At 35.6% G+C, this 288,358-nt stretch overlaps 2 protein-coding genes across 7 annotated transcripts; one reads left to right on the forward strand and one right to left on the reverse strand.

Annotated features, from left to right (window-relative positions):
• Window positions 1-13,164: 13,164 nt before the first annotated feature.
• On the reverse strand, window positions 13,165-216,312 carry PHF14 (PHD finger protein 14). Of its 6 annotated transcripts, none has more exons than XM_082632055.1 (18): window positions 215,837-216,311; window positions 215,225-215,335; window positions 206,592-207,370; window positions 200,083-200,227; window positions 184,579-184,738; window positions 179,689-179,800; window positions 176,334-176,471; window positions 160,719-160,865; window positions 159,644-159,914; window positions 159,229-159,335; window positions 157,760-157,855; window positions 155,814-155,917; window positions 153,205-153,336; window positions 144,041-144,209; window positions 125,172-125,222; window positions 124,929-125,050; window positions 83,756-83,873; window positions 13,165-13,366 (listed from the first exon to the last, which is right to left on the reverse strand). In XM_082632055.1, coding segments are annotated over exons 1-18 (2,838 nt in total). In that variant the 5' UTR covers window positions 215,838-216,311; the 3' UTR covers window positions 13,165-13,291. The 6 variants fall into 6 exon arrangements, with proteins under 6 accessions (XP_082488181.1, XP_082488186.1, XP_082488184.1 ...); XM_082632060.1 differs by lacking the exon at window positions 13,165-13,366 and adding an exon at window positions 59,445-59,878 and having other exon boundaries at window positions 215,837-215,929; XM_082632058.1 differs by lacking the exons at window positions 13,165-13,366; window positions 83,756-83,873 and adding an exon at window positions 92,436-93,078.
• Window positions 216,313-241,233: 24,921 nt separating this feature from the next.
• On the forward strand, window positions 241,234-248,769 carry NDUFA4 (NDUFA4 mitochondrial complex associated). Its single transcript, XM_082633006.1, has 4 exons — window positions 241,234-241,393; window positions 243,063-243,151; window positions 243,852-243,912; window positions 248,552-248,769. Exons 1-4 carry the CDS (start codon window positions 241,352-241,354, stop codon window positions 248,606-248,608), a joined length of 249 nt encoding a protein of 82 aa, XP_082489132.1. The 5' UTR covers window positions 241,234-241,351; the 3' UTR covers window positions 248,609-248,769.
• Window positions 248,770-288,358: the final 39,589 nt, after the last annotated feature.

Genomic DNA, 288,358 nt, shown 5'->3' on the forward strand with positions numbered 1-288,358 from the left:
CTCAACCACTGCGCCACCAGGGAGGCCCTCGTGTGGATTTTTATTCTTTACAGACTATATCTAAGAAATTTCACAACCCTGTAAAAAATTATATTTAAAAATTAGAGCTTTTTTGATTTAAAAATAGTTGACTGAATCCATGTTTCTCTCTGCTGCCTCCCCAAGATCCAGTAAAAATGCAGTAAAGAAATAAAAGTATTTGAAATCACAGGGACAAGGAGAAAAATAAAGTCAAATTTAGAACAATGGAAAGAGCACGATGAATGACAACTGTCTTAGCTAGGTAGGAAAGGTGAGGCCCAGGTGCCTGTAAAGGGGGATGGGAATCAGTCCAGTATGTGTCTCAAACCCCATTAAAAGCTCAAGAAATGGAACTACCAGGCATAAATGGGAGGCTGGAGTGAAGAATGAAGCTGAAAAAAAAAACCATGAATAAGGAACATGTCTGGGTGACTTCCCCAACCTGCATAGTCAGGTGATTGTTCCTCCAGCTAAAGTAAAACTAGAGACCCCAAAGTAAACCAGAGAGTCTCCAGATGGAGGGACAGCAGGTTCTCCTAAGGACAGAGGGAGGCTCCCTACTGACCTCAGGAGGTTGAGTGAGTATACATGTGGTGCCATGAGACTCTCTAGCCCCACGAGAGCCCTGGCTCCCTGACCCCGCACACTGTCTCAAGACATACAGTTCCAAGACGGAGGTGATAACATTCTTCCCAGAGGAAATGGCCAGCCTTACAGAAAAGAATCAGAGGTGGTGACATTTGGAGGATTCTCTCATCAAAACCTCCTGGGGTGGAGCTCACCAGCCTACAATTTGCCCTACGTACATAGTGCCCACTTTTTAAGTATGTGCTTCAGTAAAGAATTTCTAGACATTTGAGGAAAGCCTTCAACATGAAAAGGGAGAAAAAGGATATTTGGGGTAACAGAGATGGAAAAAAAGACAATGCACAACAGCCTTGGCTAAATGCAGGTTGGGAGCTATGGGTATCGATGAGGAAGTCTGAATTATCCAGAGCAGGATGTAGAACAGTGGCAGCAACTTCATTAGATGAAGAGGGGAGTTCAGAGACATGAGGTTTGTGAGAGAAGGGCCTCAAATGAGGAAGGATAGGTGGCTGAATCTAACAAGAGGATGCTACTAGTTCCTGAAAGCAGGACCTAGAAGGATATTTAATGATAGAAAAAGAAAATCTGATTATTGTAATGGAGGAACAACTGACTGCCTTAGTCATAGCTAGAGAAAGGCAATCAGGGACATTAAAAAATGACTTTGCAGGCAACCCAATAGAAAAAGGGGCCAAAGATTTAAACAGACACTTCAGCAGGTTATAGACAGATGGCAAATAGGCATATGAAAAAATTTTCAACATCATCAGTCTTTAGGGAATTGCCAATTAAAACCACAATGAGATGCCCACTTGAATGGCTAATGCCAAAGCAAAACAAAGCAAAAAATGCCAAGTACTGGTGAGAATGTGATGTGGAGCAATTGCAGCCGTCACATACCGCTGGTGGGATTGTAAAATGTTGCAGTTACTTTGACAAACACTCTGGTAGCACTTATAAAGTTAAATATACACTTACCACATGACCCAGCAATCCCACTCTTAGGCATTTACCCAAGACAACTGAAAATCATGTCCTCACAAATATCTGTATAAAAATGTTTATAGCAACTTTATTCATAATCATCAAAATGAAGAAACCACTCAGATATCTCCAACTAAGGAGTAGATAAGCAAACTGTGGTCCATCCATACAAAGAACACTACTCAGCAATAAAAAGGGATGAAATGATGCATGAAGCCACATGGATGAACTATTTTTTTTAACGTTTTATTTATTTATTTATTTTATTATTTATTTTTGGCTGTGTTGGTTCTTCGTTGCTGTGTGCGGGCTTTCCCTAATTGTGACAAGCGGTGGCTACTCTTCCTTGTGGTGCGCGGGCTTCTCATTGTGGTGGCTTCTCTTGTTGTGGAGCATGGGCTCTAGGCGTGCAGGCTTCATTAGTTGTGGCTTGCGGGCTCTAGAGCATGGGCTCCAGATCGTAGGTTCAGTAATTGTGGCGCACGGGCTTAGTTGCTCCACGGCATGTAGGATCTTCCTGGACCAGGGCTCAAACCCATGTCTCCTGCATTGGCAGGAGGATTCTTAACCACTGAGCCACGAGGGAAGTCCCAGATGAACTATTTGAAGTGAGAGAATCTCCACTCAAAAAGCTACATACTATATTATTTCATGTATATGATATGTTGAAAAAGGCAAAACTAAAGGAACAGAAAGCAGAAGAGTGCCTGCCAGAGGTTGGGTGTGGGGAGGAGACATTGACAGTTGGCTACGAAGGGGCACAAGGGACTTTTGGGCTGTGATGGAACTGTTCTCTGACTTAATTGTAGTGGTGGTTACACAAGTGTATGGTTTGTCAAAACACTCAGGACTGTACATTAAAAGTGTGAATTTTACTATATGTACATCATAACTCTTAAAAATGAAGGCAAAATGAAAGAGGTCTCTGGCTTGAGTGACAATCAGAGAGTGACATTGCTGAGGTTAATAGGAAAGCTTGGCTGGGCAGCAGACAAGCCCAAAAGGAACTAAGTGCAGATTCTGCCTTGGCCAATAGAGTTTGAGGCATCAGAAATACAGTTAATATGGTCAAGATGGTGGGGTTTTTTTTTTTCCTTTTTAACTGCTAACTGGTATTCTGTTATATGAATACACCAGAGTTTACTTATCCATTTGCCAGTTGAGGGACATCTGAGTTGTTTCCAGGTTTGTTCATTTATGAATAAAGTCTCTATACACATGTATGTGGCTATTGAAAGATCTGAGCTAGGGATCTGTGTTCCTCAAATGCAAATCTGATCATGTTATTCCCCTGATTAAAATTCTTCACTGGTTTCTTATTGCCTACAGCAGTGATTCTGTACCGTACATTGGAATCACCTGGAGCACTTTTGAAGCTGCTGTATGCTTGGCCCACCCTGAGAGATTCTGATTTAATTGATCATTGGATAGGGCTCAAATGTCAATTTTCTTAAAAGCTCCTCATACGATTTTATTATTTTTTAGGCTTAACTCTTTTAAAAAAAGAAAGTATTATTGAGATATAATACACCTACCACAAAATTCATCCATTTAAGCTGTACAATTCAATGGTTTTTGGTATATTCTATTATTAACTTTTTAAGTTGAGGCAAAAAAATATGTATATAACATAAAACTTGCCATTTTATTTTTATTTATTTATTCATTTATTTATGGCTGAGTTGGCTCTTCGTTTCTGTGCGAGGGCTTTCTCTAGTTGTGGCAAGCGGGGGCCACTCCTCATCGCGGTGCGCGGGCCTCTCACTATCGCGGCCTCTCGTTGCGGAGCACAGGCTCCAGACGCGCAGGCTCAGTATTTGTGGCTCACGGGGCTAGTTGCTCCGCGGCGTGTGGGATCTTCCCAGACCAGGGCTCGAACCCGTGTCCCCTGCATTAGCAGTCAGATTCTCAACCACTGCGCCACCAGGGAAGCCCCAAAACTTGCCATTTTAAAGTGTGTAACTCAGTGGCATTAGTTACATTCACAATATTGTACAGCCATTACCACTAGTTCCTCATTACCATTTGATATTAATATATGACCAATTCTATAGAGCTAAATCCAAGTGCCTTAGCAAAGACCCAAAGGCTTTCACAGGAAAACGTCATCCTATCTTCCCAGACTCAGCTCCTCTCACTCCTGCCCTGCATTCTCCTGGATCCAGACACTCTGAGTTGTCTTTAACGTTTGAAAACTCTGCACCTTTGCATACTGCTCTTTCACCTCTCTGAAACACTCTTCCCACTACTATTTCTGATAAAATCCCAGGTCTTCAAAGTCAGACTCAAGTATTATTTTTATGGAGTGCTCTTTCCACCTCTGGGCTTATTTAGCTGTGATCTATATCACCCTTTCTCAACCTCTATTGGAGCACTTAATCATGACAATTTTCTGTGTCCCTTTTTGTCTCCCCAACCAGAACCAGAATCTGTCTCTGTCTCTGTCTCTCTTCCCCCCTCACTCACAGTGAACACTGAAATGGAGACTTTGCAATGTCAACATTAGAGAAGAACTGCCAAGAAGAGCCACCTAACCCATATCACATAGTGACGAGAGTGGGAAGTAAACTTTTGTTGATTTAAGGCATTGAGGTTTCAGGGATTGTTTGGTTCCACAGCATAGCCTAGCCTAGCCTAATAGACTCACGAAGAATTCATTCACCATATTTGTCAGCTGTTCTCTTGTGATATAACTAAATGGAGTATGTGGAACCCCATGGAAAATAGATCATGGATTGGAGGGGAGGCAGAAGGAGAGCTTGATTTCAGAGGAGTCTAGGAAAAATGTAGGTGTGAAGGAAAGGTCTTGAGCACAAGTTGTTCCTCAGGGAAGATAGACCTAGGCTGGGGTGAAGGAAGAAGGAACTCACAGATTGGGTGTGTCTAAGGGCAATGAAGACAAACAGCCTACTAAAACCTTTAGTCTTATGACTAAAATAGTCATAAGACTATTCCTGACTTAGAGAATTAGATTCAATCAAGTGTAAAATTTCAAATCTCAAATCAATACTTGCCAAAAAGTCTTAAAAAAAGAGAGAACCCTGAACCAATGTTCAATTGTTAATTTGATTTTTACTGACAAAATACATTTTTGAAGGCATTGCTGAATGTGCCAGTTTTGGCCCTTATTAGTATAATCAGAAAGATGTCTTGGTCCAGCAGTGCTCTGGAGGTTGAAACATGTTCTCCTTTATGATTTGCAGCTCTGACTAGATCTATTTTTCTGCCTAAGGTGCAGAAATGCAAATGTGAACTGTGATGCTGTGTAATTCCTGCTTCTTAGACCATCACCATTATAAAAAATACAAAAACACAGAACAAAATTTTTTTGAATTTCACTAAAACTGTGGACTGACGTGCATGTGGCAAAATATGCTGTTGTCCAATCTTCCATTACCATATTAACCTATTGATTGTCTCACATTATTAAAAAACAAAACAAAATGTGCATCTGTCATAGAAAAGCATGTATAAATGAAATATACCTCAATCAGCAATGAATTGTTTAAAGGAGAGAAACATAAGCTAAAAAGTATTGCAGTCTGGGATCTGTTTTAAGACAATTTGGTGAGAGAGAGGAAAAAGTACATAGATAAAGCAGACATGGCAAAATCTTAATAATTGTTGAATCTCAGTTATGAGTACATGGGGATTCATTGTACTCTGCTCTCCACTCTCTTGCATATATATGAAATGGTTGATGATAATAAATGATACAGGGACCATAAGCTTACAGATAAAATACTTTCAAACATTCGCACAAATTTAAGAGTACAACTTAAATGATTAGTTTCCTTAATCATAGAATTTTATTGTATAATGTCAAAAAATAATGATATTTTGCAAATAGTAGGATTGATTCTTCAGAGCTCTTTCATACGTGTTATTTCATAATGGAACATAAAATGAAATATTTCTACAGTGGTTATTACCTCCTTCTGATACTGTTTAATAAGTTGCCTTTCTCATTGCCCTGAAATCTGAGTATCCTGAAAGAGTTCATCTATCTTTAAAAGCAACAATAATCTTTTATCACATTTAGAATTAGACTCAGTGTTAAAAATGATAATGGTTGGAACTGCATGCATCAGGGCAGTCCACATTTTCTGCTCCTTATGTATCAAAAGTAAGGGTATCATACATATTCAGACTTATACACACAACATCTCATTCAATTATCTATTGTTTCCTGGAAACCATATCTATTGACTGTGGCTTGAAACATGGATATGAAAATAACAACTTTTTTTACTCCATTGACAGTATTGATAAAGGTAGAGTATATCTTTTATTCTAGAGTGATATTTAGCATGCTATAGGTGTAAATGAAAGTCATAGACTAAGAGACAAAAGTGAACCTTTCAATCGTTAATGTGATGTTGGCTGTGTTATGATGAGCCTAATGATATCAAGTGCACAGAACATATAGGTGTCATGCTGAGAAACCAATGATCTAGCTCTCATCTTGACTGCAGGCAAAGAATATCTCATTAAAGCCATACATTTCATGAACCTGTTCCTAAATTTAAAACCCTTAAGGAAAATGGCTTTCATGGTTCAACAGCTTTAAATGGTTGTACTTAGTTGGCTTTGTAACAAGGAAATGAATCGTTTTTTTTAAACAAATCAGAATTATGCCATAGTTGCACGTGTTTCCATGCGGTTGCTGTTAGCACTTAACTTCCTCTCTAGATGACAAAACCCCAGGCTCCACATTGAATTCACCATGGGGAGACAATTATTACTTGCTATGATTGTTCAGGATAGTCTGGGACGGGGATGAAATTTGCTCATTCATGGCTGTATAAAAACTGTTTTCTTGAGGTAATGTGAAAAGGAGAGGGTTTCTAATCAACCTTCAGTATTCAGAGTAAACATTATTTAGCCTACTCTTAGGAGGAGTAAGTTGCTCCAGTTCCATGTGGTGCTAGCACCCAACCAAAAGAAATGTGTGCAGGCCTCAGGGATCCAAGGCATTGGAAAATGTCATAGCAATGAACTGAACTTATTTCTTCTTTCTCAGTGGATTTTGGAATAAATCTTACATAGCCAGGGGGGAGATGCACTTATAGGAAACATTTTCCGTTTTTTGTTTTGTACACGTCCACCTTAAAGAGCAACGATTTGTTGCATCTGGGAAAAACAAGACAAATTCCAAGAGTACAGATATTTCAAATGCCTACAAATGTTTAATCTTAGAGGAGAGTCTTAGTGATTGTTTTACAGAAAGAATATATCCATACGGAAGAATATATACCTACACACAATAAGAATATAATTATTGCTTTCCAAAAAATATTAGAGAAGCAAATCTACCTAGACTCAATTCATTTCATCTGGATGATCAGAAAGTTACAAATGAGAAATATTAAACCATGGAAAGAGCATGTCTTATTTGATGTGTGTGGAAATAAAACTCAAAGAAGTTCATAGACAGTTGAAACTCAAAGCAGTTTATAGTCATTTAAAGTTGGAGCAACTGGGCATACATCTTACTTTCCCTCTCAGTTAAGCTTTCTAATCCCAATGGAAATGGATCGAATTATCCAGAAGATAAAGTTAAGGTTTAAACATTTTAAATTGTGTTTCAATGTATTTTCAAGTGCAAAGTCATTCAAAAAATCATTAAAACAGAACATGAAATCATTAAAAATCTTTAACTACATTAAATATTTTCAAGAAGGCATCACACTATTTTTTGAATGTTGAATTTTTACAATTTTTTGTATGTTGTTTAATTTCTTTTTAAACTTTCATTAGCATCTTTTGTAGATAGTTATTACTTTTAAAGTTTTGTTACTAACACTATTGCAGAACACCCTAACACCATACACAAAAATAAACTCAAAATGGATTAAAGACCTAAATGTAAGGCAAGACACTATCAAACTCTTAGAGGAAAACATAGGCAGAACACTCTATGACATAAATCACAGCAAGATCCTTTTTGACCCACCTCCTAGAGGAATGGAAATAAAAACAAAAATAAACAAATGGGACCTAACAAAACTTAAAAGCTTTTGCACAGCAAAGGAAACCATAAACAAGAACAAAAGACAGCCCTCAGAATGGGAGAAAATATTTGCAAATGAAGCAACTGACAAAGGATTAATCTCCAAAATTTACAAGCAGCTCATGCAGCTCAATATCAAAAAAACAAACAACCCAATCCAAAAATGGGCAGAAGACCTACATAGACATTTCTCCAAAGAAGATATACAGACTGCCAACAAACACATGAAAGGATGCTCAACATCACTAATCATTAGAGAAATGCAAATCAAAACTACAATGAGATATCATCTCACACCAGTCAGAATGGCCATCATCAAAAAATCTAGAAACAATAAATGTTGGAGAGAGTGTGGAGAAAAGGGAACACTCTTGCACTGTTGGTGGGAATGTAAATTGATACAGCCACTATGGAGTATAGTATGGAGGTTCCTTAAAAAACTAAAAATAGAACTACCATATGACCCAGCAATCCCATTACTGGGCATATACTCTGAGAAGACCATAATTCAAAAAGAGTCATGTACCAAAATGTTCATTGCAGCTCTATTTACAATAGCCAGAATGTGGAAGCAACCGAAGTGTCCATCATTAGATGAATGGATAAAGAAGTTGTGGCACATATGTACAATGGAATATTACTCAGCCATAAAAAGAAACGAAATTGAGTTATTTGTAGTGAGATGGATGGACCTAGAGTCTGTCATACAGAGTGAAGTAAGTCAGAAGGAGAAAAACAAATACCGTATGCTAACACATATATATGGAATCTAAGAAAAAAAATAAAGGTCATTAAGAACCTAGGGGCAAGATGGGAATAAAGACACAGACCTACTAGAGAATGGACTTGAGGATATGGGGAGGGGGAAGGGTAAGCTGTGACAAAGTGAGAGAGTGGCATGGACATATATACACTACCAAAAGTAAAATAGATAGCTAGTGGGAAGCAGCCGCATAGCACAGGGAGATCAGCTCGGTGCTTTGTGACCACCTAGCCTCCAGTTTTTGGCTATTAAGAATATTATGAATAAAGTTGTTTAAAATATTCATATATAAATCTTTTTGTGGGCATATCTTTTCATTGCTCGTGTGCAAAAATCTATAGCAGAGTAACTGGGTCATATATTAAGGGCATGTTTAACTTCATGTGAAACTTCCAAACTCTTTTCCAAAGTGGTGTACCATTTTACACTTGGACCAGCAATCACGTGGACAAGATGACAATTCCCTTAGCTCTCAGTCTGCCTGTTTCCATCACTGCTTTCTTAATAGGCTCATGAATAAAATGGACATTCTGGAGGGATGAAGGCTGTGTATAGAAAATAATATAAGTGTTTACTCTTGATTTGGTTACCATTGCTGAATGCCTAACTTGCCAGCATTAGCAACCTATCCCTAACCTTTTATGTAATACCTCCATTAGAGTTCTATTGGTGCATAAAAATTATCACAAAATTTACAGCTTATAACAACACAATTATTATTTCTGAGTTTCTATAGGCATGAGCCTGATATGGCTTAGCTGAGTTCTTTGTAAGAATTCCAGTTGTGTTATAACCTCACCAACATTTCATTATCAGAGTTTAAAGGATCACCTATGACTGTCCAGTAGAAATACAATGGAATTTACAAATCCAAGTTTCCTAGGAACCACATTAAAAAAGTGAAAATAGTTGAAGTTTCTTTTAGTAATATATTTTATTTAACCAAATCTATCCAAATGTTACCATTTAAGCTTGTAATCAAAAGTTAAGATATTTTACATTCTTTTTTCATATTGTCACCAAAATTGGTTATGTATTTTATTCTTACAGCACATCTCAATTCAAACTAGTTGTATTTCAAGTGCTTAATAGCCATATGGGGCTAGTGGCTGCTGTATTGGACAACACAGACATTTCCATGGGTATACAGTAGTCACTCACTGTGGTTTTAACTTGTATTTTTTCCTGATAACTAAATGATGTCAAGCATGTTTTCACACACTTATTGGCCATTTGTAAATCTTCTTTTGTATAATGTCTGTTCAAATGTCCAGCAACAGGTGGTATATTCACACAATGGTGATTCACAAATTGTGGTATATTCATACAACGAAAAAGTACTCAGTAATAAAAAGGAATAAACTATTGATTCATGAAATAGCCTGGATGAATCTCAAAATATTATGTTGAGTGAAGAAAGCCAGGCACAAAAGAATACATATGAAATGATTTCATTTGCATGAAATTTTAAAACAGGCAAACTAATCAAGAAAAAAAATAGCAAATCCATTGCTATAGTAGGGGTGTGTGAGTGCTTGCAAAACTGCAAAAGAGAACTTTCTGGAGTGATGGAAATGCTTTATATCTTGAAATGCTATAAATGTACCTATGTAGATATGTACATTTATCAAACTTTATTGAACTGCTAATTCAAAATAGGTGCATGTTGTTGTATGTAAATTATACTCCAATAAAACTGATTTAAAGAGTAAAAACAACATATGTTAGTACCTGCTATGTAATTTGCAGGCCCAGTGCAATGTAAAACTGTGGGATCCCTTATTCAAAAAGTATTAAGAATTTTAAGACAGTGACAGCAGAGGGAGTTTGTTATGATTCCCCGGTGATAGACAGTGCATGGTATATAGTAAGGTTCCAATACAGTTTTGTTGGATGAATTTAAGAACGTGGGCATTTTAGTGCACAGCAACTTCCTTTCAAGGACAGCATTAACACCTCTTCCTACTTCTGCTGTGTGTTCCACAGACTGAGGAGAGAGTAGAATTCTGTATAGTTTTTTTTTAATGATATATGTAAGTATGATAGAGACAAATACTGATTAAAAGTTGTTTTACTTTTAAATTCTTTGAAAATGTGAAGAAGTATAGCTCAATAACTAACATGAAGAAAATACAATTCAGTTGAGTGGGTGGAAATTATACAGGCATCATGAAGTATAAAGAAGTTTTGTCTTTCAGGTATTCTATATTGTTAGTTACAGGCTGACTTAGCTGTAACTAACTAAGCTAGTTACTTAGCTAACTTACCCAGTATGGGTCAGGAAACAAGCTAGGTAATGGGGATGTAGAGATAAAACGCGTATATATAACTGTGTAGTGGTTTGTCTTCTTTAGAAATCAACTGTTAGATCATATTCTAATTGTTAATGTTTCTAAGTATCCTAAATATATATAATCCACATTGCCATAAACATTTCATTGGGACTTCACTCTAGTGTTCCTTAACATAACTGGAATTGTTACAACAGAGGCATTTGGACTTATTTAAATAAGTTATGGACTGAATGTGCCCCTCCCCCCATCCTCACCTCTGCCAGTTCTCACATGTTGAAGCTCTGGGTCCCAGTATGGCTGTATTTGGAGTAAGGAAGTACTTAAGGTTAAATGAGGTCATGAAGTTGGGAGTCCTGATCCGATAGGATTAGTGTCTTTATACAAAGAGACCAGAGAGCTCACCTGTCCTCTTTCTGTGTGTACTCACCTAGGAAAGACCATGTGAGGATGAAGCAAGGCCACCATCTGCAAGCCAGGAAGAGAGTCCTCACCAGAACCCAGAACCTGCTGAATCCTGATCTGGGACTTCCAGCCTCCAGAAATGTGAAAAAATACATTTCTGCTTTTGAAGCCAACCAGCCTGAGGTATTTTGTTACGGCAACCTGAGCTAATACAATATGTTATACTCTATAAAAAACTACATAATATGCAAAATTTGATTCAAATAAAGTGACCAGCGTAGTCATATAATGTGGGCAATCTTTTAGCATTATAACAAGATTTATGTGTATATACTTAGACATAAGTATATAAACCCTAAAAATTTGATAAATTCATATGGCAGATTTTCCCTAAAGGAAATTTACAGTGATTTACTTTATTACTCATCGTCCATAAGCCAAGGGATACATAAATATTTAAAAATATTTCTAAAAAGGAAAACTAGAGTTTTAAATGATTAAAGGTATCACAAATATAAATATTTAAAATGCCTGTTGGGTGGCTGGGTGTCCCTGTTCTTCTCATACTCAGCAACTTATTTTAGAAATGAAAGTATTAAGAGATGAGATGACAGCACACTAGTAACTACATCAACAGTCTACTGAAAAATATGGGCAAAAAGTTACTGAAAAATTGTAGAGCAGCAGTAAGATGCTTTTACACTTGTTCCATCATAACTCAACGTAGACAAGATAAAGCAGGATTTTCATGTTTTAGGGGAGCTGGAATAGTAGTTAATTATTTCACTTAAGCCAAAGTTTTCAAATTAAGCATGGCTAAGAATTTAAGGAAGAAAAATAATTAAAGGGGAGGTAGCAGGTGGTAAATAAGGTGCAAACAAGAAAGACTATGTTTTTGGGGAAGATAGTGAATTGAAAGAGGTATGACATTAATAGGTAGTTCACAATAATTAAATGTGATATTCTGGGGTGACACTGCTTGGGTTTGAAGTTTTGCTCTGCCAATTACCCGCTACATAACCTTGGTTAATTTATTTTCCCTAAGTCTCAGATTGATCATTGGTAACATGAAGAAAAGTAATAACTATCTTATATGTTAATAGGGATGATTAGTGGTATAAAGCATACTGTTTAGCACAGTACCTACAACATAGTATATGTAATAGATTTTAATGATGATATGAATCATGTGTTATTGTTTCTTTTCAAATGTGACGCCGCTAATGTAACTCCAATCTAAGTGAATATGGGTATTTTGAAATAGAGTAATATCTATTCCAAAAAATAGAAAAAAAAGGGGAAAAAGTCAGATTAATCTTTGTATTTGTTTATTGCACAGGCCCTCCTCAGACTCTGACATGCCTACTCAGGCTTTTCTTTGGCTCAAACTCTGCTTCAAAATTCATCCAGGGAGTCTAATCTGTGGGATATAGCCGTTTTCCTGATATCCACAGTTACATTATTTGAGGCTATACATCAATGAATTTTCTATCTTGCCTACTTGCAGTTTTCCCCATTTCAGCCTACTGTATCATAGCTGCCAGCCTGTCCCACTGTCACACCTTTACTGAGCTCCTGAGATGCTTGTGATAAAACTATGGCTCCAGGCTAAGTATACAGATTTCATTCTCACAGGGAAGAAGTGTATGCTGGCATTCTCTTATAAGCCTTCCAAAGTTCTGCTTCTCATTTTAAGAAATTCTGCTTCTCATTTTAAGAAACTCTGCTTTAAATAACCAAAGACATCTGCCAAAAACATTGGCAGAATCAGAAAATGGTATTTAATCTTGTGGCAGTAGTTGGTTTTCAGTGTTTTCACATGCAAGCATTTCCTGTTCATTTTTGAACTATGTTGGACTTTTATATTAATTGGAATTCTGTTAAGGTCCTTGAAGAAGACAACAGAGGCTTGTAAGGGGAAAAGACTTTCAGTTGTTTTTTTTTAAGTCATCCACATGTGTTAACACTTGGGTAACATAAAATTCTGTCTCTTATTCTCACGTTTCAGTAAAGAATTAAAAAAATATTCTAACGGTCTAACTTTTATATAAAAGTTTAAATCGCTCTTAAAAAATACAAATTCCAAACGCATGTTCCTATTTCATTTTCAATGACTTTATTGAGAACATTTTGCAAATTAGATTTTACAATTTAACATTTTACAATTAGAAATTTCATCTGCTACTACATAAGTTGCAAACCTTTCAAAACACTACAGAAAATCCTTTATTTCTTTGGATTTTTCTGTTCCATGTTGAGCTCCTGAGATGTATTTTTTCTTTCAGCTTCATTTTCATCTTCCTGTGAAATAAATTTTAGAAAACATTAAAATATAAACTTCAGGGCATTTTATCACCTATACTTAATACACTTTAACTTCATTTTTCTGAAGAATTAACTATCATGACTCCAGTAATCATAGGGGAAAGGCTATAAACAAAATGGCACAATTATGCAACATTTAAACATTAACGTTCACAGTGGGTGCTGTTTTATACTACACAGTGACTAAAAATTTCTGTATGTTTTTAAAAACAACTTATTTTATCAATGACCTAAGAATTACTTTTGAAAACACCTGCTACTAAAAAGTATCCTTTTTAGGGGGTCAATCAGATATTTTTACTTCACTATTTGATAAAAAACAGTAAATTTAACTTCTGAGACATTTTATGTATCCAGCATGGCATTTTGGTCTCACCCAGAATACTTTCTTGACAGGTCTGCCAATTTTCCAATTACTTGCACCACCATGTTATCTGAAGACCAGTCAGTTCTAAAATAGGAAACTCTAAAATGGGCACGTGAGGCGACAAAATGCTTATATTCTTCTACAGTTTCGATTCTAAGTGGTGGCCTCATAATTCATAGCAGGTTCCTGTGGAACATGGTGAATAAATAAAGTGACATCATAATGTCTGCTTCCATAGGAATGAAGTGTATCTTGTGTTCAATATTAAACGGTGACCTCCAAAGTATAAATAATGAGAATCTGGAAAAATATTTCATCTTACATTTTATAACCCATCTCATCATATATGTTCCTTCAACAACACCTAATGCTTTCCTAATATTTCTGATAGGCCTTTCATTTTTATTAATGGAAGTACAAAACACTGTCTAACTCTTTACTGAGTTAATTAAAGTATGAGTAGCTTAATTTCTTAAGTATCTCTGGACAGCAGTAATAACATCAATATCACTACACATCACCCTGCATCTCTGTATAAAAACCAAATTCAATTAAATTATTATTAAGCTTTGCTTAGTAAACTGACTTTATTAAGTAAATGCAAATCAAGGTATATATATATATATATATATATATAACAAATATATATTTGTTATATATATGTTAACATTATAGATATAAAACATATATATTTATATATAATGTTTATACATAACATATATATGTTAAATGTTTTATATATATATATATATATATATATAACAAATATGTATATATTTGTTTTCCACGAAAAACCACACCCTTGCCCATAAACATTAAGGTGGAGAAAGCTTCCTTTATATACACTGTCTCTAAATTTCAACAGCACCTGTGATTTAGCCTTTGTCAACACCAGGAAAGCAGAGAAATTATCAATCAACCTGAATCATTACAGATATGTTGGCTGCAAGGAATGGGGTTTCTGACTATCAATTTTGGCAATGTAATTTTAATATATTTATCTAAGCATAATAGCCACTGTGTGCTGTTTAATTTTTTTTCCAATTTGTCTCTACTGAATAGAGATATTATGTTCAATTGACTCTTGAAAATCTATTAATGAACAGGTAGTTTCCACTTTAAGAGTCTAAGATAAGAGTCCCTAGAGATTACACTTTAATTACAACCCAATAAAAAGCAAATCCTATTCCACACTTTCCACTGTTGTCTTCTGTCAGTGAAACACGGACAGAAAGTGTTAAAACAGCAGGTAAAGGTGGCAAGAAATTTTTGTTAGGTAGCACTTAACTTGTTTATATGTTGTTCAAGGCAGGGCTTTATCTTCTTTATCTTATATTCCTACCACCTAATAGGGCACATTTAGTATATGGGGGGGTCCAATAAATGTTTCCTGAACTATGTGAAACAGTGGAATAAAAAATGAGTAAAAGAGAGGTCTGGGGCTTCCCTGGTGGCGCAGTGGTTGAGAGTCCGCCTGGCGATGCAGGGGACACGGGTTCGTGCCCCGGTCCTGGAAGATCCCACATGCCGCGGAGTGGCTGGGCCCGTGAGCCATGGCTGCTGAGCCTGCGCGTCGGGAGCCTTTGCTCCGCAACGGGAGAGGCCACAACAGTGAGAGACCCGCGTACCGCAAAAAGAAAAAAAAAAAAAAGAGAGAGGTCTGTAATTTGGAAAAGCATAATATCCTTCCTTATCCAGTAGTTACACTTCTGAATTTACTAAAACATTATTGAAAACAGAAATAAGCAAAAATATTTGAAACATCATAAGCCAAAATCACCCTTATCAAATTCATATTCTTTAATTTTTGAAAAAAAGTGGAGGCTTTATCATGTGGACAGTCTGCTAAGTTCCCACAGCAATATGACTTACTGGTTTAACAAGCTTGGTTACCCTGATGATCCTGAGTACTAGGAAGTATCTATAATATTTACTTTCATAATTAACTAACATTCTTCATATAATGTCAGTCTTTTTGTTGTTGAATTTTTCTTAGTAATAAAGTATAGTTAATAAATGCATGTCTAATACTGCTTCCTGTTCAGGACAGGTACAAAAGTTTATGCAGAGAAAATGTCTTAAAATATCTTGCCTTTCTATGCCTTTAAACTATTTGTGTAAGTTAACAAGATACAATCTCTTTCTTCCTTTGTATAAGAAGAATAGCTGTGATCTGGATACAGAAAAGGATTATGGAGGGGCAGAGAAGGCATTTAATCCACTGCTAGAGTCCAACACATCGTAATTGCTATGGTATAATATCATCAAAATAATAACAGCCAAAGACTTTAACCATTGTAAATAAAACACTGGAATTAGATATATTAAAGCTCCAGAAAGGATTTAAGTTGCTTTGTTTTTTTCTTTTTGTTTTTTTGGAAGTGCTAATTTGTGTTTCTAAGTTTACTCATCAATTTTTTTTAACATCTTTATTGGAGTATAATTGCTTTACAATGGTGTGTTAGTTTCTGCTTTATAACAAAGTGAATCAGCTATACATATACATATATCCCCATATCCACTCCCTCTTGCGTCTCCCTCCCACCCCTCTAGGTGGTCACAAAGCACCGAGCTGATCTCCCTGTGCTATGCAGCTGCTTCCCACTAGCTATCTATATTACATTTGGTAGTGTATATATGTCCATGCCACTCTCTCACTTCGTCCCACCTTACCCTTCCCCATCCCCGTGTCCTCAAGCCCATTCTCTATAGACATCAATTTTTTTTTTTTTTTTTTGCGGTACCCGGGCCTCTCACTGTTGTGGCCTCTCCCGTCGCGGAGCACAGGCTCCAGACGCACAGGCTCAGCGGCCATGGCTCACAGGCCCAGCCGCTCCGTGGCATGTGGGATCCTCCCGGACCGGGGCACGAACCCGTGTCCCCTGCATTGGCAGGCGGACTCTCAACCACTGCGCCACCAGGGAAGCCCTAGACATCAATTTTTATAAGAACTTTATAACAGTTCAAGATTAATAAAATCATTAAAATAGCTCAGGCAGCAAATCAAATATCATTCACAAGTGAATGCATAATGAATGAAACTGCAAAGAAAGGAAATTTTTTTACCAAAGTATTTCTTCACTACTGGATATTAAAGGCAGGCAAAATTTTCTTCTGATAGATGGTAGGTTTTTGTCACTCTTTGCTAAGATAAGACATCTGTTTTTTTCCCAGTGAAAGAAGACCCTTGCTACACGGATCATTTTCTTAGTGACAGCCCTGACAAGTTTGACATTTGTTCCATGAAGTGTTCTGAAGCAGCCAACAAGAAAATGTACCCTTTGGGGCTGCTGGAAAGCAGACAGGTTTACCTCTTAATGTTTAAGCTTGTTAATTTATACTCCAGAAAACATGTGGATTATAGCACCCTTGCAGATCTGCTAGTTACATGTGGAATTTCAGGAATACGCACATAACAATAACGCTCATAATGCCAAATAGTTAAATGTGGCTCCTTGGCCTTCCTGCTCTTTGTACACTGACAGCATTGTTGTAGTGAGGAGAATGAAAATTTCTAAGCACGCATGGACCATGTAATTATGGGCTAATGCTCCAGGTGGCAACATGAGACTAAAAGAGTTATACTGCCATTTTTATCTAAACTAGATTCCTTTTACCACCAAATAAAACCCACAAGAGTCTGTTTAAATACTACTCAGCTTGCAGCATCAATCTGTAAGAGAAGGCCCTCTATTTTTCCTTATTTACAAATTTGACTCATAACAGTTCAAAGAATTGATGTCAATTAATAAAACCTATCCACTCCTGCTTTTCCCTTCTCTTGAGGTAACCAACTCCAAACAAAGAGCAATTATTTTAGCAGCTGGAATTTCTACTGCTCAGGTAATATTTGGACTCAAATTAGTCTATGAATACAGATGACTCTGTATTTACCCTACAGACTGTCAAGTTTTAAATTATTTCTTTTAAAGGTTGGATTATACAAAGGGACAAACTTTCCCCATTATTTCATTATATCTTTAAAGATGACTTTATGAGTACCTTTAGAGTGGAGAAATCTGTCAAACACTACCTTAGCCAAATGATGAAGGTTAACATTACCAGTAATACATATTAACATTAACTCTTCGGTAAGATGCACTAAAAAGGGCACATTAATCCTGGTCTGTGGTATCCTTCCCAATAATGCATGATCCTAATTCTAGTAAGGAGAAAACATCAGATAAACACTCTATAAAATAATTGAACAGTAGAAGATAATAATACTACAGGAAGCTGGATGAAGGGCAAATGGGAATTATCTGTGCTATTTTTGTAGCTTTTTGTAAGTTTAAAATTATTTCAAAATAAAAAGATTTAAAAAAACAATAGAAATGACTACTTAATGAAAGTTTTCTAAATTCAAAGTAAGTATGATGTATGCACAAAGATTTTATGTGGAAGAAAATTCAAGGTAACTGTCACCTCTACATTAAAAATACACAGCTAAAGTAAACTGCTTTCCATTTTTCTATTTAAAATTCCTTAAGTACCTCAAATGTTTATAATGGTGATGCTATTAATTTTTATTTTCTTGTCTGTGCTTCCATGCATTTATCTTACATCTCTACTCTGAGCACAGATTACTTTCACAATTAGAAAACATAAGCTTTATTTCCAGAAATAAGTAAGCATAATGGGAGTCTGTTTTCAAAGAGAATGGTGTCAGTTGTTTTTACTTTACAGAATTTGCTATTCACAGCAGACAAAAACACATGGTGGTACAAACAGTAAAATAAAGTAAGAAGGTACAACTAAGTACTAACTTAAAATATTTCTATTTTCTTATGATATTTTCTTTAGATTTTAAATATTCCTTTAATCAGAGAAAAGTTACTGTAATTGGATTCAAATTAATAGTTGAAATTATCTGTATGCTTTAATAATGGTCCTTTTAAAACTGTAGTATATACACAGCTTTTGGTGAAAAATATGAAGACACACTTAACCTGTTCTGTTAGTTGTAGACTAAGTATAGAAAAGCAATATATAATATATTGTTCTGATCTGAGGTCAAAAACTACTCTCTTTTATTCATTTAAAACATATATCAGGGGGCTTCCCTGGTGGCGCAGTGGTTGAGAGTCCGCCTGCCGATGCAGGGGATACGGGTTCGTGCCCCGGTCCGGGGAAAATCCCACATGCTGCGGAGTGGCTGGGCCCGTGAGCCATGGCCGCTGAGCCTGCATGTCCGGAGCCTGTGCTCCGCAACGGGAGAGGCCACAACAGTGAGAGGCCCGCGTACCGCAAAAAAAGAAAAAAAAAAAAAAACAACATATATCAGAGGGACTTCCCTGGTGGCACAGCGGTTAGGAATCCACCTGCCAACGCAGGGGACACGGGTTCGAGCCCTGGTCCAGGAAGATACCACATGCCGCGAAGCAACTAAGCCCATCAGCCACAACTCCTGAGCCTGTGCTCTAGAGCCGGCGAGCCACAACTACTGAGCCTGCGTGCTACAACTACTGAAGCCTGTGTGCCTAGAGCCTGTGCTCCACAACAAGAGAAGCCACCGCGATGAGAAGCACACGTACCGCAACGAAGAGTAGCCCCTGTTCGCTGCAATTAGAGAAAGCCCACGCACAGCAACAAAGACCCAACACAGCCAAAAATAAATAAAATAAACTTAAAAAAAAACTATACCAGATATAACTCTCAATAGCATTTAAGATTGTGCTTTTAATACAGAAAATATGCTAGTGCTGCAAAATAAGGAAAAAATTTTTCTTAATACCTGGAAAAATACGGTAATGAAAATGTTTTAGGAAAAAATGAGCATGTTGCATGCTTCAGACTAAAATTAATTAGAGTTTTTAACATTTTACAATTCCACTCTAATTCTTTAAATGGTGCATTTACTTCATAGTAATAAACACTTGGATCATTAAGTAAAGTGCAAAATGTGTGTGATGTGCTACATTTAACAACCTTTGGCCCTTTTTTCTGTACTTCTGTATTCAGTTTTCCAATGCACTGAATAAGCAATTGAAGACCACAATTAAATTTCCTGATGCTGCATATTTGAGATTCTTATTTCATTTAATACAAAAGGCAATTAATCTACCATTTGACAACTGAATCTCAACTTCAGTGGGCCATGAGAGATGCTGAAATGAACTTACAAGAAATGCTTAATTAAATTCACAGTAAAAACCATAAGAAGTTCTTATGACAGAAGTTGCATATTTAATTAGAAAGTCTAGGACTTCCCTGGTGGTGCAGTGGTTAAGAATCCACTTGCCAATGCAGGGGACAAGGGTTCAAGGGTTGATCCCACAAGAGCAACTAAGCTCGTGTGCCACAACTACTGAGCCTGAGCTCTAGAGCCTGCGAGCCACAACTACTGAGCCCACGTGCCACAACTACTGAAGCCCGCGCTCCTAGAGGCTGTGCTCCACAACAAGAGCAGCCACTGCAATGAGAAGCCTGAGTACCTCAACGAATAGTAGTCCCCACTCGCTGCAACTAGAGAAAGCCCGTGCGCAGCAATGAAGACCCAACACAGCCAAAAATAAATAAATAAAAGATACATTTTAAAAAAAAAGTCTAGGGCTACATTGTAAAATTAAAGTAACCTGGGATGTTCTTAGTAAACCTAGCTCAAACACATAAGTCATTAAACAAAATGGAGCTATTTTGTAAATTTCTACCTTCTTTCTCTACTTAGTGACTCAAACGATAGTTAATCAAAGAAATATCCCATTACCTAATATTACAGAATCATGGCCTTTTATTTTAATAGCAAGTAGATAGATAAAAGGACAGTAATATATTTCTAATTTCACATATGAGTATATATGAATAATTCTATTTCATTTGTTGAGCAATCATCTCTCAATTTGTGATTCTGGAGCAGATCTAGTAAAGTAGGTTTGCTTTTCTAAGTCTTTAGTTCCTCCTGTTACTTTTTACTTCTTTGTGGTGGCTTTTGGTGGCATGGAAATGGGACAGTTAAAAATAAGACTTTGGATTTCCCATGTATGATTTCAGATCAAGAGAGAATCTCTATGACCTGGGAAGGAAGGCCCTAAGGATTGGTACAGTCATCTAGGGAGGGCATATTTATAGGAAAGGAAAGGAAGAACAGTGAGTGCAAGGTAAGAGTCCGGCAAAATAGGATTAGAAAAAAGAAAATGAATGATGGATGGTAAGTGTGAGTTAGGTTAGACACTTAATGAGCATAAACCTAATTCTATAAGCTTATATCTTCTCATAAACATGAAGAAAAGCGTAACTTTCATAATATGAATTTTTAGGTATTTAAGATACATTTAAGATGGTGCTAACCTGCTGGCGCTAAGAATACCATCACACTCTTTTCTTCTCTGACAGATGAGTTCCTGTATAAGGCTTATGTTTGATAACCCCTGTGGAACTTATGATCTTAAAGATAAAAATATTTTCCTTCTCTGGCAGACTATCTAATATCTAGGAAATAAGAATAGAGGTGTATGCTGGAAATGAACATTAGAGGCCCCTAACTTTCCTTCATCTGTTAACACTTTGGTTTAAAAGGTATTACTTGCTTTTGATGAAATGTACAGTGTGGGGAATATAGTCAATAACTATGTAACACCTTTGTATGCTAACATACGTAACCAGGCTTATCATGGTGATCACCTTGAAATATACAGAAATACTGAATGTTATGTAACAGGAACTAACAGTATTGGACGTCAATTAAATTTCAAAAACAAACTCATAGAAAAAGAGATCAGATTTGGGTTGGGGGTGGGGTGAGGAGAAGTGAATGGGGAGGAAACTGGATGAAGGTAGTCAAAAGGTACAAACTTCCACTTATAAGATAAATAAGCACTAGGGATGTAATGTACAACATGATAACTATAATTAACACTGTATGTTATATATGCAAGCTGTTAAGAGAGTAAATCATAAGAGTTCTCATCACAAGAAAAAATTTTTTTCTCTATTTCTTTAACTTTGTGCATATATGAGATGATAGACGTTCACTTAAACTTGTGATAATCACTTCACGATGTATATAAATCAAATCATTTTGCTGTATACCTTAAACATATAGAGTGCTGTATGTGAATTATATCTCAAACTGGAAGAAAAAATGCTACCTGCTTTTGAAGTTGGTGGGTAGTCAGTACTGACTATAGAGAAAAATTAACAAAACCCCTCAAATTCTATAAGGGGGCAATATAAGTATATTTTCAAATGAGAATAGCACAAGTCCAACGTATATGAATTAAAAGATTATGGTATATTAAGAAATAACATTTAAAGAGGCTCTTTAGAAAATATTTTTGCATAAATCATCTATTATTCACTAAATGTAACATTTCAAAAATCCTAAATGTACAAATATTTGAAGACAATACCTATGAACCTCTACTTTTCCCACAGGTACTCAAGGAGAATAGACATTTCTAAATTTATGTTGTTTTATTTTTTGTTCTAAACATACACATACAGGTTTAAATTCCCAGGAGTTAAAAAAATTCCATCAAGCAAAAATGAGGCAAAAATAAAGTCTAAAAATGTTTAAGATATGCAAGCTCACCAGTCAAATTATAGTTCCATAGCTAAGAAATTTCTAGGTTGTATAAAAATCAGTGATTGGCTCATTAAAACTTCCAGTCATACATGCACTGTTTTATGACTAGAAATTATTCAGCAATAACTGAGTTCATTATACAAGCTGGAAAATACTTATATGTAGCATATTTTATTTATTTATTAATATAAGCAATAGCCATTGATACTGGAACTGGCCATTGTGGAAGAAGTGCCCTCTTCAATAGGATGTGATAGCATTTTGTTTATCCTTCACAATACAATGAGGAGTTTAATGCGACATAGATTTAAAAGGCACTTTATATATATTAAAAGAATTTGGGTGGAGGAGATCAAGATGGCGGAGTAGAGGGATGTGGAGCTCACCTCCTCTAACAAATACATCAAAAATACACCTACATATGGAATAATTCTCACAGAATATGTACTGCAAGCTTGCAGAAGATCTCATACAACCAAAGCTGCTGGAAAGATCCCTACATAACCAGTAAGATGAAGGGAAAAGGGAGAAGAGGAGGAATAGGGACAGGACCTGCACCCCTGGGAACCTCCTTCACCAGCTGGGAAATGTGCTGAAACACACAGGGAGCTTCAGAGGCTGGAGAGTGTGGGAACTGGCCTGCAGCCCACCAGGGTAGAGAGACCAGCACAGCTGGAGACATGCACCTCCTGGTGTGTGCAGTGGCTAGGTGCTGAAACTTGGGCTTCAGCAGACAGACCTAGGGAGAGGAACCAGTTTGGCTGTGGGGAGACAGCCCGAAGGTCCTGGAGTGGGTCTGGGCCACAACAGGGGGCACGTGCAAGATGGAGGGCAGATCTTTCATCGGAGTCACACTATCAACTCAGTAAAGGAGAGGTGTGGATCTACCATAACAGCCTCATTATCAGTGTGCTCACAGCAGGGCATAGCTTCTGCTACCATGGGTTTTGCAAATTTCGCAGGTGCTCACCTGGAGGCAGGGCTGAAATCTGGACTGATTGATTACTAGCGCTCCTGTAGTGGAGGTGGCCCCTGAGTGCAGCAGCAGCAACAGTGATTTCTGTGGACACACACACCAGGTGACAGGCAGCATCACAGAGTCACACATCCTGGCAGACAGCTCCTGAGGAAGAACACGCAGTGGCTCCTTTCCCAGAGGGAGCACTCCAGTCCCACCTATCTCACACCACAGCTCAGAATTGGATCTGGGGCCTCCAACAATGGGGGAGTAGACCCTAACCGCAACAGGGCTGTGAGAACCACAGGGCAAAGAGGAGGCCCTGCCCAACATCCAGCACAGGGTCTGGTCACCAAAACACCAAACACACCATCTATCAAGGAGACAAGGGCCAGCACACCCCGAGGAAAGACTTGGCAAGCATCCATACCAAAAACAACCTTGGCACCAACGATACTGGACTCACATGGTCTACACAGGGTCACTCACACATAAAAACAGCCCTTTAAAACTACAGTAGATAACTGTTTCTCCTAAATTCATAGAGTCAGAGAAATATAAGTAAAATGAAAAAGTAGAGGAACTACTGCCAATTTAAAAAACAATAGAATCCCCCTAAATGAACAAACAATGATACAGACCTCACCAGTCTACCAGACCCTGATTTCAAAAAGGAGGTACTAAAAATGCTGAAGGAATTAAGAAAGACTATCAATAGAAATGTAGATCACTGTAACAAGGAACTAGAAACCATAAAGAGGAGCCAATCAAAATTAGACAACTCAATTTCTGAGGTGAAAACTGAGCTAAAGGCAATAAATAGCAAACTAAAGAATGTAGAAGAATGAAATAAGTGATCTGGAAGACAGAATAACAGAAATCACCCAATCAGAACAGCAGACAGACAAATTTAAAAAATAAAAGCAATATATGAGATCTATGGGATAATACAAAGCACGCCAATCTACACATAACAGGAATTCCAGAAGGAGAAGAAAGAGAAAAGGGGATCAAAAATATATTTGAAAAAATTATGGCTGACAACTTCCAAAACCTAAAGAAGGAAACAGATATCCAGGTACAGGAAGCACAGAAGGTCCCAAACAAGATGAACCCAAACAGCCCTACTGTAAGACATATCATAATTAAAGTGGCAAAAGTTAAAGAGAGGATTATAAAGGCAGCAAGAGAAAAACAGTGAGTTACAGTGGAACTTCCATAAGGCAATCAGCTGATTTCTCTACAGAACTTTGCAGGCCCGGAGGGAGTGACGAGATATATTCAAAGTCCTGAAAGGGAAAAGCATGCAACCTAGGATACCAGGCAAGATTATCATTTAGAACAGAAGGAGAGATAAACAATTTCTCAGACAAGCAAAAACTAAAAGAATATAGCAATGGTAAACCAATCCTAAAAGAAATATTGAAAAGTCTTCTCTAAATAGAAAAGAAGTAAGAATCTACAGGAAAGGGAAAATCACAACAGGAAAGGCAAATATATAAAAGGACTGAAGATCCCTTAAATAAGCCAGTACAAGAATAAAAAACAATGAAAAAAATTCAGTGAAGGCGATTATAACTACAATGAACAGCAAAAGGATAAACATGAAGACGTAAAATAGGACATCGAAATCACAAAATGTCAGGGAGGGAAGTAAGAAAAGGTAGACCTTTTAGAATGTGTTTGAGTTTATATGACTACCAGTCTAAAGCAAGTAGGTATAGTTATGGGTTAGCATACTTGAAAACGAGGATAACAAATCAAAAACATACAACAGCTTCACAAAAACCAAAAAGAAAGGAACTCTAGCATAATACAAAAGAAAACCATCAAACCACAAAAGGAAAATCAAAAGTAAGACAGGAACAAAGAAAAAATACAAAATCAACTGGAAAACAAGGTTTAAAATGACAAATACATAATCATCAATAAGCACTTTAAATGTCAACTGACTAAATGCTCCAATCAAGAGAGAGAGTGGCAGATTGGATAATAGAATAAGAACCTACAATATGCTGCCTACAAGAGATATACTTTAGGGAAAAAGACACATATAGATTGAAAGTGAGGGGATGGAAAAAAGTATTTCATGCAAATGGAAATGACAAGAAAGCTAAGGTAGCAATAGTCATATCAGACAAAAGAGACTTTAAAATAAAGACCAGGGACTTCCCTGGTGGTGCAGTGGTTAAGAATCTGTCTGCCAATGCAGGGGACATGGGTTTGAGTCCTGGTCCAGGAAGATCCCACATGCCGTGGAGCAACTAAGTCTGTGAGCCACAACTACTGAGCCTGCGCTCTAGAGCCCGTGATCCACAACTACCGAGCCTGTGCGCCACAACTACTGAAGCCCGCACACCCCAGAGCCCATGTGCCACAACTACTGAGCCCCATGCAACAACTACTGAAGCCCGCGTGCTCTAGGGCCTGCATGCCGCAACTACTGTGCCCGCAGTGCCTAGACCCCATGCTCTCCAACAAGAGAAGCCACCACAGTGAGAAGCCTGTGCACCACAAGAAAGAGTAGAACCCACTCAACATAGCTAGAGAAAGCCTGTGCACAGCAACAAAGACCCAACGCAGCCAAAAATAAATAAATTAAAAATAAATAAATAAAACAAAGGCCATAAAGAAAGACAAAGAATGACACTATATAATGATAAAAGGTCAATACAAGAAGAGGATATCACACTTGTTAACATATATGCACCCAACAGAGAAGTACCTAAATACGTAAAATAAATACTAACAGACATAAAGGGAGAAATTGATGGGAATACAATAATAGTAGGAGACTTTAACACTCTGCTGACATCAATGGACAGATCTTCCAGACAGAAAATCAATAAGGCAACAGAGATCCTAAATGACACAATAAAACAGTTAGACTTAGTTGATATCTACAGGACATTACATCCAAAAAAACCAGAATACACATTCTTTTCAAGTGCATATGGAACATTCTCTAGGATACACCACATACTAGGCCACAAAACAAACCTCCACAAATTTAAAAGGATAGAAATTATTTCAAGCATCTTTTCTGACCATAGTGGAATGAAAATAGAAATCAATCACAGAAAGAGAAATGAGAACAAAAAATGATTACATGGAGACCAAACAACACGCTGCTAAAAAACCAGTGGGCCAACGATGAAATTTAAAAAATACCTCAACATAAATGACAATAAAAACACAACCATACAAAATCAATGGGACACAGCAAAAGAAGTTCTAAGAAGGAAGTTCATAGAAATACAGGTCTTTCTCAGAAAATAAGAAAAATCCCAAATAAACAACCTAAACTACTACCTAAAAGAATTAGAAAAAGAAGAACAAACAAAATCTACAGTCAGTGAAAGGAAGGAAATAATAAAGAGAGGAAATAAATAAAATAGAGATTAAAAAAAATAGAAAGAAATCAATAAAACCAAGAATTGGTTCTTTGAAAGGATAAAATCAACAAACCTCTGGCTAGGCTCACCAAGAAGAAAAGAGAGAAGACCCAAATTAATAATTGAAGGAAGAGAAATAACAATAATGCATAAATATTGATAAAAATCATAAGAAAATATTATAAACAGTTACATGCCAACAAAATGGACAACCCAGAAGGAATGGACAAGTTTCTAGAAACATACAGTCTGACAAAACTGAATCAAGGAGAAACATAATTTGAATAGACCAATCACTAGAAGTAAAATACAATCTGTAATTTTTTTTTGAAGTCCCTGCAAATAAAAGTCCAGGACTGGATGGCTTCACTGGGGAATTCTACCAAACATACAAAGAAGAACTTACACTTCTTAAACTTCTTTAACTCCTTCTTAAACTCTTCCAAAAGACTGAAGAGGAGGGAACACTCCCAAAGTCATTCTATGAAGCCACCATCAGCCTGATACCAAAAAGACAGACACTAAGTAAAGAAAATTACAGGCCAATATCTTTGATGAATATAGATGCAAAAATTCTCAACAAAATATTAGCAAACTGAATCCAACAATTCATAAAAAGAATCATACACCATGATCAAGTTGGATTCATTCTAGGGTCACAAAGATGGTTCAACATACACAAATCAGTCAATGTGATACACCACATCAACAAAAGTCACAAACCACATGATCATCTCAATAGATGGCAGAAAAAGCATACGATAAAATTCAACATCCATTCATGATAAAAACTCTTGCCAAACTGGGTATAGAGGGAACATATCTCAACACAATAAAAGCCATTTGTGACAAACCCACAGCCAACATAATACTCAATGGTGAAAAGCTGAATGCCTTCCCACTAAATTCTGGGACAAGACAAGGACACCCACTCTCACCACTTCTATTCAACATAGTATTGGAAGTCCTAGCCACAGCAATCAGACAAGAAAAAGAAATAAAAGGTATCTAAATCAAAAGGGAAGAGGTAAAATTGTCATTATATGCAGATGATATGATACTCTATGTAGAAAACCCTAAAGACTCCACACAAAAACTATTAGAAGTGATAGATGAATTCAACAAGGTAGCAGGATACAAGATTAGTATACAGAAATCTGTTGCATTTCTTTGCATTAACAATGAAATATCAGAAGGAGAAAGTAAAAAAAAAAAAAAGTCCTGTTCAAAATTGCATTAAAAACAAACAAAGAAAACCTAGGGATAAACCTGACCAAGCTGGTGAAAGACTTATACTCTGAGAACTATAAAACATTGATAAAAGAAATCAAAGATGATTCAAGGAAATGGAAAGATATCCCATGCTCTTGGATTGGAAGAATTAATATAGTTAAAATGGCCATATTACCCAAAGCAATCTACAGGTTTAATGTTATCCCTATCAATTTACCCATGACATTTTTCACAGAACTAAACAAATAATTGTAATATTTATATGCAATCACTAAAGACCCAGAATTGCCAAAGCAATTCTGAGAGGAAAGAACAAAGCTGGAGGTATAACCCTTCCAGACTTCAGATAATACTACAGAGCTACAGTAATCAAAACAGCATGGTACTGGCACAAAAACAGACATATGGATCAATGGAGCAAATTAGAGAGCCCAGAAATAAATGAATGGTCAATTAATCTTCAACAAAGGAGGCAAAATATATAATGGAGAAAAGACAGTTTCTTCAGCAAGTGGTGTTGGGAAAGCTAGACAACCACATGTTAATCAATGAAGTTAGAACACTCCCTCACACCATGCACAAAATTAAACTCAAAGTGGCTTAAAGACTTAAATATAAGACATGATACCATAAAACTAGAAGAGAAAAAAGGCAAAATATTCTCTGACATAAATGGTAGCAATAAATCAGTCTCCCAAGGCAAAAGAAATAAAAGCAAAGATAAACAAATGGGCCCTAATCAAACTTGTAAGCTTTTGCACAGCAAAGCAAACCATAAACAAAATGAAAAGACAACCTATGGATTGGGAGAAAATATTTGCAAAAGATGTGACCGACAAGGGCTTAATTTCCAAAATATACAAACAGCTCATACAACTCAATAAAAAAAACCAAACCACAAACAACCCAATCAAAAAATGGGCAGAAGACCTAAATAGACATTTCTCCAAAGAAGATATACAGATGACCAGTAGGCACATGAAAAGATGCTCAACATCGCTAATTATTAGAGAAATGCAAATCAAAACTACAATGAGGTATCATCTTACACTGCTCAGAATGGCCATCATGAAAAAGTCTACAAATAACAAATGCTGTACAGGGTTTGGAGAAAAGGGAACACTCCTACGCTGTTGGTGGGAATATAAATTGGTGCAGCCACTAAGGAAAATGGTATGTGTCCCTTAAAAAACTAAAAATAGAGTTACTGTATGATCCAGCAATCCCACTCCTGTGCACATATCCAGAAAAGACAAAAACTCTAATTTGAAAAGATATATGCACCCCAGTGTTCACTGCAGCAGTATTTACAATAGCCAAGACACGGAAGCAACCTTAGTGTCCAACAGATGAATGCATAAAGAAGAAGTGTGTATATATATATATATATATATATATATATATATATATATACACAATGAAATATTACTCATCCACAAAAAAAGAATAAATAATGCCCTTTGCAGCAACAGGGGTGGACCTAGAGATTATCATACTAAGTGAAGGCAGACTGAGAAAGACAAATACCATATGATATCACTTATATGTGGAATCTAAAAAATAAAACAAATGAACTTATTTACAAAACAGAAGCAGACTCGTAGACAGAGAAAACAAACTTATGGTTACCAAAAGGGAAGGGGGCATGGGGAGGATAAATTAGGAGTATGGGATTAACAGATACACACTATCATATGTAAAATAAACAATAAGGATTTACTGTATACCATAGGGAACTATATTCAGTATCTTTTAATAACCTATAATGGAAAAGTATTAAAAAAAGAATATATTGTATGTATGTGTGTGTGTGTGTGTATAAACAAATCACTTTGCTGTACACCTGAAACTAACACAATAATGTAAATCAATTATATTTCAATTAAACAAAAATTTTTTTTGGCTTAGTCAAGCCCTACAGTTAAATTTTACCCAAACTAACTTCTATATTGCCATTAGAAAAAGCATAGTCTTTGGCCATTTTAATTAATGCCATAATAAAAAATATGAGAAAATGAGGAAATTTTATATTTCCTTTGCTGAGTTTTGACGTTCTAAACAAAGGACAGTTATAGCTCATATGTATCAAATCACTGTCAAAGAAATAAACAGAATTTACATAAATGGTAATATCACAATCTTAGTGCTACTTTAGAGAAGAGGTAGAAGACATTCAAAAATTGAAAGGTAACACAAACTCCCTTAATGAAAATGATGTTATTTATGTAACTTGATGTTTAGGTTTGATAACTGTCCTATTACATAAGATGTTACTATAAGGAGAAGCTGGGTGCTTCATACTCTCCATACAATTTTTGCAATGCTTTTAAAATCAAAGTTATCTCAACACAAAAAGTAAAACCAGACAAGCAAACAATGAGCTTTGTTAGATGATTTAGAAATAAGTATACTTATGTTTTAAATACTATAAAGTTTCCCACCAAAATAGTATGCAGAGGTAATCAGAGATATGAATGGCAGAGTTTTGGCATTTCTGTGATATGGACAGCTCATTACAGATTCCACAATATAAATCAGTATTTACTGCTCACTAGTAAAATCACAGTCATTCAGTAATACTGAGTGATGTTTCACACATGAAACTCATTGCCGTGTTTTGTGGATTCATGAGGTTTAAGAACCATTAGAACCAGATTCAACTGTTATGGTAAATAATTTCCTCATTTTAGAAGAGTCTGGAATACATTTCATCCCTTGACTCATATTAAACATTTTATCTTTTTAAGATAATCTTAACTCTTGAAATAAATTCTATTCCTAGAATCTTTCCTTTCTTCCTCCTGCAAAAATTTATTGAATAATGATTGTGTGTCGGACACTGGGAAAGGTATTGGAAATAACAAAGATGAATGAAATGTCTTGCTGCCTAGAGGAGCCCGTGTTCCAATGTGGAAGACAGGGAGGCACAGAATTACAGTGCAATGGAGAAAGTATATTATAAAGTCTATCAGGCATAAAATGTTAAGAGAAAAAAACTAAACCATGACAATACATAAGGAGAGTTTTTTTTTTTAATGATTGATATTCTAGAGTTCGGGTATGGCATCGAAATAATATACCGTCCTTCATTCTCAAAGAGTGGTATTGTGAATCTTTAAAACAAATACCTCTCAATGTAACTTATACTGACTGCTCTTTTATTAAGATTAACTTAACATCAAAGGACTATATCTTTGAGAAGTAAACTTATGTTTAGAAAGTGAATTTTAAAAACTTTACTCACAAGTGAACAGATTAAGTTGCCTCAAATATCTCTATTTCAAGTTGAATGCTATTTTCCCTAGAGTGAATCCATTAATCTTCACAGTTTTATTGGAAATTAATAGCTCATTAGACATCCAAGTGACACATTTCTTATGGCACATTAATTTTTCATGGGTGACAAAAAGTAGATTTTGCTTCAAGAAAAATTAAAAATAGTATTTTAGAAAATTCCACACAAGAAAATTTCTCTAATAGTTGTATTTCATGATCAGTGTCAAACCTAACAGCCACATTTCCACATCTTGAATTCACAGATAACCATATAAACACTATTTTGCTTTTTAAAGAAAAATATTAAATGTTTTAAACTCCTTGTTTTAAACTGTTACCATAATGAAAACCATGAACTGCTATGTTCTTAAATGATTCCAAAAAGTAGACCATGTGGCAAGTACCAAATCACTTATAAAGCCTGCCTGAAAATGTACTTAGTTAACTAATGTTTTCTATGACCAGTGAGTTATTCTGTAAGTATAAAGTGTTTCTCAATAGTCCATGATCTAGGCTATACAACATTAGAAAAAATGTTTCATACAATGACATTTTAAAACCCTATTTGAAAAGAGCATTCAGAGAGCTACAGAAGCCATTTACATTCTTCCCTGACTATAAACTATGTGTCAGGTATTGTGATAGGTGCTAAACAGAAAAAAAGCTGATATATAAGAGACAGACTCCCAGCATTATGGAGCTTGTAATCTGTGTCCAAAACAATGGGTTACTCGAGCAGCTATGTAACTGCAATTATGATATGTTCAATGAAAGTATAGTGCTATGAGGGTTTTACTAGAAGGACCTAAGAATTTCATAGAAGCTCCTCCCCCTCCAGAAAATGACAGATACATTGAGACCTGAAGAATAAGAAGGAGCGGCAAACCTAAAGTCAGCACACAGATAACATCAGAAGACAAAGAAAATGTCCTTATTCACCTTATAACCATCTAATATTCTCAATTCTGAATCTACAAGGTATGAAATATTTAAAAAGTAGTTGTGCTTTCTACTACTTGCAGTTAAAGCATTCTTACCAATACAACATTGGCATCTTTCTTAATTTTCTTCTCCTAGTTCTCTGAATTTTCCCCGCATCTTTTATTTCTTTTAACTTCTTTTCATCCCTGTCTTTAGAACTCTGTTACTGTTATCTGGAGATGGCTCTAAAGGGCTTCAAATGCCTCTATTTTATGATGACTCTCCAATTTATATCTTCAGCCTGGTGTATATTCCATGCTTTAAACTCGTATGTCCACTGCTACTTGATGTCTTCACTGAACTTTAAATAGGCACCTCAAACATACCATGTACAAAGCCAAACTTGATTCCTCTTCCTAACCACTGCCAACCTCCCCAAACAGCCTTATACCTCTCTTGGTCTATAATTTACCCAACTGCTCAAATGCAAACTCTAGGAGTCATTCCTTGATTCTTTTCTTTCTCTCACACCCCACAGCCAACTCCTGTTGTCTCTATCACCACAGAGTATCTAAAATCTGTCTAGTGCTTTCCATCTCCATTGTTACCATCTTAGTCCATGCTATCATATTTCTTGCTGGATCACTTTAGTAGCTTCCTAATCAGCCTTCTTGCTTCCATTTCATAGTTGTACAACCTATTGTCCATATAGTAGGCAGCAATTTTTGTAACACACAGAAAATCACATCCCACCTTTGCTTGAAACCCTCCAATAGCACTGTGTTTAAAGTAGAATCCAAACTCCTGCCATGGCCTATAAAGTCCTATTATCATCTGGCCCCTTCCACGTTTCTGGCTTCACCTTGGACAGTTCTCCAACTTGCTTAAGCAGCTCCAAACATGCTGGTCTTCCTTCTGATTCCTGAACAAATAGCACTAGCTCTTTCCTCTGCCTTTAATTTTATATGTCTAGGTTTGTTTTTTGTTTTTTGTTTTTGTTATACGGTCTTAATCAGTGAGTTCTCTGACTTCATGCATGGAACCTGCCCTTCCTCCACCAACCAGATCATTCCTCATAACATTTATCACAATGAAATGATCATTTACTTACTTATATATCATCTGTCTTCCTTCACTAGAGTGGACGCTCCATGATAGCAGATTTTCTCTGTCTTACCCAAAGTATGTATGTGAGCACAGTGGAGAGTGTATATACATTAGGCCTCAGACAAATCTATCTGAATCCTGTTTTGGCACTTACTATTGGTGTGACCTTGGGAAAGTCACATGACCTCTCAGTCTCAGTTTCCTTACCTGTAAAATGTAAAAAAAATTAAAAACTAACCTCAAAAAACAGCCTTTGGGGATTAGAAGTACGATTATGCATGCAAATTATACTAGTAAAATGTTTACATTTACTAGTAAAATGTGTTACACAGTAGGTGCTCAAAACAATGGTAGCTATTATATTATAGAATTTAAAATACATTTCCAAAAACCAGGGTCGAAAGTTGAGCTCAGATGTACATGGTTGGAGAAAGTGCTTTTTCTTTTTACCAGGATAAAAATGATCAGCTTTGTTTCCTTTTCTAACTACAGTTTTAGTATTTCAATACAAATGGTAATTATAATGTTAAGAATTACTTAAACTTATAGGGAGACACAAGAGGGAAGAGATATGGGAACATATGTATATGTATAACTGATTCACTTTGTTATAAAGCAGAAATTAACACACCATTGTAAAGCAATTATACTCCAATAAAGATGTTAAAAAAAGAATTACTTAAACTTATAATATAGAAATGTTTTCTACTGTTTATTAACCTACAAATATGTGAATGTCTACTATGTGCCAGGTTCTGTTCTAGGAGACGGAGAAACAAGTGGTAAACAACAGCATGTCTTTGTCCTCAGAGATCTTAAACTTCAACAGGAAAGAGACAATAAACTGTTAACAGATCAATAATTTCATATTTTGATGTAGTAGAAAAAACAACAGAAAGGAATACAATGTGTGGGAGCACAGTTTTCCTTAGACAAGGTAGTGAGGGAAGTTCCTCTACTAGAGAGGTGACATTCAGGCTGAGACGTGAATGATTTGAAAGAGCCAGTCAGGTACTAATCTGTGAGAAGAGACTGTCCAGGCATAGGAAACAAGGGCAAAGGGCCCTATAGTACAATGAGCTCAGTATGTATGACCACCAGTATATCTGGCAGGAGGCAATGTTAGGTTGCCTTTGTAAGCCACACTGGTTATTCCACTTACAGTGAGAAGCCACTGAAGGGTTTAATACTACTAATATGATTTTGAGCTTTAAGCTTATTTTAGTTGCTATACAGAAAAGGAAGGGTAGAGGTTATAGGTAAGAATGAAAATAGGGAAATAAGGCAGAAGACAACTGCAACAGTATAAATCAGAAATGACAGTGGTGTGGAGCACTGCAGTAGTGGTGGGAATGGAAAGATGTATGACATGGTTCTGAGTCAGGACAGGCTGCGAGGTAGAAATTGGGGGATAAAAAAAGAGTAATTAGGAATTATTCCTGTTTGGGGCACACAAAAATGGTAGTAGTGAGTTAGGAAAGACTAAGAGAGAAGCAAGTTGTGATGGGAGTGAGAGTGAGGAAGGATCAGGAAAAAAAATTCTAGTTCAGCAACATTAAGCTTGAGACAATCTTTAGCTATCCAATGGGAATGTCAGGCAAACATCAGGATACATGAATTTAGATATTGAGGGAAGAGTTCAGGGCTACTAATAGAAATCTGGAAGTCCCCAACTTATAGATGAGACTATATGCATTCATCTAGGGAATGGCATGCAGAGAAGAAAAGGGTCCAAGGACTACGCCATGATAATAAAACTTGGGTACAGGTGGAGAATTCAGCTAAGAAGACTGAGAAAGAGTTCCCATTTATGTAGGAAGAATATTAGGGGACTCTGAGGGTCATAGAAACCAAGATAAGAAAATGCTTCAAGGAAGAGGGAATGGTCAACATTGTCAAATGATGTTGAGAGGTCAGATGAGATTCAGGACAGGCATGACTACTGAGAAAGAGATAGCAAGTGATCTTAACAAGAGCTATTTTAATGGAGTAGTAGGGATCAAAGGCTGGCTGAAATAGTTAAAGAGGGAGATGCCATTTTGCACTTTGTTCTTCCTCTTTAATTTCAAGAACAAAGATGTAATGACTGGGGCTATAGCAGCCATCTTTGAACTATGATGGAAAAACCAAAAGAATCATGATAAAATTACTCCTGGTAGCCTGGGCTGCTGACAATACTATTTCTTTGGGCTTTCTGTTATGTGTTATATTTTATATCTCTACATTAATCAAACCTTTCCTGCAGCATAAAAATATCCCTTCCCTAAAAATAATATATGATATGTTTTCTCTCCTGGTCTCTAAGACTTTCAGTCTGAATAAAAAACAAAAAACAACTGCAGCACTGATTTGCACTAACAGTGAGTCTACTGCCTTTACTGTAAAAAGAATACCTTTTCAGTATCTCCTTTTAGGTTTGCATGTCCTAGTTATGCTGGAAATGAACATATGGAGCTGAATGTAGGTATGAAAGGAAAACTTTCACACGTAGCAGAGTTCTATAAATGCTTTTAAAAACAAGTGCAGATGTATTCCTTTATACCTTCAACCATAAACAGTCAAATCAGAATGATCTTTCCAACTTCAACTGAGTACTTTGAAAATTAACTACATGACTGTAATCAGGAGGTATATAATATTTTTGTACTCTTTCACTTATTTTTTAATAAACATTTCCAATTTTAGAGGAAAAAAGAGAAAATGGAGGTACTGAGTATAGACAACTATTTAGAGGTTTTGCTGTAGTACAGAAATGGGCAATAACTGGAGAAGGGACGAGGTGAAGTTCTCCAAAAGATTGGGAAATGTTAAAACATGTCAAAGGAAATTAAGAAATCCTTCTTGAAGGAACTAAGATATTTTCTATCTGATATTCCTCTGGTACTAGTTTCAAATATAAAGTCTTAGATCATACCAAAATTATTTGCTTTCATAATATAATTCTGTAACATGTAAATAAATATTCTGTTATAGGAATTCTCATATTTTAATTGTTAAGTACTAGAAACTGTGTCATAAACATACTGTCATAAGCCTAGATTTTCCAATGAAACATTCTAAATTAACACTAGAATTGATTTAATATAGTTAATAATAATTCATAATAAAGAATTTAGTCTCAACACATGCAAGAGCCTATTTGCCATTGGTTTTTAAAAATTTTTTTCTTATGAAATATGCTTTTATATTTTCCCTAGTGGTACTATCACATATATCTATAACACGTTAGTTTTCACTTTCATTAGACTATTTCATGATGATAAAAACAAAGCACATGATTATTTGATTAGAAAAACAGTCCTTTAATTGTTTGATTAAATTAATTATATTAATACAAAATTTTCTTTACAAAATGCTACAAAACTGTGCTCCTTTAGGCAAATGGCAGTGTTAAAACTGGATAAAATACTTCCATAAATTATAACAAGTGAATCAGCAACTTTTTATAGTATTATATATTTCATATATAATACAAATTATAAGTTTATATATTTATATAAATATTTATAAAATATACTTATTATACTATGTTATTTTACAATATATATTATATACTATGTATATTTTATATATTTGTATCATAAAAATAATTTAGAAATGCTAAATTCTTTTCTGCTCATAGTGAAGTAATTGCCTTGTAGACATTTTGGAAGTTAGCTCATTTTCAGTTTATTTAAGTTTGTAGAAATGACAATGATGCACAGTGGTTTTAAAATAATATGCATTTTTCAGATATGAAGGTATATGCACATAAGAATTGTTTTTCCTTCTAGATCCTCACTGAAATGGCCAATGGAATTTTAAAAACATGAGACACAGAGAGAGAGAGAGGGAAGGAGGGAAGGAAGGAGGGAAGGAGGGAAAGAGGGAAGAAGGGGATGTAAGTAAAAACATACACCTATAATAGTAGTGGAACTGAGGGAAGATTCCTACCACTTTCTAAAAATATCAAGAATATTTGCTGGGACCCATCAAACCAGGTTATTTCCACTGCTCCTGGTTTTAACAGTATCTTGAGTTCTTCCATAGTTTTCATCTCATTTGTCTATATTCTCTTTTAGACTATAAGCATCAAGAGGAAGGGGTTATGTCCTTTCATGGATACCACGGTACTCCCAACAACTATTACTGGGCCCTACACTTACAAGAGGCTCAGTAAATATTTGTAAAATGAAGGCAAGAAGAAACGCTAAAAAGAAATACATCAATATGCCAACAGTGGTAATCCCTGGGAAGTAGATTATGACTTTTGTTTTCTTTATCCATTTCTCTGCATTTTTCAAATTATCTATAATGAACATGTATTAGTTGCATAATGTGAACAAAATAATTAATACATTTAAAAACACAGTTCAAAGTAATTTTTCACTTAATTCCTTATACAATAGATAAGCAAAATGAAAAAAGTAATTAAAATAAATTAATGCTACAGTTATTTATAGAAAACATTTATGCTAAATGAAGTTTATATATTTTATTTGTAAATTACTGTAACACACCGTCTTCAAAAAATTATCTAAGGATGTATTTTAGTATATAGACCCTAGTTCAATAAAATTTTGTTCTTCATTAGGAAAAGGCAATACCAAGTCAAAGTCAGGAAATGTAATCTGAAGTCACAAAGCATGTGAAATATTTCTAATGTAACCAACACCTTTTAATGTCTAATTTTTAAGTAATGCAGATTAAGTGTTATATAGCTTGTCCCTATCCTAAACAAATATTTAACTACAAAAAAACAGATAAGCAGCAATAGATAAGCAGCTAGCAGTACTAAATTACAGGGCTACATCGTGTGTATGAGCAGAAAAGATAATTCTAGACTTTTCAAACAGATAACTTTTTTGACATTAGCCCACTAGCCATTAAGTCATTAATGTCTTATCACTGTATATCTATGAAGAATAATAATTTGGTTTTGAGAACTTAAAAGTAGAAAACTATTAACATAAGAACTATTTCACTTTTTTGTAGTTTTTGCATTTTAGGAATTTTTTGATGACCTTGTATAGTGAACATGTGACTAAAACAAAACCTTACCATTATTTTTTCCCTATCAAACATAACAGGATCTTCTTTAAGCTAGGTTTGTGATGACAGGTTGAGCTTCTCATACTATTTTTAATAAAATACTGCTTCCTTACTTTAATATAGGGAAGATACATTTTCAAGAAGGAAAATGCTGATGTTATCTTGGTTATAAGCTTGCTGCTGAAATGATTTAGATAGTTTTCTCTTCCATACAATATCAGTATAAGGCCTTACTTTTCAAGAAATGAATTATAGCTGATACTTCAAATCTCTTTTATCTGTATCTCTTAGTTGAGAAAAATGAGAAAACATAAATATTTATTCTATATAAACAGAATAGACGCAAGATGTAGATAAAAATGATCCATTATGGAACAGTGAATAATTGCTATTTGTATCACCATTCGAAGAGAAAAGGGCATCAAGTATTTCTACCAGGTTTAAATCTGAGGATACCTAAAGTTACTGAGAAAATAAAAAATCTGTAATTTTATGTGTTTGGGATAATGTGTTTGTGGTTCATGATTTTGCATTGATAATAAATTTAACATTGTTCTCTATAGCATACTTCGGAAGAAACTCAATAAAACTTTGCTTTAATTGAGAAGCATCTGTAGCGGCAAACGAACCACAACCCGCAACAAAAACAAGTTTAAGAAATCCTAATGTAAAAATAATAAACAGTGAAGCTATTTAAGTAAATTATTCCTTTACTTTGCCATTTCTGATATCTAGATATTCAAAACGTAACCACCAAAAAATGTGCAGGCAAATTCTCATACTCTGATAATTTGAGGAAAATATGCTAGCATTTTTTTTCTTTCATGAAGCAGTAGTTTTACACATTTGGAGAGACTACATGGAAAGGAGAAGGCACTATTAAGTAGAAACAGCAATACCATTAATAAAGTGACATAAGCATAAAAGCTTATAGGTGCTAGAAATAATTTTAAACTAGGTTTTAAAGAATGAAACACAAAAATACCTATAATCAGAGATTCACATTCTACACTGATGCAAAATGAAGCTGATAATTTCAAAGAATGAAATCTGTACCTTGATTAAACCTCCTGGAAAAACTGTGTATCAAATTATGCTCTTGATGAAATTCAGACTATTATATAACACAATGCATGGAAAATATTTTAAAAACTTATTTTATATCAAAATGATAATATTTTTGTTTTGTCTACATATGCCAAACATTATAAGCTCAATTAGATAATTATGGAAGGTACATAATACTTAAGAATTATATAGGCGCTGTAAGATATTTAACCACAAACGTACATAAACAAGCACTGGACATTAGTATTATATAGGAGAAAGACCAAAGGACTTGGAGACAGAAAGTCAAAGTCCTCATTGGTGGCCCTGCCACTTATCATGGGTCTTCGACAATTCATTCACAAACCTCTTGGAACTCTAGATTTATTTTTTTTTAACATCTTTATTGGAGTAAAATTGCTTTACAATGGTGTGTTAGTTTCTGCTTTATAACAAAGTGAATCAGTTATACATATACATATGTTCCCATATCTCTTCCGTCTTGCGTCTCCCTCCCTCGCACCGTCCTACCACCCATCAAGGTGGTCACAAAGCACCACACTGATCTCCCTGTGCTATGCGGCTGCTTCCCATTAGCTATCTGTTTTACGTTTGGTAGTGTATATATGTCCATGCCACTCTCTCACTTTGTAACCGCTTACCCTTCCCCCTCCCCATATCCTCAATTCCATTCTCTAGTAAGTCTGTGTCTTTACTCCCATCTTATACCTAGGTTCTTCATGACCTTTTTTTTTTTTTTCTTAGATTCCATATATATGTGTTAGCATACGGTATTTATATTTCTCTTTCTGACTTACTTCACTCTGTATGACAGACTCTAGGTCCATCCATCACACTACAAATATCTCAATTTTGTTTCTTTTTATGGCTGATATCCCATTGTATATATGTGCCACATCTTCTTTATCCATTCATCTGATGATGGACACTTTGGTTGCTTCCATGTCCTGGCTATTGTAAATAGAGCTGCAATGAACATTTTGGTACATGATTCTTTTTGAATTATGATTTTCTCAGAGTATATGCCAAGTAGTGGGATTGCTGGGTCGTATGGTAGTTCTATTTTTAGTTTTTTAAGGAAACACCATACTGTTCTCGATAGTGGCTGTATCAATTTACATTCCCACCAACAGTGCAAGGGTGTTCCCTTTTCTCCACACCCTCTCCAGCATTTATTGTTTCTAGATTTTTTGATGATGGCCATTCTGACCAGTGTGAGATGATATCTCATTGTAGTTTTGATTTGCATTTCTCTAATGATTAATGATGTTGAGCATTCTTTCATGTGTTTGTTGGCAATCTGTATATCTTCTTTGGAGAAATGTCTATTTAGGTCTTCTGCCCATTTTTGGACTGGATTCTTTTGTTTTTTTGTTATTGAGCTGCATGAGCTGCTTTTAAGTCCTGGAGATTTTGTCAGCCTTTGTCAGTTGCTTCATTTACAAATATTTTCTCCCATTCTGAGGGTTGTCTTTTGGTCTTGTTTATGGTTTCCTTTGCTGTGCAAAAGCTTTTAAGTTTCATTAGGTCCCATTTGTTTATTTTTCTTTTTATTTCCATTTCTTTAGGAGATGGGTCAAAAAGGATCTTGCTGTGATTAATGTCATAGAGTGTTCTGCCTATGTTTTCCTCTAAGATTTTGATAGTGTCTGGACTTAAATTTAGGGCCTTAATCCAGTTTGGGTTTATTTTTTGTGTATGGTGTTATGGAGTGTTCTAATTCCATACTTTTACATGTAGCTGTCCAGTTTTCTCAGCACCACTTATTAAAGAGGCTGTCTTTTCTCCACTGTATATTCTTGCCTCCTTTGGTGACCATATGTGCGTGGGTTTATCTCAGGGCTTTCTATCCTGTTCCATTGATCTATATTTCTGTTTTTGTGCCAGTACCATACTGTCCTGATTACTGTAGGTTTGTAGTATAGTTGGAAGTCAGGGAGCCTGATTCCTCCTGCTCCATTTTTCTTTCTCAAGATTACTTTGGCTATTCGGGGTCTTTTGTGTTTCCATACAAATTGTGAAATTTTTTGTTCTAGTTCTGTGAAAAATGCCAGTGGTAGTTTGACAGGGATTGCATTGAATCTGTAGATTGCTTTGGGTTGTAGAGTCATTTTCAGAATGTTGATTCTTCCAATCCAAGAACATGGTATATCTCTCCATCTATTTGTATCATTTTTTTTTTTTTTTTTTTTTTTTTTGCAGTAGGTGGGCCTCTCACTGTTGGGGCCTCTCCTGTTGCGGAGCACAGGCTCCAGACGTGCAGGCTCCGCAGCATGTGGGATCTTCCCAGACCAGGGCACAAACCTGTGTCCCCTGCATCGGCAGGTGGACTCTCAACCACTGCACCACCAGGGAAGCCCTATTTGTATCATCTTTAACTTCTTTCATCAGTGTCTTATAATTTTCTGCTTATAGCTCTTTTGTCTCCTTTGGTAGGTTTATTCCTAGATATTTTATTCTTTTTGTTGCAATGGTAAATGGGAGTGTTTTCTTAATTTCACTTTCAGATTTTTCATCATTAGTGTATAGGAATGCCAGAGATTTCTGTGCATTAATTTTGTATCCTGCTACTTTACCAAATTCATTGATTAGCTCTAGTAGTTTTCTGGTAGCATCTTTAGGATTCTCTATGTAGAGTATCATGTCATCTGCAAACAATGACAGCTTTACTTCTTCTTTTCCAATTTGGATTCCTTTTATTTCTTTTTCTTCTCTGATTGCTGTGGCTAAAACTTCCAAAACTATGTTGAATAATAGTGGTGAGAGTGGGCAACTTTGTCTTGTTCCTGATCTTAGTGGAAATGGTTTCAGTTTTTCACCATTGAGGATGATGTAGGCTGTGGGTATGACATATATGGCCTTTATTATGTTGAGGAAAGTTCCCTCTATGCCTACTTTCTGCAGGGTTTTTATCATAAATGGGTGATGAATTTTGTCGAAAGCTTTCTCTGCATCTATTGAGATGATCATATGGTTTTTCTCCTTCAATTTGTTAATACAGTGTATCACGTTGATTGATTTGCATATATTGAAGAATCCTTGCATTCCTGGAATAAACCCCACTTGATCATGGTGTATGATCCTTTTAATCTGCTGTTGGATTCTGTTTGCTAGTATTTTGTTGAGGATTTTTGCATCTATGTTCATCATTGATATTGGCCTGTAGTTTTCTTTCTTTGTGACCTCTTTGTCTGGTTTTGGCATCAGGGTGATGGTGGCCTCGTAGAATGAGTTTGGTACTGTTTCTCCCTCTGCTATATTTTGGAAGAGTTTGAGAAGGATAGGTGTTAGCTCTTCTCTAAATGTTTGATAGAATTTGCCTGTGAATCCGTCTGGTCCTGGGCTTTTGTTTGTTGGAAAATTTTTAATCACAGTTTCAATTTCAGTGCTTGTGACTGGTCTGTTCATATTTTCTATTTCTTCTTGGTTCAGTCTCGGCAGGTTGTGCATTTGTAAGAATTTGTCCATTTCTTCCAGGTTGTCCATTTTATTGGCATAGAGTTGCTTGTAGTAATCTCTCATGATCCTTTGTATTTCTGCAGTGTCAGTTGTTACTTCTCCTTTTTCATTTCTAATTCTGTTGATTTGAATCTTCCACTTTTTCTTGATGAGTCTGGCTAATGGTTTATCAATTTTGTTTATCTTCTCAAAAAACCAGTCTTTAGTTTTATTGATCTTTGCTATCATTTCCTTCATTTCATTTATTTCTGATCTGATCTTTATGATTTCTTTCCTTCTGCTAACTTTAGGGGATTTTTGTTCTTCTTTCTCTAATTGCTTTAGGTGCCAGGTTAGGTTGTTTATTTCAGATGTTTCCTGTTTCTTAAGGTAGGATTGTATTGCTATATACTTCCCTCTTAGAACTGCTTTTGTTGCATCCCATAGCTTTTGGGTTGTCGTGTCTCCACTGTCATTTGTTTCTAGGTATTTTTTGATTTCCTCTTTGATTTCTTCAGTGGTCACTTCGTTATTAAGTAGTGTATTGTTTAGCCTCCATGTGTTTGTATTTTTTACAAATCTTTTCCTGTAATTGATATCTAGTGTCATAGCGGTATGGTCAGAAAAGATACTTGGTACTATTTCAATTTACTTAAATTTACCAAGGCTTGATTTGTGACCCAAGATATGATCTATCCTGGAGAATGTTCCATAAGCACTTGAGAAAAATGTGTATTCTGTTGTTTTTGAATGGAATGTCCTATAAATATCAATTAAATCCATCTTGTTTAATGTATCATTTAATGCTTGTGTTTCCTTATTTATTTTCATTTTAGGTGATCTGTCCATTGTTGAAAGTGGGGTGTTAAAGTCCCCTACTATGATTATGTTACTGTCCATTTCCCCTTTTATGGCTTTATCATTTGCCTTATGTATTGAGGTGCTGCTATGTTGGGTGCATAAATAGCTACAATTGTTATATCTTCTTGGATTAATCCCTTGATCATCATGTAGTGTCCTTTTTGTCTACTGTAATAGTCTTTATTTTAAAGTCTATTTTGTCTGATATGAGAATTGCTACTCCAGCTTTCTTCTGATTTCCATTTGCATGGAATATCTTTTTCCATCCCCTCACTTTCAGTCTGTATGTGTCCCTAGGTCTGAAGTGGGTCTCTTGTACACAGCATATATATGGGTCTTGTTTTTGTATCCATTCAGCCAGTCTGTGTCTTTTGGTGGGAACATTTAATCCATTTACATTTAAGTTAATTATCGATATGTATGTTCCTATTCCCATTTTCTTAATTGTTTAGGGTTTGTTATTGTAGGTCTTTTTCTTCTCTTGTGTTTCTTGCCTAGAGAAGTCTCTTTAGCATCTGTTGTAAAGCTGGTTTGGTGGCGCTGCACTCTCTCAGCTTTTGCTTGTCTGTAAAGGTTTTAATTTCTCCATCAAATCTGAATGAGATCCTTGCTGGGTACAGTAATCTTGGTTGTAGGTTTTTCTCCTTCATCACTTTAAATATGTCCTGCCACTCCCTTCTGGCTTGCAGAGTTTCTGCTGAAAGATCAGCTGTTAACCTTATGGGGATTCCCTTGTGTGTTATTTGTTGGTTTTCCCTTGCTGGTTTTAATATGTTTTCTTTGTATTTAATTTTTGATAGTTTGATTAATATGTGTCTTGGTGTGTTTCTCCTTGGATTTATCCTGTATGGGACACTCTGTGCTTCCTGGACTTGATTAACTATTTCCTTTCCCATATTAGGGAAGTTTTCAACTATAATCTCTTCAAATATTTTCTCAGTCCCTTTCTTTTTCTCTTCTTCTTGTGGGACCCCTATAATTCGAATGTTGGTGCGTTTAATGTTGTCCCAGAGGTCTCTGAGACTGTCCTTAGTTCTTTTCATTCTTTTTTCTTTATTCTGCTCTGCAGTAGATACTTCCACTATTTTATCTTCCAGGTCACTTATCCGTTCTCCTGCCTCAGTTATTGTGCTATTGATCCCTTCTGGTGTATTTTTAATTTCATTTATTCTGTTGTTCATCGTTGCTTGTTTCCTCTGTAGTCCTTCTAGTTCCTTGTTAAATGTTTCTTCCATTTTCTCTATTCTATTTCCAAGATTTTGGATCATCTTTACTATCATTATTCTGAATTCTCTTTCAGGTAGACTGCCTATTTCCTCTTCATTTGTTAGGTCTGGTGGGTTTTTACATCGCTCCTTCATCTGCTGTTTTTCTCTCTTCTCATTTTGCTTATCTTACTGTGTTTGGGGTCTCCTTTTTGCAGGCTGCATGTTTGTAGTTCCTGTTGTTTTTGGTGTCTGTCCTCAGTGGCTAATGTTGGTTCAGTGGGTTTTGTAGGTTTCCTGGTGGAGGGAACTACTGCCTGTGTTCTGGTGGATGAGGCTGGATCTTGTCTTTCTGGTGGGCAGGTCCACGTCAGGTGGTGTGTCTGGGGTGTCTGTGGCCTTATTATGATTTTTGGCAGCCTCTCTGCTAATGAGTGGTGTTGTGTTCCTGTCTTGCTAGTTGTTTGGCATAGGGTGTCCAGCACTGTAGCTTGCTGGTCATTGAGTGAAGCTGGGTGTTGGTGTTGTGATGGAGATCTCTGGGAGATTTTCGCCATTTGATATTACGTGGAGCTGAGAGGTCTCTTGTGGACTAGTGTCCTAGAGTTGGCTCTCCCACCTCAGTGGCACATCCCTGATGCCTGGCTGGAGCACCAAGATCCTGTCCTCCACATGGCTCAGATTAAAAGGGAGAAAAGAAAGAAACGAAAGAAAAGAAAAGAAAAGAAAGAAGATAAAATAAAGATAAAATATAATAAAGTTATTAAAATAAAAAAAATTATTAAGAAAAAAAATTTTTAAGTAAAACAAAAAAAAAAACGGACAGAACCCTAGAACAAATGGTGAAAGCAAAGCTATACAGAAAAAATCTCACACAGAAGCATACACATACACACTCACAAAAAGAAGAAAAGGGGAAAAAATAGTCTATCTTGCTCCCAAAGTCCACCTCCTCAATTTGGGATGATTTGTTGTCTATTCAAGTATTCCACAGATGCAGGGTACATCAAGTTGATTGCGGAGATTTAATCCGCTGCTCCTGAGGCTGCTGGGAGAAACTTCCCTTTCTCCTCTTTGTTTGCACAGCTCCTGGTGTTCAGCTTTGGATTTGGCCCTGCCTCTGCATGTAGGTCGCCTGAGGGCGTCTGTTCTTCGCTCAGACAGGATGGGGTTAAAGGAGCAGCTGCTTCGGGGGCTGTGGCTCACTCAGGCCGGGGGGAGGGAGGGGTACGGATGCAGGGGGAGCCTGCAGTGGCAGAGGCCACCGTGACGTTGCACCAGCCTGAGGCGCGCCGTGCGTTCTCCCGGGGAAGTTGTCCCTGGATCAGGGGACCCTGGCAGTGTCGGGCTGCACAGGCTCACAGCATTGGAGGTGGGGATAGTGACCTGTGCTCGCACACAGGCTTCTTGGTGGCTGCAACAGCAGGCTTAGCGTCTCATGCCCATCTCTGGGGTCCGCGCTGATAGACGCGGCTCACGCCCGTCTCTGGAGCTCCTTTAAGCAGCGCTCTTAATCCCCTCTCCTTGTGCACCAGGAAACAAAGAGGGAAGAAAAAGTCTCTTGCCTCTTCGGCAAGTCCAGACTTTTTCCCGCACTCCCTCCTGGCTAGCCGTGGTGCACTAACCCCTTCAGGCTGTGTTCACGCTGCCAACCCCAGTCCTCTCCCTGCGATCCAACCGAAGCCCAAGCCTCAGCTCCCAGCCCCCGCCCACCCCGACGTGTGAGCAGACAAGCCTCTCGGGCTAGTGAGTGCAGGTCGGCACCGATCCTCTGTGCGGGAATGTCTCCGCTTTGCCCTCCGCACCCCTGTTGCTGCGCTCTCCTCCGCAGCTCTGAAGCTTTCCCCCTCTGCCACCCGCAGTCTCTGCCTGCAAAGGGGCTTCCTAGTGTGTGGAAACCTTTCCTCCTTCACAGCTCCCTCCCACTGGTGCAGGTCCCATCCCTATTCTTTTGTCTCTGTTTTTTCTTTTGCCCTACCCAGGTACGTGGGGAGTTTCTTGCCTTTTGGGAGGTCTGAGGTCTCCTGCCAGCGTTCAGTAGGTGTTCTATAGGAGCAGTTCCACCTGTAGATGTATTTCTGATGTATCTGTGGGAAGGAAGGTGATCTCCATGTCTTACTCTTGAGCCATCTTCCTAAAACCTGTCTAGATTTCTTAAGTAGTGATAACCTTGAGGGAAAAAAGGTCTAAGGGAATTTGACCAGTTGAGCTGTAACTTTACAGTCACTTCTAGATTTAAATTCTAAGATTCCACTATTTTAAATGAATAAGAAGTAAACCATTATGAATAAGACTCAAGGTGAAACTCGTATTTTCCTCAAATAACCTTGGGGAACCAATTCTCTCCCTCGGTAAGTGCTTTATAATTCTAACAAACTGAATTTTTAAGGCAGACGTTACTTTTTTAGGTAAGCCTGAGCACATCTGCAGTTATCTACTGACCTCTTTTATCAGCAATAATTTAATATCATATGAAATTCAACACTAAGAGCCTGAGTTAAAATTTGAGATGCTAGAAAATAAGTATTCACATAATCCTCTGTTGAAAAAACCATGAAATAGTACTATTTCCATATATGATTCCATCTTAATCTAGAAACCATAGGCTATAAGTCTATAATCAAATTTATACATGATCCTATTTTTCTCAATCTTTTTTGACAACTATTATATAAAGAGCTTCTCTAAGTTCTTAGGCATCTCTTATCCTTTGGGTTATGAAAAATCAAACACACATGCAACAAAATAGTTTGCTTTTGCTCACAAATCTGGATAAAAATAACACGGGATTAATAACAATAGTAATGATTATAATAATAATAATCACGATGGTATTTGTGACAATTTATAGAGAATTTAATGGGCCAGTAATTATGCTAGGCATTCTACATATGCTATTCTCTGATGTTCAGAACCTGCCTACACAGTATTACCTTTACTTTACTGATGAGTAAATACAAACTCAGAAGGCTTAAGGAATTTGCCCCAGAGTGGCAAAGCTACTAAGTGGAGGAGCAGATATTCAAATCCAGGTCTATCTAATTATAAACCTGATGTTCCACAGGCATATTTTATTTAAGTTCAATTTTACAAAAACTGACATATAAAAAAAGAGGTTTAACTCACAGATAATAAACATAAAAGAAAACAATATTGGCTTCTTGACATTTATATGAGAAGACTGACTGTATACAAGAGATGTTTCCCAGGAATTGAACATTTCTCAGTGTCAGTAAGTACTTGGGAACAATTTCAGATAATGCCAAAATCTGCAGTGTACTGCCATTTTACCGGCACGAAGCCTTTCATTTTATCATAAAGTACAAAAATATCAATCCTATTATATGAAGCTCTTTCAAATCATATAATTTAAAGCTTTTTGCTTGAACTCTTAGTTTCTTTAAATACTTCTACATAGAATATTCTTGTAGTTTGTCCACTGCATGGTTAAAAAAAAAAAGGAAATTTACTAATCTATAGCTCATCCTTGCTGAACAATGAAAGATCACAACATAAAAGCTTGAAAAATATCTACACAAAATTAAGAATGTAAGCAAAATATTACTTCCTCCTAGATTATATTTTCTTCTGTATCTGTATTCATATACATAGACACCTAGCAAAAATATAGGCCTGTATATGTCAGGATCTACTGTAACAGCTCTAGTCTAGATGAAATGTGGGTTTAGTGAGTTTAGTGAGTTGTTTTTAAAGTGAAATTTAATTAAAAAAATAAAATCAGGTACATCACACATAGTAAGGATAACAAGGTAAGTTTTGTTTTAGTGTAGAGTGTGTATATATATGTACAGGGTGTGTGTATGATAGAGTCTTGTAAAGAGGGGGTGTGTGAAGGGCTATGTGTAGAGCTGTACGTAGGAACATCTGTAGGAATGTGTGTGGGGGTGTGTACAGGGGTATGAGAAGGTTGATGTATGTTTATAATCATGTATATGAATGTGTGTAGGGTCCTCATAAGCCAGGTTATCCCCACACACAGACAGGTATCTAGAAGTCAATGTGTGGACTTGCTGATCACAATGATGCATTAGTACATTATTAGGAATAGTACATTAAGTTATATCCTATGGAAAATGTTACTCAATTCTCATCAATTCTGTTTTAATTTACTATACCTTTTGTACCTTAAAAGGTTCAAAAAATTATTTGTCATATATTTCATTTTTTGTAATTCATTTTTCATTTCTTTTGGAAACAAAGCTAAATGCCTGGCATGCTCCAGACATTTGTGTTTTAACATTTTAAATTACCTATATTTAGGGTTAGTTTAAAATAGATACATTCTTCATTTAAATTTACTACAGCCTTGTAAAATCCTTTAAATTTGATTTCAAGCCAAAGGCTGATGATTTCTCTTTGTCTTTAATTTCCTCTGAATGTGAAGTTCATAAGAGGGTGACAATTAGTTAACTTCATTAGGCTAAGTTGATCATGTTCTCCCCTAGGTCAATATGTAAAGTTACTCAAATACAGAGCAGAGCTTAAAAAATTAATCTTCCTATACAATGAAAATAATACTAAATCATTATTAAATACCTCAATAACAGAAGAAATAAGTGAGTATACATTGAAATAAATACAGTGACTAAAAGGTTAAATATGGGTAAATGCTCAATTTTTAATAACAGTAACAACACAAGTTACTTAAATATTTTCTCTTAGTATAACTCATTAATAAATCTGTAATTTTAAAATAAATGAATTCTTTGCTAGGGACAAATTTTGCTTTAAATTACTCAAAACTAAAAAATACTTAGAAATGAATGACAACGAAAATATGATGACCCAAAACCTATGGGACAGAGCAAAAGCAGTTCAAAGAGGGAAGTTTATAGCAATTCAAACTCACCCCAAGAAACAAGAAAAATATCAAATAAACAATCTAACCTTACACCTAAAGCAACTAGAGAAAGAAGAACAAAGAAAACCCAAAGTCAGTAGAAGGAAAGAAATCATAAATATCAGAGCAGAAATAAATGAAACAGAAATGACGAAAACAATAGCAAAGATCAATAAAACTAAAAGTTGGTTATTTGAGAAGATAAACAAAATTGATAAACCCTTAGCCAGTCTCATCAAGAAAAAAAGGGAGAGGACGCAAATCAATAAAATTAGAAATGAAAAAGGAGAAATCACAACTGACACCATAGAAATACAAAGGATTATAAGAGACGACTACAAACAACTATATGCCAATAAAATGGACAAGCATGAAGAAATGGAAAAATTCTTGGAAAGGTACAATTTTCCAAGACAGAACCAGTGAGAATTAGAAAATATAAACAGACCTATCACAAGTAACGAAATTGAAACTGTAATTAAAAATCTTCCAACAAACAAAAGTCCAGGACCAGATGGCTTCACAGGTGAATTCTATCAAACATTTAGAGAAAAGCTAATACTGATCCTTCTCAAACTCTTCCAAAAATTGCAGAGGGAGGAACACTCCAAATTCGTTCTATGAAGCCACCATCACCCTGATGCCAAAACCAGAAAAAGATATCACAAGAAAAGAAAATTATAGACCAATATCACTGATGAACATAGATGCAAAAATCCTGAATAAAATACTAGCTAACAGAATCCAACAACATATTAAAAGGATCATACACCATGATCAAGTGGCATTTATCCCAGGAATGCAAGGATTCTTCAGTATACGCAAATCAATCAATGTGATACACCATATTAACAAATTACAGAATAAAAACCACATGATTGGGCTTCCCTGGTGGCGCAGTGGTTGAGAGTCCGCCTGCCGATGCAGGAGACACGGGTTCGTGCCCCGGTCTGGGAAGATCCCACGTGCCATGGAGCGGCTGGGCCCGTGAGCCATGGCCGCTGGACCTGCGCGTCCGGAGCCTGTGCTCCGCAGCGGGAGAGGCCACAACAGTGAGAGGCCCGTGTACAGCAAAAAAAAAAACAAAAAAAACATGATTATCTCAATAGATGCAGAAAAAGCTTTTGACAAAATTCAACACCCATTTACGGTAAAAACTCTCCAAAAAATCGGCACAGAGGGAACCTACCTCAACATAATAAAGTCCATATAGGACAAACCTGCAGCAAACATCACAGTCAATGGTGAAAAACTGAAAGCATTTCCACTAAGATCAGGAATAAGACAGGGATGTCCACTCTCACCACTATTATTCAACATAGTTTTGGAAGTCTTAGCCATGGCAAGCAGAGAAAAAAAGAAATAAAAGGCATACAAATTGGAAAAGAAGAAGTAAAACTGTGACTGTCTGCAGATGACATAATACTACACATAGAAAATCCTAAAGATGCCACCAGAAAACTACTAGAACTAATGAATGAATTTGGTAAGGTTTCAGGATACGAAATTAATGCACAGAAATCTCTGGCATTCCTATATACTAACAACGAAAAATCAGAAAGAGAAATTAAACAATCCCATTTACCACTGCAACAAAAAGAATGAAATACCTAGGAATAAACCTAACTACGGAGGTGAAAGACCTGTACCCAGAAAACTATAAAACACTGATGAAGGAAATCAAAGATGACATAAACAGATGGAGAGTATACCATGTTCTTGGATTGGAAGAATCAATATTGTGAAAATGACTATACTACCCAAAGCAATCTACAGATTCCATGCAATCCCTATCAAATTACCAATGGCATTCTTCACAGAATTAGAACCAAAAATTTTGCAATTTGTATGGAAACACAAAAGACCCTGAATAGCCAAAGCAATCTTGAGAAAGAAAAATGGAGCTAAAGGAATCAGGCTCCCCGACTTCAAACTATACTACAAAGCTACAGCAATCCAGACAGTATGGTCCTGGCACAAAAACAGAAATATAGATCAATGGAACAGGATAGAAAGCCCAGAGATAAACCCATGCACATATGGTCACATAATTTATGACAAAGGAGGCAAGAACATACAATGGAAAAGACAGCCTTTCGATAAGTGGTGCTGGGAAACTAGACAGTTATGTGTAAAGAATGAAATTAGAACACTACCTGACACCATACACAAAAATAAACTCCGAATGGATTAAAGACCTAAATATAAGACCAGACACTATAAAACTTTTAGAGGAAAACACAGGAAGGACACTCTTTGACATAAACCACAGCAAGATCTTTTTTGATCCACCTCCTAGAGTAATGAAAATAAAAACAAAAATAAACAAATGGGACCTAATGAAACTTAAAGGCTTTTGCACAGCAAAGGAAACCATAAACAAGACGAAAAGACAACCCTCAGAATGGGAGAAAATATTTGCAAATGAAACAACTGACAAAGGATTAATCTCCAAAATATGCAAACAGCTCATGGAGCTCAATATCAAAAAACAAACAACCTAATTAAAAAATGGGTGGAAGACCTAAACAGACATTTCACCAAGGAAGACACACAGATGGCCAAGAGGCACATGAAAAGATGCTCAACATCATTAATTATCAGAGAAATGCAAATCAAGTACAATGAGATATTACTTCAGAGCAGTCAGAATGGCCATTATCAAAAAATCTAGAAACAATAAATGCTGGAAAGGGTGTGGTGAAAAGGTAACCCTCGTGCACTGTTGGTGGGAATGTAAATTGATACATCCACTATGGAAAACAGTATGGAGATTCCTTAAAAAACTAAAAATAGAACTACCATATGACCCAGCAATCCCACTACTGGGCATATACCCTGAGAAAACCATAATTCAAAAAGAGATATGTACCACAATGTTCACTGCAGCACTATTTACAATAGCCAGGACGGGGAAGCAACCTAAATGTGCATCGACAGATGAACGGATTAAGAAGATGTGGCACATATATACAATGGAATATTACTCAGCCATAAAAAAACGAAATTGAGTTATTTGTAGTTAGGTGGATGGACCTAGAGTCTGTCATACAGAGTGAAGTCAGAAGGAGAAAAACAAATACCATATGCTAAAGGATACATATGGCATCTAAAATAAATGGTACTGATGAACGCAGTGGCAGGGCAGAAATAAAGACAGACATAGAGAAAGGAGTTGAGGACACAGGGGTATGGGGAAGGGGAAGCTGGGGCAAAGTGAGAGTAGCATCGACATATATACACTACCAAATGTAAAATAGATAGCTAGTGGCAAGCAGCCACATAGAACAGGGAGATCAGCTTGGTGCTTTGCAACGACCTAGAGGGGTGGGATAGGGAGGGTGGGAGGGAGGCTCAAGAGGTAGGGGATATTATGATATATGTATGCATATGGCTGATTCAGTTTGTTGTACAACAGAAACTAACACAGCATTATGAAGCAATTATACTCCAATAAAGATGTATAAAAAAATAAATGAAATAAATCAATTCTTTGCCAGGGACAAAATTTGCTTTAAATTAACTCAAAACTAATGGCTTTCTATTGTTAATTCCAGTGAGGCTGAAAGAACCTATCTAAAAAAACTTTCTGCTGTAAAACAAAATTTTTCTTATATATAAATATTTTGAATATAAAAGCAACAATAATACTTTTTCACAGATATTCCTGCTCCCTGAATTTTTTGTAATAAGAATATCTTCAAGCCTTTGGCTTCATTAGATTTTTTAAACTCATATGTGGGAAAAATAAAATATTTGTTCTAAAAACAACATTCTCCTCAGGCTATAAAAGCAGGAAAAATATTACAACCATATGTTTCTGTTTGGATTACCAGGGCTCCAAAATCACTTGTTACATGGGCTCCAAATTCACTTAAAAAGGAGTACAGGGCCTCCCTGGTGGCGCAGTGGTTGAGAGTCCGCCTGCCGATGCAGGGGATACGGGTTCGTGCCCCGGTCTGGGAGGATCCCATATGCCGCGGAGCGGCTGGGCCCGTGAGCCACGGCCACTGGGCCGGTGCGTCCGGAGCCTGTGCTCCGCAACGGGAGAGGCCACAACAGTGAGAGGCCCGCATACCGCAAAAAGAAAAAAAAAAAAAAAAAAAAAAAAAGGAGTACAATTTTTTCTTTTTCTTTTTTTTTTTTTTTTTTGCGGTATGCGGGCCTCTCACTGTTGTGGCCTCTCCCGTTGCGGAGCACAGGCTCCGGACGCGCAGGCTCAGCAGCCATGGCTCACGGGCCCAGCCGCTCCGCGGCATGTGGGATCCTCCCGGACCGGGGCACGAACCCGTATCCCCTGCATTGGCAGGCGGACTCTCAACCACTGCGCCACCAGGGAGGCCCGGAGTACAATTTTTGAAAAGAAAGTTTTTATATTTTATGGCTCAAGTCAAGGAGTTAACGTTTTAGTGACAGTGAACCAAATGAAAATGGAGCTTGTATCTAAAAAATAGAAATCTTCAAGTTGTAAAAATAACAAAATATTAGTAGTGGTTATTCCCTGATTTTTATTTTCATCTTTATATATTATTCTATAATAAGCACGTATGCTTATAACTTTCAAAAAAGTAATTAAAATTATGACCATTTACCATAGACAATATAATTAGACTAAACAAAATCTTTTCATTTTAATACCTAAATATCTAGACAAGTTACACTGAAGAAACAAAAAATTTCTCAGTCTCATATATCTAACCTTACATTTATATCTATTCATTGACTTTTTTAGCTTTGATATATAAAACATTTGCAATATACAGTGTGATTCACATGGTTGCTAATGGTAAACGCACTTCAACACTTTCTAGGATCCTATAATAATGGAATATAGCAAAAGATATGCCCATCCTCCACTGTTGTCTTGTTTTTTAAGGAAAAAATAACCATGCAAAAGATTTAAACATTAAAAAGGAAAATGTAATCCGTGTTTCACTTGTGAATGCTGACATGAAATTTCTGAGAATCAGGCTTCATACATAGTGCAGAATACTTTACTATCGTAGTTGTATTATTTGTGGGTCACAAGTGAATAAATATGCTAGAATAAAGAGAGCAAAAACAGCCCACAAAGGCAAAAGGACTAATCCTGATTTTTCAGCCCAAATAAAAATGAAGAGCCCTCACTCCTTCCAGCTTGCACCTTGAAAAAGATTATTTGTATTTAAAATGCCGACAGAGAACTATTTAGCAGCAGCATTGCCACTGCGGAATACAATATATTTGACGCTATGGAAGTCACAACAGCTGCTAACTGTACTCAGCCTCACACTGACCTTAATATGTCATGAAAAATGAAGGACTTTACAATATAAGAAATGCAAATAGAACTGATTTTACAAAGAAAGGACAAGAAGCTAGGTTTGAAATAAGACGGTGGGCAATTTAAACTGTTGTCAACAGTGTTACTTATGTGAAGCAAAAGATTACCAATTATTTTTTCCACCATCCCCCCACCTCTGTTTTTTTAATACCCGTTGACTTTAACAAGACAGGTCTGAATGTATCATAAGTTAATTCTTTATCAGTTTTCATATATCATCCTTTACCTTGGCCAGCTGAAAATTATGCAAGCTATAAATTAGCTTTAAACAAGCTCTGAATCAGGCTAGAACTGGTTTTTGAATTAAAGAGCCTTCAGTATATTACAAGGTGCTGTCATTTTATTACCTCAATCAATTCGGTGTGGCCTGAGGTGGAAGGAAATGAATACTGTCTTCATTTGCAATGGGTTTATCTCTTACAGCAGGCTCTGGAAATGTAACTGCAGCAATGAATTGAAAGCTAAAGTTACACTTAACATTACCAATGCAGGAAATTGTTGCTCCTTAACAAAATTGGAGTTTCAAAGGAAAAAAAGATGTCTCTATACTGTGAAAAATATACAAAAAAATAACACTTGATTAAAATTAAATTTTAGAGAATACTGAAGAAAAATAGTTAAAGCCAACATTCTATTAAAATAATTTTAAATGGTCCTCAGATAAAAAAAAACAATGGATGTGCTATTCTCAGTGTTTCAGAAATACTAGACATAAATGTATATTTCATCGTTATCTTAGTGAAAACTATTTCATTTCTTTTTCCTGTGCAACTAAATAGAAAAGTGAATTAGGTATTAGTCAGGTTCATTGTCATTGTTACTAGACTCTAAACCACTGATAAAAGAGCCAAAAAAAAAAAAGTCCTAACGAGTAGGTATTATTTATTGCTGTCTCCATTTTAAAGTGAGCAAATGAGGTACAGAGACATTAAGTCACTTGCCCAAATTTACAGTTACCTAGACAATTTGATTCCAAGCCTATTCTTTTTTTTTTATTAGTTTCTGCTTTATAACAAAGTGAATCAGTCATACATATACATCTGTTCCCACATCCCTTCCCTCATGCATCTCCCTCCCCCCCCACCCCACCCCACCCCACCCCACCCCACCCCACCCCACCCCACCCCACCCCACCCCTATTCTTTTTTTTTTTTTTTTTTTTTTTTTTTTATGGTACACGGGCCTCCCACTGTTGTGGCCCCTCCCATTGCGGAGCACAGGCTCCGGATGCGCAGGCTCAGCAGCCATGGCTCACGGGCCCAGCCGCTCCGCGGTATGTGGGATCCTCCCAGACCGGGGCACGAACCCGTATCCCCTGCATCGGCAGGCGGACTCTCAACCACTGCGCCACCAGGGAAGCCCCCACCCCTATTCTTAAAGAAGACTATTTGACTATGAGTACAGGGACACCAAGTGCATCTAAGATACAAAGTTTTCAGGAAACTGTCTGTACCAGAAGTAGTAATGAGGGACACTGATGAGGGAAGGAATAAAATCAAGTTCAGAGACTTAGAAGAGTATGTCAAGTGAAGACAGAGGTGGGTTCCAGTGACAACAGACAAACCAGCACGTTTATGTGCAAGTACTCATATAACACGCATATAACACAAGAATGCGTTCAGTCTTTGACAAAGTTTAATCAGAGGACTATGTGTTGCTCTACCTAATCAACCACTGTGTACCCTTCCATAGTTTGAGTTTACTGATGATTTGCAAAATGATTTTAGACATCTATATTTTAGCACTAACCTTGTTTGAAATTACTGAACAGATTTAATGACAATATAAAATAATTTCTGAAGTGCTCAGTGATAGATTAATAAATGACTGTAAAAAGAGCACTAACTGGCACTAACCTAGTCATTGCTCTGACATTAACTAGCTGTGTAAACCTGAGATTAACAAGAGGTTACTTCTGTGAGTCTTACTTCCCTTAACTGTAAAATAAAGCACTTTGACCAGATAATATTTTTCAAATTATTTAATGCTACAAGTGGTAGTAAAATCAATTTAGTGGAGACTGATCAGCATTTTTTAATGTAAAAAGAAAAGAACAGGGCTTCCCTGGTGGCGCAGTGGTTGAGAGTCCGCCTGCCGATGCAGGGGACACGGGTTCGTGCCCCGATCCCGGAAGATCCCACATGCCGCGGAGCGGCTGGGCCCGCGAGCCATGGCCGCGGAGCCTGTGTGTCCGGAGCCTGTGCTCCGCAACGGGAGAGGCCACAGCAGTGAGAGGCCCGCGTACAGCAAAAAAAAAAAAAAAAAAAAAAAAAAAAGAAAAGAACAAAAATTATCAGCATGCTTTTTATTCTGTAAAATCTTTAGGTTATATGTAGCAAACTATATAAAATAAATCTCTGACTGAAAAAGCTTGTGAATCACTGGTCTAAATAATGTCTCCTCTCCTAACCCCTAACATCCTCTAAAGGGCAAACAGAACTTCAGTTGTTACAAATTCATGGTATAATATTTGTAACCCTTTATGATATGGTCTCCATCTACCCTCCCAACCACTTGCTTTGCATTAAAAACATATTAGCTGAAAAGACTACATTTTCTCCATTGAATTGCCTTTACTCCTTTGCCAAAGATTGGGTTATTACATATACATGGGTCTGTTTCTGGGCTGTCTATTCTGTTCCACTGATCTATGTCTATTCTTTGCCTATACCACACTGCCTTGGTTACTGTAGCTTTATAGTAAGTCTTGAAGTCAGATAGTTTCAGTCCTCCAACTTTGTTCTTCTTCAATACTGTCTTAGCTATTCAAGGACTTACATCCTTCCATATAAACTTTAGATCTGTTTGTCAATATCAACAAAATAACTTGCTAGGAATCTGACTGGGTTTGCACTGAATCTATTGTTGAAGTTGGGAAGAACTGTCATCTTGAGAGTATCAAGTAAAGTCTTTCTATCTATGTACATGGAACATTTCTCCATTTGATTTTGATTTCTTTCTCAATTTGATATTGATTTATTTCTTTGCAGTTTTCCTCATATGGATCTTGTACATGTTTTGTTAGATTTATATATAAGTATATGATTTTTTTTTGGTGCTAAGGAAATTGGTATTGTGCTTTTAATTTCAAATTCCAATTGTTCATTGCTGGATATAAAAAAGTAATTGACTTTTGAATATTAAAAATTGTATGTATATGTATAGCTGATTCACTTTGTTATACAGCAGAAACTAACACACCATTGTAAAGCAATTATACTCCAATAAACATGTTAAGAAAAAAAATTGGCATTGGTACACTTGGACATCCATGTGAAAAAAAGAAGAAAAAAAGAAAAAAATAAGAGTCTACATACTGATCTTATACTTTTCACAAAAATTAACTCAAAATGGTTCAGAAACCTAAATGTAAAATGCAAAACTATAAAGTTCCTAGAAGAAACAAGAGAAGATCTAGCTGACCATGGATTTGACCATGACTTTTTAGATACAACAAAAGAACCACCCATGAGAGGAAAAAAAATTAAGTTGAACTTCATTAAAATTAAAAACTTCTGAAACAGAAGCAACCTAAATGTCTATCAATGGATGAAGGGATAAAGAAGATGTGGCACATATATATATATGTGCCACATCTTCTTTACATACATATATATATACACACACATACTTGGCCATAAAAAAGAATGAAACCCTGGGACTTCCCTGGCGGTCCAGTGGTTAGGACTCTGTGCTTCCAATGTAGAGGGCACGGGTTCAACCCCTTGTTGGGGAAAACTAGGATCCCACATACCATGCATGGCGCAGCCAAAAAAAAAAGAATGAGATCCTGCCATTTGTGACAATATGGACGGACCTTGAAGGTATTATTCTAGATGGAGAAAGACAAAAACTCTATCATTTCACTCATATGTGTAATCTTAAAAAAAAACAAAAACAAATGAACAAACAAAACAAATTCACAGATACAGAGATCTGTATCAGATATGACAAAGGAGGGGCATCCAAAATATACAAAGAACTCTTAAAATTCAACAATAAGAAAACCAAATTAAGAAATTGGCAAAAGATCTGAGGAGACAGCTCACCAAAAAAGATATATAAATAGAAAATGAGCATATGAAAAGATGCTCAACATCATACGTTGCAAGGGAACTGCAAATTAAAACAATAATGAGCTATCACTACACATCTATTAGAATTGCTAAAAGCCAAAACACTGACAACACTAAATGCTGACAAGGATGTGGAGTAACAGGAACTCTCACTTATTGCTGGTGGGAATGCAGAATGGTACAGTTACTTTGGAAGACAGTTTGGCAGCTTCTTACAAAACATACTTTTACCATATGATCCAATAACCATGCTCCTTGGTTCTTCCCAAATGAGTTTATGTCCACATAGAAACCTGTACATGTATGTTTATAGCAGCTTTATTCAGAATTGCCAAAACTTGGAAGCAACCAAGACTGTTGTATTATACAACAAACTAATTGTACTCATACATTTTCTCTCTCACCTTCAATAGGTGAATGGATAAATCAACTGTGGTGCATCCAAACATACTGTATGGTTCCAACTATATGACATTCTGGAAAAAGCAAAACTAAGAAAACAGTAAAAAGATCTGTGGTTGCCAGGGGTTTGGGAAAGGGAGGGAGGAGTAAATAGGTGGAGCATAGTGGATTTTTAGGGCAATCAAACTATTCTGCATGATACTGTAATGATGGATATAATTATACATATGTCAACACCTACAGAATGTACAACACCAAGAGTTAACCCTAAAGTAAACTATGGACTTGGGGTGGTAATGATGTGTCAGTGCAGGTTCATCAATGGTAACAAATGTAACACTGAGGTGCGGGATGTCACAAGTGGGGGAGGTTGGCTGTGCATCTGTGGGAACAGGTGATACATGGAAATTCTCTGTACGGTCCACTCAATTTTGCTGTGAACCTAAAATGTAAAGGAAAAAAAAATGAAAGAAAGAAAGAAATGAGCTATCAAGCCATGAAAAAACATGGAGAAAAATGTATATTACTAAGTAAAAGAAGCCAATGTGAAAAGGCTACGTACTATGTAATTCCAACTATATGACATTCTGGAAAAGGCAAAAGTATGGAGACAGTAAAAAGATCTGTGACTGCCAGGAGTTTAGGGGGGAGGGAAGGAGGGGCAAATAGGTGGAACACAGGGGATTTTTAGGCAGTGAAACTATCCTCTATGATACTGTAATGGTAGATATATGCTGTCACACATTTTTCAAAACCCACAGAATATACAACATAAAGAGTGAATCCTAATGTAAACTGTGGACATTAGTTAGTAATAATGTATTAATTGTCTCATTAATTGTAACAAATGTACCACACTAATGCAAGATGTTACTAACAGGGGAAACTATTACTATAGCTTCATATATTACAGGGGTGGGCGCAGGAATGAGGGGGCATATGGGGAACTCTGTACTTTCCACTCAATTTTTCTGTAAACCTAAAACTGCTCCAAAAAAGTCTATTAAAAGAAACAAAAAGAAAAAAATTAAACATATTAGCATTTATTATTAGTATAATCACTGCTTTTCAAATTATTATGCAGTTTCCCCAATACAAATTGTACACATACTCCTCTTCAAGGATTCCCCCTATGCTGCTTCAAACACCGGAAAGGCCTCTAAAATATGGTAGCACATGGTAGCATTATACTTTCCTGGCCTCTGAACATTAGGTATAACTATATAATTTGTATGGAGTTAAATGTGTCAATTTCCAGATACTATTTTAAAAGCCATTTTATAATTTGCCTTATTTCCTGCTACAGTGCCTTGGACCACAGATGTTGAAATAAAACTGCCATCAGCTTTGGTCCTCAAGTGACTGTGATGTACAGAGTTGCTCTGTCAACCTGTATTGACATGTTACTTGCGTGAGAAATCAACTTGTGTTAGTTCACTGAAAATCTTGGATTTTTTGTGTGTGCTGCTTAACCTAGCCTATCCTGACTTACATTCCTATCAAATCTAACCTAATTTTCATAATTCCATTCAGATGTCACATTATCCACAATCTTTTTGATTCTTGGATCTGAAAGCAATGTTTCTAGTCTTCTAATTCCCAGTAGTTTATCTGTACCTTCTAATGGCATTTAACACTTTAAATCTTGTATTAACACTTTAAATCCTATAATTATATCCATACATGCCTTATCTATCCTATAGAACATAATTTTTTAAGGGTCAGATTTATGTCTGATTATTTTAGTACATCTCAAGCACCTAGTAGAGTATGTAGCATACCTTTTGAATACTACACAGATTTTTTGCAGTAAAATGAGGTTCCTATTGCAGATTATATTGGTAGGTCCATCAAGAAAAAGAAAATATCTGTATAAATAAAAGTTACTGTTTCTTATCAAATATTGTTTCTCATCAAATGTGCACAAAATATGAAATAGACATTTTATTTCAGATTAGTTTTAAACTCTTAGACAACCACAGTGTTCTTCATTCTGGAGGAGACAGTTTCTTTTTAATTTAAAACTATATCTCTATTCCAAGGAAATTTACTATAATCAATAGGTACTTTTAAATGTTAACAGAAATTCTGACTGATCTAGACAGAAACAATTCTAAGAAAGGATATTATTTTAAACTTGCTGAATAGATATTCTCCTATGTCTCTTATTGTAGGTCTTTTCTGCATATTTGGGTCATGGCTGGCAGAAATTTATGTTTCAGACATCCATCTGTTGTTCACCAAACAGCCTTGGGCATCTAAGGCAAAAACTAGAAGCTGTACCACTTCTACTGCCATTCAGCGAAATGAAAGTTTAAAAAATAATTTCAGGGCTTCCCTGGTGGCACAGTGGTTGAGAGTCCGCCTGCCAATGCAGGGGACATTGGTTCGTGCCCCAGTCCGGGAAGATCCCACATGCTGCGGAGCGGCTGGGCCCGTGAGCCATGCCCGCTGAGCCTGTGCGTACGGAGCCTGTGCTCCGCAACGGGAGAGGCCACAACAGTGAGAGGCCCGTGTACCGCAAAAAAATAAAATAAAAATAAAAAAAATAATAATAATAATTTCAATCACAACAAATAGGAAACAGGCTAGCAGTGAAGAACTACCAGGAGCAATTTTAAATCTATCTCTGAAAAAATTATGTGCAACATTCAGTTTTCTTGTCTTCAAGGAATTATGAAAAATATTCTTCTGCCATAAGAGTTTGCAATCTAGTTGGTAAAAAGAGCCTAGACATAAAAAGATGAACAACAATACAAAGAAACATCTACCAAATGTCAAATGAACAGTCTAGCAAAATGCAAAAGGATTTTAGCGTAGTCCTACAGATTGCTGGGAAAACTAGGTTTTAAGCTGAGCATTCAATTAAACAAACAAACAAGCATGACACCCTGATGATATCTGTAAAAGGGAGAGGAAAGGAAGGAGGGAGGCAGGGAGAGAGACAGAGACAGAGGAAGACCTATCTGGAATATTAGCATGGGGCCAGATTATAGATGGCCTTGAAAGTCAGTGATAAAACTCTGATGTCTGTCTTATAGTAGTGGACAATGAAGAGCTCCTTCTTTGAGTTTTCTAACCTGGAAGGACATGTGAAAAGTGATCTTTCAAAAAGACTGATTTGGAAAACTCTGTAGGAGGGCTTAATGAGAATAGAAACTTAGATTCTGAAGAGAAAGATTTTGGGAATAAAGCACAAAAGTAAGTGATATATTTTTTTCTTCTGAGAAAAGAAATGAGATGGAGGTATTTTGAAAGTAACAAAGGTTGAAGTAGGAAAAGTAACAAGGACTATTTCTAAGGTTGGGAGGAGATAAGATAAGGGTATGGCCCCTTTTTTCTCAGTGGAGATGGTCATCTAGAAAAAACGAGGATGCTGTAAATACAACTGAGACTTGAGGTATGTGGCAAATATCTGAAGTAACTGCTCTAAGAAATCTGATCCAGGAGCTCATAAAAGACAGCAATGAGCCTTGGTTTAACTTAGGAGGCATAAAATTTGTAGTGAACCTAAGTCCATGAATTCCTCCAGTTGTTTCTAGTCAGAAGGAAAAAAAAAATTTGAGATGAAACAACACAGTGGATCCAGAGAAAGTTGAGGAATTATAATAGAGGGCTGTAATGTTTTTTAAAAGTATCCATTAAAATGCCAAATCATAGCTTAAAAGGGGGGAGGGAGGTAAAATCAGGAAGAAGATGATGTCCTGGCATCTTGAGGAAGTGGTGGAAAGTATCTGAAAAGTGGAAGAACTAAGAAAAAAGATGATCTGAGTCACGATTGGGTATTTGACATTTTCACAGTAAAGGACTATTGGGTAGGTGACATTCTACCTCTCATAAACAGTCTAAAATTTCTTTTTTAAAAGATATACACTGATAAAATACTTCAGAAAATATTTTCTTCAAAGCCTCACACACACAAAGATTGGTCTGGTAATTCATCAAAGGAGAAAGAAGCCTGAAGAATGAGGAAATGTGAGACTGAAGAGGATTTCTTTAAAAGAGGTACTCTAGAGGAAGTCCCTATATAAGAGAGTCTTTCTGAAAAGTATTCAAAGTGTTTGTCCCCTAGGAGTTTCAGGGACACAGAGACTGGTTGGAGAGGCTTCTGAAGAGTACTCAGAGAACTTGTCCTCTAGGAGTTTTGAGGGACACAGAGTTGAGCTCGTGATGCATGTATATAGTTGAGCAGCAAAGATGCAGGGGGAATGACTGCTCTTCTGAGCTTACAGGGCAAGGGGTTGCATGTGCTTATGTTAAGACCAATGAGAAAGACACATGAAAGAGAGCAAGACTCTGTTGTCTAGAAAGGGATCTGGGCCAAAGAGGACAGCCTAGTGGGAGTGGGCTGATGCCAATCAGAGAGGAGCCAAAAGGGACTTACGTTCAAAAAATGAGTTACAAGCAACCCACAATAGAACACATCTCTCACTTCAAGGAAACAGCAGGTAGGAAAGCCCTAGCGATGAGAAATCACTAAAAACCCACAGAAGGAAGCAGGGACAAGAGTCAAACTGCAGTATGTGCCCCTTGCAAACTATAGATTTCCCAGTTTGAAGCAGGTCTGAGCTGGTGAGAGGAGAAGCTTTGAACTGGTTGAGAGACTGAAACCTTGATATTAAATTGGACTAGATTTTTGATATTGAAAAAGAAGACTATTAATACCTCAGAAGACTGGAAAACCCATGAGTCACTCAAAAAAAGAAAATCCATCAGAGCTTGTTTAAAGGCACAGGGATGGAAGAATTAAGTTGCTTTCTATGTGCATCTTGTCTTGAATTCAGGAACAAAATTTACTTAGATTGGAATAAAAAAGGAAAATTAGTCGTTTTAAAATAGTAGTCTGGGACTTCCCTGGTGGTCCAGCAGTTAAGACTCCGTGCTCCCAATGCAGGGGGCCCAGGTTACATCCCTGGTCAGGGAAGTAGATCTGGCATGTGGTCTCTTCCGCAATTAAGAGCCCACGTGCCACAACTAAAAGAGCCCGCGTGCCGCAACTAAGGATCTGTGTCCGTGTGCAACTAAGACCCGGCACAGTTAAATAATAAATAAATAAATAAATAAATAAATCTTATTTAAAAAACAGTAATCTGGATAGTCCTTAAAGCATTTAATATAGAGAACAGATAAGACCATTTCTATTGTCTCCTTTTATTTAAATTAATTTTGTTTAAAGGTGTCAGTTTCAGACTGCAGGATTTTTTTTTCCCCTCAAATTGCCGTGGTGAGTTTTTAAAAAAGGCAACTAATTGTATTTGGCCCTATTAGGAAGGTTCCTATCTTAGGGAAGCTTTTTACTGATGAAGGAACACAAATACACTTGATAAATATACAGAATGTCATGTTTCCAAATGCTGCTTTCATTAAGTCTGGGAAAAATGAGGAGGGGAGAAAGAGTAGGAAAGGAGAAAATGTGGGGATTTGGGAACAGCTAAATCATGAAGAAAGAAAGTTTATCTCATAGAAAAAATTAGATTCATGAGTAGTAGAACTCAAAAAGAAGCACTCAAAAAGAAATGGAGGATAAGCTAATATAGTATTTATGCTGTAAACAGGTTAAAGCTTCTACATTGTCATTAAATGTCACAGGGAAAGGGTAGGAAAATGTCTAAATTATATACCTTTGCTTTCTTTAAAAGAAAAAAGAAAGTTTTCTAAAAATATCTACTTCATTCACAATCCTAAGATGACATGAAGTGGGGAAAAACTGATTAATGATAACTAAACTAATGACTGGATGCTGGAATAAAGTTTGAATTGAGGTATTAAGTAATGATTTTTTGTTGGTGTGTGTATGTTGAAACCACTGCATTAAAATAAGAAAATAATGCTGAAACATCCCATGTTCATGACTTGCTTTAGACTATATATCTATGCTTTGGATCTGGTTCGCAAGTATCTGCTAATCTACATTTAAAAAACTGATTTTAGAAACAGAATTTACAGAATACCATTTGTCTTTAGAAGCTGAGAAAATAGTCCAGTCCCTCAGGAACACAAAAGTTAACTGATAAAATGCTTTGATGAAGTTTGAACTTTTCAAAGTGATTCTTAAAAAATTTAACCTCTATAAGCATACTCTAAAGAGTTTTCAAACCAGCGAAGCAGATAATCATTTGTAGCCATTACTGAAGGTACATTTAACAAAAAATCAACTTAACTTCAATGACGATATAACACTACAACATAAACCTTTAAGAAACCTTCAGAGAAAACATTAAAATAGATTGCATCTTAGGTGACCAGAGTTTAAATTTAGCATATGAATATGGTCCAGAGGAAAAAAGAGAACAATATATTAAAGCTAGCTAAAATAATTTGTAGAAGTCTGAAATCACAAAAGAACGTAGATGGCTGAGCTAGGTCACAGGTGGAAATACGGTAGAATAAAAACAGTTACATATATGAATCTTTATCTGTCAAGGAGGAGGGACACTTTTTTTAACTTTTTTACAGGTGAGGTAATAATTTCATACTCTGGTTAACAAAAGAATTAACAAAAGAACTAACCCAAATGAATCTAAACTGCATGATAATTAGTATCTGATCCATTGACAGACAAGGTATTATTTTTGAATAAGAGGATTTTTTACTGCAAAATAATGCTAATACTGAAAAAATATACAAAATCTTCCAGCTTATACATAAAGTGGCTGACACTGCACAAATCAGAATATTCTTAAACTATCTTTGCAAAGAGATTGAATATGTACAGGTTTTCAAAGCTTCACAACTCATCACAAACATTAGACAGTAATATTCGACTCAGCTAAAATACAATGCTTAATACCTAGTTAAAAAAAAATTCACTTCTAGATCCCTTTCCCTCACCTCCCTCCAAGTGCAACAGATTAGATTCTGCTGGGTCCACATAAATCATCTATGTTGTCAAGCAGCAGCTCCCTAAGCACAGACACATACTTCACTGAATTTTATAAAGAAAGGGCCTTGAGGAGTTATAGTCTATCTTTTAATACCTTACAGTAGGATCATCCTTAATCGATTCATTTAAGAATTACCTCCAGGCTTTAGTCTCCTATTCATTAAAAAGACCAAAATAGATCCCACTTAACAATAAAAGTATTTTTCCTTTTCCTATTACTAGTAGTGTTTATTTATAATAGAAAAATTATCTACATGAGTTTCTACATGATGAAAATCTAAAATGGCTTCAGGACAAAAACTAATTTGAGAAGCTCTTGCAACAAGGAATAGAGAATACCTATTTTGATATATGAAAAGTTTCTAAAATACAGGCTCTTGAATCAGGCAGATATGGGTTTGCATCACTGTTGTACCGCTTACTAGCTGTGTAATGTTGAACTTCTTTGAACCTCATTTTCTTTAATCCACAGAGAGGAGATGAAAAACAGTAACTACCATAAAGACTATGGTGAGGATTAAATGAGATTATACATTTTAAGTGCTTAGATAATACTAGGCACATAGAGGTACTCAATAAATGTTAATTACTAATATTATTACTAGTAGTGAGGCAGGAGACAGATGGGCCCCAGGCTGAACAGCTGGAGTTTCTCCCCTGTGGACAGATACTCCAAAACAGCAGGAGCGAGAGAAGAGCTGAGCCCTGCCCAGATAACAGATAAAAGACCACATATTCCTCATTCTCGAAGTCAAGGAGATGTTCCCAACTACACATGCACAGAAGGGCTCCTCAAAGGTCTAAAGGGATGGGGGCGTCACCTCATAGTAAGTGATGTCAGGCTACCCATAGGCCTCTTCACTGGAATCCATCTTGGCTAAGAGATGCGCATGCACACATGGGAGGTTCCTGACATATACCAAATACGGACTCAGAACCAGGCAAATCAAGATGATTGGCCAAAGGAAACCCAGAAGAAATGCCCCATAAAAGTGATTCAAACTACCATGAGGGTGCGACTCACTCCCTCTGAGCCCACCCATGTGTCTATCCACACGTACCCTTTTCCCTCCTAATAAACACTTTACTTGCTTCACTACTTTCCAACTCTGTGTGGAAATTCATTTCTACACAGCTGATGCGCCAGGGCCTGGTCTGTGGCCACTGGTCTAGTGGCTAGGATTCAGCGCTCTCACTGCCGTGGCTTGAATTCAATCTCTGTCTGGAAACGAAAATCCTGCTTCAAGCCGCTGCTGCAGGCCAAAGCCAACTGAGATCAGTAGGGTACTTTCTTATTTTTAAAATGTTCATTTTTTTGACCCAGAAATTACACTGAGAGTATATCTGAGCAAAAGAAGATTGTATAGTACTTAAAAATCTCATTAGAAAAGAGTATTTAACACTATGGAAAATTGTCATATAATGCAGTTATATGAAAAAAAGGTATGTAACAGAATGTATAATATAATTGCAATTTTTAGAGAGTAGGTTGAGATAGAATATACCACTAAAATATGAGCAGAAATATAAATACATTTGGGTGCTATAATTGCAGGTAATTTTAAATATTTTTCTTTATGTTTTTAAAATTTTCCAAATATTCTACAATAACCATGTATTCCATTTCTAAGAAATTAAAAAACATATAATTTCTAAGAAATTAAAAACATGTAATGTATGTAATTTTTTTCTGACTTCAAATTTCTCCAGAAAAGTAGAGTCAGAGAAAAGAAAAAAGGAGAAAAAAAGAGTAAGAAGCATTTTTTAAAGCAATATTTTATATAAAGTATATTAGTTTTATTACACTAAAAATTTGCTATTCTGAAGTATTACTCTCTAGCTTTAAACAAAACTCAAATAGAGTCTGACACCTGTTATATCAATTTAATCATATCTCCACACGAATATCTCCCTTGGAAATCACGTTGTAATGTATTTTCCTAGTTAAGCAAATACTATTTAAGTTTTATAATAAAAGGATACTATTAGATAGTGGAAAGGGCCAACTAAAACTTATTAGTAAATTTATCACTACATTATGTCTTAATTATTAGACTAAAGGATAATATTTTAAAAGGCAGAAAGTCTCTCTCTTGATGAACATGAACTCAGAGAAAGTAGATGGATCATTTAATCTTAAGTCCCAGGTTTTCCTGTAGCAAAACTGGTAGGGTAGTGAGCAGGTATGGATGCTGTCACCTGCAGAGTGAGAAGAGACTGAAAACAGGCCAAAGAAGCTTATCAAAAAAACCAAAAAAAAAAAAAAAAAAAAAAAAACGGTCTGCTAAGAAGGGGGAAAACCAGGAAGAGAACAGGTTCAATGAAGGTAAGGAAGGAGTTTATAAGAAGGAAGACGTTACCAACAGTATCAACAGCCACACCGAAGTAGAAAAAAAGATGAAGCTGAGTAACTGAAGAAGATTGATGGGGACAAACTGAATCTATAGCTCAGAGAAGATCCTTGAGCTGTTGCTGGACAATTCCAGAACTTGGAAAGAAGAAAGGGAATATAGGATATCAGCAATCCAGAAATGCTAAGGTACTGAACCTGAATCACAGGTCACCGACCTACCTTGAACCTGCCTGTGGGGTTGAAAGAAAGTCCTATTAGAGAAGAGTAAAGTCTGAGAGTGATATTCTGTAGTTACAATAAGTGAATACTTCAGTTAGAGACAAAACTATATGTAAGGAATTTAACAGAGATTAGGGTCACAGAAGTGGTTCTTTAATGTTAATAAGCATAATTGTCACCTGTGGTGCTTATAATAATGCTGATTCCTGGGAACCATTCCAGGGATACTAATTTAGCAGATCTTCATGGGCCTTCCAAACTGCCTACTTAACAGAACTACTCTGGACGATCCTAGTGCAGGTGGTATGTAGACTATACTTTGAGGAGAAATCACAGAAATTTGGGCTACGTAGATTGACAAGTGATGAAAATCTCAAACTATGATATAAATCAGAAGATCAAAAAAATTATTTTGATAAATAAAGCACAAGAAGAAATAAAGTGGTGTTCACCTAACCTATTAAAGTTAGTTACAGGTAGTTCATACGGTCCTGTCAAAATAAGAACTGAAGCTAACAATTTAACATAGAACAGAACTGGACTAAGCTGGAGCTATGGGGCAGTGGGAGGATAGTGTGAACCACAGTCTTATAATCTGCCTTACTTAGCATTTTACCAGCAGAAAATATGTTAAGAACAGCATATCTGATATTCCCAGAAAGGGATATTCCACTTTTAAAGTAACATAAAGATAAACAAATAGAGAAATTTATATGTTATGATTAAGGAAGTACATTATTAATGGTTTCTTCCACTGGGAATCAAGGGAGCAGGTGGCAGAGAGAGAGAGGTATGGGGTGTAAAGATAGGGTTCTAAAGAATTTACATGTATAAATCACTACCTTTTAACTCTTACATATAAAGCACATATTGAGATTCTACATTTTTAAAAGAAAGACATTAGTAACATCTGAGAATGAGTACAAATTTCCTTATTTACTTAAGAATGAGGATTTCTCTTGGCACAAATGCTTGTAAGACATACTGAAGGCACATAATCATTTTATGACATTCTGAATGTATTTATACAGTATGCCCTAAGAGCTAATTACCTTAATTTCCAGATTCCACAGGAATGTAAAAGTGCTAACCCGTAACTTCCCACATTTCCATCCTTAAAAGTATTCAAACGTTTATACAATAAAAGGATGTGTTGCTTATATATATGCCTGTTCTCTAAAAGCTATTCATTAGGCTTGATGAATCTTCTGTTATCAAAAACTGTATACACGTTGACAAAGTGAATTCATAAGTTATCTCAAAGCTGTCTTTCGTGGTTCATTACTTTTAAATTTTATTAACTTTTTATTTTCATTTCAGTTTCCAGTTTATAGTTTTCATGACCTTGACACAGAAATAATACCCCTCCTGTCTATGGGAAATTTCTTTGATATTTCTTCACCTATTAAAATATATCTGCAGTTAAAAACAAGTTTCCCTAAAAGGGAACTTTTGCCTGTATCAGTTATGTCTTTTCCTATTAGTCAATACTTGGTAGAGCCAGTGGTTTAAATATAATAGTAAACCTTTACTTTCTAAATATCGTTCCTTCTACTTACAAAATAAACACATTAGTATATGATGAGTGCGATTCACAGAGCACCATAATTCTATTTAATGCGAAATAGTCATTGTCATCAATATAAAAAATACCAACTATTTGCTAATGTTATACAATAAATTTAGAAGAAATACCTTATAGAATAGTATATAATTTTAAAAGTTTGGAGAGCTATAAGTGCCTTAGTTTAAAAATAGATTAAATATAAAAATAGCTTTCAATGCCTCTTAAACTCTAGCAAGAAATTAAAACAAATGGACCTTTTCATGAATGAAAAAGTTAGACATGACCTTACTCTATTTAGTGTGAAACGCTGAAAGAGATACGAACGATTTTTACTTGGTATGTGTGAAGATAAAAAATAAAACACAGAAAACTGTTCTTCAGATTCCTTTTAAAAAACATTTTTTACATTTGAAAAATCAGAACATTATCACTGATTTTGAACTCTCCTCTCTGTGGCTAAAATTACTGCTTATTTATTTTTTTAATTAATTAATTTGTTTTTTAATTTTTTTGTCTGTGTTGTGTCTTAGTTGTTGTGTGTGGGCTTTCTCTAGTTGTGGTGAATGTGGGCTACTCTTCGTTGCACTGTGCGAGCTTCTCATTGTCATGGCTTCTCTTGTGTGGAGCACGGGCTCTAGGCGCGCAGGCTTCAGTGGTTGTTGCTCGCTGGCTCAGTTGCTCTGCCGCCGCATGTGGGATCTTCCCGGGCCAGGGCTCGAACCCGTGTCCCCTGCACTGGCAGGCAGATTCTTAACCACTGCGCCACCAGGGAAGCCCAATGATTGCTTATTTTTAAGAATAAGAAGATGTGTCATTTACTGAGTGCCTCTATTATTCTAAATATTGCCATTAAACCTTTCACAAATGAGCAACCTGAAACTCACTGAAGTGAAGCAACTTGCTGAAAGTCACAAACATTGTAAATGATTAATATCTGAACTCAGTTTGCTTCTTTTTCAAAGCTCATAAAGCTCTTTCCTCTACATCACACTGCATACTTTGACTTTCTGTGCATTTAAAATTACTCAATATTCTTACTCAACAATGCCTCAGATTATAACTCCATAAATTTAATGGCAAATTTTTATGGAAAAAAGAAATATTATTACAAGGAAATAAACTACTTATAGATACACATCCTAATTTGAGAGATGTCAAAAAATGAGTGTCTTAAAATGTAACATAGGGCTTCCCTGGTGGCGCGGTGGTTGAGAGTCCACCTGCCGATGCAGGGGACATGAGTTCGTGCCCTGGTCCGGGAGGATGCCACATGCCGCGGAGCGGCTGCGCCCGTGAGCCATGGCCGCTGAGCCTGCGCGTCCAGAGCCTGTGCTCTGCAACGGGAGAGGCCACAACAGTGAGAGGCCCGCGTACCGCAAAAAATAAAAAATTAAAAATAACATAGCATAACACACTAACTCCTAATCTGTAGTTTCTTATTAACCTTGATAAGATTCTATCAGAAAATCAAGACTAGCATGCTTAAATATATTTGATTTCCGAACTCAATTTCATTAACTGAGTTCATACTTCTAATTTTCTTAGCTTAGATTTAAAGAAGTCTAAGTTTTAGCAAAAGGGTACTTCTTAAACCACAATACATAGGTCAGAAAGACAATTTTTTAAGAGATAAGTAATTCTACAAAATGATGAAATAGTAAAACTAAATGTTAAAATTAGAAGTAACTATCTAACTGTATCTACATCTAGAATACATGAACTCTCACTCTGTTTTCTGAGGCTAGGATTTAAGTCATTCCTATCATTCAGGTGTTACTTTCACAACTCTGGGAATGGGCTTGCTTAATTCAACTAAGACCATCTCTGCAATGAACAATGTCTCTCACACTCACATTACATATGAATACTAAAAATATGTTTACATAAATAATATATTCTACATTCCTTCTTGGTATATTATATAACCCAAAATTAGTATGTCAAATGTTGGGTTAATAAGGTAAAAATATTCTTATTAACTTTTTAAAAGCTGTAATGAAATATCCTTCAGCTTAGCCATCAGGTTTTTAGTAGGTAACTTTTTCTCCAAAATAAAGGTAAAAAGATAAATTTTTTAAACTAAAGGATAGTATGAAGTTAGTGAGCTCTAAAAGGTAGTCCTATATATGGCACCCTACGGTACTTTGATTATTTATCTCAGTTATGATTCAGTTTCTCATCATATGGTATTCCACAGCATGGTTTACAGCATGCTATGTAAACACATCAAGCCCACATGCCATCTGAATTAGAAAATGGCTTGGTTTTCCCAGTTTGTAGAAAGTGTAACTTAAAAGATGATGTAGTCTTTCCAATTTTTCAAAATATTAATACAGAAAACATCTGTATAATTTTAGAGGTTCTAATCATTTTCTTTCTCTATAATTATGCTGAGATATATAAAAACGGACGTCATAAACACTAACAAATTTTATCTGGAGGAAAGAAATCCTGTTTTTGAAAAGATTCTTAAGGAATACCTGACCATGACTTATTGCAGAATACCAGTGTGCTTAATGTGTATTGCACAGTTCCCATGAAAATTACCCTAGGTTAAAGAACTAACAGATCAGTGTAGATTCCAATTCTGTTATAAAGAATAACCATAAACAATCTGTTTTGTTGAAAATTGCGACTTGGTGAAAATATTACCTAGAGACAGGGTTCAGAAACATGACTAGGACAATCAAGTAAACAACTTTTTTGAGCAGGCAATAATGACAAAAAGTTCAGTTCAGTACATAAACGTTCAATTTAAACAAATAACACTATTTTTTTTTAAAGCACAGTAGCATCTATAGTTAGTAGAACTGTTAATGGCTATTACTTTTTACTGAATTCACAAAACACTGTGACTAGTCTCAAAGTACAGCACTCTATTAGAAATTAAGACTTAAAAGACATTTATACAAACAATTTTGCCTGCCAGGAAAAATGCTAGAGTAACCAGCAACAGCCAGACTTGGCCTAGAATAAGGTACAAGATCACGTGGAAGTGTTTGGGCTTTATACCACACACTAGCAAAGATGAAATCTAGAGTTTAAATATTTAACTATAGCCATCATCAAGGATAACCACACCATAGTTTTAATTCTCAGACTTTTCATAAGTCTACAAACTACCAAAGATTTTCCTATGGGATTCTAATTTAGGATACTGTATAAACAACTTTTCTCCAGACTTTACATAACTGTATCAGTAAAAAGGCAAATCAAAAAACTCAGTAAAGCTTGATAAAACATATTGTTATAACCTCTAATGTCACACAAGTCCTAGAAGAATACTGAATTAAGACAGTTAAGTGGTATAAGTTTTACCTGGAAATGACTTATCTGTCAACTGTGCTAAATTAGAAACTTAAAATCTAACCTAATGCCAGATAAAATCCCAGAGGTCAAATGAATAGTTAAAATATTAAAAAGTCCTTTTTTATGGGTCAGTTATATGATTCAAATTTAAAAGAACTTTAAAGGATAATTCATTTTATATTTTTCATAAATCTTCATAATACATAAAACTCACACATTTAATTTCCAGTATCACCAGGTTCAATTAAATGTGCTTGTTTAATGTATTGTGGCAAGATACTCCTTGGAGAGATTGTTCTGTTCAGTTTTTAAAGAGGCAAATCCTCAATGACTATTTTGCTCGATAGTAAATATTTATATAAATCATTTGACACAAGCATTTCAGTTACAGAATTCTAGTTGCTCAATGCAAAAAAAAATTGGAAAAATAGAACAAAAATTTTTAAAAAATCATACTTCCCTACTCAGGGATTTCTAATACAAATGATTATCAAAAAGTACCACACTTGCCTGATCTGGTGTGTCATGCATTTGTAGTGCCAGAAAATCTTCCGTAAGAATTTAGATGAGATTTTCATGCATATGAAGTCAACTTATTACCACTCAAAAAGAGTACTATACTAGAAGGATCAAATAAGAGTGAACCAAATGGAGGTCTCCAAGCTAAGATAGCTCATCTTGTAGTATTCAGACAATGACCTGTCATGTACACCTTTTGGCTTTTCACAAAACAGAACGTGAACAGGGATGAAAAGCTAGAATCATAACTGGCACAGTCACTGTAAAATATATGATGTGTATTTAAATTCTCAGTGGCACCTGTGAATATATATCACTTGGATGATGTCCTTTTAAAAGAAATATTTATAGTAATACCTGTTCATTTAACCATGCCCAAAGAAGTTATCTTCATTTGGGGTGTTTCAGTACACAGAAGATGCTGAGATCTATATCAAGTATACCCTAGAAAAAAGAGAATAGTGAACTGTGCCCTATGTTAATACAGAAAAAGAGGGAGAGTGCTCAGATCAATAAAATTAGAAACAAAAAAGAAGTTACAATGGACAACAGAGAAAGATAAAGGATCATAAAAGACTACTACAAGCAACTATATGCTAATAAAATGGACAAATTCTTAGAAAGGTACAATCTCCCAAGACTGAACCAGGAAGAAATAGAAAATATGAACAGACCAATCACAAGTACTGACATTGAAACCAGGATTAAAGAACTCCCAACAAACAAAAGTCCAGGACTAGATGGTTTCACTGACAAATTCTATCAAACATTTAGAGAAGAGTTAATGCCTATGCTTCTCAAACTATTCCAAAAAAATCTCAGAGGAAGGAACACTCCCAAACTAATTCTATGAGGCCACCACCACCCTGATACCAAAACCAGAAAAAGATACCACACACACAAAAAAAGAAAATTACAGGCCAATATCACTGATGAACGTAGATGCAAAAATCCTCAACAAAATACTAGCAAACCAAATCCAACAATACATTAAAAGGATCATACACCATAATCAAGTGGGATTTATCCCAGGGATGCAATGATTTGTCAATGTCTGCAAATCAATCAGTGTGATATACCACATCAACAAACTTAAGAATAAAAACCACATGACCATCTCAATAAATGCAGAAAAATCTGACAAAATTCAACACCGATTTAGGATAAAAACTCTCCAGGAAGTGGGCATAGAGGAAACATACCTCAACGTAATAAAGGCCATATATGACAAACTACAGGTAACATCATACTCAACAGTGAGAAGTTGAAAGCAGTTTCTCTAAGATCAGGAACAAGACAAGGATTTCCACTCTTGCCACTTTTATTCAACATAGTTTTGGAAGTCCTAGCTATGGCAATCAGAGAAGAAAAAGAAATAAAGGGAATCCAAATTGGAAAAGAAGAAGTAAAACTGTCACTGACTGCAGATGACATGACACTATACACAGAAAATCCTAAAGATGCTACCAGAAAACTACTAGAGCTCATCAATGAATTTGGTACAGTTGCAGGATACAAAATTAACACACAGAAATCTGTTGCATTTCTACACACTAACAACAAAAGATCAGAAAGAGTAATTAAAGAAACAATCCCATTTACAGTCACATCAAAAAATAAAATAGCTAGGAATAAACCTACCAAAGGAAGCAAAAGATCTGTACTACGAAAACTATAAGATGCTGATGAAAGAAATCAAAGATGACACAAACAGATGGAAAGATATACTGTGTTCTTGGGTTGGAAGAATCATTACTACCAAAATGGCTATACTACCCAAGGCAATCTACAGATTCAGTGCAATCCCTATCAAATTACCAATGGCATTTTTCACAGAACTAGAACAAAAAAAATTTTACAATTTGTATGGAAACACAAAAGACCCCAAAGAGACAAGGCAATCTTCAGAAAGAAAAATGGAGCTAGTGGAATCTGGCTACCTGACTGCAGACTATACTACAAAGCTACAGTCATCAAAACAGTATGGTACTGGCACAAAAACAGAAATATAGGTCAATGGAACAGGATAGAAAGCCCAGAAGTAAACCCATGCACCTATGATCAGTTAATCTAAGACAAAGGAGGCAAGACTATACAATGGAGAAAAAACAGCCTTTTAAATAAGTGGTGCTGGGAAAATTGGAGAGCTACATATAAAAAAATGAAATTATAATATTCTTTAATACCATACACAAAAATAATCTCCAAATGCATTAAAGACCTAAATGTAAGACCAGATGCTACAAAACTCTTAGAGGATAATATAGGCAGACACTCTTTGACATAAATCACAGCAATATCTTTTTTGATCTGTCTCTCCTAGAGTAAGGGAAATAAAAATGAAAATAAACAAATAGAACCTAATCAAACTCAAATCTTTTGCACATCAGGAAACCATAAACAAAACAAAAAGACAACCCACAGAATGGGAGAAAATATTTGCAAACAATGAGACTGACAAGGGATTAATCTCCAAAATTTACAAACAGTTCATGCAGCTGAATACCAAAAAAACAACAACCCAATCGAAATAACAGGCAGAATACGTAAATAGACACTTCTCCAAGAAAACATACACATGGCCACTAGGCACATGAAGAGATGCTCAACATCACTAATTATTAGAGAAATGCACATCAAAACTACAATGAGGTACCAACGCACACTAGTCAGAATGGCCATCATTTAAAGTCTACAAATAACAGGGACTTCCCTGGTGGTGAAGTGGTTAAGAATCACCTGGCAATGCAGGGGACACGGGTTCAAGCCTTGGACTGCGAAGATCTCACATGCCGCGGAGCAACTAAGCCCGTGTGCCACAACTACTGAGGCTGCACTCTAGAGCCCATGAGCCACAACTACGGAGCCCACATGCCACAACTACTGAAGCCCGCACGCCTACAACCCATGGTCTGCAACAAGAGAAGCCACTGCAATGAGAAGCTTGCTCACCGCAACAAAGAGTAGCCCCCACCTGCCACAACTAGAGAAAGCCCACATACAGAAACGAAGACCCAATGCAGCCAAAAACAAACAAATAAATAAATTTATTTTTTAAAAAGTCTACAAATAACGAATGCTGGAGTAGGTGTGGAGAAAAGGGAACCCTCCTACACTGTTGGTAGGAATGTAAATTGGTACAACCTCTATGGAAAACAGTACGGAGGTTCCTCAGAAAACTAAAAATAGAATTGCCGTATGATCCAGAAATCTCACTCCTGGGCATATATCCAGACAAAACTATAATTCAAAAAGATACATGTGCCCCAATGTTCATTGCTGCACTATTTACGATAGCCAAGAAATGGAAGCAACCTAAATGTCCATCAACAGAGGAATGGATAAAGAAGATGTGGTGCATATATACAATGGAATATTACTAAGCCATTAAAAAGAATGAAATAATGCCACTTGCAGCAACATGGATGGACCTGGAGATTATCGTACTAAGTGAAGTAAGTCAGACAGAGAAAGACAAATATCATATGATATCACTTATATGCAAAATCTAAAAAAAAATGATACAAACAAACTTATTTACAAAATAGAAACAGACTCAGAGAATGGACTTATGGTTACCAGGGGGGAAGGGCTGGGGGAAGGGATAGTTAGGGACTTTGGAATTGACATGTACACACTGCTATATTTAAAATAGGCAACCAACCAGGACCTACTGTATAGCACAGGGAACTCTGCTCAATACTCTGTAATAACCTAAATGGGCAAAGAATTTTTAAAAGAATAAATACATGTATATGAATAACTGAATTACTTTGTCCTACACCTGAAACTAACACAACATTGTTTATCAACTCTACTCCAAAATAAAATAAAAATTTAAAACAAATACAATATTAAATCTATATCTTATATATAAGTATACAACATAATTTTAAAGTATCAGTTTGTTGAAATTTGCCTTGGGTTATATGCCTTGTGTGTATTTGTTTTAAAATTGCAAAAACATTAATTTTTAGCTTAAAAACTTTTTAAATAACTGAACAATTTGTAAAATACATAAAACAATGGTTCTTATTCCTGATCGCTCATTAAAATAATTTTAGAAGCTTGTAAAAAATAAAAAATGTCTGTCTTCGATCCCTCTCTCTCCCCTCCTTCCTGAACAATTCAATCTAAAAGCCATCAGGTTATGGCAAGCAAAGAAGGTGTCCATGCAGCAGGGGAATGGAGGGTGATAGGAGGTTAGTTTTACATCAGGGGATTAATCTTATAATATATATCAAGGATAATGGGAGCCAGTTTTCAGTGAGGGAGTTATAAACATGAAAAGGGAAAAAACCAGGATGGTTTCCAATATCTATGAAGACAAAGAAAAGTAAATATGTATGTCTATGAATGTACATACGTACATCTAGTCCTTGGCTATGTCTACTGAGAAGACCTAAGAGAAGCAACATCCCAGTAACAATGAGCACATCTAGTACCATGATCTTAGTTTCTAAATACCATTTTCCACTAAAAGGAAAGCAGAGCTCCTTGGAGAAATCACTGGTTCCAGGAGTAGGGGAAGGGAAAGAACAAGTTGAGCCTAGAACACCTTTAGTAAGGAAGCACTCAAAGATTTCTGGTATCATATGAAAAGAACACAGAAGCCAGCCTGAAGTGGCTCTCACTAGCCAAATTTGAGACAATTCAAACATCAAAATAAATAATGATAATAACCAATATAACCCACTGAAAACAGAAAATGAAAGTCTGATAAGGAATAGGATATTTACACAGTCTCAAGGTTCTTCCCTACAAATTACTTATTAATTAGAAAGGGGAAGAGAATGGAGAAGACTTGCAGAGAACTCCTCAGTCAAGTGATTAAAGTTAACATCACCATTTATGGTTCATATTGAAATCATGTGTCACCTGATAGAATGCATACTGCATCACATCTGTGGTATTTTTATCAGAGATGCACAAAATAAATCTAACCACAAGAAAAGATCATAAAAATGCAAAGTAAAAGACATTCTACAAAATAACTGCCCTGTAATCTTCAAAAGTGTCAATGAAATGACAGTCAAGGAAAGCCTAAGGGACTTTCCAGATTAAAGACTGGAGAAACATAAAAATTAAATGCAATGAATGATTCTATATTGGATCATTTTGCTATTAAGGACGTTACTGGGTCAAATAGCAAAACGTGAATGAGGTCTGAGGATTAGAAGGTAACAGTGTATCAATGTTAATTTCCTGATTTTGTCAGTTATATTCTGGATATGTAGGAGGATGCGAAAACACTGACAGATGTAAAGCAGTAGTGTGTCAAAAAGACTTTCAGGAAAATTACTCTAGTAGCAGTGTGGGACTATGATCTCCAAACACTGTTGTTGACGTACCCCAATACTAAAATATTTTAAATACATACCTTAATAAGTATATATGTGTGAAGTTATATACTTATTCTACAGCAGTAACCTGTTACATTAGAAAACACACTCAGACATAGAAATTAAAATGGGATGCTGTATAGAATTAGTTTAATTAGTCATCTTGTCTATCTCCTGAGGTACAAACTTCATTTTGAAGAAACCTAGTGAAGAGAATGGATAAAAGAGGAGATGAGTCTGGTAGACTTATTTAGATAGCCTCTAAAATCGGAGGAACTGATAGAATGAGGAAAAGGTGAGGCACCGAATCAAGGCAGTAACGGTGGAGAAAAGGAGCAAAGAGTAAACCGGAGAAATATTTAAGGAAGAACACTTTTACAGGACTCAGCAAGTGATTTTCTATTTGGGACAGGATGAAGAAGACTTGAAGATGATTCCAGGTATTTGGCTTGAGAGAATGGATGAAAGTAAAGATGAAAGAAAAAATAAAAGATGGGTGAGGTGGAGGAGAAAGAATAAAATACATTGCTTTTCCAGGCATACTGCATTCATTTGTAACAGTATTTTCACAACACAGTAAAGAGCAAGAGAAAAAAAACCTAATGCATGGTGATCAGTAGCAATGAACTAGCCCCACTGAATAAAAACATAGCACACTGTCTTGGATAGCTGCTGCCTTAGTCAAGTATCTTTGAAGCATAGCCTATGGGAGAAAGTATATTTTGTGCATGTGTTTGTATGTGTGTAGATTTGTGTCTCCGTGTGTGTATATATCTGAATCCATGTAGCTGGTCATTTTTCATGAAACCTAAAGTGACTACCTAGGTTTATGAAGGATTGATAAGGCAGAGAAAGTCTTATCATGCCATACTTTGTGGGTCTGGGTAGAATAAATGTCATTCTATATACAAATATTGAATCATTATGTTGTATATCTGAAACTAACATAATAAGTCAATTATATCTCAATTAAAAATCATTCTACTGTTAGCTAAATTGTTATGAAATAAATATCATTCATTATCATTAATTATATATTATTAATTTAATATAGTATATTTTATCTTTCATGAGCTAAAGCTTAATATGGACTGAGATATGATGAATCTTGTTAGACTTTTGTGGAATTTCTATACTTTCTATAATTAAAAGCAACAGGCAGGATTAGTGACAGAAGATTTTTGCTCTCATAAAGGTTACAGCAAAAAAACCCATTACTTGAAAGACAAAGTCATATATCAATACATTATGCTGCTCAGAGTATACATGGCAATATTTTAGAGTTTCCCCTGATATGCAAAATTTGGAGACAATGTCAACATTTATATAATATTTAAAGTGCAATGCATTTTCAAGTACATTTTCAACTACACACCCATACCATATATAATCTAAAATTCTAAGCAAAATAAATAATTTATTACTTGGGAATCAAATTTTTATAATAAAAGTTAAGACTTCTTGGACTTAATAATCCTGACTACCATAAAGAAAGAAAGTTGGATACATATTTTATGGCTATAATGATTTTATACTCACTTTTCCCCACCTAAATTTATTGGCAACTGATTCCTGTCTCCTGGCAGTAACTATTTCTACCTTAGCTTTCCATACTATTAAAATAAATAAACATGGCAAATATACTTAGTATTACCTAAAAAATACCATTCCACCAAAACAGAGCAGAATGAAGGACAAGCAAAATATATGAACTTTTATTGTGGATTTCTTTTAGGCCCCAAAATGATACTAATTTTCTTGACTCAGGTATTAATAATATACTGCTTTCTGAATTTAAAAGCTTCTGCAGCAATTTACTGAATTATAAAGCATGACATTATCTACCAATGTTTTCTTCTTGGGACCCAATACTAGCAAACACCTTACAAGAGAAAATGTAAACAGAAATTTACTTGTCAGGTATAAAGTTTTCAAAGTGAGCAAAACAGGGTTGATGTAACACAAGTATTCAAGGGAATGAATTAATTTTCCTTAACTTTCAGCTTAACTATTATATTAAGCTTAATTTTTCATTGGAAAAAAGTAGAAGTATGTAATATTCATCTTGATATGATAAAAATACAAATCCATTTCACTGCTGTAATCCTTACAATAAACTGCTGTGACATTCGTCAGTTAGATACCATATTTGGATATTTTAAAAGTCTTGGCTGTTTATATCTGGGATTCATTCAATCACAAGTCAAACAGAGTACAGCTAATACAATGCAACTTTTCTAACAATGTGCCTTCCTAATGGATTTCCATTCTGAGTCCAAAGATCTTATTCTCTGGTAGACAGGGAAAAGCAAAATACAAGAACATCTCAATGGCTACTGGCATGCACCTACTGAACTTACAAAATATTCATTTTGTATATTCGCAACATATGTGAAATGTCCTCTTGCATTTTCAATGTTCATTAACAAAATTACTATATAACTTAACAAAGGCACTCTGCAGTTAATACAATGCTACATATTTACAGTAGTATAAAACCTTTTCAAAACAATGTACACAAAAAGGCTTATTTATAAAATGCAATAAATCTTTTTTCAAAAATTGCTTTCCTAATTGCTTTTTGAGGGTAGAAGAAAAACCCAAACAAAAAACACACTTAGAAAAATTATATTATACCATAAAGAGTCCCATAAAACAACTATTTAAAATCTATAGTACACCATTATTTTTTTCTTATTTAAATACAGTTTCTGGAAAACATTTTTAATTATGTAATAAAACTTTTTGATATTAAATACGCTCCCTCTTAAATCTGGGTCTTAATAAAATAACTGTAAAATAATTCTTGATATTGTGTAGTTTAAAACCTTGAGCAAAAATGCTTGATTATTAAATAAAATGCATAAGATTCTATATTAATCATTACACAAATTTGTAAAATTTTTAATAAATTTGCTTATTTAAAAAAACCTTTAGGGGCCTCCCTGGTGGCGCAGTGGTTGAGAGTCCGCCTGCCGATGCAGGGGATACGGGTTCGTGCCCTGGTCTGGGAGGATCCCATATGCCGCGGAGCGGCTGGGCCCGTGAGCCATGGCCGCTGAGCCTGCGCGTCCGGAGCCTGTGCTCCGCAACGGGAGAGGCCACAACAGTGAGAGGCCCGCGTACAGAAAAAAAAAAAACAAAAAAAAAAACCTTTAAATAGCTTTCTTTTTCCTATAGCTAAATGCTTTTCTGCAGCTTTTAATAAATAAACTTTTACAGATGGCTTCTGTGGTAAGCTGGAATAAATCATTTTAACTGATAAAAAGAATTTTTTTGATTCCATGATCAGACAGGAATTCAGTATCAATTTTAGTTCACTCTAGGAAAAACAAATGCACTTAAGTGGCATTTAGGAGAGATGGCTTGAGGTCCATAATACAATAGGCAGTTAACTTCTGTTGTCTATTTAAAGAAGAATAATTTGATTAACCCACAGGTGATCATATTATCTTAGTTCAAATATATTTAATATTTCTGTCAAATAAGTCAAAGCATCAGGGGTCCAGCTATTTACTCACACACTTAAAAAAAGCATATAATAATCTTAAAATGTCGATTGTCACAATTTAAGGTTATAATATTGATATTCAAAAGATTTCAATAGTTTATTATTGAAGATTAACTACGAAACAACCTTATTAGATATTTCATGCTTTCTACTTATCTAAAATAATTACCAGAAAAAATTTTTAGGATATAAAAACTAGTTTTCTCAAAGAGCAAACCTTATAGAACATTCACAATATACCTACTATATCTTAAGATGAGTCGTCTGTAAAATTAAATTGGATTTTATTGGTTATTCCCTAGGGGTGGTAAATTAGCAGAGGGTGACTTCTTTGACTACTAGAGAACTATTTAACATGCTACAGTAATATAGAGAATACACAAAACAGCTAAAATATTTCATAGAGAAAATTTATATAATTCAGTAGAGCTCTTTACTCCTTAATTTAAGGGCAATAAAATCATCAAGGCAATATATTCTTAATATATTGCATAGAGTAAATTGTTGGTCCTTCATATTCCAATTCTCTTTAAAGTTAGGAAGCTGTTGGTGAGATACAGAAAAGCTATCAAAATAAAGAGAAACAACACTTTTTCTTATAAGTTTCTCCCCTTACCTTAGAAGATGAAGAATCACACTCCTGACATATCCATCCATAGCCTGTTTGTTTAGGAGACTTTTTCAAAGGAGGATCCAAACAACCAAAATGGTAGCACAGTCTACATTCATCACACCTGCAGGGTAAACAGATTTATACTATATTTAAATAATATTAAAAAACACTTTTTTCAGAGAAAAACAGCAAACTACTGTATATTTCAACTGTAACACTGTTAATTCTATCCTTAGCTGACAAGATTATTAAATTAACGTTTATGAAAAAGACAATCTAAACCTGAAATAAATGCTTTAAGAAAAACAAAATACCAAAACAATAAAATAAACAAAACAAATATCATTCAGAACATTTTGATAGTAGAAATGTTAACAGCATAGGAATAAATTTATGTGTATAACCCTATGTGTTCAAAACTAACAAACATTAACATTTTCAATTTTGAACTTCAATAATAATCACTTGCCCATTAGATGGTTTTAAAACTAATATAAGATACACATAACTCAAAATTATGAATTCAATCTAATATATTGTGATTATTTTTTAAAAGTTTTAAATTTAATGAATTCTACTAGGCTACACTAAGCTTAATTCTGTACAATTGATATACCTCATCACTCTCTTTCTGTAAGTTAAGGTAGATTGTAAATAAAATTTCTAATGTGTATAGCATGCTAACATAATCTACAGCAAATAAAAACCATTCTAATAAGTTTATTTTCTAAAATATAAATTTTCTCAAAAATTTACCTGTCACTTTCAGTGCAATTGGTTTTTCAAAGTACCTCCTAGTACATTATAAAGCTTACTAACAAATGTTTTGATAGTGTCTTTGCCACCTATGATGTACAAAATCTAAGAAAACTATCATACCTATTCTTCGTTTCAGACAATCTCATCCTGCTGACAATGAAGAAAGATCTGTATTATTTCAATGTTTTTTAAAAAGAATTTTGCATCAGTTGGAATAACAAGACCAAAATTTAACAACAAATAACAAAGATGTATACATTTTATAGAAAGGGTTATAGTCCTCTTATTCTTTGTGCTCTGTTTTTGTAAGTTAAAAAAAATACTTTCTCCAAACCAATCTGTCACATTCTCTTTATATATAGTTACTCTTACTGATTTAAACCTAAAAAGTTGAGGAATCCATAACTAAGAAAGCAAGGAGGGTATTTTATAGGACATATATTACTTAAAGTACAAAATTACTCTTAAATAACTTTTATTAGAAAAAAAGGAGAAGGAATTATTGTGATAAACAACATGCAAAGAAAAGCAATTTATTTTCACAATAAAGGGAACTATGAATCTACATTTATAGTAAAAATTTCATGTCATTCTATAAAACCCAATCTCCCAAAGACCCATTTCAGAAATCAAAAGTTTCAGAAAGTTTAGCAACTTAGCTAAGTTATTCAGGTATAAAGAAGTTTAAAACACAATTATATGTCTTAAGTTTAGGCACTCCTTCCTCTACAACTTCCTTCTCATAAACCAAATAAACTTATGTACTTTTCCAAAAACCTTCACTTAGACTCAAGAGATGGACTTGAATAAAAATGTTTACTATAATAATTCTAGCTATACAAAAAAATCAAATCAAATAGTAATAACAAACAGTACTGGGCCAATATTATAAATAAACCATCCAAAAATATATTTAAAAGCACTTAAAATGTTTAAATACCTGTTGTTCTAGTATTAAGAAAAAATAATAGATAATATATAGCTAACATCAAACATTACATAAAACTAAATGGCAAGCCCACAAAATTTTGTTCTTCTCAATTCAACTTATTTACCCTTCAATAGTTAAAATTCCAATTACATTAAACACATAGAGGACCCTTCAGCATATAAGCATTTATGAGTTATGAGAAGGTTGAGATTTCTAGTTAGCTGAGGGCGTATTCCTTCAAGCATGGAAAATAGTATTTCAGTCATCTTTAATGGGAAATTTAAAGAGAATCACATTCTTTGCTTCATCAAGAAAATCCATTAAATATAATTTACTCTATCTTTATCATTCCAGGGTCACAAGTATGAGTAATAGATGCTGCTACATGTCTAACAGTGTGACAGCCTTTTGTGTTTGGACATAAGTATCATCAGTCTGCTGTTCTGTTTGAATTCTTGTATTCAACTTTTATAGGTCCTCCTCACTTGCTTAAAAAATATCAGTCACTACTTTCTGATATTGTCAGTGTCATCTGTCTAAGCAGCATTTCTCCGACAATAATTCACTGTGGATGCAGAAACCAGATCACTGGACTTAAGACTATGCAAATTGACAGTTTATAAAAACATGAAAATGAGGACTACTAAGTACATGGACTCAATTTGGGTTAACTATAGTCTTTTTTGCTTAACTTAGGGTTTTTAAGCAAGTTTAGATTGCCAATAATCTGGGCTTTTGGTGAGTGAAGAGTTATAGTATTAATGCTTTCCTAGTTCATATCAAATTACACCCTAATTACTGCATATTTACAAGTCTGTGCCATAATAACTTGCAAATTATGGTTTCTAGTGTACAACTAGAGTCAAACACTATGATGAATATAAAGGTAGATCATAATTCATTACCTTTTACCTTCATGTACTAAGGTGGTTCTTGCTGGTGTGTGTGTGTGTTTGTGTGTGTGTGTGTGTGTGTGTGTATTATGTATATGTACATATATATATTTCAAGCTAATAAATTAAGAACAAGTTTGCTACATTGATATAGTTCAAATTTGTAGCTGATTTCAATTAATTGTAAACTCAAGTTATCTTTCAGCTCAATAATAAATGTAAAAGGGAAAAGAAAGACTTTATATGCTAGATTTGTTAGAAGGTAATGTTGAAGTATATGCCATTTGGAAGTGACTTAATCCTTACTGATTCCTTCATTAGTGACACTTTTTAGAATGACTTAGTCTACACATGGAACTCATGTATTAGTGATGGGTTCCAGAGAAAAGGAAGAATCTGCTTGTTAGAATCTGGGGTGATATGGGAGTTCTCTCAAGTTATAGCTCACTCAGTGGTAAATAAAAACTGTAATTCCCAGACTAAGTAGCAAAAAGGAGTAGTTAATACACTTAGGAACTGCCAAAATCCAGGAAAGGAAAAAACAAAAACAAAAAGAAATAACCCAATCTTGAAATCAATAACTGTTAATAAACAAACATATAAATATTAGCCTTTTCTAAAAATGACTAAAATTATTTCCATGTGGAAAAAATACAGTTGTTTCTACACTAAAATATTTAATTGAATAAATCTATAGCTTCATGTGCTGGTAACAAAAATATCCTGAGTGATACAAGGGAACTCCAGCAGAATTTGCAAGAATTAATTCACCATAGACAAATGTAAGGGATGCCATTAAGAACCCTAGAGATCAAAGAACAATTTAGATGGTAAAAGCAGTGAATTATTTATTTCATGCACACACACACCATTTTGTAAACTTTAGCAAATTTTGTCAGCCAACATATTATGGCTAAGTTACAAATATAGATCATTTTAAAACTCAAAAATCAGAAGCTCATAAGGATCTGCAATCATTCTGCTACCTAAAAGCTGAAATAGAGTTGAAGTAGTTATTGATCAAATTATTATTTATGACCTCTACCATCTACTTCTTACATATACTTGGAAACACGTAATTACAACACATAATATAGTACATATTTAATGTATCAAAATAATAAATCTTGTGCAAAAGCAGTCATTGACCCACAAAAGCAGTGATATAACACAATATACTTTATTAAATAACACAAATGTCTACATAATAAAAACAGACTATTATACCAATAGCACATATATTAAATAGGAAGACAATGTCTTAAAATATTAAAAGAATATAAAACTAACCTATAAAGATACACTATGCTTTTTAATAAAATGCAAGCTGGATGCTTAAAGAGTATCCTCTAAACATCTAATAAAACTGTACACATTAACATATTATGGGACATTCTAAAATTACAATTGTGAGATAAGATAAATCCCATTTATAAGAAAAGGAAACCTCATTGTTTAATTAGATTCTTACTAAATACAACTTCCTAGGCATCAGATTCATAATGGATACAGATGTCAATAATAAAGCAGCTATATGTATATGGTCTTTTACACATTCATTTAACAAAATGCAGTGACCAAATAAACATAGTTCTATATGTATTTAAAATACTTACTTAGATATGGTTAAGTATAGCACCCTAGACATAGAATAGGAAGAAAATGATTTATGTTCATATGTCCTATGATCCATGGGAGCAATCAGTCATGTGTTTATCTGATTACTGAGAATATGCACACAAGTAAAAAGAAACAACTTATTTATTTCTGTCTACACCTAGGAGACAGGCCAGTGTTCCAAAGGGTTTCTTAAATTCCCTTAATTTCCAATTGATAATTTCACTAGAAGAGTACACTAAATAACTACTTTTCAAAACTAACCAAAAAAAGTACACCTCCTATATATATAATTTATAGCCAGATGATCAGCTAAATTTCAGGAAGAAGAGAAATCCATAACATGAGACTTGAAAAGTAATGTACATGTTTTATGACCAGGTTGATCCATAATCATAGCTATTTTTTATGTCAATGAACATTTGATTTAGGTCCCTTCCAAGTCTATATAGAGTAAAATAAAGAACCAACCTTGAAAATATATACTGTTACATCCATTCGATTAAAAAAAAAACTCACAAATAAATATCAAGAGAATTGATGGGTTGGATTTTCTTACTTTTTCATCATTTCTAGGCAAAAATTCCATAGAAGAATGACCAAAAGAATTGGTCTTAATATTACTTACATAAAATCTTACTAGCAACTGAAACACCCACACAAATGTATTAACCAGTAGTGACAGACTCTTTCATTGAACAGTAGCCAATTATTTCAATTATTCCTTTTAACAGATGGAGAAAATGCAGGTTTGTGGCCCATGAGTTAAATCACTTTTAAAATAATACAAGCTTGCACAAAATTCTGCATTCTACCAATATTAGAATAACATTTAATATCAATAAAGGCAAACTTTATTCCTTTTTACAACACTTTTAGTGCAAATCACCTATATGAGCATTTTCTAAAAAATTAGAAAATGTCTTTTATATGATATTTCACAAATAAAGGCTAATGTGGAGGTCTTGAACATATTTTCATTAATGTCACTATAGACGTTCATCACATGCAATAATGAATAAATGAGTGGTAGGAAAGACAAAAATATTCTTTAAAGTATATTAACTGGAAAAAATATTTGGATAATTATTGAAATCCAAATTCATGTTTAATGATCACTTAAATAATGGGATCAATGCAGTTAGCTACATCTGCAGTAGTCAAGTTACAAGATTAAAAGTGAAAGGCAAAACTAAAACATGAAATAAAAGAATTCATACAAAAATACACAATAAGGTCAAGTACCTCTTCACAGCATGAGAGAATGATTAGACATTTTCATACCTGAAACACATCTGCTTTGTTCTTTAATAAACTGATCTCCATCTGCTCATGCCCTTGGAAATTTTTCAGCAGTACAACCTGCTGTGCTCAAGCCCCACATAACTTTGTATTTCCCTGATCATAATTAACTAATTATTCTCTAATCAATAGTGTAGATCTTGATTTTACAATGTAAATCAGAAAAATGAGATAATGGCTGGGGGTCAGTCTCATTTTATTCACAAAGCCCAGCATGAACATCCAGTTTCATTATATCTTATGTACCTGAACAGCAGTGAATCTTACAGCAGGCCTGCAGAAAGTCTTAAGACTGTGTACTGGGAGAAAGAGGTCTATATGTTTATTAAAAAAAAAAAAGTATTTGCAAAGCATGTCTATCTCAGAAATATTTTTAATTGCAATCCTTAGTATTATGTAAATTGATAAAGTGTTGACTGGGTAGGAAAAAATTTCTGCCTTCATATGCCATGCAACTCTAAAGCTGAGTCTCTTAAACAAGTTTTAATTGTCAAAATGATTTCAGAAAATTTAAAGAAAAATTAGTAATGTTAGTATTCCATTCTGCTACAGGGTCCTTCTGAATTCCTTGAATAGATTTTGGTGAAATATTAATAAAATAATAAAATATTCCCATACTGAGAATCAAGTAAAACAGTGGTAAGTTTTTTTTTTTTTTTTTTTTTTTTTTTCTCTTTGCGGTATGCGGGCCTCTCACTGTCGTGGCCTCTCCCGTTGCGGAGCACAGGCTCCGGATGCACAGGCCCAGCGGCCATGGCTCACGGGCCCAGCCGCTCCGCGGCATATGGGATCCTCCCAGACCGGGGCACGAACCCGTATCCCCTGCATCGGCAGGCGGACTCTCAACCACTGCGCCACCAGGGAGGCCCAAGTGGTAAGTTTTGTCAAATAAAAAACATTAAGTGTTTAAAAAGAGTGATCTATTAAGTAATAGGATGTAAAAACAGGGCAATAGGATAATGAGTATGAATATTCTTATTATTTATTGGTCAGTGATCTATTTTTAACATTATAATTGTAAAATCAGATAAACACTCAAGAAACATACGAATAACAATGATATATAAATGATAAATAAATTTCATTTACAAACAAAATGGATAAAGGTTAAGGCTAAATTTTTGTTTTCATGTTAAACATAATCCTAATTTCAAATCTTTTCCTAACAAAGGAATTAGTGAATTATGGACAAAGGCTATGTTCCTTGATTAATTTCTGTGCCTAAAATAGTGCTGTCTCCAAAATAGGTATAAAATAAACACCTGTTTTACTAAATTTATGTATAATAAAGAAGTTATACTCTATGTGCTATAAACTACTATAATCTCTTTTACCTAGAAACAAATATTTTTGAAAATTTAAGGGCCCTTTTAACAAGATTAAAGCCACATTCAATCAATCAGTGTCATCCACAACACCATTATTCTTTTAAAAATATTATATACAAATGGTTCTCAAAGGATGTCCCTGGCCAGCTTCAGCACCACTTGGGAACTTTTAGAGATGCAGACTTTCAGGCCTTATCCCAGACCCACTTAATCAGAAACTGCAGAGAGAAGTAAAGGGAGTCAAATGAGGAGGAAAATAAGGAGGGGAGTAGGTGAGTGATCTGCTTTTAAACAAATCCTTGATTCTGATATACTATAAAGTTTGAGAACCACTGCTATATACTGCCATGTCGTTCTTCTTGTAGTTCAGAGTTATTTAGTTTACTTCTTGATATTTCAGTGTTTTTTTTCTTTCCCTATCATGCGACAAATAACCATCATTTACCTGTCGGACTGTTTTCTCTTATACATGTATGTAAAATATGAACTATTTAGTGTATATTCTCTTGATATATACATTAGTATCTCCTTTGAATAACAATTGGACCAATTACAGAAAAGGGTTAATTTTGTACCATGGAAATATGAGAGTGTCTACGAGATTATTAGGAGAAAGTGTTTCATTCTACTCTCTTCAAAAGTTCTACTCCAAATACACATCTGCAGGACCAATGATCTTATGAATATTATGTGGTTTATATTCGTGATGTGTGACAAAGATTCTTAGGGCTAGCACCAAATATGGAACCATATATCCACCACTGAAGAGTAAGATGGAGAATGATGATAATATGGTATTCTAAATAGAACCAGGTGGAAAGGACTTAGATTAATAGTGTCACCAAAACCACAAGGTTTAATGATTTTTCAAAAAAAATCTAAAATAAAATGACCACTAGTAATATCTTACCATATATCAAAGGAGAGTCAGGTCCAAATGCACTAGCATATTCTTTTTTAAGGAAATGGCAATCTGACATTTTTCTTAAAATCAGCTGGAGTTCAGCAATAGTAATAACTACCAACTTTTTCTTAAGCTTATACAGTGATAAATAATGAGTTCTTTTTCTAAAAAAAAAAAAGCCTACTGGTTTTGCTACAGGTTATTAATATTTTTCCTCCAATGTTAGAAGGTCTTTCAATAAGTTAATAATCTCAGTTTATACATATTTTATGTACATACTGCTTTTATTAAATATCCAATAATATGGTTCCTTAGTATAACTAAAGATTACTAGCATACAGCAACTTTATATTTACACTTGCTTTTAATTATCTAGAACATTTCCTACTCTATTCCTAATGTTTGAACTATTTTCAATGCCACTATACCTGAAAAGATGTCCCAAACCACATTTATAAATCAGGAAATTCCAAGAGACATGTTGACAATTTACATGTATATATGTATTTCAATTTCAGCAAAGAGTCTCTTCTAAATCAGTTCAAGATGAAGTGATGAAATATTCAACATATTTCTGTCGTTGATTTAAAACTGGTTCATTAAAGCTTGAAGACCAAATTTTAATTCTGTAAACCTTTGGAAAGATACAAATGTTGATGAAGATCTTTCAGTTGGCAGGTTGTATAGTCAAAAGCTTTGTATCTCTCTCCTTATTTTGTAACCTCATACTTAAGGTTGAGAAAAATAAAATTATACTGAACAGAGAAAGTTCGTATTAAATCAATAAAGAGTGAATATATTTGGTTATAACTAAAAAATATCTAGAGATCAACACAGACATATTCTTATTTACAAGCTTAAAATCTGAAGTTGTAAAAACTGCATGCTACTAATATTAGTGCTTTCACACTAGAACTAATGAGTCAAAACTAGAATGGCATACACTTTCACAAGTCTTTCACTTTTGCTGAATATTATAAATAGAAGTAACATTTAATATAGTCTACAGTTGTTTCCCAATGCAGCATTTCATATATGAATATATGTATTAAGTTGGATGAAATAGAATAGCAGACTAATGGAATGCATTGTCTTTCTTGTTTGTTACTAGATTTGTTCAACAACGAGTAGCACATTGCATGTAAGTCCCACAGGCTTCTGTAACTCTTAAGTAAGTCCAAATACTGTATATCATTTGCCAAAGAAGCAAGAGGGGAAGACATTACTTAATAGGACAATTTTGACAAGACATTATCTAGTATTTTTCAACAATGCACATATCAAATGTTTCTGATTAGTGCAAAAAAAAAAAGTTGAAGAAGAAAAAAATGAGAAAAAAATCCACACAGGCAAATTAACTGCCTTGTCAGTCCAAGTAACAAACCAATCAATTACATTCTATCCAAACCTGACAAGCAAAGGCAACTTTTTGCAGTGATAAGCTTATGGGAAAGACAAGATAGCTGTTCTCCTTTACTTTATATACTCTATTGAGAGTGTTATCCACATTTTTAAAATCACACTTATAAAAGAGGTTTCCAGGATTGCCTCCGAGGATGAGCTGTGGCAGAGTTGGGTCTCATGAAGGGTATCTACACAGTAAAGTGATAAGAAAAGAACATTAACATTTAAAGATCACAGCAGCTCTGCACTATGTCTTATGAAACACACTAACAATACCATAGTAGATTCAAATAACATATGATCTGGTCCAAAGAGACAGGTGCCCTAAACCTAAATGCCATGATCTTGTAAAGGTTCTTACTAGTTGAAATGGAAATATTTCATCGTTTGAAACACTGAGTTGCCTCTTCTATTATTATTACTTTTAGTTGTCACAATAAATCTATCTTAGTAAAACAAAAAAGAAAATATAAAAATGATGAGGGGTTTGTATTTATATAAGCAAACATGTAATTTGATTAATAGATGTTTTAAACAATAGCAGTTTGCTATTTTTTCATCAAATATGGCAATTTAAAATGCTTGAGAAAGCATGCAATATGCTGAAAACAAGCACACCTAATCAGTACATTACAGGAGTGGTTCTACTCAAGTACAGAGTCTCAGGGAGGAAATGTTCAGATGATTCTTATTCCCTGGGCCTATACTGCCTTCCTTTTTTTAAAGACTATATTGGAAACGTTTGGTTACAATTATGAAAAGTATATCCCTAGCTAGCTATTTTAGTAGATTTGTGCAACAAAAGTGACAGAGAATACACCTCACTGTAAAGACCTGGTCATTGATTATAAAACACTAATTTTGGCCAAATTTTCAAGTCATTCACTTGCATTTATTTTTCAAATCTTTCTTTGGTGTTTCTTGTATTTATTTCCCTACCGACGCATTTTCAGAGGAGAAATTTTAGATGCCTAGTGATGAGCAGTAACTTTCTTTTTGATTGTGGAAAACAAAATTTTATCATTTCCTTCAGATATTTACATCTGTGTAGATGAGGTTAAATTACCAACTAGTCACACATCATAGAAAAAGTTCATTTCGATATTTAAGTATTAGAGAGATGTGTTTAATGCTTCTAAGTTCTACTGAGAAAAAGAAAGTGAAAAGTGGCACAATCACAGATAAATAAAGCACTACTATGCCATCGATGAGCTACCATGCCAAACTGAATAACCTCCAAAGAAAGGAAAAATAAAATTGTACAAGAAAAAAAGAATATAACGTGAAACATAGTTTTCAGAGAAATGTACTTATCAACATATGAGAAGTAAACAGAAAGAACAGAATTCCCTCGTTGAGTAACAAGGAAATAGATAGGAAGAGCTGAATTCCCTTGTTAAATAGTCACATGTGCTAACTTTTCTCAGTGCTTCAGGCTCCAAGTGATGAAATTTAAGCACATTCTAAATCTGATATTCTGAGAAGTGCTTTGCCTGCAGGTTAAGCACTACTAGATAAGCAAAATGAAAGAGGAAGCAACCACATCATTTACCACAGAAGTACATTTAAGTTTTAATTACATGCACAAACGATAGAGAGTAGCAGACAACCCAAAGATTTATTTGTAGTTAACACTGATAGGAATTTAAATATATATTGGGTTGGCCAAAAAATTCGTTCGGTTTTAAGTAAATATAAAAGGCATTTTTCATTTTCACCAAGAATTTTTATCGAACGAGTCACTAACTGAATGAACTTTTTGGCCAACCCAATAGATACATTAGATGTCACAGAAATCTGCTTTAAATTCTAATTAAATCTAAATTTAACTTTGAAAAAAAACTAAAAAGCTAAAACTAGTATTCTTCCATCCTAAAATTTCACTTAATATTCAGAGTAAGCATGACTTGTCTTGGCTGCTACCTTCTTAGGACAAAAGACTACTATATGGTCTTTTATATCAGAGTTCAAGCCTTGGCTTTGTATTTATTCCATATGCTTCTAATAAGCTTACTTACAAATTAATGTAGAAAAAAGGGAATTAACTATTTTCAAAGGGCTTCCCTGATGCAAGCACCAATGGTCTGTTATCCTGTATAGTTGGATGCCTACCAAGAAGAAGCACCTACTTTTGCCCCAAAGAAGTCAAATATGCTAAAGGAGCATAGTTTGGTGAGCAGAATGCCTAATGATTAGAGCATCAGCAACACAGTCAAGACTGCCTAGACTCAAAACTCTAATTCTACCACTTCCTAGTTGTATGATCTTGAACAAGTAATACTTCTCAATTTCCTCACTCATAAGATAGGGATAAAATCAATATCTGTGTAATGGAGTTTCCTTGAGGATTACATGAGATCAACTACAGAAAGCATTAGCACATTGGCCCTTAATAAGCACTCTATAAATCTCAGCAACTAATATGAACAACAGTAAATTTATCAAACACTAGTAGTATTTACTGGAAGGAAAAAACTGTATTCTAATATATAACAATTTATATAACACAATTTCAATATATAATTGGAATAATTTCTATTTCATGATGCTTAGTGCCTCTGTACCTCAGTTACCTAATCTCCAAAATGGAGATGGCCATACCTCAGAGGACTGTTGTTAAAAACTGAATGAGATAACACACTTAGAAAGCAGAGAATAGAGCCTGGGATATAGTAAGCATCTAACACTAGCATTATTTTAATTTCCAGTTCATACAGACTTTTAACATGTCTATGGGGTTCAATTAAAATGTTAAAAATATGAGATTCTTATACATTATTACCTAGATATCAAAATCCATCATCAGCTCCAAAATTTATATCCAATCTTATCTACAAATTCTAATTCCATTAATATGTCTATTTTATATGTCTGAAACTATAAAAAACCAACACAAATCAAAACCTTGTTATAGGAGGAACAGATGAAACAGGATGTTTCAAAAAGAAAAAAAGAAAAAAAACCCAGAAAACAATATAGTTGGTTTCTAATACTAGAAGCTGGATTATGCTTGTTTTATATGATTCCAAGGATTGAAATTATTAAGAAGAGATATGTTAGCTCACTTGGAGAAAGAAATTGCCAGTGGTCAGAGCTGCCTCAAGAGGGAATGGGTTACTTATACACTTCTATCCCTGGCAGTAGCTTTTCCCCTGTGGCTTAGTAGTGATACTGAGCAGATGATTCAAGTGTCAAAGAATAGTGAGATCTTTTTCAGAACTGTATAGTATTAATACTTGTTTTGAAATTGCTTTGAGTTACAAAATCTGGGAAAAAATTGAGGTTGATGCCTTCGTTTTATAGATGAGAAAATGACTATAATGGTAACTTAATTCAAGGTCATTCATCTAGCCAATAGCAGAACTATGGGTGGAGTCCCAGTCTTTCTTAACAATAGATAATCCCTTTTGTGTAAGTTAACAAGTTAACAATATTACCACATTGCAATAGAAAATGAGTTTGAAATTACAAAAAATAAATTTTATTGAAAAATAAATGAGTGAAATGAGAAATATTTCATTGCTATATATGCTAGAAATTATGATGTTTACTACTCTAAAACTGCATACTCCAGAAATACCACACTTCACTATGTAATTAATGGTTACCATGTTCAGGCTTCTGTTTTCTTTAAATACAATTTACTTGTCTATAATGCACTTATTTAAAAAAAAATTAAAAAATTCAAACACTGATAATGTAACATAAAAATATTTATAAATCACACTAAGTTACTTAAAGGTTTAATGTTTTAATATAGATATGAAAATCAAAGAATGTCATACATTGAATATTAAATGTGTGAGGCAGGTTAGCTATTCCACATGTCTAACAAATCATCAAATCAACTTAATTATAAAGGAAAAAAATATACTGAATAAACATTTTCTTTTCAATCCAAATTTTATCAGAATACCACCTTAATAAGAAAGATTCAGTGGCAGCTTGTCTACTTTCATTATCCAAATATAAATATTTTGAATATTAAACATCTCTTTTCCAATTTTTACTAATAGAAAAGCATTCTTACAATGTAACTTTTAAGTTGTTTCCTTCACAAGACCCAGTTTATTTTCTAATTTCCTCTTTAGAATCTAATCTCTTCATGATGTACAATACAGCATCAATTTAGTTCTAAAGACATTAACTAAAATCATTGATCACTGCTTTTTATAAAGCCAGGTCTAGGGCATAAAGGGAACACTCTTAGTGTTAGGGATGGCCAATAACTCCTAAGAACAGTGGTATAAAGCATTTAATTTTAAATTTTAGACTCTTTTACCCTGAATGGTTCAGTAAATATTCAAGACAGCCTTGGAATAATTGTATTTGGAGAATAAAGAACAGCTAGGCTCAATAGAAAATGAAGAAGCAGGAGAATGCATGGCCTGCTCTGAAAGTTAGGGAGGATTCTGGTAGAATTTCTTCAATGACTGGAGTTCGGGTTTAGGCCATTTAATCAGGCAAGAGAAAAACCCAGAAGGTTGGAGGAATCAAGATACATTAGAGCTACAGAAAGCAGTTATACTCTAGCAATAAAAAATGTGGACAGCCAAGGCAAACAGAGTGGGATCCGAGGAGGCCTAATCAGAAGTGAGAAACATAGAAAGAAGGCAAGAGGAAACATTGAAGCAGCTAAGGTGTACAGAATAACATTGTAGAGAACAGTGTAGACACTGAGAAAGGTCTTAAGTAAGCTGAAAAAATGGGAAAAAAAGAAATGGAGATCAAGAAATGTTATGATGGAAAATGGTTCCCCAATTACTCTGATATTTTTAGTTTTCAAATAATGCACAGCAGGTATATTTTTTAAAATTTTTGAACAAAATTATTTAAATTATATGAATAAAAGTAAATATACTAAGATGCTATAAGATCATAGCAATTCAAACTTTTTTTATATTTTTGATTTTTTGTAAGCATATTTTTATAACAAAATTTTTAAAATATACATGAAAATTTCACTTACCTGCCTTTAAATTTTAATTGACTTTATTTTTTAGAAGTTTTAGATTTACAGAAAAATTGAGCAGCTATAAAAAGGTTCACATACACTCCCCCACCCCCTCCCCCCAACACATCTCCTTTTAAATTTAAATTTAAATGTTAAAGTCTTCATTTTCACATCATGGTGCCTTTGATAGATCAGGGGTACAGAAAATTTAAGGCAAAGAATGCCAGAAAGACAGAAATAGAGGAAGAGACAAATATGCCAAGATCGGGGAGTGTTCACTTTACTGATTCTTATTCAGTGTGATGATACTGAAAAAGTTGCTGAGTTAGATGCAATGGGGATAAACAATGAACTTGAGAATGTGAAAGAAAGGGAGACTTTCAGATGAGGACTAAGCTAGCCTTAACTCTGCCTCTGCCAAACTCTACTCCACAGATTTAGAACCTACTGATTCAGAATCTCCAAGAATAGTTTTATGATTGTTGTTGTTTGTAATTCTTCCTATGGGTAACTTGCATCTCTAGCCAAGCTGAGAACCACTATCTTAAAGCTTCAGCTAAAGGGCTTCTGGAACAAAGCAGTGGTTCTCAGAGTATGGTCCCTGAATCATCAGAATGAGCAACAGTTGAGAATTTATTACAAATATAAATTCTTGGGCACCACCCCAGAGCGTCCAAAGCAGAAATTCTGTGGTTTAATAAGCCTTTCAGGTGATTTCAATGTACCCTAAAGATTAAGAGCCTTAAAGTAGACTAAATTCAGCTGGTGTGAAGAAATCGCAAAGAAAGAGGCATAGAAACAAAAGCTAAAAAAAAATAAAGGGAGGTAGGAGACAAATTACAAATATTCCACAACTTTACTTAAGGTGGACCAGTTGACATTCAACTAAGCAGAGACAAGTATTATTTATACACATAGATACTTTGGTCACCAAAACAAAGCTTTAAAAAAACCCACAGAATATTAAACAATCTCATCTTGAGGACCTCCTATGAGATAATTCAATTTCTCTGGACTCAGCCTGTGGTCCAACTAAACCAAGGACATCTACCCAATTCTTTCAGTTCCTCTGTTCTTATGGAACATGATTCCTTACCAGACCTTCAGAGACACAGAGACACAGTCATTTACTTAAAGTAAAGGGAGGAAAATTAGGATTGGATACTTGAGTTGTACAGAACAGATCTGTAACAGTTACTAGATCTATTTCCAGGGTTTGGATTCCTCTCTGTATTTTATAAACACGTAACTTTAAATGCATTCTGAAATTTTCTAATTCAACAACTCCTAAAAAGAAACCTCACAATTCCCTATGATGTCATTTACCTATTGTATTTCTCTCCAAAAAATAAATATAGCCACTAATCTTTCTGTTATTGGTATCACCATTCTTTCAAATTAGTTATCTTAAAGTCGGATAGTTTGGTTTAACACTCCCCTTTCTTCCTTGCCTCCTCATTTTCGCTAATTATCTGCTGTAACTTCTAGTGTGAACTTACGTCTCCTGAATCTATTGAATCCTTTCCATTTATTTTTCCATCAGTCTAAGATCTAGGTCCCCAAACTGGTCTATCTCCAGCTGCCCATTCATTCGTCACACAGGCCACCACAATATCAATCTCCTAAAGGACTATTCTCCCTATTATCTTTTACCTTCAGTGAATCCCCATACTCCAAGGATCCCATGCTATTTCTTTATTCATATTCATTCATTCTCTTGAAGGATTTGGTACCTCCCATCTCAATCTTCTGAAACCTGCTCATACATACTTCAAGATGCAACTCAAATGTCTCCTTGGTTTACATAAGATTTCTCCCTCATCCTTTTAGGAATATTCCCATCATCCTCTAAATTCTTATGTCTCTTATACACCTTCCATATAACAGTTTGATGGATGAATAAATAAATGAATTTTAATATCCTTAATAAATATTAAATAATTTAGAAAATAAATTTGATGAGAATAAACATAGGAATCTTATTTTTTAAAAAATAGAGGGAAAATAGATTCCGTACTTTCTTTACAAATGAAAGCGTCAAAAGCACAATCAAATAAATTTTTGGTCAGAGTGCTCAAGGCTCTCACTACATGAAACTCAACTTTCCTATTAAAAAGATCTACATTTACAGGTCATGTCACAACAAGGTTCTTGATATAATCAGGCAATTTTTCAATTCTTTAATAATTGACACCAATGAGTAAACTGACAAAAGAAATGGGTCTGGAAGATTCCAGTCACTTAAAAAGAAAGTCATTGACTGATACAATTTCACTTGGATGTGACTGAACCCCACTTATTTAGTCTTTCCTAGGCCTATCTTCCTTGTGCAGCTGTCTGTGTCCATCTGATTTACTGAGCGCTTACAGGGAGTGCCTAACAATTTCACTCAAAGCAGAAGTCCTCCTCCACTTGCTATTATTTGGAGAGAAAGTACTTAAAGAGTTACTTTTATGTAGTTCAATGTATCAAAACTGGCTAAATCACACTTAGGGCCCTTCATGTATTATCATTGTACCAAAAAATGACATATACACACACAGAATACATGAACAATATTATACTAAAGTCAAATCATACAGTTGTTTAATAGTATAGTCATGAGGTAATTTTTCTCAAACTTGCCTAAGTATTTTAGGAATTAGACATACATTAAGTACCTCATTAAAAAATGTTTCCAGAGCTCTGAATTTCAACTTTTAAAGAAACTATGGAGTATTCAGATAAGGTTCAGAGGAAAACTATAAAGAATTATGTAACTGATAGAGTATCTATGAAAGAAAGGCTGTAGAAACTGGGTTATTCACTTCTTTTTTCCAAATTTCTTTCTTTACTTTCTTTCACCAAAGAATTAAAGTAAGGGTGTAATAAAACAAACTTTGGTTAAATGACAACATACCCTTGCCTAGCATAAAATTAAATATCATAATAACCAATTTGGGTAAATGAGAAAAGGTATTGTTTTGGCAAGGGAACAAAGATCACAAGAACCTTTTCTCTTTCTTTTAAATATGCAGGGTTTTAAAATGAAAAAAAAATCCTATTTAACAGTAAATGAATCTTTTGAAAATTCTGGCAATTTTCAGAAGATTCTGGTAATTATTTCACTTACTGTGTTCTAGTTTCTAACTCTAGTTCTATTAACTAATAAAGTCAGTGTAAATCAAAATTGTAGTTGATAAAGATAAAAAAACAAGATGAAAACAATCTAATTCCTTTTTTTTTTTTTTTTTTTTGGCCGCACTGCACGGCTTGAGGGATCTTAGTTCCCCAACCATGGATTGAACTCTGGCCACGGCAGTGAAAGCACCAAGTCCTAACCACTGCACTGCCAGGAAATTCCCCCAAATCTAATTCGTATCTTCAAGTACTACACGTTAAGAAGTGAAGTATAAAGGGAGCAATGTTATGTATATTTTATGTATATATATGTGTGTGTTTATATATATTTATATATAAAAGAAGAGTTATTCTTATTTACCAGTATAAAAAGAGGCTTAATGAGGCTGAAAAGTTTGCCCACAGATAACATGTCTGTCTGATATCAATAAACCACACATGGTTACCAAAAATTATTTTCAGGGATTTAAGACAGCCAAACAACATCAGAACAAGAAGAAATAGGAAATTTATAAAGTGAGCAATTTTATATATGGGATATACTACTACTACTATAATGGGTGCAGAATTTAAAAAGATGTGACTGTGAAGATTAAAGGTCAAGCAATGTATGAAGAATTAAGTTTTTTGTACCATTTCCACTCAAGTGACCAGACTAAATGTCACAGAATAAAAGTAGCTACTGTCACAAAAGGGAAATGTGGAAACCCAATGACATACAGTGACATGACACTGCAAAAGGTTTAGTTATTTCCAGTATTTAAACAATGAAAAGACTTGTGCAGTTAATCCAGAGGAGCTATATTCTCTAAAACTAAAATGACAATTAAAATGATGAACAGTCCAGATACTAGAGTAAAAGTGTTAAAAAGTATAAACATTTCATTAAAACTAATAATACTGTTAATAGGGCATGTAAGGACACAATTGTGCACTATAATAGTCTCTTTAAAAAGAGTAGGATTATTGTAAGGACTTAATAACACAGAACCTATAGAAACAGTATAATGAATGCTGAAGTCAAGAGGTCTGGGTTCTAAACCTAATTCACACTAACCAAGTGATCTTCTACAAACTATATCCAAAGAATTATGGAAAGTTCTTAGTATGCCAAATTTTATCCCAGCACTTGAGGTATAAAGTGTAACTCTTCATTAAATTCACAGTCTGATGGAGGGGTCAAGTGAACAAAAGTATAAGACTCTGAATAGGAGAGATTCAATAGAGTGGTAAGTATTATTAGCATAGAGGCCTATATAAACTGCCAATGAAGCATATCAGGTAGACAGACTATCTTGCTTGATGAGTAGGAGAGAGCAGGTTAAGGAAAGGATTAACAAAACAAAAAAGATTAACAGAGAATTAAAGCAAGTGTTAAAAGGTAAGTAGGAATTTATCAGGGAGAGAACATGTGGGGTAAAATTTGAGGCAGAAGGAAAGTACAGAGGAATTTTTAAAAAGAGTATGTCAGAAAATCCACATAGTTTGGTAGGTTGGAGTAAAGAGTACTTATTGGATAAAAGTGACAGGGAACACCTCTTCTACTGTACTGTTATGAAAAGAGGAGAGGGAAGGGTGGTGGAAGAGAGATGCCTATGGATATCAATAAGGTTATATGTAAGTTACAGGTTCCATGTCAGAAAGTTTAGGCATTTCTGTCTGATGGCTTCTGTTTTCTATTGTGAAGCAGGAGACGAGGTCATTTGTTAAATATGAAGAAGAGAAAAGGTGATGAAATAAGGAGCATGAGAAGAATGGAAATAGGTGCTGTCAGGAATGAAAGTTCAAGTTTCACATCAAAAACAAAGCAAACAAATCAAAAAACAAAAACAAACAAAAAAAGGTAAAGAAAGAACCACAGTGTCTTTTATTGCTATAGAGTTACCCCAGAAGCCAAATTAGAAATTCTCAACCTGTTAATAATTTTCTTTCAGATTAAAATGGAAAGGAGATCCAGACTGTTAAAATTATAAAACAAAGTACAGTCTTATTTCCTCTACTTTAAAATTAGATCATGACCTAGTCAGATCTAACTTAACTGACTCTGCATTGCCCAAGCAGTTAAAATTAGCAAAAACTAATGGTAAACATACATATTTTCAGATTAAAGATAATTCAGATTTCAATGAAGTAGGTACTATCCTTAGAAACACAAGAGGAATGTTAAGGTTAATAAAACTCATTTAAGAGTTTAAATATATCTTAAACAATACAGCCATGAAGAAAAAAATGAACTGAATTACTACACAAATTATAATAAAACAAAGTATGACAAAAACTACCATCCCAATCTATTGGGTGGGCCAAAAGTTTCATTGTTTTTTTACATAAGATGGCTCTAGTAGCACTTAGTTGTTTTTAACTTCATTCGAAACAATTTTGTTAGAGTGTATGTGGCCGCTGTCATATCAGCATGCATTTTAAAAAAAGACATCAAAATTGGTGAATTTTTGTGTAGCCATTTTAACGTTGAAGATGGAAGAAAAAAAACAACATTTTCAGTATATTATGCTTTATTATTTCAAGAAAGGTAAAAATGCAACTAAAACACAAAACAAGATTTGTGCATTGTAGGGAGAAGGTGCTGTGACTGATTGAATGTGTCAAAAGTAGTTTGTGAAGTTTCGTGCTGGAGATTTCTCGCTGGACGATGCTCCATGGTCAGGTAGATCAGTTGAAGTTGACAGTGTTCAAATTGAGACATTAATTGAGAACAATCAACGTTATACCATGCAGGAGATAGCAGACACACTCAAAATATCCAAATCAAGCACTGAAAATCATTTGTACCAGCTTGGTTATGTTCATCACTTTGATGTTTGGGCTGCACATAAGTTAAGCGAAAAAAACCTTCTTGACCATATTTCCACATGCGATTCTCTACTTAAACGTAATGAAAACGTTCCGTTTTTAAAACAAATTGTGATGAGCAATGAAAAGTGGATACTGTACGATAATGTGGAATGGAAGAGATCGTGGGGCAAGCAAAATGAACCATCACCAACCACAACAAAGGCTGGTCTTCATCCAAAGAAGGTGATGTTGTGTATATATGCTGGGAGTGGAAGGGAGTCCTCTATTATGAGCTCCTTCTGGAAAACGAAAGGATTAATTCCAACAAGTACCACTCCCAATCAGACCAACTGAAAGCAGCACTTGACGAAAAGCGTCCAGAATTAGTCAACAGAAAATGCATAATCTTCCAGCAGGATAACACAAGACCACATGCTTCTTTGATGACCAGGCAAAAACTGTTACAGCTTGGCTGGGAAGTTCTGATTCATTCACCATATTCACCAGACATTGCACCTTCAGATTTCCATTTATTTAGGTCTGTACAAAATTCTCTTAATGGAAAATTTTCGATTCCCTGGAAGACTGTAAAAGGCACCTGGAACAGTTCTTTGCTCAAAAAGATAAAAAGTTTTGGGAAGATGGAATTATGAAGTTGCCTGAAAAATGGCAGAAGGTAGTGGAACAAAAGGGTGAATATGCTGGTCAATGAAGTTCCTGGCGAAAATGAAAAATGTGTCTTTTATTTTTACTTAAAAAACCGAAGGCACTTTTTGGCCAACCCAATAAATAAGGCTTTGATATTTTGTACATAAAAATAACGTAACTAAGCCAAGTTACCACTAATATCTGATGACTGTTACTCTAAAATATTAAATACGAATGACTTTAATTAAAATCTGTAGATTCTCTATTCTCTACAGTTATGTAAAGGGCATACTATGTCATAAGCATGGAGCCTGGAACTGGGAATATTAAAATTAACTTAATTATTAAGATATGGTACTTATACATTAAGAATCATGGGTGGAACAAGAAATATAGACTAAATATAAATGACTGAGAAGCCCTCATTCCAGAGAAAAACAGGCGATCATTTTAGATAAGAGCAAGTTAAAGTTAAAGCAAGATGGCATGAAACTAATAGGAAAGTTTTAGGAAGGAGAACTAGGTTATCTGGAGCTGTGAATAACTGAAACGAAGATAAAAAGACTGAGGTCAGGTTTGGAGGGCCTTAGAAGCCATGTTTTAAACTCTGGATTTACCTTGTAAGAAATGAGGAGCTTCTGGACAAATTTAAGTACAACATGAACAAATTCTTTATACAACTAGATGGAGACTGGTGACATTCAAACTAGTAAAGATGCTGGTTACTGTAACAGACTAAGAGGGAGTTAATGAAGGCATATAACTTCTATTTCTATTCATTTAATCCTCACAGCAATTCTATGAGATAGGAGCGATTACTATTCCCAGTTTATAAATGAGGAAACTAAGGCACAGAGAGAATATAACTAACTCAAAGTCAAAACTAATAACTACTGGCTGAGGATTTGAACCCACATAATTTGGTTCCCAAATACAACTATTTGAACCACAGTTTTGCCACTGATAAGAACTAGAATAAAACACTGAAACTATGAAAACCAAAAGTTTTAAGAAGGAACATTGGTCACCAATGTTAAATGCTGAAATGAGACCAAATATGAAGAGTACATAGAAAATTAAAGGGCCATTGAATTTAGCAATTCAGAGTTTGCCAGTGACTTCTTCAATGAAAACAATAATTTTTGCCTCTGTAATCAACCACCAAACATATATTCAACTTCCTCAAGGTCCAATCACCAAACATGTATTCAACTTCCTCAAGGTCTGAAACACCATACAAAAGGTTACAACATTGACCAGTAGCTTCAACATGCTTGAAAATTTGCATTCTCAATACTTAAAAATTAAGAAAATACAGTCTCTGTAAAACAAATTATGTTTTTAAATCAACAGAAGAATTTGACACATACTAGTAAAGCAAAATAACAGTTTTATATTATGCTAATGCAAAAATGTAAAATAAAAAATTATTTTTAAATGACATAGTAACTCAGATCTTTAAAAATATTTCAAGCAAAACTGCATAAAGATCATCTAAAGGGCAAAGACAAATAATATGCACTGCCTGCCTAAATAACGTATGAGATATTAGTTGGTTATGTCATAATAACACATTGTATTAGTTTTTTTAGACATAAATATCATAACAAATAAAAATTAAAATTTCAATTTTGCAAAAAGTACCATTAGCAAGCAAAGTACACATACAAACACACACACAAAATACCTGAAAGAAAAGATCTGCAACTTATACAAAGATATGTGATAAACTCAGTTTTAAAAAAGAGAAAACATCTCAATAAATAAAGAGGCACAGGATGTGGAAAGACAACACATGGATGAGAAATTCCAGATGGCTAGTCAATATATGAATAAACACTCAACCTCACAGGCAGTCACAAAATAAAATCAAAATGTCAATTTCTACCCACCAGACTGTCAAAAACTTATGCAATAACATCCTCACACAATCATGTCTATTGGGAAATGAAATAACAGTATCCATTAAAATGTAAAACATGCATATACTTCGGTCTAGCAAACCCAGATTGGGATAGAAATCAAACAGAAAAAAACCCCTTGAATTTCCACTTATAGGGAAATACTACAATTAATTATGGTACATCCACATTATTTTGTAGCTATTTAAAAGACTGGCTTAATTCTATATTTACTGAAAAAGTCCATTATGTGTGCTCAAGTTAAAAAAAAGAACAAAACAAATTTCAGAGTAAAGCCTACAAAAGCTATAAAAGGGAGAGAGGGAGGAGGCCAGCCAATGGGCCCTGAATTTTTTGTTTGCACATAGAAGAAAGAAGTATGGATGATTATACACTAAACTATGTCTGTTATCCCAAATGGACAGGGTTTTGAGTAAGCAGGATGAAAATAACATTCCTCTATACACATTATTTGATTACAAACAACACAAAAAACAATCTGATAAATTAATAAGTGCATTCTAAATCCAGTATGACAGTATCTCCGAAATAAAAGGCTATCTGTATATGCAAAACATTTGTTTTACTAATGGTTTTTATTTTTTCCAGAATATATGTGTATTGTATGTGTGTATATATTTTCTTCCTGAACATGTTGAAGTTTTGTAATTATTTTTAACTACATTTTTAGCAAATAGTAATAGCTATGTAAATAGCATCTTATAAAGTATCTTTTTATATCTTACTTATGTAATGTTACAATCCCCCAAAACAACCATAAATTGTGCTATTTTAGGCCAAATAATTCTGCACAGATCTCTGCTTGAATCTACCTACTGCCATAAAAGGACTTCCCATCTTACTGAGTATGCTTACAAAGTCTCTTTTCTCTTCTGGAATGTCTTGCTCCATTCTTCCCTACTTGCTTAAACCTACCCATTATTTTACAACTTCATTGGTTTTATTGCTTACCACTGTTTTTTTTTTTTTTTTTTTCCCAATTATCTTTCCGGGTAATCCTATACTGAGTTCCCATTACGTGAGAATTTTCAGAAAACACATTATTTCTATGTAACAAATATCTGTGGCTTTCTGGTCCTGATGATGGAGAGAGTGGGTGGGTGGTGGGACGGGGGGAGGAAGTGAAGGAGGAGAAAGGAAGAAGGAAGAGGGAAGGAGGGTGAGAGGGAGGGGAAGAAAGGAAAAAAGGGAGAAAGAGAAAAAGGAAAGGAAAGAAAAATAAAGGTATATGTTCAGTAAGGTATACTTTAATTATATCACTAACAAGCCCCTAAGTCACTTTTAGTTGAAAACATATATCCACACTGCATATTGTTCTGATTAGTTCTTTTGATCTAGGTAACAGTTTGAAGATAAAGAATTGTTGAACTCAATGTAAACCCTTCCATTTTGTGACATTTGGAAGAAAGAGCAGCAGAATTAAAGCACGTCAGGAAACTAAATATAATGGACGCTTATATTAAATATAATGGACGCTTAACAGAGTTCATAAAGAGCGACAGTCTCCTGTTTAAAAAGTTGGTCAGCTGGGAAAAAGGGCATACTGAGTGAGAAATTCCAAGTCAAATTTCCATTTCTTTGGTTGAAATTGCACCTTTTATGAATATTCTTATAATCCTGGGGGTTGGGGGGGACCAAAGTAGTGTTTAGTCAAACACTATCTGATGTATCTTTTTTTCAAAAGTGAGATTTTAAGAAATATGTATTTGCAAAATAAATTCCCAAGTTTTTGTTTTTGTTTTTTAAATAATTGTAGGGCTAGGTCCATATCCAGGTACTCCATATTAGCATTAAAACAGAAAGTCCAATGCTGCAAGTTTTACAAAATATATTTTGGCAAGTTTCATTCTCTTTCTCAGCATGTTTTCATAGGTGCAAAAAAGCTTTATACTACTTTTATGTGGGACAACTTTATGACTTCATTCCCAATAGAAATGTGTCCTCTCAAAGTTAACAGGCATTGATCTTTTAGACCAGTGATATCCGTACTTTGTTTCTCTGTAAAATCAGCTCTAGTAATATACATCTAAAGTGACAATAAAAAGTAGGACATTTTCTGGGTTACATGAAATACGTGCAGTCTATGTAATTACTGAACAAAGCTTTCCTATTTATTGACACGTCATTTCTGATCAAGAGTTACTAGGAAGACAAAAGAAGAGGGGAGAACAATGGAGGAAAAAAATTAACTTTAAAGAACAAACAACATTGTTTTAAAGATATAATAAAAATAAATGATTTGTCTATCACAGTTAACATAAAATGTTAAGGGGTAAAAGCCATGTTCCTAAAACAAATTTAACTTATTTATTTTGAAAACAGATTCCTGTAATAGAATTCAGTGCTTGGTCACTCTTCCCCTACATTCCTATCCTAAACTTTGGTTTCTTTTTAATGAAAAAAAGGAGTCAGCAAAACAAAATGCCACCATTAAATCATTCTGCAACATTTTGTGTCAAAAATGTAATGGGAAATGCACACATCAAGGGAAAGGTTACTTTTCTGCCAGAACATCTTTTCACTTGGTTCATAGCTCATCCTTCTACATAACCGTGCAGGCACTACTGATGGTTTTCTCTCTCAGTTTAATGTGGCATTTGAAGGATTATGGCATTTTCAGGAAACCACAGTGCAGTGATTTTAGTGGTTATCTGACTGAAAGTGATACTGTGACTTAGAATAACTGTGCTGTTTATGTGCAATGATAAAAGTCAGCTACCAAGTCATTTCACAATGTCAACCTAATTCTTGATTGTGTATTTTCTTACAGGAGGTCAGTCTAGAAAGTGAGGCCAGAATTGGAGAAAACTCTTCTTAAATGGGAGCCTGCTGTATACAGGTATACTATATTTAACTTTAAATCCTATTAACTGCATTGTAATAGGAAGAGCTAATTCAGAAACTGATAATATTAATTCCTTCCAGTTTAGGACAAATATAATTGCTTCTTGAAACTGTTTCACAAAAAGGATTAAAATTAAGAATTAAAATGAAAAGGAACCATACATCATACATGTAAACCTATTAGGAGCTATAAAGCTACAGTAAATATGAGATATGCTATAAATATCCAGATAGCATGTTATTTTTATCTCCAAATATGTTTTAGTCTATTTAAAAGCTTAATCTATAATATTTTGCTTTACAGAGTTAAGAAGAAAACAAAAAACTTTTCAGATTGAAAGAAAATATTTTCTACTATAAACCATTCCTCACAAACCTACATCTCAATTAGTAAAAAAATGAAAAGTGGCTGCCTTATAATTAACTCATATGTTTCTGGTAGGCTATGACCTATAAAGTATATAACTGAATTAAAATTTAAAAATATATTATGGGTTAATACAATAAAAAATAGCACTGTTGGTGGGAGGTTTATGCTGTAAATTATTCAGAATCCCAGAATTTCTGTCTCTTTTCTTCATTCCTATGGTATAATAAAATCATAGAATGTGAAAATTAAAAAGGATTTTCAAATCAATCTAATACACTGCTCATTTTATGAATGAGACAACTGGTTCCCAGAAAAGTTATCTGCATCCTCATGGTTGACACAGTCTTCAACCTCCCAATTTTAGCCCTATACCTTCCCCACCATTTTTCCTAGTTAGTTACCTAATTAAGTTGTCAAGTGAGGTTCATTTTTTGAGGCTATTAAGATAAATACTAAATGCACTACCACAAAAAAAAAAAAAAAAAGAGAGAGAGAGAGAGAGAAACTGTCCTTAATAAGAAAATTATATTCTTGGTTTTCCTAATTAACAACCTCTCCATATAGGTCAACAACATTAAGTAGAAAAGTAGAGTTATACTAACGACACATACCACATCTAAATAATAAGTGAATCAGGTGAAATGAGGGAAAAAATGAGGCTTGAAATCTTCTCATTTTTATCTTGAATCGTAAAAGAGATAGAAATATGAAAGCATTGTTCAAATACAACGTTATAACACACACACACACACACACGTTTTAAAACCTGAACAAGATCACCCTAAGGTTATATAATTCTGAGGTTATGTATTTCTTGAGATTTAAGTCTCTGTTTCACGTATGCTGAAGAAGGAATCGACTTGATGCAAAACTTCTCAACTAAGGAACAAACTGACATTTATTTTATGAAGGTTCTGAAATAACAATGTTCTTATTTGCTAATAAGCTCACTAAATTTCAAAGGACTGCAATTCTTTGTCTATTATCTTGTATTGTTCTACTCATTTAAATTACCTCTCTTCTCAAAACAAAACCCTCAGATCACAAGTAATCAAGAGGCTGACTATCTGTGAGGTATATCTATTCCCCAAATTTAATCTACCAAATGTAATTACACTGTGCTGTCATCTTTTTCCCCCCCAACAACTGCTGGTTAATGCAAATACTCACCTCTCTAAAATTTCACATCATTGTGCCTATATACTCAGATTTCTTCACCTATAATTAGGGCGCTGTGTGTTGTTCTTCAAGACAGAGGGACTACAAAAGCATTCAGTAAATAGATGATCACAATTAAAATTACTTGTGACCAAAAAGGTAAAAATATAGATGGCATCACAGATCTTCACAAACAGCAACTTCAGTTAATATATATGGTATTATGCATGTATCATATGCGTGAATTAAGTATGTACACATATGCCATTTAATATGTGTGTATATATAACATAAATACAATGTAAATATATTATATTCATTCATATACATGAATGAATATAATATTCATATACCCTTCAATCTTCAAGTTATTTGTAAAAGATGTAACTTGCACCTAAAAAAGGACAGAGTATATTTTGTTAAAAGCAGATGTCCCAGGGACTTCCCTGGTGGTCCGGTGGTAAAGAATCTGCCTTCCAATGCAGGGGACTTGGGTTCGATCCCTGGTCAGGGAACTAAGATCCCACATGCCGCGGGGCAACTAAGCCCGTGTGCCACAAACTACAGAGCCCATGCACTCTGTAGCCCACGCACCACAACTAGAGAGAAGCCCATCCATGCACAACTAGTGAGAAGCCCGCGCGCCGCAATGAACAGCCCGCGCTGCAGTGAAAGATCCCGCATGCCTCAACTAAGACCCAACACAGCCGAAAACAAAATAAAGAAAAAAAACCCAAAAAAACAAAAAACACAAATGTCCCAGAGATAAACATCTACAAAGGTCAGATTTATTATGAGTGTTATGATCCTCATTTAATATAAATACAAATAAAGGATAATTTAATAACATCTGAAGTTAAAAAGGAAAAGTAGTTATTTAAATAAGTCATTTTAATATCAAAGAAAATCAAATAGCATAGAAGAATAAAGATTATAGCACTGCAATCTCAACGAACATCAAATAGTCTTGAAAACCATAATATAAACAGAACATTAGATATGATCTTAAAAAAGATGTCATCATTTAGCCTGAAACAAATACATTTAACAAAGCCAAGTTTTATTCTACCAGGGAGCTGAAATGTAAATTTATGTTGAGACTGTATAGGTTAAGAGCATAGGCTCTGGAGCCAGACTACCTGAATCTGAGTATCAGTTTCATTACTTTCTTTTGGGAAGTTATTTAAGCTCTCTATGCCTTAGTTTCCCCAACAATTCAAAGGAGATAATACTACTGCTCACCTAACAGGGAAGCTGTAAGGATTAAATGATTCAAAATGTATACATGAGGTACCTGACCCACAGTAAGCATTATATAAATGGTTTATTACAGCTGTCATTTGCATATATAGGGCATTTACAATTCCCTAACACTTGTGCCAAGCCACTTACTTGTATTTATCTCAATTAATCCTCCACCAATCTATGGGTTAGGTACTACTGATTATGGTTATTTTACAGATAAAGAAACTAAGCCACAGGGAACATAAAGGCAGAGTTCACAAATAACAGAAACAGGTTTCAAACCCAGTGGAGTGGCTATAAATCCCCAGTTAATCATTCATTATATAAAACTCTCTCCCAAAATGTAGAAAGACTTTAAAGTTTAATAACATTTAGGCTCTTCACATAAATTTAGCAGGCTTGTTTTAAAAACATCCAATGTAAAATATCAAGCTGAAGAAGGAATAAAATGGAATAATTTGTTCACATTTCAAGACTGACTTTAATTAGAAATATCTCTTTAATTAGAAATTCCTTTGTTAAAGAAAAAACATATTCAATGACAGCTATTCAAGATGGTATGGCAGGCTTTATTTAGGACCATCATGATAGATTTAAGAACCACTGCAACGGGATTTTACATTGGGGGAGAAAGATTGGGCTCAACTCTGAATACAGTACGGGCAAGTGGGAATTTATAGCCAAAGAACACAGTGGGGATCAGTGGATAGAAAATTAGTAAGCGGAAACATCAGGGCTAAGGGGGGTTCTGGCTAAACTGACCTAAAAGGATTTTTGCTTAAGATAGGGCAAGGTATCAGAATGGTAGAGGATGTGGAACCTGATCAGATATCTAGGGTGATCAGATATCAAGGGTGGGGGGTTCTGGTTAAAGTAACTTAGCAGGGTTCTCACTAACACTGGACTTTATAAGGAAATATACAGATGAGCTTAGGAGAAAGTTCAGTAACGTGACTAAAGTTTCGTCTAGAAAAGAATCTTTGTTGCCTTTAGTGCATTAAAATTTTTTTGGGGCTTCCCTGGTGGCGCAGTGGTTGAGAGTCCGCCTGCCGATGCAGGGGACGCGGGTTCGTGCCCCGATCCCGGAAGATCCCACATGCCGCGGAGCGGCTGGGCCCGCGAGCCATGGCCGCGGAGCCTGTGTGTCCGGAGCCTGTGCTCCGCAACGGGAGAGGCCACAGCAGTGAGAGGCCCGCGTACAGAAAAAAAAAAAAAAAAAAAAAAAAAAAAAAAAAATTTTTTTGGAAAAAAACCCCCCAAAACCAGAAACATGTATAAGAGTAATGTTAAGATGAAAAAAAAAAAAAAAAGGATCAGGAAAGGAATAGGCTATGAGGAACCAGAGACAAGAGAACATTTGCCATGGTTGTCTGGGGCTGGGGTGGAAGCTAGGATTGAAAGTGTAGAGGCACAGCCCTTTTTGAGGTGATGGAATTGCTCTAAAATAGGATTGTAGTGATAGCTGAACACTTTTATAAATTTATTAAAAATTACTACAGTCTACACTTAAAATGGCTGAATTTGTATGGTATGAAAATGAGATCTCAATATAGTTATTTGCTCTTTATCAAAGGAAGTACGCTTTATCAAAGGAAATGACTTCCACTCCTCTCTAGCTAAATGAGAGAAAGGACAACAAGAATGGCTTCCACTCTAAGAGACTTGATCATTAATCATATTCTACACAGTTACAGAATACTCTAGCAAGATTCTGAAAGTAGGTGTTTACAGGAGAGCTGTGACGGAATGTAAACACATAGGCAGTATTTATTTGGGAATTTGGAACATCACATAACCTTTGAATATCAGAGCTAGTGTGTTAGACCTCAGAGATGATATAGTCTGGTATCTTCTCCAGTAAAATAAGAAAACTGAGATCCATAGAGATTAAGTGACTTGCCAGCACTGGCAAGTGACAAGCTTGGACTAACTGAGATCTCCTACTCTGAGTGAAGTAATCGCAGTCAATCAGAAACCATTATTTACCACTCTTTTTTGCTGTTGTTTGCAATATATATATACTATTTTTAAGTTTGTTTTTAATAATTAAAAATGAAAAAACCAATCAATTTGGACTTAAAGAAATGTCTCTGCCCTCAAAGAGATTACATACTATTTCAGTGTATAAAGCTGCAATGCATACAGATTTAGCAATGCATCAGTAAATAATTTAATAAGCATTTATTCTGAATTACCTTCTTGTGCCATATTGTGTAAGACTATGAAAATCATCATGACTGAATAGAAGGCCTGACCTAATCTAGTGAAAAAAGTAAAAATTCATAGACAATTTGCAAGCAAGTGGATAACAGCATGATGTGCAATTTTATGTGGGTCCCAAGGGCAATCAAAGTAAGAAAAAGATCATTATGGGATCATGTAAGTCTGGAAGGATACATGAAAGAAGTAAATACTGACCTAGTCTTAGAAGGAAGAAGAGAATATGATCCGAAATATTACAGGAAGCTGGAAAGTCTCAAGCAAATAGTTGTAGTGCACATTCAAAATAAAAGCAAGACTAAAGAAAAGAAGCAACTTCCAACTGAAATGAAATGAATAAATTGCTTGAAAAAACACAGCTTACCAAAACTAACATAAGACAAAAGAAAAAATTTCAATAGCTCTATTACCTATTTTAAAAATTGAATTAATTACCAAAAACGTCCCAACAAAGAAACTCTGGTCCAGATGGTTTCATTGAGGAATTCAATGAAAACTCAATGAAGAAATAAAATCAATCAATAAATGCTTTTAAAAAAAACAGAATACTTCGTAACACCTTTTAGAAGGCCAATATAACCTGATAACAAAACCTGATAAAGACTTAAGAAATTAAAAGAATAATACTTTCGTGAATAGAAACACAAAACCCTTATCAAAATATTAGCAAATGAAATCCCCCCCAAAAAATACACATATAAAAGAGGCAATACCTCACGACCTGGAGGGGTTTATCCCAGGACTGTAAGGCTGATCCAACTTTTGGGGCCTCTTTCCGTGGGGGATGGAAAAGCCAGACTGAAAGACTGCTTGTGCACCTATGCCAAGATCTCCTCATTGAGGGGTCTTAAAGACACTTTGCTCCACTGACTCAGTACTGTTCTACTGCCTACCACTTCTCCTTTTCCTCCCCTCCAGCCCCTGGGTCCATTAAACAGCAAGGACCTTCTGTCCAGGCTGCCTCAGTAGTGACCTTAATGCCCCAACCCCTCCCCATTTCGGCACCGATCCACTAGACCCTTATCAGTGGGGGGAAATAGAACATTCCGGGAACCAGCAACCTTTCCTGTTTGGCCTCTTGCTTATACTACTGCAACAAATTAATAATTTTAATTGTAACTTTCAGCTTGGCTTGTGATCCTAATTGACTATCTCAACTCCTGGTAGCTCTCAACACTTGCATAAACAGTTAAAAGAAATCGTATTTTATTCTTATACAGTAGCATCAAAAAACATTAAATACTTAGGAATACATATAATAACAGACATACAAGACTTCTACAATGAAAACTACAAAAACATCCAATGAGAAAAAATAATGGATATTTGAAAATCTGAATAAATGTAGAGATATACCTAGTTCATGGGTGAGAAAACAATACCGTTAAGATGTTAATGTTCCCCCAAATTCATCCATGTATTCAACACAAAGCTAATCAAAATCCCAGTAGGCTTCTTTTGAAAAATTTTGGTTAAATATACATAAAATTTACCATTTTAACCATTTTTAAGTGTATATTTCTGAAGCATTAAGTATTTTCACACTGTTGTGCAACCATCACCACCAACCATCTCCAGAACTTTTTCATTTTACCCAACTGAAACTCTGTACCCATTAAACACTAACTCCCCAGTCACCCTGCTCCTGGCAACCACCATTCTATTTTCTTTCTCCATGAACTTGACTAAGTATCCCATATTAAGTAGAATCATACAATATTTGTTCTTTTGTGACTGGCTTATTTCACTCAGCATAAGGTCTCCAACGTTCATCCATGTTATAGCATGTGTCAGAATTTCCTTCCTTTTTATGGTTGAATAATACCCCACTGTACGCATATACCACATTTTGTTTATCCATCCATCCATTGATGGACACTTGGGTTGCTTCCACCATTTGGCTACTGCCAATAATGCTGCCATGAATATGAATGTACAGTATCTCTTTAAGTCCCTGCTTTCAATTCTTTTGGGTATACACTCAGAAATGAAATTCCTTCTTCTCCACATCCTCCCCAAAACTTGTTATTTTTCTATTTTTGTTTGTTTGTTTGTTTAATAACAGCCATTCTAATGGGTCTGAAGCAGTATCTCATTGTGGTTTTGATTTGAGTTACACTAATGATTAATGTTTAGCATCTTTTCATGTGCTTATTACTCGTTTGTATATCTTCTTTGGAGAAATGTCTATTCAAGTCCTTTGCTCATTTTTAATCAGGTTTTTTTCGTTATAGCTGTGGATGATTTCTTGTGCTTTTTATACTCTTGATATCAATACCTCATCAGATATATGATTTGCAAATATCTCTCCCATTTTATGGGTTGCCTTTTCACTCTGTTGATAGATTCTTTTGATACACAAACATTTTTAATTTTGAATGAAGTCCAACTTATATATTTTTGTTGTTGCTGTTGCTGCCTGTGCTTTTTTGGTATTATACACAGACTTTCTTCTTTTTAATGAAAATAAAAAGCTCTTTCTAACACTCATATGAAAATGCAAAGGATCCAGAAAAACAAAAGAGCTTACTATAAGTCCTCAAGAATCAAGACAACTGGTACTGGCACAGAAATAAGTACATACCTTGATGAAACGCAACACAAAGTCTAGAAATCGACCCTCATTTAAAATGTCGATTGATATTTAACAGTGGAACCAAAGCAACTTAATGTGGAAAGGCAAGCGTTTTCAACAAATGGTGCTGGAAAACTGGAAACCCACATGGGATAATAAACAAACCTTCCTTAACTCTACCTGAGACCATAAAAATTAATTTCAGATGAATCACGTATCTCGATATAAAAGATAAATCATAAAGCTTCTAGAAGAAAACAAAGGAGATAATTTTTGTGACCTGGACCTAGGCCAAGACTTCTTAGATAGGAAACGAGCAATAATCATAAACTGGACTTAGTAAAATTAGTAACTTCTGCTCTTTAACACCATTAAGAAAATGAATAGGCAGGCCATAGATAAGGAGCATATGTTTGAAAAACATGCATTTGTAAAAAGCTTAAATCCAGAACATATTAAAAGCTCCTATAACTCAATACTAAACATACAACCCAATTTTTTTTTAAATGAGCAGAAGAATTAGTTCACAAAGGAAGACATACAAATAGCCAGTGAGCATATGAAAATGTGCTCAACATCATTATACATCAGGGTAATGCAAACTAAAACCACAGTGGGATTCCCTCACACACTCAATAAAATGGCAGACATCAAATAAATACTAAACATGCCATTTATATGAAACTCTACAGGAGTCAACTTGTAAGGGAAAAAAATAGAAAAGTGGTTGCCTTTGAGAAGAGGGACTGACCAGGAAAGGGCACAGCTTTTGGGGAGTGATGAAAATGTTCTATATTTTGATAGAAATGGGGGTTACATGAGTGCATGCTTTTGTTAAAATTCACTAATTTATCCACTTAACATTTAGGCATTTCATTGTATGTAACTTTTACCACACACACACACCCAAACAACTACTGAACTTAGATTTACTTTTTTGCTGTGGTTTGGGTTGGCAATTCTGAAACTACTTCCTATATATTCTAAGCTTGAACAAATAGGAAATATTTTGTCCTGACACCTAAATCGGACAAGACAATTTATAAATACATTTTAATAATTGAAAAAAATATTTCCATGAAACTGTTTAAGCTTGCTTCATCATTAATTCAGAATTTACAACTTCTGGGAAGTTGAATTATTGTTTCTCTAAGTAGTTTACACAGTCTGGATTTTAAAACACTGAAACAAAGCACATGTAATTACGTTTCTAAGTAGATACAGCCATTTTTGTTACTTGATTTTTAATATTTTGTCTATACCGAAATTACTAAGATATTTCGTCAAAATACCTATTTAAAAAAACATATCAGGAAGGGTGATACATTATGAAACTTTAAATAGTTGTAATATTTGTATTTTTTTCCTACTTATCTTTGACAAAAAAAAAGAAAACTATCTTTTGTTTATTAATGCTCAGGCTGATTTCTTCACACATTCTAACATTACTCACATATTAAATATTGGCATTCTTAGAGAGTTTTACTTCTGGTATTAAGCTGATTCAATTAACTAGTTTTTTTTTTTAAGTTAATACAATTAAATGACTTGGTTTTCAAAAACTATAATAAACTTTCAAAACTAAAGTAGACCTGATAATTTATTGTTTTAAAATCAAAAATCTTAAAAATAAACTGTTAAACAAAATGAAAATTTAGAAATATTGTCTCAAAATAGGGACATAATTATGTTAAACCCTCCAGAATGTGACGGAAATAGGTGTTTGAATTTTATTGAATTTCAATTTTACTTAAGCATTAGATGATGTTATTGTTTGGTATTCATATCAGAATTTCCTTGAAAAGCTGTTTCTATAAACTATTTCTTATAATGCTTGTTTAAAAAATAACATAAATGTAGGGCCTCCCTGGTGGCGCAGTGGTTGAGAGTCCGCCTGCCGATGCAGGGGATATGGGTTCGTGCCCCGGTCTGGGAGGATCCCATATGCCGCGGGGCGGCTGGGCCCGTGAGCCATGGCCGCTGGGCCTGCGCATCCGGAGCCTGTGCTCCGCAACGGGAGAGGCCACAACAGTGAGAGGCCCGCATACCGCAAAAAGAAAAAAAAAAAAAAAAAAAAAATAACATAAATGTAAAAGTTTTTTAAACAGTTAAAAAACTAAGAAAACAAAGTTTCAGGTCATAATTATATTCCTTTGTTTAAATTTTCAAATAATTCCTAATGCTTCATCAGCTTGTATTTAGAACGCTACACTTATCTTCCCTTTTTTTTTTTTTTTTTTTTTTTGCAGTACGCGGGCCTCTCACTGCTGTGGCCTCTCCCGTTGTGGAGCACAGGCTCCAGACGCGCAGGCTCAGCGGCCATGGCTCATGGGCCCAGCCACCCCGCGGCATGTGGGATCTTCCCGGACCGGGGCACGAACGCGTGTCCCCTGCATCGGCAGGCAGACTGTCAACCACTGCGCCACCAGGGAAGCCCTATCTTCCCTTTTGATGTGAACCCTGTTAAAAGAATTAGGCAGCATATTTCCTCAGGCTATGGGTTACAAGAAGTCTATATGCTTTCTGAGACATTTTGATATGCTACTTTATCTTTGCCTTGTATATTAAATCTATTTTTAGATTAGATTTTTATTTTAAATCTATTTTATATTAAAAATAAAAATTAGGAAGATTTAATATCTGGCCAATGATTCCTTAACGCAACCTCCTATGAAGTATGTAAGTCACTAACCACCATGGGGAGGCGCCCCTTACTCAGTGACTTGGAGTAAGAACATGGGAGCTGTAAAGATAAGTAAAACAGAGACCTTGCCTTTAAGATGGTCATACTGTCAAGAGAGAAAAGCCAAGTGAAACATATTCCAGAGCTAACAGCAGTGAAACGTGAAGAAAGGCATATCACAGAGGACATCAGGGTGACAGGAGGGGATATATTTTACCACACATAATTGAAAGAAATATTAGAAATCTAAGCTCTGGAAACAATCCTTTAGAATACAGTAATTTGTACTATACCAATCACTGACTCAGGGTTACAAGACAAAACAAAACAAAAACCTAAAACCTATCCTTGAAATTATTGGTAGAAGTAAGGAAAAGAAACAGAAGATTAGCCAGAAATGTCTTTGTGCAGGAAATGTTTTTAATAATTTGAAATTTATTAGATGACAAATCATTTTTAAATTTCTATTTGTTTCTAAGTTCTAATTTATAAGTATCCAAATAATATACATTTGCACCATCACTTTATAATCATTTGATATTCCTACATGAATAAGCAAATTTTACCATTTAGAGTGATTATTATGTGATAAACTGCATAAGAAACAGTAAGCTGGTAAGTGTATAATCAAAATAAAATAAATCATTCTATTTGTTTTAAGCAACCTATCAAATGCAATCTTAATTGTTTTAAAAGAAATGAAACTAGGTTTCATTTTTTTAAAGTAATTTAAAACAATCTATTTAAAGCGATCTTATGTTCTGTGAACATAGTAACTAAAGTTACAATTAAACCTTGCTCTGTTGATCTAATCAAATCTCTGGGGGAAAACACCCCTTACTATGACCCAGGCAATCTATAAGCGTCCATACCAGTGAGAACAGGAAACATAATTAAAAATTTAAAAATCTGATTTATCAAAGAGACTAATATTTGAAATAAAAATCTGATAAATATGAATCTGTGCTGGTGCTCCTAATAACTTATGATACCATCAAATTCAGTTTTCGGGAAGGCACTCAGAAGCTAGATGTTTAACTTGTGAAATAAATAAAAGTGCTAACAACATTGTTAACAGACCAAACATCCTAACCTTGTAACCAAAATGGTTCAATATCTATATAACTTGCCATATCTTCAAATAAGGAAGAGAATACAGCAAACATTTAATGGTGTAGACTTAGCTATAAAAGTAAAAGAGGTTCATAGATCATTTCCTACCTTCACTGCTTCTAAGTAATAGCCACAATACAAGATAAAAATTAAAGATGCTATTTAAGAGGACCAATGGATTTTAAGGTTCTTAGTTTTAGGAGACCTTTTTGCTCCCTCCTATCTCCCATTAAGTAATAAAATGTGTCACAATGAGTTTACACAGTTAAGATAAAATTTGAGGCCTAAAAGTTTGGTCTTATTCCTAATTTGATAGTTTAATAAAAACTTACAGAGAAGAAAAGCCTACCTACCTCTAAAATCTATCTTTTGAAAATTAAATATGTTCAAAAAGAAGAATCATTTCTACTGTCACGAGTGTATCAACTAATCTCAACTCTGTGATTCCTAGTTCTTTACCTAATACACAGAAAAAACGCATCCACTATTCTTTAGTGACATGAAAGTAATCCTCCTTTATTAAGCCTTTTAAACGTCTTCATCAAATAGTTACACTGAGTGACCAGTTTGTTCTAGGAATAAATTATAATAGTAAAAGTTTTTTTTTATTAATTCAGCAAATAATAATCAGTCACTACTTATGTGGCATAGTCATTCATTTACCAAGCATTTACTGAGCATTAAATGTCCCAGGAACTGTGGAAGCAAAACCAAGTAAGATATCACTAAGGACTCAAAACTATCTCCAACAATGAACATCCACAGCAAGGAGATAAATACCCCAAAAGACCTCAAAATTCCAATACAGTTTCAATTTGGCCTTCAGCATTTAATTGCACTAAATAACATAAAGGAATATATTTTCAACTGGAAACTTTGCAGACAAATTTTAATTAAGTTTAAAAAGTAGATGGCAAAAAAAGGAAGTGCTATTTTTTTTTAAATCCATATGATACTGTAAACCATCTTTCTCTTTAACACCTTGTGGTAATTTTCATATTTCCCATGTTAAGCGGAAATAGTTTATTAGTCTAATCATTTTAGGGAACGTGTTTCAACAAATTCAAATTTTTTGTCCTTCATATTGCAGGAATAATTAAATACAAAAACATGCACATTCTCTGAAAAGTAAAAAATATGCACTTATATTATTACTGTATCATATTTACCAACTGGAACCCTTATTTCAGAGCCCACATATACGTATTCTTTTTTTTTTTTTTTTTTTTTTGCTGTACGCGGGCCTCTCACTGTTGTGGCCTCTCCCGTTGCGGAGCACAGGCTCCGGATGCGCAGGCTCAACGGCCATGGCTCACGGGCCCAGCCGCTCCGCGGCATGTGGGATCTTCCTGAACCGGGGCACGAACCCGTGTCCCCTGCATCGGCAGGCGGACTCTCAACCACTGCACCACGAGGGAAGCCCTGTATTCTTTAAATTACTAAGTAATACCACTGCCCTACTATTTCATACAGAATTACTCACAAAGCCTGTAATGGAGCATAGTACAATTCTGATCATGTACAACAGAGGGAAAAACTAAGACCCAGAAATACTAAATTACTTGCCAAAGGCCTGAGAAAAACTTAAAGACAAAACAGAAATAACATCTGGAACCTATTTTTACAGTTAACTGATAAATTGAATGCAATTTCCTAGTGATATTAAAAAATTATACATGTAAATTAGCGTATACATATATACAAATAACTGAAAAAGAAAGGAAAAAAATGGAAAGAACTTTTTTATACAGCCTGAATTACATAGAGAAGTGTGGTTTCAAAATCAAAACTGCTAAACTGCTGATTCTAAAGAGTCATGTACATTAGTTCAAAGGAACTTGAGAGAATACAGTAAATTCAATAAAAGATTAAGTAAATTAAATTATGATCCAAGAAGTTTAATTTTATAAGAGAACTTAATAGACATACATAGTAAGTATAATGATCAAGCACTGAAATATATCTTTAGGGAAAACAAAGTGTAATTTAAAATGTCTTAAAATAAAGTTAAAAATAGCGTGTATTTAACATAATATTTAAGATGCAACTTAATCATAAAAGTGTGGGCTTTTGGGGCAGATTTGCAAAAATGATGGTGCCAATTACTAAATAAAAGAGATGTTAAGGGAAATGGCAGATACTAGCTTATAAGAGTACCTTTTTAAACACATGAAATTCTACATAAAATTCTTCTTTATCCCAAGAGCAATGTGCTTAAACTGAATGTGTATATATGTGTGTGTGTGTGTGTGTGTGTATATATATTTAAAGAACAATCATATTATAACCATAAAACACTTGATGGCACTGCTTTATATCCAGATTGTTTTATCCTCAGAAATGTTATTAATATATAATATTTATAAAACATTTAATTCCCTCTTCATAACCTCTTTAAAACCTTTGTATAAAATCTGTGATGTTATCTTCTTAACAAGGCAAAACTAAGGAAAAAGACTTTGTATATCCATCATTTCTAGAGTAACAAAAGTATCTTTACCTTTCACAAGACTTTCACAAAAATCCCAGACACTGGAATGTTATAATAATGCAATTAAGGATGAAAATTTTATAACAGGAACTAATTAAATGAGGAAAGGATAATATTAATTAAAAATCTTATCAACAATCAAAGAAAGATGATACCTATTTTTTTTTAAAACAACTATATAATACAATGTCTTGGAGATGCTCTTGTATTAAGTGGCTTTTAAAATAAAATTGTATTTATTTCCTAGGTTCTTTCTTTCAAATACATAACCAAAAAAATAAAATAAAAACCTGGCAAATACATATAGGGCCTATAGCAACAAGGCCTGAATCAAGCTACTATCTTAAAAAAATAAATTAGAGGTAGATATTTACATAGGTTTAAATAATTAAAGAGTATAACCAGGTCTCTTAAGTTTTTAACTAGTGTTTCAAAATGATCATGCCCTATAATGCCACCCTCAACCTCCATGGGAATTTTCTTCTAGACTGAATTTTTGTTCATTACCTAAGATTGTTTTTATAATTTTTTCTTTTGTTTATTTTTGTTGTTTTATGTACTCCACTCTGTTATGCTTATGCTTTCTTTTTTTACATAAATCAGAAAATTATGTTGCAGTCAGAATTATTCATGTGTATCTTCTGACATTAGAACTAATTTACCTTAAACTTAAAATTTGAGTTTAACCTCCAGGAGAGCTCTCATGATATTCTACATAAACTACTTCAAAAACCAGTGGCCTAATATGATAGACTTTCTCAACTTTGTTGAAGCACTTTGTATTTCTTTACTGGAATTTTTACTTTCTCATTACCTTTCTCAGTGACGTTATAAAAACCTCATGAAATTTAAAACCAGGTGCCTTTACTTGAGGAATTAAAGCAAACAAATTATACTTTTAATGACAAATAAATGACATCATTTTGGAAGCAAATATTTAAAATCCTGTAACAGTACTAATACGCATTTTATCAACTTACTCTTTTTGAAACATTTAATTTCTGTGCCATGAGTTAGTTTAATAGGGCTTTATCGAAAGACAATTTTTGAAGGAAATCAGAAAGCGTTCCTGTAACATACTAAAAGATTCTTTGTGTCACTGTCCTTTGAAAGAGGATACCTCTTTTATTTAGATGAGGTCTCCCTTTGATCACCCCCCCACTCCTTCATCTCACCCAGGGCTTTGAGCAATTTCTTCATCTCAGCAAGAGAGGCAAATGGCTAAAATTAGCAGTCTCTGGATGCTCAGGAATAGCCACTGCACCATATCAGCTGAGATTCCTGATTAGAATTATGTCTGATTTAAAAAAAAAAAAAAGTAACAAAACAAAACCAAGAAGCAAAGAAGAAAACCAAACAAAAAACAAAAAATGTCTATCTAGGCCATCTTTTCACCTTTCTTTATTTCATAAGAGAGAAGCATTTAACACATTGTTTTGAAAAATGATAAGGAAGTGCTAACGAAGTTTTTGTCAAGAAAAAGTATCTGTCATCATTCTCTCTAATAAACTTCAACTTTTATAATATGCTAACAGAACTTAGTAATTTTATTGTTTTATGAGATAAAACATAATAATCTTAGCACAAAGGGTTTGGATCAAATTATATATTTTTGTGGCCTCTATATGTAGAGCATGGTCAACTTCTCTTGTCAATGGGAAATTAATTCTCTTTTGTTCAAAATCTAGATAATCACTCTTAGTTACATCTAAATCCAGAGAATAACCATGTGTGGCAGGTTACTAAGTGGATGAAATCTGTTTCTGAAGTACTGTTTCCACTAAATAAGACTTTAAGAAAGGCCCTATGCTGTTATTTGTTTTCCCCATTATATCTGTGATGAGAAAATGATGAAGATGGAGCCTTAATCCCCCAAAGACAAGGTCTCAGCATCCAGCTTACCTGACAAGGTTTTCATTGTCTCCAGTTCCCTTGCAAGTTGCACATTCAGTTCGCAAATCCTCAGCCTTGGGCTTCTTTTGTAACACAGACTGCCTTTGTCTCCTCTCTCTAGGAACTCTCTCCTGCCACACAAGGGAGGATGAAACAAAACATAAAATCAGGATATGAGGAAAACAGAAATAATTTTAAGCCAGAAAGTTTCTCAAATTTAGATTGTGTAAAATATGCTTAACTTATTCCAACCTCATGTTTTTCTTCCTCAGGAATGAAGCTTCGTTTTCGTCCTCTGGTTCTCTAAAAAAAACAAAAAAGAAAGAAAAAAAAAAGAAAAATCCACAAAAATATCTAATGTTTAATTAATAATAAAAATAAATTTTCTCTGTTAAATGTTACTGCTTCAGTTAAGCACTTGGAAAATCAGCATTTCTAATTAATGCTGTACTGCTCTATTGCACTTTATTACAATTTATGTCAGAGGAAATAAACACAAGACAAATTAAATACACTCTACAGTGACAGTGTTTTACTGTTAAATAACACAGGTATCTGATAAGAAAAATAAGTTCTACAAAATTAGCTTGAAGATTTCTGAACACCTCATACACATCACAAAATGATGATTTATGCAGAACAGTTAAATTTTCATAACTTACACGACTTCTAGAGCTAAAATGCTAAACCTGGACTCACATCTATTGTATGCCTCTGTGTGTGTGCATGCGTGCACAAACATGTTTGAAATAACATAAACAATCTTTAACAGCTGTAAAAAAGTGGGAGGCAAAGGTATCAGATGTCTCCCAATCCTAGTTAAAATAAAACTAACTAAAAAAATCATGGTATAAGTGACTCAAGCTTATTTACTTAAAATTATGTCCTGTATTTCAGAACACATTTCCCATTTGAAAGATGACATCCATATGTTTGAAAGTAATATAAGTACAATAGGATTTGCAGCCAATACGTTAAAAATCTCCACCCATGTAGCACAGCCTCTGGAGGTTTATAATCCCCATGTGAAGATCACTGCTCTTTAGAGAGACTGAAAGAAAAAGGAGGCACCATTCCCCAAAATTACTTTACCTGACTGTTGAGATCAAAGATCATTCCCACGTTAGAGTAGGTACCAAATAATTCTAAAGAGAATTGCTGTCCAATATAAAAAACATTAATGTTTTTCTAAATTACTGTCATTTCAATTCTCTACAATACCGAGTCACTTGTTATTCAGTACCCAGGCTAACTGCACTCTGTTTAATCTGCCCCTAGATAACCAAGAGTTGACTAAATTAGCCTTTCAAAATAAGTAAATTTATAGACTACATATTCATTTACATTTATATTGCCAATCAGTATGTTTTAATTACATTATGGAAGAAATAAGGAAGAAAAAGTAAAACTATACCTAGGAAAAGGTTTTAAATGCAGGCCCTACATCTGTTCTTACTTCCAAAGAATTAGTACTAAGCCTTGCTCCCAAAATATCAATCATGGTTCATAAGCACTGGCATCCCCAGGGAGTTAGAAATGAAGAATCTCATGCCCAGAACAACATACTGAATTAGAACCTGCCATTTAAAAAGATCCCCAAGTAAGTCATACACACATTAAAGTTTGAAAACAGCCCTTAATATTGACAACACTTCTCCAAGTCCTAATTAAAACCTTATGGCTAGCCCTTTGTATAATCACCTTTCCCCTCTGTGACGCTCCTTTCCTCGTGCTTCAATTTCTGTCCTCCAGTGCAATTTATCCCAAAACTGGTAAGGACCATGTCATATTCATCTTTCTAGACTCAAACTTAATACAATACATATTACATAAAAGTTCAATAAATTTGTTTTAATAAAATAAATAATAAGTGTTTCGATTGAAACTCACAGACGAACACACTAGATAATACAAATGATAAAACAACTGACAAAAAGGGTAAATTACTGTTCCCTTCTCTGGTAATCTATTTTCAATTTGCATAATTTATGCATATAGCCATCCATTTCAAAAAGGTGATCAAAATTAATAACCAATATCAAAGGGAAAATATTGAAATTACTTATCTTAATTCTATAAACATCTAAAGAATGCTCAAAAGGCCTTCACACATTTCCATATTTCTCTTCATTCAACCCATCTTTTGTTGAGTCATCGTTTTTGAATCATCTAATCACTGAATTAATTTTTGAAGTATATGTGTGAATGCTCCAAGTTCATGTTTTCAATTCTTTTGAAGATATATAATTATTTACCATTTCTGATTAATACTTTAAATCTCTGAACATCTGGTTTGATTCCATCAATTGGAAGTTCTTCAAACCCATACTGCAGTTAGCATCAAAAAGCATAATGCCACAGAATGATCCTATCACACAATGACATAGTTACATACCTCTGCATTTATAAATTCCTTTTTATTATATTCTATTAAAGTAATATTTTCAAATGAATAAACATATAATTATCTAAAACAGTCATTTTAAATGTATGTATCAATATTACAAAAAGGTAATCATTGATGTATTCCTGCAGTAATTTTAAATAACTAAACGTAAGCAACATAAACAAATTCTAGCCAGAAAACCAGAGTTGTTACAAGCAACACGAAATTACAGCATCTTAGAGCTCTGAGATAAGCAGGCCAGGGAAATGACTTGATGATCACACAGCTGATAACTGACAGAGGTAAACTTCAACCCAGGTCTCTCAACTCTCAATTCAGTGATTTTTCTTGCATGATAAATCCAAGATTAATAATTTAATCCCAAGTAGAGATGAGCAAATTATCATAAGAAAGCAAATCTCTTATTCTCACTTGAATATGTAAATAAACTGTAATACCGTGAGGCGTAAATGAAGAGTTTTTATATTTTGAAACAATGAGACAATTTACCCAATGGAGAGGAGACCTCAATACCTCAAACTGACACTATATTCTATCCAATTTGGTACCTTATACATACAATGACTAACATGATCCATTACCGAAATAACTTGCAACAAGCCTTAGCATTTATCACACAACTAGTATTTCCATAAATTGAAAATAAGAGGATTTAATCCAAACACAGTGTTTCACAATATCAAGTTCCCCAACCAAGAAAATGCTGAGAGTTGTGGGGGTTTTTTTCTAGTTTTAATGAAGTGGCAGCAACTGTAACTGTTATACCTGCCTACAATCATAACAGATAAGATATCTTAAACATGGTATCCCTGAATGAATCAGAAAATATAAGGGGAGTTAAAAAGAGGGAGAAACGATGGAAAAAAGAAAAAAAAACATGCTTGGCTCATCCAACAAATTTCAATAATCAAATAATAATTTCAATAATAAAAGAGCTTGCCCCATCTTAGATGTACAGAAGTATTTGTAACCAGGTTGTCATTTCATGGTATACATTGAGGCTGACACTATTTTAGAAACAAGATAAATAAAGCAGAAGGGAGAACACAGGGTGTAGAAGAAGGAAAAACATTATTTAACAAGTATGTGCTTTAGAACTTAACACAGATAAATTATCTAGACATTCCAAATGATAGAAGGTATATTTCCAAATTGTGCTTCCTTTTGCAATTACTAAACTGTTAAAAGTAAATGAAAGTTTGAAAATCATTCCAAATCTTGACACATTCCTATTTTTTTCTTCTTTGTTAGTTTTTAAGAACTTTATTTTCTTAGGGAACACTGACATTCTGAGCTGCTTAGATCATCTGGCTCTTTATCTGTCTTTGGTACATTTACTTGAAAACAGGATGTGATAAAATCATCCACAAAGAGTGGCATGATATTAGAGACAATGTATCTAAGTTAGGAAAGAATAAAACATTTTTAACTATAGGCATCATTTTAATAGCTTATTCATCTGAAACAAATAATTAAATGTTTCAATAACTTCACTCATTTGGACTAGAAAACATGCAACAAATTTTAATTAATTGTTTAGAGCTGGGTTGTTTTCATTTACAATTAAGTCAGATGCATGATGATTTTTCCAAGGTTAGAATGATTCATTTCACAAATGAACTAAACTTAAAACTAAAAGACAGTGTCTCAGCATCTTTGACATCACTAAGATGGATTTCACATATTCATTTGTACACTGATTTCTCTAAATTCAACACTTATTTTTTTGATGACAAATCAATATTTATACAAATGACAATAAATAAGCCATACATGGTTAGATGAAACATAAAGATACCCTCCTACGTAATTTATATATAAAAAGAGAAAATGCTTATTTATGAGAAAATTCCAAATTCAATGTTAATTAGGACAATAGTCAAACCTTGAAAACCTGTCAAGCTAAAATATCTTCAGATTTATGCTGAGGAATAAATGTCGGGGCTGTCTGGCAGCTGTTCAAAATGCTTCAATGAAATATATACAGTATATATATTTCCTTAAAATATAAGTATTTGTTTTCCAATTATAAAACTATATTGAAAATAATCATATATTAAAGCTAATAAAATATTCAAAAGAAAAATGTTATATATATAAACAAAGTGTGAACAAAAGCACCGCCTGTTTCCGTTGGGCTATCGGCATACAACAGATGGAATGGTGATCCCCCAAAATGAATGTTTTCCCTTCTTGTCAGTTGGCTGTAGAGTTTATTTTTATCTAATCTACTTTATATTAACAGGGTTAGAAAAACAGGTGGAAAATAAAAAGAATATCATGATCTAATTGGATTAACACTATAAATTAAAATAACCACAAGCCTAAAAATATAAAAGATACATCCTACGTAATAAATGTTTCTATAAAACTCTTCTCATAGATAACGGAATATTCAAAATAAGTAAAATCCTGAAGCTCTGCCTCGTCCTTGTTCCCTTTATTCCATGCTCCTGGAAATAAATAAAAATGATGAATTTCCAAGAGGCAAAAAGCATAGGAGGCTTTGGGTTCTGAATACGATTACTTGACCTAAGGATACCCATAGTGGATCTCTTCCAAGTGAGCCAAAGTGACTTAGGTATGGTTTAGTTCACCACAAAAATTTTTGCTAGGGTTTCTTCTAAGGTTCTGTGACAGACACAGGTTATATAATCCGTTTAGTACTTCAGATCTCACCTTGGGTCTGATAATAAACTCAAAAATAACTCTGATATCTAAAGCCCCCATGTATAACCCTTTCTTCCCAGAACTGCATTAATTTAATCAAAACAATTAGTATAAAGATAACAAGTAAATTAAGACATGGGCATCATGAATGCCTAGTACACTTTAGCATTTCAATAGGGCTGAATCTAAATGTTTCTATATTTCTACTGAACTAGCATCTAAAAAATATTTTTAAAACAAACATAATGAGGGCTTCCCTGGTGGCGCAGTGATTGAGAGTCCGCCTGCCGATGCAGGGGACACGGGTTTGTGCCCCGGTCCGGGAGGATCCCACATGCCACGGAGCGGCTGGGCCCGTGAGCCATGGCCGCTGAGCCTGCGTGTCCAGAGCCTGTGCTCCGCAACGGGAGAGGCCACAACAGTGAGAGGCCCGCGTACCACAAAAAAAAAAAAAAAAAAAAAAAAAAAACCATAATGAAAGCAGACTCTAGGATATTTGATTATCTCTCAAATGAAGACTGCACTTTAACAGGCTGTTGATTTATACTGTTAAATAAAATGGAAAACAGATTAACGATGTGTTTAAGTCTATTTCCAAAATAATGATCTATAAGAAAAGGTGCATCCTGAAAAACAATATGGTTTCAGACAAAGCTGCTAAAAAGTACTTTGACTTTTTACCGCATTTATCTTCCCAAAAAAGGAGAGATACAAAACAATATAAAAATGTATGAGACAGGAAGAAAGATCTGACAACTTCAAAGAGAGTAGATGATACACTGTGTAAAAGACTATGGAAAGATAGGCTCAACAAGTCCCTTTGGCACTTGTATAAAAGATGAAAAGTCACTAGATGACATAGAGTGAAAAGAAAACGAAAAGAAAATCTGAAAGCTTTCAAGTTACATTAAAGTTATTAGAAAATATGCCAAAAAGTACAAAGGTCAATTTTAAAGTAACTTCAAAGGGAACATTAAGCTAATTTATATTTTCTTCAAAAGTAATTTCCTTCTCTAAAAGCAAGTGAAAAGTTTCCACATTTAAAAAAAAAATGCAGAGAAAATGTCTAACAAGGTACTTAAAGAGAAGTATCCCAGGCTATCTTTAGAGTAATTCTATAGTTTCACCAATGAAATATGATTAATATACAAGGAGAAAGGGACTAATTCCCTTCCTAACTATAAAGGGCCAGAAAAAAAGACTCTTTCAAAGTACACTGTCTTCAGATGCATAGCCACAGTGGAAGAGAAAAGAACTCATTTGTGAAATACAAACTAAGTATCTCCTGTGGTAGGTAATGAACATATAGTGGTGAACAGGACAGCTCCTGTCCACCTGGGTTCAGGTCCATGAGTCTACAGATACCAAACAAATAATTAAATGGATAATGATTTATAAATATGGTAAGTGCAACTAAAGTGAAGGATAAAAACAGTCACGTACTGCTCAAATCTTTCAAAATCTCACTATAATCAAAACTGTTCTTAAATTTAAGAATCAGACAAAATTTTAATGCCCTTAATAATGATATAAAACTACATTCACCTTAAAGATGCGTATGGAGAAAATGCCTAACAAATTGGAAAAAAAATTCTCAAAGGAACACACTTACGTGTGACTCTGGCAACCCTCAGGCAGGAATGGAAAAAGAAAGAGTTCAGATTGGTAAGAGGATAAAAGAATCAAGGACAGTAGCAAAAGCATTACTAAAATAACTGAACATAGGATCCAGAAAAGATACTGGAACTCTAAGTGAAGGCATGAGGTACCTAGATAACGAGGCTGCTGAGTAACTGTGAGAATAAAGATGGCTATTGGACTAGAAATGTAAAGAAGAAACCCACAACATACTGAGGTCAAATGAATTTAATCATGGTTATTTCACAAGCATCTTAAAATTAAAATCAAATATTATTTCATATAATACTCTCTACCCAATGCAGAAAACTCTTCCAAAAATATCCCTGATAGTCATATAGCCTCAATTATTCTGGATAACAAGGAAGCATGTTCCATATGACACAGTTCTAATTGTTGGTCCCAGTTTTACTATCTGAACTTATCCTAGCATTCATGTAACAGAAGTTTAAATATTTAAAGATAAATGACCAGGTCTTTATTATGTAAAGAGTCTCTGTTTATTCATTAAACTAATAAACATACCAAAAAACATAATTACACTGTGACAAGGGCAGCAAAATATAATAGTGCTATGTGTACAATGTTTCAATTAATTACTCCTCAGAGTGCTTTTCTAGAACTTCATCATAGTATCACATTAGGTTTTGCTTTCTTAGTTCATATGAGCTAAAATTGAGTGATGATGGCAATAATGACAGAGGATTAATTAACGCTTTACAACAGATCTACAATCTCTGTCATTTTTCATTTGTTAAAGAGTCCAATTAGAACATCATTTTTGCACTATGTAACATAGCATAGATAGCAGAAAGGGAAAAGGGCCTGCACCATTTTTTTTTTTACAATATCAACAGTACCATTAGCCAACAAAGAAATGCATATCAAAACCACAGTGAGGGCTTCCCTGGTGGCTCAGTGGTTGAGAGTCCACCTGCCAATGAAGGGGACACGGGTTTGTGCCCCGGTCCGGGAAGATCCCACATGCTGCGGAGCAGCTGGGCCCATGAGCCATGGCCGCTGAGCCTGTGAGTCCGGAGCCTGTGCTCCGCAACGGGAGAGGCCACAACAGTGAGAGGCCCGCGTACCACAAAAAAAAAAAGAATATGGAGAAATTAGAACCCTTGTGTAGTGCTGGTGATACTGTAAAATGGTGTAGCTGCTGTGGAAAACAGTTTGGTAGTCACTCAAAGAGTATAACATAGAATTACCATATGATCCAGCAATTATACTCTTATGTTTATAGCCAAAAGAACTGAAAGCAGGAACTCAAACAGGTGTTTGTATACCCCATGCTCATAGCAGCATTACTGACAAAAGTCAAGAGGTGGAAGCAACCCAAGTGTTCACCAACAGATGAATGGACAAACAAAATGTGGTATAGACATACAAAGAAATATAATTCAGCCTTAAAAAGGAATGAAATTCTGACACATGCTACAACATGGATGAAGCTTGAGAATATTATGCTAAGTGAAATAAGCCAGTCAGTTACATGAGGTATGCAGAAAAGGCAAACTGACAGAGATAGAAAGTAGAACGGTGGTTGCAAGAGGCTGGGCATAAGAAGGAATAGGGAACTACTGTTTAATGGGTATGGTGTTTCTGTTTGGGATGATGAAAAAGTTCTGGAAGTGGATGGTGGTGATGGTTGCACAACCCTGTGAATGTACATAATGCCTCTGAACTGTACATTTTAAATGATTAAAGTGATAAAATAAATACATAAATAAATTAAAACCCTGAAGTGTAATTACAAAGTATTACCGTTTCCAGATTATTTGAATGTCGATGTGTATATTTTAACCCTCCCATAAACAGTCTTAGGGCTAAAAAATGAATACAATTGTGAAATTTAGAAAGAGACTTTCAGTTCTAGAAAAGATTGCAGATCATCTAATTTATTTTATAAATGAGGATACTGAGCGCAAACAGGGTAAGTTAAATTACTTATCCAAGACCGCATACAGGGTTATTGCCAGAGTATGGACTAGAATTCTAATTTATCATGTGCTAGTCCAGGTACTTTCCACCACACACTAGGCTATCTTACAGGTTTTGATGCTGTCTAAAACACTCAAGAATTTGATTTTGTACCATCTATCTTTTACAGGGAATAATGCTACAAAAAAATTGTCCTAGAGAGGAAAATACCATTACATTTTAAATGGTTGATTATTTTCTCAAGCATAATTAGAAGTCATATCCATATATATTTCTAATTAAATAAATATGAGAAAGTTATTTAAGTTTAAAAAAACCACTTCAATCAATATACTAATGATCAAAATTTCCTTAACACAGGAAAAATTTAAAGAGAAATGAGCTATCCTAAAAATTGTTCACACCTATTTATCTGAAAAAACTGAATGAATGAAATATTAAGTGATTTTTTGCTGAAGGTGCTCTGTCATTAATCATCAATAACCTTAATTGATAAGTGAATCTGTACTAACACTAAGCTATTAAGATTTGATCCAATTAACTTCTTTAAAATTTTGCCAAGTTACTAATGTAAGAAGCTGTTGCCAGCCATCAAGATACCTATCATAAAAACATATTGTAAGAAAGACAAATACGGGTGCTAGATGATATCTAAATGTTGTTCACAATTTTTACACTAAATTTTATGCTAAAGGCTCCAATGCTTTTACAGGTGTTCAGCTTGCTGTTACTTTAAAAATTTCAACTTCTTAATACAAAGGTTTGGGGCAGTGGAAAATAAAGACTTTCTGAGCCAGTAGAATACTTTCCTACTAGTATTAATAGTCAACTTCTAGTTTTGTTGCTCACCTCAGTCTTCTGTCTTTCCTCTTCCATTTCAGTTATGTTACCTCTAGGGTAATTTAATGTACCTCTCATATGGACACTCTACCTTCTAGTTTATATTACATTATTTGAGGGTCAACTTTCTATCACCATAATTCTTTGAGGACATAGACCATGTCTTCATTTTAGTGTTCTATTCAGCATCTACTGCCCAGTGCCTTACCTCGTTAGTTGCTCAATAGGTGTACACTGAAAAAATTAACCTGATCCATGGTTCAAGAGTAGGACAAGGAGTCACAAAAGACCAGAGAGTACAGAAAGACGTGGATTCCCATTCAGGCAATTTTTACTGCTCAACTATTAAACTCAGGAATAAATATAAAGCACTCACGCAAAAGATAATTACCTACAATTTTGACAATTGTGAAGAAAATATAACATCAATTCATGCTTCTATACATTATAAACAGAAGTTCATCTTAAAGTACTGTCTTCCCTTCGCTGGACTCTGAAGGTTTACCCAAGAGGACAAAATAAAGATCAAACCACTGAGGCTGAGAATTGTGTTGTATGCATTACAAGTCACTACCCTCTAAGTGATGTGAGATAAAGCTGAAAATTAGCAAAATCAGGGGAGATGAAATAAATATAGAATTACTGGGATCCGTAAAGGTGTAAAAAACAAAGCAATTAAGTCTTAAAACTAGAATACTATAACATCATAAAACAGACTGTGTGACACTAGACAGTGAATACATCACATATCACTAAAACAGCAACCTACAAGGTCAGTGGTATTACAAGTTGTTCTGGCTTGATGCCAGAGAACCAAACTGGAAAAGTGGAAGGAAAAAGATACTATTTTAAACTAGTAGAAAGTACTATAATAAAAATTCATAGTTGAAAGATTAGAACCACATAACATTTTAAGAAGTTCGAGAAAAAATATTTTATCTAATATAGGAATCAAAGGAAAACACTATATATGAAGTATGGTCATTTTACATTTAAAGGTGGGCTAGGTATATAAAACTAATACCTATAAAAAGGCTTTCATGTAGGAGAAGTAAAGCATTCTTCCAGAGCAGAAGAAGCTGAATTATATTATGATAAATGAGATCCCAGTTCCCAAAACAAAACATTTTCATTCCTACAATAAATGAAAACTATATTTAAAAATTATCCCCAATTATTATTATTGGCTAATGCAGAAGTTAAAACTATTAGAGAAAACTGCTAGCTTTCTCCAGAATGTATAATTAGACTTATGACAGTTATTATTTTATAAAGTGGTATTATACTATTTATACTGAATATATGGATCCAAAGCATAGGCTCAACCACTAAAAAATAAATAAATTACATCAAAGCCGACTTCTGAAATATACATTGGCAATGGATAGTATAAATTGTAGGAATTCTGGAAGAAAGAAGTGCTTAATGTAATCAAAATAAAAGGGGCTCTGTCAAAATCTCTAATGAGAAAAGCCCTATATTCATTTGTGTAGCTTTTATAAATAAGAGGAACAGAGGAAGAGAGTCATTGGGTTAACAAGGCTGACATCTATCACAAGAACCTTTATCTTTTAAGATTCTCTACTTCTCTCATGCTTCCTTTTAATTAACTAAAAAAAGAAAGAAATGAAAAGAAATACAAGGGTGAGAAAAAACCTGTGACTCACCTGTAAATCAACGGCAAACACTTTGAGGGCTCCACTGGATATTCAGCAAGCTAGGGAAGGACTTAAACTTCTCTCTCTTTTAAATACTGCTAAGCCTGTAAAAAGCCCACGTTCACCCTCTTTGGCCTACACTGAGGCTATCCTCTTGGTACTTTATAACTCTTCAGGTCACTGTCTGTATTTATGCTGTCAGTGATTCATATAACCGTTTTATTAAGAACTTCATGCTTGCCTTGCAGAGGGCTCAGAGCTGGGAGAATATGGATGAAGAAGACGGTATCACAATCCTCTAAGAGGAAAGGAAAGGGGGCAGGAGTGGAGGTGGGGAAAGGAGTCTGGAAATGTTGCTTTTTAGGGCACCCACTGTGTGCCGAGTAAGCACTACATTAAAAGCACTTTTTAAGCTGCAGTTAGTTACTATGCTAGATTGTCTGTGGTCAATCTGGCACACACCCCCACCCCCACCAACCTTGCTTACTCTGTCTAAGGGTGGAAACCACATTCCCCACAGTCCCCCTTCCCTGGAGAGTTCCAAGTCTGTAACCTCATATTTGAAGCAGATAAGTAAAGTGAAGGCCATTTTTTCTCAGGAAGTCATGGGAGTCAGATGCTTGGCTTTCTCAGATGCTGTAGCCTTGCTGACCTTTCCATCAGCTCCGACTTCACAGTCCTGGCAGGCTTTGCAGACGTCCCCACAAACTCTCACTTTTCTATCCACTCACCAGTGATGTTCAGGCTGAGGTCTTCACTGTCAAGTTCTCTGACCTAATATCAGCTCCTACCACCTGCTTGGTGCTTCAGGATAGATATTTCATTGACAGTTTCTCTGATGTTCAGTAGAGCTCCTCTGACCTATGGTGACAGCTTTCTTGATATCCACGCCCTCAGCTATGCCAACAATAGTATAAGGCCATTATTCTCCATAGAGTGACTTCCGTTTTCCTGACCAAACCCTTAGTCACTAAGCTGCTGGAAGCATGAAGATACTGTGACTCTAGCCCAAGAAATACCAGGAACAACTACTAGTAATCTTGTCTAGAAAGGCAGCCTAAAAAGGTAGTTAAAGTATAGGCTCAGGAGCTAGCTAAATTTGATTCCTGTCTCTACCACTTCGAAGCTGTATGTCCTTATTAGATAGGTTACTTAAACTCTCTGCCTCAGTTTCTCATTTGTAAATGGCAATGATATTAGTTACTGCTTCATAGGGTAGCTAGGACAATTGAATAAATATAAAATACACAGTAAATAACAGGTAAAGGTTAAATAGAAATATGCTTTTCAACACTTTTTCTTCTTTAGACTTAGTCCTCCTATTTGTACCCAGTAATAAAAGAGAATAATGGCTACTGAGATGCTTAAATACTGGAGATGGGATATTTGTGAGCCAATCTAAGAAGATGTTACAAAGTCTTATCTCTGGAGCAAGAAACAACATGTGAAGAATTTTCTAAAACCAGGTCGTTCCTCTTTTATTTATTAATACTTGAATATTTCTATGTTTTTTGAACTGTCTCCATACTACTTTTCCATATGGCTCATTCTTTAATTTTTTTCTTATTTTTTTGACAGATATACCTATAGAAATGTCAGATAATCAAAGTTCAAAATATGTGCCTTCATAATAAAGATAGATTCAAGGCATGTGAATTGGGTTGGAGAAGGGGAATGTTGGGAGAAAAGTTAAAGAAAACTTTAATTCTATTTTTAATTTATTAGAACAAAAAGTATTCACATATTACTTTTATAGTTAAAACTTAATTTAAAAATAATTCTAACATTCAGGATGATAAATTTCAAAAACATTGATAACACAATTAAATATGATAACATTAAAATTTGAAACAGAGAATCTCCATGTTTGTTTAAGAAGGGTATTTTCTGAAAGTATACTATTTTCATTCTTACACAGATAAATAGCTCTTTTAACCCATTTAAAAAAAAACACTAAATCTTTAGTGCTATAATTTTTTTCAAACAACTTTTCTGGCTAATCTTTTTATGATCTTTGGGTAAAAATAATGTAGGCGAAAAAAGTAACACCAAGACTATTCACTTTGAAAAGCATCTATATCTTATTAAATCAACTGTCTCAAAATATGCTGTATTCCTTCAGATTTCTATAAATCCTTATTAAGGAAATCAGAGTAGAATGAAATAAAAAATGCCTTTCCTCAGTATCCAAATAATAAAAATATAGTAAGGTTTAACAAAGTGTTCTACTCCCGTTGCACACTTTGGCCATGATAAATGGCAACTGCCTCTCAGCAGGAAAAAGTGGATGCCATTTTTCTAACAGCAGCCTTGTTTGGCACAAAAGCGGCACTGGAGCACAGAGACTGAGTCTATGGGCTCATCTCTCTTAACACTGATCAAACCAAGTGAAACAATCAAAAAGATATTTGTTGCTTAATCAAAAAACCCTGAGATGCGGTAAGCCAAATGTTTTAGGTAGATTTGGAGAGACTAGTTAGGAAAGAAAAAAAATAGTAAAGAAAACCACTATGTACTTCTCCAACTTCACTCTCAATGCAGAGCATACACTCTTTTTTCCCACAGCAGTACTCAATTTAGTGGGGAAAAAAGCAAACCAAAATAGAGAACAGCAAAACAAACATATACTGGCAGTTCATACATACACATGCTGTCAGTGTACTTATTGATTTGCTGCTTCTAATTTTTTTCTTTTCCTTTTGTTTGATCTTTTTAAATACCAATTTCCTCAAGGTAAAATAACCTTCAAACATTTTATTAACTTCTACACTATTACTCTGTAACTGACAAGATTAATGCCAATGCACTTGCACAAGCTTGAAAAGGAAAATTGTTCACACCTAAATGAAAGTACAAAGAAAAGGAGTGTTAAATGTAATATTTAATGTGAATGAACTCAGTTACATGAGTTAGTAAGTGGATATATGCCTGCCTTCCCACAGATAACACTATGGTATGGAACGACACATGACCATTTTGGTATCAGATTAGAACATCACATTCCCAACTATGCTATCTAATGATCAAATGGGTTTCTTTTTGTTTTTTTGTGGTTTTTTTTGCGGTACACGGGCCTCTCCCTGTTGTGGCCTCTCCTGTTGCAGAGCACAGGCTCCGGACGTGCAGGCTCAGTGGCCATGGCTCACGGGCCCAGCCGCTCTGCGGCATGTGGGATCTTCCCGGACCGGGGCACGAACCTGCGTCCCCTGCATTGTCAGGCGGACTCTCAACCACTGCGCCACCAGGGAAGCCCCTGATCAAATGTTTTTATAACTACTCCATTTGTACCTCAACTAAATGCTCTTCTACAGACCTCAGAAAAGACACTAGTTCTTAATTCAGGCTGTCTGGGTTCAATTCCTATTCTACTTACTATCTGTAAGATCACAGGTAAATTACTTAAGGTTTCTGTGCCTCAGATTCATTTTGAGTAATATAGGAGTTATGATAGTTAAAAGTAACTTATTTTTTTAAAGAGGGAGTAGGGTGGAGGATTACTACAGTATCTGATATATGATCAATCCTCAGCAAATGTTAGGTATTATTATTATTAAACCATCTTATATAAAAGTAAACTAATTCCCCACATCCACTTCTGACTTACCTACCTTTGAAAAATGTAATGAAGTAAAATACACAAAGGTCAAATAATAGGAAGAAATACAGAATAATAAAATGGTTGGATTTATCAGCAATATTGATTAAAAAGATGTTAAATTAATAGTAGTAATATACCAGGATTTACTCAAATATTCCAACATGTGAATCCCGTCCTTCTCCCTTTCACTCCCTTACTACCACTATGATGTTATCTTTAAACATAAAGATATAAAGTATAAAAGGAGAGAAAGTAATAACAGATGGTAAGAAAAGATATTCAATAAAAATGGAACTTCAATCTATAGTAGCTCTGATCATTTTTTGTTTTTGATGATTCTTGGACAATCCCACAGAGACAGACTTCAAAAAAACAGATTAAAGCACTATATATACTTAATTATACTCCAAAGTCTGAATTTTTAAAATAAAATTATTCTAACAGAATATCAATTCATATATCGCACAAGATGGATTTCTGAAACAAGATGAAATCATTTTTACTAGCATGAAATAACCCCAAACTACTTTTCTAAAAACTGTGCTATCACTATAACCCAAGGGAACATAACAAACTTAACAGAAATGGAAAGTTTTAGAACAGATGATCATTTCAACAGTTTTACTGAGTGAGATATTACTTTGAAGTGAGAACCTGAAGTTTAAGTTCTGTCATGAATCCCCTATGTCACAAGGGTAAAATTTTCTTGAGAATTCTGATAGAATACTATGACTACTGTGAAATGAACTATATTTTGATGAATAATGGCAGGAAAAACAAAAAACTAACAAAAGCAAAAATACTATTAGAAAGAATTTAAGGATGAAATATCCCAAAATGTAACATATGTACTAAAATAAAAGGTGTAAGTAGGAAGATACTAGGAACAACAATTAAAAACTTAACAAAGGGAGAGATAAATCAGCTATTTATTGTGAAAGGTACTTGGTTAGACAAATTATTATTAGGCAGTAATATACTTGAATTCCCATAATTAACAGAGTGCTAAGAAAAGAAACTTTAAAATGTTAATACAACTCAAACAAAAATGACCAGTAAAAAATTAAGGTAGGGGCTTTCCTGGTGACACAGTGGTAGAGAGTCTGCCTGCCGATGCAGGGGACACGGGTTTGTGCCCTGGTCTGGGAAGATCCCACATGCCGTGGAGTGGCTGGGCCCGTGAGCCATGGCCGCTGAGCCTGCGCGTCTGGAGCCTGTGCTCCGCAACGGGAGAGGCCACAAAAGTGAGAGGCCCGCGTACCGCAAAAAAAAAAAAAAATTAAGGTAGGGACTTCCCTCATGGTGCAGTGGTTAAGAATCCACCTGCCAATGCAGGGGACACGGGTTTGAGCTCTGGTCCGGGAAGATCCCACATGCCGCGGAGCAACTAAGCCTGTGTGCCACAACTACTGAGCCTGAGCTCTGGAGCCTGCGAGTCACAACTACTGAGCCTGCGAGCCACAATTACTGAAGCCCACGCGCCTAGAGCCTGTGCTCTGCAAAAAGAAAAGGCACTGCAGTGAGAAGCCTGTGCACTGCAACGATGAGTAAACCCCGCTCACTGCAACTAGAGAAAGCCCGCGGGCAGCAACGAAGACCCAATGCACCCAAAACAAAAAATAAATAAATAAATAAATAAATTTAATAAAAAAAAATTAAGGTAACAATAGAAACTCAGCCAAGATCAAGATCAAGAGACTGATCATTCTCTTCTACATCTCTCAATTCTTAAGTTCCTCGATCTGTTACCTGACCAACTGAATATGCTCATCACAAGTTTTCTGAACTGCTGTACAGACTGATGGAGCAAAGGCAGAGAAGAATGAAAAGAGTAAGAGTAATAATCATAAATGTTATCCAGAGAGTTACTTTCAGACTTTAGTCTGCATAAGACTAACACCTAAGATATCTGCTTAGCTCAACCCCCTAATTCTAATTCATTAGCTCTAGGATGAATCCAAAGTCTACATTTCAACAAACACCCCAGGTGATCCTGATGCAAGGAATTTGTGGCCTCTAGAATACTATTTCCAAAGATGGTACCTCATGGTAATCTATGCTACAATAAAATATTGTCTTGAAAAAAAGTGCTCTTTGATAAAATAAGTTAGGAAAAAGGATAAATAAGGAAAAGTAATCATTTTTCTAAACATTAGTATTTCTCAAAGCTTCAATATGCATTTGAATTCCCCCCAAAGAAAAAATAACCATACTATATTTCCTAAAATTACTGCGTATATAATCCCTTCTCATCTTTTACCTACCAACATCTACAAGAAGACTAAAACTTTAACACAAGAAAACAAGAGACAAAGAATAAGATGAGAGGAACTGCACTAAATTAGAAAATTTAACAGCTTCCTTGTAATTCTAGGCTGGAAAAGCAGACAGGTAAATTAGAAAAAAAAAAAACAGAATCCTCATTTATCTTAAGTAATACTAAACTATGGGCACATAAATATCACTATAATATGTACAAAATTCCCCTCTATATGATAACTCCAAAGTTAAAAATGATAATACTGTTCCTAAGGATTTCTTTAAACAATAAAGAAACTAGAAAAAATGTTTCATAAGAGGATAATTTTGTAGACACAGACATAAGAAGAAGAAGTTTTTCTCTAAGATTTTAAGAATAGCTTCAGATAGTAGCAACAAACAGTTATATAGAAAATATTTTAGAAATAGAAACAAACAGGCTTATTTAAAGAAGGAAAATTCTCTCTAGTTCATCTGTAAACAAAATATATTTGTGAAGTCTAAAAAATGTTTTAAACTAGTGGAAATTATAGATAAAACTATTTCAAGTTGATCAATTTAGAGCACTCAAAATTAACTACTTCAATTATCTAAAAGATAAAAATTCCCAGATTTGCCTCTTTGATTTCAAATGAGTCCATAACACAAAACTGAATGAAATAATCTAAGCGATTTCTCTTAAACAACATCTTTTAAGTGATTATATTGTAATGTAGACGGTTACTACAGATTAAAAAAAACTTTTGAGAAAACTGTTAGCTTAAGGAAAAAAAATTAAGACTCTCTAAAACCAAACAGATAAAACAAATGATGATAACTAACCCTAAAAACATATTTACATCTCCCTCAGGGGAAGGCAGATTTTTTAAATGTGCCTGCCTTGGCTCAAGGTAAGAAGGTGAAAAATGACTCCCCTTAGAATTCATAACTGCAAGCCACCCCTCATGGGTTTGGAGTAGAAATTAACACTACTCATGTAATGGAAGAGACACACATGCTGAACTTTTATTTAAAATGGTCTTAGGTTGGTAGAGCTCCCAGGCACCTGGTAATAACTCTGACCTCAAAGAATTTTCAATGAGAAATAGGCTAACAACCTGATAGAAAAGCTGAATAAGACTTGCACATACATATCCTAGAAGAGGAAATACAACTGACCAAAAATATACAAATACATGCTCTAAGTCATCTAAGTGTTGAGGGAAATGCAAAATAAAATGTCCATGTACTATTTTACATGTATCACACTGGAAAGCATTAAAACATTGGACAAAATGTGTTTGGGAGCAAAACTTATACCACTTATTCATTACTGGTGTAAGTGTAAACTGGTTTGGAAAATATTGGAATTACCTAGCAAAACTGAAGATGCAGATATCCTGTAACTAAGCAAATCCATGCCTTGCTATATACCTTAACTCCGTTACCATGCTGCAGGAGACATTTAGAAAGATATTTAAAAATGAGTTGTTTATAAAAGTAAAAAGATGGAGACAACAAAACTGTCAAACTATAGAACAAAAGATAAATTAATAATCTATTGTTTCAATAAAAAACTACATATTAGTGAAAATAAATGAACTACAATTACACAGATCAGCATGTGTGAATCAAATCAAGATAATGTTGGTCAAAGTATCAAATAACAGGAAAAAAGTCTGACTCCATTTATACAAAGTTCAAACTCTGAAAAACTATGTATTATTTATGAATACATATATACATACATATCAATACTTATAAAAAACGGAGTGAATGAGAAATACAAAGTTGAGAAACGTGGTGACCTCTGGGTTAGATGGATGGTGAAGTGAGTACTGAGGGATTCAAAGGTGACTTCAAAGGCTTTGGTAATACTCTATTTTTGAAGTAGGTTTGTGAACACAATGGGCCTTCATTATTATTATGCTTTATGTTGAACATAAAAACTGTACATTCTCATGTATGATTGGTATATTTCATAATATAAACTTTTAAGAATAACCAATAGCAATACACATGTTTCTTTCATTGGCTAGTGAGTATATGTTTACCCTTTGTCTTTCTCACCCCTTAAATTTTGACCTCAGAATTTTGTAATGGTTATGATAACTAGGGAATAAATTACCGTGTTTCTTATTGGAATCTTCTTGGGTTCTGGAGGCATATCCTGTGGAACAAATTTCACTGGCTCCTTAATCTGCCTCCTTGATCGTTTGGTCCCATCTGGTAAGGTTTCCATGGCCATGTCTGCTTCCATGTCACTGCTCCCTGCCTGGTCACATTCTGAACACTGCCTACATAAAGAAAAAAATATAAGTTCATACATTTATTTTTACCTTTCAGCATTAGCTATGTTTTCTATAAATACAAAATTCAGGTACATGTTTAGAACATATGAAAATATACACAGGAACATGTGACCATAGGGTATACAACGACTATACATACAGAAAAGCACATACATTCTTGTAAGAGAAACAACAATAAGTATAATGCATCAAGCAATTCCATATATCCCTAATAAGTATAATAAAAACACATGTAATACTGCCACATGTTTAAGTGAACCAACATAAGAGGCCCAGTACTGATTAACAAGATAGTTTCCATTAGGAAATCATGATTTTTCCTTAAGTGACATACACTGTGACACCAGAAAATCAAAGTATTCATTGACCCTGACTCTACGTCTTGTCACAGCTATAATATCCTTGAATCTTAATTAATGGCAAGCTGTGCTGAATATACCAACTAAGGAAGTTCTGTAAAAACAGACTCTAAGAAGTGCTGAACAAAAATAAATGGATCATTTTGGTTGGTGGCCTATACTACGTATAAAAGAAAAAATATAAATTTATTTATGAAAAGAATGTATTAAAGTAGTATTTTTAGGGCTTCCCTGGTGGCACAGTGGTTAAGAATCTGCCTGCCAATGCAGGGGACACGGGTTCGTGCCCTGGTCTGGGAAGATGCCACATGCCACAGAGCAGCTAGGCCTGTGAGCTACAACCACGGAGCCTGCAAGCCACAGCTACCGAGCCCGTGTGCCACGACTACCAAAGCCCGCACACCTCAAGCCCGTGCTCAACAAGAGAAGCCACTGCAATGAGAAGCCTGCACACCACAACTAAGAGCAGCCCCCGCTCGCCGCAACTAGAGAAAGCCCGTGCGCAGCAACGAAGACCCAACGCAGCCAAAAATAAATAAATAAGTTAATTAATTAATTAACTTTAAAAAGTAGCGTTTTTAAAAATATGGGGGGGGAGATGGCAGAATAGAAAGCAATAGAAATCTGAATCTCAACCTAGACAACAATTACATTAGCAGAATCTGTCTGACATCTATTTTGGAACTCTGGAGTCTACTGAAGGCTTGCAACTTCCAGGGAAAGGCTGGCACAGGTAAATTACAGTTAATTTTGGTCAATTTCAGCTCTTAGTACAGTAGCAGCTACCTATCCCCCATCTTAAGCCACATGGCAGGCAGCTGTGCACATATTCCTGCAGCAGCATGTCACAGCTTTCAGAAGCCAGGTTGGATAAAATGAACCCTGTCCTCCAAATATTGGGGATATGTGCTCTGATCACTGATTGCTGCTTCTCATCACGTGATGGCAGACAAAGAGGTGGGTGACCCCTCCTATTATTCCAAACCCCACCCATTGGTCCAAAGTGACTTCCAGGACTTAGCAGACTGGTACCCTTTACCCCCCACCTTCATTTTTCTTTTTCCCCTTTTGGGAACCAGACATTAAAGACCAGGACCTTCAAAAGAAAATGCATATATGGGAAACAATTTTAAATGACCACGCTTGCCCAGGGAAAGGCTCAGAAAAGACATGAGAAAACTGTAAGTTTACACTTCAGGCTGTTACCCAGAACAAAGACAGCCCGCTACAATAAAAACAAACAAGCAAAAAAATAAATAACAAAACACAGCAAGTCCTGCGGATGGAGGAGAACCTCATTTCCGGGAAAATTGACATCTCATTTCCATTATTTCCATTGTTTCCCCTCTGTTTCTCATTTTGTAACTATAATCTTTGTCAGTACATTCTCCAACTTCTCATGCTCATTCTCACCCCCACCAAAAGTAATACATTTAGGTGACAAAGAAACTTGCTTTAGAGCACTCAAATAATAGAAATGTTATGCTCTGAAAACCACAAAACACTGAACAACTCAGAAAAATCTAAACAAAATGTAACTGCCAAAGCAGAACTTTATCTGTTCCTATTTCAAGACAACTTCCACATGATACTTGCAGTACAAAAAGCCAACACAGATGAAAACACTACCTGCAACTCTTTCAGCAATCTTTTAAACTCTATAGTCCTCATCTTTTTTTTTTTTTTTTTTTTTTGGTTTTTTTGACATGGACCATTTCTAAAGTCTTTATTGAATTTGTTACAATATTGTTTCTGTTTTTTGTTTTGGTTTTATGGCCACAAGGTATATGGGATCTTAGCTCCCTGACCAGGGATCGAACCCGCCCCTGCATTGGAAGGTGAAGTCTTAACCACTGGACCGCCAGGGAAGTCCCTATAGTCCTAATCTTATAAATAGCCTTTAAGATATGAAAAAGCATCTCTGCTACATTAACCGGTACACAAGATCCTAAGAAATAACTGAGGATAAAGCCATGGCCTGTCCAATTCCATGGAATTACATATATTTGTGGTAAAGTCATAATTATCTTTCATAATATCAAAACACATACCTGGCTTCTTTTAGTAATCCACTAAAAAATAAATTAATTAAAAAAATAGAAAAAAAAATAATCCACTAAGCTGCTATTATCTATGAATTAAGCTAAACTCACCTTAATCCTGTATATTTTTACTTAATATATTCTATTAGGGAAGAGAATCTATAAAATCTATAATTCCTATGCATAGTACTAAAGAAAACCTTAAGTAATCAAAAAATTCCATTAATTAAAAATGGATTTTTTAAGTATAAATAATGAAAATTCAGGTAAGGAATTTATGCCAAAGCACTACCTTCATACTGAAATACTAAGAGATTTTCCTCAATTTGCTGTACCTTCTTGATCCCCAGCACCCTACACTACAACTTATGTTCAGAATAATTACCTAAGGAGGTTTTTAAAATCTTAATTACTAAAGAAAAATAATTTTTATTGTATAATGCTAAAACAAGGAAGAATACTAATTTAATCTATAGAAAATTTAATTTGCATAAGGCAAAGAAAAAAAGACTTTATGAATTTTTAAACATAATAAATCCAGTAACACTGTATTTCCCAAATATTATAAATAATTTATGATTTACTTTTTTTCCTTTATAAATTACCTCTTTCAGTCTTCAAAGATTTCACACCATCGTTTTTTTTTTCTTATTTCTAAGGCTTTTCCCATGCTTTCCCCACTTCTTAGAGGGAAATCTTCAAAGGTGCCTATAGAAAACTACATCAGGGAAATACAAATCAAAACTACAATGAGATATCACCTCAAACCTGTTAGAATGACTGTCATAAAAAAGACAAGGGATAACAAGTGCTGCTGAGGAGATGGAAAAAAGGGAAACTTCATGCACTGTTGGGAATGTAAACTGGTACAGCCACTCTGAAAAGCAGTGTGGAGATTCCTCAAAAAATTAAAAATGGAACTATCGTATGAGCAATTCCACTTCTGGGTATTTATCCAAAGCAAATGAAATCACTATCTTGAAAAGATATCTGCACTCCCATGTTCACTGCATCATTATTTACATTAGCCAAGGCATAGAAACAACCTGTGTCCATCAACAGATAAACGGATAAAGAAAATGTGGTCTATATATACAATAGAGTATTATTCAGCCATAATAAAGAAGAAAATCCTGGCATTTGCAACAACATGGATGGATCTTGAGGACATTATGTTAAATGAAATAAGTCAAAGGCAAATACTGAATAATCTCACTTATATGTGAAATATTAAAAACAAAAACAAACTCACAGAGAATGGACAGGTGGTTGCCAGAGGCAAGTGGAGGGGGTGGGCAAAAGGGGTAAAGGTGGTCAAAAGGGACAGACTTCCAGTTACAAAATAAATAAGTCCTGAGATGTAATGTACAGCACGGTGACTACAGTTAATAATACTACACTGTATGTTTGAAAGTTGCTAAGAAAGTAGATCTTAAAAGTTCTCATCACAAGAAAAAAAAATTTGGTGATGGATGTCAACTAAACTTATTGTGGTAATTACTTCACAATACATCTATATCAAATCATTATGCTGTACACCTAAAACTAATAAAATGTTAAATGTCAATTATATCTCAATTAAAAAAAACAGTTAATGGGAGAAAGGGAAGACAAATTATGAAGACAAACATGGGAAAAAACTACTTGCAAAATCCTTCATAGAAAGGTTTGTGCTACATATTTTCTTTTTGTCTTAAAAGAATAAATGAAAGTATATACAGAGAATAAAAGGATAAAAGAAAAAACAATTTTATGAATTTTTAAACGTAATAAATCTAGTAACGCTCTATTTCCCAAATATTATAAATACTTTATGATTTATTTTTTTCCTTTACAAATTACCTCTTTCAGTCTTCAAAGATTTCACACCACAGTTTTTTTCATGGATGGGCCTTGAGGACATTATGCTGAGTAATATTTTTTTTTTTTTTTTTTTTTTTTTTTTTTTTTTTTTTGCTGTACGCGGGCCTCTCACTGCTGTGGCCTCTCCCGTTGCGGAGCACAGGCTCCGGACACACAGGCTCCGCGGCCATGGCTCGCGGGCCCAGCCGCTCCGCGGCCATGGCTCGCGGGCCCAGCCGCTCCGCGGCATGTGGGATCTTCCGGGATCGGGGCACGAACCCGTGTCCCCTGCATCGGCAGGCGGACTCTCAACCACTGCGCCACCAGGGAAGCCCTGAGTAATATTTTTTAAGTAATATTACTCAATTCTCTGTCAAGTAATACTCTTCATAATATTCTTTCAATAATTAGAAAACACAAGACAAATTCTGATCAGATGGATGGTGGAAACATAAGATTAGTACCCCAAAATTAAAATAAGTATTTACTATTTGAACTACTCTAACGAATCAAACCCTTACTATTTATTTATACCTTACCAGGCTTGTCTTAGAAAGAATGTAAGGTAGTGTTCAAAATTATATATTTAAAAAAACAAACCAAGATAACATAAACTAAAAGTGAAACAAAATACATCTCAAACACTGGGAGTAGGTACAAACAAAACAGAGCCTAGATTACACCTTTACTAGTCCCTCTACCCCCTGCCAAATGCCTCACCCACCTAATATTCTTCTTCATCTGATTTGCCCACCTCTAATCTAACCTAAGAAGTCCTTGGGTTTTCCCCTCTCCTCCTCCTGGTCAGCTCAGCATTACTGAAGAAAAATCAATTAATCACACTTACTAAACAAATTCACTGAACATTCTTGCTATATAGCTTCAGCAAGTCAGTTATCTCTGATTTTTTTTTTCCCCACAGTACCTGGTGCAAACTATTTCCTCTCTTCTCAAGCCCCCATTATCATCCCAGGTCTTTTCCCTCTCAACAGACTACTTCTATTTCACTGAAAAGTCTATCTAACATGCACTCACTCAAGTTCCCTATTCTCCACCAATAAATTACTTCTGTAGCTTTAACCATCTCTTCTTTCCTGTCACATGTCTTAACTCAGTCCAGCATAGCGCTGTGAACTATTGTGGAATGGACCAAACAGAAAGCATCCAGATCTAGAACTAGTATCTTCAGGAAAGCAGTGCTGATATTGGAAGAAAGACCTGGATAGACTAGCCCAGCTTAGACTGGACTATTTGCTTAGAATAGTTGACTGGACTATTGACTGGATTAGTTGCCTAGAATAGTCTATCAAGCAGAATATGGTATTTGAGAAGTAAAGCAACATACTGCATAGTAATTCTAGCTGGCAGCAAACATAAGGGGGATATAGCAGTAAGGGTGTTAACACAGGCTTGTATAGCATAAAGACAGCAAGAGCAGAAACTGGTGACATCAGAAATGTATACCAGTGGGCTCTGTAGAAATTTAAGCCCCAAACTAGGGCTTAGTCATGAAATAAGGATCCAGTAACAGGACCTCTTTCCCTAAGTAAAAGACTGAAAACTAAGGTAGAGATTAAAGCAGAAATTAGGCAACGGTGTGATGGTAAATATGGGCAAAAGTCCTAATTTGTAGCTTTTGCCAATTTCTGTGGTAGGAATACTCCTACCTGTGGTCAATTTCAAGCTATCATGCACAGAATGGGGAAAAGATGTAGTAGCACACCATTACACAGTTTTTCTAACATATATATACAACAGATTTAAATAAACTAAAAAGCATAGTTAATGGTAAAGTATGTAGGAGGTGAAGCGTTTTTTTTAGTATTTGTTATTTTTAATATAATTTCAAAAATAAACTGGAAATGTTAAAAAGCAAAAAGTAAAAACTGCCTCCCACATTTGAGAGCACTGAAGAAAAAATATTCTCCAAAAATTATTCCAAAAGTAATACATCCAATTAATTGCTAAACAAAGCTAAGTTGATTTTAGAGGCCAAAGGAAATTTGATCACTAGAAGCTACAAGATAGTGAAGACTTCACTTGGCTGCAATATTAGCTTCTACTTTTACTTTAAGACATTGCAACTAATGCATAGAACCCTAAGTAATTTAGGTTCTCTCGGGGGAGCTTTCATTAAAACATCCTAGGCTATGCACTTTCATCTGATATTCTTCCAGAAACTCTTACACACTGGAAAACAAAGCTCTGCAAGCACAGTGGGATTAGACAAATTAATAACCTCATTTAAGAAGAGAAATGCATATCTACACTTCCAAGATCATGACAAACCTTCCTGGCCCTGGAGACTACCAAACTGGCTTTCAATTTAGAAACCCACATAGGATGTTTATTAACACTGCTGGCATTCTAATAAGTGACAGCAAGTTTCCCTTAAATTCTGGTTTCAAAAGCACACACGTATCAAAAGTAATACATTCCACTATATTTGAAAAAGAGTTGATCAGTATGACTGGCTCAAGACAAACTGATAAAAGGACACTATGAAAAAGCAATCATGTGAAAATGGTGAAAGAATGTGTGAGCTTCTTAATAAAATGAACAGAAGTAGGTTTATGAAATAAAACAATGAGGTCAGAAAACTTGCTTTAATGTGTTTGAAGAATACACACCTTTTTGTACAGATTACCATTTAAAACTCTGGGGTCCAGTCTTTTCTAAAACTAGAATTTGTATAAAGTTTGTATAAAAAGAATAGTCATGTTCATTCCAAAGCTTTCTGTGGCCTATATTCTTCCTGTATGGAATCAATCTATTAGAATTTGAACATCTGTCTCTTCCTTGGACTAAAATTAAGAATAAAACTTATAAATATCATAAGCTTTTATCAAACATCTGTAGTGATTCAACATGCCTAAGTTAATGAAAAAAATAATTCAGAAACATATGTCAAATGTTTCTAGATTTGCAAAGAATGGCTGAACTTAAATATACAACTAGCACAAATGACATGTACCAGAAGTAAAGCCTTCGGTGACACTAATTTAGAAATAAAATACTAAATTACAAATAAAAGCATGAATATGGAGGCAAATTCTTGATAAATTCATTCAATTTCAAAACAAAATTAAAGCATTTAAAAAAATGTTTAATAAAGCAAGAGAATTATAAACAGAATTCATGCTTTAAGAAACCATTGCTAAGATACCAAAATAGCCTCAATTAACTTAAAATTCATTTATCAAAAAACTGCTACATCTTTATTCATATAATGCTATAATAAATATTTATGTCTGAAATGTTCTCACCACAAAAAAATGGTAACTATGTGAGGTGATGACTATGCTAATTAGCTTGATTGTGGTGATTATTTCATAATGTATACATATACATATCAAATCATTAAGTTGTAAACCTTAAAACTACACAATTTTTTTTAACATCTTTATTGGAGTATAATTGCTTTACAATGGTCTGTTAGTTCCTGCTTTATAACAAAGTGAATCAGTTATACGTATACATATGTTCCCATATCTCTTCCCTCTTGCGTCTCCCTCCCTGCCACCCTTCCCATCCCACCCCTCTAGGTGGTCACAAAGCACCAAGCTGATCTCCCTGTGCTATGCGGCTCCTTCCCACTAGCTATCTATTTTACCTTTGGTAGTGTATATATGTCCATGCCATTCTCTCACTTTGTCCCAGCTTACCCTTCCCCCTCCCCGTATCCTCAAGTCCATTCTCTAGTAGGTCTGCATCTATATTCCCGTCTTGTCCCTAGGTTCTTCATGACCATTTTTTTTTTAGATTCCACATATATGTGTTAGCATACGGTATTTGTTTTTCTCTTTCTGACTTACTTCACTCTGTATCACAGACTCTAGGTCCATCCACCTCACTACAAATAACTCAATTTCGTTTCTTTTTATGGTTGAGTAATCTCCCATTGTATATATGTGCCCCATCTTCTTTATCCATTCATCTGTTGATGGACACTTAGGTTGCTTCCATGTCCTGGCTATTGTAAACAGAGCTGCAATGAACATTGTGGTGCATGACTCTTTTTGAATTATGGTTTTCTCAGGGTATATGCCCAGTAGTGGGACTGCTGGGTCATATGGTAGTTCTATTTGTAGTTTTCTAAGGAACCTCCATACTGTTCTCCATAGTGGCTGTACCAATTCACATTCCCACCAACAGGGCAAGAGGGTCCCCTTTTCTCCACACCCTCTCCAGCATTTATTGTTTCTAGATTTTTTGATGATGGCCATTCTGACCGGTGTGAGATGATATCTCATTGTAGTTTTGATTTGCATTTCTCTAATGATTAATGATGTTGAGCATTCTTTCATGTGTTTGTTGGCAATCTCTATATCTTCTTTGGAGAAATGTCTGTTTAGGTCTTCTGCCCATTTTTGGATTGGGTTGTTTGTTTTTTTGATATTGAGCTGCATGAGCTGCTTGTAAATTTTGGAGATTAATCCTTGGTCAGTTGATTCATTTGCAAATGTTTTCTCCATTCTGAGGGTTGTCTTTTCATCTTGTTTATGGTTTCCTTTGCTGTGCAAAAGCTTTTAAGTTTCATTAGGTCCCATTTGTTTATTTTTAAAACTACACAATTTTTAACTGTCAATTATATTTCAATAAAATTGGAAAAAATTATAAAAATATCAATTAAAAACTTACTGAAAACTTTATATGAAGCAATATAATATAACACTTACACTGTTGAAACTAAGAGCAAAGCAGTTCTAACATCTAAATCCTCTCCATTTTACTTACCAATAACTGTTTTTGGTCTTTCTTGGCATCCTTGTAAGAGGAGGGTCCAGACATCCAAGATGGTAATGGAGTTTACAGGTATCACACAATAAAAGAAGATGCTGATCATGGTTCTTCTTACAAATTCCACAACTTTGAATAAAGGCAGCAAATAAAGGATTAGAATAATAATCATCATAGTAAACAGTTAACTTATAGCATATTCTTAAAATTTCAAAATTTCACCATATTAACTTTTCTTTTATTGAAATCAAATATTTTTTCATAACATGTCTTTTTATAATGTCAATAACTATTAGTTCTATATACTTTTGAGAATGTAGAAAAATAGCCTGGATCTAGTATAAATTTAAATATTGCTGGTGTCATACTTTTCAGAAGGCCATATGTTAGATACTTGTGTTAACGTTGTCTTTATCTTAATTTTAATTATCACTTTAAAACCCATTTAACATTAGACCAATTTTTTTCTAGAAACAAATTATTAAACAAAAAAATCTTTCAATTGTCTACGTCTCTAAAACTACAAAAGAAGTTACTTTACAAACAAAATCCTGTTTATTTTCTACCATTAATTATAAATCTTTCAAAGAAACTTCAACATGTAAATAAGCTACATATATAAGTCTCTTTACAAAATCAGACTTTGAGTCTTAAAAATATACCAATTGATTATTTATTATAAAGAATGGGAAGTTTTACTATTGTTGTTACTGTTATGTTACATTATGTTATGTTATTTATTTACTATATGGACCATATTTAAAGTCTTTATTGAATTTGTTACAATATTGCTTCCACTTTTTTTGTTTGTTTTGTTTTTATGTTTTGTTTTTTTGGCCACGAGATATGTGGGATCTCAGCTCCCCAACAAGGGATCGAACCCGCACCCCCTGTGTTGGAAGGCGAAGTCTTAATCACTGGACCACCAGGAAAGTCCCTGTTACTGTTATTTTACATTTTTGTTTGTTCTTAAGAAATCCAACTTATCTTGTGCAGAAGGACAAGTTAACTACTCCTGACAGCACAAACATCATGACCTAAAAATCTAGGGTATATTTATATTAAGAATGTGAAGGTTGAGGAAAAAGTTGTTGAGAACCTAAAAGAGCCATATATATACAGAAACAGCAATGATGTTTGAATTTTTAAATAACCCTAGAAAAAAAGATTACATACACACATATACAACAATGACAACAACGACCCGTACTGGGTCTCAAAGTTGCTCAGAGTAAAAATGGAGAATTACTTAAAGTATATTCTGAAATAAAAATGAACTGTAGTGATAAAAAGTCAGGAGCATAAGTAATATGCCTGACGGTTCCAAATGGAGCAATTTTATTTCGAAAAGCTAGACTGAGAATGTGCTAGTCTCCATAAAGTACACTAAAACACTAGTGGGCTTCCACAGTTCAAGGAAGTTATCTGCTATTACCTATGGAGAGAGCCTCCAACCAAGAAGAGAAAATAATTATAGAGATTGATATTGTTGCTATTGCTGCTATTTCTGAGAAAGGAAGAGGTTGTGGGGAGAATATTTATAAATTTACATAAGCATATATACTTGTGTATGTAAACAGATAGATTTGTGTATGTACACATCTTCTAGGCTTTTCTCAATATCATCAGTTACATGGAAAAAATAGTGAGATCCAAACCTACTGAAGTATGGAAAGAAGGCTTAATAACTATGTAAAATTGCTATAATGGTGAATACTGTAAAATACTGAGCCAAGAACAAAAATATTTGGGAGAATTAAATTATTACAACTGAGCCAAGAGAGAAAAAATGTAGACAGATTCAAATCTAAAACTTATCTTCATTATCCACCACTGTGCAAAGGCAGTAGTTCAAGCTATATTATAATATCCATCACTACCTAAAAACACATGTAAACCTCTAAAACGCATTCAAGTAAAATAAAATATAAATGTCCATTTATCTAACATATCATTTTAACTATTTAAGAAAATAATCATCTACATTATTTAAAGTCACTTTCCAATTCCCCAGAGGACAGTTCATTTCCATGGAGCATATGCACACATAGCCCTAGTTACTTAAAGGATACAAAAAGTGATTTAGCTTGCCATTAAAAGAGGAGCAAAATCTATTCTATCATCATTCAATCTGGAAAGCATATTTGATGGTTTTAATAAAATGAACATCAAATGCATTTAACTTAAATTCCAATATAAACATAATTCATTCGCAAATATCTGAAGCATCTTGTTACTAAAAAGTATTAGTTTAAAAATATACAAGGGCTTCCCTGGTGGCACAGTGGTTAAGAACCCGCCTGCCAAGGCAGGGGACATGGGTTCAAGCCCTGGTCAGGGAGGACCCCACATGCTGCAGAGCAGCTACACCTGGGTACCACAACTACTGAGCCTGCGCTCTAGAGCCCGCGAGCCACAACTACTGAGCCCGTGTGCCACAACTACTGAAGCCCATGCACCTAGAGCCCGTGCTCCTCAACAAGAGAGGCCACCGCAATGAGAGGCCCATGCACAGCAGCCAAGACCCAATGCAGCCAAAAATAAATAATATTTTTAAAAATGAAAAAAAATACACAATATTAATCTATCATAATTTCATTACTTGCCTATAAAGTACTGCAGGAAGAGTAGATGTCTTTTGTGTGCCTCCTTCTTTTTTACTTGGTTTTCTCTCCTTGGGTGCTCGCAAAATTGCCGGTATGTTCAACTTCTATTGATTTGAACAAATGCAGTTTATTTTGTTTTAAAGAAAAAATATAAAGCAACTTTCCTCTATGCACCGCTCAAGTCAACTAATATGCTAGGATTGTGAGGGGGAAATCTTTTACAAGCTTTTACATTGGCAAAAAGGACTAAAATGAGTTTTTGTCTCAGTCACTGCCGTTAGAAGCCTATAATAACATACTTTCATCGATTTTCAGTGGACCACTAAAACATTATGAAAATTAAACTTTTAGTTCAGCTTTAAAAATGAAAGACAAGGACAAGAATTTAAGAACTTAAAAAAAAAGTACACTTGACAAAAAGAATATTGAGACCGTTTATTTTCCTCAACATCCCAGCTACACTGGTGCTCCAAAGGTTAATTAGAAAAATTATCTTATTGGACCAAACTCTCCACAAAGCGAAGTAGATTCTCTTTGGGTTTCTACTAATCAGTAGTATGCTGGCTTCCCAGACAGCAACCATCTATCAAAGTCATTTCTCAGTGGCCCGGTGGGCTGGCATCTGTTTAACCAACTGGAAAAAAGTGTCCTGCAAGTGGTACAAATGAATTCTACTTCTGCTGTGTACTTTACATTTGCACAAGGAAATGCATGCGCTTCTGTTACAAGTGATTTAATAAGTGAAAATGCTCTCTTATTGTAGATAATGTTTTATACTAAATAGGAAATTCTTATGAGACAAACTTGCAAACCAAGCCAAAAGATAATGCTAGCTTGCCAAATAAACTAATAATAGGCTTGCATTCAATATTAACTTATCTAAATATAAAATATAAAACACCATAATCTTCCAAAAATTCATCAACAACCTATCAATAGAAACAAAGGTCAATTCTCCATATGTGACTATTCATTCTCACCTTTTATATTATGTTATTCATTATAATATAAGCCATATACACCTTGTTCACAAAAGCAGCATCTTCAAAGCCAGCATGGCACAATACATACCAGTATGCATTACCTTCTAAAATAATATGTCTACAAAAATTGTTTAATGAATTTGACTCTTTGTAAACCTTTAAAACAAGTACAATGAAAAATATCTGTTCTTTGAAAACCTTCCTTCACAAACAAAACTATTTTCATAGTGAAAGGACCACAGTGAGTCTCCATCATCCTTAAAAAAATAACTGAAATTATTCAAATGAATTCTTAATTTAAGAATTATATACACAGTACCAAAAAAAAGCATTCAAAGAAATCTATTTGGCAATGATTCTTGTTTTCAATACCAAGAACTATAAAAGGCTAAATATGTTCAAGGATAAAGTTAATTTTTTTCATAACTACAATAATAGTTACTGAAGGAGAAAAACTACACTTTAACATTAAAGTTTCAAAAACCATTTCTTACGCAGTTCAAAACCAAATCAACATGAAAATAAATCTCTCTAGTTCTCTGTTTAAATTTTACACACTCCCCCCGTCCAAAAAAAAAAACTAATTATAGCACAAGAACAGGACAGAAGAAATGTGGCAAGGAATCTAAAACCACTACATTAGAGACAGAAGAATATGGTAGAAGTAACTCATGCTTCAAATCTTAGCTTCATCACAAACAACAAGTCAATCAGTTAGAGCAAATGAAAAAATCTGCAAACAAGATAGCTGTTAAAACAACCAAATTAAGCTACAAGTTCTCAGTAGGCAGCTTCCAAAGCTCTAGATGTACTTCAGGCAGGAATCATTATCCCAAAGGATTAGTTGGCCCTGATTAAACTGAATTCTTTAGTTAGTGAAGCGACAGTTGTATTAGAGTTCTGATCTTTGAAATCATATAGAGAGCAAGAAGAGAAAGAGATAGCAATTGGAAAGAAACTAACCTGCCCTGTGATTCTGCCTAGTAAGGCCCATATTCCTTGTCCTTCACTTCGAAGTTTTCCATTCAGGTTTTGTAGCTCTTCTAAAGATTCACACAGCTACAATGTAAGTAATTCAAATTAGTAAACCATTAAAATATACAGTAAAATATGTTAAAATGTAAATAATTTATTAATAAATGTCCCAAAATATCTATATTTATGGTCCATATATTTTAAACACATTCAAGTACAATACACTGGAAAATGAGGGTCTCCAATTATCTAAGCAGCACCAACAAAATGTAAGCATTTTGTTTTATGTTACCATTTTTACTAATGATAATAATGATGCCTACATTTATATATTCTATTATAGTTTACTATATAATTTCAGAAACATTCTGCTAATTAATCCTTATGAGTCTATCAAGACGCACTCCCACCATTTTCCCAATGAGAAAACTAAGGATCACAAGGTTTTTGTGACTTAGCCAAAATCATAAGACTAGCAAGAATCCTTAGGTCTTTTGAATTGAATCCCAGTACTCTTTTCAATACAGTATGGCTGATTATTGGTAATTTACTTCCTACAAATTTTTTTTTTTTTTTTTTTTGGTGGTACGCGGGCCTCTCACTTTTGTGGCCTCTCCCGTTGCGGAGCACAGGCTCCGGACGCACAGGCTCAGCGGCCATGGCTCATGGGCCCAGCCGCTCCGCGGCATGTGGGATCTTCCCGGACTGGGGCATGAACCCGTGTCCCCTGCAACGGCAGGCGGACTATCAACAACTGCGCCACCAGGGAAGCCCCCTACAAATTTTTTTTATCACTTAAAGTATTATTTATCAATAAGTCAATCCTGGTTTTATATGCCCATGTTACTTATTACCTAAAATTTCGTCACAACTTGCTTTTACATATTTCTTTTTGACCTTCCTCATCTTTAGAATGAAGGGGTAGAGGGAAATTTAAATTAGGAGTTGCTTTTTTTTTTTAATCAAAAGTAACAAAACAATTCAAGAAAAAAAACAGTAATTTCAAAATAAGTTTTAAAGTTTTCTACAACTCAGAAAGAGAAGTTCCATAGTACAGTGGTTAGGAATAAGGAATGGAGTCAGACTGCTGGGCCTCAAACCCCAACTCTATGACTTGATTACCTATGTGAGCCTGGGCAAATTACTTCCCCTGTTTAGGACTCAGTTTACTCCTCTGAAAATGGGAGCAGTAATCCTAAGCCATATTATAAAGCTGAAATGAGAATTAAATGAGTTAATACAAGTAAAAAGTGCTCAAAATTGTGCCTGGCACATAGAAAGTACTCAGTAAGTGTTAATGATGGTAATGAAAATAATGAGGGGTTGGAATTGTAAGCAAGTTGTAAGAACTCCAGAGGAATTTCAAAATAAAACATAAATAAAAACGTTATAAAATCAGAAAAGAAATCATCAATAAGATGTAATATATTATGTTGTTTGTTTTATAGCCAACTTACCTTATTATATTCCACATGAAGCTTTTCTTGTTCATTCTCTAATTTATCCTTTATATTCTTTTGTTCAGCCATATTTTCTTGAATTTGAATCATGCGCATATTTCTCTCTATTTAAATTAAATATCCAATTTTACTTTAGTAGAAAATAAAAGGTGATATACAAAATACACAAAGGAAGAAGCTAACCATAGGGATGATCACATGGATAAATCTACATTATTCAAAACACTTTTAACTCTATTCACAAATTAACTTAGCATTTTACAGCAACCCACAACTTATTAGGAAAATAAACATGCTTTTATTTGATATATGTAACATTGCTAGTAAATTTCTAAAAACTGACAGCATATCAAAATCTCCATCGGCAAATTGTCATCAATGAAAATGTGCATGCATCAGTGTCTATACTGACCAAAATAATAATTCACAAAATCAGCAGTGAGAGCAGGTTGCTTATGTTTTCTCCTTCCATCCACACTAGAACTAGTATCTGAATTGTCCACTGGGAAGATATCTGTACTGATCCCCATCAGTTCTGCTTTCCGCATAAGTTTACGAATGGCCGAAGCACTGCTAGTGAGTGGTCTGGGCAATTTTTCCCTTGGAACCCAGGCCTGGGGTCTGGTGGATCGAGCTAGTTCTGCTTTGGCACGATATTGCTGAAGCCGGGCATTGATCCTTGCCTATAAAAGAAATGTATACAAATTTTAAAAGATATTAAAATGGAACATACTCCTTATGATTTTTACTTCCACATTTAGAAAAAGTAAAGATAACCAGAATTTCACATACCAAGGCAAATTATATCTATCCACAGTCCTTAAGGTATACTGTATAATTCTTGGGCAATAATAAACCAGGTCTACCCCTAGTAACAACTGTCCTAGTCTATGATCAGAATTGTCAAAAACTAATATGATTAAGCTGAAGTTTCTCTTCTCAACTAGCCTTGCATTAGTCTCTATAAATGTACTTAATTTACATAAAAATACATTTTATATGATGGGCAAACTAATCAAATTCTTTGCATAAAAGAACATTAGAACAGACTGAAAAAAGATGTGGTCAACATACTGCACTGATAGAATAATTTCCTCTAAGCCATATTCTTTAATGTACTGGAAGCATGCTTTACAAATGACTGCTTTGTTGACTAGGTGACGAGTAATATATTCAACCACAAACTATACTCACCATTTATCTTAATGACAATCCACTTCCTAGGTAACTAACTAAATTTCACAATTATACTTCACATGTCATTGGCAAACACATGAGATCTGAAATTTATAACCTTGATTTTTTTTTTTTTTTTTTTTTGGCCATGCTGCGTGGCTTGTGGGATCTTAGTTCCCTGACCAGGGATCAAACCCAGGCCCTCAGCAGTGAGAGCGCAGAGTCCTAACCACTGGACCACCAGGGAATTCCCTGAAATCTATAACCTTGAAAGAAAAAAACATGAGTTTTGGCATGAATCCCATCCATACCTGTGCTTCTGGTGACAGTTGCTTCTCTCTTTCTTGTAAAGACATTTTACAATAGGATTGTAGAGCCAAGTAGTTTTTTCTCTTCCACTTTCTGTCTAACCTATCTGCATGTTGCTTACAATAAGCAAAAAATGGATCTGCTATATCCTATATCAAAAAACAGGGGAGAAAAAGTAAACATTTTTACTTCAAAGGGTCATTAAAAAAACGATAATAGATAATATTTCCTTTTTGAAGAATATCCCACAGTGTTGGTTATTCCTAAAATAAATTACAAAAGTAATATTTATACATAATGATAAAAATTGCTGCTTTAGAAACTTAATCCTATATATCAAGTTCAAATTAGCAATTTTTTTTAAAGGGCCTTGTGGATTTAAAAATACTGAAATCAAATCTTAGGTATTACCATTTATTTATATTTGTTACCTAAAAATATAATCACGGTTTAAAACAAATAAGATTTCAATAATCTTAGGTAGAAACAATCATTAAATATTAAAGTTATGCATACATAGATTAATATTATAAAACAACAGTATATCTAGAAAATACAGGACTAGCCAACACAAATAAGTAGGGCACTTCTAATTGACTAGAAATGCACAGGCAGATTCCACCTGGGACAAAAATGGATTAAGAAGCCCAGGCCTTGTCAATAAAACATTTTAGATATTCCCTTTAACTCTTCATGAAACCCTAAAATCTCAGATGGAAACACAGCTCTCTCACAGTCATATTTCATGATACTACCTTAATGGGTACATTTTTTATTCATAAATAGTAGGGTACCAAAAATAAAAGAAATCTACTATCAAAAATAGAAATAAATTGTAAATATGTAGCCAAAAAAAGTAATGTGCAATGTGATTGCCAGCAAAGTAACAGGCAGTTCATTCTTTAGGTCTGTCCCAAAGAGAAAAATAAAGATAAGCTATCCATATAGGTTTTTATCTAAGTTATGTTAAAGGGTCTCTTAGTAAGGTGGGGTTTTACAGCCCAAAGAGAAATGATGACACTAAGAAAAGAAGAAACAAATGAGAAAGTACAAAAAGAGAAATCATCGTAATAAAACTAAAGTGTCCTTGACATTAAAAAAAAAAGCATATGATGCAGTTCTGTAGTGTGATATCCAAAGATGTCACAATATAGCACCGTGAACACTGTGATCACAGAATTTTGAAATATAAAAACCTGGAGATAAATCCTGGCTCCACCATTTACTGATTTTTGTGGCTTCAAACAAGTTGCGAAACATCTCTGGGTCTCTGTTAACTCATTAGTAAAACAGATTTAATAATAACTACTTCATATAGGTACACAATACAAAAACATGGGCAGGAGACTGCATTAAAACGTGCACACACACATACACACACACACACAGTTGCTTTCTCACAACATACTCTACATCCTGGTCACAGAATAGGCTAATGGAAATAAAGAACACATTGAAGCGCAGTCAAAATGATCTGGAGAGCTATTCTACTGTTTTAAAGTAGTAGGTAAGGTTGAAATTGACTTATCAGAGATAGGATTCATGCTTGCATAGATGAGTTAAGCATTAGGACCTAGACTCTGACTCGCTAAAAAGACCAGTCATCTCTGGTCAAAAAGGGGACTAGGTAGCCCAAGTAATTCTTTTGTTTGTTTTCATTATGTGGGATTGGGGACAATAAACCCTAAGTCAAAGGCTAGAATGACCAAGGGATTAACTTTGTTTAGACAGTGGAACAGATATACCAAGCAAATATTAACTGTGACAGAAACCACTGTCTTCTAATATCTATCCTCCCCTTCTTCTCCTTAGTACTAGAATCTTCTGAGTTTCTACTGCGTACTTGATGACCTTGCTAGAAAATCTCTGCTCCAGACTCTCAGCATCTGGATATGGGCATGTGATAAGTTCCAGCCAATGAGGTTTGTGAAATTTCCTAACCATACCTTTGAAAGGAAACTGCCTACTCTTAACCTTTTCTTCCTTCCTTCCAATGGGGTGGAACCCAGTCAAGGTGTGATAAACCATCTCTGACCATGTAAGAAAGTGCAACAGACTAAGGGAAGATGAAGCAACAAGTAAGAAGGCACCTGGTCCCTGGAACCAAACTCCCCCAATATCAAATCAGTCTGGAATGTAAAAAGAATTCAACTTCTTCTTTGCTTAAGTCACTGGCTATTTGGTTTTGTTAAACCATTCAAAATTGTGTCCTAATTAATGCATTGGTTGACTTGGAATATCCCTTCAACTTGCCTAGAGAAACTTTCAAGATCCTACTCCCAATGGAAAATAGAAAGGGAAAAACATTTTTCTGAATATCTACCATGTACCAGGCACAGGTGCCTTTTTTCATACTATCTCATTTATCCTTTAACACTACCACATGAGGTGGGTTCTATTATTTTAATATCAATTTTATGGATAGAAAACTGAAAACAAGAGAGGTTAAGTTGCTGACCCAAGATCCACTGCTAGAAAGTTAAGATCTGTCTTTTTCAACCACTACCTGTCATCAGATTTATTTATGGACGTTTCCAAACAGAAATGACAAAAGCCCAGCTCTGGAGATCGTGATTCAGTAGGTCTAAGGCAAAGAGTTTTAAATGTGAATGCCTTGAGAAGAAGTACCAGGTAAATGTAAATGTGCAAAGGGGCCAAAAAGACGCTGGAAGATTATAAGACAAAAGTAATGATGGGGTTGGGGGGGTGGGGGGATGCGGGGTAAATGGTGGGGACTATGAGCAATGTGACAAAGTGGAATGCCCCTCAACTCAAGGTTGTCTTTTTTTTTTTTTTTCAGTACACGGGCCTCTCACTGTTGTGGCCTCTCCCGTTGCGGAGCACAGGCTCCGGACGCGCAGGCTCAGCGGCCATGGCTCACAGGCCTAGGCGCTCTGCGGCATGTGGGATCCTCCCGGACCGGGGCACGAACCTGCGTCCCCTACATCGTCGGCAAGTGGACTCTCAACCACTGTGCCACCAGGGAAGCCCTCTGAGCATCATCTTTTATCTTTCCTGATCACTCTCTCTAAAACTCAAACAAGCTTCTAACACCTTTCAGGTCTCCAATGTACGGACTTTCTGTCTTCTGACTGTCTGAGAGCCCATGCACATGACTGACCTCTTTACCTGATTATTTCATGGTCCATCAATTAATTACTTCTTTGCATGACGCATTGATTCGCTTGTTCCTCTCTTCCTCAACTAGCTTCTCTTGACAAAACCTAAGGCACAGGTAAATCCAACTCTTCCCCTATTTTGTACCTGTACCTGAGCAGCTGAACACATTCTCAAATTAATTTGTATTCCATTTTTGTAGATAATTATTGAATAGCTTTATCTCTCTGTCAAACCTTCAATATTTCCTCCCTATTCCTAACTTATTTGTTTATTTCACTGGAGAGGGTTTCAAAAAGAGGAGAAAAGCAACAAAACAAAAACTTCCACATACTCCAATCACCACATACCTCAACCTGTCTGCATGTCTACACATATCCTCTGACTAATCTCCTGTTACTATGGATAAACTGCCCAATGTTCCTCTCTAAGGTTTACCTTCAGTTGCGATAATATCCCACCCCGTCTTCCCTCCAGGAATTCTATCTCTCTTACACATTTTCTTCTCGCCACTGGCATGCTAAACATACTGTAATATCCTTTAAAAATACTTAAAAGACCTTCTTTGGGCTCCCATTTGTTGTTCCACTTCTAAGCTCCTCTTAAAAGGAAAAATCTAAAGCCCTGTCCATATTAGCTATCTTCAATTCTATTCCATTCCTAAGTTTTCATTGACTACTCCCAACCACTCCAAGAGCTCCTGTCAAGTGAAAAATGACCTTCATTTTGCCAATTCCAATGGTCATTTCTCAATCTTATTCTTACTCCTTTGACACAATTTGCTCATTCCCTCTTTGAAACACTTCTTTGAAATGCCTCTCTTAGTTCTTTTTTTACCTCACTGATCACTACTCCTCAGTCTCCTTGGTAGACTCCTCCTTATTTTCCCAAATTTGAATGCTGTTGAATGCTGAGGTAGCCCTATGACTGTCATCAGACATCTTCCCATCTCCTTCTACTCTTACAACCTAGATAATTTCATCTAGTCATCCCACCATAAATACTATCTATACCCTGACAGCTCCCAAATTTATATCTGTAGCCTTGACTGCTTCCCTAAACTTCAGACTCTGATAGCTAACAACCTACCTGATCTCTCCACTTACACGTCTAATAGGCATTTTGAACTCAACACGTCCAAAACTGTCCTCAGTTTCCTTTTCTCCTTCAACAGATCTGCTCTTCCTTCAGTCTTCTCCACCTCAGTAAACCACAACTCCATTCTGCTAGAAGCTCAGGCCAGAAAGAAGTCACCCTTTTTACCCTCTCTTTCTGTTACATTCCACAATCCTTCAGCAAATACCTATAAAATTTGTCATTTCTCATTACCTCCATCCTAAAACCTGTTACAGTAAAAGTTCTAACTGGTCTCCCTGCTTTCACCCTTGCCTCCCTACTGCCTGTACTCAATACAGTTATCAGGGCAGTCCTTCTAAACATCAGTTGGTTCATATGTACTCTATGCAACTCTTATGGTCTTTCATCTCACTCAGAGTGTAAATCCAAAGTCATTCCCATATCTTTCCAGGCCCCACATGAAGTAGCTCCCTGCTACCCCTATGACCTCCTCCTCTCCTCTTACCAAACCCCAGCCCCTAACTCTGTACCAGGCTTACCAGTCTTCTTCTTGGTCCTCAAACCAAGCATGTTCCTACCTCAGAGCCTCTATTTCTGTTCCCCCTGCCTGTAATGCTCTCCTCTCAAATAAACATACGCTCCCTACAATTTTCCTTACATATTTCCATAAAATGTCACCTTATTAGAGAGCCCTTCTCTGATCTCCCCATATAAAGCATTGCCCTACCTCCCTTACTCCCTAAATACTTTATCCTGCTTTATATTTCTCCACAATACTTATCACAATATTTTTTTTGCTAACTTTTTCACTCTCTGTCAGAGGAGAGCCCACCTGCCACTAAAATGTAAGCTACCTTAAGAGCACAGTTTGTTTTGTTCACTGTTATCTCTACAGGGTCTATAGCAGCAGTCCCCAACCTTTTTGGCACCAGGGGCCGGTTTCATGGAAGACAATTTTTCCACAGACCAGGGGTGGGGTGGGGTGGGGTGGGGTGGGGTGAGGGGTGTGATGGCTCAGGCGGTAACACAAGCGATGGGGAGCAGCAGATGAAGCTTCACTCGCTCGCTGTTCACCTCCTGCTGGGCGGCCCAGGTCCTAACAGGCCACGGACCAGTACTGGTCTGCGGCCTGGGGGTTGGGGACCCCTGGTCCATAGCAATGCCTAATACACAGTAGGTCAATATATCTGTTGAATAAATACACTGAATGAATGACAGTAAAAACATTAATTTGTAATCCTTAGATAGTTCAAAGGTAAGAGACAGGTCAAGAATGTCCAGCTGAAGTTTCTGATTCTTCCAGGGAACCTTCTTTCTGTATTTACACCACTTCTTGTCCATACTAGGCACCTGTGACATCTTTTACTGCCATCTTGTAAGACTGTTGAACATTTTATTGTGTTTACTATCTATTCCCACCTAGGTTGATACTGTGACTTAAAGCTATTTTTATGCTCCCTGACAAACTCCTCCACCTCATACTAGAGTTTAGTGTCTTGCACATATGCACATGCCCTCAATCATGGTTGACTGATTTCACAGAGTACTATGAAGCTTTGTTTGAATATAAATCTCACTGTTTGCTAAACAAAGTTTAGGTCACCCCTTAACACAACTTAACTGAGTTTCAGAGCGTGAATCCAATAAGGACTTACTCCTTATGGTCATGTTCTACAAATACTTGCTGAGTTACAATTCTGTCAGCCCTCAGCTGCAGTGCCTTTGCAGACATTATATGATTAACTTGTTTAACATACAGCTGTAATTTATTTTTTAAAGAGTCTTGTACTCAAATCTGAAACTCCCAGATGATGAAGACCAAAGAATAAAAACAATAAATCTGAGCAAGATTTCTTAATTTCTTATTCTAGTGCTTGAAATTTCTAAGACTTTTTACAGATGAAAATTTTAAATGCAAATTCAATGCCCAAATGCCTAGTGTCTAGATACCAAGAGAGAAACATTAATTTGACAATGTACATATTTTGTCCTTTATATATTTCTGAACCATAAACAAAACTATGTCTATAGCTGTTTAGTATTTCTTCCTATAAAAACTGAAAGTAACCAACTTAGCTTTATTGATATCTTGTATTTGGGTTCTATCTAAGAATCTGTATTCAACTTGATCTCATTTTTGAAGGTATATTTTTCCCATTTGGCATTTATCACTTTTTCATTTTCCACTTTTATGACTTAAGTATTTTATCAATTCTTAAAACACTCATACACACTGTATGCAAAATATGGCTGTCTAAAACCAAGGTGAACTAAGTTTGCATTGTCTTTTTATGTATTTAAATTATATTTATTTTAAAATATATAGCAGTTTCTTTATCCATCATTAAAATATTATCTTTACCTTTACCTTTTATATAAAAAATTAATACTAATCTAGCTAACAGAAAAATAGGCTTTGTACAGGAAAGCAAAATTATCCTTTGGCATCAGATTCCACAAAAGCATTAAAAGGTATTAACTATTTATGTTAAGCTGATTAAAATCTGACATTATTTCTTTCTAGCATGAGAATATATATAATTTAATGATTATATAATACTTTAAAGTATCCAAATCTACTCTTCATTTTTTAACCATATGTGTTAAAACACAGAGAGTAAACCTATGTTAATTTATTCTGCAGCTAAAGCTCAACTTATCCAATATCAGTTTATCTAGGAAAGTCCTAATACTCTGCTCTGCCCATATTTAAGAATTACACATCTGCATTTATTATTATATTTTATATTTCCTTACACTTAGTTGGACCACTCCAAATTCACTATTTTCAACTGTGGTTTACAATACAGATAAAAATATGGTCTTATGGTAGATATTCAATTTAGACACTGATACAAAACTCATAAAGTTAATTCAAAAATAATGATATAAACTCTTTATTAAAAATAAGACTGGTGTGTTTTTATCCTATATGTTATTTATCATTTATATTATTCAAAAAGGATTTGAGGTGGCTCGTTAAAATATTCAAAGTATAAGATAATTTTAATTAAGTTTTAATTATTAATTTTAAAAACTAAGTAAGGAGTGTGTGCATATGTGTGTGTGTGGAAGGTGAGAGTGAATAATGGAATGAGGGGAAAAAAGAGGTAGGAAAAAATAAGAGGAAGCCCAGACATACAGAGTATCCCTCAAAGCTCTGTGTAAGATTATAGAACTAACTTGGGGCTGTGATGATAAAAGATAAAGCCAGTACTATTCAGTCTATGGAATTATTTTTTCAGTGTAGAATGTTGTTTTCTTTCCTTGAGTAACAGATGCTAAAGCCATACTAATGTTTGGAGTTTAGACAGGTGATCTCTTTTGACATAAAATGTACCATAAATGAAAAACAACAATAATCTTGACTAAACAATGTTCTGATTTATTAAACTGAATTCCCTTAAAAAACACAAAGTAGGGGCTTCCCTGGTGGCGCAGTGGTTGAGAGTCCGCCTGTCGATGCAGGGGATACGGGTTCGTGCCCCGGTCCAGGAAGATCCCACATGCCGCGGAGCGACTGGGCCCGTGAGCCATGGCCGCTGAGCCTGTGCGTCCGGAGCCTGTGCTCCGCAACGGGAGAGGTCACAACAGTGAGAGGCCCACGTACCGCAAAAAAAAAAAAAAAAAAAAAAAAACTCAAAGTAATTGAGCCAGTATTAACTTGACCCCCCCCCCCGATTGGGGTAAAAAGCTAATGAGAACAAAAAAGCCTTGGAAAGGAAGGACTACTGAGAAGCCAAGTCCACTGTGATGAGGGAGGCTGGAAGGAGAGGGTATGACACTATTAAAAGGCAAAGACCAGGAAATAGATCAGATCCAGAGAAAAGAAGGTCCAGAATATTAGAATTCTTCTACTTTGAAGCAAAGAAGGGAAAAACGGGAAAGGTGACATTTTTACTTGTTTTTTTTAATTCAAAACACCTGATTCTTCTTTTCCTTCTTTTTTTTTTTTTTTTTTTTTTTTTTTTTTTGCGGTATGCGGGCCTCTCACTGTTGTGGCCTCTCCCGTTGCGGAGCACAGGCTCCGGATGCGCAGGCCCAGCGGCCATGGCTCACGGGCCCAGCCGCTCCGCGGCATATGGGATCCTCCCAGACCGGGGCACGAACCCGTATCCCCTGCATCGGCAGGCGGACTCTCAACCACTGCGCCACCAGGGAGGCCCTTTTCCTTCTTTTAATAGCTGATATAAAGACGTCTTCATTTGTTCTAGGTATGAGCTACAGTGAATGGAAATAAACTGACAACTTCTTAGGCTAGTTGTAGCAAACTGTTAGTTGCTGACCCCGCCCCCCACCCCCCACCCAGTCATCCCCTTCCAACATATTCCTTTTTTGTAAAATCCATTTTCTTTGACAGAAACTAAAAATGTCAGGTTTCACCTTCCCAACTTATCTCATTGCTAACGATGGCCATAATGACTGTTTCAATACATGACATGATGGGAAAATCTAGTGGCGTGAACATATGAGAAAATTTTTCATTCCTAATAATAAGAGAACCCTTTCCCTTCCCTTTGGCTTTGAATTCTATAATGAAAGAACACAGTGCTAAGAGCTATTCCAGCAATGTTGAGACCATGAGACAACAAGCTTAGGAACTAAAAAGAAAAACATGTTGATGCTGGTGGGAGAGAAGGATAAAATAAGACTTCATCATTTAGCTGCTGAAACAACCCCAGAACTACTTATGTTTATGCCTCCTGTCATATGAGATAGTTAATAACTACTTAGGCTATTGCAGTTAAGTATTCTATTACTTGCTGCCAAAAGCCTAGGTAAGATACAACATCAAGAAGATGAACAACCACAGCATTTATCTTTTTTTGTGTGTGTGTGTGATATGCGGGCCTCTCACTGTTGTGGCCTCTCCCGTTGCGGAGCATAGGCTCCCGACGTGCAGGCTCAGCAGCCATGGCTCACGGGCCCAGCCGCTCCGCAGCATGTGGGATCTTCCCGGACCGGGGCACGAACCCGTGTCCCCTGCATCGGCAGGCGGACTCTCAACCACTGCACCACCAGGGAAGCCCAACACAGCATTTATCTTAAAGGCCACATGCACATTGGTAGTAGACTCCAAATGTGGCTCTGAAACTTCCAGAAAATTAAAGAAGTTATTAATACAATCAGTTACATAATTCACAATATCACAAACCAATTAGTTACATAATTCACAATATCACAAACCAATTAGTAAGCAAACACACTGCTATACCTACTATTGAGAACTGAGAGAAAGAATACTGTGCTGAGAAATAGGCTCATCAACATTCCCAGTTAATACAAAAGAAAAAAATCAGTAAGGCTTTCAACAACAACAACAATGTAAAAAGCACACATCAGCAAAAGGAATAATAGTAAGAATCAAAATAATTTTGTCCAGGTATGTAAGCATCTAATAATATGGCTTACATAGAATGTTTAGAGGAGTTGATATTCTGTATATATTCCAAATAAATCATATTTCTTACAAACTTCAAATAAAGGTTAAATAAGATTCTTAGAAAAGTACCAAAGTGAAAGTGATCTATTTGCTAACACACGCTTTAACAGGTAACTGAGCTGGGGTAGCAGTGAACGTCAACTTATGCAAACCAAAGAGATAAAGAGACACGTGTATGTAAGAGATAAAGTTATTCCAATACCACAAGAAAATGTGCCAAGGAAATATTCTCAGTCCATGCCCATAGATAAATAGGAAATCAAAACAAGGAAAAATGGTAAATCAAATATGCAAGGCACTATACTTAAAATGATGGTTTGAAAACTAATTTTACCCTAGAATTCATTTTTAAATAAAATCTTAAAAAAAAAAAGACCTTAAATGCTAAAAAGCTGACCAAATAAAAGCTGAATGACAGAAGAGATCTTGTCCCTCAACTTGTATTCTAAGCACTGAGGATACAGTGAAAAATAAAAAAGAACAAAAAATCCTGTCCTCATGAATCTATATCCTAATGAAAGTGACAGACAATAAACAAGATAAAGAAGAACCATATATATTATCACACACCATGATCAACTGGGACTCATTCCAAAGATGCAAGGATTTTTCAATATCTGCAAATCAATCAATGTGACACACCACATTAACAAATTGAAAAATAAAAACCATATGACCAGGACTTCCCTGGTGGTGCGGTGGTTAAGAATCGGCTTGCCAAAGTAGGGGACACAGGTTCAAGCCCCGGTCTGGGAAGATCCCACATGCCGTGAAGTAACTAAACCCGTGCGCCACAACTACTGAGCCTGTGCTCTAGAGCCCGCGAGCCACAACTGCTGAGCCTGCATGCTACAACTACTGAAGCCCGCGTGCTTAGAGCCCATGCTCCACAACAAGAGAAGCCACCGCAATGAGAAGCCTGTGCACCGCAACCAATGAAGAGCAGCCCCCGTTCACTGCAACTAGAAAAAGCCCAGGTGCAGCATAGACCCAACGCAGCCAAAAATAAATAATAAATAAATTTATTTTTAAAAACCCATATGATCATCTAAATAGATGCAGAAAAGGCTTTTGACAAAATTCAACATCTATTTATGATAAAAACTCCTCAGAAAGTGGGCACAGAAGGAACGTACCTCAACATAATAAAGGCCATATATGACAAATCCACAGCTAACATCATACTCAGTGGTGAAAAGCTGAAAGCATTTCCTCTGAGATCAGAAACAAGATAAGATGTCCACTCTTAGCACTTTTTTTTTTTTTTTTTTGCGGTACGCGGGCCTGTCACTATTGTGGCCTCTCCCGTTGCGAAGCACAGGCTCCGGATGCGCAGGCTCAGCGGCCATGGCTCACGGGCCCGGCCGCTCTGCGGCATGTGGGATCTTCCCAGACCGGGGCACGAACCCATGTCCCCTGCATCGACAGGCGGACTCTCAACCACTGCGCCACCAAGGAAGCCCCACTCTTAGCATTTTTATTCTACATGGTTTTGGAAGTTTTAGCCACAGCAATCACAGAAGAAAGAGAAATAAAGGGAATCCAAATTGGAAAAGAAGAAGCAAAACTGTCACTGTCTGCAGATGACATGATGTTATACATAGAAAATCCAAAAGACACTACCAGAAAACTACTAGAGCTATATTAGATAGTGGTTAGGTATTTTTAAAAGGGAAGAATAAAGCAGGAAAGGGGAATAGAAAGTGTCATGGGAGGGAGAGGGTTGTAACTTTAGACCAGTGCATAGTAGACATGGAATGAGGACCCGAAAAAAGTGAGGGAATGAGCCATGTGAGGGAAGAGCAGCCCATGCAGAGAAACAAGTACAGAGGCCTAGAGTAGGAGCTCACCTGGTCATTCATTAAAGGAGCAGCAAGTAGGCCAATGAGGCTGAATGAAGGGAAATGATGAAGTCAGAGAGGTAATGTGAAGCCAGATCACACAGAATCTTATAAATCAGCAGAGAAACTGGCCTCTAGTCTGAATCAGAAAGAAAGCCACTGAAGGGTTTTGAGCAAAGGAGTGACCCGATCTGACTTAGATTTTAATGGGATAATACTAGCTGCTACTGAAAATGTCCCCTATTCTCTGGAAAAGGATGGGCAAACTATGACCTGAAAGCCAAATCTGGCGCTGCCTGTTTTTGGAAATACAGTTTTATTTGAACACAGCCATGTTCATTTGTTTATGTATTGTCTATGGCTGTTTTCATAATCAATGGCAAAGTTAAATAGTTACACACAAGCCATAGGCCCACAAAGCCCAACATATTTACATCTGGCTCTTTGTAGTAAAAAATTGCCACCCTCTGCTCTAGCAAGGCAAGGGTAGAAAGAGTTAGGAGGTTGTTATATTAATCCAGGTGACAAAAGATGACAGACTAGGATAGCAGCAATGAATGTGGTAAGAAGAATTTGGACATATACTAGATATACTTTGAAGACAGGATATGCTAATGGATTAGACATGGAGTGAGAGAGAAAGTGATCTCAGTAACTCTCATAGAGTTCATCCAGAATAATTTTTAAAATAATGCCTAACACAGCCACATAAAGGTATCACTGAAGATCTGATATAAAATGTCTAACTTCAAGTAACATAACTTCTTGATGAATTCATTTAAAAAGTTTTTGATCCACCACGAGCCATTCCTATCCATCCTGGTTCTTCTAGCAATATTAAGGCATCAGTTCAACAGCTAAAGATCTAATTTGAGCCTTTGAAATTTAATCCATGAATGATTTCAATGCATTATCAAAGGCTGTGGGAAAAAATTGATAAATTATCTTACATGTTTCAAAGAGAATTTTCTACATGGTAACAAATTATAACAATGTTCACAGTACCAAAATCATACTTCATCATACTACCATACTACCATATGGTTTAAATGAAATATAAGTAACCTTAAGTCTAACTATATGATGTGAACCATAATAATATAAGTTTCAGTCATAACTGAGCCTGTGCTATAGTTCAGTTTTAATAATCAGATATGTTATAACATGGTTAAATATTCTAAATAATCCAGAATTTTCACAAAGTGGATCAAAAAGAATAGAAACTTCAAATGCATTCTCACCAGTAAGACAAAGTACTATGTCAGAAGACTATAAAAAAAACATGAAAATATGCCACGGTATATGATGTCATTGGATGAAACTGAGGTACTTATTCTCTTTTTCAACCTTTCTTTTACTGCCTATATAAAACAGCCATTAAGAAGTAAGAAATCTGGGCTTCCCTGGTGGCACAGTGGTTGAGAGTCCACCTGCTGATGCAGGGGACACGGGTTCGTGCCCTGGTCCGGGAGGATCCCACATGCCGTGGAGTGGCTGGGCCTGTGAGCCATGGCCGCTGGGTCTGCGCATCCGGAGCCTGTGCTCCGCAGCGAGAGAGGCCACAACGGTGAGAGGCCCACGTACCGCAAAAAAAAAAAAAAAAAAAAAAAAGAAGAAGAAATCCAACTTAATAAACCAGTCTTTAAAAAAGAAATAGGGCTTCCCTGGTGGCGCAGTGGTTGAGAGTCCGCCTGCCGATGCAGGGGACACGGGTTCGTGCCCCGATCCCGGAAGATCCCACATGCCGCGGAGCGGCTGGGCCCGCGAGCCATGGCCGCGGAGCCTGTGTGTCCGGAGCCTGTGCTCCGCAACGGGAGAGGCCACAGCAGTGAGAGGCCCGCGTACAGCAAAAAAAATAAATAAATAAATAAAAAATAAAAAAGAAATAAAAAATGCTTTCTAGAATGTCATAAAACTGAAACAGAAGACAAGGTGTACCCACAAAGAGTAGATCTATTTTAGTTTAAAATTTGTTTTTTAATCAAATATACATTACATAAATCTTAATCTACAGAAGTACAACCATGAGAAGTAGCCAAGAACTTCAATTTAACAGAATGCTTACTGTCAAGAGCAAACCTCACTGATACTGATTCATGCAAAGTCTTGGGTTTTAAAACACTGTTCAGAAATCTTTATGATTTTCCAATTCTATAAACTGTTTATAAGAGGAAACCATAAACATATGTAAATATGCTTTAAATCATTTCCCCAAAAAGAGTTCATTTAATAAGACAGCAAATGGGAAGAAAAGTCATTATTCCAGAATCCAGGATTCCTACCTAATCAATCAAGGGAGGGAGCAAGGTAAGGAAACAGCCTCAGGCCTACTTTCCACATCCAGATTTATTTAACTTTCCCTGTAAATTTCTCCAGATTAGCCCACAGATACAGACATAGAGACCACAGACTACAAACTATTTATTTAGTGTAATATTGTGTTTTGTTTGTTTCAATTCAATTTGAATGCCTTTAGATGTGGGGATACACTCTCTAAATCACTATAGACCCCATTATACTCCACTGTCCCATACATGGCTACTTCACACATTTTCATTAATTAAATGGCTACTGTCTACCAAAAATAATGATGGATGGTGCTATACAAAGAGATCCAAACTACCATAGCATAAAAGGCAAAGCTCTCTCTACAAGTTCTAAAAAAAATGGCTACAAAGGAACCCTTCTGGTGGCAAAACTCAAAGTTTGCCAGAAGTAGAGTAATACCTTAACCTATGGATTCCCTGATCCAGCTGTTCACTGAGATTTATCTGATCTTGAGTCTTACTTGTATTGTCTCTCTGAACTTTTGCCCACCATCTTGAGTTATAGCCATGACTAATCCACCCAACCCTATTTTATAATTGTACCTCTATGACTACCACACAGCTGTGAAAATGCTCAGTGTTCATTTAGTGCCCTTCTTCAATTAAAGTACAACTCATCAGAACCAGAGACTGACACAAAAACAGATTTATGTACCCAAAATATAATTTCAATAGGATCCCTATATTGATAAAATATATCCTTCAAAATTTGCTCAACAAATTTTCTTTATCAGATTATCTTTTTTACTTGTTTCCTGTCTATGAAATAAATGGAATAAGATGAAAGCCCAACATAAAAAACCTATTTTTACATGACACTGAAAATTTACCCAATAAAAGATGGAACATAACATATATACATAACAATATATCCCAAATATAAAGTAAGAATTACAGAATACTCAATTACCTGCCTATATAAAGTGCTTAAAAAATCAACAAAATTTGCTCTCAGGACTCATTACAGTATTAAAATATTCTGAAGACACCAAAGAGCTTATGTGAGTTATATTTATAGACAGCATATTAGAAGTTAAAATTGAGTAATTTTTAAAATAACAATAAGGCCATTACATGTTAACAAAAATAACATTTTTTATGAAAAATACTATAACTTACACACAAAAAAATTTAGTGAGAAGAGTGGCACTGTTTTACATTTTTACAAACCTCTTTAATATCTCGATAGTGGACATTAAAAGAAGATAGCTATATAATCTCTAGAAATCTCCACTATTACATGTGAGAATATTAGGAGCAAAAAAAGTATATACTATTTTAATACTGTTATGAAGACAGTTTTAACCTCAAAGACCTTGAAAGAATATTAAAGAGTCCCGAATACATACTATGAAAGCAACTGATTGCTTAATCTAAATTTCTGGTAGGAAAATTTTAGAATTAAAAATAATTGTAAAGAAATAGAAATGCAAATACTGAAGACTGAAGACAGGGTAATGATTTTATTTAAAGAGTAACAGAGCAAGGTTATTACTCAAATATAATTTCAGATTCTCATATAAAATATGCTGACATTATAATGCTTTAAAACACCTTAAATTATGTTTCATTTTATCTGTCAGATTTCACTATAAGATTTTTAACATGTTTTCTAAATGTCTGGCTAGGTTTAAGACTGAAGAAACTCATATATATTGTTTACTCTTAAAGTTTTAGATCTGTGATCTAGACAAAGATTTTAAGAATAAACTCGTAAATTTATTTTATGATGCATACCTGTTTGTAGGAAAAAATGGAGTCATGAGAAGTCTCATGGACATATTCACCAACTACAGATTTAAATCAACCTACCTCCTCTGCTGCTGCCTCTGAAAGCAGACCTTCCTTCTGAGCGCAGGTCACATGGAAATAGGCTCTGCACATCCCTGCATCACAGCTAATGCAAACTCCAGTTCTAGCAAAACGAGGGTCTTCACAGAAGCTACACTCCTACAACGGAATAACAGGAAAAGTCTCAGAGCAAAAATATTTCCAGAACAGAAACTGCATTCTCATACAAAGCATCTACAAAATACAAATAGTGAACCAACAGTATATCACTACAAACAATAACTATAGGCAGGTATTTATATGAAAAAAGTAATTCTCTATATAGTTCTAAAAAAACAAAATTCCACTGATATAGTAATGAGGATAATAATAATATCATTTGAGGGCTTACCGTGTGATAGGCACTATTCTAAGCACTTTATAAATATTAATAAATATAATCATTTGACACTGCATTCCACAATAATATGTGGAAGAGGTACTATATTTCCATTTTACATATGAGAAAATTTTACACATGAGAAAACTGAGGTAAAGACAGTTTTCAAACCAGGATAATCTTACTTTAAGTTCATGCTCTTAACTATTAAGCTACACTGATTTGAACAATGTAATACTACTTGGAAAAATTAAGGAAAATAAATAAGAAGCCAGAGAAAATTCACTGAAAGATCTAGGCATTGCAACCAAAGATATAATGCATTTAAAAAATATATTTAAGAGAATTAAAAGTAATCTTAAGTAAACAATTTTGTGAAATTGGTAGTAATACACAATACAGCCAATTATTTACATTCTTTCTGTATACAAAGGGAAAACCTGCAAAACTAAAGGCATAAACTGTTGAAATTACCCCAAATGCCACCGCTCCGATTTATTTTTTTATACTTTTAACTAAGCCACAGAGAGAGAAAAAGAAAAACCTAGTCTCAAAATATACACTACTCTGGTAATAGGAACCTTCACAAAAAAACCTGCTAAATTGTGAAAGACTGCCAGCAGACAATTAAGGAAGAACTGCTTAATAAATGTATTCTACGTAAATTAAATGAGAGAAACATTTTTTAAAAAAACTAAAAAGTTTCAATAGACACTAAAAACATCATATTAATACTATAACAGTTAGTGAGTACCTACTTGGTATACAGCACCAAACTGATACATCAGCAATGAATAAAAATAGCAGGAACAGGACTCTGGGTACAGATGTGAAAACATTCCCAACACCTGACACTCTACTGCCTAATTATGGGTCTTTTTCCACCAACAGCAGTATATGTATGGTAAAAATTCCAGCAAATAGTAATCTAAACATGAAACCAAAAAATTGAGAAAGAGAGAGAAAGAAAAGAGATAGAAGGAGAGGGGGTCAGAGAGGGAGAAATGGAGAAATTAAACTATTTAAAGGATGTCAATACTATGAACAGAATCAAATTGTTTAGGATAGTCCCCTGAGTAATTTAATGTAGTATGATGAAATTGGGCAAGGGATTTCAGAGTGAACACAAAGAAGAAATTTCCAACAACGAAGTCTCATAAGACAATACAACAATCTAATAAAGAAAATAGAATCTTCCTCAATTGCTCGAATCATTTAAAATGCAAGGGAACGGGCTTCCCTGGTGGCACAGTGGCTGAGAATCAGCCTGCCAATGCGGGGGACACAGGTTCAAGCCCTGGTCTGGGAAGATCCCACATGCCACGGATCAATTAAGCCCATGTGCCACAACTACTGAGCCTGTGCTCTAGAGCTTGGGAGCCACAACTACTGAAGCCCGCGTGCAAGAGAAGCCACCACAATGAGAAGCCTGTGCGCCCAATGAAGAGTAGCCCATGCTCGCCGCAACTAGAGAAAGCCCACGCACAGCAACGAAGACCCAACGCAGCCAAAAATAAATAAATAAATTTTAAAATAGGTAAATAAATAAAATGCTAGGGAACTAAGCAACTGAGAACACAGGGGAGAAAGTAACCAGGAGGAGGAAATGGATAGACAATGTGATCTAGAGAGCTATCCCAGATATAATTCACAGCACTGGGTTTGATTTTGCAGATGAGCTAGAGAGTATGTAATTTTTTGACTCCATGTCCCAGTAATACTTCAAAACAAAAGCAGGTGATAATGAAAATAATCAGCTGATAATTATACATTTAATGACTCTCCTTTTCAGTCCAGAGGTCACTGCTGGTCTCAGTTATATGAAGTAATATCTGGTTACTGTTCTTTAATTGCTTCTAGATTTATATTTATGGTAAAAACATGTGCTTATTGAAAAAGATGGAATCTACTCCCTTCTAGGCTCTGTGCTTATGAATTATGAAACTGCCCTCAAAAGGTAGTAACTTCCATTTCCAACACTGGTGGACCTGGTAATTTGTATTACTCCTACTCAACTAGAAAATGTGGACAAATTATTTTGTTAATTATAGTTTAAAGGCATTTAAGAGAGGTAACAAGACAGTGTACAATTACTTGAGCACCAGGAAAGTAAGTTCAATACTAGGGCCTGGAAGCTTTATCTAATTCTGGAGAGGGAAGCTGCAACCTCCCAAACTAAAGCACAGATTATTCGAGGGTAGAAGGTGACGGGTGGGGATAGTGTTTAAAGCCCAAATTGGATATTCTGGATATAACAGCAGAAACTGTGAAATTTTAAAAATTTCAAATCAGAATTTTCCAACAATCTGTAAGTTTCCCACCCCACCTTTAATATGTTACTAATGCTCTTCAAGAGTCTTCCTTCCCAATTGCCCAATACATAGTAATGGAAAGAGAATGTATCATTGCCTAATTAGTTCTAGTATTCTGAAGATGTTTGCAATAATTATATACTTAAGTTTAAATTCATAAGTGGGTAATCTTAGCACTTATAATCCTAAAACTCAGTCATAATTAAAAATCTATTTATAAACTATGGAGGCTGAGAATCATTTGCTAGTAAAAAAAAAATTTTTTGTTGGCCTTCTGCAGTGGAAGTAAAATAATGGGTGCTTCTTGTACTCTTTTCATAATTTTAATAAATTCCATTTCAAAAGTAAAGTCAGAAATTAAGCTTGTATTTGATCCAACTGATTAAAAATAAGGATGCAGTCTGAGAATTCATTATGCACTAAGCAGTGTGCTAAATACGAGGAAAACAGCAGTGGCATTAACTACCATTTTACCCCACAAGTTATACAAATATACAGAAGAATTTATACATTATTGGCTCTCTGGGAAAATTACTATCAATACTAAATGATTTAGTGCTAACTGCTCTCCAATAGCACAATTAGTAATAAGCATTTCTGTAGTCAACAATGATATTAGTAAAAAGTCATGTAAACTAACAAGTAAAAACTTTCTCTTAGACAATCAAAAAACACTTTGTCTTACCTTGGCACCATATTTGGAATAGTTCATTTCTGTTAGTGTTACTGGTCGCAATTTGTCGATATCTCCAAAGGCTACACCAGGAACATACAGGGCACAAACAATGTGAACCCATCTATAAGGAGAAAAGATATGATTTTGCTATCAGACCTTTGGAAAAAATGCCCACAGGAAAATAAATGTAAAATTATGTGTCATCTCAAATAACTACTCCAAGAATTTTATGATCAGATTTCAAAATCTCAGACACACAACTAAAGAATATGGAACACCTATATAATGATATCATTTATAGAAAAAGGCACTGCAATAAGCGCTACTTTTCCAGCAGCTTAGCCGGAGAGTTAACATCTATAATTGCCTTTCACTTAAAATTCATCGCACTTTGCACTTATGTTATTCTTAAATATTTGCACAAAACCACTATTCAAATGAAACATCATTTTCATATGCATAGAAAGGTATTCACATTCATTATTTTAAGCACTCTGAGAATTAAGGATCCTAATTTAAGACTTATGAAGTTACTCTGCATAAATCACATAAAATTGCTCTTTCCTGTTACTTTTTTCTAAAAGCTACTAGATAATCCTTAAGGACATATTTTAAAACAATTTTTGGTGTGCATCTTAACTTTCTTTCTTCCCAGGTTGAAACTGATTGCTAGAAGACTGTACAGAACAGTTGTAATAATATAAGAAAGTCATATTTTATTCAACTTATCTGTTCACCATACAACCTATGTACTAAAACGTATGTGCCCCACATATATTTATTGAAGTCTGAATGATGTTACAACACTAAACAAAGAATGTACAGTTTCAGTATACTAAACAGAATAAATAAATAGGAGTTGATTCTAATTCCATTTTTTAAAAACTGCTCTGAACATTTTTAAAATATACTAGGCACCCTGTTTGCTTACAATCAAACAAAACACAGGATCACTAGATTTTGAAATGTAAACAGATCTATATCACTTCTGCAAGACACAGGGTAAAAATGAGATGGCAAATATCTCTTAACCTTGTGAAAATATTAACAACAAATTTTGCTTTATCACAGCTTGAGAGGCTATCATTGCTACATGGTTCTGTTTTGTGATGCATTATGAGTTTTAAAGAAATAAGACTAAGAATCACTTTATAGATGTACTGGGGAAAATAGTTACAAATCTTTAAAAATTATCTTTTTTATGGGAAGAAACTCCAAGGTTTTGAGATTTTCTTGATAAAATGTTTTAATCCAACCTCCCAAATGCATCCTGTGGAGTTCAATGTAAAGAAACACATCTTCAACAAGCAGCTGCTTTCTCAATTTAATTTGCGCAGTTTTCTCATGCTCCACTGGTGTGTTAAATGCTGCTGTACTCTGTACAAGTTCATCTTTGATAAACCCAACAGCTGGCTGCTTGCTTCCTACTGACCTTCTTAAAAGGTTTTAGTACAAGTCACACAAGTACTACAGATTTAAACTGCCATTTCAGTGTGATTGGCACACAAGTGTATCATTTCCCCCAACCACTCATGTGAGGATGCCAACTTGACTCTTTTTTAAAATACATATCAAACAGCTGAGACAATTTTGGTCATTTTTGATATATGTTGTATATAGTTTTTTGTTCATTTGTTTAGCCGCACATACTTTAGAACCTTGTAATTAAGACAAACTGAGAAATCAAAAAGGAGTAATTTTCAATTTTCCTTGTTACTTTACCATCCATTCTGCTTGGAGCTATGAAGACAGATGTTGATTAGGGACAGGAGCAGAAAACAAGCATCCCATAAATCCACCAAAAAACAAAGAGTCAGAATTGTCATTCTAGCATAGAAGCTATTAATAGATTCTTTTAAATTTACATATTTTAATAAAGCAAACTAAGTAGAAAGCTACTTCTCAAAAAACTCATTTCAGAATGGGAACTATATTCATCAATCAAATTTGATTTTGAAGTGTCTTGTATTTGTAGTACCTTTATAACATATTAAAAAATTCACTTCCAGGATGTTATTTTCATTCCTTCATTTATTCATTCAGTAATTAATTACTAAGTGTCTACTAGGAACGGAGCACCATGTAGGCAGTTTAGAAGTTACAATGATGTATGTGAAATGTTTGCAGCATAGGGTGTGGTGCCCTATTATATTAAAGTATGTCTAATACTTCCTATAATCAGGTTTTTAATACCATTAACACAGGATAAAACACCCTAAGAAAAAAAATAAAAATTTAATGATAAGAAGATGCTGATGGTCTTCTCACATTAAATCACATCATCTTCTATTGTAGAATTTGTGGCTCCCGTCAGAAACAGAGGGGGGGAAAGACTAATTAGACTACGTAATAGAAGTCAATTTCAAAATCTTTTTCATTCTTTCCATGCATTGTTCTTTCTTTTCATCTGTTTTGCATCTTAGCTAGAATACTAAATAGCTTGTCAAATTTCTTGGCTTTTTTTGCCTTGATTCAAGCTAGTACTACATCCTTCAAACTATATCAAGACCTGTAATTTCCACAGTAGCCTACAGGTGAGTGTGAACATCAACACAAATAAAATGTTCAAACAGTATAAAAAAAACTTGCCAGGCTGCACCATGAAGGGAGGTGTCTACATACATGTAAGATCCACAGAAGTCAATACAAATATCTCTCAGTAAAACTAAATGGTTAAAGAGGCCTCCCTTTTCTTCATTCAGAAAAACTTTCCAAGTTATTCTGTGGACTATGTATTAGTACATATTATATATTAGTGTGATAAGAGAGCTACTTTATAGTTGCTTTTCAATAGAAATTTCAAATTATTGATGAGAAAAAAGGTAAAATAAATGCTCTTTCCTAAAATGAAGCTCTGTGTTTTCCAAAGTTGCCATACTTATTCACAACAATTTATCACCATAAATTTCAAATCTCAGGACTAAAGAGTTACTAAAAAAGAATTTATGCAGTTGGTATTCTATGATTACCTTAAGTAAGTAGAATAATATTGGTAATAAAAATCACTAGTAGTAGCAGTAGCAGAACTAAGGAGATATTTATTAAACACTTACTACACTTCAGAAACTACACTGTTTACAGAAATCATCTCATTTAATTCTCTCAAAAGTGCTAGGAAACTGAGGCATGAAATGGTTAAATCTAAAATCACAGTTAGTAAGAAAAGACTAGAATTCAAATATAGGCGGTCCAACCTGAAAGTACACGCTTTTAATGTTGTACTAAATTCCCTAATTCTAGGCCAAAGTCACTCCAAACGTAAAATAATGCTCATGTCCATGATACAGACCACAGTCTCAAGTCAATACATCAAATAATTTGTTACATATTTATTTTATTTTGGGGATGGGCAATGACAGACAAGAGGTAAGATTTTTAGTCATTTTTCCTAAACATCAACACAGGGTTCTCTAAGATTCCACGGTAGACCCTATGCAATCCCAACAATCCTGTATGGCAATACTTCTCAAGGGCCTGTCTGCCAATTGAGGTAAAAATGAGAAAAATAAGAAAAATATTTTTTACTTTACTAAAAAAAATTTATTAAATTTAAAAGACTGTCCTTTATTTTGGGATAAAATGTATCCTATCCTTTTCAAGATGTTAAAATATGAAAAATAATGGTGATAATTTGTACAAGTTATTTTGTTATTCTTGTTAAAATATTAAATGTTTAGTAAAAATACTGAAATATAAGTATGTGGCAAAATAAAAAATTGAGCACCCCCTCTTACATGGGGGAGGAGGGTAAGTAGTGATCCATAAAATATAAAAGGTTAGGAACTACTCTTATATATCAGTCACCCATCCCAGTTGGTAGTCTCCTTAGAAAAAAACCATGAAAGATGCCAACACTATGATGATGACAACTGCTCAAATGTGGAAATAAAGATGAGTGTGAGTATAGTGAAAAGAACATAGGTCTTTGTGCCAGTTATCAATTTACTGCCTCTCAGCTCAAATCCACCCTTCAATATCTGCTTTGCAACAATGGACAGAATCCCTTCAGCATTTCTCCTTTACAGTGAGCATCATATCGTACTAAGCTGTCTCAGTAGGGAGAGGTAGAAGGCACTGTCAGAGGAAGGGGCTTCTCTGCAGGATGGGAAGAGGACATCCGCCAGTGCTCTGCCCCACCACATGCATTGTCCCTCAGTGACCCTGCAGGCCCAGGCTGGAGATCACTTTTCTGTGGGCCTCTCAACACAGACACCATACACTCCAGGCTTCGAACCACTGCCCAGACACCCACTTGCCAAGGACTGTAGACTCGGTGGTGACCCAGGCAAACCAGCCAACTTCTCTGCCATCCAGTAGGCTGGAACTACACTTTCTCTAACAAGGCCTGAACCCCAGCCTTGGGGAAGGTGTCTTCATTCCAAGTTTGTCATTCCCTGGATACTCTCCCTCAGCCCTACGGTATTATTCTTTAGAGTTCTTTTATATCTTATGGTTACTGTTTATCATAGCTTAGTAATTCTTTACAGTAAACATCCCCTTTTAAAATCACTGTATGGGTTCCGTTTCCTGATATACGCTTGAAGTCAAACAGATCTGAGTTCAAATTTAACTATGGACTTGTTCAAATTAAAACTATGTAATGATCTGAGCCTCAGGTACTACCTATAAAATAGGAAACTTTACCATCTCTCTTATCATATGGTCATTACTAAGATTAAATGGGATTATGGGTTATAAAGGCAAATGCAGATCCTCAATAAATGATCTTTTCTCCTCCCTGCCCTGATCTGTAGCCTCCTGTCCATTTACTCTATGCCAAAGACACAAAGAAGCAATCAAATGAAAGTGTGTAACTCAGAAAATCATAAATAGAAAAATAGTCAGAAGCATACTCATTATAAAGCAGGCATATTAACCCAACAGAATTATGACATCAACCTTCCAGCATCTGTCTCCTTGAAAATTCCATCCTGATTGGGACATAGTTCACAGCTAGGGGAAACACCACATTTACAGGCATCACAAAACCAAGGTTCAGTGGAGTTTTCAGAAGCTGAACTCATAATAGAGTCACTCTCTCCATCAACTCCATAACAACCTAAAAGAAAAAAGAGTATGATTAAATAGAGTTTATTTTTTAAACTCACATTTATAAAGTTACAAAAGAAAAAGGGAAAGGAAGTAGAGAAAAATTCTGAAAAATTAATGGTTTATAAGAATGATATTAAAGTCAAAACACAGAAGTGAAATCATTTTATAAAAATATTTTTTCACCTACCATAGTATATGCAATGAAATAAATGACTCTTTAAGATAGTTTTAGACCTACTGGAAAGCATTACAGAAGGGGGAAATTTTATGGTTCTTTAAAAATTTTTTTAATTAAAAAAATACATAAAAATATGCTTTTTCATTAAAAAGAAATCAGAACTATTTAGTCTAGGAACTATTAATTAGTAAATATTTTTGAGCTCCCTTTGTACTGAACACTTATATATAAAAGACCATGATCATGCAGAACATACGAACAAAAATCCTCTGATCTAATTTTGGAGGTGGCAGATTAAAACACAAATTCACACAACCACAAATGCAAAGTTAGTATTAGTAAAAGGGAAATAATACAGAAACACGCACACACATAAATTAAGGCTATAGAACAATTTGAATATTTCAGACTAGAGTTAGACAAGTGAGTTCTATTCACAGCTGAGCCAACCTAGAGCTATACAAGGTATCTGATCTTTTTAAACATTTATAATTCTTCTATCTTCTGTAAAAATGTACCCATAACTGAAATGAATGAAAGAAGAGAATACTCTTTTTCCTCTTTTCATTCACTGATAACTCGATATTCTGAGGGTTAAATTATTTAAGCAGCTAATGTGATTTAAAAATTTTTAAATATCCTCATGAACATACCAAACAAAGAAGATAATGTAGCATAGTTCTTTACATTTTAGAGTAGGACATCAACTATTATTGATGGCTTGTAATAAAGAGTACCTCCCTGGTGACTACAATAGTCATGACTCCTAAATTGTTTTCTTTTACCTAAATAGTGCTGTATACACCACAAACTTCATATTATCTAACTCTCTTTTTCCAGAAAGGAAGACACTGCCCTAATGACAAAACATACTTAAGAAAAATAATTTAATGTATATGTAATAATTAAATAGATTACAACATTATTCTAGTTCCAATGTATGCCCCATCATCTTTAGGCTTGGGCATTTCTCTGATATCCTAAGACACATTTATTTCCTGTCAAGATAGGTCACTTCTACATATAGCCTATAATCAACCTTCCCAGGATACTTTTCACCAGGTTTATTCTAAGAAGGTAGTCTTAGTGCCAAATTCGAAAGGGCACTAAGTACCCAAAGTACCCTTCAATAAACTGAAGCCATTAAAAAAACCACTATGAGAAACATATATAAGTAACAAGCATCTCTCAAAAGAATTCACCACGTAGGTAAGTTTATATGCATCCAATGTAAGATCATGTGATTACTGAAACTGGTTATACACTACACAGACAACAGGAGCCTGTTGAAAAGCATCTTCTCATAACCACTAAAGACATCCAAGTTAAAACAAATAAATAAGTATGTAAATAAATACTGAGTTGAACAAATCACCCAGAAAGAAAAAGAACCATACACATTAATAAATAATTTTAAACTACCAAAATTAATTTACTAGATGTTGTTAATAGGTCAACAGTCATGCATAAGTATTTTATTCACACAGTAGTACCACTCCATATAGATTATAATTAAAATATCCTAGTAGGCAGAAAACTAAAAAGTTGTTTGCAACTATGACTTACATAAGCTGCCTCATGCAAATCCCTTAATTATTGTCAAGCTTATGTTATTCAAAGGTTTTATAATGGTGAACCTTAACATAATCTGAAAAGTCATATGAAAGAATGCCAGAGAAAAGATTTTAAAGGAGCTAGACTATCATGTACAAGATCAGAAAAGGAATCAAAATATTAATTTCTTTAATATCATTAAATTGTGCTTGGTAATAATTATCAACTTCATCACTTCTGTTTAGATATACATTTTTAATATGATAAATTATAAAATGAAAAAGGAATAAAATTTTCTTCTGGGAGTAGTTATTATTAACCATCACCAATAGAAGAATATTCTTCAGTAAAGGCAACAGTAAGCAAAACATTATATTCAAAACAATCATAAAACAATAAAAACAGTCAATTTGATTTCTCAAAAGGTTATGCAATACTACAAAGAGAAAAGTCTATTTTCTTTACAAAATAATATTCCTTTGAGGCAAATTCTTTCATTTGTATTCACACAAAGTCCCAAGATAATAAAATCCCCAAGTGACTATCCATTTTATTCATCTCATTCACCAATATCAAGGTAAATCACAGCAGTTCACTCTTTTAGAATAAAGCAGTTTCAATTCTGATTTTTAAAGAATATACCACACACCTGACAAACACCTGCATAATGATTAAACCACCTACAATCAACCTGAGAAGTGATTTCTGAGGGTCTCTCCTAGGAAATTCCTACTTTGTAACCTAGAAGACTGGTATTATATAAGCACAAAGAACAATCAGCAAGTGGGTAAGTATTTCTTCTTCAGCTTCACTGCCCTTGAAAAATAATCCACACTGTGTTATTACCTTTACAGAGTTCTTTACTTGCCACTTTCCCCTGCCACTTTTCCCCTATTTCTCTGCCATACCTGTTGGGTTTACTGAGCTCTAGACCAAAGTTCTAGCATTTATATCCACTCTAATCCATTTTAATGACTAAATACATTTTTAAATATTTTTTTCTTCCATAGATAAAAGAATTTAAACTACCATAAAACAAGGTTTATTCTCTTCTACCTAATTTTGAGTAAAAGATGCAAAAAGTACACTTTCAATATGATTACAGAAAAAAAGGCTTTTTTTATATGGGCAAACATATAAAATAAAAAATTTATAGATATATAAAACCTATTTCATATAGGTTTTTCATGTTTTTAAATGGGTAAACAGAGAAAACATTGTTCTATGGCTGTCTAACAATCAACCCCTGGGTAGTACATGCAACTTATAAAATCATATTTAATGCAAAATAATATAAAATGTGCTTACAATTGTTTTGAGTTATACAAGAATACGTATAATCCAAATCAGTGGAAATATTCCCATTCAGCCTGGCATGGGAGACCAAAAGACCTACAGTCTTCTACTTTCTAGCTATGTAACTGTAGACAAACCACATCTCTGAGGCTGAGTTACCTCATCTGCAGTAAGTATTTAACATCTATTCTAACTATCTCTCAGTATAGAAAACAAAAAAACAGGACAAAAAATTTTCCATTTTAAAATTTAAAACATTTTTCTGTACTTAACATCCTATCACTAGACCTCTGATTACAAAATCCACTAAAATAAAAGATTTTAAATTGAGTAATATTGTTGTTTATGAGAAAAGAACTTATAACATGCATGATACCTGTCACAAATATATCCTAAAGCATAAAAGAGCGGAAGTGCCTGCTCACATATAAAGTCCAAATGGTTATAACTTGAACATACTTTACTACCCAGTAAATACTCATAAGAATATATTTTTGCATATGCTAAGAAATAAAAATAGTCTAGGGCTAGGCTAACAGCAGACTGAAAAATAAACAAATGGGGAAAAACATCTTAGTAGACCTTATTTAATGCATTGCTGGCAAGTGTGCTACCTAATGCTCTGTCATGTACTATGACATGTAGGTGACATTTTTCTTCAGACACAGTACAATCAAAACATCAGGATAACTGACATCACAGTCAGGGGTACCCTACTATTACAAGTCAGTTACAAGATCTTGTCACAAAGGTGCTTATACTAAGTGACAAGCTGCAAAGAAAAGAAATTCATCTACATTTAGATGAAATAAGTACTCTGAAAAATAGACAGTTATACATTTAATAAACACATTTGGAAAACTATCTTTTAGCAAAATCTCAACTTAAAAACTTACCTAGGGCTTCCCTGGTGGCTCAGTGGTTAAGAATCCGCCTGCCAATGCAGGGGACACAGGTTCGAACCCTGGTGCAGTAAGATTCCACATGCCGTGGAGCAAATAAGCCCGTGCGCCGCAACTACTGAGCCTGCGCTCTAGAGCCCAAGCCACAACTACGGAGACTGCGTGCTGCAACTACTGAAACCTGCGCACCTAGAGCCCGTGCTCCGCAACAAGAGAAGCCACTGCAGTGAGAAGCCTGTGCACTGCAATGAAGAGTAGCCCCCGCTCACCACAACTAGAGAAAGCCCGCGCACAGCAAGAAAGACACAACACAGCCAAATATAAAATTAATTAATTAATTAATTAAAGAAAAAACTTACCTAAATTATAATTACTTAAGTCATAAGTATATTTTTTTAAAAGGGAAAAAAGAAAAATAAATGATAAAGGAAATACACAAAAGCACTAACTATGGTTGTCTAGATATTAGGACTGTTAAAAATGTTTTATCTTCTCTCTGTTCTATAGTTCCCACATTTTATTTACTATTCGTGCAATATATTATAAAGGAGAATTAGCTTTCTCTAAAATAAAACATTTAATAAGTTCATGTTTAACCATGAAATGTTTAAGGAAAAGTTGTATGGCCGACTTACAATATGAAAGTCTGTCACTTAGGTACCTGATTTAAAACCAAAACCAAAAACATAAAACCTAGCAACACTAGTTTCCTATTATGCCTTAGAAAATTTCACTTCTGAATTCATTAATTTTAGAAAAAAATTCATTTTGGAACTTTAAAAGTATCAGAGAAATATCTACATATGTGTATAGAAATGAACATTCTGAACAGTGAAAAATATTACAAAGTTAAAAGGTACAGGACAGGGTGGAAAAAGTATTCGCAAGGATGAAAACTATTTGTAACACATATAGCTAACAAAGGATTAACATTAAAAAAAAAATTCCAATTAGTCAATGAGAAAAAGACAAGAAATGACAAGAGAAATATATAGAAAGTAACAGAAAAAAGGAAAAAAGAAAATAGCCAGATACCAAACTTAAATACAAATAAAGTGAACACATAATTAAGAGATAATCTCCAAAATATTTTTTAAATTCATTAATATGCAGTGTTGCAGAGTTATCAAGTAGTTTGTACACTGTTGGTAAGAACACAAATAAATAGTCTTTTTGAAGGGCAAACTGGCAAAGTTTGTTAAAAGTTTAAATGCATTTACCTTTTGATTCATTCTAGGAATCTATCCCACAGAAATTATTACATGTATATGACATATTTGTTAGCACTATATGTAAGCGAAAAACTACAAACAAAAAAAGTAAATACATTATAGTTGAACCATTCTGTAGCTAACTACATACCATTAAAAAATAATAATAAAATATCCATATTATTCATATGAAAAGAATCTCAAGATTAAGAGATGAGTGAGTGAAATAAAGAGATGAGTGAAATAAAGTGAGTTATAGGGGAGGAAAATTCCATGGAATTTATCATATTTATTTACTTATTGCAGGGCAGGGACTGTGCAAATATGCATATGCATATGTGCACACATGCATGTAAGTAAGAACCTGACGAAAGGGGCTTTTCACTGGTCAAATCTGGACAATCTAAGCATCACAAAGAGTAATGAGGTTATAGATGATAATGTGTGAGACCACAGCAATACTGAAAAGGATAGAAGGGGAGAAGTTCTCTACAAAATAAACTCTGCCTGATAAATGTAGAAGGAATGATAGAATTAGAAAATCCCCACCCTTCTGAGACTGAACCAGGAAGAAATAGAAAATATAAACAGACCAATCACAAGCACTGAAATTGAACTGTGATTAAAAATCTTCCAACAAACAAAAGTCCATGACCAGATGGCTTCACAGGTGAATTCTATCAAACATTTAGAGAAGAGCTAACACCTATCCTTCTCAAACTCTTCCAAAATATAGCAGAGGGAGGAACACTCCTAAACCCATTCTATGAGGCCACCATCACCCTGATACCAAAATCAGACAAAGATGTCACAAAGAAAACTACAAGCCAGTATCACTGATGAACGTAGATGCAAAAATCCTCAACAAAATACTAGCAAACTGAAACCAACAGCACATTAAAAGCATCATACAGCAAGGTCAAGTGGGGTTTATCCCAGGAATGCAAGGATTCCTCAATATACGCAAATCAATCAATGTGATACACCATATTAACAAACTAAAGGAGAAAAACCATATGATCATCTCAATAGACGCAGAAAAAGTTTTTGACAAAATTCAACACCCATTTATGATAAAAATCCTCCAGAAAGTAGGCACAGAGGGAACTTACCTCCACATAATAAAGGCCGTATATGATAAACCCACAGCCAATATCATCCTCAATGGTGAAAAACTGAAACCATTTCCACTAACATCAGGAACAAGACAAGGCTGCCCACTCTCACCACGATTATTCAACATTGTTTTGGAAATTTTAGCCACAGCAATCAGAGAAGAAAAAGAAATAAAAGGAATCCAAATTGGAAAAGAAGATGTGAAGCTGTCACTGTTTGCAGATGACATGATACTATACATAGAGAATCCTAAAGATGCTACCAGAAATCTACTAGAGCTAATCAATGAATTTGGTGAAGTAGCAGGATACAAAATTAATGCACAGAATCTCTTGCATTCTTATACACTAATGTTGAAAAATCTGAAACTGAAATTTATGAAACACTCCCATTTACCATTGCAAGAAAAAGAATAAAATATCTAGGAATAAACCTACCTAAGGAGACAAAAGACCTGTATGCAGAACACTAGAAGACACTGATGAAAGAAATTAAAGACTATACAAACAGATGGAGAGATATACCACGTTCTTGGATTGGAAGAATCAACATTCTGAAAATGGCTATACTACCCAAAGCAATCTACAGATTCAGTGCAATGCCTGTCAAACTACCACTGGCATTTTTCACAGAACTAGAACAAAAAATTTCACAATTTGTATGGAAACACAAAGGACCCCGAAGAGCCAGAGCAATCTTGAGAAAGAAAAACAGTGCTGGAGGAATCAGGCTCCCTAACTTCAGACTGTACTACAAAGCTACAGTAATCAAGACAGTATGGTACTGGCACAAAAACAGAAATATAGATCAATGGAACAGGATAGAAAGCCCAAAGATAAATCAACACACATATGGTCACCTTATTTTTGATAAAGGAGGCAAGAATATACAATGGAGAAAAGACAGCCTCTTCAATAAATGCTACTGGGAAAACTGGACAGCTACATGTAAAAGAATGAAATTAGAACACTCCCTAACACCATACACAAAAATAAACTCAAAATGTAAGGCCAGACACTATAAAACTCTTAGAGGAAAACATAGGCAGAACACTCTATGACATAAATCACAGCAAGATCCTTTTTGACCCACCTCCTAGAGAAATGGAAATAAAAACAAAAATAAACAAATGGGACCTAATGAAACTTAAAAAGCTTTTGCACAGCAAAGGAAACCATAAACAAGATGAAAAGACAACCCTCAGAATGGGAGAAAATAGTTGCAAATGAGGCAACTGACAAAGTATTAATCTCCAAAATTTACAAGCAGCTCATGCAGTTCAATATAAAAAAAAAAAAAAAATCCAAAAATGGGCAGAAGACCTAAACAGACATTTCTCCAAAGAAGATATAGAGATTTCCAACAAACACATGAAAGAATGCTCAACATCATTAATCATTAGAGAAATGCAAATCAAAACTACAATGAGATATCATCTCACACCGGTCAGAATGGCCATCATCAAAAAATCTTGGAGAAAAGGGAAGCCTCTCGCACTGTTGGTGGGAATGTAAATTGATACAGCCACTATGGAGAACAGTATGGAAGTTCCTTAAAAAACTAAAAGTAGAACTACCATACAACCCAACAATGCCACTACTGGGCATATACCCTGAGAAAACCATAATTCAAAAAGAGTCACGTACCACAATGTTCATTGCAGCTCTATTTATAATAGCCAGGACATGGAAGCAACCTAAGTGTCCATCGACAGATGAATGGATAAAGAAGATGTGGCACATATGTACAATGGAATATTACTCAGCCATAAAAAGAAACGAAATTGAGTTATTTGTAGTGAGGTGGATGGACCTAGAGTGTGTCATACAGAGTGAAGTAAGTCAGAAAGAGAAAAACAAATACCGTATGCTAACACATATATATGGAATCTAAAAAAAAAAAAAAGGGTCATGAAGAACCTAGGGGCAGGATGGGAATAAAGACACAGAACTACTTGAGAATGGACTTGAGGACATGGGGGCGGGGGAAGGGTAAGCTGGGAAGTGAGAGAGTGGCATGGACATATATACACTACCAAATGTAAAACCGACAGCTAGTGGAAAGCAGCCACATAGCACAGGGAGATCAGCTCGGTGCCTTGCGACCATCTAGAGGGGTGGGTTAGGGAGGGTGGGAGGGAGGGAGACGCAAGAGGGAAGAGATATGGGGACATATGTATATGTATAACTGATTCACTTTGTTGTAAAGCAGAAACTAACACACCATTGTAAAGCAATTATACTCCAATAAAGATGTTTAAAAAATAAAATAAAACAGAAAATAAGATGATATCATGGAGGTAAGTAATAAATAAATAAATAAATAAATATATATTTTTTAACTAAAATAATTAAGTAGTGATAAAAGCTCCTATTTGGATAAACAACTGAAGCATTGAAACTACTTCTGAGAGGCTGCTGACCGTGTTTTAGAGAAGGAAGACAAAATTAAGAGCTAAAAAGGAGTAAGAACATGGTCCATCTAGAAAAAAGACAAAAAACAAAAAAACTACATTATTTGGACCAGGTCATACATCATTACTTATCTTTTCAACCCAAGTTCCAATTAATATGGGGTGGCAACAGTGCATAACAGTATCAGTAAGACTTGACCCAAAACTGCTCCAGGATTTATATATGCTGATCAGGCTGCACATTACTGTACTGAGGATTATTGTTACTTTTCCTCAAAAGAGAAATTCAACCATGTAACCAAAGATTATTAAGCAGGGTTTGATGTGTTTTTTTTTCTTTTTCTATTTAGTAGACAAGACTGCTACAAAGCTAGTTTAAGATGAAAAAGTCTTCACAGATCTACTAATCAACACAATTTCTTAGTGATGCCATCCAAATGCTACTAAAAAAACTTAAATGGAAAAGTCAGGAGTATATCCATATCAAAACAACCCCTTCTCAAACAAATAGTGATATCTGGTAAGGAATCTTTTGAACTAGTAGTCAAATAAAAATGAACTACAGGAAATTACATTAAAAATGATCCCAAATACCATATTTGGTATGTTTACTAACAAACAGGGAATAACAATTTTATTAGAATACCATATTAATCATAACTTTAATTCGTTGGATTTATGAAAATATACATTGATGTTTAATAACACTTCTCCCTTAAACCGAAACAGATCATTTAAAATCTCCAAAACTAGGAATCTTTCAAGATATTAGCTCTAATACTACTACTAAGAAAGAAAGAAAAGCTACTAAGAAAGTGAGAAAGAGAATTATATAATCACAATCATACAACAGAAACCCCAAAATTAATGAGAGAAAGGGAAAATTATTTATACTAAAGGAAGAAAGTAGTAACGATAAAATAAAAAACTCAAGATTTATTTTTTACTTTGATTTACAATTTGCATGTTTAACTTTGAACGTATCTGAAGTTCACAGAATTAACAATACTCCCAACAAAGCAATTATACTACAACAAAGATTCAGTTTCTGAATAGAGGAACTACTCAGTTTCTCTATTTACTGTTTTACCTATTTATTTTTTCCACATATTAGCTTGCTCTCAAAAAGCTTATAAAGCATCACACTCAGGAGTATTAATTTCCCTTTCCATGTCTTCCCTTCTTCCTTCTCTCATAATAAAAATAGTTCCCCTATTCTAATGAGTTAGTCTTGGGAGAAAAATGAGCAATCATTAGCAAATGCCCAAATGCCATCAGAGCCACTTAAATGAATAACACAAGAAAAAATGCTACATGACTTTATAAACACAACTTGCTTTTGACCTAAATGAAATTACCACTCAGTTTGATAATCTTCTTTGTCTGCCTTGACTCAGAAAGATTTTTTGGTTGTTTCTAAAATATCAAAGCTTCCTTAGAAAGAAAGTAGATTTGCCATTATTGAGACTATTCATCTGAAGCACAAGTATCATTATGAACTTTTAATAGCTCTAGACACATCAGGAGAACTAATGGGGTGTCCTTCCAGAAATCTACATTCATTTAAACAAGAATCTATTGGGAAAGAACTCATACTAAGAATCCAAGAGGTACAAGACTAAATCAAAGACACAGACAATGTTGGTGAGGATACAGAGAAAAGGGAACCCTCATACACTGTTGGTGGGATTGTAAATTGATGCAGCCACTATGGAAAACAGTATGGACGTTCCTTAAAAAACTAAAAATAGAACTACCATATGAACCAGAAATTCCACTGCCGGGTATATATGCAAAGAAAACAGAAACACTAATTCGAAAAGATACATGCACCCCAATGTTCATAGCACCATTATTTACAATAGCCAAGATATGGAAGCAACCTAAGTGTACATCAACAGAAGAATGGATAAAGAAGATCTGGTATACACAATTGAATATTACTCAGCCATTAAAAAGAATGAAATTCTGCCACTTGCAACAATGTGGATGGACCTAGAGAGTAAATATTATGCTTAGGCGAATAAGTCAGCCAGAAAAGGACAAGTACCTATGTTATCACTTATATGTGGAATCTAAAAAAATAAAACAGCAAACATATGGAACAAAACAAAAACAGACTCAATATATAGAAAACAAACTAGCAGTTACCAATGGGGAGAGGGAAGGGAGGAGGAGCAAGATAAGGGTAGGAGATGAAGAAATACAAACTACTATGTATGAAATAAATAAGTAACAAGGATACATTGTACAGCACATGGAAATACAGCCATTATTTTGTAATAACTTTAAATGGAGTAAAATCTATAAAAATACTGAATCACTACTTCATACATCTTAAATTAATATAATATTATAAATCCACTATACTTCAATAAATAAATAAATAAGACAAGAGGTCAGAGGGGAGGGTTCATTCTGATTTGTACATGGTACTAGTCCCCAGGAGACTCAGGCCTGAGTCCAAAATGAAGGACCTATAGTACAATACAACAGTTGCTTTACTATCATAGCTGTGGGACATTGAGACCGCATGGCCGTAGCAGCCTGCCTACCAGCAGCAAGACACAGTCAAACACTTCTAGGGACCAGGCAATTATCAAAAATGAGCAAGGGATTTGAGAGAAGACAGTGGTAAACTGAAGACTGTAGGCTTCACCAGCGGGAGGCAGCCCTATTCAGCTCCAGAGGATTGTTGCCATAAGCGAGTGAAAACCTACTGCTGTTAAAACTTCAAGAGAACGAATTCCAGAATGTGCAAAATAAAATCTCCCAGTTTTTAAATGTTAGCAATCAATTCAATTTCTTAAAACCATTGTGCAAGCCTTAAAAATCACATCCATGGTCAAACCTATGACCTATGAAGCAATCTCTATAGTGCCCTCAGCATGATGAAAAGTCAACAACACTAACAGTACTGGTCATGCCTGCATCACACATCAGCAGTGACAGTCGTGAATACAAGCAATGGTAACATACTTGTGACCATCAGTGGTGATCAATACAACAATGGCAGCACAGCTGCTGCTTTTGATGTTCAACTATTCTGCAACTCCTCCAAGAAATCTGAACCACTCCTGGAGGAAAAAAAAATGCATACCTACAACCATGTTGACTGGTCTCGTTCATATTCATTACTAATCTAAAGTGGTCCCTTATTGCTATCTGGTAATGATATATACATATAATATACACATGTGAATACATGTATGTATGTAGACACACACACACAATATTAAGTATTGTGTTATTTCCCCAAATAACTATTTTACACCAACGTCTCACTCCTCAAATCTCCAACACTCTGCTAATGACTGCTTCCTACTTCACTGAAAAAATAAGAAGCATTCAAAAAATAACTTCCACGTGCTCTGACCACCACATCTAACACCCTACCTACATCTGTATCCATATATTTTCTTTTCCCTCCAGTTACTATGGCTACATTTATCTATTAAATCTCTCCACTTGGTACTGGATCCCATCCTCTCTAGCCTTGTACTCAAAGCCCTTGCTCCACCAACTGTTCCCCTTTCTCTCCTTACATCATCGTCAACTTTCTCTTTCCACTGGTCACTTCCATCAGCACACTAACATGCCAGATAATCTCTGCATCTGTGGTAGGCAGCCTCTAAGATGGCCCACAGTGTTAACATTCTTGGAATGTCCCCTCCTACATTTGACTAGCATTGTTCTGTGTGAACAACAGAATATGGCAGAAATGATAGTACATAGTCTGTTAACTAATTTCATATCTTTCCCCTTGCTTTTATGTATTTTATATTTATTTAATAAACCATGTGATATAAACATTTTGTCCGTAACCCTTTTTTTCCCATGACCTTTGGAATGGCTTGCCTGCTAGTGTACTGGGGGTCTACGGTTGCATTAGAGTAATTTCCCACAAGACAGGTTTTCATCTTACTCTAAAAACAGTATTTGAGAGCTACCTTCTCTTTTGAAACATCTTCCTTACTTAATCTCCAGGTCACTACTTAAGGTTCCTCTCCTATCTCACTGGCAATGTGTTCCCCATCTCCTCTGACGTGCTAGGACTTTACTACTCCCTAGATAGCACATCCAGGCTCACAGTTTTAAATAACATCTGCAGACTGATGAGTCCCAAATTTATCTCGCCAGCCCCTATATGTTACCTAAACTCTAAAAATTTAAAACCAAACTTTTACTTTCCACCTCAAAACCTATTCCTCTCTTGGATCATTGCTATGGTCTCCTAAATGGTCTCCCTGATTCCCACTTTAGACCCACTTCAGTCTACTCTCAACCCAGCAGTCACAGTGATCCTTCCAAAACATAAATCAAATCATATTAATCCTCTGCTCAAAACTCATGTCGGTCTTCCCAGATCCATCACAGTAAAATCTGAAACCTATGACTTCCAAGGCCTCATCTGGCTTGCCCCCAGCTCTGCCTCCACCACTAATCAGCTCACTCACTCAGTTCTAGCCACACTAACCTTCATGTCATTATACAAACACCCCGAACACGTTTCCACTTCAACATCTTTACTCACTACTCCCTCATTCTGGAGTGCTCTTTCCCCAAATATTCACACGGTTTGCTCACTCACATCCTTCAGGTCACTGCCCAAACATCACCGTAACAGAGAGGATTTTCTGCGTAAGCTTTTATAAATACAAACTTCCACCGACCCACTCAACCACCCCCATTCATAGCACTCCCAATATTCCTTCTCCTGATTTATTTTTCTCCATAGTCCAGACCACCACCTGATACATATTTATTGTTTTATGTTTTCATTCCTGTATCTCTTACTATACTTTAAGCTCCGTGAGGTCAGCAATGTCTATATTGTTTATTTTACATGCCTAAAACCAACAGAATGCCTAGCACACAGAAGGTACTAAACAAACATTACTGAAAAAAATAAATGAATGAATAACAGTAATAGGAGACATTCCCACAGTGAGTCTTAGCAGCAAGGGAGGGGAGCTTCACATGAAGGCAAGAGGACTGGTTAAAGAAGCACAGGTCCCACAGGTCTCACAAGTCCAGCAGACACCCAGAACTATTTGGGAGAAGGGCTATAATACCAGAAAGGCCAGTAAGAAAAGGCCATAGAAACACTGTTTTGCAGTAGTCATGGCCCTGATAAGAAAAAATTAACTGATAGGAAAAAAGAATAACTTTACCACAGAGAAACCTGGAAGATACCCTCTCAACCAAGTGATCAAAATAACATCACCAGTAACTGGACAAATAAACATACATGCATGCTTCCTAATATAATACATTGCCAGCACAACATAACTTCTGTGGCACCCCTGCCAAAAGCACATAACCTGAGCCTAATCATGAGAAAACATAAGAAAACCCCAATATTGAGGCCATTCTATAAAAGAACTGGCCTGTATTCTTCAAAAATGCCAATGGCATGAAACACAAAAGACTCAAAATATGTTCTAGATTAAAGGAAACTACACAGACATGACAACTGAATGCAATTCATAATCCTGGATTTTATTTTGCTAGAATCAACATTATTGGGATGATTGGCAAAATGTGAATATAATCGGTAGATTATAGTATTCTATCAATGCTGATTGCCTGACTTGGATAATTATGTGATTGTGTAAAAGAATGCCCTTGTTCTTTGTTCTTAAGAAATATACATTGAGGTATTAGGGGTAGAGCTGAACATTCTGTCTACAATTTACCCTCAGAGAGGTGAGGAAAAAATTATTATATGAGAGAAGATAAAACAAATATAGCAAAATGTCACCATCCTGGAAATCTGAGTGACAAGTATATGGAAATTCTATTACTCATAACTTTTCTATAAGTCAGAAATTATGTCAAAATAAAAAATTTTAAATAAAGTACAACAAAAAAGTTACATAAAAAAGGTTCAAAATTCATAATCAGGAAAAATATTTTCAACATATTACAACATATTATATGTAATATGTAATTACACATTACATATAAAAATATGTTCAGGGCTTCCCCGGTGGCGCAGTGGTTGAGAGTCCGCCTGCCGATGCAGGGGACACGGGTTCGTGCCCCAGTCCGGGAAGATCCCACGTACCGCGGAGCAGCTGGGCCCGTGAGCCATGGCCGCTGAGCCTGCGCGTCTGGAGCCTGTGCCCCGCAACGGGAGAGGCCACAGCAGCGAGAGGCCCGCGTACCGCAAAAAAAAAAAAAAAAAAAATGTTCAACATATTTCAACATATTCAGATTTTAACAGATGAACTCTACAAATTCTCCTTTCAAGTTCAAAATTTTAAAGTGTAACTATTAAAGAAGAAACTATAATACCACTAGACTTTAACAATAACTTTTTAAATAATACATTCTACTAGACTAACATACTAGACGTTTTCCTATATCTAAATTTCAGTTAAAAACTAGAAATAATGCCATGATGGAAAATATCATAACAATGACCTTCAAAGAAATACTGATTTCCATACAGTAATAATCTATTTTAATTTTTTAAAACACATTTTAAATGAACATAATCTGAAAAATAACACCCATTATACTTTGAAAATTCAGTATGTCTTATTTCAGTTCAAATATCATAAAATATTACAGGAAAACCTGAGTATAGTACATATGTAAAGTAGCTGATATTACTTATATAAATGCAGTATAAACCAGCCATTTCTAAAAGGAAAAAAAACAAAGCAAAATTACCTTCATGGACTGTAATGCCACAATTGTCACACTGAATTATTTCATCAGCATCCTCACTATTATCTCCAAGACAAACACAGCAAATCAGAATATGGTCCATTTTCTGAGAACTCCAGTTTTGACTCTTCTCAAGAATCAGCGAGTCCTAATATTAAAATATCAGAAAATCACATATTTAAAAGGTAATTTTAATAAATAAAATTCACACCTTAAATCATTTTATGCATTTCCAAAATTATGCTGCATACTCCATTATTTTAGTAATTTCAAAGTATGCTACGTTTGAGAAGTGAATCTCTTTGTCAAAGGACCCTCTAAGCACCCTCTCTCTAATTTTTCACTTCTCTGCAAGTCCCATATTCTCTCTCCTCTAGGAAATATAAAACCAAGCTTATAACCAACAACCCTTTATCTGCTTTGCCATTCTGGATATAGTCTGACCCCTGAAACTACAAGAAAGGAAAAATTAACCCACAAGTAATTACTAACCCTATATATGGGTTTTAAAAGTATAAGACATGTTTCCTACACTTAGGAAGCTTATAATCTTATCTTGGGGAGACAAGACACACACATATTAAACAGTAAAAAAAATCAAGATAACGTATAAGCAAATATGTATGTGATGGCATATTACAGACTATACTCCTTTAGTGCTGGGGAATCCAGAATTTCCAGGGTCATCAAACAACTGGATGACAGATCCATGAAAGCCTGCATAGGAAATCTGTGTATACAGGTACAGAAAACCATCTAAAAAAAGAATCCAGATTGACTGATTGCTAGAAGAGTCAAAGTACTCTATTAGGTTTATGTCAAGAAATATCTAGTGAAAACTGGTAATAAAGACACCTAGTTAATTGTAATATAAAAGGAGAAAGGAAGATGTATTAATGAATATAAAAAAATCAAGGGAAGAGTGTGCTGCATTTAATTTATAAACCTTTGGCATTATGAATTTAAACTTTAAATGACAAATTAACATGATGATTCCTGTCATATTTAACACACTGGGCTCAGCATTACATATAATAAAAGATGGTACTTGAGTCTATATATTTTCATTTAAGAACCTAACCATATTCAGAAACAAATTAGTTCCATATCACACATTAACTATATTGTTTCATATTAACATTTTTATATTTCTATATTCTTTTAAACTGACCAATATTCAAAAGTAACCTTTAGAGTCATTTCAATAGCAATTTGTAAATAACATTTGAAAGACACGTGACTGTCACAATAACATTCTTTCAATATATTTTCTGTGTAATAAATCTAAACTTGCAGTTGATCTAAAAAACAAATCAAAAAAGAATGCAAAAGTTAACAAGGAGGCATCATTTCTCTTGAGAATTCTAGTACTTTAAAATTTTGTATTTTGCTCCTTTTTGTTATAAAACCAAAGTATCAATAGTTTGGGGCTTTGGACATGGCTAGCAAATAAAGATTAAAACTTCCTAAAAAGAAAACTCATATTTTAAAGTACTTTAGTACAGTGAGCAAAACAAAAAAATCTGCCCAGATTTTCATCCCATTAGCAATGCTTCAAATGTAACAGCATTTGCCTTAAAGTCAAATGTTCTTGGGTTTCATTCTCAGCTCTCACTTAATAGCTATCGAACCTCAAAGCTGTAGTTTTCTCATCTGTAAAATGGGATGATAAAAATAATACCTACCTCATCAGGTTGTTGTGAGACTTAACAAGATAATGTATGGCAAGAATGTTCCTGAGACATACTAGGTACTCAATAAATGTTCATTCCCATTCTCCTTTCCTCTGTACTTCTTTGTAGGTGGTCCAAAAAGAGAAACATGAGCTGACCATTTATTACACTGGGGAATCTCCCTCGGAACCCCAAAAGAAAGGTCATAAGCCTCAATGAACACTGGTACTTTAAATATTCTCCCATGGTAAGTCCAAAAAATTTTTTTCTTAAAGTACCGCATCTAGGTTAAAAAAAAAAATCACAGACCAGAAAAAGATCTAGCAAACAACCAGAGTTTGATGACTGAGAGGCTACTCATGTTTATGGGCTCTGCCAATATTTTCCTGGTGGAACTACAACTATTAATCAGCCCTTGAAAAAAAAGGTTTACCCATGTGGGAAACAAGTAAATGTCTATGGATCAGAAAAACTGGCATCAACAGATAGTTCTATTCCATTATTTTCCTATTTGGCCATTTTGCTCAGAAAAACAGTAAATGTCTAAATTATCTCTATTCCATTTTCTCTCTACACATATTATCATTTAGAGGCAGAGAAAACAAAATTAACTGGCAATTTTGACCCTCTGATCCCCATCATTTGAGACTCTTACTAGACATTAAATACAAACAGATAGAAATGGGGATAACTAGAGTCCTACAATATTACCCTAACCAAATGGCTGACAATGTTTCAATGGGAAAATCTAAACAATACATCCTCTTAAAAAGTTATCTAGGTTGTCTTCAATAGATCAAACATGGCTTGAAGTGCACTTCTGCTCAGAATACTAAAGTCAATTTAGTATCAATTTTTAATAGCGTATTTCTGAAGACATATCATTTTTCAAGTTTCTGGAGAATATATTTAAGCTAATGTTTTTACCACAAAATACATCATTTGAAAATATGATTTTTACATAAAAATGGAATTTGGGAAAATGGGTTTTGAATGGCACATCTAGGATATAACTTTAATATTATGGAATAATTTAATGGACTCTAATGGTAATTATTAAGATTAAATGGGACACTATAGTAATAAATCAATGACTCCTTATTGTAAATTATTTCATTTTTCTCCTTGGGATTTAAAATTTACACCAAAAATGATTCTGCCCAATGTTTTTTTATCAGCTCTCAAATATATTTAGTGTTCATTTATATATATATTCCACAAAGATTATTATAAATAACATATACAGCAGGGTAAATTCTAACTAAGCTATATGTGTGTTTAATAGGAGGAAATTCCAGCACCCTTCATATAAAACCAGAATTCAAAGAATCCTATTGCTCTGAAAATGAGAAAAAATTATTATACCAAGTTTGCCCCACAGTTCTTCCTAGAAGTTTTTAAAGAAGGTTAAATTTTCAAGAATCTCAAGTAATTCTTGTACAATGTTACAAATTGATTTTTTTTAGGCTTTAGAGAAGTTTGTTTTATTTTGAAATGTGTAAAAAGACAAATAATTAATAAGTCAGAAGCCCCCAAAAGAAATGGCTATTTAAAAATTTTGGCAAAATGTTTACATTTTAATTAGCAAAATTCAGATGACAATTGCTATTTCTTCACATGGCAAGACATCTAATCTATTTAACATTATGAAAAAAAAGAACAAAAAACTTCCACCTGAAAATTTATACTGAGATGATTTTCTATCATATACTAATTCTCATTCAAAGCTCTAGTTTCAAAGTCCTGAAAATGGGAACCATTATCTGAAAATACTATACAGCCCTCCCCAAAAAATTTATTTCAGAAAACTAAAGGCAAGATAGCCTTGGTGAATCTCAAAAACTTCAAGATAAAAGTTTGAAAAAGACATGTAACCATATTCCAACGGGATTGTTTTAGATAGCACTAAAATGCCATAATGCCACTGACAAAGGTATATGCCCATGTGAAGAAAATGCAGGCTATCAAATGCCCAAATCTAGAACAGTAGTTCCCAAAGCATGGTCTGAGGAACTCTCTTCCAGGGGATCCAAAAGGTAAATAATAAGGATATTTGCCTTTTCACTCTCTCTCATGGGTGTATGGTGAAGATTTCCAGAAGTTACATGACACGGGATGGTGTCATCAATCTAATAACTTTTGTGTTTCTATACATCTCATTTTTTAAAATTTCTGAGTTTTAATTGGAAATGGCAAATATCAAAAGATATAACCTATATGAATAATAATCGGGGTCCTCAATTTTTAAGACTATAAAGGTGTCCTGAACCAAATAGTTTGAGAACCACTGCTCTAGAACATTTCAAGGCCTACAGCATAGACATGGTAAGACCATTAAGAGCCAATAATTATAAAAGGCCTCCACTCAAGAAAAAAATGTCAAATTCCCCTAAGAAATTTCAAAATTCTGAAAGTTCCTGGGCATCATTTACATGATACCCAACACCATATCCCTACAAAAGCACCTGACATAGCACCCAAGAAAAAATTTCCTGCTTATAGACTAAATACAATTCTATTATGTATTCTAAAACCACATTTTCAGCTACCTCTATTACAAAGTAGTATTTGAAAACAAATTAAAAGCATAGAAAAATAAAACTTCAAATATAATCAAATATATACATATTAACTAATGAACACTTGGCAAGGTATCACTACCTAAAATAACCAGGAAGATTAAAATACAAACATTGGCCAGAAGACAACAAGGATTACCTTTAGTCATCTTTTTTACAAAATCAAGATTATAAGAGCAGGAAATTTAGAAATATAAAATAATTTCGATTAGTTCTTTCTTAAAATTTAATATCTAATTTAAGTGACATTTATATAGGACTAGAATCATCAAAAATTATTGAAAAGTTTGAATAATAGTCTTGGAAAAAAACAGTTATCAAGCTTTCAGGTAGAATATTATTGAGGGGAAATTAACCTTATATAAATTCTTCTACATTTCTGCATAGGGTAGAGCAAAAGGAAAATTAACATAAATTAACACAAAAGGAATTAATTTAGTTACTATAAGAAGAAACTTCTTGACAACTGTACAAGGCACTTATCCAAGAAATGTCCTGGAATCTCATTCCTTTCGGACAATTAACCTAAATAAATAAAGTCCCATTATTTACTAAAATCTCTTCTGTTTAGTAGGAAAAAAACTAAACAGCACATGTTGCCTTTAAATGCATCATAAAGGATAGTCTACAATCTCTTAAGCAATTTGTTATGTATTACAGATTATTAACAAATGGATAATTTGTATACATTTTACATGGCAAATTTCTAGACATATGCAGGTGTTCCCCCACACCTTAGCATAAATCTAATCCATACTGCCTCTATCCTAGCCAGCCTCCTTTTATGAATGTCGGGCTAATAAAAATGAAGAACGTGATACTGCAGAAGGTATACTTAGTCAGTAGATACAGGTTAGTATTAAGTGCTATAAAATAATCTGGATACATGTTTAAATCAAGTATGAACAATTAGATTTTCCATACTTCTGTTTCCTTAAATTGGAAATATGGAACTGTCTGTGCTACATCATTATGAATACTATACTATATTCCAAATGACGATTTTCCTTTACCTAAAGATAGGAATTAGGCAAGCACTGGAATCAGGCAATGTTCTTCTTAAGAAAATGGGCAACCTGGAAGTTAACCAACGTTTACAATGTAAAATATAAACTGCTTCTTCTCTACTGACATATAACACCTCTCAATCTGCTATATATTATTTTGGTAAAGCACCAAATTTTTAAATGAAACTTAAAATAGAAAATCACTGCTATGTAAAATTTGTAAACAGAAGAAATGTTAAAGAATAAAGCATAGAAGGAAAATCTTTCTACCAATTTAACCTATTTCAATAATATGAAAAAACAAAAAAATAAGTGCTTGTTAAAGAAGTGAATTTTTAAGACTATAAACACATTAATGGCATGACAGACTTACTATAGTTCTACATGTGATGTAACAGGTACATCTACATGTAAGACGACAACTCAATCTTTCTTTTGAAGAAAAACATATACACAAACACACAGACAAAGAGACACAAATGTGTTTGACTGAAGAGTCTTGAATGTTGCATCTTGGGCCCAATGGATAAACCTAACTTTCAGTAGTAGAACTTCAAGTGGAAGAACTGAGTCATTACTGTAGTTTTATGATAGTAATGTTTGTTTTAGGATAAGAAATGTTTGTTTGTTTTCATTTCTTTGTAGAGAGAACTTATTCACTAAAAATATGTAAATATATAGTTTGTATTTACTCCCATACATCTAAAGCAAAGATCTGGTGACTATTCAGATGGGTGCTACAACTGAAAAAGGAATTAACCTTTAAAATGAATCTCTAAAAGCCTGAGACAATCATTAAGCTGTTTGTTGCCCTGCTCAAAAGTATTCTAAAAGTCTAAATTTTTATGCGGATATGGATGTAACTAAGTTGAAAGAAAGGTGACCTTTGTTTTCATAATCCACTCAGCACCATTCAGCAGTCCTATGAACAATGGAGTGAGAGGATAGGAAAGGGAAAGGAAAACTCTACTATTTCCCAAGGGTATGGACATATAAATATTTCTCTAAGTATAGAGACTGAGCTCCTTGAGGACGGTGATTGTGAGCTCCTTGAGGACGGTGACAAACAGCAGATACTCAATAAAGGCGGGCTGACCAAATGAATAAATGTTACAGTTAGGGTGCTCACTCACTACCACAGCTGTCTATAACAGGATTTCAAGGAAGCCACTTAATATAACGGGTAGAATGGTTTAGAGAAGAATTCCCTTTTCCCCAGACAAACAGATATCATAAAAATTGGGTTGATCTACCTCATTACTCTTGCTCTGAGATAGTGTCAGGCTATCATTGGTCAGTTCCTCATCATCAGCACTGTTTCTGCTAAGAACTTTACTCTTCTTCTTCTTGCAACCCCCTTCACTGGCAGGGCTGCTATGATCTTCATCATTGCCTTCATCATTCTCATCCTCATCACTCCCACTTCCCTCATCTTCATCATCCTCATTGTCTCCATCACTTCCTTCCTTCTGAGATGCAGATCTTCCCTTTCTTTTTACTACAGTGGGTCGCCAATCATTGTCATCTTCACTATCATAGTCATCCATGTCATTCAGCTCTTCCATGGATACAAAATCCAAAAGTGGTCGGTTGCGACGAAGGTTCCACTTTTTTGGCTCACTGACTTGTTCCTCTGTAGTTGTTGTAGTGGGGACTGAAGGAGATGTGTTAGCAGCAGGAGGACTTGTGGCTGGTGTGGTGGAAGCAGCAGAAGCAGCCACGTTATCAGATGTTGTTGCTTTTTCTTTATCCTTCTCTCTCTCCTTCTCTTTATCTTTTTCTTTCTCCTTCTCTTTTTCCTTTTTCTTTCTAGGCCTCTCTCCATTCTCTTCTTCCTCCTTCTTTTCCACTTTAATTAACTGTTTTTCTGATGATAGTATTTCTTCCTCTGCAGAATTTTTAAGTTGCTCTTCTTTTACTTTAATATCTTCATTCAGTTCTTCCTCTAAAATATTTTCTTCAGAATCACTACAGGAACCTTCTCCACTGTCCTTTGAAGGATCTTCACTTCCATTACCACTCCCTTCAGAATCTGTTGAAAATATGAGAAAAAAAAAAACCACACATATGTATATACATACACACACACACACACAACGCTGACACAAATGAAACCACCAAAATTTGTGAATAACTTGCAAAACAATATAAACAAATTTAAGTCAAAGAATGGTAGACGTTCCCAACCTGATTAAATAATAAATCAATGAATCTGGAATAATGGTTCTAGTTCAATACAGCACTAATGAAGATGAATATATGTAACTCTAAATTAAAATATGCTTTAAAACGAGGACCACTATTTTGTGTCATACATCTCACACTACACTTGGTACCCTAGAGGCAATTTTTTTCTAAAAGTAAATGTGCTTCTTTTTAAATTGAGCACTTGATTTTAACTTTATGATAATGTAATACATACCAAATTGTTCTTCTCTTACATCTTTCTTTCATAAATTATATGGACTTACATGCATTGAGTCACATTCAGAACAAGAAATATATGACCCAAAAACTTTGTTCCATTTATCTCACTCTTTACTCAGCAAAAATGAACATAGATATTTATGACAGTCAATTTGTACCACATCCCTAATATACCAATCAATTTTAGGATCACCAAATACACAAGTGAAAAACAGACAGTAGCAATGGCACAGAAAATGGAAGTTGCAAGATAAGTTATCAATTTTTCTGATTATTAGGATACTGTTCATATCAATAAAAGAGTTACATAAACTTCCAAAAATTCTAGGCAGTAACTACTACAGGCCCTAGAATGAAAGAGATTAATGCATTTTTTTAAAACCTAATCCATCTCGGAAATGAGCAAGCACAGTAGTCACTAAAAAGATAGGCTGAGGACATTAAAGAGTTCATGCAGGACCATAAGTTTTCTAGCAAGTGCCTTCCATTCCTGTCTAGGGCAGCTCAGGCCCTCTTAGACCAACACTACTCAGTAACATTCTAATCCTCTTTACACATAAATAAATAAAAATCTAAAATATTTGTGGAGAGGGTTATTGGTGGAAGGGGAGCAGGAGGAAGTGGGAAACAAACCAGTCACAGTCAAGTTGTAGCCAACATCAGTAGTAAAATCTGTAGGGTGATGAATATTTTGCACCTATAACCAAGATAAGGGTAATAATAAAATGGTGAAAAAAATTCATGTTTCCATACCATTTTAATTTCTGTTAACTCAACCAGTGTTAGCCTCTATAATTACCTGGGTATTCAAAGTAAAAAAAAGTTGTCTGTAATTAGTATCTGGTTTCTAAAATATCTCAAAAATCCTTTACAAATGGCTGATGAAAAAAATCCTGCAAGTTAAATCACATAAAAAATAAAGGCTAACATTTAGTGGATGTTGACTGAACCTATAAAATCACTGTCAATCTCAAGATTATCAAACAGGTGCCTACATCTTATTCAGGACTGTTGTGACAAAACACTCTCATCCTGAACAATCTTGTAAAGGACACAAGAGCAATATCATGTAGGCCAACCATCCCTTATCTGAATTTTGGAGCCACACATGTTACAGAATTTAGATTTTTTTCAGATTTTAGAAAGGTAGCATGGTGTATGCACAATATATTAAACTAACACCTCCAGTGAGGTCTATGGTACTGTACTGTAATCAAATACATTACATCTGCAGTGAAAAGTATGAATATTTACAAGTATGATAAGTAAACGCTACAAATAAACTCCTATCAGTTCCAGTCTGGTTTTACTGTCAAATAAATTCATGCCAAACTTAGGAAACATCTTTGGATTTGTGAGCTTCTTAAATTTCCAAAAGAGCGTGGACCCAATGTCACTTACAAATAGGGGACTTATTTTCAGTCCAACAGCTCTACAAATTATTAGGAAAAGAAGTGATTTTTTTTTTTTTTTTTTTTTTTTTGCTGTACGCGGGCCTCTCACTGTTGTGGCCTCTCCCGTTGCGGAGCACAGGCTCCGGACGCACAGGCTCAGCGGCCATGGCTCACCGGCCCAGCCGCTCTGCGGCACATGGGATCCTCCCAGACCGGGGCACGAACCCGTATCCCCTGCATCGGCAGGCGGACTCTCAACCACTGCGCCACCAGGGAGGCCCAGAAGTGATTTTTTTATACCACTCACAACAATTAAATCCAACCTACCAAGAAAAATACCCCTGGTAAAAAATAATAGTTCCTAGATATTTTTAGATAAGGATATAGTAATAAGCAGAGTTGACCAAATGCTTCTAAGGCAAAGATAGATCCTTGTGCTCACTGACTAAAGCAAGCAATGCTATAATTAACAGCCCTGGGAGATGGAGAAAAGGAACTTTTCTTCTGGATTAACCTTGTAGAATTTTTTCTTAAGTAACTAAAAAGTACTCCTAATAATTTTCACCAATAAAAACATAACAGTAGATATAAAAGAATGATCAAGTGGGGCACAAACGTGGGCTCCGGATCAAAACTGAAACCAATCCAACTTTGCTATTACTTGTAAATTTTACAGAATGTCAAGAATTTCTGCAAGTTTGTTTTGGTTGTTGTTGCCAATGCCAATCGATTATTTTAAAAGTACAGGGAAACTGATACTCTTTGATTCTGATTTTGTTTTGTTATCATGCCCAAATAGAAAGCAGAATTTTAAAAAGATTTAAATGCTTTATATTTGTTAACATTATTAGAAGAATGTGAGATTTTTCCACGAATTAAATCCTAGTAGCTTACCCAACCCTTCATTCTCCAAATATATCACATTATCCATATACTTCAACTGCTGGGATCAGGAATATATCAAAGTTTATCTTTCTTTGATTTCTGAAAAATAACTTCTTCAACTGATTAGTCATAAGTTCTTTTTGGTACATACGCACTTGAGGGATAGAGATAAACAATATTTAGTTACGGCATTACTTAGTAATAATGACAATGAGAAAATCACTGTCCTTGGCTGTCTATAATTCTATTTTTGTAGGCTGTAATGAAAAATTTCCCATTCCTACCAATTCAAACAACGTTTCAAATCCATCACTCCTACAACCTTAAATAAAAAAAAAAAGTAATAACAGACTAGAGAAATAAACCAGATATTTCAAATACAGCTATCTTAGGCATAAAAACAGAGTTAATTCTAAGTCTACAATAAAAATGTTTACATTAGAAGAAAAATCTTTAAAATGGAAATCCCTACCTCCTATTCAGTTAAATAAAAGGTAATCTTTCTCAAACACAATATATCAGGGCTTCCCTGGTGGCCCAGTGGTTGAGAGTCCACCTGCCAAGGCCACAACAGTGAGGGGTCCCGCGTACAGCAAAAAAAAAAAAAAAACAAAAAACACACAACACAATATATCAAAACCTCTCTAAGCAATAGCTATTTCAGCTAACAGGCAGTTAAATATTTTACAGTTACAGAGAGATTAGAAACCAACCTTCAAGAATCCCTTCACAATATTCAATGCTTAAGTTTCCCCCATGATAAATATTAAATAATAAAATTAATTCAGAGTTTTATGTTAACTTTGCAATATAAAAAATAATCTTTGTTCATCAACCTTAATTATTTAACTATTCTGTTTATTGATCTGGTGCAACAGTAATTAGGATTATAAATATATATAACAGATAACAGACAGATCACCAGTCTACTATTCAGTTATCATCTTGGAAACATTTTTAACTCATCTAGTATATCTCTTTCTAAAAAGCCCATCAGTCAACACAACTCATCTACTTCAGACTCCAGTTCCAGCTGTGTCATTTTACATTTTCTTAGAGATCTAGACCAGTGCTTCTCAAGTGGGTACAATTTTTCCCACAGAAAACATCTGGCAATGTCTAGAGACAGTGGTTGCCACAAAAGGGCAGGATTACGGTAGGGGTTAGGTACAGTAAATGCTACTGGCATTGAGTAGGTAGAAGACAGAGATGCTGCTAAACATCCTCCAATACAAAAGACAAGCTTTCACAACAAAGATTTAACCAACTCAAAATGCCAATATTGCTGAGATTGAGAAACACTGGTCTAGCATGTAAGACCTCAATTTGACCTCATTCTACTTCCCCAGGCTCATCTCTTCTACTATGCTTTTACTCGAAACCTGATCTCCATGTATAAGCGATATTTTCCATCCTCCACATTTTTAACACCTAATGTTTCCCCTACCTAGGCTGCTTCTCTTTCAGTTCCTAGTTCAAGTCTCATCTCCTCAAAGAGGAGATTGTAAATCCAGTCTCAAGTAGCCCCATCTCCTTTGAAAGACTTGAACTACACAAGTGATTGATCATGCCTTATAACATCTATCTGCTATTTCACTTAATTATTCTAACATTATCATTATTTCTTTGTGAATTCACCATACATCCAGCAAAGTGCTTTTAAACAAAGCTACAGTTGGTCAATGAACATATCTTGATCCACTTAGCCAAAGGCAGTTAAGCACAAAATAGTACCAAGGCAAACTCTCAGCCTGACTCTTCCAGTTAAATTGTTTTCTGGCAATTTGGACCAACTAAACTATGGCTCAAGATCTAAAATTAGCCATCTTACTTTGGCTAGGGGGCTGGGAAGACACAGCACTGCTATTTTGTCTTGTTTAATAAAAGTAATATATGCACTTATTTTCATAATCATTCATTATGTAGATTACTAAATGTAATCAATCCTATCTTAAATGTCTCCTATCCTATACCCAATCTTAAGTCCAAGTCTCAAATATAACCACTTTAACTAGGCCAAACCATAAAACTGCCAATAATCAACTGTCTTAGACCTATAAAGCTGATAATTTCATATGGTAGCAGCTCACTTTTCTACATACAGTTCTTCTGGTGGTTACCACCATAACTCTAATACACTTACACACTGTTTTAGGACTAATTTGAAAATGTATTTATTGACTGTCCTCAATCAAAAATGAGAAATTTAGCCCTACATTCACATTAAAGATAAAAGAAAAGATGAACAATTTTCAGTTCACAATTTTCTAAAGGTAGAACCTGATAATTATTAACTGTTTATAATCACCTGCCAATCTTATTGGCAGGTCATTTTTGAATAATATTTATCTTTCTCTATGTTATTATCTGAGAAGCACAAAAATAAAATTATGTCTATCAGCAAGGGTGAGAACTTTTCAGAAATGTCTATATTTATTCTTATTTATTTATTTATTTATTTACTTTTTGACTGCACTCTGCAGCATGTAGGATCTTAGTTCCCCAACCAGGGATGGAACCCACACCCCCTGCACCGGAAGCTCAGAGTCTTAACCACTGGACCACCAGGGAAGTCCCTCTATATTTATTCTTAAAGCCAAACAGAAATATGAAGTTTTGTCGTCAGAATTTCAGAATTCAAAATGAAAATCAGAAGAAACTGATGCACAGAATCAGTTAAAAATTGAGGGCCACCAATCTAAGCATTTTAACATTAAGTCTGAAGGAAGTCAGTAGTTCATTGAGTTAGTCATGTCTACAGATTGTTCTGAAAGAAGCTATGATCAGAAAGATTATTATTAGCTATCATTAAAGATTATTATTTAGCTATTATTTCTCCACCTCCAGTTTAATCACCTATTACTAAATAGGGTTGGGATCCCACAACTTCAGCATGTTTGGAAAATAGTGATAAGTCTTAATGTCTTATTTCCTGTGAGAGTACAACTGTCTTACGCAGAGATGAGAAAGGATTCAAACAGGAGACACTGGTAATCTAGAGTAAGCCAACATCTCAGCTGTGGGAGAAAACAATGCACCTTAACCAAGAGTGTAAAATACGACTCAATTTCTACTAATACCTATTTCAAACAAAATCATTTTCTACTAAACTCTCAGTTATGATAACATATCAAGAACTACACAAATAAATTTGTGACCTTTGGGGCCCAGGAAGTAAATTATAAGTATAGCAGACTAAGTAACAGAAAGTATACATTTTTGAGTGCTTTTAGGAGATTCAAAAAAAAATCATCAACCTAACAAAACTCATTCTACCACTGTCACAAGTAACAGATAATTCCCATCAACCATGATTAAGCTTTAACAAGGTCAGGAGTTTCTAATTTGCTCGATACCAAAAATTATTTTGAGAAAGCAATTTGTATCATTAGATTGTTTTAACCCTTGTAAAGGGAAGTGATACATGTCAATAAACAAAACAAGAAAAATTATATACAAAGTCAGGATTTTCATAAAAATAATTATGGAATACTTAAAGAAATTAAGCTTTGGAGTTTTTCCCTAATGGTATTCAAACTAAGTCATAACTTCTGAAACCTAACTATTTTTGTCAGTTTACAATCTCAACCATGACAAACCAAAGCTACATTCTAGCCAAGAATATTCTTTTCTGCCAAGGTTTTCACCAAGAGCACTAAAATAGGTTTGAATTTTACTTCCTTTACCTTCTCTTTCTTTCCCTTCTTTGGAAGTACCAAACAACAGTAAACGAAATGGGAGAATAAAGAGCTGAGAAATAAAGTTTTAAAAAAATTGATCAAGGTAAACTTAACAACTTTTGATTGCTGGAAGTAACCTCAATTAGTCACCTTGATACAGTAAGTAAGTAGTTTCAATTTAAGATTACACCTATCTACTTTTAGGATCTAAGCAATAAAAAGATTCTAAATGTTGGGAGTCAAAAGAACTGGATTAGATCCATTTAGGCCTAAGTGGCCTCATACAAATTCCTTAAACTCAGTGCCCCTGTTATCTGTCAAATAATATCTCCTCCACGGAGTTACTGTAAAAATTAAATGAGATTGTGGAAACAAAAAGTTCTCGGTAAATCACAATGCAAATTCTGCTTGCTGATGCCATTAAAAGTAAAATAGTAACAAAACACAACCAAATTTCATCCCTTCCTACCATACCGAACAGAAAAAAAAAAGAAAAAGAAAAGAAAAGAAAGAAAAGAAAAAGAAAAACCAGAGGAAAGGAGGGAGATATGACTAAGCATCAAAAATTCTCTGGAAGAATATTTTAAAACTGTTAAAAAGATAAAACTGAAAGGGCTCTAATTTCTCACTTTATTTAAATTTCTGTCAAAAGGGACAGAATTAAGTAATTTTTATTGTTCATGTATTTGTATTTTTCACATAAAATATTTAAACATAATTTGTATTTCTCAGATTCCTGCAATGAAAACTTTATATGTATATATGTGTGCGTGTGTGTGAGTTACAATGAACAGAAGATAAAAGGAAAACCACACTTTTCTGTTTTTCAATTTTGTACCATGTGAATATACGACTCAAAGAAGTTTATTGTTCTTAAAATCACAAAATATAACAAGCAAGCACGCACACTTTGTACCTCATATTTTTAAAAGGCCCAATCCACAAGATCCAGCACCTACCAAAGTACAACTTTTTTTGGTCAATTCTATTCTGGTAAAGGAGCTAACAGACAAAAAGCAAAACTCCCCTCAAGAGGATGCCAAGTGATCTGAAAAGAGAAGAACTCTGTTCCTGGGCTGTTCATGGCTCATGTTATTCTCAGGATGTCACTCCACTTCAGGATATCTCTAGACTTTTTTCCCCTCTGTCCATAAAATAAGCATGAATATATTTTAAAATAAAGAACAGAGAAAACACTTTTGCATCTTTGTATCTTTTTGTTTGTTTTTTAATAAGGTATAATTGATTTACAGTATTACTGCATCTTTGGAATAAGGCCTTCTCTGATAATTATCTGAGTAAATATCAAAAAAACAGAAGCAGTGACAGTATCTAGTGATAGGATCTTAGGGAAAGGTGGGAAATAAACAGACAAAATAAAGTTTATGTGCTTTAACTTTATATTGGCATTTTAATTAAACGGATTCTTTTTAAGAAAAGTCTGAAAATCAGCTCAACTGCAGAAAGCTGGGGAAAGGGAAGCAAGAAGGAAACATTTACCTGAAGCATCTCCAACTTTAAAATCACTGTCATCTGAACTATCATAATCGAGAGCTTCTAGCAGAGAAGCTGCCAAAGGCTTCACCTGCCTCCTCTTGGAGCTGCGATCCACTGTTAAGAGAAAAACATTACACCGTCATTCACAATCACGCCAAGCACGGGGGAGAGCTGTGGTACTGAGGGAAGGTACAGATGACCTCGTGCAGGTGGTGCAAATCTGTCTTAATTCAGTTCTCAGCAAAAGGTGTGGGGGAAGGTTGGGGTGGGAACACTGGCTGGGGAGGGCCGGGCATTTCCACGGGCAGCTCCAGACCCGAGGTGCAGCAAAGACGAACCCAGGCCGACCAAAATCGAAACTGGCCCTCTTGAACATCTTGCTTCTGAAACTCGCTTGTAATCCCTCACTTAGACATCGTTAACAGTCAACAGAAAATGCAAAGCCCAGGGAATATGAAAAGCTATGTTCATTCCCACGGACCGTGGAGGGGGAGCGTCCACGAAGGGTCCAGCTTCCCGCAGGACACTCCCACCCCCGCCCTGTTCCAGCCGGCCCTGACTTCTAGAAGGGCTGAAATGGACCTGTCGCCCCGCGGACGCCTCCGACACACTTACTAAGGAATCCGAGGTGGTCGTTTGGAGTAGACCTAGGGAGAGGCTGCGAGAGCCCAGGCAGCGCCGAGGTCGAGGACTGAGACCAAGGAAACGAGTCCAAAAGATGCTATTAAAAATAGGCGGCGCCGCGGACCAGACCGGGGCGCCCCAGGTGCAGCCCCGCGGTTCCCCTCCCGCCCCCCGGCCCCTGGTCCTCGCAGAACCAACCCCGGCCGCTAGCGCGCCTTCCTTTGGCGCTTCCCCGGCCAAAGGCGCCCTCCGGCCCAGGCAGCGCGGCTAACCCGGCAGCCCTGGAGAGTTAACGTCCCCTGTTAAAACTCTTAGAAAAAAAAATAAACGAAAGAAAAACTTTATTAGCCTGCAACAAAAGCAACAAAAGACTCAGAATTTACACAATCCGAGGCCGGTTGCATAAAACAATAGGGAAAGCAACGACCCGGATACAGCTCTGAAGAGAAGGAAGTGAAAACACCAAGCAGAGAGCGGCCCTAACAGCAGCAGGGGCCGAGGGCGCGTGCGCCAGCCTCACCTCCGCTCTCCCTCAGGGAGGAGGAGCCGAACGGAGACGGAAGGAACCGAACGGAAGCCGAGAGGGAGCCAAGAGGAGCCGAGCAGTGCGAGGGCGGAGTAGAGAGTTCTAGACTCTCGGCCAGTAAGTCGCTGAGGCCCGGCCCTCAGTCCAAATTCGTGGAAGGCCAATTTTTGTGTCTGACAAGACGGAGAAGGATGTGTGTCCCCATGAATGTGGAATAGTGCCTTGCATACATTTAGATAATTTATTTTATAAGGTGAATTTTTAAATCCATAAAAATAGGAGAGTATGTACAATCGGATGTCAGTCCTTCAACAGTTTCAAACGCCACGTTTATTCACATACAGGTTAATTATTTTTAAAAAACAATGTTAAAATGTTAGAATCTGAGCAGTATTAATACTTTTTAAATGTTTATATATCAAGGATAGAGGAAGATTTGAATGAAGCCGATTCAATTGATCCATTTATTCCCCAGATATACACTGAGTGGTAATGTTTGTAACATGGGGAAATACCGTGTCACAAAGGACTGTAAATGAAATATATAGGAATCAAATCATACATTGCAGTAGTGGAGCTTATTCTTTAAAGAAAACGTGTTGAATTCTTTTGTAAACTGGAATTAAATTTTATAACATTAAATTTGAAAAATTAGTAAATACCTATGTAGTACAAGTCATGGGATGATTACATACAGCCTGAACCTTCAGCAAGAAAGTTTTTATCTTTTCCCTGCCAGAGCTTAAGGTACAGTTGAGGATACAAAGAAGTCAGTGAGCAATTGCTATCTATTGTGAAAAGGACTGCCAAAGAAAAAGTACACATGCTAAGTCTTCCTGGAGAAAGTTATATTTAGATCCAGACATAGTGTCTGAACTGGCTGGAGAAGGGAGAAAAAGAGACAGAAGTTCCAGACCAAAGAAAGGACATGTGCAAATGACCAGGACGAAAAGAGTATGACTAGTCAGATTCCCTGAAAGCTGGACTACCTCTAATGCCTCAGGATATTCCACCACAATAGTAGTTACCACAACCTCCTATTTCTGTGTTCCTAATCACTGCTAAAAATGCAGTCTCTCTGACCCTCCAATCTCTCTGAACCTTTAGTTCCTTGACCCAAACTACCACTGCTATGTACCTGCTCAAATCTTTCTATCGTGCTGAGGAAACTTCCATTCCAAAAATTTAAAACCTTAGTAAATCCTTTTCCCTTTCAATGATAGTTCTTGTACCTCCTTGTATAAAGTGGAAAGTCACCCTGCAGCCCCCTCAGATGGAAGCCACTCATTTTCTCAACATCCAAATGTGGCATCTGGTCCTTAATGTTCCCCACTGCCTTTCAGATCTGTTATTTCTCCAGTCAAAAGCCTAGCAACTTAAATATTTAAACAACTCCACTCCAGGAACTTCATTTCCATTCTGCATGCTTCAAACATTAACCATACTATGGATTGTTTAATCCCTGAAATTATAAAACCAAACATTCCTCTCTCTGACAACCTCCTACATTCATTGGGAGGAATTATTCTGAATTATTTAAAAGGGAAAAGAGAGATTTCTAAAGCTAGCATTCAAGTTTCTATAAGAGAAAATCTTAGAAGTAGATTTTCTCAATGAAAATACATAAGCCATTTAATTTTATAAATACTGCTTAATTGTTCTCTAAAAACAGGCTGTATTAACATATATTACCACCAAGAGTGCATGAGAATTCTCTCAAATTTTCCAAACTCCTCATCATTGACTATTAGCAATCATTCTTTTAACTTTTGAAGTAATTTTAGATTTATTGAAGTACACAAAGATAATACTGAGTTTCTGTATATTCGCCCAGCTTCCACTAATGTCAACATCTTGCATAACCCTGGAACATTTACAAAACTATTAGTTTTTATTTATTAATATTAGTACAATATTATTAAGTAAAATTCTAATTTCACTAGTTTTTCCACTAACATCCTTTTTCTGTTCCAAGATCCAATTCAGGGGACTATATTGCATTTAGATTGACAACCTTTTTAAACTTTGCAATCCATGTGTTAAAAAGGAAAAAAAAAAAAGGAATGAACGAAGGGAGGGGGGAGAGGGAAGGGGAAGGGGAGAGGAAAGGGAAGGAAAGAAGGAAGGAAGGAAAGAAGGAAGGAAGGAAAGAAAAAAAAGAAAGAAAGGATTTTAAAATAGCTAATTGCTTTTTTGATGTGCATTTAATAAATATGGAAGAGACTGACAGTTGTCTCCCTGTACCTTTTATCCCTTTCTTCTTCAAAAATGAAAGCCCTAAGTCTTCCCTGGTGGCGCAGTGGTTGAGAGTCCGCCTGCCGATGCAGGGGACACGGGTTCGTGCCCCGGTCCAGGAAGATCCCACATGCCACGGAGCGGCTGGGCCCATGAGCCATGGCCGCTGAGCCTGCGCGTCTCAGCCTGTGCCATGGCCGCTGAGCCTGTGCGTCTGGAGCCTGTGCTCCGCAACGGGAGATGCCACAACAGTGAGAGGCCCGCGTACTGAAAAAAAAAAAAAAGCCCTAAATTTTAAATAGGCACAAGCTTTCCAAGAATAAAGACTTCATTTCATAACTTGAAGTTATGTGCAGTTATGTAATTATGTTCTGGCTAATGCAATGTTAGCAGAAGAGGTATGTGCAACTTCCAGGAGATGGCATTAAGTTTTTCCCCCCTTTTCTAGTTCCTTTTTTTTTTTTCTTGCCTAACTCCCCTTGCTAGAACATCCAGTATGCTATTGAACAAAAGTAGGGAGAGTTGACTTCCTTGTTTTGTTCTGATCTTAGGAGGAAAGTTTACAGGTTTTTGAGAAAACTTACATATATAAGAATATGTTATAGGTGTACAGCATTATAATTTGACATGAGTATACACTTCAAAGTGATCGCCACCACAAGCTTAGTTACCATCCATCACCATACAGTTGACCCCCTTCACCCATTTCACCTACTCCCCAACCTCTTCCCCTCTGGTAACAACTAATCTGTTCTCTGTATACATGAGTTTGTTTTTGTTTTATTTTGTTTGTTCATTTGTTTTGTTTTGTTTTTCAGATTCCACATATTAGTGAAATTATATGGTATTTGTCTTTCTCTGTCTGGCTCATTTCACTTAATATAATACCCACAAGGTCCATCTGTGTTGTCTCAAATGGCAGGATTTCATTTTTTTAATGGCTGAGTAGTATTTCTTTGTGTGTGTGTGTGTGTGTGTGTGTGTGTGTGTGTGTGTGTGTGTGTATATATATAATTGATCCCTGAGCAACTCAGAGGTTAGGGGCACTGACCGCCCCACACTTGCAATCAAAATATGAGTACTGCTATCTCTACCTCAAAAACAAAGGAGTGGATAAATGACTCACCCAAGGGCAGGAGGCAGAAACAGTTTGGATAGAATCAGGACTTAAACTTTAGATCTTTTGATTCCACATATTGTGATCTCTAATTGAATACAAACTTTTCCCCACACTTAAAGATCTCTAAAAAGAAAATATAGGTGCTATATTTATTGAAAAAAATCTGAGTAGCAGTAAACCTGTACGGTTCAAACCCGTGTTGTTCAAGGATCAATTGTATACCACAATTTCTTTATCCATTTATCAATAAATGGACACTTAGGTTACTTCCAATCTTGGCTATTGTAAATAATGCTGCAATGAATATAGGGGTACATATATCTTTTGTCAATCAGTATTTTCATGTTCTTTGAATAAATACACAGAAATGGAATAGTTGGGTCATATGATAGTTCTATTTTTAATTTTTTGAGGAATTACCGTACTGACCCTTTCTCTCTCTCTCTTACTTCTGGGACCCCTATAGTGTGAATGTTATTTTGCTTGATGATGTCCCAAAGGCTTCTTAAGATATCTTCACTTTTTAAAATTATTTCCTCATTTTGCTGCTCTGTCTGGGTGAGTCCATTACTTTGTCTCCAGTTCATTGATTCACTCCTCTACCTCATTGTCTGCCATTGAACCCCTCTAGTGTATTTTTCAGTTCAATTATAACTTCCGTTTGGTACTTTCTTATATTTTCTGTCATCTCCTTGTTGAAGTTCTTGCTGTGTTCACCCATTCTTCTTATAAGCTTGGTAAGCATTTTTATGCCCATTACTTTAAACTCTTTATCAGGTGGATTGCTTACCTCAATCTTGTTGAGTTCATTTTCTGAGGGTTTGTCTTGTGCTTTCAATTGGGACATATTCCTCTGTTTCCTCATTTTGTCTAATTCTCTGTGTTCATTTCTTTGTGTTAGGTAAATCAGCTACCTTTTTCAGTCTTAAGAGAGTGGCCTTATGTAGGAGATGCCCTGTTGGGCTCAGAAGCACAATCCCTCCCAGCCAACAGAGCCAGGTGCTCCAGGGGTGTCTCCTATGTGGGCTGCTTGTGCCGTCCTGTTGTGGTGATGCCATGACTGCCACAGAGTGCTCGTGGGCAAAGCTACCGCCAAGCCAAGGAACAGGGCTGGGCAGGGCTCTCAGTGGGGTTTGACCCCTGGTGCTGACAGTTAAAGGGAGAGTAGTTTCAAAATGGTGCCTGCCAGTGCTGGCAAGATTGCAAAAATGGCTCCTGCCAGTGTCTCAGTCCCTGGGGAATGTCCCAGCTGGTTCCTCCTTCTCTGGTAGATACTCCAATATTACTAAATGTATCCCCTTTATCTATGGTCCATGCACTTTTTAATCTGGTGTTTTTGTGCTAGTTTTGGGGTCAGTTGAGCCTACACATGGGCCCTCTAAGAGCAGGTTTTCCATTCCCTCCATAAAGCCATAAAACTATAAAGTTTTATAGTTTTCCTGGATGTGTTCTCCCCGCCCCCTGTTGGCTTTCAAAGCTAGGTGTTTGAGGGCTCATCTCTCCTGTGCAGGATCTAAGAGTTGGGATGCCTGATGTGGAGCTCAAATCCCTTGCTCCTCAGGGAAAAGATTTGTAACTTTATAATCCCTCCTGATTATGGATCACCATGGCTCAGGTGTAATTATTTTTTCCCTTGGTGAGACCGTATTTCTGCCTCTCCTATGCATCTTAATGCTGTCCTTTTACCCTTTCTTGTGTAGGTTCTGTTCATCCAGTTTTTAGGTCCCTTTAAGAGGGAATTAGTCCATATGTAGTTCTAGATTTGTTGTGTCCATGGGAGGAGGTGAGTTCAGTATCTTCCTACACTGCCATTTTGAATTCTCTCTCTGGAAAGCTTTCAGTCTTTCACTATTTATTCATATTTAGCTGTGGGTTTTCACAGGTGCCCTTTATCAGGTGGAGGAACTTTTCTGTTTCTAGGTTGTTGATTGTTTTTATATGAAACAGTTTTGAGTTTTATTAAACTCTCTTTCTGTGTCTATTGAGATGATAATATGTTTTTGCACTTTGTTTTTCAATACGGTACAGTAATACAGTGACTGATTTTCATATCTTGAACTAAACTTGCATTACTTGTTTAAATTCCTCTTACTCATGGTGAATATGTTACTGGTTTCAGTTTTGCTAGTATTTTGTTGATGATTTTTACATCTATATTCATAAGAGATATTGCATTACTTAATATTACTTTTATGTCAGATAAAGAATTTTTATTGTTTATTAACTGCTATTATATCATCTATAAATTTTTTGTACATCTTGAAAGCACACATGATAAATTTGTTCATTCTTAGAAAATTTTGAATCTTGTAATAATCTGCTATCTTCTTAAAATATTTTTATTATATAATCCATCATGTTTCTTTTTTTGTTCTGCATTAAAATTTGAGGTATTCATGCATTAGTCCACATATTTTAAGAATAATTACTTCCTAATAGCTGCAACCACCAACAGTCTTAATAGAGTGTTTTGCCAAAGAATACTCTTAATATTCTCAATTCTGTTCAACGAAGCAAGCCTAATGTGATTGTACAAGCGTCATCAACAATAATTATAAAAGGAGATTTATATTTAGAAATGGCCCTTCAAGCTACTCCTACAAAATGTAGTGACATAAACAGCAAACTGTTGTTGTAGACACTTGCTATAGGAAAAAGAAACATAAATAAGAAACAACAAACAAACAGTCTGGAGAACTGAATTTGAGTCAGAGCTTTGCCACTGAATTTCTGTGTCTTTAGAAAGTCAACTTGAATTCTTTGAGCTTCTGATTCTTCATTTAGTATCTGGAGACGATAATAATAGCCTCTCTCGTTAAATAAAATTTTTGAGAAGTAAATGACAAAGTAACTTATCTCCGTAATTACTCCAGGAAAATGGAGGAAAAAATCCAAGAAATAGGAGGGCATGCAATGTAAAACATGATGTAAAAAGGAAAGGAAAATAAAAGTTACAATTAAATGTGAATAATTATTGATAATAAAAGTGTGGGTTTTAATACAATTAATAAGCAAGGGTAAGTAAAATAGAAGAGTCATAATTCAAAATGATTATAATCAAATCCAGGATATTTGGAGATAAAGAGATGGGGTGCTTGGTGGAAGTAAAACAAGAGAAATGAAAAAAAAATTGAATTGTATTATTGGGTTTGAGTGAGAAGCTGTAGATCCTGATTAGGTTTTTAAGCAGCCAGAAAAGTAGAAATCAGTTTGTTATAAACCTAAGGATAATAGGTCTGGCTCACAAAGGGTAACTGAACATGTCAGTTACCTTTCTACCCTCCCCAAATTTCGCTGAAATCACAGAAGAGGTATAAAAATAGAAATAAAGCCATAAAAGCATAATACTGCTATAAATCTTAGAAGAGTGTCACAAGCAAACTTTTGAGGGCTAGAAAAGAATGTTGACAGTTATGGAGGCAGGCTCAGATTGCCAACAAAACCCACCTGATTAAAAAGTGAATAATCTCATCCAGGTGAAATAAATGAGTTACTGAAATGAGTTTTTTCCAGTAAAGTCTCTGCATAACGCTCAGATGAGAGATAATGTGGGCTGTGAGAAGAGCTAAGACTTGGATTATAGGCTGGGTGATTCCTAAGAAGGAAAAAAAGCCACATAGCAATCCATTTTCAGAGGAGCTGAAAATAGTGTTTCTCCCCAGTATATAATTTGAAGTTCAGTTTTATTAAGTGAGAAGTCTGATTACAGAAATTACCAGAGTGGGCACCAGGTTTATAGGAGAAAGAAGGATAATGGATGCAGTGTCATGAACTGCCATAAGGAATAGGAAGATCCAGCATATAAAACTACTCATAAACCAGAAAGTAGAGCCTACTCACATGCTCCCTCCCTACATCACTGATCTTTTCCCCACACACAACAACCATCAGAGCAAGGACATCTACAAACAGAACTTGCATTCATTGTCTGCCAGATGAATGGGACTTCTTATTTAGGCAACATATATAAATTCTGTCTACCAAAACCACATTATGTATACAGACATATAGGCAACCAAGAATCAATAAACATTTAAGTAAAACTACCAACATGAGAGGTTTTAAATTTTAAAAAAACCTTTAAGACAATTATATAATTCATCTATATCAGGTCTCTTATGTACATCATGAGATTTAGAAGGTGAAAAGAAGACAGAGACCACCTTCTTTTAGCTGTAGCAGCAGCAAAACAAGATCCGTCATCTATGAAAATAGAATCTACGTTCTGGCATCTACTCACCAGTTTCAAAGGTATAAATAAGGTCATGGTGGAGAACCAGATCTGGAAAAGGTTAGCAGCAACAGCTGCACTTTGTTTTCTGACTTCTAGATCTCAGCTACAGTTGTATGATCTTGAAACTAAAAGCCTCTTTGGATCACTGACTTTCACTCTTTCAGCTTTTCTAATGATTTTGTATGTACCAAGTTTCTTTTCAGAATAAAGTACTTAGAGTGGTTTCCATTTCTTCTACTAAAATCTTGTTTGACACAGTACTTGCTACAGAAAGGTGTTCAGAAAATAAATCAATTTCTCAACAATGAGAATTAAAGATTTATTAATTGACTTGGTGTGTGTCAAAAATCAGTGACAACTTCATGACCAGTGGAAAATAAGATACAGATGCAGTGGTAGAACAGTTACTTACAATATGAAATGTGATCACCTGGAATAAGGTGGCTGTTGAAGGCAAGCCTTTGGTAACAAGTACTTGCTATGACAGAAGGAAAATTATCATTTTATTAGGATTAAAATAAGAAATACTGACTTGGGCTGGAGCAGGCAGCTAGCCAAACAAATGGCTGTCATTTGTGATCTCTTAAGGCAGGGGTCCCCAACCTTTTTGGCACTAGGGACCTGTTTCATGGAAGACAGTTTTTCCCCAGCTTGGGGGAGGGTATGGTTCAGGCAGCAATGCGAGCAATGGGGGGAATGGTTCAGACAGTAAGGTGAACTATGGGGAGCGATGGGGAGCGGCAGATGAAGCTTTGCTCCCTTGCGCACCGCTCACCTCCTGCTGTACGGCCTGGTTCCTAAAAGGCCCAACCCGATATTAGTCTGAGGCCTGGGGGTTGGGGACCCCTGCCTTAAGGGTATTCCCTGTAGAGAGTCCATGGATCATTTTATCTTATGATAATTAATGTTTTCAGAGATATTCAGGCGAAAACAATATTGATGAAGTACAAAAAGATAGTGCTGAAATATCTGATCTTCAAGAGAATCCTAAGTGCTTCCACAGCGAAAAGACAGAATATCTACAAAGGAACAGAAGTCAGGTTTGAATCAGAATTCTCAACTGCAACTTTGGATGACTGGGAACTTCTAAAATTACTTCACTGTTTCCTAATAAAGGGTTCATTAATAATCACTCTTTTCAAATAATATAAAATATACTGACTACAGAATTTCCCCCAAGGCAGCAAGGATCTGCTCTAGTATTACGGAGTAAAAACTTTTCACATATATAAAAAATGAATAATAATGAAATTTTTTAATTAATTAATTTTTCATAGATAATATGTACACACAGTAAAAAAAATTTAATGCACAAAAAATTATGAAAATTATCTTTGTGCCCTAGTCAGTTAGTCATCTCTCTAGACATAACGAGATTAACTTTTTTAAAAAAGGTGCTTACCTAGAGGGGTGGGATAGGGCGGATGGGAGGGAGGCTCAGGAGGGAGGGGATATGGGGACATATGTATGCATATGGCTGATTCACTTTGGTGTACAACAGAAACTAACACAGTATTGCGAAGCAATTATACTCCAATAAAGATCTATTAAAAAAAAAGGTGCTTAGCTCCGGACTGAGTTTTTATAATAGCTTTATTGAGATACAATTCACATACCATAAAATCCACCCTTTCATGGCGTAAAATTCACGGTTTTTAGCATATTCAAAAGTTGTACAATCATCACCACTATCTAACTCTAGAACATTTATAACATCACCACAGAAAGCTAGCCCAAACCCATTCTCAGTTACTCCTTGTTTCCTTATTTCTAGACCCTGGCAATCACTAACCTACTTTCTGTCTCTTGAGATTTGCCTATTCCAGACTTTTCATACAAATGATCTTATGTGTCTGGCTTCTTTTACCTAGCATAGTGTTTTCAGTGTTTCATCCACACTGTAACACAGCTTGTTTTTAAACTAACAATGATACTGTGAAATGTTATCAGTATTTGTTCTGCATGGAGAAAAGATGAAAGTGAGAGGTATTTCAATATTTGCTATAATAGCTGTGTATTAGATCTCTTACACAAGCCGAGATATTTAATTATGCTTTGGTGCATATGAATGGCAGTCTTAGGGGCTGAGTTTCACAAGGGGCAAGTCCCAAGAAAGCAAAGCAGATGGGCAAAGACAGCATCAGTGATGCAACATCATAAAGTGTACGATATTGTATGTTAGACAAATAAGGTTAGTTAGAGACAGAAGGTTTCATATCATCAACTCAAAAGGTGGTGAAGCTTTCAAAGAAACAAGAATATGTAAATGATACCTTCTGTTCTTTTTAATCCATCAGGTCTTTAAGTGACAGAACATAAGCAAACTCCCTAACACTGTTCTAAATCTACACAACTCAGTTAAAAAAAACTTTTACTGGAAAATATTGGAGGAAAGCGAAAAATAAACATACAGATGAAAGGATCAAGAAACAAAACGCCCTATAAACACCATCCATGCCAAGACCAAAAAAGCCTTTCTTGAGCCCCCTCAATTAATATCCTTTGCAGCCTATAAATATAGTCATTTTCTTGAGTCTAACACTATTTTTTCAAATTTTATGTACATGGACTCATACAGTATATGTTGTTTTGTTTCTGGTTTCTTTGACTAATATTTTTTGTGAGGATCATCCATGTTGCTGTGTGTATTTGTAGTTCATTTGCATTGTGGAGGCACATGCTTGAATGTACCACAATCTATTTTGCATTTACCCTTGATAAACATTTTGGCTCTTTCCTGTTTATGCTATTATAGATAATGATTCTATACGTATTCTTGTTCATGTCTCGGTACACATAAGCACACATTTCTGTTGGATTTATATCTCAAAGTGAAATTAGTGGGTCATATAGTATTCAAATATTAAACTTCAGTGAAAAAGTCAAACAGATTTTCGAAGTATAATAGCAATCTATACTCTCATCAGCAATGTATTTAGGTGTGGTTTTCTTTTTCTTCTACATGGTACTTGAAGAGAGTCTTAAGTCTTTAGTTTGATATATTACATCAGACTTGGAATAACCTTTGTTATCATAGCTCCAAATATTTTTTCTTCTCTATTCTCCTAGTCTTTTCCAAGACTTCAATTTCATACATATTGGGCATTATCTTGCACCGTCTTCATTTTTCTCAGCCTTATCTCTTTCCTCTTGCATTTTACTATAAGTAGCAAGGAGAAACAAGGCTGTACCTTCATCACTTTGCTTGGAAATCTCCTCAGCTAAATATCCAAGTTCACTATTTACAAGGTCTACTTCACACCCAACAATAGAATAGAATTCAGTCAAATTGTCTGCCACTGATAACAAAGATCACCTTTCCACCAATGTACAATAACATGTTCTCTTTCTACAGCCTCACCAGAAGCACCTTTAATGTTCATATTTCTACCAATGTTCTGTTCATGACAATACATGCGTTCTCCAAGATGATAGAAACTTTCTCTACTGTGCTCCTCACTTCCCTCTGACCTCTTACCAGAGCTGCCTTTGATATCCATATTTCTACCAACTTTCTCTTCAACGCATTGTAGGCTTTTTTTATCATGTACTTCAAAATTCTTCCAGCCTCTACCCATTACCCAATTCCAAAGACATTTCCTCATTTTTAGGCATCTGTTACAACAGCACCTCACTTCTGGTACCAAAATCTGTATTAGTTTTCAAGGACTGCAAGTGTAAATTGTGTGGCTTACAATATAGAGAATTTATTTTCTTACAGTTCTGGAGTTCAGAGGTCTGAAATCGAGGTGTTAACAGGGCCATATTTCCTCCAGAGGCTCTAGGAGAGAAAATTTCCCTGCCTTTTCCATTTCCTAGTGACTCCTGGTGTTCCTGTGCTTATTGGTAGCATAAATCCAATCTGTCTCCATCTTCACACGGCCTTCTTTCTGTGCCTCTACGTCTGTGTGTCCCTTCCTCTACTTATAAGGATACCAATCATTGAACTTAGTGCCCACCCTAATCCAATATGACCTTACTTTAACTAATTACATCTTCAAAGAGCCTATTCCCGAGTAAGTTCACATTCTGAGGTTCCAGGTGTTCACGAATTTTTAGTGGACACTATTCAACCCACTATATTCTTCAATGTTTTTGAACAGAAAAATATAGTCTGCATTGTCTGAATAAACTAATCTGCCAATCTTGGAAGTTCAAGCTGTGAATAGTTTTAAATATATTTATTTATTTATTTATTTATTTTATTTTTGGCTGTGTCAGGTCTTAGTTGTGGTGCACAAGCTTCTCTCTAGTTGTGGTGCATGGGCTCCAGAGCACGTGGGCTCCAGAGCACATGGGCTCTGTTGTTGTGGCACACGGGCTTCTCTCTAGTTCTGGCATGTGGACTCTCTCGTTGTGGTGCATGGGCTTAGTTGCCTCGCAGCATGTGGGATCTTAGTTCCCCGACCAGGGATGGAACCCATGTCCCCTGCATTGGAAGGCGTATTTTTAACCATTGGACCACCAGGGAAGTCCCTGTGAACAGTTTTAAGATCAAGTAATTTTAACCCATAATGTTTTACTAGGGACCCACGTTTTGAGGAATTTGATATTTCTTTAATAAAATTGCTGTAATTAGTCTGGTGGGGGTTAAAGAAAGCATGGGTGGATGATTCTTGTCAAGTTTTATTATGAGGTTAATGCTTTATAAATATGGAAGATTCTTTTTTTCAATGTTATGGTTACATTTCATAGGAATTATCTATCCCTTGAAGGTTCCATAGCTGTTCTGAACAGCTATGCATATGAATGTTTGTGTCTCCTGCAAATTCATATGTTGAAGCTCTGACTCCCAATATGCCAGTATTTGTAAATGCGGCCCTTGGGACATAATTAGGTTTAGAAAGGTAATGAGGGTGGAGTCCCCATGATGGAATTACTGTCGTTATAAGCATAAGAAGAGAGGCCAGAGCTCTCTCTTTTCACTATGTGAGGATACAGTGAAAAGTCCCCCATCTGCAAGCCTAAAAGATGGTTCTCACCAAAAACACAATCTGCTGGCACCTTGATCTTGGACTGGAGAATGCTTCTGTATCCACTGCTGTTATTAGAGACCATCAAAAGCAGTTTGCTTTCTGTTGATTAGCAATACACTCTGACTGTCTTACCTCAGGGATATATCAACTTGGCAGCCCTCCTGCAGTGTCCTTGTGTCTTTTTTCCCACAAGAAATCATGCTGGCCAGTTACACTGATGGTATCATATTGAATTGATCTAGTAAAAATGAAATAACACCTACTCTAACATATTGATAATTGTAGGCTAGATTGTAGGAAGTAAACATGATCAAAAAATCATATTTCTGCCACCTCAGTGAAATTTCGTGGGTTCCAGTGGTCTGGGACATGTCAAGATAGCCTTTCAAAGTGAGGGATCTGTTACTGCATTTGCTTCCTCTTATCACACAAATGCATAATACTATGTGGGTCTCTTTAGATTTTGGAGGCAACATTTACCTCATCTGGGTGTTATTCTGACCCATTTACTGAGTAGCCTGAAGAGCTGCTAGTTTTTGGCAGGGCTCTGCAACAGGTCTCAGTTGCCATGCAAATTGCTGTTCAACTGAGATGTACTGATATAACCTAGTCAATCTGAACTAGAAGTGAAATAGAATCTGTAAGAAAAAAAAAAATCCTTGCAAACAAAAGTCTAGGACTCGATGGCTTCTCTGGGCAATTCTACCAAACATACAAAGAAGAAATTATACTGATCCTTCTCAAACTCTTCCAAAAAAGGAGGGAACATTCCCAAAGTCATTCTATGAAGCCACCATTACCCAGATACAAAAACCAGACAAAGACACTACCAAAAAAAAATTACAGGACAATGTTTTTGATGAATATAGATGCAAAAATCCTCCACAAAATTTTAGCAAACTGAATCCAACAACACATAAAAAGGGGAATACACCATGATCAAGTTGGATTCACCCCAGTGTCAAAAGGATGGTTCAACATACGCAAGTCAATCAATGTGATACACCACATCAACAAAAGAAAAGACAAAAACCACGTGATCATCTCAATAGATGCAGAAAAAGCATTTGATAAAATTCAACATTGATTCTTGATAAAAACTCTCACCAAAGTGTGTATAGAGGGATCATATCTCAAAGTAATAAAAGCAATTTATGACAAACCCACAGCCAATGTAATACTCAATGGTGAAAAACTGAAAGCCTTCCTGCTAAAATCTGGACCAAGACAAGGATGCCTACTCTCATCACTTCTATGAAACATAGTATCGGAAGTCCTAGCCACAGCAATCAAACAAGAAAAAGAAATAAAATGTATCCAAATTGGGAAGGAAGAGGTAAAACCATCATTATATGCAGATGTCATGATACTCTGTATAGAAAACCCTAAAGACTCCACACAAAAACTATTAGAACAGCTAAATGAATTCAGCAAGGTAGCAGGATAGAAGATTAATATATGGAAATCTGTTGCATTTCTTTATACTTATAATGAAATACCAAAAAGAGAAAGTAAAAAAAAAAAAAAAAGCCCTTTTAAAATGGTATCAATAAGTGGTGCTGGGAAAACTGGAGAGCTACATGTAAAAGAATGAAATTAGGACACTCCCTAACACCATACACAAAAATAAACTCAAATGGATTAAAGACCTAAATGTAAGGCCAGACACTATCAAACTCTTAGAGGAAAACATAGGCAGAACACTTTGACATAAATCACAACAAGATCCTTTTTGACCCACCTCCTAGAGAAATGGAAATAAAAACAAAAATAAACAAATGGGACCTAATGAAACTTAAAAAGCTTTTGCACAGCAAAGGAAACCATAAACAAGATGAAAAGACAACCTTCAGAATGGGAGAAAATATTTGCAAATGAAGCAACTGACAAAGTATTAATCTCCAAAATTTACAAGCAGCTCATGCAGCTCAATATCAAGAAAACAAACAACCCAATCCAAAAATGGGCAGAAGACCTAAATAGACATTTCTCCAAAGAAGATATACAGATTGTCAACGAACACATGAAAGAACGCTCAACATCACTAATCATTAGAGAAATGTAAATCAAAACTACAATGAGGTATCACCTCACACCAGTCAGAATGGCCATCATCAAAAATCTACAAACAATAAATGCTGGAGAGGGTGTGGAGAAAAGGGAACCCTCTTGCACTGTTGGTGGGAATGTAAATTGATACAGCCACTATGGAGAACAGGATGGAGGTTCCTTAAAAAACTAAAAATAGAACTACCATATGACCCAGCAATCCCACTACTGGGCATATACCCTGAGAAAACCATAATTCAAAAAGTCATTTACACAATGTTCATTGCAGCACTATTTACAATAGCCAGGACATGGAAGCAACCTAATTATCCATTGACAGATGAATGGATAAAGAAGATGTGGCACATATATACAATGGAATATTACTCAGCCATAAAAAGAAATGAGCTTGAGTTGTTTGTAGTGAGGTGGATGGACCAAGAGTCTGTCATACAGAGTGAAGTAAATCAGAAAGAGAAAAACAAATATCATATGCTAACACATATATATGGAATCTAAAAAAAAAAAAAGGTTCTAAAGAACCTAGGGGCAGGACAGGAATAAAGACACAGATATAGAGAATGGACTTGAGGACATGGGAAAGGGAAGGGTAACCTGGGATGAAGTGAGAGAGTGGCATGGACTTCTATATACTACCAAATGTAAAATAGATAGCTAGTGGGAAGCAGCCACATAGCTCAGGGAGATCAGCTCGGTGCTTTGTGACCACCTAGAGGGGTAGGATAGGGAGGGTGGGAGGGAGGTTCAAGAGGGAGGGGATATGGGGATATATGTATGTGTATAGCTGATTCACTTTGTTATAAAGCAGAAACTAACACACTGTTGTAAAGCAATTATACTCGAATAAAGATGTTAAAAAAAATACTTAGGAGTAAACCTGACCAAGAAGGTGAAAAACTTACATGCAGACTATAAAAGATTAATAAAGGAAACTGAAGATGATTCAAAGAAATGGAAAGATATCCCATGCTTTTGGATGGGAAGAATTAATACAGTTAAAATGGCCATACTACCCTAAGCAATCTACAGATTTAATGTAATCCCTATCAAATTACCCATGACATTTTTCACATAACTAAAACAAATAATCCTAAAATTTATATGGAACCACAAAAGACCCAGAATTACCAAAGCAATCCTGAGAAAAAAGAACAAAGCTGGAGGCATAACCCTCCCAGCCTTTAGAAAATACTGCAAAGCTACAGCAACCAAAACAGCATGGTATTGGCACAAAAACAGACATATAGATGAGTGGAACAGAATAGAGAGCCCAGAAATAAACCCACACATCTATGGTCAATTAATCTTTGAAAAATGAGGCAAGAATATACAATGGAGAAAAGACAGTCTCTTCAGCAGGTGGTGCTGGGAAAGCTGGATAGCTGCATGTAAATCAATGAAGTTAGAACACTCCCTCACACCATACACAAAAATAAACTCAAAGTGGCTTAAAAACTTAAACATAAGACATGACACCATAAAACTCCTAGAAGAGAACATAGGCAAAACATTCTCTGACATAAATCGTAGCAATGTTTTCTTAGGTCAGTCTCCCAAGGCAAAAGAAATAAAAGAAAAATAAGCAAATAGGCCCTAATCAAACTTGTAAGCTTTTGCACAGCAAAGGAAACCATAAACAAAATGAAAAGACAGCCTACAGACTGGGAGAAAATATTTGCAAATGATGCAACCGACAAGGGCTTAAGTTCAAAATACACAAACAGCTCATACAACTCAGTATCAAAAAAGCAAACAACCCTATCAAAAAATGGGCAGAAGAATGGGCTTCCCTGGTGGCTCAGTGGTTAAGAAGCCACCTGCCAATGCAGGGGACATGGGTTCGAGCCCTGGTCTGGGAAGATCCCACATGCCGCACAGCAACTAAGCCCATGTGTCACAACTACTGAGCCTGCACTCTAAAGCCCACTGAGCCACAACTACTAAGCGCGCATGCCACAACTACTGAAGCCCATGCACATAGAGCCCATGCTCTGCAACAAGAGAAGCCACTGCGATGAGAAGCCCACACACTGCAACGAAGAGCAGCCCCCACTCGCCACAACTAGAGAAAGCCCGCATGCAGCAACGAAGACCCAACGCAGCCAAAAATAAATAAATAAAATAAATAATTTTTTAAAAAATGGGCAGAAGACCTAAACAGACATTTCTCCAAAGAAGACATACAATTGGCCAACAAGCACATGAAAAGATGCTCAACATTGCTAATTATTAGAGAAATGCAAATCAAAACTACCATGAGGTATCACCTCACACTGGTCAGAATGGCCATAATGAAAAAGTCTACAACTAACAAATGCTGTACAAGGTTTGCAGAAAAGGGAACGTTCCTGCACTGTTGGTGAGAATGTAAACTGGTATAGCCACTATGGAAAACAGTATGGAAGTTCCTTAAAAAAATTAAAAGTAGAGTTATCATATTATCCAGCAATCCCACTCCTGGGCATTTATCCAGAGAAAGCTCTAATTTGAAACAATACATGCACCCCAATGTTCACAGCAGCACTATTTACAATAGACAAGACATGGAAGCAACATAAGTGTCCATCAACAGAAGAATGGATAAAGAGGAAGTGGTATATATATATATATATATATATATATATATATATATATATAATAGAATATTACTCAGCCATAAAAAAGAATGATGCCATTTGCAGGAACATGGATGGATCTAGAGATTATCATACTAAGTGAAGTAAGTCAGACAAAGATAAGTATCATATGATATCACTTATATGTGGAATCTAAAAAACTGGTACAAATTAACTTACTTACAAAACAGAAACAGACTCACAGACATGGAAAACAAACTTATGGTTATCAAAGTGGAAAGAGGGGGAGGGATAAATTAGGAGTTTAGGATTAGCAGATACAAACTTCTATACATAAAATAGATAAATAACAAGGTCCTACTGTATATCACAGGGAACTATATTCAATATCTTTTAATAAGCTATAATGGAAAAGAATATGAAAAAGAATACATATATATATTTGGTCATACACATATATAACTGAATCACTGTAAACTGTACACCAGAAACTAACACAACATTGTAAAACAACTATACTTCAATAATAAAAATAACCTAGCAGATCTGTTGGTACTTGAAGCAAATTACCATGTTACCTGAGTTATCCATCATGAACTGAGTTTTGTCTGACCAACAAAGATGTAAGACTGAATATGCAGAGCAGCATTGCATCAACAAATGGAAACTAGATGAGTTTGAGCTGGTCTTGAAGGTATAAGTAAATTGCATGAGTAACTGTTACAGATGCCTATGTTTATCTCCTGCCATAATGCTCCCTCCCCTCTCAACCTGCACTTGTGGTTACATAGAGCACTCTCTCTGACCAGTTAACTGAGGAAGAAATATTTGAGCCTGTTTTACAGATGTTTCTGTATGAAATGCTGTCAGTATCAAATAGAGAGCTGTAGCACTTTAGTTCCACTCTGGATTAACCCTGAAGGACAGTAGTGAAAGATAATATGGGAGTGGCTCTTATTATTTTCCCTAATAATCCACTAGTGAAATTCTGATCACCCCTGCAACTGTAGCTTTGCTGGTCTAGAAGCCTTAGTTTCAAGAAAAGAATGCTTCTGTCAGGGAGTAGGGCAATGATTCCATTAAACTGGAAGTTGAAACTGCCTCCTGGTCACTTGGGGCTCTTCATTCCAGTCAATCAACAGCCATATGGGAGGTTACTCTATTAGCTTGGGTAATTGACTTTGATTAGCAAGGGGAAATTGGGATACTACAACTCAATGAGGGTAAGGAGGAGTAAGTATGTCAGAAATGCAGGAGATCTCCTGGGGTAGCTCTTAGTATTCCAGTTCTTGCCAAATTCCTCCTTCAGTTTCTATACTCCTAAACTAGGTTTATGTCTAGTTCTGTGACAAAGGGCTCTAGTGACTTTGGCAGGATACCCACATCATTGAAGTTGAGAGCCTGGGGGCAATGAGAGACCAATGTGGTCTCTCTGTCCTCATGGGTCCCACCCATCCCCATAGGTTCTAATGTGTCTTTGCTTCTGTGCCTCATGTCCTCCTCCTTTCTTGACTACCTTTCCCGCTAACTTCAAGATGCAATAAGAAACAGTGCTCCCACAATTGCATAATGTCAATTCCTTATAATAAATCCCTCATTATACATGCATATATCCTAGAAGCTCTGTTTCTCTGGTTGAACCCTGGTGGATATATCTGCCTACATTTCTAACTCGTTCTAGCTTTTCTGTTCTGACTTCTCCTTCTTGGCCTGGTCCTCATTTTGTTAGTATTCTCTAGACTTTCATCACTGATCCTCTTCTTTCCTTACACTTTCCTTCTTACACATTCTTTGTAGCCAAGCTCATCAATTCCCATAACTCTCACATACGTGACCTTTCCTTTTATGTTATACCTCTAGACCAAACTTTTCTCTTGAGCTCAAGAGTGATATTTCTGCCAGGCTTCAGAGCATCTCTGATTGGATATTTCATAGATATCCTAGACCCAACATTTCCAAAACTGAATTCATATTCCTAACCTTGGTTAGGACACTATACACCAAGTAATCTAAGCTGTGTATCAGTGCCTATTGTAGCACTTATCCTAAAGCTTTGTAATAATTATACTCCCGGCCCCGCTAGACTACAAGGTGTTGAAGAAAGACAGCACTGTGTTATTTTTTTTTTTTTTTTCTTTTTGCGGTATGCGGGCCTCTCACTGTTGTGGCCTCTCCCGTTGCGGAGCACAGGCTCCGGATGCGCAGGCCCAGCGGCCATGGCTCACGGGCCCAGCTGCTCTGCGGCATATGGGATCCTCCCAGACCGGGGCACGAACCCGTATCCCCTGCATCGGCAGGCGGACTCTCAACCACTGCGCCACCAGGGAGGCCCAGCACTGTGTTATTTTTATCCTAAGCACTTAGCATGATGAACAATACATAGTAGGCACTTAATATATGTTTAATGAATGAATATATGAATGAACAAATGACTGAAAGAATGGATTCACAGAAAAGATAGAAATTGCAGAGAGATAATAAATGGCAACACAGAAGAATAGAACATAGTTATTTTCAAAAAGCTATAATTTAAAGATCTACGTGTATGGCATAATTTTCCAAAAATTGTAAATACACAGTTTTCCCAAAATATTATTTAACCAGAAGTTTTCAGTGAAAAGAAGTACAACAATTTTAAATTGCTAGAGTTTCTTTACTTTTTACTATTTATTGAATTTTGTACATAAAATGCTTCAGGTATTTAATTTAAACTGATGACAGTATGTGAGGCTTTGAGATTTATAACAGCGGAAGTAAACTTTCACAGAACAAACTATGTTTTCATTTTTCTTATAGAAATTTTACAATTAAATACAGTTTATACTAAGCAACCACAATACTAGTGGAAGAACATTTTTATTTTTAGATTAAGTATAGCTACAGAATCTTTATTAATAAGCGAAGGTATAATTTGTATTTGTGTTATCAGAAAAACAACTCTGGTTGTCAATTTATCTGCTAGAAAAATAATTAAATGCCTAAATGCAAACAGAGTAAAAAAATATAAGATTCTGCTTTCAATTTGCATTAATATTGTCGCACTCCATGGCTCACTTATCAAATTTTTCTTCTCTAAGAATAAAGCTATTTCTTTTCTGTCACACATTAATAACATATAATTACTATACCTTCCAGAATTTTCTGGGCTTGAATCTTCAGCGAAACCATGCAAGAGAAATAATTTTTGGGGGGTGCTATTGATATACTGCCTAGATTTTTTAGATTTATTCACTGAACAACTTGCGTTTAATTTGAACAATTGATATTTTGCATTTTTAAATTGTTCACAAAATTAAATCAAACAAAGGAACAAGAAATCTAGAGGGCACGTGTCTTCAGAGTGGAATGGTAAAAAAACAGCTCCAATTCATTGATTAAGACAGTATGCCCCGTAGTTGTTTTATCCTGGTTTAGATATAAAACTTATGAATCTTCACTGCCTAAAAGATAAAGTTCCAAATAAACTTCTCAAAAATCTGGGTTAACCTTTTCCATTTCATTTTCTATAACTCCTCCTTATGCAACGTAAGCTCCCTCACACTGAACTCATCTCAATTCCTTATACACATGATGCACTTACACTATGAACTTTTATTTCTTCTGCCTTGTTCAGGCTATATCATCTATAGGGAAGCAAATCTCCCTCTTTTTTTTTTCTCTAACTTTCTAGATGCTCCATTCTCTATCATTATAACTTGCAAATGGATCAATTATTTTCTGAGTCCTTCTTTTTATTGTACTACTTTGTCAACTGTTGCAAATAGCAACTGACACATGTTCCTAACATACACTTTGCCTGCCATTTCACTGAAAGCTCTGAGTTCATCAGGGATGTTAACTGCCTTCTAATTAATTGAGAATTATTTCACAAAATGTTCCAGCACTGCATAATATAGATTGCCATCTTTCTAGCCTCTGGTAGTAGTTACCTCGTCTCACATTGTTGGGTCCTGAATCCAATGTCATATATTTTAGGATTTTTATCATGATAATACACCACCACACTTTCAGTGCCAAATTCTGTATTAGTCACAGTAGGCTAGGCTATGCTGCAGTAACAAACTACTCTCAAATCTGGTGACTTGCAACAATAACGGTTTGTTTTTCATTCTCAGTACATGACCACCGTAGGTCAGCAACATATCTGCTCCAAGTAGTTTTCATCCTGACACAGAAGGCTCTATCTACAACATTGCTGATCTTGTAGTAGAGAGAAAAGACAGAACATGGCATTTGTTGGCTCTTAAAGCTTCTGCCTGTGCATGACACAGGTTACTTTTCATATCTCATTTGCGAATAAAGCAAGTCATCTTATCAAGCCTGACATTAATGAGGCAAGTAAGTGATATCCCCTTCCAGGGAGAGGCAGCAGGTATTTGTACACAATATAATCTACCACACATACCAATCCTACTTCTAAAGCTAAAGTTTGTTTTTAGAATATGTATATTCTACTATGGCTTCTTTTTCCAGACTGTCACTTCTAATCTTCCAATCTCTGCTTAAAATATTGCTCACAGACTCCCCTAACTTTAATGTGCAAAATTTAAACTTTTACAATTGGACATTTTGGTTAATCTTTAATGCAACTTAGGGAATTCCCTGGCGGTCCAGTGGTTAGGACACCATGCTTCCACTGCCGGAGGGCCGGGTTCAATCACTGGTCAGGGAACTAAGATCCCCCAAGCCACGTGGCCAAAAAAAAATTTTTTTTAACGAAATTTATATTCTCTAACCCTGCTTTGTTAACAATTCCAAAGGCATCACTTGACTACCTATATTATTGTTACTTCTAGAAACTAGGTCAATGACAAAAGAGTAAGCCACTGGATTTTACTTTCTTATTAACAGTGGCATTATTGTGTGCCTACTTATTACCAAGTGTTATCATTAAAAATAAAATATTGCAAGGAGAGGTCTTCTGCTTCTAATTTCTTTAACGAAAGCCTACCTACACTTATTGCTATTAGGCTTCTGTGTTCACTTCTAAGTATCTTCCGTGATTTTTGTGCTGGTATTTTCTTTTAACATAACCATACTCCTTACCATAGTTTATAAGGTCAATGTCAGAGAGACCTTTATAACCTCTCTGATCTCATTTTGTTATGGGTCAGCCACACTGGCCTCCTTTGAGCATTTTATTTATTTATTATTTTTTAAAATCTCAAAACCATTTTTCTTGACAGTTGGAATATTCTTCCCTCAGATCTTCAGCAGTTTACCTCCTTCTTTTCATTTAGGTTTCAGCTTAAATATTACCTTCTCAGAGGAAACTTCCATGTCTACTCTCACTAAAGTAAATTTCTCTCCTCCACTCCCCCATGTCCTTCTCTCTCATTATTGTATTTTATTGGTTTGTTACACTCTAAAATTATCTTAATTGTTTGTTTATGGTTTGTCTTCCTAACCAGCATGTAAACTCCATTAGGGAGGAACAATTTTTTCGTTCACTGCTGTCTCCCTAGTTAGAACAGCGCCAGATGCAGAGTAGGTACTTAATAAAGATTTACTGAATGAATGAAAAAGACACCAGTCTTCATAAGCTTCATGACATGTCATCTTAATAATCACCACTTATTATTTTTTTCCTACCTCGTTGGCCATAACTCCTCTCCTAAGCATTGCATATTGGCATTCCCCAGCTCCACGTCCTTTGTCTCTCTTGTCACTCAACCTTCTCTCCCTAAACAATCTCATTCAGTCACATGACTTCGTTTCCTATTAATAAAATGAGTCCTAGGGAATTCCCTGGTGGTCCAGTGGTTAGGACTCCACACTCTCACTGCTGAGGGCCCGGGTACAATCCCTGGTTGGGGAACTAAGATCTCACAAGACGCGTGGTGGGCTTAAATAAATAAGTAAATAAATAAATAGAGTCCTAAATGTATTCTTCTAGTTTATGTGTCTCTTCTGCCCTACAGAAGTGCACTTGGATTTTACATAAATACGTATCCATCATTCTCTATTGTTCTTATCTCAATAATAGTCATCAAAATCCACACAGCCAGAACTGAACCTCTGAAATTATCCTGGACTCCCCCATCTTCCCATTCCCCTATGTCTGACCAATCACCAAGTCTTGGTGCTACCTCCTAAATATCTCTGGAATCTTTTCGTCATCATCACATCCCCTATACTAGTCCAAGCTACCATTATCTCACAGGGACTACTGTAATGGCCCCTTAACCAGTCCCTCCCCTTTCATGTTTATCTCCTCGAATTCATTCTTCATAGACAAAGCAATCATTTAAAACCACAACATCTTGCTTTTGCTTAACTCCCTAATTCTCTCAGCATAAAACCTATGCTGTGTAAATGACCATTGGTCCAGCAGATCTGATTCCCGCCTTACTCTCCAAGTTCCAACCATACGTATAGATCTCCTTCAGCTTCTCAAAAAGTCTCTTTAGTTTCAGACCGTCACACCTATTACCTCTCTTCTGTATATCTACATCCTTCCTTTCACTTGGTTAACGTCTACTCCTCCTTCAGGTCTAACATTACTTTTTCAGAGGTGACTTTTCCTATTCTTTCCAGGCCCAATTACTTGTGTGATCATTTGATTGATGCTTTAAGTTACGTATGGGGTTGGAGGGGGTTCAGAGTGTCCACTAAAGCCTGTCCCAGGGAAGACTTTCGGGTTAAAAAACAAAAACAAACAGATAAATGACAATTGTATTGGGGTACAGGAAAAGATTATGTGTAGCGACACGACCAATAAAAACATATTTTTAGAATGCAATTTCAGGCCCGGGGAGAGGATAGTGGCAATGTCGCAAAGGTCTTTGCAGCGTTGAACACTTAAACGAGGATCAGGAACTGTTTATACATCACACTGACAGGACAACTGCCATCTTTAAGTCATTTACTAGTTTCTAATTTCTGCCCGTAAACGACAGTCAAGGGCAGGAAGCAGCTGCAGTATTTTTATTTTATTTTATTTATTATTATTATTTTCTTTTTTTTGCGGTACGCGGGCCTCTCACTGTTGTGGCCTCTCCCGTTGCGGAGCACAGGCTCCGGACGCGCAGGTTCAGCGGCCATGGCTCATGGGCCCAGCCGCTCCGCGGCATGTGGGTTCTTCCCGGACTGGGGCACGAACCCGTGTTCCCTGCATCGGCAGGCGGACTCTCAACCACAGCGCCACCAGGGAAGCCCAGCTGCAGTATTTTTAAACCGCAGTCGCTGACCTCAGCGGCTAGAGACTTGACCTTCCCTCCAAACGCCCGGCGTTCAGCTGCCAAAGGCGCCTCGCAGCTCCCTCAGCGGCAGTCTCAGCAGCCGGCGCGCGACCCACACGCGCGCCCCCAGCGTCTCGGCGCGCGGATCCGGCTCGCGGAAGGCTCGCAAAAGGACCCGGCTCTCAGAGAGCGAGGCCCGTGCGTCCGCCCGTCCGCCCCCTCTTTAAACACGGGGCCTACCGAGAAAGTGCCTGTGTAGTCAATCGAAAGATTCTACTTTTGACGCAAAAAATTACCCATCAGAAGTATGAATAGCATAGGAATGAGAATGTTTCACTTTGCAGTTGAACGCTGTTGGTTTGAACAGGTTAGGCGGGCGCAAGAGCTGCTGGATCAAAGCAGGCACTGTTTAGGACAGCTGTATCCGGGCCCTCCTGTCGCAAGCCGTCCTCAGAGCCAGGGGTCCTTCAGGTAGGAGGTGCTGGGTGACTTTGGACGTCCGCCCTTCCTCGGCGCGAAGACTGTTCAGTCTCGGGCTTTGCACGTTTGTCGTTCTCTTCGTCTGGCCTCGAGGCTTCTGTCGCAGCCATGATCCGCCAGATCATCGGTCAGGCCAAGAAGCATCCTAGCGTAAGTTCTTAAACCCTTTCCCAGTGTTTTCACTTGTGCATCCTGTGTCGGGTTGCGGCTGCCTCAGTCCCCTGGGAGCTTTCTCCTTCGCAGCCTTTTACCGTTCCTCGGGGCTGGACCCTGTCTCACTTTGTCCTGTTCTGCTGGTTGCCCCAGGACCTTGAGCTTTGACCTTCCACGCCTAGCATTGCGGGGTTTGGCCTGGCACACGGAAGGTGAGGGACGCTCTCGAGGAAAATAAAATGTTGGAACTGTGTGGTGGGCGCGCGTCCTCTTGCAGGTTGGTCGGACCAAGAGGGATAGTTGTGCGCTGTGTGGGTTAAAGACCAGGAAAGGTCAGGCACCCTATTTGTTGTGCTGTTTAGAGTCTCGTATTCACTGCATTGCACCATGAGGCTTTGAGGCAAATATGAGGATCTCTGATCTTGGAATGCTCAGTTTGTCTGGACGTCTTGATATTTGGGAGGATTTTTGTAGTGCGGAGTTTAATCGCAGTTGAGTTCTTTTGTATCTCACATTTCCCCCTGCATATCAACGTGCTGTGGCCCTAAAAATCAGTTAGTCAGTACTTAATTTTTATCTTAAACCCAGTTGCCTAAAGACGCATTAAGCGTCGGTAGCACTACGTTTTCAGAGATTATGCGTAAAACCGGTATTTATAATAGGTATGTTTCTGTTTGCTCATTCACACTTTTAACAGAATTTTTATTTTTCGTAACGTCTGTATCGAAGCAAGCTTAAGTAATTTGCCAAGAGCTTGTTTTTCAAGCCTTGAGATGAAAGAAACTGGGAAATTTAATGGGAGTGATGTATAAATATTAAGTGAAGAAGGCGATATATTTTCTGGGAAATTTTAAAATTTGAATGTAACTTTTTCCACATTTAAACCAGAATTATCTTTACATCCTTTGGAAATTACATTTCTTTCTTTTGAATGTAGTTATAAGAAATCTTACCTCAATATGAGGTCTATCTTTTTTCAAAAGATAAAAAGATTAAAAAGACGGTTAAAAAGATTAAAGATTAAGATTAAAAGATTAAAAAGACGGTTTGAAGAGAAGGTGAAACTATAGAGATAGAATGCAGATTAGTGGTTGCCTGAGGCTGGGTGTGGGGATGGGGAGTGACTGCAGTGGCCATGAGAGATTCTTGGGGTGATGGGAATGTTCTAAAATTGTATCGTGGGATGGTTGTACAACTTCGTAAATTTACTACAAATCATTGGTGGTTTCATACTTGAAATTAATGAATTTTATGGCATGTAAATTAAACCTCAATAAAGCTGTTAAAGTTTTTTAAAAACATAAAATAGGGCTACCCTGGTGGCGCAGTGGTTGAGAGTCCGCCTGCCGATGCGGGGGACACGGGTTCGTGCCCCAGTCCGGGAAGATCCCATATGCCGCGGAGCGGCTGGGCCCGTGAGCCATGGCCGCTGAACCTGCGCGTCCGGAGCCTGTGTTCCGCAATGGGAGAGGCCACAGCAGTGAGAGGCCCGCGTACTGCAAAAAAAAAAAAAAAAAAAATTAATTAAAAATAAATAAATAAAGAAGTGGCTTGAGACTTGGAAATCAATGTGTAGAAACTCCTGTAGTTTTTCTGTTTATTTTTATCAGTATGTAGGTATTTGAAGATGACTCTTGATTCTTGTCTGTTTTGTTTTTGGTTCCAGTTGATCCCCCTCTTCATATTTATTGGAGCGGGAGGTAGTGGAGCAGCGCTGTATGTTTTGCGCCTGGCATTGTTCAATCCAGATGTCAGGTAAGTGCTTGAAAATGTTCAGAACTTTGATTGTTTATCAAACTGATTCAGGAGCCACAGCCTTTCTAGGGAGGCAGCATCAAGTAGTAGAAAGAACCTGAAATTTGTTGGCATCCAGTAAGTTCAGATCCCGGTTCTAGTGTTGTCATTTACTTTTTCTGGTTCATGAAATTATCTAAATTTCTCTGAGTCTCATTTTCTCATTGGTTGAGTAGAACTGCTAATACCTATTTTGTAATGTGAGGATCGAGATAATAACTTTTATAAAACAGTCAGGGTTGCTGGTATGTTTAAGTGTTTTTTGCCTGTTTTGCACAATAGGGAATGCTTCTTTTTGAAGTTGTAAAAGAACAGGCATGGAAAAGGTTGTTTCATTGTTTTTCTTTTCTACGCAGTTTTCTATATATCACTTCATTGATGAAATAGAAAACACTAGTAAAAGCCAAATGTAAAGTTTTTTGTAACAGGGATAGGGACAAGGACAACTGCCCCAAGAGGCTCTGTGTTGTACCTTTTTCTAATTGGTTATGTGAGATTGCTTATTATGAATCCTATCTCTCAACTCCATAATGAAAATAACACCGTCCTTCACCTTATAGGAAGTGGGATTAATCTATTTGAAATGTTAGCTTCTTGAGTACAAGACTGTTTTAAAAAGTGTTTTATTACTCTAACAGTTATAGTGTTTTATTTCTTTTAGTTGGGACAAAAAGAATAACCCAGAACCCTGGAACAAACTGGGTCCCAATGATCAGTACAAGGTAAGCTGCAAAATTGCTTCAAAATTGCTGGAAAGTGTATTTTAATAAACTTTGTCATGGGGTATGTTCTTTTTGAAATTGGATCTGCAAGTAAAATTCTGTTATAATGAACTTAGAAGAATTGCTAGATTGTTCTGTGAAATTAGAATGGCATATTTTTCTAATAAATATTTTTTCTAAGGATTTTATTCACGGGCTTTAAACTCTGTATGTGAAATGAAGATAATGCTCAATTCTACTAATTCGACTAAGAAAAAAAAGAGTATAATTCTTGTTTAGTATTTTCTTTGCTCTTGGGTAGTGTAGTGCAGTGGTTCTCAAACCTCAGTGTACATAGGCATCTTCTTCAGCTCCATCCCCAGAGATTCTGATTCAGTTGATCTGTTGCGGAGGCTGAGAATTTGCATTTCTAATAAGGTTTCAGATGATGTTGATGCTGTTGGTCCATGGACCACACTTTGAGTAGCACTAATCTTGTGGCTGGTTTGGTTGGCTGTTCTTCTTGGTATGGTTGACATATTTCAGCTGAGAATTAGTAGGAAGAAATGAAAATCAGTTGAAACTTATATTTTACCATAAACCTTCTAGATACACTTTTTAACATCTTTCTGGAAAACTGGTTTGTGAAACTACTCTTCCGAAGAATGACTTCATGGACTGAGGCCATTTACTTTTTTTAATTTGTTTTATTGATACATGATTGACGTGCAATGTTGTATAAGCTCGAGGTGTACAACTTGTTGTTTGATGCATTTATGTATTACACTATGATTACTACGGTAGTGTTAGGTAACACCTTTATCATGTTACATAATTATCACATTTTTGTGTTGAGAACAATTAAGAGATAGTTCCTTAGCAACTTTGAAGTTTATAATAAAGTATTGTTGACTATAATCACTATATTGTATATTAAATATCCAGAACTTGTTGATCTAGTAGTTGCAAGTTTGTACCTTTAACATCCCCCTAATTCCCCACCCCCCCACCCCCGCCCCGCCCCGCCGCCACCATTCTACTTTCTGTTTTTACAAGTTCAGGTTTTTTAGATTCCATTTAAGTGATATCATACAGTATTTGTCTTTCTCTGTCTCACTTATCTCACTTAGCATAATGCCCTTAAGGTCCATCCATGTAGTTGAAAATCTGAGACCATTGATTCCCCAAACACAGCTTTACTTACCTGTAAAATTTTTGCATACAAAGAAAAAATCCTTGCAATGTCAAAAAGGGTAGGGGGCAGCTTTAGTAGGGTATGATTCACATACCATACAATTTACCTATTTACAGTATGTAACTTGCCATGAATTTTCCATTACACCAGGCTGCTTCATCAAAAAATAGCAGTTCCTTTGAGCACTCTCAAGAAGAGGTGTCTTGACCGAGGAGAGTTCAGGACCCCTTAGATATACCTCCTTGATGGAGATGGATGCTGTCATTACTGATGACAACAACTTTTAAGATAACTGTCACTTTTTACAGATTGCAAGCTTTCCACTCAACCTTCTGATTATAATTTGGCTTCCAAATCTCTAAACAGATCTTGCTACAAGAAACAAACAAAAATGCACTGGTGAAGCTGAAGTGAACCATCTTAATCTGTGTCACATTTTGACTCAAAAAATGATACACAGGCATCCTGTTTTTTCTCTCCTATAAATTTTAGTCCATTCTGGAGAAAATGATTCCACATCCAATAAACTTTAAAAAAGAAAAGAAAACAAAAAAAACAGGGCTTAGTCCTTCCACCAAAGAGCATATTGGAGTCTCTGCGTATGTAGTTCAGAAAGCTCCTCAGGTGACTATGATAATGAAGCTAATTCTCATGTTCTGGAACATGAAAATACCTGCCAGTATGAGGCCATGTGAGCTGGAAATGGAACATTGCTGCAACAAAAAACTAATGTGTGTGGCATAGATTGGGCTGTGAATAGCTAAGATACTGGTATTAGAGCCTGGAAAAATGAATCATGTAATGGCAAAATATTTGATAAGGTGTCACCTGCTATAACTTGGAAAGAAGACCATGTGCCTAAAGAGTTTGTCATACAAAAGATTTTTGGAAAACAGGATGTTTGTGGACCGTTGCTGGCTCTACTTGCCAAGAGATGAGTTTAGAAGAATTGGGACATTTGCAAGCAGAAATAAAAGGGAACCAAGTCCAGAAGCTTGTGAGCCTGGAGTGGATGATGCCTACTACTGCTTCTAGACTAGAAGACTAGTAGACTAGATTATTCTTTCTCTATCATTCACTTTCCCTCACCTAAGATAATTTTTTTTTCTGGCCTATTAACATCAGATTTGGCCATGTGACTTGCTCTGGCAAATCAAGTGAGGGGAAGTGCTATCTGCCACTTCTGAGCCAGTGTGTAGTTCCCCCATTGTTCTTTTCCATCTGTCATGAGACCAAATTGACAGTTAAGGGCTACTCATTCAGCCCAGGATTAGAATGAAGAGAACACAGGGCAGTCAGCTTATAAATGGCATATAATGTGAATGAAAAATAGACCTTTCTTGTAAGCCGCTAAGATTTGGTGGTTATTTTTTGCTACTTCACAATCTAGCAGAAGCTAACTAATACAAACAAGAGAGGGGACTAAAATAGGATTTAAGCATTAAAGGCCTAGCAACACTTATCATCTGAATAAAATGCCCCAAAGCCAAGATCAGAATATGTTGTGCCTTCCCAGCTATTGTTACAAAAACCTTAAAGGTAGCCACCATTAAATTGAGAAAAGGTATGTGGACATGGAAGCTGAAAAATAAATCAGATTTGAAAATTACTTCAACGGAGTATTTTGATACTGGCACATGGAACCAAATAAAAGCAAATACATCAGAAACCTGCTTAGTTTTGAGAAAATTAGCAGAGGTTCTGTGACCTTTCCACTCTGCTTGGGTGTAGGGGCTTGATCCTGCTTCTGGCAAGTCATATAACTTAATCTTCAGTGTCTTCTTTTATAAAGTAAGAATGAGTAAGGTTGTGATAATTAAGATAAACATAAAGCATTCTGCCTGCAGTGCCTGGGATCTATTAGAAGAGTCCAACAAATACTTATTTCTTAAAATATAACCTGCAGTTCCTTTTATAAATATTCCCTTTAATATTTTTTTAATATGTTAGAGATGATACAGTTAGTTTCTTTTTAAGTCTCATTGTCCAGTTCAGTTGCTTCATAGGAGAACACTGTCAGAACAAAAAATACTGCTTTATGACTGATTCATACTTTTATGTTTATAAAGTTTATAAAAGTCTGTGTACGTATCTTAAGGATAAGCTTCACAACCTGGGAATTTTTCTTTTTTAAAAAGTCAAATAGGGCTTCCCTGGTGGCGCAGTGGTTGAGAGTCCGCCTGCCGATGCAGGGGACACGGGTTCGTGCCCCGATCCCGGAGGATCCCACATGCCGCGGAGCGGCTGGGCCCGCGAGCCATGGCCGCGGAGCCTGTGTGTCCGGAGCCTGTGCTCCGCAACGGGAGAGGCCACAGCAGTGAGAGGCCCAAAAAAAAAAAAAAAAAAAAAAAAAAAGTCAAATAAAATAAGAATTTTTCAATTAGAGATAAAGAAGTTAGGGTATGTTTGGAGAAATAAAGGAAAGGGTTTCAAGAAATAACGGACACAGATTTATGAGCTTCTTGCTTAAAAACTGAAGAAAATGATGATAATTCTGCAGTTTTGGTTCTTTTGGAGTTAAATAATGTAGTCTCCAAGTAATTATAGCACAACCTCTTCAGTGTTCTTTGGCACAAGAATGAGTAAACTCAAGATTATAGCTTTGTTTGGGCTTATGTACAAATCCTAATGTTTTCTCAGTAGGAATGCTAGAGCAGTATCAAATATAAATCATTTTTTTTTAAAAGTGTTGAGAGTTAGAGGCAGTTTTTTAAAGTAATGATAGTAAGATATATTTCCAAAATTAATTTAAGTTGAATATAAGGAAATTTATGGAAATTACAAAGTTTGCAAAATACAGTATTATTTAAAAGCAGAAATACTGCACTGTTTAAAAGCTTTTGTACCAAAGGTGGTCAGGTATGAATTTGATTTTGATGCATTCTGGGTTAGGAAATTAAGGAAACGTCTAAGTGAGAGAGAGAAAATGGACAGAAAAGCCATCAAAGCAGGCCAATTTGTATCTAAAAATTATGGAAACAAACACAAAACAAAGTATTACTTTATATTACTAGCCAATCTTTATTGCTATAAATCTTTCCCATCTAAATTATAGCCCTTTCCTAACCAAATAGGGATGATAACTGGTATTTGTCTATTCTGTTGGAGAGTCACCTGTGTACGTAGTGAAGATGGAAGTAAAAACATAAGAACTGGAAGTATATATCAGAAGAAATTCATAATTATTCACCTTGAAATAGAAGAATTTTTTTATAGGTTCTACCAGATTATACTAGCACTGCTCTTCTGAGGAAGATTGAATATTTTTACCTTACCAAAACCATTATTAAAGAACTGGAATTTTAATGTCTTTGTTTGAATGACTTTTGTATTGTTAAATATTCCTAATACAAAATTAATGTCTGTAATTGTTACTATAGAAAGCTGAATAAAAATAATCTTAAACTTCTATACCATCTTTGTGTATTTGATTGATTATCTAAAATATCTTTTTTCTTTTCCAAGTTCTACTCAGTGAATGTAGATTACAGCAAACTGAAGAAAGAAGGTCCAGACTTCTAAATGAAATGTTTCACTATAAAGCCGCTTAGAATGAAGGTCTTCCAGAAGCCATCCGCACAATTTTCCACTTAACCAGGAAATATTTCCCCTCTAAATGCACAAAATCATGTTGGTGTATTGTGATGGGGTTTACACTGATTAATAAATAGTTTGAAACTTGATGTGTGTCACTATTTAATGCCGAAACTCTACTTTGAATTTTATAACTTAGGGTATAGGAAATAAACTATTAGAATTTAAGGAGTTTCTTGAATTTCTGTGTATTCGTGTAATTTGAAAATAAGACTTTAAGCTGCTCTAATAAAACACTTTTATTTTGTGTGTAGGCCATTGGTAACACTAGGGCATATTTAAGAACTGGAACTGGAAATCAAATGTAGATTGGCAAGATTATTCAAGCATCTTTGGCATGGGCAAAATGAAAACCTCTAGATTTCTGTTACTGGCTGATGTCGAAGTATGTGCAGTTGTTAATGCTGGTTTTTACCATGGCATTCTCTTTGCTGAAGATTTTTAAGGTTGTTAGTCGCTGTGGTCTGGCTGGGGATTGTAGTTGGATCTGAGTCCATCACTACTAACCATGGAACTAGTGGCCAAGAAGAGCTCTTGAGAACTTCTGCTGAGTCTTGGCAGGTTTTTAAAGGCTAGAAAGTATGTTCGTAGCAATTTTGAGTGAGAGTTAACTTTTTAAGAATGGGCTGTGGAATTGGAATTTGGTAAGAGAAAATGTTTGGGTGTATACTGATGTTACCTGTTACATAGCTCTGACCTTTTAGCTGGATCTCAAATGATCAAACGAGCAGAACATTTCAATGGTTCAGTGGTGGCTAATCAAGAATTAACCATGTCATATATCAGGTTTCCACATAGGTATATGTAAATCATGACATTATAGAAACTTTAGTGAGACGATTTTGGATTTTAATATATAGGTATAATAAATCTTTGTGTTTACAAAGTAATAGCACATTTTACATGTCAGGAACTGAATTAAATTATGTGGATTATATCAAATACTTAATTTTTTTCAAAAACAGTAAGGAAACCAAGACTTGGATTAAATTATTCAAGTTCATTCTGTTAGTCAGATGTGGATATAGTCGTCCCTTGGTATCTGGGAGATCTGTTCCAGGACACCCATCCCCTTCCTACCCCCGCAGACACCAAAATCCACAGATGGCTCAAGTTCCTTATATAAAATGGCATAGTGCAGTCAGCCTTCTGTATCCATGAATGCAGAACCCATGGATGTGGAGGGCCAACTGTATTTGAACCCAGGTTGTCTTGAAATGAATGTAGAGTGCATTTCAGTTACTTGACTGTCCATACTTTTAAGCTCCTGTGTCTCGGATAATTTCAATCCGCAGAGCAGAGTTTCTCAGCCTCGCCACTGCTGACTTTCTGAGTCAGACCATTTGTTGTAGTGGCCTGTCCTGTGCATTTTTATTTTAGCATAGTTAGCAGCATCCTTGTCCTCTGCCATTATATGCCAGTGGCACTCTTCCCCTCTCCAGGTTGTGAAAACCAAGAATGCATGTAGACATTGCCAGATGTTTCCTAGTGGGCAAAACTGTCTCATTCCCACCCATGTTGGGAACCACTCTGGATGCTTTGGCACAAATCACCTCAAAGTTTAAAAATGTGTATAAAACTACACATTAGTTACAAATAGCTAAGTAATTGAAAGACACATTTTATTAAGCAGTTCTGAATAAATGCATTAAGAAATTAGTACTAGCATTTTCTACTATTGAAGACAATTGTATGGATCTTTTAAGATTCTTAAACTTTAAGTAAGCTCTTTGTGTTCAGTATTCCTGGACTTTCCCACATAAAACTGAATGTAAAATTTGGCATGAGATACAATATGTCTTGAAGAAACTATTACATCCAATTACTGCTATTCAGGAAGCTGCAATGGCAGTGGAAGTTGACTGTCACTTAGGACTGCATCAGATATCAATGCTGCCAGGAAAGATAATGTGCTCTTTTTTTAATTTTTCCTTAAATGAATTTGTTTAAAATTATGCTTCTACTGTGCTGCTTATTTAAATATACAGCAGACTGCTTTGTCAGTTCCTCAGCTTAATGAGGTCACTAGGCAGAGCTACATTTAAATACAGATCTTGCCTTGGGTAACATTTATGTATATTTGAAAAATTGCAGTTTTGGGAATTGACAAGTGCTTCCCAGTAGGTACTTGAAACAAGAGCCAAGCAAAAATTATACTGAATTTTGCTTCTTTCAAGTTTATTAGCCCACCCTGATCAGGTTTTATCCTTTCCATTCAACTAAAAATGCTTCTGTTTAGGGCATCAGTGACCTCTGTGTTTCTAAATTCAAAAGGTAATTATCATTGCTCACTTTGACCTAATAGTAACAGTTGATCCAGCTCCTTGAAATATTTTTTCCCTTCACTCTCTAGAACAGCATGCTGTCTGTGTTTTCTTTTTTACATCGTTGGCTTTTCTACTCAGTCTCTTGGTGATACACCTTCACTTAGTGTCGGAGTGCCCCAAAGGAAAAACACTTTGGACCTTTTCACTATTCGAACTCTCTTTATCCAGTCTCATGTCTTCAAATACTATGCTTTGGCTGTCCAAAGTAATTTTTCAGATTAACATGTCCAGTTTGAACTTGTGAACTTCTCAGTTCCCACATCCGCAATCTTCATTCCTTCTGTTTTCATTATGTCAGTTTATAGGCACACCATCCTTCCAGTAGTTCAGGCTGAAATCCTCGGGAGTCTTCATTAACTCTTTAACACCTCATATCCATATATTGATTACATTTGCTCTAACTTAAGAATAATGCCCAGAATCTCACTATTTTCAACACACAATTCCCCTACTGTCACCTTGGTCCTAAGCCATTGTCATCTAACCTGGAATATTAAAATAACCTCTCAGCTGGTCTCCCTGTCTAGTCTGTTCTCAGCACAGCAGTCAAACTGATCTTTAATACAAAACTCAAAGTGATCTTTATTCCTTTGTTCAAAACCCCCAACATTTCCCTATTTTACTCAAAAAAAGCTAGATACTTTAAAAAAAGAAAACGTTCTGACTTTCTACTATTTTCCATTTTGCTCCTACACCAGCAAGTGGATATCCTAGATCCTCTACATGCCTCAGGGCTTTGCATTTGCCCTTTCCTGGCTTGGGATTCTGTTCCCCAAATATTGGCATGGCTTGCTCTCTCACTTTTTTCTTGTCTTTGCTCCAGTGCCTTTTTAATGAGGCTTTCCCTGTCCAAAATTTCACACCTACTGCATTCTCATCACTTTTTATCTCCTTTCCCTTCTTTGTTTTCATCTCAGTACTTATTACTGTCTAATATGTTACATAATTAGCTTATTTTGTTTTATATATCTCCCTCCACTAAAATATAAGCTCTATGATGACAAGAATTTTTGCTGTTTTGTTTGTTTGTTTTGTTTGATGTATCCTCAACACCTAGAATGGGACCAGGCACATAGTTGGTGTTCAAGAGATATTTATAAAAGACCAGTTCATCGAGTGTCTAGAGTGGCTAATCATAAGTGGCTACAAGTGACTTGATGGAGGCAGAGAATCAGAATTGGAGATTATGGAACGCCTTTAGCAAAAGGGCTCTGAGCTTTACTTCACCCCTCCCCCCCAGTGGATAATTTTTTAATAGATCTTTTAAATTTCCAACTAGAGCATTATGTTGGTACTAAAACAACATCTCCTATCCGGGTATTTGAAGCCTGTTTTCTTATTTCACAACATTTCAGTCAGGATGAATGTGAATGAAGGAAGAATCAGGTACAAGCACAAATAAAACCAGATATGTCCTCCTTTTATTAACAACAGCAAAATGTTTCCTAGAATCCACATACCGTAGTCACCATTGCCAAAAAATATCCATTTTCTTTTTTCGCATTTTTTCTTTTGTTTCCAATTGTAAAAGCAATGCATGCTCAGCATGATTAAAATAATTCACAGGAAACATTTTTATATATCCAAGGCTTACTTTTAGTGGTATAAGAAGATATGTTAGAATGCTACTCTGTAACCCCTTATTCAAAAATGCTTAAATATGGCATGCAGGAACCTTGTTATCTTAACAAATAGCAGTTGCTGCATAGAAGAACAGAACCTCTAAATTTGAAATTTAAATTTCAAGTCCAGTAAAACTATACATAGAAATTATATATACATTCATTACTCTTTGGTATTTCCCACTGTAGCAGTTTGTTCCTTTCCTCTAAGGTGGTTGGTAGAATTCATCTTTGGAGGAAATCTCCACCTTTCTTGGTTAGGTAGAAGGTAAAGAAAAAAGACAAGAGAAAGGGTTATAAGAAGGCATCTCATATCAGGATGAAACGAACTATAATTTTTTTCCTTTATGTTATTTCCTTTTTTTTATTTCTTTTTTTTTATTAGTTTCTGCTTTATAACAAAGTGAATCAGTCATACATATACATCTGTTGCCACATCCCTTCCCTCTTGCGTCTCCCTCCCTCCCTCCCTCCCTATCCCACCCCTCCAGGCGGTCACAAAGCACCGAGCTGATCTCCCTGTGCTATGCGGCTGCTTCCCACTATCTATCTACCTTACGTTTGGTACTGTATATGAAACGAACTATAATTGATAACATTATTGAGCCATGCACGATATGTATTCCTTCATTTACTACTAATTACAACATTGTAAGGCAGACTTATTACTCTACCACCACCCCCTGCCACTTTTTTAGACAAATGGGGAAACCAAAGCATAATAATATGCCCAAGGTCAAACTTAACTAGGACGTAGTGGAGCCAGGCTTTGAATCCAGACAATTTGACTTCAAGTTCATTCCCTGAACCCTCTAGACCTGTCTCATAAGGTTGTCTTTAGAATTAAATAAGATAATATATGTAAGAGGCTTAATGTATCTCCTGCCAGAATAAGTATTACTTAAATATTAGCTATTATATTTATAAAGCCTTGAATTCATTTCTTTCTCTCCTTCCATCAGAAACTTTAATGGGAGACTTCTAAAAGCCATATTATATAAAACTTAAAGGAAAGAAAAGGACTGTTTAGTAAAAGCTTATCCAACTACCAACAATCTGATCAAATAACTCTTTACTGCAAATATCACTGATTTCAACATGTAGACAAGGTGACCCCCTTTTATACCAGAACTGTAAGTCTAAGAAGTGTGATTTATGTTTCTCCGTAGGTTTGCTCAAGCAATGCCTGCCCACATAGCGTGCCATAATAATGTTCCACCCTCTCTGATTTGCATTATGACTCAGTGAATTAAAATCTTGATATGTAGGTCATCTCTCCTTGGTTGAAAATGATGCTGAGTTAATCCATGCCTGATATTGAAAGAATTTTTTGATGCTATTTGAATGATAAATAGCATCTGGAAAAATTTATCTCAGGTCTCTTTCCCAGCTATTGTTTTTTAATCTTAAAAGGCAACAGCTTGTATGCTCTATAATAAGCTTTTCTGTTTGTTTCTAACCAAATCTTTTCTAAGAGAAGAGTTAATACTTCACAAGATTTTCAGACTCCATATTAATCCATCCTAAATGAAGATACTTTGCAAACTTAATTTGTTTAGACTGGTCAAAGAGTAATTTATCCTTCCTTGTTATATAGTATATTTCACCATCTTAAATTACAAAGCAATTTTGTTAGAAGAATCCTGTTAAATTGCTAAATTGTTAAATTAAATCTTATAATTTTTACAAGGGGCTTGCCTCATATTCCCTCATGATTACTTCTAGCTGTCATGTGCAGGTAAATGTTTAACAACCGGCTCTCCAGGGGGAAAAGTCCTGATTTTAAGCATTTGCCAGTTTCTGTGATTGGCAGTTTAATGCCTTCCCCTAGAGTAGTCTACCTCCTAATCCCTGGAACCTGAGAATATATTCAGTTATATATTCAAAGGAGAAAGAAGGTTTCACATGAAATTAATGTTGCTAATCAACTGACCTTAAAATAGGGACATTATCCTGGATTATTCAGGGTCCAGTGTAATCAGAAGAATCCTTAAAAGTGAAATAGGGAGACTGAAGAGGAAAGTCAAAGGGAGGTGTGACTATAAAAGAATGGCTAAAGAAATGCACTGTTACTGGCTTTAAAGATGGAGAAAGGAGGCCATGAGCCAAGGAATGTGGGAAGCCTCTAGAAGCTGGAAAATCTACAGATGTGGATTCTATTAGAGGTTCCAGAAAGGAATTCAGCCCAATGAGACCTGTGACAGGCTTCTATATAACTGTAAGATAGAAATTTGTGTTGTTTTAAGCCACTGAATTCACGGTGCTTTGTTATAGCAGCAATGGGAAAACTAATACATCCACTGCGGCAGAGTTTAAGGTACCATCTTGTTTTTATTGATCAAAGGTTGGAAAAAGATGAAAAGAATTAGCTCTTGAGAGCTGATGTGAACTGACTTCAGCACATCACTGAGTAGACTCAAATAAGAAAAGTTTTGTTCATTTTCTCCTTATATTTCATAGTAGAATAATAAATGCAACAAAAAATGACTAATTGAAAACCTTATACTATCATTAAACTATTCCCTAGTATTTACTTTTCTTGTGTTGTTGTTGTTGTTGTTGTTGTTGTTTTTTCCTCTTAGGACCTAAGGCAGCTGGAAGGTAGGAAGTGGGAAGCAACTAGGGAGGGGAAAGAAAATGAGGTGAGGTCATCATGTTGAACAACTCCTGAGGGGGACTACAGTACAAATGATGTCCCATTTAGTTGAACAACATTAAGTCCTTAACATAGTTTTAGATTTTTACACAAATATGAAAACTGCTGCTCTTTTATACAGTGTTTCTTTTAAATTGTTCACTAGAAACTAAGTAAAAAATCAGCATCATGTAGAAAAAAGAGAATGGGGTTTGAATCATGTAGAACTTGGTCTTAGTCACTGTCCAGGCAAAGAACCAAAAAGAAATTCAAGAGATCAAAAACACCATAACAGAAATGAAAAATGCCTTTGATGGGCTCTATGTAGACTGGACAGAGCTGAGGAAAAAAATCTCTGAGCTAGAGGATATGTCAGTAGAATCATTGGAAACTGGAAAGCAAAAGGAACGAAGACTGTAAAAAACAACAATACCCAAGGACTGTGGGACAACTACACACATACATGTGATGGAAATAGAAGGAGAAGATAGCAAGGAGCAGAAGAAATACTTGAATAGTAATGACTCAGAATTTGCCAAAATTAATGTCATAAACTAGCTCACAGATTCACAAAGCTTGAGGACACTGAGCAGATAAATGCCAAAAAACCACCCCTAGGCATATCGTTTTCAAACTACAGAAAGTTAAAGATTAAAAAAATCCTTAAAGAAGCCAGAGAAAAAACAATTACTTATAGAGGAACAGAGGTAAGAATTACATTAGTCTTCCCCTTGGAAACCACGCAAGCAAGAGAGTGGAGTGAAATATTTTAAATGTTTTGAGGAGAAAAACATGTACCACCCTAGAATTCTGTGCCCTGCAAAATTATCATTCAAAAGCAAAGGAGAAGTAATGACTTTCTCAAACAAAAGTGGATGGAATTTGTTGCCAGTAGATCTGCCTTGCAAGAAATGTTAAAAAGTTCTTTAAGATAAGGGAAATAATACAGGTCGGAAACTCAGATTTACTTAAAGGAAAGGGAGAATGTGGAAGAAGGAATAAGTGAAGGTAAAATAAAAATTTTAATTTTTCTTCATAATTTATCTAATAGATAACAGTTTGTTCAAAATAATAACAATGTAATGTATTTCATTATATGCTATGGATTCAATGCAGTCGCAATCAAAATCTTGGTTATTTTGTGGATATCAACAAACTGATACTAAAGTTTTCATGGAGACGCAAAAGAGTCAGAATAGTCAAAACAATATTGAAGGAGAAGAACAAGGTTGGAAAACTGACAGTACCCAGCTTCAAGGCTTACTATTGATAGAAAACCACAGTAACCAAGTGTGTTACTGGAAAAGAATAGACAAGTAGATTAATGAAATAGAATAGAGAATCCATAAAAAATGGTACAGCCACATTGGGAAACAGCTTGATGGGTTTCTTATATAACTAAACATACTGTTACTATAGGAGCCAGTAACTTCTCTCCTTAATATTTACCCAGAAGAATTGTAAATCTGTGCCCACAGAAAAGCTGTACATGGATATTTATAGCAGCTGTATTATTAATTGTCAAAACTTGGAAGAAACCAAGAAGCCCTTCAGTAGGTGAATGGATAAATAAAGTGTGGTACATCCAACAACTGAATATTATTCAGCACTAAAAAGATATGAGCTATCAAGCCATGAAAAGACATGGAGGAATCTTAAATACATATTACTAAGTGAAAGAAGCCAATCTAAAATACTCCATACTGTATGAGTCCAATTATATGACACTCTGGAAAAGGCAAAAGTATGGAGACAGTAAAAAGTTCAGTAGTTGCCAGGGATTAGGGTAGGGGGTGGGGAAGGGATAAGGAAGTGGAATACAGAGGATTTTTAAGGCACTGAAAATACTCTGCTTGGTACCATAATGATGGATACATGTCATTACACATTTGTCCACACCCACAGAATGAATACCAAGCATGAGCCATAATGTAAACTATGGACTTTGGATGATTGTGATGTGTCAGTTTAGGTTCATCAACTGTAACAAATATACCATTTTGCTGGGGGATGTTGATAACGGAGGTGTGGGTTTATGCATGTTTGGGGGCAGGAGCTCTATGGGAAATCTCTGCATCTTCCCCTCAGTTTTTCTTTGAACCTAAATCTGCTCTAAAAAAAATAAAATCTTAATTAAAATGAAGAGAAGAAAAGAAAGGAAGGTTAAAAAATTCCAGATGGTGACGTTCAGCCAATCTGCAATTCTTTTCCCCTTTGCACCTCTCATTACACATGGCCATGGACTTTATGACAGCTACAAAAACTTGATGAGTAAATCTACTTCCGCATTGCACACATCTTGAGTGCTGCACTGAGGTTTTCTTTGTATCCATGAGAACAAAGTCTGTGTCTGTTTTGCTTATCATTGTATCTCCAGGGCCTGACAGTGTCTGCACTTAATAGACCTGCAAGTATTCGTTTATTGAATATATAGAACATAATGTGATTGCAGAGGCTTTTGATTTATAGACATTTTCTGAGTGATAGTGTAACTTAATTTGTAGATGATAGCTGAATTTTGAATGAATGTTTAGAAGTGAAAACTCAAGTGTTTATAGGTTATTAAAATGAAAATAAAATGCAGTAAGATGTTTTTTATAAACACCCAAGCTTTCATATATGAAACAGCAATAAAATAGCTATTGAAAAACCCTAATTACTGACAGTTTACTATGTAGACACCTTATATGATGTTTCTAGATGGAAGCTACTAATTTGAATTACTCTAGAAAAATAATGTGTAGATGCATTTTTAGTTTATCATTATAATATGGTGATACTCCCCCTCTATTTTACTAGAATCCCACAGTGCCTAACAATCATGAATAAATTTATAGACTTGTTTTCCATATTGAAGCAAAATGACTATGAGCATGAAATGCCCATTTCTTTTAGTTTCCTTACTGCAGGCAAATGAAACAAAGGGCCTAATGGATAGTGAGAATAAATTACTCCATGGAGAAATAAGCACTAGATGCCTATTATTAATTTTTAGGTGCATAAACAAGGAAACAAAATAGATCATATTACTGGTCAATATTGGTACAAAATATAATTTTAATTCTAGTTTTGTACTTGATATTCAAATAAGTATAATTTTTGAGTTCAGCTAAATGTTGCCAGGAGAAGAAAATGAGTTTGGTTTTGCTGGCATATCAATTTGTAAACATGATCACAGATCACAAACAATTGCAAGAAATACAGTGCTATTTATATTTTAGATTGCAGTGAGAATTAGTTCGCTGGAAAGAAAACAGAAAGACATTTTAGCTAATATATACTGCTTCTTAAAAGCACAAACCTAATGTAATGCTGTGTTAGGAAAGAAATGCTTAGAAAGTAAAGAACATGGAGAAACATTGAGAAATCAGATTGCTAGGGATAAAAAGTAAAGCTTAAGGAATTAGGAGGATTAATTTTGCTCTTGCTTTCTGTAATGGATAGGGAGGGGAGAGAAGGGAGCTCTTGCTTAAATGTGCAAGGCTGTTTACATGGGTTATCTCACTTTTTATCCTCACATCAGTCCAATTGGGCTGGCATTATTATACTCATTTCCATATAGAAAAAAATAAAGTTCAGGGAGGCTGGTTGAATAAGTGATTCAAAGTCACACCTACCACCTTATAAGAGCAGGCATTCAGATCTGGATCTACATAGCTCTAAAATCCATTCTCTTTGCATCATGCCTCTTCTGTGGCAGGACTTCTCTTTATTTTCAGCTATGCTTATCAAGGAGTGCCAATAATTTTGAGTCTTGACGCCACTGACAAAATGATCTGGCATTACAAGTCCACAACCTGGTGGGAATGGCTTAAATTTGCCTTAACTGTAGCTTGCTCTTTTCATTGCCTTTGGGTATTTTTATTCCAATGTTAACAGATGAAGAAACTGGAGTAGTGAAGTTAAGTAAGTTATGGTAACACAGAACACAAATTGCTGAAGTGGGGTTTGAAACCAGGAATGGTAACTCCAGAGCACACACACTTAACCATTGTGTTAAAATGCCAGGGCTCATGGAGGAGGAGATACAGTCCTTTCTCCCTACCACAGATTTCATTATCTCCTGGAGATTTATTCTGCTTGTGGGAAGGTGGCTGAGGATAAGGAGGTGAAGTGGGGAGCGGAGTGGAAAGAGAAGAGAACTCAAATGCAGTTCTTTAATTACTCACTCTGGTGGTTGCTTCATGGCTCATACCTTCTTTTGATACATGTTGTAGGAGGCATGAAAACAAAAGGCATATTTGGATGGTGATAAACAGGGATATAAGCTGTAAAGTTTATAGCATGAGGTGCGCAAGCTGGCGGTCAGAGATAGGATCGAAATGTGTGTTGAAGACAGATCAAGAAAGGAAGAAAAGGTAAAGTTTGATTTTATATGGTAGTTGAAGAGGAGCATTTATGATGGACACAATCAGAGGTTTGCTTTTGGGAGATTAATCTGGCATAGCTGTACATGGAGAATTTGAGGGAGGAGACATTGGAATCAGAAAGCCCAACTGAAAAGCTATTTAAAAAATAATTTACACTACATGTATTTATTTAGGAAATATTACTTGTTTATTTATTTATTATTAGGGAAATATTACTTGTTAAAACAGAAAAATCCCCATCTTAGTCATCTCAGGCTGCCATAACAAAATACCATAGACTGGGTGGCTTAAACAACAGCAATTTATTTTCTCACAGTTCTGGAGGCTGGAAGTCTGCAATTAAGATGCCTGCATGGGTTGGTTTCTGGTGTGAACACTTCCTGGTGTGTTGCCTTCTCTCTATGTTATCACATGGCTGAGGGAGAGACAGCAAACTCTCTGGTGTCTCTTTATGAGGCCACTGATGCCATCATGAGCCCCACCCCCATGACCTCATCTAACCCTAATTACCTCCCAAAAGCCCTATCTCAAATACTATCACACTGGCGTTCAGAGCTTCAACATATACATTTTGGGGGAATATAAACATTCAGTCCATAATACCCCAAATGTTCATGGCTTAACACAATAGAATTTAGTGAAGTCCAACCTGTGTTCCTTGGCAGGAAGTTTTCAATATGGGTCATGTTCAAAGTTGTGATTGATCCTTGCATGATACATAGTAGTTTCTACATCAGGGAGTGATGTGTAGTTATTTCTAAGCTAGCTCTGAATATAGCTCCTCTTGATCTAGAGTCTTAAGAATTACAAGATGAACTCTCTGCATACTCAATATATAATATATAATCATATAGGATATAGGATAACCCCAATAAACATGCCCATTCAGAAAGAAGATGAATGGGAACACATAGCAGTCTCTGGTCCATTAAAATTCTGAAATCTCTCCATGTTATAAGGGTCCTCTACCCTAGGGATAGGGAATGTCCCTTAATTGGGTAATTCTACTTTCTGGAAGGTGCTGCTCAGTCTATTGTTCTCTGTGTGTCTCAGGTCTTCCCTTTTGAAGAGTATTCCTTTCCAATATTCCTCTTGGTCTCACCTAAAATGAACGTTGGAGAATATGCCCTCCCTACAGGCTGAGTAGCTTTTTTTCTACCCTGCTTTCTGTCTGAGGAAGGTTGGAGGCCAGGGTTTGTTCTAAACCTCAGAAAGTCTCAGATATTTCTAGTCTAGGCTCATGATTTATTTGACAGAATAATGTTCTTGTCAACTTAATAGGCATTTAATCTGATTCCAGTTACTTTTATTTGCCTATCACACACCTGTAGTTCTTTTCTAGACATACTTAGATTTTCTGTATATCTTTTCCTTCTTATCATCTGCTTCTTCTCTGTTACTCTCACTCTCATCTTATTATGATCTCTTGGTGTTTCACCTTAATTGGAGTACCTTGGACTTATCAGTCTTTGGTGGCAGAAGCATACCCTTAATTTTTTTGCCTTGGGTCATTTTGACCAACTGAAAGCATATACTGGGTGTCAAGTCAATTTATTCACAAACCTTAGCTTTCATCTTTGCCAGAGACTCAGTTTTAATCAGTTTTAATTCTCTGCTTTATCTTTTACTATTCAGGTTTGAGGAGAGTTACCTCTGTCAACCCTATAAATCACCAAATTTGTACATTCTTTCTAAATTGTATATTTCTGCTTATTACCAACCAGTTCTTTTCATGAGCTTCTCATTTTCTTGTGACACCTCATTGAATGTAGGCAACACCAACTAGAACATGTTGCTAAACTTCTTTCTAACCTTTTCCTTTAGGATCACAAGTTCATCAGCTATATAATCTTCCATCTAAGTTATTTCAGGTGGAAGGTCTGTCAGATGTTTTGCCATGGCATAGTATTGGACAACCATATTTTCAGCCTTTGAAAAGAGTTTCCTCATTACCTGTTGCCTGAACCCAGTGCCACATTTGTTAGGTTTTATTGTATGGCAGCATCTCACTGGTAGGTACTAATTTCTGCATTTTTCAGGATAGGCCAGATTATGATATATAAACAAAAACTCCCATATCTCAGTGGCTTACTAAACAATTTATTTTTCTTTCATGCTACATGCTTAGTGTGGGTTGGGTAACAGGTTTTGTTCATAGTAATCACTAAGGAATCAAGGCTAGTGGAGGTTTCATGTAAACACTTTCTTCCAAAATCACAGGGTGACCAAGCCATTCTCATTTGTCTGGATCTTTCCCAGACTTAGCACTGAAAACCCTGCTTCCCATGAACCCAGTCAAACCAGAGCAGTTTGTCTGGTATTGTGATCTTGAATCTCGAAGTCCTGTGTACCAGGAAATCCCTCAGTTCTGGGGAAATTGGGGTGGTTGGTCACCCAACACAGTCATTACAGTAGTGGGAAGGAAATGTCATGCTTAAGGCATCCACCTAATAATGACACCTGCAACTTCTCCTTCCTCTCATTGGTTAGTGTTAAGTCAGTCGGATGACATTGCCTAAAATCAAGGTGGGCAAAGAAGAGCAATTGACCATGTGTCTGTAAGACAGAGTCAGAAATATTTAGTGAACAGCACAAAGAACTACCACACTAGTTCTGTGCCCAGGAAGAAGACAAAAGGGATTGATAAGCATCTGGTCAGATCATAGCATATAAAAGAGTTTGTGGTGGTTTAAGATATTAAAAGATATGAAAAGTTGTACAAATAAAATCAATTTAGAAATGATAAAAGCAGATGTTTAGAAGGAAACCCAGAAAATAAATCAGATCCAAAAGATAACAGATCTGCTGCTGAACTATAAATTTAGCAGCAAGTACCTTCTTGGTTCAAGTTAGTATATATACATATGCATGTGGTGGTGGAAATAATACATGTAAAATTTTAAGGTCAGTTATTCTCTGAGAGTGAAATTTTGTAGAATATACAGGCAATGAATGCAAATCAGCCACCTGTGAAAATTGCTCTTTCTGAGCTCTGCAAATGTGAGAATGAACTAAGAATTTCTAAGGCTATCAGTTACTAGAGTATAAGTTCAGAATAGTATTCAATCATTTATTCATCTATCAATTTATTCAATATTTACTGAGGGACAGAAACTTTGATAGAGACTAAGGATGTAGACATAAATGCCCCTCTTCTTATTGGAAGAGATAGATGAACAGGTAAATATGTCAGTTATAGATTGTGATAAGTACAATGAGGGGAATAAACAGGATGACAAGATAGAGAACAAAAAGAGGGCAAAGAAGAGGTAGGAAGAATTTTGAATTAGATCGTAATGGAGTTTCTCTCTGAGGAAGTCATATAGCTGAAACCTAAAGGGTAGGAATGAGCTGCTAAGAGAAGAGCTGGAATAGCTTTACAGCCGCAAGTGTTAGCAAGTGCAAAGACACTGAGGCTTCAAAGAGGAACCAAATAAAGCCCACATGGCAAGAATGTAGCCATGGGAAAATTGGTACAAAAAGAGGTGGAAGGGCTTCCCTGGTGGTGCAGTGGTTGAGAGTCCGCCTGCCTATGCAGGGGACACGGGTTCGTGCCCCGGTCCGGGAAGATCCCACATGCCGCGGAGCAGCTGGGCCCGTGAGCCATGGCTGCTGGGCCTGCGCGTCCGGAGCCTGTGCTCTGCAACGGGAGAGGCCACAGCAGTGAGAGGCCCGCGTACCACCCCCCCAAAAAAAGAGGTGTAAGAGGAGGCAAGAGCCAGGCCAGGGTAAGGTGTTTGGACTTTATTCTGATAATAGAATAGAAAGATTTTTATTCAGTAAGTGATATGATCTGCTTTTTGTTTTACAAAGAATAATCTGATTACCATTTGGAGGATGGATGGAAGAGGGCAAGAGCAAAGGCAAGGAGACTAGTTAGAAGACACTTTTAACAATCTTGGTGAGACCTAGTGGACTTTTGATTAGGGTGGTGGCAATGGAGGTGGAGAGAAGAGGATGGATTTTAGATATAAAGTGGAACTAGCAGCAGTGGGACTTGATGATGGATGTAAGGGGGGAAAGAAAGAGAAGGATCAAGGATGACTCTTTAGTTTTTGGCTTGAGCAACCTAATGTGTGGATGTACCCTTTAGTGACCTATGAAAAACTTGGAAAGAAACAGTGTCTGTGGAAAAATCAAGAATTCTGCTTGGACAGATAATTTACTTGCTGGACATTCAAGTGGGTGTGTCAAGTAAGCACTTGGATATGTGTTTCTGGAGACCTGGAGAGATACACATTTATGAGACATCAACATATTGATGGTATTGTAAGGTCAGGTAGTGGTTAAGAAAAAATAGGGAGAATGTGCAGATACAGAAGAGAAGAAGTCCTGTGCCAATCTGGAAGTACTCCAGCATTTAGAGATTCTGTGGAGACAGAGGAACAGGAAAGGAGATTGAGAAGATGCAACTCGGTGAGACATAGTGTAGTATAATGGACACCGATGGAGGAGACTGTTTTAAGAAGGAGTAGTGGTGGTGGTGAATTGTGCTATTGCTGCTGAAATGTTCAATAAGAAAAAAACAAAACAACCATCAAACTTGGCAACATGCAGACTGCAAGAGCAATCTCTATGGAATAGGTTGAGGAATGAGTGTAAAATGAGGAAATGGAGACAGTGAGTGTAGATAAAATCTCCAGGCATAAGCTAATCATATCAAATATAAACAGCTGTAATATAATTAAATTGCAACTTAATATACTCCAGTAAATAAAAAATTTACCAGTTTATAATTATATTACTTATCTCTAGGTGGAAATTAATTAACAGAAGGTGATAGTGAGTGCAGAACCTAGAAAAGGGAGGCCAAAGTCCAGGAATCTACCGATTAGTCCAACAGGCTCAGAGGGAGAGTGATGATGAACCTGGAGATAATTGCTTTCATCACTATAAGGATGGCTTTGGTGAAGAGCAAGGACAATTCTTCATATTTCACTATTGTCTGATCAAAAATTTCCCCGAGACTATTTATCTCTCTTCACTTTGATTTCTTGCCTCCCAAACAACCTTCTCACTAATAGTTCTGTGTTCCAAAGTAACTGATACCAGAGAGAAGGGAAAAAGAAACAGAGAGGAGTTTTGATGGAAGGCTGAATGGATGGAAGGATTCATTTTGGAGATGAGAGTTTTCAGTTTTTGTCTTTTCCTAAGAAGCAAGTAAAGATGATAGGATGCAATCAGACACAGCAAAATATGTAGTAATGGACCAAGTGTGGAGCTTGGGCTGCCATAACAGGGTACGACAGACTGGATGGCTTAGACAACAGAAATATATTTTATCACACTTCTGGAGGTTGGAAATCCAAGATCAAGGTGCCGATAAATTCAGTTTCTGGTGATACCTCTTTTCCTGGCTTGCAGACTGCTTTTTCCCTGTGTCCTCACATGACCTTTCTTGTGTGTGTGTGTGTGTGTGTGTGTGTGTGTGTGTGTGCACGCGTGCACAGAGAGAGATTTCTGATGTCTTTTCCCCTTCTTATAAGAACACCAGTCCTATCAGATTAGGGTCCCACCCTTATGACCTCATATAACCTTCATTACCTAAAGGCCCTGTCTTCAAATACAGTCACTTTGGGAGTTTGGGCAATATGAATTAGCATATGAATTAGCATATGAATTTGAGGGGAAGACTATTCAGTTCATAACAGATGGTTTTGCTCTTCTCAGAAAAGGAGGATGCATTTCCTATTGACTTTATGTAATAAAAATGGAAAGATTATGTACCCACACTACAGTTTGGTTCCATTCTAAAGCAAGACATAGCAGCCTGGGATTGGGAATTCGTATAAATGCCAGAGGTTAAACAGGATTGGGAATTGGATTAGTAGACATAAACAAGAATGTCTGAGAGAGTGGGGGTAGATGTGGGGAGGAGAAAATATTGTTAATGATGGCATCCTCAAAATGGTGGGCCATTGGATTTAAACTAATGCTTTCCTAACTCTTTTCATGTCATGGCAGGAAAATGACATAGAAATGACAATTTTTGTGGCATTTGCAGGCATCTTTATAGGTCTTGGTGGAAAAAATTTTGTACTATCAGTTTTACCTTTTAGTAACATACACTTAATGAGAATAATGAATAGCATATACTACAGAAGATATTACTGTTGAATTTGTCTGCAATCTTAAATAAAACCCTTTAAAATGTTTTAATGGAAAACTTCCATTTGTTTTCTGAGCATATTTTATATTGTTTTCTGAGCATATCACCTTTTTTTTTTTTTAACCAGTTACGGCAGTTTATCATAAAGTTAAACACACACTTAGCATATGACCAGTAATTTTGTTCCTAGGTGTCATGCAAGAGACATGAAAAGTTATGCCCACATAAAAACCTATATGCAATGTTTATGACAACTTTATAATCACCAAAGATGGAAGCAATCCAAATGTCCATCAATTGATGAATAGATAAACCAATTGTGGAATATCTATACAATGAAACACCACTCAGCAATAAAAAGGAACAAACTGTTGATACATGGAACAACATAGATAAATCTCACTATTTCGTAAAGTGAAAGAAGCCAGACTCAAAAGTCTACAGAGCATATCATTTTTAATATCAGGATTTTCCCCCTAGAATAGCCATGAGCAATTACTGATCAAGACTTTTAAGTGATCATCCATTTAAATTCCTGATAGTCATTATTGATGGAACAAATAAATATATAATAAAAAATTAAAACAAAATTTTAGTACAAAATTTTATAGGAATTGAAATCAGTTCCAAAAATGATTTTTAAAAAGCTTTTTTCTTTTTTTTTTCATTGAAAAATGTAATGGTGGACTTTTTCTAAGATAGTGGAAAAAGATTTCAAATCCAATTAAGCTTTTCCAGACCAAGCATTTAAATGCGTATGCATTGTTAGAAGAATCATCGTGTAGTTAGCTTGGTGGCTGCTGAAAGGACAAATTAACCATGATTTGTTTATGATGACAGATTTGGGGATGTAGTCTCCAGCTGTGCCTGCCCTGTGTTCTGCCTGACCTCCTCACCCCAACATTCTGGAGCGTGGACTGTATTACTTGGTTGCCTGGAACACAAACTCTTTCAACAGCTTCCTGGTTCACTTGTGGGGAATGGGCAGTGACTGAATGCTGAAGCAGATTTTGAGGATGTCCAAGCAATAGAACAAACACATCCTTGTCCACACTCATCACTGTATGACAAAATGGGAGGCACAAAGGGTTACTCATCATTTTTTGTGGGCAGCACTTGGGTTGCTCCCTGAGGAGCCCCAGAGGAGGCTGCTATCTGCCAGAGGTTACCAAGTGGGGCTGTAGTCGATCCAGGCTGCACCGTGCCTCCCCAAGGTTAAAGAGAGCATCATTTCAGGGAACTCTGTTTAAGTTTTGTAAAGAGGCGACTCAAATCAGAAGAGGGATGATGGTTTCAAGGAACTAGGAGAAGTTGTAATAAGGAAAAAGAGCAGGATCTTTTACGCAGAGCTTAAATTCTGAAAACCCTATCCATTTTCTTTTTTTCCCCATTTTGTCTATCATATAAAAACACAACATGCCATATTTATTTAGAGCAGTGGATTATCCAACTCTATCCTTTTTGAATACTAGCACCAAGAAATATTTTATAGGAAAACATAATTCTGTTTGAACAAGGAATAAAACCAAATTTGCTTACTTTTCTTAACAACCTATTATAGATAAGTTATCTGTGAATTTGTGTCAATCTTCTTGAATATACTACAATACTCTTCTAGTATTTTTAAACAGCTTTATTGAGATATGATTCACATACCATATAATTCACCCCTGTAAAGTGTGCAATTTCATGATTTTTCAGATGCTCACAGATATGTGCAACTATCACCACATTCAATTTTAGAACATTTTCTTCACCTCAAAAAGAAACTCTGGGGCCTCCCTGGTGGCGCAGTGGTTGAGAGTCCGCCTGCCGATGCAGGGGATACGGGTTCGTGCCCCGGTCTGGGAGGATCCCATGTGCCGCGGAGCGGCTGGGCCCGTGAGCCATGGCCGCTGGGCCTGCGTGTCCGGAGCCTGTGCTCCGCAACGGGAGAGGCCACAACAGTGAGAGGCCCGCATACCGCAAAAAGAAAAAAAAAAAAAAAAAAAAAAAAAGAAACTCTGTAACCTTTAGCTCTTACCATCCTACTCCCACATAACTTTCCTAGCCCTAAGCAACCATTGATCTAACTTCTGCCTCTATAGATTGCCTATTCTGGTCTTTTGTATGAATGGAATCATTTGATATGGAGACTTTTGTGACTGCTTTCACTTAATGTAATGTTTTTTAAGATTCATCTAAACTGTACTATATATCAGTAATTCATTTCTTTTTATGGCCAAGTAATATTTCATTGTATGAATATACCATACATTGTTTCTCCATTTGTCCACTGATTGATTTTTGGCTATTATGAATAATGCTGCTATAAATATTCTTTTTCTTTTTTTTTTTTTTTTTTGGCAGTACGCGGGCCTCTCACTGTTGTGGCTGCTCCTGTTGCGGAGCACAGGCTCCGGACGCGCAGGCTCAGCGGCCATGGCTCACGGGCCCAGCTGCTCCGCGGCATGTGGGATCCTCCCGGACCAGGGCACGAACCCGTGTCCCCTGCATCGGCAGGCGGACTCTCAACCACCGCGCCACCAAGGAAGCCCTATAAATATTCTTATACAAGTTTTTGCATGGGCATATATTTTCATGTCTCTTGAGTGTATATCTAGAAGTGGAATTGCTGGGTCATGTGATAACTCTATGTTTAATTGTTTGAGGAACTACCAGAATGTTTTCCAAAGTGGCTGCATCATTTTATACTCTCATCAAAAGTGTGTCAGTGCTCTGATTTCACTTCATCCTCATCAGCTCCTGTGATTATCTGACCCATTAATTCTAGCCATCATAGTGGGTGTGAAGTCGGATCTCATTGTGGTTTTGATTTGCTCCTCCCTGTTGACTAATGATATTTAGAGTCTTTTCATGTGCTTACTGGCTACTTGTATACCTTCCTTAGAGAAAGGCCCATTTAAAAAATTCTTTGCCCACTCTCCAGAAAGTGGGCATAGAGGGAACCTACCTCAACATAATAAAGGCCAATGTGACAAACCCACAGCCAACATCATTCTCAATGGTGAAAAAATGAAACCATTTCCTCTAAGATCAGGAGCAAGACAAGGTTGCCCACTCTCACTGCTATTATTCAACATAGTTTTGGAAGTTGTAGCCACAGCAATCAGAGAAGAAAAAGAAATAAAAGGAATTCAAATCAGAAAAGAAGAAGTAAAACTGTCACTGTTTGCAGATGACATGATAGTATACATAGAGAATCCTGAAGATGCTACCAGAAAACTACTAGAGCTATTCAATGAATTTGGTAAAGTAGCAGGATACAAAATTAATGCACAGAAATCTCTTCCATTCCTATACACTAATGACGAAAAATCTGAAAGAGAAATTAAGGAAACAATCCCATTTATCATTTCAATAAAAGGAATAAAATACCTAGGAATAAACCTTCCTAAGGGGACCAAAGACCTCTGTATGCAGAAAACTATAAGACACTGATGAAAGAAATTAAAGATTATACAAACAGATGGAGAGATATACCATGTTCTTGGATTGGAAGAATCAATATTGTGAAAATGACTCTACTACCCAAAGCAATCTACAGATTCAGTGCAATCCCTATCAAGCTACCAATGACATTTTTCACAGAATTAGAACAAAAAAATTTACAATTTGTATGGATACACAAAGACCCCGAATAGCCAAAGCAATCTTGAGAACGAAAAATGGAGCTGGAGGAATCAGGCTCCCTGACTTCAGACTATACTACAAAGCTACAGTAATCAAGACAATATGGTACTGGCACAAAAACAGAAATATAGATCAATGGAACAGGATAGAAAGCCCAGAGATAAACCCACACACATATGGTCACCTTATCTTTGACAAAGGAGGCAAGAATATGCAGTGGAGAAAAGACCGCATCTTCAATAAATGCTGCTGGGAAAACTGGACAGCTACATGTAAAAGAATGAAATTAGAACACTTCCTAACACCATACACAAAAATAAACTCAAAATGGATTAAAGACCTAAATGTAAGGCCAGACACTATCAAACTCTTAGAGGAAAACATAGGCAGAACACTCTATGACATAAATCACAGCAAGATCCTTTTTGACCCACCTCCTAGAGAAATGGAAATAAAAACAAAAATAAACAAATGGGACCTAATGAAACTTAAAAGCTTTTGCACGGCAAAGGAAACCATAAACAAGATGAAAAGACAACCCTCAGAATGGGAAAAAACATTTACATACGAAGCAACTGACAAAGGTTTAATCTCCAAAATACACAAGCAGCTTATGCAGCTCAATATCAAAAAAATACAACCCAATCCAAAAATGGGCAGAAGACCTAAACAGACATTTCTCCAAAGAAGATATACAGATTGACAACAAACACATGAAAGGATGCTCAATGTCATTAATCATTAGAGAAATGCAAATCAAAACTACAATGACGTATCACCTCACACCAGTCAGAATGGCCATCATCAAAAAATCTACAAATAATAAATGCTGGAGTGAGTGTGGAGAAAAGGGAAGCCTCTTGCACTGTTGGTGGGAATGTAAAGTGATACAGACACTATGGAGAACAGTATGGGGGTTCCTTAAAAAACTAAAAATAGAACTACCATATGACCCAGCAAGCCCACTACTGGGCATAGACCCTGAGAAAACCATAATTCAAAAAGAGTCATGTACCACACTGTTTATTGCAGCACTGTTTACAATAGCCAGGACATGGAAGCAACCTAAGTGTCCACTGACAGATGAATGGATAAAGAAGATGTGGCACATGTATACAATGGAATATTACTCAGCCATAAAAAGAAACGAAACTGAATTATTTGTAGTGAAGTGGATGGACCTAGAATCTGTCATACAGGGAGAAATAAGTCAGAAAGAGAAAAACACCGTATGCTAACACATATATATGGAATCCAAAAAAAAAAAAATGGTTCTGAAGAACCTAGGGGCAGGACAGGAATAAAGACGCAGACGTAGAGAATGGACTTGAGGACATGGGGAGGGGGAAGGGTAAGCTGGGACGAAGTGAGAGAGTGGCATGGACATATATACACTATCAAATGTAAAATAGATAGATAGTGAGAAGCAGCTGCATAGCACAGGGAGATGAGCTCGGTGCTTTGTTACCACCTAGAGGGGTGGGATAGAGAGGGTGGGAGGGAGATGCAAGAGGGAGGGGATATGCAGATATTTGTTTATGTATAGCTGAGTCACTTTGTTATACAGCAGAAACTAACACAACATTGTAAAGCAATTATACTCCAATAAAGATGTTAAAAAAATCCTTTGTCCATTTTAAAAATTGGGTTATTTGTCTTTTTAAAAATGAGTTGTAAGAATTCTTTATATAACCTAGATGTAAGTTCCTTATTAGATATATGATATACAAGTATTTTCTCTTATTGTGTGTGTTCTTCTTACTTTTTTGACGGTGTCTTTTGAAGCACAGACATTTTTAATTTTAATGAAGTCAAATTTATCTATTTTTTCTTTTGTTGCTCATGATTTTAGTGACATATCTAAGAATTCTTTGCCAAATCCTATGTTTCCTATGAGTTTTATAGTTTTAGCTTTTACATTTAGGTCTTTGATCCATTTTGAATTAAGTTTGGTATCTGTCATTAGGTAAGGATGTTTTGATCACCTCCTATTTACCCAGCTGATGAGGGAGGTATCACCTATCATAGATAGTATGAGATGGCTGAACAAATGATATCCAGTACTAGACAGATGAAATCAAATAGATGTTTTTTAATCAATCATACTTGCAGCCCCAGGGAGGGACACAGCATATCATACAGGGTTACATGGGGGTTGCGCTTTAGAATAGTAGTAATAAATAGAGGCTGTGGATGTCAGATTTCGTAGCATCCGGAGGATGAGGTGATCCCTGGTTCCCATGGGAGGTCATTGGTTTGTTTGTGATTTGCTTGTTTGAATTTCAAGTTCTGGCAGAGAGATAAAACCCATTAGACTGAGGACTGAGTGGGTTGCAGCTGGTGCAGCTGATAGAGGAACTAGTCAGATGGGAAGCCTTTCCTGCTGGGTGGGGGGCATATCTCACAAGAGCAAGGAATCTCATGCTTAGGACTTTGGGGCCCTGTGAGGCTCAAAGAAGCCAGTGCAGCACAGGAAATGTTAGACTTAAAATACAAAGAAAACAACTTCAGTTTTTTGTATGTAACCATCCAGTTGTTACCAACCAGCACCGTTTGTTGAAAAGATTATTCCTTTCCCATTGAATGGTGTTGGCACTCTTGTCAAAAATCAGTTGACCCATAGATGTATATGTTTAATTCTCAATTTTCAATTCTATTCCATTGATCTATAAGTCTATTTTTTCCTGGTACCACACTGTCTTGATTTCCATTGCTTTGTATTACATTTGGAAATTGGGAAGTGTGAGTCTTTCTACTTTTTCTTCTTTTCCAGAATTGTTTTGGCTAAGTAGCTAATATGTTTTGGAGATTATATTTGAATTGTAAAAGTGGGCTGAGATCCATGTAGAAGAAGAACATAACTATTATAGACTAAGGAAGGGTTTGCTTCTATCCTATAAATCTTCCTCTTCAAGAGAGTGACAGCTGTAAAAAGGAAGTACATAGAATGATAGAGAAAAATCCTTCTGTTAGACAGAATTAGCCCTGGGTGATGAGGTACTGATGAAGCGGGAGATGTCCAAACAATATAGCCATGTAAATTGAATTAATTTTCCATGTAAATTGAATTAATTGTAATAGGTAAGAGAGTGATTAGTTCTAGTCATTAACTGTTTCCAGATACAGTTAGGATTGCACTTTCCTGTACCTGGAGGTGACTTGCACTGAATAATGAAATGTGAACAGAAGTGATCCAAGTCACTTCTAGGTAAAAGCTGTAAAAGCCTGTGACCCTGTGTGATGACAACCCCAGCTGACACCCTTACCCCCACCCCTGGCCCACCAGCTGATCTGCAATAGATTATATGAGAGTATTTTTGTTATTGCTGAACAACTTATCCTGTCCTGACTGTACAAAAGCCATTGGTTTGGCAGTTCATGGAAACTTTTTTTGAAAATCTGAATATATAAAGTAGGTTGATCAAATCTTTACCACAAGCTTAACTGCTCCTCCAAAAAGGGCTAACTTCTAGTAGATAATAAAGGCACAGTTGAAATAACATTGCATTGAACCTGTGGGCTGTAGCTGCTGAGGTATCTACCTACCATCATCACATCATCAATCAGTGTAAGCTTTCCTGCCATTAGCTGAGTTTGGCATAAGCCAGAAGACTTGAAACTCAAGACTAGGTCCGAGTATTGGAGATGCTTTGCTTCCTCCAACTTTAGAGTTAAATGAATTAGGAGCAACTGGTTCTAGTTTTACAGAACCAGATTTAATATGAGACTTGTTAACCATGTCAACTGAAAAAGAGAAAAGAGCAGCCCATGTAATGCTTTTTTTTTAACATTTTAATGAGATTTGAATACAAATATATACATATCATATAATTAAGTTACATTGTTAACTTCTTTAGCATTTTATTAAAATAATGTTTATATCTGATACTTCATATAGAACAAAAATTCCACTATACTTACTATGTAAATTAGCCCCCAAACAATTTGTTTGTTATCTTTAGCTATAAACAGATATGACAAATTCAAGCTGATTTGGGAAGTTATTTAATCAGAGACAAAATGTGTGCAAATGAAAATGAAATGTCATATCTTACAAATCAATTTCGAGCTGAAATAATATAATTTCTACATACAATTTGAGCTTCCCATAAATATTAACAATGCAAAGTCAAAGCTACATCTTTACCTTTATATCATACTTTGATATTTTTCAAGGATATGCTAGTGTGAGTTACAGAAAATGAGACTCCATGTATAAAATTTACCAGAATGAAACTTAGAAGGAAAAAAATACAAGTTATATATTTTCCTTCAATTAGGTTTATTGCATATTTATATTTAACATATGGATTTTACATTTAAATTACACTTACAAAAAATAAAAGCTAATATTTATATGTTCCTCACGTGCTGACCTTGTGCTAAGTGTTTTATGTATTTTTTTATCTTTACAATTAGTCTATAAGGTAGACACTATCATTATCATACCAGTTTTATAATAAAGAAATAGACACTTAGAAAGGTTAAATAACCTGTCCGTGATTATACTGCTAATAAGTGGTGAAGCTGGAATGAATCCTTGTCTTTCTGACTATAAGACTCATATTCTTATAAGACTTATGCTATAATACTCCTGCTGCCTCCCATAATATTTTCATATTAATTTAACTAAATTCTGGAGAGCTGTATGACTAATAAAGAAAATACAAATAAAGTAAAAACATTTCAGATTCATACTGCTTTTTCAAATGGAAATTTTATATGGCTTTTTCCAGTGTACATTTAAAAATCTCAATAGATGATTGAACAAGATGTCTTTACTTAAATTTTCTCTAAGAATGTTGAAAAGTTTGATAAGATTAGTAGAAGAGAAAACAATTAACTGTCCATTCAAGCCCAGAAACTTTTTTTTGTTTTTTTAAATCTGGCTTGAAAAAGAGGTAACTTGAATTGATTTAGAAGCAGACTTCAAACTGTTTCTTTTTTTAAATTAATTTATTAGTTCTTTATTTTATGGAAGTATAGTTGATTTACAATATTATATTAGTTTCAGGTGTACAACATAGTGATTCAATATTTTTGTAGGTTATACTCCATTTAAATTTATTATAAAATATTGGCTATATTCCCTGTGCTGTACAATATATCCTTGTAGCTTATTTTTATTCATACTAGTTTGTACCTCTTTATCCCCTACCCTTATCTTGTCCATGCCCCCTTTCCTCTCCCACTGATGTCCACTAGTTTGATCTCTATATCTGTGAGTCAGAAGCATACTGTATCTTTGTTCTGGAAAAAAAACTGCTGTGGGCCATTTTGTTACACAAAACTACCAAGGAAATTTGAGGAGTTTGGGAATCTCTGGCTGTAAGGAGCTAAACTGTCCTTATAGTGAATCAATGTTTGTCCATGAGTAGGCATATCTGCATTTCTGCAGAAAGTGTTTCCTTTCGAGAAGAGATTCTTTTTCTATGTATGTCATTAAGCAGAGCTGTGCCTGCTAACTGGCTTGCTGAGATTGTGTACTTGCTTTAGCCCCAGCTCACAGGCAATCTGCACCTGAGGACAGGAAAAGTCAATTCATTGGACAAATACCTATAGAACATCATCTATGGATCAGACACTGTGGAAGGTGCTAGAATACAGAAGGAAAAGTAATACAAAAATCCATATAGTCTATATTCTAGTAGAAGAAGGCAGATAACAACAATAAGTAAAAATGTATATCAGATGTTGATAAGTGCTCTGGAGAAAAATAAAGTGGAGTGGGGAGTGGGGAATGTGTTGAACGGATTCACAATGTTGTTTATTTGTTTAGAAATTACTTTAAACTTAGAGAAAAAACAAAAATACTACAAGAAACTACTGTTTTTGCAAACCATTTCATAGTAAGTGGCTATCACTCCTGACTACTTTACTACAAACAAAGATGTACTGCTATACAACCATAATACAGCCATCACAATCAGGATATTAGCAGTGATCCTTTACTGCCATCTCATCCCATTTCATCAGTTGTCCCAGTAATGTTCTTTATACAATAGGACCCTATCCAGGATCACGTATTACATTTAGTTGTCATGTCTTTTTAATGTCCTTCAATCAAAAACAGTTTTTTATCAGTGGGGGAATCCTTTCACAATATATATGTATATCAAATCATCACATTGCACACGTTAAATATCTTACAATTTTATTTGTCAATTATACTTCAGTAAAGCTGGGGAAAAAACCTAGTTTTTCAGTGTTTCTTTGACTTTCAATCTTGTCACTTGTGAAGATTACTGGCCAAACATTTTGTAGAATGTCATGTATATGGGTATATCTGATGGTTCCTCATGGTTAGATGCCAATTATACATGTAAGAGTGCCACGTAAGTAAAGTTGTGTTCTTATTTCATCCTGTCAAGTGATAGGTGATTTCAATTTGTCTCATAATTGGTAATGTTAACTTTGATCACTTCACTAAGAAGACATCTGTGAGGCAATCTCCACTGTAAAGTTACTCTTTTTCCTTTTGTAATTATAAAAGCATTTTATGGGGAGGTATTTTGAGAGTACATAAATATCCCATTTTGCACCAATTTTCATCCAATAGATTTAGCATCTGTTGATATTTCTTGGTTGATTATTACTATGATGGTCCATGACTTTCATTATATTTATTGGTTATTCTATTGATACTATAGAGAAAATCTTTTTCTTCTCTGCATTTATTTATTATTTTAAAACTTTATATCAGGATGAATTCATGAATTTTGTTTTATTCAGCAAGTTATAATTTTTAGCATTATTATTAAATTTCTTGCTCAAATTTTCCCAGATTTGGCCTGTGGGGGACCCTTTCAAGCTGGCACCTGTGTCATATTGACAAAACCTCTTCTTTGAGAACTTCCTTTCTCTCTAGCATATAAGATGCTTCAGGCTTATCTTGTAATTTCTCTGCCCAGCTCTGTAATCAGCAACTTTCAAAGATCCCTGGACCCCATAAGTGGGTAATGACACTGGATATTTGGAAACTAAGATCTGAGTGCTAGGTATGCTTGTGGCTAGTAAGGTATTGCTGATCCCAGATCTTTTTAGTGGACAGAGCTGGGGTTATATGTATGATTAAACACATGTATACATAATACTTATACATACATATTTACATACACATTTATTTCTATATCTGTATATACTGAAAGCATGAGTTAACATTAGCCTCCAGCTCCAATCCAACACCACAGTTCATTTTAGTTTTATCCCTTTCCATATTTGTAACCCCCTTCTCCCCCTGGGAGAAACTTGGCTGCCTTACCTTTAACATATTTATGTGTTAGATCAATCCTCTCTGAGTAGAACCAATCTCCGGATGCTGCTACCAACCTCCTTCCTCATGGCTGAACTCTTCACTCTCCACCCATCTTTTCCTTTTAAGACTTTGACATCTGACTTCAAGCTTCCTCTGCCAGTGGCCCCTGCACTGATGTCCTCCTCACCTCATGGATTCCTACACAATGCACAGGTTTGCTGCCCCTCAACCCCACTCTGCATGAATGTTTACCTTTCTGGGCTTTGGAGTAAATTATTAGGAAGGCAGGAAGAATACAAGTTTGCCATTTTCAATAGAGTGGTCAGGAAACACCTTGCTAAGAAGATCAGATTTGAGGGAAGGTCTGAAGTTGGTGAGGGAGTGGGTCCTGTGGGTTTTTGGACAAGAGTTTTCCAGGCAGAAGTAGTAACACGTGCAAAGGCCCTGAGGCACAAAGGTGCCCTGTGAGTCCAAGGCAAGGAGGCCACCATCACTGGAGCACAGTGAGCAAAGGAGAGAGTAGTAGTCAGAGAAGTATCGGGGGCCAGAGTAGTCAGAGAAGTATCAGGGGGCCAGACTCTGTAGGGCTTTGTAGACCATTGTACAGCCTTGGCTTTTCTCTAAGTGAGATAGAGTGCCATAGGAGGATTTTGAGCAATAGACTAATGTAATTTGACTTTGGCGTTAAAAGATGACATTGGTTCCTATGTTGAGAATAGATTGTGTGTATGTGTGTGGTGATGAGGGGTGGAGGGAGACGGAAGTTGAAAGCAAGAACAGCTAAAATACTCCTAGAATGATCAGAAGAGAAATTAGCTGTGGAGGTGGTGATAAGTGGCCAGATTCTGGATACATTTTGAAGGCAGAGCTGATGGGATTTGCGATGGGTTAGATATAGAGCTTAGTATGAAAGATATATAGATAACAAATACTTAAGTACTGAAATGTAAGCTTAAGGAAGTCAGGGATTTTTTATTTTTATTTTTGGTCAGTTTTGCTCACTGTTGTATCCCCAATTCCTAGAACAATACCTGGTATATATCAAATATTTAACAAGTAGTTGTTGAATAGTTGAATGAAAAAAGTAAAAAGTAGAGAGGAATCTGAGTTTTTATATTTTTGGGGGAATTTACATCTTTTCCTTTAATGGCGGGTGTAGAAATTACCACTGAAAAATATTAAGAAACCTATATTTAGTCAACTGATAAAATGTGAGGTGAGTACAATGAAAAGGACTCAAGAAGGCCAATAAAAATATACTTTTAAATATTTACTGTTACCAAAACAAGGAATACTGAAAGGTTATGACTATGTTCAGTGGTTCTTCACTTCAGGGTATCGGTACTCACTTGCTCTGCTTATGTGAATTCTTGTGCGTATGTGTGAGTGGTAAGAAATTTACCACCTACAAGGAGGAAGAACCAAAATTTGAGTAGGATTTTGCTTAAAAGAATTAAATACGAGCAAATGTGATTATTTTTATTATAACAGGGTCTCCCTTTTTTTGAACTAGAGAAAAGCAGATTTGCAGCAAGTATGCTGGAAAATGTACACAGCCTGCAGTCTATCTCTTTTATCCCACACCCATAGTGTTAATTGGTACACAGTTTCTAGAAGGATATTGACAGTATATATATTGGAAATCTTAAACATATTTGTGATAGTTGACACCACAATTCCCACTCTGTATCCCCCTTAGGGTTGTTTATGTGCATGGATTGGCCTACTTCACCAGCCTGGTTACACAAAATGTCACATTTAGTTTAAAAAATTTACATAATTCACATACATTTCTCACACTTCTGCATGCTCAAAGCAGTAGAACATCTGGTCACTCACTTTTGAAGTTGCTCCCATATAAGTTGTTGAAAAATTTAGTAGGTTTAATTGGCCAAAAGGGATTGTCTTTCCCAGGGATTCTCTAGGCAGAAAGACAGCAAAAGAATGTGACTAACCCTCTGGTTTATCTTGCCACTGTAACATTTTATTCCACCACACTAATACTATCCATGTCCTTGGCTATGATAATGGCATTATCACTATGATAACTGGCACAGGCCACAGTAGTTCCATTCGGAGATCTTACTCTCTTACTTAGTCTTACAGTCAGGCATGAGTGACCCACTATTTAGTACCCACAGATGCAGCTTTTATATAATTAAATTATTAAAATATAAATTATTATAATTTATATATTATAAAATGTTACACATGCTTATAGATAATACAAAAACTAACAACCAACTAACATTTCAGACCATTTCTTTTCTTTCTCTATTATTGGGATCTTACTGTAATTCTTCTTTTTTTAATGTTCAGCTATTGCACCTTAATATTATATTATTTTTCTAAACTTTTGGGGTTTTTTAAAACATAATTTTTAATAGTCACAAAATATACCATTGTAATTACATGTTACCAAAATTTATTCAAATAAACCCTGATTGTTGGACATTTAGGTCATTTTTGTCACTTTTTCCTTTTGATCTGTTCCTATGCTGTGATTTCAGTTGAGCAGGTGAAGGGATTAAAGAATTGGACTCTTGAAAGGAACCATTGATGGGCGTCAGAGTTGGGCAAATGAATTGAGGTGTAAAAGAATCTGTTGCATATATAGACATGGTCATTAGCCCCATTATAGCCCTAACTTTAAAATCATGTTCTGACTCAGGCCTGGAGGTGGAGGAGTCACAGAATAGTGGCACCAATTACATGTCACAATTTTTTTTTCAGGTTGTATTTACATGATGCTGAAACAACCTATTGAGTAATTAAATTCAACAAAAGTATGACATTCTTGTTTCAAATCCTGCCATGCTACTAATGGCTACTAGAGGGCAGCAGAAACCAGGAACTGGCAGGAAAAGCAATAGCATGAATAGGCTGAAGAGGCCCAGGCCTCTGGTTCCCTCTGGGGAACCATCTGTTCAGGGTTGAGACAGAAGATTGGGTTCAAGGAGTCTGCAATAAGGTCTTTTCAGTTACTTGAGAAGGCAACAAAATAAAGGAATAACAAGAGTGTTAAAAGGATTAGGTACTTAACAGACTTACCTTAAACCTTTTGGAGGATTGAAACAAACAAATGGAGACTAGCAAGAATCACCAAGTTTAAGCCAAAAGCCATGGGTTACCAGGTTATTCATTCGATGGAGAGGGTAGACTTAAAACTGTGGTAAGATTTGAAGTGAGTGTATCAGGAAAGCAAGATGTCTGTACAGAACTGGTGATGTCAGAGGGCTATGACAACATGACATCATCTGAGCAGACCCTCCATAGAAGAGCCCACATGAGAGGGCAGCAATTGAGCAAATGTTAAGGCATAAGAACCTTGGGAGGTTTGGAAGCTATAGAAAGAGGTAACATTTTAGTAAAACGGTTTCTAACTTATGGTAGTAGAAAGAACATTGGGCAGGAGTCCTGAGAGCTGGATTTAAAGTCTATCCACTAACTAGTTATATGACTGTGAACAAGTGATTTACATTTCTTGGGCTTCTGGTTTATCATGGACAAATTGGGGGGTTGGACTGGGTGAATTCTAAGATACCTAAGATATCTGAAATTCTAGGAGCGAATTGATTGGTGATTATTCATCAAAACTATCACCCAGTTACACTGTGTAGGTAGAGTGAGATAACAGTCCAGCATCCATCTTTCCTTAGTCTCTACAAACTGTCTTCATGACTACTTGATGTTTCATACTGTGTACTCATGTAAGAGGAAGAAAGAACAAGGTTTCCCAGAATTTGATGATCCTGTTTTTTTTTTTTTTTTTTTTTGCGGTATGCGGGCCTCTCACTGTTGTGGCCTCTCCCGTTGCGGAGCACAGGATCGGGACGCGCAGGCTCAGCGGCCATGGCTCACGGGCCCAGCCGCTCCGTGGCATGTGGGATCTTCGTCATGTGGGATCTTCCTGGACCGGGGCACGAACCCGTGTCCCCTGCATCGGCAGGCAGACTCTGAACCACTGCGCCACCAAGGAAGCCCGATGATCCTGTTTTAAATACACTGGTGTGTGCCTTTGGGAAATCTTAAAAAAAAAAAAAAAAACCCAGAAAAACAAAAAAAACCTAAAAGAATGCACAAAAACTCACTCTTGCAGTTCAAACGCTTTAGTTGTTGACACTTTGAGTTAGAGTTAGGATGACTTTAAAGGATCTTCAGGATATTTTAGACTTTTCTAGTCAGAGCTTATATTTTTGAATTCTAAAGTACTAGATAATGATAAACACATTGTCAAAATGTTCATTTCCTTAACTATCACTGTAGGATTACAAACAATTTTTTATTTTCAAATTTCTTTTAAATTTATTTGTAACCTTATTTTAAAGTGGAAGTTATTGCTGCTTGAACTTTATAAGTTTATGAAAGAGTTTAATAGGTAAATAAGTCTGAGGAAGCTGTTTTATAGTTATTACACTACAAACATTTTTTGAAAACCACCTCTTGTGAGTAGACATGGAAGAATGTAGAATATAGACATTTAAAAATTTCAAACAACTTTAAATCTGCTTTAAATAAAATCTGATCTGCTTTTTCATCTAATTTATACAAAGAATTCAAAAATCTTATTAAAAATGATGCATAGTCATATTGATTTTTAAAGCAGGAAGATATCATAGGGTTGTCTGGTACAAGTGGTTCTCGACCTTTTTACTGCCAAAGGCTCCTTTAATTAATTTTTCTCCAGTGACTCAACATTTTGAAATATTTTGTCTATTTTTCCTCACCAAAAGCACTCCTTAAATGATAATTAGGTTTTTCATTTTAAATTAATCTGAACACATACAACTGCTGATCTCTTTAGCGTGAGTTCAGCAATAACACCATCCTGAGATGATGAATTTCTACCACGTAAAAAAATTCTAGTATTTAGTGCAGACTTACTGTGAGAAAATACACTAATTCTATTATAGTTTTCAGATTTTGAAAATAGCTCCAGGACTCTAGTGGACCCTGGGGAACTATTTCTTTTCCCTACCTCTCTCAGTTTACAGATAAGTAACTCAATCATTTGTTTAGAGTTATGCTTATACAAGTGCGGTGCTCTATCTACAATATTGGGTGTTCCCTCTTCTTTAGGAGTTTATGGTAATGAATGCAGTAAAGTTTATACTTCTCACAAAAAAGTGAATCTAGAAACTTGGGTTCGTTGATTTTTTTCTCTGTTTTTTGTTTTTTCTTAGATGACATTTAAACTGAAGAAATCTAAGTTTAAGGGGCATCTCAGGTAGCAGATTTAAGGAACTAAATTCTGGATATTTCCTGGAATATAAGTTCCAAGATATTGTCCTTTACTGTTGTTTTCTTTTTGGAATCCTTCAAGAATAAGAGTTGAGAGATTATTTTGTTTTAGCAGCCTGTTGATGTGACTGTCATTTCATTACTTAAAATTTATTAGATACTAACTTTACAACATAGAAAATCTTTAAATTCTGACTCCATAGAAGGCAAATAGTAACACTGCGCTTGTGTGTGTGTGTTTGTGTTTGTATTTTCTGATTACAGGAGCAGCCTTCCTACTCCTGCCCATAAACATGTATCACACGTATGGTTTTCAAGAAGTGAGAATGAAGAGTATTTTGAGTACTCCTGAAACACCAAAGTATAGGTTACCTATACCTTCCACTCATGAAACTATCTCTAGCTCTTTCTTTCCCTCCATATATATAGCCAAAGCTATCTCTTGCCATTTGCTACCATGATGCCTAGAAGTCCCATATCAACCTTTTTTTTTTAAATCAGAATATGCAAAAATGTCATCTTGGAGGGTTAAGACAATAATTTATTTTCAGCATAACCAAGTCAACATGAACTATTTTTTTAACCAACAGAGAATAGGGATGAGAAAATTTGGAAATTTGGAAGAGTGGTAAGATGAAGGACAATGGAACTTAGAATGCTCAAGTGGCAGGCAATGACAGCCAGAGTTGAAATCAAAGAATAAATGAATTTTGTCTTATTCATAATTTTAAGTTAGTAATATACAGAGAATTCATGTTTGGAGGAAAACCAAGCTTTTAAAAACATATTTGAAAATGCCATATTTTTGTACCTGTTTTTGATACTACTCTAACATAGGGACCCTCACTGCTAGACCTTGCTTTTAATATGCAGTCATCACTAGAGTAAAATGAAAATTATACATATATTTAAAGATAAACAATTAAAAAACTACTCCAGTCTTATACATGAAAAAACTCATAATATTTGTATTTTATATTTGCATTCAGAGAATATTTAGAGAAGGCCATCTTTAGAAACAGAATTAAATAATTTGACTAAAAACATTTAGAACTCTTCAATGGCAACGATTAAAAAAAAAAACAAAACACTTAGAACTCCTTGGGAACAGACCATTGCAGGGTTTTATAGAATCTTGTGGCTCATACTTGCATGGTTCATTAGTGACAAAACTCTGGCCTAGAGTCAAGTTTCCTGCTTCTCTCTTTTTTTAGAAAATAAATTTATTTATGTATTTATTTATTTAGGCTGCATTGGGTCTTCGTTGCTGTGTGCGGGCTTTCTCTAGTTGTGGCAAGCGGGCTCTACTGTTCGTTGTAGGTTGCAGAACATGGGCTCTAGGCGAGCGAGCTCCGTAGTTGTGGCTTGCAGCCTCTAGAGCACAGGCTCAGTAGTTGTGGCTCACAGGCTTCGTTGCTCCGCAGCATGTGGGATCGTCCCAGACCAGGGATCAAACCCGTGTCCCCTGCATCGGCAGGTGGATTCTTAACCACTGCACCACCAGGGAAGTCCCTCCTCCTCCTCTTGAGATACTCAATTCACAAAGCAGGGCCTCCGAGGAACTGAAAATAAACCTAAATTTAAAATGTTTTAGTTTCTCTGTTTAGTAATAACAGGTACCACTTTTCATCAAAGTCCTGTCATGAGCCAGGTGTTTACATGGATCGACTGCAATCTTTACAGCCACCCTATAAGGTGGTGATAGCTAACATTGAGAGGTAGAATAGCACAGAGGTTAAGAGCACTGGTTCTCCGTCACATAGAATAGTGCCTGGTACCTGTCTGGATTCGAGTTGCACACTTTGCTTAATGGCTGAGTGACCTCCATTTCTTCATCTTTACGATCTAGATAAGTAGTACCTATCCCATAGTGTTGCTGTAAGTGAGAAAAAGGAGAGCAACACCTGAGAGCCAGGAGCTGGCCCATTTCTATCAGCTAGGGCTTGGTGTTCTAGTAGCTGGCTTGATACTGCAGCTAGGCTGTGGCGTTTGCTGAACATAAACAAGTTCATTGACCATCAACAGCAGACAAGGCCACTCTGTGATTGTGATGAATCAAGAGAAAAACAAGACTACTCTATAATCATGTCTGAATACAGACAAAAACAAGAACATTGCCCAAACCACAAAAATAACCAAGTATCCCCCTTTCCTGGCTAAAATGAATGACTATAACTTCTTTACCAATAACAAATCTAGCTTTATTCTTCCTGCCTTCTAGATAAGAATCATTAAGACACCAATTATAGAATTACCTTCACTTTCTGACCATATCAAATACAAAGCAATGTTCTAGTTCTTTGAACTCTACCTAAATTACTAACACAAGCCTGAATCCTAGTCCTTTCTAACACCCACTTGCTAAGGTGCCCTACAATTCTCCCCAATATAAGGTCTCCCTTATTGTAACAAGTCAATAAACCCAACCTTGTTTGACCAAAGGTGTGTTCCTGCTGGTCCTGGGATAGAGGGCATTGACATGAGGAATGAATGAGTTAATCCATGTAAAAGACTTAAAGTAGTGCTTGGTACCAAGTGATTGTTCAATGAATGTTATCTATATAGTGTTTTATAATTCTGTAGACAATGATATGGAAACTCAGAGAGGGCTCACAGCTGGGAGAAGGTGGTGATGTAATTCCAGTTCAGTTTTATTATGCTCCAGAGCCCATGTTTTCACTACACCACACTACTATGCTTTGATTCATCACCATTGCTCTCCCATCCTTCCTGTTAGGAGGTGCCATTATTGGCCCCTGGAATTTGAATTTTTTCTTGATCTATGTTTAAATAAAAATTCTTTTCCTTTAAGAGGCGTTAAAAATTCAACGGTTAATCCTTTTCGTTTATGTAGTGGCTTGTTAGGTGAAAGACCTTCAGATTTTCTTTCTTTTACTACAGCTTTAGTCTTTTGATCATGGTAAAATTCTTTTTTATCCTTTGAAGTCTCATTGACTGAAAAGACTGTGGTAAAGAATGTTAACTTAGATCTTTTGCAAAATAAGGTAGCTGGAAGAAAAGAATGGCAACAGTCCCAAGCTAGCGCCAGGGTACAGAAGTCAGAAGATGGGAGCCCAAGTATTAGGCTTCAGTGAAACCACCCAGCCAACTGCTAAAGTGATAAGGGAATAATATTAGGGAACCTCAAGGAAAGACAACACTCACAACCAAAGCATGCTTGACCTCCAGAGCTTAAGGTAAAAGAGAAATTAATAATAAACTGGACCATGAATCTAAGTGCCTTTTGCATCCACTCACTTTCTAATTTATTAATCATGGGAATTTCTATGTGTTCTGGGGTGGGTGGAGTGAGGTCTTCTGTATCTGTTTGCTTTATGCAAGACCTTCTAATTGAGTTCTTTCCAAACTGTGTTTCTGGAAATGTTGGTATTCTAGGAGATATTAATATGTATTCTGTGAAAGACAGTCTAAGGGTCAATATTGGGAATTGTTCTAACTGTGTCTACTTGAAGATTCACAGAGGCATATTAAAAGCTCTTAAAAATGCAGTAAAATATCTTTAATTTTATGTCAGGCATTTCTCAAATTCATTTAAATTTAAGACTTTTTTCTTAGACCATATTACCCCCACCACCACCATCATCATCATCATCATCATCACAGCTAACACAAAGTGCTTACCATACACTAGATACTGTTCTAAGTACTTTGTATATACTAACTCATTGCCTCAACAATTTGGTTATTGCCAGGGATACGGAGGCATAGAGCAGTGCAGTAACCTCCTCAAGGTGACACAGCTAGTAAATCAGTACAGAAATTCCTTTAACTGCTCACGTCTTAGGAGAAAAAGTGACAAGTATTCTTTTGACTTGAGGTAACAAAGAGAAAAGTACTAGATTTATTCAAGTATTCTATCAACATTTGTTGAGAAACTAGTACAGACAAATGCTATTCAAAGTACTGGAGATACAGCATTGAGTAAGACAGACAGTATCCCAATTCTTACGGAGCTTACATTGTAGTGGGAATAAATAGACAATAACAAGCATATAAATAAACAAAAAAACCAGATAGTGGTAAATGTTCTTATGAAAACAAAACAGAGTGGTCTGAGAGTGTGGATTAAGAGTAGCTTAATTATTCTTGAAAATTAATTGCAATACCTTATTAAATAACTTCATGTGACTCCAACTAAAGCAGAATAATCAGTTTAATCATAATCTTTTAATAATAGCCTTACTGATTCATTGATAAGGTGTGTTTTTCCCCATTGGAAAGGTCATCAATTTGGCTTTTATATTCTTAGAGCAGTGTTTCCCAAAATGGGATCAATGAAGTACTTGTTCCTGGGAATTTTAATAGTTGTGTATGTGTGAAAATATTTTTGTGGTCAAAGAAGTTTAAAACAAATTCCTAACTACATCAGTTACCCAGAGCCTCCAATATATCAATACATTTTTTCTGCAAAAAATATAGTGTACAATATTTTAAACTTATTTGACCATGGAAACTTATTTGACCATGGAACCTTCTCTTGTGGCAGTTTCTCATGAGAGTTGTATTGTGTGGAACCCACCTTGGAACGTATTACTTTACAGCTATCTCGCTCTCCTTTTTTTTTTTTTTTTTTTTTGCACAGCACATTTGTGTTGCCATAATTATTAAATTCACTTAAAAGAAGTTTTGATCTTTTGCACTGATTTAGAATAATTCCTTATTAAATTCTCTTTTGTTGTTAGGATTCTGAAAAGCCAGGTTTCAGATCTAAGAGAAATAATATTTCAAAGAAAAGTACTATTTTTTCATATTCTGGAATCTTGTTAATTCTGTTTGCTGGCATTTGGGTTAGTGGAATTAGATATTCTGATTTTTCTCCTATGGCTGCTTACTTTATTATTGTGGTTAAATCTTTCTTGATAAACCTGTGCTACTCTTGGGATCTAGTGGGCACTATGTGTTATGTGCTCTTTCTCTATCAATAAGAAAAAGAGACTGTCCACCTTTCTGTCTCACATGAACAGAACATAAAGAGAAATAAAGTTTTGTCTAAATGTACAGTGAAAAATGTCACCGATATTCCCAGTTCCCAAAGGCAAAAATTATTACCAGTTCCTTATAGATTCTTATATATGTATCACATCCATTTGTAATATTTACACTCACATACAAATATAAAACTTCCCTTTTCGAACACAGGTATAACAAATGTAATAGCACACTGTTCTACCCCCCTTATTCACTTTGCTATTTATTTTGGGAATGTTTCAATGTCAGTTTGTAGAGATCTACATCATTAACAAAAAGAAAAAAGGAGCTAAAACGATTGCAAAGTATTCCACTGTATGTATTGTTAAATATATTAAACTTATGTAACTATATTCTACCGTATGGATTATTTTATATATATATAAATTTATTTATTTTTGGCTGCGTTGTGTCTTTGTTGCTGCGTGCGGGCTTTCTCTAGTTGCGATGAGTAGGGCTACTCTTCGTTGCAGTGTGCAGGCTTCTCATTGCGGTGGCTTCTCTTGTTGCGGAGCACGGGCTGTACTCACACTGGCTTCAGTAGTTGAGGCTCGCAGGCTCTAGAGCGCAGGCTCAGTAGTTGTGGCACACAGGCTTAGTTGCTCCATGGCATGTGGGATCTTCCTGGACCAGGGCTTGAACCTGTGTCCCCTGCATTGGCAGGCGGATTCTTAACCACTGCACCACCAGGGAAGTCCCCACTGTATGGTTTATTATAATTTATTTAACTAGTCTCCATGTCATAGAAATTTGGGAAATTTTAAATTATTGTCTAAAACAAAATAGCTCCTAAATGCTAGTCTTGTGAAAGTGTAAATTTTGCCTTGATGTTATTATTTTAATAACTTTATGGTTTCGAAATTAACATTGTACAATTTGAAAAGATTTTTCACTTGTTATTTGGTTTGGTATAAAAAAGTTTGCAGGTTTCCGGAACACTGAAATTTTAAATCTTGTGCTAAAAACAGCATGCTTTATAAAAACCTAACTGGTTTCCTGTATTAAAATTCTTTCTAATTTTTATCCTTGCTGATATTGTAAGTTTTCATATTCATTACATCATAATATTATCTACATATTTCCACCCCCAAATTCTATTTTAAAAGCTTTTAAGTTTTTCATTTTTGAATTTAAGACCCATGACACTTCTGCATGGATTATTGTTCTGAGGTACAGTACCACTGCATATTTGGTTGGCTTCTTTCTATATAAACAAGTCACAAATAATACAAATGAGCTTAGATTGGATCAGATACAATGAGGGTCGAAGAGTGATGGTTGATGCAAACAAGCAGGGTAATTAGTATTGTTCTTGCTGCATGATGAATTATATTATATCATGCATTAAAACAATGGATTGTCCTTCAGGATATCAAAGACTTTGTAGCAAACAACATAATGGGAGGTATACAGTCCTTTATCATTTCAAAAAAGTGAGGCTTACAAATAACAATTTTGAGAATTCTTTTCAAGTTTCAAAGAACATTGTAGTGTCAG

This window comes from Mesoplodon mirus (assembly GCF_964341445.2).
Source record: "Mesoplodon mirus genome assembly, chromosome: 9".
NCBI classification, from domain to species: domain Eukaryota; kingdom Metazoa; phylum Chordata; class Mammalia; order Artiodactyla; family Ziphiidae; genus Mesoplodon; species Mesoplodon mirus.

Bases quoted from the DNA above. Each gene is read 5' to 3' on its own strand.
- PHF14 (XM_082632060.1), bottom strand. The intron at 159,336-159,643 runs GTCAGTATAGAC...TAATTTAAATAG, and splicing joins TTTTGTGAATTATTATTTTG to AGAGAAATATGCGCATGATT. The intron at 155,918-157,759 runs GTTAGTTTCTTT...TCAAATCAATAG, and splicing joins TAGGCAGAATCACAGGGCAG to AAGTTGAACATACCGGCAAT.
- NDUFA4 (XM_082633006.1), top strand. From the start codon at position 241,352: ATGATCCGCCAGATCATCGGTCAGGCCAAGAAGCATCCTAGC. The intron at 241,394-243,062 runs GTAAGTTCTTAA...TTTTGGTTCCAG, and splicing joins AGGCCAAGAAGCATCCTAGC to TTGATCCCCCTCTTCATATT. The intron at 243,152-243,851 runs GTAAGTGCTTGA...TATTTCTTTTAG, and splicing joins TTGTTCAATCCAGATGTCAG to TTGGGACAAAAAGAATAACC.